Source organism: Papio anubis, chromosome 2 (assembly GCF_008728515.1).
Source record: "Papio anubis isolate 15944 chromosome 2, Panubis1.0, whole genome shotgun sequence".
In the NCBI taxonomy this organism is placed as follows: domain Eukaryota; kingdom Metazoa; phylum Chordata; class Mammalia; order Primates; family Cercopithecidae; genus Papio; species Papio anubis.
The window spans coordinates 42,193,359-42,410,117 of record NC_044977.1 but is presented as its reverse complement, the minus strand read 5'-3'; the positions used below and the strand labels follow the sequence as shown (position 1 = coordinate 42,410,117).

Below are 216,759 nucleotides of genomic sequence, written 5' to 3'. Positions count from 1 at the left end.
GTGGTTTTCCCTTAGTGCTGGAATTATGAATGAGTTTGGTGAGATATTTTTCTTTATACTCTTCTGTCCTCTTTAAATGCACATGTAATTTATTTATGCTAATGTAAATACTTCTTAAATGTCTGTAACTTTTCAAAAGTGATGCTTCAGGATAAATAAACTGCTAGGCATTTTAAGAATTTACATCACTCTAATATACTGGAGGGAAGGGATGGATCTGAAAGGCTACCATCGGTAAGAGGAATAAAACTTGTTCTGTGTCCTCCAGAAGTCTGGATAGTGATCAGCAGGTAATAGACATAGAGGAACTGATTTCAACTTTTGAAAAAAAGAGTTTTCCACTAATTAACACTGTCCCACAGTGGAATAGGTTCCCTCAAGATGTTGAGTGCTGAAAGTGATCAAGCAGAGGCTAGAGGGCTTCTTGCCTGGGAGCAGGGGAGGGTTGGGGGAGAAAGACAAGAGGACAGTGGGGTAGGTGACCTCTAGCATCATTTTGGCTGCTAACATTCTATCTGTGCATTCATTTGCTCATTCACACAGCTTCCAAGCTGGCCCCCAGTGATCCTTGCCAATGTGTATTCATGTTCTTGTGCAATTCCCTCCCAGGTTGAACAAGATGATCCAAATAATCAATAGGATACTGCGGAAAAGATGGTGTATGACTTCAACCATAAAGACTTGGTAGCTTCTGCCTTGCTCTCTCTTGAGTTGCTCACTCTGGAGTAAGCCAGCTCTTGTGTCATGAGGACACTCAAGCAGCCTGTGGAGAGGCCCGTGAGGAGAGGAACTGAGGACTGCCAATACCTGTGAGTGATTCACCTTGGAAATAGACCTCCAGCCCAGACAAGCCTTCAAACGACCACATCCCCTGACATCTTGTCTGTAACTTCAGAGAGACCCTAGCAGAATGACCAGGTAGGCCATACCTGAACTCCGGACCAACAAAGACTGTGTGGGATTAAGTCACTAAAATTGGGGATAATATTTTTACACATTTTTACCTGAAATGTAAACGGGTAAAATCTGTTATGATTTGTTCCATAACAGAGTTAATATTCTGTGATCCAGTCATTTCAGCTGAACTATCGACAGGTTTTTCTTAATAAGGCAAAATCCCCAGCTGTTACAGATGCATAACAGTAGCCTCTCCACTTAAGTAGTACAGTTTAACCCGCCACCATTTGATGTCTTAATATGTTCCAAGTAGAACAGTGTCATCTGGGCTTTAAGGTGATGTATCTTGTTTTTTTTTTCTGATGGAAAAAGAATAATGTGCTTTTTATTCTCCTACAGATTTGGTGTCTGTGAATAGCTGTAGCTCTAACTGTGACATTTACCATACATTTCTTAGCTTCCACCCATCAATTTGCTGAGAAAAAAAGGTATGCTACAAATTGCAGCAATAGAGCATTTTAAAAAGGTAATTTTCAGCATTTTAGCACCTGAAAGGGAAACTTTTGTCTGCTTAAACAGGCCAAAAGCAAAGACGAAGATTGCATGTTGTTCTCACAGATTACTTAAATAATCTCTTTGATGATAAAAATATTTTTAACGCCTGAAAGTTATGAGATATTCTGGGTAAGCCTGATTATCAAAGAATATCACAAATAGCTTTGGAGATTGTGTATTGTCTGTCACCGAGTCAAAGAGATCTGTGGGATTGGGAGGATTCTTGGGTGGAGGGGTAACTAATCCTGCATGTCCCTTTGTGAAGACTCCAGTAAGTACTCGCACAACGTACATGTGCTTTCTCCCATTGCTGTCCGGCTTGGAGTAGGTGTCGTTGGCAGAATAACTGGCATCCACAGCAAAATAGATTCCTTTTCCATAGAATACAGCTGGAAAGAGAAAGACAAAAACCTTCCTAAGAATATAAAATTACACAATATGTAGAACCATGCCCAATCTGACAAAATTGTTTTCTAAATGCAGTTCTAGCCAGGTGTGTTGGCTCATGCCTGTAATCCCAACACTTTAGGAGGCTGAGACAGGAGGATTGCTTAAGGCCAGGAGTTCGAGACCAGCCTGGCTAACATTATGAGATCCCTTCTCTACAAAAATAAAACAAAATTATTAGCCAGGCATAGTGGTGTATGCTTGTAATCCCAGCTACTCAGGGGACTGAGGTAGGGGCATCATTTGAGCTCAAGAGATCAAGGCTGCAGTGAGCCATGATCTTGTCACTGCACTCCAGTTTGGGTGACAGAATGAGACTGTCTAAAAAAAAAAAAAAAAGCCTCCCCCCAAAAAAAACCTGCACATTAAAGTTACTTTTCTTCATTTCTAAAATTTGCTCAATCTTCCCTCAGAAGGTTGCCAGTCTCCTTTATAGTGAAACACAGCGAGCTCTATTCTGACAGTGATAATATGGCTGCCAACCATGGTTCCACACTGCTTGGGTATGAAAAGTCTGAAACTATCGTTTGCCTCGTTCTGATCAGCCAGATTACTCGCTTCCTTACCATTCTTCCCAGCATAACTTCGATTAAAGCCATGCTGATTGACATATGTCACTGAGTCTGCATCTGTCCCATGGAAGAGGAGTCTCTCATTATTCGTATCATCATTCTTGATATCCATTTGCCTTTTCTTTACCTGGTAGCTCTGCCAGAGAAATGCATTCTGTATCCTCTCAATCTGCAGGTGACAAAAGACAAAATATTTCAGAAATGATCTTGGGGCTCCGTGTATTGCACTTGTTGTGGATTTAAAACAAGCAATATGAAAAAGAAGGAAGAGGAAGAGGAGTTGGTGAAGGAAAAGGAGAAGAGAATACAAGTAGACAGCACATTCAGAGAGTAGGCAGCTTTCTGCCTTTAGAGAAAGATGGTCTAAAAGTATCTATTAGTATCTATGCTTTGTAATAGTGCTTGTTAGTATATATTTTAAATAACATAATTTATAGTTTATATCAAAATGATTACCAATATATATTCCCTGGAATTCCTGGAGATTCACTGACATTCAAACACCTACTCAAAAATGTGTAGTTATTCAATAGCCATGTCCTTAACTCCTTCTCATCTTCCAACTCATTCCATGTGGCTTCTCCTCATAACAGTTCTTTCTGTTAATGCTCCAATTATGGTCACAAATCACCTTATAATTGCCTAATCTTATGACTATTTTTTTCTAGACCTCTGAATAGCATTTCAAACCATGAACCATCCCCTCCTTAAAACTCTGTTCTTCTTTCACTTCTTTTCAAAATATCACTCTCTACTGGCTCTCCTTCCTCCTAGGAAACGGAGTTAACATCCATTCAGCCATCACCTACTGAACATCTCTATGAATCAAGCTTGTGTTGGATCTCTGCCTTCATGAAACAGTCAGTCTAATGGCACAGGGGCAGGGGCAAGGCAAGAAAACTAACCACTACCCCACAGAGTGATAAGGGATGGTCAGCAGAACACACCTGGAGCTATGAAGTTATAAGAACGGGCTCCAGATAACCTGTGTCTGGGAAAGGAGGAGGAAATCTGAAAGGATGATGTTCTCTGGAAACAGAGGAAGAAGAGAGGTTCAAGAAGAATGGAGTGGGTACCTGGGCAGCTGTTGAGGAGAATCCAAGCCGTAAAAGGTAGGAAAGATGTTCTGCTGAAAGTAGCAGAGGCCTCCGGGAGAGAAATGAAGGTTTGCAATGGGGAATGTGTGAGGGGGTGACTGGAGGAAGCAATGAAGGATTCCAGGCAGCCTGGAGGGTCCAGCTGAGGCTGGGGATCATGAATTAGTAAGGATTTCATCTAGGAGCAGCAGGAGAGAAGGTAGGTTATGGAATTAATCCAGAGTTGGGGGTTTTCAAAAGAAGTATGAGCCAAGAAAGTTGCAGATACTGGGTAAACACAATTGAAATGAGGTTCTTGCACATCTTGTACAGTCATCCTTCAATCTCCATGAAGGATTGGTTCCAGGACCGCTGCAGATACCAAAATCTGAGGATGCTCAAGTCCCTGATATAAAATGACATAGTACTGTATTTGTATTAATATATAATCTACACAATCCTTCCATATACTTTCAATCATCTCTAGATTTCTTATATTGCTTCATACAATGTATTAACAAATGCTATGTAAATAGTTGTTACATTGTTTAGGGAATAATGACAAGAAGAAAAAGTCTGAAAAAAAAAAAAGAAAAAGTCTGTACACATTCCGTACACTCAACCATCATAGGCCTCACCACACTTTCCTTCCGAGGTTGTTTGAAATCATGGATGCAGAACCCATGGATTCAGAGGTCTAGGACTGTACTTCCAACAGCTTTTAACACGACGAGGCATCTCCTCCTTTAAATTCTGTCCTTTCTGCAGGATGTCTCTATCTCCTGGTTCCCCTTTCTCAGGAATTAAGCTCATTCATTCAATCAAGTTTACTCAATACATATTGTGTCCTACTATGTGCTAGACAGCTTCCTAGGTACTGAGAATGAAGAAATGAACAAGATGCAACTCCTACCTTAAGCAGCTCACTGTCTAGTCAGGGAGCCAGGCATGTGAAAGGTTATCAAAGTACCTTATAAGTGCTGTAATGTAAATGCATAGTTACAAAGTACCACTTTATAAGTGCTCCAAGAGGTAAGTACACAGTTCTATGGAAGCGCCAACAAGATTTTAAATTACTAGGATGCCACACCCTGTTCTGATACACATGGTATGATAATGACCTCCTACAGTTTACTTACTAATGTTTTTACGCAGCATAGAGGGAATTGTGGTAATCTTCTAAACATACATTCTACCTCATCAGCAACTTCTGGTTTGAGTGGGATTGGCCCTACTTATAGTTCTAGGATGGCGTCTAATTGAGTTAAACTAATCAGGATTTCAATATGGATCACACATTGATGGCATTTGATAGCTCAGGCCCAAGCCAACCAGAACAGGGTATTCCCTAGACATGGAGATAGTTGCAGTGGTTGGGATTCTTGTCCAGTAACTGCAGGACAGGACAGAGTTGTCTTCTATGGGTTGTGAATGAGAAAGCAGAGATCCTCTAATGGCTGCCATCAGCCATCCAATAACCACAAAGAGAGTCCAGCCTTAACACAAAGCTGACACTGAGGACAGCAAAGCTGGAGCAACTGGATCCAGGACACCATCAAGCCGCTGGATCAGACTTCTCCAAAGCCCATCCTACTTCGGGACTTTCCACTAATTTCCGACACAATTCTCCTTGTTTAATCAGTTTGAGTGAGTTGGTTTGTGACTTGCAGCTGAAAGCATCCTAACATACACATGTGACTTGGAATCTCCTTCATTACTGCTAATGAGTAAACCATGAGATTTGAAGTCTGTGGAGCTTGAGTAAGTCTAATTCCAGTTAAAATAAACATAGTAAGGTACAAAGGAAGGAAAGGTGTCATTTAAAAAGAGATAGCTTTTATGTTAATTCATCAACATTTTTAAACAGTAAATTTTAACACAGTATTACCTTCTCTATTGTGTAGGAAGAACAAGTTTGGGTGAACTTGTCCTTTATGGTATTATATTCTGGTTGTCCTGGGTCTAGCTGGACCATGCAAAACAGCTGATGATTCATGTCAGTCCAGTGTTTAGGAAGATTATCTGGAAAGTCAGCATTTGGTCAAAATACAACATTCATTTCCAAAGACCTCTGAAAATCAGGGCACTTCCTATGCTCTTGTCTCTCGTCATCCAAACCTGGTCTTTAAACTAGAAGTTACACGTTTCACAGTTGCTTCTTCTATTATCCTCAGTTGAGTAAACCCAGATGAAGTGAACGGTCTGACATCAATATGACACACAATATATTCATTAATGCTCTAGCTAAAATATTTAGATAAACTTAGATCCACTGTAGCTTGAAATTGTAATTTTCCCAGAGAGTTCTATGGAATTAATTTTGTAAGAAACTAATATGTAAATATGAATGTTAATTTCTAGGTGCTTTTGCTTTTATCAGTATTATTTAATGTAGTTCTCTTCTATTGTTTTGAAAATGATTACCCTGCTAAAGATATTTAAAGTACATTGTTCTGTACCCCATCTTATACACCAAGCAGAGAAAGCAGCATGTAAAGAAAATAGCAGATGTGCTAAGAGAATGCTTTCCCATAAGGTGATCATGCCTGGGTTTCCTTTGCTTTTCAATGGCTTCCTGGAACTTCTAAAACACCAAGGCTAGACATCAACTTGCTAAGATAGCAGGACTAGTGTGAACATGGACACCCTGCATTAGAGACACACCACCATAGGTAAAAACCAAAGGATTTCTTCCTTACAAACAAAGCCACAATTTACTCCTTTTTAGTGAAAGATATACCCAGCTTGAGAGAGGGATCCAGGGCACTGTCTTCCTGTTGAGCAAGTCCATCCGGGGTAAGTTCTCGTGACACAGGGAGGCATCTAACCCTAATCAGTAAGCTCTTTTCAAACTCTATTTTTAAAGTCGTTCTGGCAGTTTCCCACCAATAAGGTGTGTGGTTTCTGAAAGCTACATTCCTTCCTTTCCCCCACTGTCCATCTGCTTCAGGATCTTTCTGCCTAATCATTTCTAACCCAAGGCCTTACAGTCCTTTTGGATCTGCTGCTTCCTTTCCCCCGAATACAGCAGGCAAACCTGGGAAGTAAGGAGGTGAAGGTTTTTTGGGGGCTCTCTATTCCTTTCATGCCCTGAGGTCGGAGAGCAGGAAGCTATCAGGACTTGGAATCAGAAGACCAGATTAGCCTCAGCCTGTGACCAGCTGTATGACATTGAACACATATAACACCACTTCTGGGTGAGTTTTTATTTTCTCATCTGTGTAATGGGAATTGTAAGATAGATCCCATGAGCTCTATCTACCACCTCACAGGATTGTTGCAAAGTTAAAATATAGTAAGGAGTCTGAAAGTGCTTTAGGGAATGCCAAGTCCTTTGTAAACATAGGGTTATTATTCTTAAAAACCAATTAAGCTTGATTTTTTTACATCCCAGAGGTATTTGCATATTATTATTAATTATTATTATTATTTTGAGATAGAGTCTCACTCTGTTATCCAGTCTTGAGTGCAGTGGCACAATCATGGATCACTGCAGCCTTGACCTCCTAGGCTCAGGCAATCCTCCTGCCTCAGCCTCTCTAGTAGGTGCGACTACAGGCACATGCCTCGCTATTTTTTTTTTTGTAGAGATGAGGTTCTGCCATGTTGCCCAGGCTGGTCCCACTCCTGGGCTGAAGCAATCCTCCTGCCTTGGCCTTCTGAAGTGTTGGGATTACAGGCATGAGCCACAGTGCCCAGCTGGTATTTGTATATTAACAGGGAATAAAGCATAAAGCCAAAGGTATTTTCTTGGAGGAAAAACATTTAAATCATACCCTTAAGCCACACCAACCTACTCTGTCTTCTATGTACAAAAGATGACTTTGGCTAGACAATTTAGAGGAGAGAAAACAGAGTCCCAGGAACACTCACCCAGCATCACATGGAAGGTCATTACCAAAGTAAGGAGCACTGTTGACTTGCAGCCCAGGGCTTCACAGAAATATCATGATAACTACCCTTTTAAAAGTGTTTCCATGTGCTAGGATTTTCCTGAGCCCTCTTCCCATACAGCTCTTTGAAAAGATTAGTGTTTTTTAAAACAGGGGTCCCCAAATCCCAGGCCACAGATTAGCACTGGTCTGTAACCTGTTAGGAAGCAGGCTGCACGCAGGAGGTGAGCCGCAGGCAAGAGAGCAAAGTTTCATCTGTGTTTATAGCTGCTCCCTGTCATTCACATTACCGCCGTCTTCTGTCAGATCAGCAGCAGCATTAGATTCTCATAGGAGCTCAAACCCTGTTGTGAACTGTGCATGCAAGGGATCTAGATTATGCACTCCTAGTGAGAATCTAATGCCTGATGATCTGTCACTGTCTCCCATCACCCCCAGATGGGACTGTCCAGTTGTAGGAAAACAAGCTCAGGGCTCCCACTGATTCTACATTGTGGTAAGTTTTATAATTATTTCATCATACATTACAATATAATAATAATAAAAATAAAGTGGACAATAAATGTAACGCACTTGGATCATCCTGAAACCATCCCCCTTCATAATCCAGTCCGTGGAAAACTTGTCTTACGTGAAACTGGTTCCTGGGGCCAAAAAGTTTGGGGACCACTGTTTTAAAAGATAAGCTCTACTTTCAAATTTCTGGTGGTTCAGGATAAATGCCCTCAGCTGTGGGGATGGGATTAAAAACCAAGATCCCAACCGAGCACGTTGGCTCATGCCTGTAATGTCAGCACATTGGGAGGCCGACAGGTGAATCACTTGAGATCGGTAGTTCGAGACTAGCCTGGCCAACATGGCGAAACCCCATCTCTACTAAAATGCCTGTAATCCTAGCTACTCAGGAGGCTGAGGCAAGAGAATTGCTTGAACCTGGGAGGCAGAGGTTGCAGTGAGCCAAGATTATACCACTGCACTCCAGCCTGGGCAACATAGTGAGATTCAGTCTCAAAAACAAATGAACAAACAAACCAGATTCCTGGCTCTGCCCCCAGTCTTCCTCTCCTCACTGTTTATTCTCATGGATAAGCCAATCACACTTAAGGGCTTCAATCCCACCTACTCACGTGACTTCCCAAATCTATATTTCTAATATCTGATATACAGTTGGTGCTCAATAAATAACCTCTGGACTCAATAAATAGCTTTAACATACATTTGAAAAGTAATTGTGTATCATCTGCACAAATGAATCTCAAAGCTATCCTCTTTAAGTTCTTTTTGAAAAAGGGCTATATGTTAAATCCTTACTAAAATTCCAGTTTATCTGAGCCAACAAACTTCCTTTTATCTGATATTTCATCTGTATTATTCCTTTTCTCTAACAACAAAGATGACGTAATGCAGTTTTATTGTGGTTTGTTTTTGCCTCAGGTTGAAATCAGTCTTTCACTGCATTGACAACCCTGCTGTCTCAGAGGGTCAGTTGTCTGCTCATTTTAGTCAGTTTTTTGTTTGCTTCTCTCTTCAACTTCACTGTTTTGTTTTTTAAATTTGTAAGTCTGTTTAAAATCTTGATGAAAGCAAAGAGTGATGAACCAGTTAAACTTTATCTTTTACTTTACTGATAATGACTTATTTACTGTTCTTAAATTTAAATAAAAATTTTCATCTACAAGGACAAAAGGGAAGAAGTGTTAGTTTATATATCCCTAGATACTGTAGTAGGTACATACTATTTTTAAATGCCCAGTATCCTTTTCTCATCTTCTGGTAAAAGCTTTCTGAATTTCCTCTGGGGAACAGCTATTCCCCCATTGCTTCGAATGGTGACCCCGTCTAGCTGAAGTGTGGAGTATGTGACTCTGGTTTGGCCAATCAGTGTAATTCTGGTTCCCTGCCTGCAACGATAACCTAAAATGGTCCAATCAGAAAGACTCTCAGCGCTTAAAAGACCTCTGTTCCCTGGCATCATGTTCCTGGATAAGTGTATATCTCCACTGGATATACTCTTTCCTCTTGAAACTGACTGTGGAAGGATGTGGACCTAAAGCTGCTAGCAGCCATCTTTCACCATATGAAGCCTGAGGAAAAAGACAACACAGCTGAGAAGAGAATGAGAGATGAAGAAATTCAGCGTCTAGATGATATTATTATATGAGCACCTGGACCAAACTGTACCTGAAGCCAGGAATGTGTGGGTTTTATAATAACATGAGTTATTGAATTCTGCTTTTTGCTTAAGCCAGTGTAAGTTGGATTTTCTGTTATTTGCTACTGCAAGAACCTTTACAGATCCAACTATTATTTTCATGTTTTTATTGTGTGTGTCCTACATGTATTGTGTGTTGTAGCATGCTGAGGAGAATACTTGTCAGGAAATAAATGTAGAGAGAACTGACATTCCTCCTGACAGCAGCAGATAATAATTCTCAGTTTAGGGAGGCTGCTGATGGCACATGTGCCTTATCACTAGCAAAACCCACAGCGCTTTAAGGGTGAGTGCTCCAAATGGGTGAAAATAGTGATTTCAAGAGGAGGCTGCAATCCTAGTTATTTTAATAGCAGTACAAATGCCACAAAATAGGGGAAAACGAAATCAGAGGAAGAGGTTGGTACAAATACTTAAAGTATAAACACACCTTACAGAGTAGCAACTGGGTATCTGGGAACTGTCTGGCTGCTTGTGATGTAGTACAACCAGCTGACCCTAGCCACTCCCTTCTTACATCTGATTTTATTCCAGGCTAACATGTCTATAGGTGGATGATCAGCAGACCAATATTAATCAGCTAGTTCACAGCTCCAAGAGGCAATGAGGGTCAATACCAACCAATCAATGAATATTGGCTAGACCATTGGCTAGAATTTGCAAAGCCTCCTCCCTCTTTCTGCTTCCTCACTTCCATTCTCTTCCTGTTTATTTGCCATTCCTATTTCCCAGGCATGATTTTGCCTCTCAGGAAAATAATCAGTTGACAGGAGGTTGCGTTCTCTAATTTTTGTACTTTTCCCATGGGTCATAAAAACTTACCTGAAAAGTCCTAAAACAAATAGAAAACTATAAACTCAGTGTACATTCACACCTAAACATTTTCTAAGTGATTATCAGAGCCAGCTAGGTGATTTTTAAAAAGTAAACATCTTACATGTAGTCATGGAGAATGTGGATTGAAAGTTCGGTGATGCGGAGAGGTCTCTTTTCATGCTGTCGTAGAATATATTTAGCAGCTTAGGTTGAAAGATGACAACTTTAACGGTTTTTAATGATGGGGTGGAACGCTGCAATGAGAAGTCTACAATAGCATCGATTATGTTATCAGCAACTGTGGTTGGATTTTTTCCGGCATTTCCTGAAAAAAATTTAATGACAAAGAAGAAATTTCAGCTGATGTTGGTAATATGATGAAATTTGGCACATGCAGTTCTCAGTGCCTTGACAGCCAGGAACTGATCTGACACTCACAGCTAGTTGATGTTCTTTAGCTGAATACAAACAATTTCATAGTATATCATCCATGTAACCACTCTGACCATGATGAATTAACACAAAAACAAGACTACTCCATAATTATGTCTTATCATAGACAAAAACATGAACCCTGTCCAAATCACAGAGATGGCCAAACATCCCCCATCTTGACTAATAAGAGTGACAGCTGCTAGGCCAGCCGTGGTGGCTCACATCTGTAATCCCAGCACTTTGGGAGGCTGAGGTGGGCGGATCACAAGGTCAGGAGATTGAAACCATCCTGGCTAACATGGTGAAACCCCGTCTCTACTAAAAATACAAAAAATTAGCCAGGTGTGGTGGTGGGCGCCTGTAGTCCCAACTACTGGGGAGGCTGAGGCAGGAGAATGGTGTGAACCCGGAAGGCGGAGCTTGCAGTGAGCCAAGATTGTGCCACTGCATTCCAGCCTGGGCGACAGAACAAGACTCCGTCTCAAAAATAAAAATAAAAAAAGAATGACAGCTGCTGCATTACCAATCATACATTTAGCCAGAGTGCATCCTCCTTCCTTCTAGATAAGATGATCATAGAATTATGTCTGTTTCCTCAAAGTCTCTGATCCAGAGAAAAGCCCCACTTACTTGAGACTGCCACAAAATCACCTAAAACAAGCCCAAATCCATTATGTTTTCTAACACTCTCCTACTGAGATGCTGCAGAGCTCCCCATAGTGTGTGTTCCTGGTGATCTTTTGCTGATGGGCATTGGCAGTGCAGAAATAAGAACATGTGATCTGGATGCAGAAGAGCTGAGTTTATGTCCTGGCTCCACTACTTACTAGCTGTCTGATCTTCAGTAAGTCATTTGATCCCTCTTGAAGTTAGCTAGGGCTGCGGTATAAAAAGCCATGGACTGGTGGCTTAAGCAACAGAAACTGATGTTCTCATAATCCTGGAGGCTAGAAGACTGAGGCCAAGGTATCAGCAAGGTTGACCTGTAGATGGCTGTCTTCTCTCTGTGTCTTCACATGTTCTTCCTTCCATACCTGGCAGTATCCTAATGTCCTCTTCTTATAAGGACATTAGTCATATTGGTTTAGGGTCCACCTTAATGGCCTCATTTTAACTTAATTAGCTCTTTAAAGACCCTATCTCCAGACTAGGTGCTCACGCCTGTAATCCCAGCACTTTGGGAGGCCAAGGCCAGTAGATCAATTCAGGTCAGGAATTCGAGACCGGACTTGCCAATATGGTGAAATTCTGTCACTACTAAAAATACAAAAATTAGCTGGGCATGGTGGCGGGCACCTGTAATCCCAGATACTCAGGAGGCTGAGGTAGGAGAATCACTTGAACTGGGGAGGTGGAGGTTGCAGTGAGCCAAGATAGTGCCCCTGAACTCCAGCCTGGGTGACAGAGCGAGACTCTGTCTCAAAAAACAACAACAAACAACAAACAAATAAAAAACAAAAAACAAACAAAAAAAACCCTACCTCTAAATCTGAGGTACCAGGGTTAGGACTTCAACATATGAATTTTGGAGAGACACACTCAACCTATAGCATCTGTATACTTCAGTTTGCTTAGCTAGAAACTGGGGGCAATAATAGAAGGTAATAGGTAACAGAGATAAGAATATGGTAGCTAAGAATACAGTAGGTAAGAATATAATGGTAAAAAAAAAAAAAAAACATGTAATAGTAAAAAGCGAACAAGCAAGCAAACAAAAAACAAAACAAAAAAAATGTAATGGTAAAAATTGTGCAGGATTTGGGACCAGGCGGCATGGCTTTGAACCTAGCTCTGTTGCTAGGTTGAACCTACCTCAAGTTCCTCATCTACAAAATGGGGACACAGAGTTTAGGATGGATCCAGGTTTTGAAATTTATTTATCTCAGAAAAAGAATAAGTATGTAATTATGTATAACAGTGAATATTTAGAATCAGAAAAGAAATCACAACAAAGTATATCTTTTAAAATGCTGAAAATTGTATTCCTAAGGCAACTTTCCTTAGCTATATCGTGTAAATGTTTATAGCCACCCCAACATCACCCAGTGCAAGGGGAAGTATGAGACGTCAAAGTGGAGAGAAATAGTGGTCTTAATTCATGATGGTTAAAATATCCTACTTTTTAAATTTTACTAAGTCATATAACCAGGTGAAGACATTATTAGGGCTTCTCTCAGGGTCTGTTAAAAATCCTGTGCAAGTGAAGTCCAATAACTTAAGCTTCATTATCTTCACAATAAACTTGTCTTTGCTAATAGTTTCCATGTCATAGGTACCAAGACCAACCCTCCCAGTTTCCCCAGAGCAGAGAGGCTGCCTGCAACATGGGACTTTCAGTGTTAAAACCAGGAAAGTCCTGGGAAAACTCAAAAGAATTGATCACCCTATATAAGGTTACTGTAACGAATACATGAGCTTTGACATATAAAACACCTAGAACATGTAGTAAGGACTCAATAAATCTTACCAATTATTAATATTACTACTAAAATTAATGTAGCTATTCCAGCTACTTCATGGGAGTTTAGTGGTACTCAAAATAGATTGCGCCTGGCAAACATTTCTTTTTTCTGTCCGTCTTTTTGTTTTCGAGATGGAGTCTCACTTTGTTACCCATGCTGGAGTGCAGTGGTGCAATTTCAGCTCACTGCAACCTCTGCTTCCTAGTTCAAGCAATTCTCCTGCCTCAGCCTCCTGAGTAGCTGGGACTACAGTTGCCTGCCACCACGCCTGGCTAATTTTTCTATTTTTAGTAGAGACAGGGTTTCACCATGTTGGCCAGGCTGGTCTCGAACTCCTGACCTCAAGCAATCAAGTGATCCACCCTCCTCAGCCTCCCAAAGTGCTAGGATTACAGGCGTGAGCCCCTGCACCAGGCCTGAGAAACATTTCAAAAATGTTCGTTGAAATCAATGGGGAAGAGAAAATCCATGAGCACGTCTGGAGGCATCATCAAAATCACCTGTTATTCATTCCGCCATTCAACAAAATTTAAAGGGCAATGATTCTTCACTCAACACAGGGCAGAGAAGACATAAAGATCTGGTCCTTCCCTTTTGAGGATCTCACAATGTATTCACAGTCGAAGAGGCCTGGCACAAGCATTTCATGGCCTCCCACTTCCTCCTCTGGGGTTTTGCACTTACCCTCCTCCAACACTTAGGATTACTGGTTGGTTCTTTTGCTGATTTTTCTGCCCTTTCCCCACCACAATCTACCTGTGGGCATTTTCCACTGTTCTGGTTTCAGCCCTCTTCTCTTTCTGTATGCAGTCCCTTGACAGGTTCATTCCACCTGCCTAGTTGCAAACCTTCCCATTATGTGGCCGATCACACCATGTGATCTCTGCATTAGGTATCGTTCTCGGTTACTATGTCCTGCATCTGTTCCAAAATCACGAACTCCTGGAGGGGCCAGAGCTTACTCCATTCTGTTTGCCCAGTGCCAAGTAGCAGAGTGCTTGCCCTGGGTGATGGCAACAAAACAATTTGGGTTTGTGAGAGCTGTAATTAGCCAGATGGTGTGGGAGAGGCTCCAGATGGGGAGAAATGAATGAACAAAAGGAACAAAAAGTGGTAACAAAATGCTTGCAGCACGTTCCCCCTGGCTTCCCTATTGCCCTCATTACCACTGATAACAAAAGGTTATAACTAGAGGTTATAGGTGTTAATAAGGGCAGTGGGGAAGCCAGGAAGAATGTACTGCAAACTTTGGAGGGTGCCCTGGGGGTTATACGAGAGGGGCCTGGGATACCTGCAGGAGCATTCTGTTTTAATCTGGGAAGAAGGAAGTCTACAGAGTTGAGCTAAAATGATGGTGGTGGCTCTAAGATCAAAAATTTAATTGCTGAAAAACTCTCTTAGATTAATGGTAATCTGTGGCTACATACTATTAATACTTCCCAAGGAAGAAGCCCTCATTTGCATGAGAGTGACAGGGGACATGGATGTGAATGAATCAGGAAGTGAGTGACCAGTAGCACTGTCAACTAAGAAGAGCAAATGACTGAATGATACGATAGAGATGAGGAAAGCATTCCTAGACACTGTGAGCAGGACAAACCTGAGCTTGTTGCTCATGGGGAGTGACTGCATCTTACTCATGATTTTCTCCCCAGTGCCTTGCACAGAGCCTGGGTAACGGCATTTCAATTCAATGAACACATGAATGAGGAGCCGACTGGGAGGCATTGAAGTAAACCAGATGGGGGAGGTCTGAAGGGTTTGGAAATGAAAAGAAAGGCTGGAACTCAATAACTCTCTGGAAGAAGATTCAGCAGGACTTGCTGACTCTGGGGGTCTGGGGACACAACAAAGCAAGGATGGCAGGCCAGGGTAGCTGGGAGCGTCATGGCACCACTGAAGAAGGAAACGAAAAAGCCTGAGAGCTCAAGAGGAGTGTCTGTTTTCAAGGGAGGATCATGAGTTTGGATTCTGATGTAATAAAGTTTCTAGTAACAGAAAACTTCCCCAGAGGAGATCCTGGAGAGAATGAGAAATGCTGATTTGAGAGTCAGTGCAGAAATGTTACCAGATATGAGAGCAAATGAATCCCCCAAGGGGAAAAAATGAAGAGTGAGAAAACTATGAAGTTAAGGACCAAACTTGGAAAGATACTTAGGGAACATAAACAAGAAAGGGGTGGGCTCAGCGGCCCATGCCTGTAATCTCAGCACTTAGGGAGGCTGAGGCAGGCAGATTGCTTGAGCCTAGGAGTTTGAGACCAGCCTGGGCAACATGGGGAAACCCTGTCTCTATAAAAAAATACAAATATTTGCCAGGCGTGGTGGTGCACACCTGTGGTCCTAGCTACTTGGGAGGCTGAAGTGGGAGGATTGCATGAGCCTGGGAGGAGGAGGTTGCAGTGAGCTGAGATCATGCCACTGCACTCCAGCCTGGGCAACAGAGTGAGACTCTGTCTTGAAAAAATAAAGAAAGAAAGAAGAAAGATGGAGGAAAGAGGCTTGGGCCCAGTAGCTGGTGGCGCCCTCCGGATCTAAAAGATGGCCCCCTCTCTGATTTACACCATTGTTGCCACCTTCAGATGGACTCAGCATTGATCTGCTTAAGAGTGAGACTAAATCTAAAGGAATTTGTATCATTCAAATTTTATTATACAGTGATAAGCTGCAAACCTGTTCCGATGGCTGGAAGGGAAACTGATGTGTACTTCCTCTGTTCACACTCTTCTAGAACACTGGTGACTGTTTTCCTGACATCATTTTCCCCAACAACATGAATTATTATTTTGCACTTTAAGCGTCCACCTTGTGTAATTATAAAATCTCCGTGTGGCTGTGCAGCTGAAAAAAAGGGAAGAAAAACAAACACGCAGCCCATTAGTTACTGGAGGCAACACTTTGATTTTTGAGAAATGAAAATAGCTGACATCAGTGAAGGCTGTGAAACCCAGCCTCCCTCGAGCCTGTTGGTTTCATTCACTGGACTGTGACAGCCACATTTTCTTTACAATCAGAATTCTCGAGCTCAACAAATACACTGTTGAGCATTTGGGGTGCTGTTCAAAAGCACTTTATCTGCATTAATCTGCTCAATCCTCAAAACAAGCCAGTGAAGCAGGTACTGTTTTCCCATTCACACATGAAACAGCCACAGAGAGAGGTAAGGTCAGTAGCCAAAGATTGCCTGGGACTTGAACCCAAGCAGCCAGTCTCCAGAGCTCTAAACCCCCACTCTGCTGTCCCAGAAGAGCAAAAAATAACGTGGCTCATTCAGCCACGTTAATTTTTGAAGGAGGTAAAAGCAACGAACTCTGTGGCACGGAGGTGTAAAAGGATGAAAACTTCTCCTTCGCTCAGGACTCTAGAGCTCTTGAGCACATGGAAATGACCAGGGCCATTTTAAGGCATTGCTTCTTTGGTTCAGACTGCTCTGAGTAAGGCTGGGGCTGGCAAAAGGGAGGAGGAGGAGAGTGGATCCCTGCCCATCCCATCCTGCCTTCCTGAGGAGCACCCATGCCCAGGCACTCCCTAGGGCCCCTCGGGTGTCCTTCTCACCTCCCTCCCAGGCAGCCTCCTCAGGCTTTTCCAGGTTGTGCAGCCCACCTTCATCCTCTGCTCCTGCCTCCCAGGCACAGCGAGCTCTCCCAGTGCTCCAACTCCTGCTAACTCCTCATGTTAGTGATCAAATATTATCTTCCTCTGCTCTCACTCCAGAGCTTTATTCACTCCAGAGAAATTTCTTAATCAGAGGAGAGCTACTAAGATAGGAGTTTCAGGCACTGTAGCAGGTCAGTTGCGGGAATACATTGTCAAACATGGTGCACTATGACTTCTTGAAAGCACATTCACAGCTGACTGTCTACCCTACTCTGCAAGGGGTATTTTAAAGGACAAATAGTTTATAATCACTACCTTAGGTTCCCTGCTCAAAGTCCACACTCATTCATAAAAGGATTAGAAGTTGGTTATATGCAGTTGTGTTGGAAGAAGTGGAACAAGGTTGGGGAAAGTTTGTACAGCACTTTACAGTTTACAGAACTTTTCACATTAATTGTTCCTTCTGATCCTCAAAACCACCTGTGGCACGGCTTTCCCACACTACTTATTAGTAGAACTTTCCTACTGATGAGAGAAGCAAAGCTCTTAGCAGTTAGATGACGTGCCTAGGATCGCTCAGTAAATGGCAGAGCCTGGATTATTAGGACCCAGGCCTGGGTTCTTTTTACTACTCAGGAAGTAAGAGACAGATGAGATGGTGGGATAAAGAACTTCTCCCCCATAGCCTCCAAGTCCCACCACCTGTGCCTGCTCTTCCAGTGAACCAACCTTCTTTCAAAGTTTTGCTCGTTACTTACTCCACCCCCAGTCCTCCTTTACATCCTCTCATTGTAATCTCCGCCCTCTGATTTTCAAGTTTGTAGTCAAAAGTAACATGTGCCCATACCTAGTACAGCACATTCATTTTCCACAGCTTGTCCAGCACCTTCTAAAATAGCTTTTGACACACCTAAGTAAGACATGTTAATGGTAAAAGGCATCAGTTAGAATTCAATAAGTGGTTATAGCTTTTGCACATTAGACTTCTGCTCAACTCACCCTTTTGTGCATAATCCATTGACCACCCCCATGCCCAACCAACTGCTGTTTCTATAGCAACCTCCACCCAGTGGCTGATGAACAGTCTGATCTCAGCACCATAGAAGTGCCCAGGAGCTGAAAGGCTGGCATCTGCAACTTTACCTTCTCTATTTATACAGGACTCTTTTTGCAGTTATTTGAAATTTTTTGCATTCTACCCTTATTATTTTGTAAAAATGAATGAAAATATAAAAATAAAAGTTCTGATACTAATGAGAAGCATGGATCTCAAAACTAATAAAATCAAGCACTTTACTAAGTTATTTGATTCCCTGCCCCATTCAGTTAGACAGCTGGTTTCAGTCCAGTGAATCTTCCAGTCAAGGTTGTAGCTTCACCACTTTGGTCAAGTCTAATGACAGCTGGGTTCAGTGGTTAAAAACATAGACTTTGCATTTTGACAAATTGGGTTGAAGTTGACTCCAGGATTTACTAGCTTGTATGTGGCTAATATGGCACTTCCCTCACAGGGTTATTTGTACATTAAAAGAGGTAATGGATGAAAAATGCTTAGCACAGAATCTGGCGTGCAGAAAACATTGAATGAATGTTAGTTGTTTTATCATTATGAAGATATCTATATATCCTTGATTATGTGTGTGTGTTATAAAATGTGTCTTTTTTAAAAAATCTTTTTTCAACTTGTTTGTTCTGGTCTCTGTCTTTGCTGTGAAGACTTTTTTCAAATGTCAAGTGATTTTCGCCAGTCCATTCCTATTTAAGAGTGAGCTTAGAAGTTCTACTCAAGAAGGCGTGTTGACCAGCAGGCTTCAGTGTAAGGCAAGCAGGCAGCACCTACTGTCTGCTGCTCTGGGATCCATGCAGGGAGAGGGGCTGGGCACTCAATGTTTGGTACACAGATGTTCTCTTAAACAGTTTTCAGTCTAGCTCCTCATCTCACCTATGCCTGGTGCCCTAAGTCCAAAATCCCTCTGGTTCTGTTTCTCTAGAGAATAAACCTCCCATCTCTGGCCAGGGAAGAGCAAGGAAAGTTACTGCTGTATAGGATGGGGGATCCAATCAAGTAGTCTAATTGCTACTGATCTTGAATTTCATTCAACCTTGTTTTTATCTCTGTACTTGCCCCCTGCCTTCCCAGATACCAGCAGCCTCCAATTCCTGTGTCTCTGGGGCTACTCTTCTCTCCTGCAGGTACTAAAGTTTCTCTACTCCATGGCAGTTACCACCCTTGGCTAGCAGCTCCCCATCATCTAAAAATTTGTTATCTTCTGTTCATAGTTGTTTTCCTTCCAATGTTCTTTTTTCTTGTGTGTTTATATGCTTTTCATTCCTTTACAGTTGTATTAATGGAATCCAAAAGGGGACGGGGATAAATGCATAGGTTCAATTTAGTGTGTTTCAAATAACCAAATGTTATTTATGTCTACATTTTAAATGACTGAAAAATGAAATGACCAATGAATTAAATGGATATTCTACAGATTCACTTCTGCATGGTAAGTTCCATAATATTTTTCAACTCGGAAAATATTTAAATTCTATTTCTATTTATGTTTTATCTTACCCTTTTAACTTAAAAGTCAACGTTTTATAATATACAAAAATTTAAGAGGGCCAGGCACGGTGGCTCATGCCTGTAATCCCAGCACTTTGGGAGGCCAAGGCAGGCAGGTCACCTGAGGTCAGGAGTTCGAGACCAGCCTCTAACAAAAAAAAAAAAATTAGGTGGTGGCACATGCCTGTAGTCCCAGCTACTCAGGAGGCTAAGGCATGAGAATCACTTGAACTCAGGAGGCAGAGGTGGCAGTGAGCCAAGATTGCACCACTTCATTCCAGCCTGGGCGACAGAGTGAGATTCCACCTCAAAAAACCCAAAAAGGTTAAGAGTGTATGTGTATAAGTTATAAATTAATAGACATATGAGGGGAGGGCATGCCTGAATGTGTTACTATGATGGGAATGGTCAAACATTTCAGGGAAAATAAAGAAAAAGGTTTGCGTTTCATTTCTGGGTCAGTGTAATGTAGAGAAGAGAACTATGGGAGGTGAGTTGTGAATGCCAACTGGGTTGCATAAAAAGGAAAATAAAAATAGAGGAACTTAGAGGCACTAAACTATACATGTGGAAATTCGACAGTCCAGAGCTGACACTAAGTACCATGCGTCAGTTACACTACACCTTTATATCAGTTGACACCCCATCTCATTCTCTCCTGGGAAATAGGCGTTTGACAGGCAAAGAAACTGACACTCAGAGAGGTTAAGTGACTTGTCCACAGCTATACATTGGTAAGTGACGTAGCTGGGATTCAACCCACATCTTCCTGAGTTCAGGGACCACATATTTTCTACAACACTCTCTGTCTACTCAGGGCAAATATTAGCCACAATTTCCCTTCCAGAAATTAGTCATACTAATAATTACAATGTATTGCTTAAATAAAGTACCTGATTTCAGATTAAATGTCCTTGTTGTTGAGTTTACAATAACATCTACCTGTTCAGCGATTATATTTCCAGTAGCAACCTGAAAAGTAATTGCACCAATTTTCATTTCATATGCTGTGAAATAAGGCTTAGAGACAGTCCCGACCACACCTGAAAAGAAAGGAAATAGGTAAAGAATGGGCTGGCTCAGCTTCTGGAGGAAGAGCACTCATCTTGGGGCCCTATTCTCTTCCCAGCCCGGCCCTCTTTCTTTTCCCCCAACATAAACCCAAATTTTACCGTATCTCCTGGCCTCTTAAACAGCTAGGTTTTGTTTTTAAAGGAAATTAGAAAACAATGCTTTGTGACAGTTAGCATATCTACATTTTCTGAGTTACATAGGATGAGGCAGAAATATCTGATTGTGCCAGTCTGTCTACTGGCAAGAGCTGCTGTGGTGTCAAGAGAGAGGAGTGAGGAAAAAAAGGCAGTGTGAAAAGGGCACTGTCCTTTCTTGCAGACAACACTGCTAGGAGGGTCTTTTATTACCACAGGTGTAGCAATATAAAGGTTGCTCTGAAATCCCAGTACTTTGGGAGGCTGAGGTGGGAGGATCACTTGAGGTCAGGAGTTCGAGACCAGCCTGGCCAATGTGGTGAAACCGTGTGTCTACTAAAAATACAGAAAAATTAGCTGGGTGTGGTGGTGCGCACCTGTCATCCCAGCTACTCGGGAGACTGAAGCAAGAGGATGGCTTGAACTGAGGAGGCAGAGGTTGTAGTGAGCAGAGATCACGCCACTGCACTCCATCCTGGGTGACAGAGCAAGACTCCATCCCAAAAAAAAAAAAAAAAAAAAAAAAAAAGACTGCTCAGAGGAAGTTACGTTTAATCTGTTGACATATTACTCTCCACTCCACACTCTGAGGCTTACAACTTAGATATGCCACTTCAGCTCATCCCTTAAACCCTTTAGATCTACCTTTTGACATTTATACAGTGGCAACAGAACCACCTGCCATGGGGCCATTGTACATGTTAGATAATATACCATATAAGACAGCAATCAGTAAAGTATAGTGTGCCAGGCACAGTTTGGTTATTTTTTATTACCATTTCTTAGAAACTGGTTTCATTACCATTGATTTGGTTCATGTTAATATGCAATTGCTTCTTTGTGTGCCCAGACAATGGGACATGCTCTAACACCTCCTCTATCACAGATTTGTTCTTCATGTGAATTAGCTTTGCCTCCTTCTATTGGACCTCAACTACCACTGAAGAGTTGCTCAGCAAAAGGAAATATTTCCTTAGCAGAATGACTTTACCAGACCTTGGGTATCTCCAGCCGTGGGAATCCTGGCCTTGTCGGGATTTATTCTTGACCATTTAGTGAATTCATCTAAAAATGCCTGGAAATAGAAATAGTTACTGACCACAACAATGTTGTGTAAAAATATTAATCCAATTCTTTGGAGCATTGATCATCCAATATCAAAGAGTTGATAACAATAGTTCTCAAAAGATTTCCTCTTCCTTCAGAGACTTCTTAAAGGATTGCAGCTCAACCTAGGAATTTTCTCAGCAAATAGCAGTGCTGATTTACTTTACCCTGGGAGTAATCTAACACTGTCCAGGCAAGTATGTCAGCAGGGGTGCTGACTCTGGCTCTGCAGGAAGTCACATGCCTTTTTTGTGACCACTATCAGTTATCCCTCCTCTTTTGAAACTCCATAATTCTAATCTCCTACATCCAATGTGCTGAGGGCAGTGTAGAGCATTTGTAGGTGAGCGGGGTCAGGGCAACAACGTTCCTTGGCATCTCTGGCTGTTAGGTACATTCTGGGGGTGATTAACAACAAACACATACAGTATGCTTCATCTCTTATGTCCAGCCAAAGCCTCCTGAATGAAAACATGAAAATTCACAGTAGAAAACCTCAGACATTGAAGTTTTGTTTAGAAATGAAAAAACAAAAAGGCATTTTGGTCGTGTGAGGATAAAACTGAGCAATGGGTGACAGAGTAGAGTTATAAAGTTTCACTTGGGTTGTATTCATCCATTTTCTTTCTTTTCAGGTATCTTTGGGACTCTTTCTACTTTTTTTCTCTTTCTTTCTCTTTTCTTTCTTTCTTTCTTTCTTTCTCTTTTCTTTCTTTCTCTTTCTTTCTTTCTTTCTTTCTTTCTTTTTTCTTTCTGTCTGTCTGTCTGTCTGTCTCTCTCTCTTTCTTTCTTTCTTTCTCTTTTCTTTTTCTTTTTGAACAGGGTCTCATTCTGTTGCCCAAGCTGGACTACAGTGGCGTGAGCTTGGCTCACTGCAGCCTCAACTCCCTGGACTCAACTGATCCTCCCACCTCAGCCTCCCAAGTAGCTAGGACTACAGATGTGCACCACCATGCCTGGCTAATGTTTTGTATTTTTTGCAGAGATGAGGTTTTGCCATGTTGCCCAGGCTGGTTTTGAACTCCTGGGCTCAAGCAATCCCCCTGCCTCAGCCTCCCAAAGTGCTGGGACTACAGGCGTGAGCCTGTACCAGTCCATGTTTCTAATTCTTGGTTAACAATGAAATTTGGGGCAGTTACTTTCCAGATTGCTACTGGAGATGTCACCCCAGTAAAGGGCAGATGTTATTATAAACTCAACAAGGACACATATATCATGAATATTTTGCTAATAATAATTTACCCCAGTTTATCTTTGAGCAAGAAAATATGTCTCTGGATATTTTATATTTACTGGGGGAAAGAAAACTAAGAACCTTTGGGGCTAAATGTTATTTTTTAAACTGTTATTATTATTTCCGATGGATAAATTTACTTACAAACTACATCATGCAATACTTTGGAGTGTTTCTGGGGAATTTTGGGAAACATCTCTGGAAAGACCACACTTCATCCAGAATGGGTAAGAATAACTAAGAACTTAAAAAAACAAAATTATCTTTGATCCTGTTTAAGTGGTGATGTTAGTAAGTTGTAGCAATTTCCTGTCAGTCCTTAAAGTCAGGTAATGACTACAACCAGTTTTGAGGGTTTTCTATGTGCTAGATATCATGCAAAACACTTCAAATACACCCCTTTTAATAGTTAGAACAACTCCGAAAGGTGTTATTATCACACTTATCTTACACTTGATAAAACTGAGATTTAGGCTGGGCGCGGTGGCTCACGCCTGTAATCCCAGCACTTCAGGAGGCCAAGGTGGGTGGATTACCTGAGGTCAGGACCAGCCTGGCCAACATGGAGAAACTCTGTCTCTACTAATAATACAAAAATTAGCCAAGCGTGGTAGCACATCCCTGTAATCCCAGCTACGAGGGAGGCTGAGATGGGAGGATTGCTTGAGTCCAGGAGGCGGAGGCTGCAGTGAGCCGAGATGGTGCCACTGCACTCCAGCCTGGGTAACAGAGCAAGGCTCTGTCTGGAAAAAAAAAAAAAAAAAGCTGAGATTCAGAGAGGTATGTCACCCAACTTTTAAATGGCAAAACTGAGATTAAACCTAGGTATACCATTCTTCTAATGTCAGTGAGAACTACTTAGTGTGCTTTGACTGCTTCTCCACTGCTGAATATGGTGCTGCTATTTCTAGTTCATAGACACTCACAGACTTGTATAGACTGGTCTATTCTATCCAAATAACTAAATCTTTGAGGCTTCTCATATTCTGCCCTTTCCCCATAGATAAAGCCATGACTTAGCTTTCATATAGTCAGTGTTAAAATGTCAAGGCCGTTTTTATGCCAATAACTTTCCACTTCTTTCTAAGAATGTATTTATTATCGATTAGCTTGTCTGTTGATGAACTGTCTAGGAACATGAGTTATCAGTGTTGGCTCATAGTTAAGTCATATGGCAACCTCCCCATTAGCAACTATCACTTATGGGCACAGGAGTAGAAAACACCGTTATTCCTAGATCTATAAAAACATCTGAATGCTCTTGGGTTCACTTGCCAGAATTAAGCAGATGGGATATGTAAACATACCTGACGGCCTTCATCGTCATTTGTATATACCAGAAAGTGGACTTCTTGTAAAGGTTTACTTATCGGCCTTGCGCTGCTACTGTATTCGAACACTTCTGAAAGGATTAGTTTAGCAAAAACAGCTTTGGGAAACTGCAAATTTCGTGTTCCAATCATGGGAAATGTGATTGATGAGAAAGATAGCTCTTCTACAGTTGTCAAACATTTCTTGACTATATTTGCCATGATCTGAAATGTGCAAAGTACATTTACATAAGTTAGGGCTTAAGTTGGTGGAAAACAAAGAGTTGTGGTCCCAGCAACTCTGACAAGGACCTCTCTGCTATTGTTGGCTTAATCAGGGCCTGAGAAGTCAGAAAGAGGAAACAAAAACAGGGCAGAGTACTTTCCAGAGAGAGTCACACTCATTCAGGAGAGGCGGGTCCACAGTGTGGGAATGGCTGCATAAAAATGGTACCTCAATGCAACTAAAAGTGGTGTTTATGAAGAATCTTTAACAACATGCAGTATTTATGTTAAGTTTTTTTTTAAAAAAAAACAAAAAAACAAAAAAAAACTGTATTGGCCGGGTGCGGTGGCAGGCGCAGTGGCTCCCAGTACTTTGGGAGGCTGAGGCAGGCAGATCACGAGGTCAGGAGATAGAGACCATCCTCGCTAACATGGTGAAACCCCGTCTCTACTAAAAATACAAAAACAAAATTAGCCAGGCTTGGTGGCATGTGCCTGTAGTCCCAGTTACTTGGGAGGATGAGGCAGGAGAATGGCGTGAACCTGGCAGGCAGAGCTGGCAGTGAGCCGAGATCACGCCACTGTACTCCAGCTCCAGCCTGGGTGACAGAGCAAGACTCCGTCTCAAAAACAAAAACAAAAAACGGTATTTAAAAATGTTTAAAGAGAATATTGGGCCAAAAGAAGAAGAAGAAAAAAAAGATAATATTGGGCCTAACACGGTGGTTCACACCTATAATCCCAACACTTTGGGGGGCTGTGGTGGGCAGATAGCTTGAGCCCTTGAGTTCAAGACCAGCCTGGGCAACATGGTGAAACTCCATCTTTACAAAAACACAAAAATTAGCCAGGGATGGTGGTGTGTGCCTGTTGTCCCTGCTACTGGGGAGGCTGAGGTAGGAGGATCACCTGAGCCCAGGAGGCAGAGGTTGCAGTGAGGTAAGATTGTGCCACTGCACTCCAGCCTGGGCGACAGAGTGAGACCCTGTTTCAATTAAAAAACAAAAAAAGAGAGAGAGAGAGAATCTCAACTAAGAAATAAATATGCTGTCCAGTTGCAGTGGCTCACGCCTGTAATCCCAACACTTTGGGAGGATGAAGCAGGCAGATCACCTGAGGTCAGGAGTTCAAGACCAGCCTGACCAACATGGAGAAACCCCATCTCTACTACAAATACAAAATTAGCCAGGTGTAGGGGCGCATGCCTATAATCCTAGCTACTTGGGAGGCTGAGGCAGGAGAATTGCAAGAACCCGGGAGGCAGAGGCTGCAGTGAACCAAGATCGTGCCATTGCACTCCAGCCTGGGCAACAAGAGCAAAACTCCATCTCAAAAAATAAATAAATAAATATGCATGAAGTCATAAAGTTGACTTGAAGGAAATACAGTAAAATGTTAACTAAAGTTACCTCTTAAGGCCAGGCACAGTAGTAGCTCATGCCTGTAATCCCGGCACTTTGGGAGGTTGAGGCGGGTGGATCACTTGAGGTCAGGAGTTTGAGACCAGCCTGGCTAACACGGTGAAACCCCGTCTCTACCAAAAATACAAAAATTAGCTAGGCCTGGTGGTGGGTGCCTGTAATCCCAGCTACTCAGGAGGCTGAGGCAGGAGAATCACTTGAACCCAGGAGGCAGAGCGGAAGTTGCAATGAGCTGAGATGGCGCCACTGCACTCCAGCCTGGGTGACAGAGCAAAACTCTGTCTCAAAAAGAAGAAGAAAACAGTTATCTCTTGATGGTTGGATTATTATTTTTATTGTCTTTTTGTACTTTTCTATATTTTCCACAATGTAATTGTATTACTTTTTTATATTCTGAAAAAAAGTTGGGAAATTAAAGTGGGAGTGGAGGTGGGAATGATATTATTGAAAGGGCATTGACTCTTTTTTATTCTTCACCACAGTGCTGGGCACACCTCTTTGCTATACTGAAAGATTATTACATTACATCTTAGACACCCCTCCTGTAGAATCCCAGTGACTGTTACTACTTCCAAGGGTCAATTAGTCGGATATAACTGGTAGTTGTGATGGATTCTCCATGGAATGTAATAAAGATTGCAATAGACAGACAGGGTTCAATCAATACAGGGTTTCACAGCCTAGGGCAGACACTTCTTTTTTGTGGGGACTGGTGTGTGCATCATAGGATATTTGGCAGCATCCCTCGCTTCTACTTACTAGATGCCAGTAGCAGTTGTAACAACCCAACTGTCCTCTGTAGGGCAAAATTGCCTCCCTTCAGCACAGATCTACACCACACCAGAAGAAGATTCCCAAAGCTACCAAGTGAGGTGGAGAACTAAGAGCGTTCCCTACCTGCCAAGAAGTCCCTGCTCCATTATTCCAATCTGGAGCCACGGCATGGAGCACAGCTTTGCAGTCCAGATTGTAGCCACTTGTCATGAATACGTTACCCACTTTTTCCTCTGTTTCCCACCTGCTGTCATCTAACTCTTTCTGGAGCATGGGACCGGCTTTCTGCAAAAATGCCCGAGATAGTGGTCCTCCTCCAAGCTGAAGATTCATGGGAACAGTGTTGACAATGACATCAGCCTTAACGAAAATAGCAACAGTTAGAGATTGAGTCAATAATACATAATGACTGAGCACCTGTAAATTTACTGAGTATTATGGGCTAATGTACAGATATGTTTTGCCTGTCATACTAACATGTCATCCCCACCCTCGAGGAGCTTACAGTCTATTGTTAGCACTGAAATACCATGAAGAGGTCATTTCCAAAACTTAGACATTAAGGAAATATATTTACCACTGCTGTGAAATCAAACATAATGAGTCAGAGGAGAGCTATGAAAATGAGTCAGAGACCAGAGGCAGAGAGTCAAAGACTGAGAGAAAGAAATGGAGAAAGAAGAAAAGTGAAAGTGAAAAACAGGGACAGAGACAGAGAGAAACAAAAACACAGAAAGATTGAGACAGAAAGACGGGAAGGGAGAAAAAATTGCTCTTAGGCTGGCAGGAACTGAGAATATTTATTTTGAATTTAACAATATACCAAAAGAAAGACTAGGTCGATGTGAAGGAGGGTATGGTCGACCCTGAAGGCCTTGGCAAAGGAAAATCACTAAGGTGAGGGTAGGCAGTATCCATTCTAGCCTGTCCAGGGATATCGAGTTCTCCAATGTCAATGCTAAGGCTGTTCATTTGGTGAAATGAGGGTCATCGCCTAATGCCATGAGATGTTACATATTCAGCCCGTAACTCCTATTAGTCAGATTTTGTGTTCACCAGAAACCTTCTGATTCCCTGGTAATTTGGGAGCAGGAGGAGACAAACACTCTCATGATGTGGCTTTTTTTTTATTTTAATTTTTATTTGTTTATTTATTTACTTTTTTGAGACACAGTTTCGATCTGTTCCCCAGGCTGGAGTGCAGTGGCATGATCTTGGCTCACTGCAGCCTGTACCTCCCAGGTTCAAGCAATTCTCGTGCCTCAGCCTCCCAAGTAGTGGGGATTACAGGCATGTGCCAGCATGCCTGGCTGGTATTTGTATTATTAGTAGAGATGGGGTTTCGCCATGTTGGCCAGGCTGGTCTTGAACTCCTGACCTCAAGTGACCTGCCCACCTTGGCCTCCCAAAGCGTTGGGATTCCTGGAGTGAGCCCAGCCTGATCATGTGGATTTTGGTTGTCCTGGTTCTTTGGGGACTCTTCTTCATGGTAAATTAAAAGATGTCTATGTCTCTGTGACATATAATAGGTTATATTTCTCAACTTAATAATTAGCTTTCTTGGGTCCACTTACATAATGTTAGCATATGAGCTATTATATGAAGTTAGCATAAACCAATGTCAAGATCTGAGAAGTCCCCTGCAGAGACAAGAATGAGCAAGCCATCCAAGAAACAAAACAAAACAAAACAAAATTGATCTAGCTCATGCTCTCCTCACTCCCACTTGCAGTTTCACTCTCTGTTTACTGATTCCTACACAGTTTGGGGAAGCAATATATTAACATGTAAAAAAATAGGCCAGGTGTAGTGGTTGACGCCTGTAATCCCAGCATTTTGGGAGGACGAGGCAGAAGGATTGCTTGAACCCAGGAGGTCAAGACCAGCCTGAGCAACACAGTGAGACCTTGTCTCTACAATTAAAAAAAAAGGAAAATTAGCTAGTGGCCTGTATTCCCAGCTACTTGGAAAACTGAGGTGGGAGGATTGCTTGAGCCTAGGACATTGAGACTGCAGTGAACCGTGACTGCGCCACTGCACTCCAGCCTAGGTGACAAGGCCAGACTCTATCTGGAAAAAACGAACAATGGAAAAAGTAACCTTGTCATAACGTTTAAATCAATTCAAAATAATCAAAAGACATGGTTAAATATACAAATATTAGTTGGTATAGAATTTCAAAAAAGATAGGAAAATATTTAGATTGGAATAGTGAGTGAAGACCTTTTAAAGGGGATAAGAATTTGAGATAGGCCTTGAAGAATGGCTGTAATTGGGTCAGGTAGAAAGAAGGCAGCAAGGCATTCAAGGTGTGTGGAATAGGATTGTGACCGGGTGTGGTGGCTCACACCTGTCATCCCAGCACTTTGGGAGGCCAAGGCAGGCAGATCACATGAAGTCAGGAGTTCGAGACCAGTCTGGCCAACATGGCAAAACCTGGTCTCCACTAAAAATACAAAAATTAGCTGGGCGTGGTGGTGGGTGCCTGTAATCCCAGCTGCTTGGGAGGCTGAGGCAGGAGAATCACTTGAACCCAGGAGGCGGAGGTTTTAGTGAGCCGAGATCACACCACTGTACTCCAGCCTGGGCGACAGAGCGAGACTCAGTCTCAAAAAAAAAAAAAAAAAAAAAAAGAAAAGAAAAGAAAAGAAAAAGAAAAAGAAAAAAAGAAAGCATAGGATTGTGAAAGATCAGAAAGTAGTTCAAATTTAGCTGAAGCAGAGGTTCAATAGTGAGAAGAGGGGCTGGGAAGAGATTTAGGGCCAGACGATGGAATACTTGGAAAGTCACACTTTTTTGGACTTTGCCCTATAGGTAGAAGGAAGACACCAAAGATGTATGTGCAGAGAAGTACCTGCTAAAATAATGTTTTTGGAATATATATCAAACAGCAATGTGGAGGACAAATTAAAGAGTGACAAGGAGGTCAGGGTAGTACTGAGGCGTGATTGGGGGTTGGGAATGGTGTGTACTGAAATGTGTATTGTAGACAATAGCAATGAAAAGGAAAGGCATGTACATGAGATATTTTGAAAGAGGGCTTATTAGGGTTTGGAAACTAACTGGATAGGAGAAAGAATTCAGAGAAGAAAGATAAAGTGAATTCCAAAGTTTATACAGCACCACCCAATGGTAAGAATAGGTAAATCCCAATATGAGTTGACACGAAATTTATAATCAACTCGGTGGACTGCATAGTGAAAAGACCTTGGTTTCTTTATCTATAAAATGTGGGCAAGTCACATATATCTTAATTAGGTTGTAGTACTAATTGAGTAAGGTAAAGTATAAAGTGGACCATCATAAGGGGATAATGATAATAGCTATCATTTTTTTTTTTGAGTCCTTTCTACATGCAAGGCAGGGGATAAGTGCTTTATATGAGTTATTTCATTTTAAGCCTCATAACAACCTTCATATCATCATCATCCATATTTATAGATAAGAACTCTGGGACATAAGATGGATATTGACCAAGATCAGTGGCTGTTGAGTGGTGGAGCAGTATTTGAACCCTGCCAGAACGGACTTTAGAGTTCGTCTACTTACTCACCACACTATGCCTACGCCTAGAGTGAAAAATAAATTTACTGTACTTTTATATCATCCAGTTCTTCTGGTCATATTACTCACCAATCACTCTCTTTTTTTTTTTTTTTTTTTTTTTTTTTGAGACGGAGTCTCGCTGTGTCGCCCAGGCTGGAGTGCAGTGGCGCAATCTCGGCTCACTGCAAGCTCCGCCTCCCGGGTTCACGCCATTCTCCCGCCTCAGCCTCCGAGTAGCTGGGACTACAGGCGCCCACCACCACGCCCGGCTAGTTTTTTGTATTTTTAGTAGAGACGGGGTTTCACCATGTTAGCCAGGATGGTCTCGATCTCCTGACCTCGTGATCCACCCGCCTCGGCCTCCCAAAGTGCTGGGATTACAGGCTTGAGCCACCGCGCCCGGCCTACAAAGATACAAAAAATTATCTTTTTAATTGTTGGCCAGGCTGGTCTCGAACTCCTGACCTTGTGATCTGCCCTCCTCAGCCTCCCAAAGTGCTGGGATTACAGGTGTGAGTCACCACACCCAGCCCTAATTTCTGTATTTTTGTATTTTTAGTAGAGACAGAGTTTCACCATGTTGACCAGGCTGGTCTCAAACTCCTGACTCAAGTGATCCACCCGCCTCCGCCTCCCAAAGTGCTGGGATTACAGGCATGAGCCACTGCGCCCAGCCTATTTCCTTTACTTTCTTAGTCAAATAAGTTGCACTTGAATCCTGTCTTAGGGTCCTCTTCAGGAGGCACTCAAACTAAGACATATCCCTGAGTACTCCATAATAATGCATTTGGAGTTTGACTATTAATCGATCATAGAATTTTAGAATTTAAAGGGTCATGACAGACCATCCAGGATAGAAACTTCATTGTCCTGAAAAGGAAACCAGTGTGCAGATGGCTGAAATCATTTGATCAAAATCAAACTACTAGCTAATGGAGGACACAGTACTTGAATCTGGTCTCTTGACACCCAGTTCAGTTCTACTCTTCATGGAATCTGAGCTTATCCACCTCATGGTATTTCTCACACAAATGGCAAAAATATAGTATATGTTACCCCTCTTGCACCTGTGACAGACATTACTAATCCATATCAGCATTCTTTTTCAATCAACCCAGATCTAGTCTCAGAATCTTCCTCAACACAGAGCTCCAGGCAACAATTATCATTTGGTCAGAGGTAATCCATGAAACAAAACCTATTTTCCATGCCTGATCTCACTCAAAAAGGATATCAATTTTCTTTGTTTAAAATTGTTTTTGATTATTTTTCACTCTCTGCTTTGGCAGTGGGTTTCTGGGCAATACCTTCACTTACTCAAGAATTTAATGATTTGCTACTCTTCTGCATGCATGCTGGCATGTTTGATGAAAGTTTTATCAGTGATCTCCCACCCTGAGAATTCTTTGGGTGAGAGTCTTTTAAAGCATCGATGTGAAGACTAGAAAATCCCCCAAAAGAACTAGCTACATTCTCAGTCACATTTTGGTTTTCCTTTTTGTTTTGGTTGGTGCTTTTTCTTATTGTCTTTAATTGTGTTACAACTCTTCACATCCTCCAGACAACCAATTATTATGACCATTTTCTTGAACATATCAAAATCAAAATCCTATCATCCTCTTCACTGTTTTTTGTCTTCCCGTACTGCTGGCTTCACATTGAATCTGATGACTTGATATTTAGACACAATGCAAGAGAATTTTTTAGAAACATGTTCTCTTCAGGTCTTGATGATATTGACTTTTTTCAGTCTTCCTTGAGTGAGCTGGGTGGTTGCAGACCTGCGTGTTACCTCCAACCCCTTGTGGCTGCCTTGGGGTCATGCTACCTCACAGTGACAACTTCTCATCTTGTGATTTGTCATTCTGATCAGGTGATGCATTTTAGGCAATAACTTCCATATGTGAGGATCTAGGGCCACCAGGAGTGCTGCTGGCAACTTTCTCAGAGACTTTTCCCCTTGATACAAGGCTGTGCCCAAAGACATAACACTGGGACACAGAAATGGGCCTTTCATTGAAGACCCAGGCTTTTTGCCCAAGTAGGTGTACAGCACCAAAAATAAAAATAAAGGGTAGGCATCATTCAGACAAAACCAAATGGTAATTTTTAAAGAGTAAAAGGTAACTCTTGCACATAAATCCTGACACTCATGAGACTGAAATAGAATGTCTTCCTAAAATGGCACGACTGTCAACAGCTCAGTGAAAGATGTGACATTTGTAAATGCAATGGAGGTAATCTTCACCTAATGGAACAGATCGATTCCATGCATGTTTACTTAGCCATAAAGTTTTATCATTTTGATCTGATTTTCCCATTGACATTTGTCATAATATTGAAAAGGTAATTCTTTTCCTGAAAAAGTCTTGCCCTTAGAGATTCAATAAATACAAGCAACAATGCATAAGCAATTCAAAATAACCTATTTGAAGTAGGGTCATTAGTACTTTTGAAAAGAATGGTTATAATAGTCAAAAATATTAGAAACAGTTGTGTGCTATAATCGAAAGAAGTCATAAAATTAGGTCAGATTCCCTAGCAACAGAGCCTGAGTTTGGGATTCATGTGCAAGTAATTTAATAAGGTTGTGCCCTCAGGTGAAACCTGTAGGAAGTGAGAGATGAAGATAGAGAAGGGGAAGAAGCTAAGCTAGAATATGTTTTTAGGTGTACCCTGGTATCTGCCTGATCTCCCAGGGAGCTCTGGAATATATAACTTCCATAACAGCATTTGTCCCTCCTAGGGGCAAGGGAGCTCAGTTCCTCTACCTCCATACCAGTCAGTTATTGTCTACAGACCATCTGATCAGGAGATGAATGTCAACTCCCAGGCACCTCCGGGAGAGGCACCCTTCAGTCTCCCAAAGGCAATCCCCTGGGGAAGAATCTAAGTGTGAGTCCTTAACAGTAATACAGTCAATAAGCAGTTGGCTTATGAATGTACCTGATAAGTAAAAGAGACCAAGCCCAGGGCATCTGGAGAGGCACAAAAGAAAAGAAAGACCACTAAGGAAAGTCCAAAGAATAACTGCACAAGTTTGAGAGAAAGAGAACATGGCTCAGCAGCTAAGTCATATAAAAATGTCTAAGGGATCCTGATTGGCAGTAAATTCAGTACAAATTAACAGTAATGTAGCTCTGTTTAAGAAAGGAAAAAAAATAGGCCGCCAAATGCTGGCAAGGATGTGGAGCAGTGGGAAAGCTCATTCATTGCTGGTGGGAATACAAAATGCTACAGCCACTTTGGAAGACAGGCAGTTTTTTACAAAACTAAACATACTCTTCCCATATGATTCAGCAATTGCATTACTTGGTATTTACCCAAATAAACTGAAAACTTTTGTTCATACAAAACCTGCACATGAATGTTTCTGGAAGCAATATAACTTTATTCATAACTGCCAAAACCAAGATGTCCTTCTGTAAGTGAGTGGATAAAGGAACTATGGTCCTTCCATATGATAGAATATTATTTAGCACTAAAAAGAAAAAGAACTGAGTTATCAGGCCACAAAAAGACATGGAAGAAACTTAAATGCAGATTCCTAGGTGAAAGAAGTCAGTCTGAAAAGGCTACATACTGTATTGTTTAACTATATGACATTCTGGAAAAGGCAAAACTCTAGAGTAAACAAATGAGTGGTTGCCAGAGATTTGGGAGAAGGAAGGAGAGGTGAATAGGTGGAGCACATGGAATTTTCAAGGAAGTGAAACTATTCTGTATGGTATTGTAATGGTGGACACATGACATTATGCATTTGTCAAAAGCAATGGAACAGGCCAGGGCAGTGGCTCACGCCTGTAATCCCAACACTTTGGGAGGCTGAGGCAAGTGGATCACCTGAGGTCAGGAGTTCGAGACCAGCCTGGCCAACATGGTGAAACTCTGTCTCTACTAAAAATACAAAAGTTAACTGGAAGTGGTGGCAAGCACCTGTAGTTACGGCTACTCGGGAGGCTTGACCCAGTAGGTGGAGGCTATAGTGAGCTGAGATCACACCACTGCACTCCAGCCTGGGTAACAGAGCGAGGCTCCGTCTCAAAAACAAACAAACAAACAAAAAACACATACACACACACACAAAAGACAAACAAAAACCAATGGAACTATACAACACAAAAAGTGAACTCTAAACTATGGATGTTAGTTAACAACAATGCATTGGTTCATCAATTGCAACAAATGTATCACACTAATGCAAGATGTTAATAATAGGGAAAACTAGGGGAGAGGGAGTATTTGAGAATTTTCTGTTTTCTGTTAAATTTTTCTGTGTACCTAAAACTCTAAAAACAAAGTCCATTCATTAAAAAAAAAGGTAATAATGAATTTGGGAGCAATACTAATAGAAACACACTAATGAGAATGTGCACGAATAATAACTTTATTCTACTTTTCACTGTTAAAAACAGGCAACACCTGTGACATGTGCGTACTTCAAAGTGCCAAATGTTGCAAAGGGATTATGAAAACTAGATATGTTCAGAATAGAAAAACCGATGCCCTGAAAGGATGCAAAACTATGTCACATGAGGATATGCAGAAGGGAATGAGAATCTTTGACTTAAGGAGTAGAGTTAATGAGTGGGGTGGAATGCAAGAGCAGTTGTCTTTAGCCATTTGAAGGACTGCCTTATGAAGGAATGATTTCTACAACTCTACACTGGTATGTAGAGCTATAGTAAAACATATTTGGGCTTAACATAAAGCTACATTTTTAAATAATTAGAACTGCCCTAAGATGGAATGGGTCAACATGGGAAACAATAACTTCCCAGGCAAGCAGAAGATAGACCATCACTTAGTGGTCTGGTTTTACATCTAAGTGAACTCTTTTGCCTTTTTTCTCCCATATTTTTCTTAATTGAACTCCCTAGCCTATTTTAAATACATTTTACTAGTAAAAATAGTTTTATTTAGTACTCATATCAGAGGTGATAGCAATGAAGGACAGTGAAAATGAAAGAGTGAAATATTTAAATAACATTTAATAATGGCATTCTGTGCTTGTATCTGCTAAGAATTACAGCTATTCAAAACACAACTCATACCTGTTATTTCTTACCAAATTAGTAACTTGTGTTTTCCATTTGTTCTTAATTTGATAGTTGTAACAGCTTTATTTATTGGGTACCTGTTATATGTCAGATATTTTGTAAATATTGTCTCAATTTAATCTTCACAATGAACCTGTGAGACAGATTTTACCTGTACTTTCTGAATGAGGAACCAGGCCTGGTGCAGTGGTTCATGTCTGTAATCCCAGCACTTTGGGACGCCAAGGCAAGAGGATCACTTGAGGCCAGGAGTTCAAGACAAGCCTGGCCAACATAGCAAAATCCCATCTCTATGAAAACATTGACAAATTAGCTGGGCTTGGTGGTGCATACCTGTAATCCCAACTACTCTGGAGGCTGAGGTGGAAAGACTGCTAGAGCTCAGGATTTTGAGGCTGCAATTAGCTATGATTATGCCACTGCATGCCTGGGCAACACAGTGAAATCCTGTCTCAAATAAGTAAATAAGTAAATGAAGAGAGAGTGAAAAGGAGGAGGAAAGAGAAGAAAGAAAGGAAGAAAGAAAAAGAAAGAAAGAAAAGAAAAGGAAAGAAAAGAAAAGAAGGGAGGGAAAGGAAAGGAAGAGAAAGGAAGGAAAGAAAAAGGAAGGAAGGAAAGAAGGAAGGAAGGAAGGGAGAAAGGCAAGGAAGAAAGGCAAGAAAAAGAAAGATAGAGAGGCGAGAGAGAGAATCAGAAAGTCACTTTGCCATTGTTATCCAGTTAATAAAATCTAGAAGATTTAAATCTATACATTTGGGACTTTTTTGTGTGTGTGTGACAATGTCTCGCTCTGTTGCCCAGGCTGGCGTGCAGTGGCACAATATCATGGCTCACTGCAGCCTCAGCCTCCTGGGCTCAAGTGATCATTCTCTCACCTCAGCTTCCCAAGTAACGGGGACCACAGCCATGTGCCACTACACCTGGCTAATACATTTGGGATTCTAAAGGACAGGCCGGGCGTTGTAGCTCACGCCTGTAATCCCAGCACTCTGGAGGCGAAGCGGGTGAATCACCTGAGGTCAGGAGCTTGAGGCCAGCCTGCCCAACATGGTGAAACCCCATCTCTACTAAAAATACAAAAAATTAGCTGAGCGTGGTGGCGGATGCCTGAAGTCCCATCTACTCAGGAGGCTGAGGCGGGATAATTGCTTGAACCTGGGAGGCAGAACTTGCAGTTAGCCGAAATCATACCACTGCACTCCAGCCTGCATGACAAAAGCGAAACTCCATCTCAAAAAAATAAATAAAATAAAATAAAATAAAGGACAGTGGTGCTCTGGAATTTCTATACAGATGGCTTGGGTGTGACTATCTGGCTAGAAGTAGAGGGTGGTGAAGGGAGCCTGTCTTGAAGCTGTACCTTCTTGGATTGTGAAAGTAACACCACTCTCGACCCCTCCACTTCCTGGTCACTGACTCTTTGGATAGTCTCCTTCCATACCATATCAGAGTTGGCTGTGTGACCAACAAAATATGGCGGAATTGATGCTATGTCACTTCTAAGGCTGGTGTATGAAAGGCAGCTTTCTGTGCTCTCATGGCCTCTCTTTCTTTCTTTCCCCCTTCCTCCCACAGATAACTCACTCCGGGGGAAGTCCACTGCCATGTTATGAACAGCCCTATGGAGAGGCCCTCACAGGCAAGGGACTGAAGTGTCTGACAGCAGCCATGTGAAAGGCCTCAGAAGCGTACTCTCCAGTCCCAGTCAAGCCTACGATGACTGCAGCCCCAACCAACATCTGAATAACCACCTCATGATCGATACCGAGCCGGAATCACCCATCTAAGCTGTTCTCAAATTCCTGACCATAGAAAGTGTGCAATAATAAATGTTATCTAAAACACCCTAAGTTTTGGGGCAATTTGTTATGCAGCAATAGAAAAAAATATAAATTGTATGCTTTTATAGGATGGCTTGAGGAAGCAAGGTGGTAGAGACAGTAGGGGTAAGGCTGAAACTCCCATCCCCGGATCCTTTTTAGCAAAGTCATTGCTGAGAGCCAAGCTCTAAACACTATACCAGCAATATGAATTTTAAAGGTCTTAACAAAAAACTTGTAAATATATATATCCATAGGTTCAACCAACCATGGATTGAAAATATTTTTTAAAAAGTACAATACGACAGTGAAAAATAAGTAAAAATACAGTTTAACAACTATTTACATAGCATTTACACTGCATTAAGTATTATAAAGTAATCTAGACATGATTTAAAGTATACAGAAGTGTGTCCAAAATTGGTGGGTTCTTGGTCTTACTGACTTCAAGAATGAAGCCGCAGACCCTCACTGTGAGTATTACAGTTCTTAAAGATGGTGTGTTCGGAGTCTGTTCCTTCAGATGTATCCATTGTTTCTTCTGGTGGGTTCGTGGTCTCGCCGACTTCAGGAGTGAAGCTGCAAACCTTCGCAGTGAGCGTTACAGCTCTTACAAGCAGCGCGTCTGGAGTTATTGGTTTTTCCCAGTGGGTTCCTAATGTCACTGACTTCAGGAGTGAAACTGCAGACCTTCCCGATGAATATTACAGCTCATAAAGGCGACATGGACCACAACGGTGAGCAACAGCAAAACTTATTGTAAATAACAAGAAAACAAAGACACCACAAAGTGGCAGGTGACTCAACCAGGTTGCCAGTTTTGGTTGGGGGCAACCTAGTTTTATTCCCTTATCGGACCCCACCCACATCCTGCTGATTGGTCCATTTTACAGAGAGCTGATTGGTCCATTTTACAGAGAGCTGATTGGTCCATTTTGACAAAGAGTGTTGATTGGTGTATCTACAATCCCTGAGCTAGACACAGAGTACTGATTGGTGCGTTTATAATCCTTTAGCTAGACACAGAGTGCTAAACAGAAAAGTTCTCCAAGTCCTCACTAGGTTAGCTAGATATCGGGAGTACTGATTGGTGTATTTACAAACCTTGAGCTAGACACAGAGTACTGCTTGGTGCATCCACAATCCCTTGGCCAGACATAAAGGTTCTCCAAGTCCCCACTAGACCCAGGAGCCCAGCTGGCTTCACCCAGCGGATCCTGCACCAAAGCCGCAGGTGGACTGCCCGCCAGTCCCGCACCACGCCTGCGCTTCTCAGCCCTTGCGCGGTGATGGGACCGGCCCCAGTCCTGCACTGCGCGCATGCACTCCTCAGCCCTTGGCCCGGCAGGCTGGCAGGCTGGCACTGCTGGGGGACCTGGCGCACCCTCTGCAGCTGCTGGCCCGGGTGCTAAGCCCCTCACTGCCCGGGGCCAGCGGCGCCGGCCAGCCACTCCATTGTGGGGCCCGCTGAGCCCACGCCCACCCAGAACTCGCGCTGACTCGCGAGCACCACGTGCAGCCCCGGTTCCGCCCACACCTCTCCCTCCACACCTCCCTGCAAGCAGAGGGAGCCAGCTCCGGCCTTGGCCAGCCCAGAGAGGGGCTCCCACAGTGCAGTGGCGGGCTGAAGGGCTCCTCAAGCGTGACCAGAGTGGACGCCAAGGCCGAGGAAGTGCTGAGAGTGAGCGAGGGCCACCAGCACGTTGTCACCTCTTAGAAGGATGTATGTAGGTTATATGCAAATACTAGGGACTTGAGGATCTATGGATTTTGACATTGCTTGGGGTCCAAGAATCAATCCCCTGTGGATACTGAGGGACAACTGTGTGCATGTTATAATATGCATACACATAAAATCTCTATCCATAGACTAGAAAAGAAAATGCATCCATTTGTTAGCATGGAATGCATATATTGCAACAAAATTTATTTTTCCAAATTGCAACAAATACGGTTCTTCTAATATAAGGTATGGACTGGGATATAAAATATATTTTAGGGGATGTATTGTGGAAAAAGAAAAAAAAAAAAAAAGCCAAGCACGGTGACTCACATCTGTAATCCCAGCACTCTGGGAGACCGAGGCAGGCAGATCACCTGCAGTTAGGAGTTCGACATCAGCCTGACCAACATGGAGAAATCCTGTCTCTACTAAAAATACAAAATTAGCCAGGCATGGTGGCACATGCCTCTAATTCTAGCTACTCAGGAGGCTGAGGTAGGAGAATCGCTCGAACCCAGGAGGTGGAGGTGGCAGTGAGCAAAGATCGCACCATTGCACTCCAGCCTGGGCAACGATAGTGAAACTCCGTCTCAAAAAAAAAAAAGTTGGTCGGGCGAGGTAGCTCACACCTGTAATCCCAGCACTTTGAGAGGCTGAAGAGGTTGGATCACTTGAGCCCAGTAGTTTGAGACCAGCCTGGGCAACATGGTGAAAAACCTTTCTACAAAAAAAAAAAAAAAACCCACAAAAATTAGCCAGGCACTGGTAGGCACCTATAGTCCCAGCTACTTGAGAGGCTGAGGCGGGAGAATTGCTTGAGCAGGAGGTCAAAGCTGCAGGGAGTTGTGATCGCACCACTGCAATTCAGCCTGGGTGACAAGAGTGAGATCCTGTCTCAAAAACAGTAAAAGTTTATGAAATGAAATGCTACTGAACTATAATCCACTCTGCCTCCCCTATTAATTTCTTTACTTCTCTAATGGCTGGAGTGCAGATTGATTCTCCTAGACAACACAACTTGTACATGCCATCTACAGAAACATTGGATATGCTTAAACATTAACCATTTACCAGAGTATAACCATGATGGAAAAAAAAAAAAAAGAAATGTTAAGGGCTCTCCAGATGTCAAAAGTAGCATTATGGACTAGGTGATGAGTATGTAAGAGGGACGAGGCCTTCACAGTCTACCACTTTGGGAAGTTGGTAGTAATCCTAAGATTGCTATAGTAGGCATCAGATATTTTGGCTGGTTGCAGTGGCTTGTGCCTGTAATCCCAGCACTTTGGGAGGCCAAGGCTGGTGGATCACTTGAGCCCAGGAATTCAAGGCCAGCCTGGGCAACATAGGGAGGCCTCACTTGAAAGAAAGAAAGAGAGAAAGAGAGGAAGAGATAAAGAGAGGAAGAGAGAAAGAGAGAAAGAGAGAAAGGAAAGGAAGAAAGGAAGGAAGGAAGGAAGGAAGAAAGAAAGAAAGAAAATTAGCCAGGTGTGGTGGCATGTGCCTGTTGTCCCAGCTATTCAGGAGGTTGAGGCAGGAGGATTGCTTGAATCCAGGAGGTTGAAGCTGCAGTGAGTTGTGGTTGTACCACTGCCCTCCAACCTGGGTGACAGGGCAAGACCCTGTCTCAAAAAAAAAAAAAAGTTCAGATATTTTAATCATAAACACCAGGATGGAGTTAAGTCTATTAGGTCTTTTTCATTTGTTTGTTTGTTTTTGAGATAGGGTCTTGTTCTGTCACCTAGGCTGAAATGCAGTGGTGTAGTCATAACTCACTGTAACCTCAAACTCCTGGGCTCAAGTGATCCTCCCACCTTAGCCTCCCAAGTAGCTGGGACTACAGGTGCGTGCTACCACACCCAGCTAATTTTTAAATTTTTTGTAGAAATGGAGTCTCCCTATGTTACCCAGGTTGGTCTCTAACTCCTGGGCTCGTGATCCTCCTACCTCGACCTCCCAAAGTGCTAGGATTACAGGCATGAGCCACAGTGCCTGACCTTTTTGAGCTTTTTAAACCACTTGCTATGGTCTGAATGTTTGTGTCCCTCCAAAATTGATGTTGAAACCTAATTTCCATTGTGGTATTATTAAGAGGTGGGGCCTTTAAGAGGTGATTAGGTCATAAGCATGGAGCCCTCATGAATGGGATTAGTGCCATTATTTTAAAAAAGCTTTAGGAAGCCTTCTACCTCTCTGCCATGTGAGGACACAGCAAGAATGTGCCATCTTTGAAAGAGAGAATAAGCCCTCACCAGACACCGAATCTGCTAATGTTTTGATCTTGGACTTCCCAATCGCCAGAACTATGAGCAATACATTTATGCTGCTTATATATTAACCAGTCTAAGGCATTTTGTTGTAGTAGCCTGAACAGACTAAGACACCACTATTGAAAGTTAAGCTCCTTTTCTTTATAGATAGCCTCTCAACTTTCGGCTCTCCTACTTGACTGGTTTTCATTGAAGCAATATGAGGAAGATCCTAATATCTGCTTCTCTCCTCTGACTTTTTCCCCTAGTGTACTTTTCCCACCTATAGTTTCAGGGATACTTTTTGGCTTCACCACTTCTTCCTCATGATCACAGTTGGGAAGGGATGTGCAGGTGAGGTACAGCCATTAAAAATGGTATTTATTTGGTCATATTATGCAAAGCATAAGTATAAGCTATTTTGTGCACGGTAAACCCTTCAAGAAAATGTTACTGTCTTTAAAATGGTTCATTCCATCAAATGCTTTATGTTTTATTTGATAAGTGATCAGATTCTGAATATATATTGAAGGTGAACAGGATTTCCCAAAGGAAAATAGAGGATATGAGAGAAACAGAAGAGTCGAGATGAATCCTGGGCTTTGGTCTGAGCAACTAGGAGGATAGAGTTGCTCTCTGCTGACATGGGAAAGGCTATGGGTAATGCAAGTTGATGAGGTGGGGTGGAGAAGGCAAGGCGTTTTGTTTAGGACATGCTATGTTTATGCTTTTTTTTTTTTTTTTTTTTTTTTTGAGATGGAGTCTTGCTCTGTCACCAGGCTGGAGTGCAGTGGCAAGATCTCGGCTCACTGCAAACTCCAACTCCTTGGTTCAAGGGATTATCCTGCCTCAGCCTCCCTGGTAACTGGGATTACAGGCACATGCCACCACGCCCAGCTAATTTTTGTATTTTTAGTAGAGACGGGGTTTCACCATGTTGGCCAGGATGGTCTTGATCTCCTGACCTTGTGATCCACCTGCCTTGGCCTCCTAAAGTGCTGGGGTTACAGGAGTGAGCTACCGCGCCCCACCCTGTTTATGCATATTCTTTTAAACAACCAGGTATGGAAGTCTTCTGGGCAGTGAGCACAGACATTGGAGTTTAGGAGAGAGTCTTGACTGGAGATAAAAACTGAGAGTCATAGGTACACAATATTTAAAGCCATTAGATCCTAGAGAGTGTAGAGAAAGAGGAAAAAAAGAACCAAGGACTAAGTCCCACATTAAGAATTGGAGGAAAGAAGAGGGATGAGAAAAGAATAAAAATGAGCAGCTAAGCCAGCGTGGTGGCTCATGCCTGTAATCCCAGCACTTTGGGAGGCCAAGGCAAGCGGATTACTTGAGCTCAGGAGTTTGGGACCACCCTGGGCACTGGCGAAATCCTGTCTCTAAAAACAAAATACAAAAATTAGCTGGGTGTGGTGGTACGTGCCTGTAGTCCCAACTCCTAGGGAAGCTGAAAAGGGAGGCGGAAGTTGCAATGAGCCAAGATCGTGTTACTGCACTCTAGCCAGGGCAGCAGAGCGAGACTAAAGTCTCAAAAGAAATCAACAAAAAGCAGCCGCTGAGGTAGGACAAAACTGAAAAGTATGGTGTCCTAGCAGCGAGTGAAAAACCTGTATTTAGGAGGAAGAAGCCATCAATTGTATGAAATGTTGCTAAAAGATCGAGTAAAAGGAGGACTGAAAAATGGCTATTGAGTCCGGCAAAGTTGAGATCATTTGTGACCTTGACAAGAATAGCTTTGGTGGAACACTGGAGGTAAAAGCCTGTCTGGAATGGATTTAAGAAAGAAGCGGGGGAGAGGAAATGGAGATGAGGTAGACAAATTTCGATCAAGAAATTTTGCTGCAAAGGGAAGCAAAGAAATGAAATAGTAGCTACATGGAAATTGGGGTCAAGGGAAGTTTTTGTTTTGTTACTGCGAAAAAAAAAAAAAATTCCTTTAGCTAGATCCCCATAGAACCTGTTCAAAGCTTGAGTTAATTCACAGCATATCCCAGGAAGAATGTGGTGGCTTTGATGGGTTTCCTTATCACCTGTGTAGCCTCTAATCTGACTTCATCCATGTATTAAAAGGTTAATAATCACTTTGAACGTCAAGAAGGAAGAGAAATTAATCCTTTGTAGTCAGAAAACTCAATCAGGGCTGAACTCTTCTCTGGGAAATACTGAACATTGGTTAATCTTTCTCTTCCATTTTTGGCATTTTTGAAGAAAATTGTTATGTAATTATTTTCAACATCAAGTGGCATATTTTTAGTCTTAATGGTTGTTGTCTGTTCCAAAGGTTCTGGGGAAATCTGAAGTTGCCGAACTCTACATTGTTCATCACAAACATTAATAAATGTGTTGACATCTAGAAGTAAAATCAGCTTATTGGTATTGTAATTTCACTTCATATTAGCAGAAAATAGATTTTTGAAAGTAATTTGATTTAGAGGCGATAACCACAAATTAAAATTAGTTGCTAATTTCTATGTAAAGTTAGATTTCACAACATCAATTTCAACCTCCCCTACCCTACATCAATTTCAACTTACCCTACATTGCTTGCCCTGAATACACAGCAATCTTTAACAATGACCTCCAGTTTGAGATCATTTGGGAAACAGGATCAACAGTTACCTCTCCAAGTGTAATCAAGGACATGGAGCTACTTTGTAATATGATAATAGTAATAATTATTATACAATATTGTTTTCTAAATCTGACTTATCTTTGTCCCCCATACAAACTTACCCATACCTTGATATCTGTTTGGACATATCATGATTATAAAGTGTTAAATATCTGATTATTTGTTGTTGTTGTTCTGTTGCCTAGACTGGAATGCAGTGGCCCATCAGAACTCACTGTAACCTTAAACTCCTGGGCTCAATTGATCCCTGACAACAGCCATGTTATATAGCTTCACTATTAAAAATCACTGGCAATTGGAGGGGATGTACATAGTGGTTAAGAAAATACACTCAGAAGTCAGGATGTGTAATATGGAATTCTGAAACAAGTACTAGCTGTGTGACTATGAACATGTCATTCAATCCTCTTTAAGCTCCAGTTTCATTCTTAATAATAGTACCTATCTCATATTGCTATATGTTTTAAGACAGGGTAAGTAAAAATCTTAGCACAGTGCCTCACATAGAGCAAGTGCTTAATAAATATTAGCTCTTAGTAGTAGCAGAAGTAATTATACATATTTCCCTCACAGTTTTCTCTTACTGAGAGAAAGAGTACAACTTTTTTTTTCTTATAGGATTCTACCTTTTCAAAACAAATGACAAAATTTCTATAAATGTAAATATATACTTATGACTTTATGGTAAAATTGATTTCCCAGTTTGGGGCAGGTGGGGCTGGGAAAGGCTGAGGGAGTGAACACAGTAGAAAAAGTAAAAGACTAGAGAAAACAAATGTGTTTATAATAAAAATGTATGTATGTATAATGTCCTATATATTAGTACAGTTTTATCTATATATTTGCATATATGTATCAAAAGATGTATAAATGCATGGTTACTGAAATATTAACAGTTATTTACTTGGGATAATAGGATTATTTTTGTATTTTTCCATACATATTTTTGTACTGGTTTCTTTTTTTTACAATGAATCCATGTTATTGTAATAACATAGAAAAAATCTTTAAAAATATAAGTTAAAGGTGGCCAGGCGCAGTGGCACACACCTGTAATCCCAGCACTTTGGGAGGCCAAGGTGGATGTATCACTTGAGCTCAGGAGTTCAAGACCAGCCTGGCCAATGTGGTGAAACCCCGTCTCTATTAAAAATGCAAAAAAATTAGCCAGGCATGGTGGCAGGCTTCTGTAATCCTAGCTACTTGGGAGGCTGAAGCAGGACAATAGCTTGAACGTGGGAGGCAGGGGTTGCAGTGAGCTGAGATTACACCACTGCACTCCAGCCTAGGTGACAGAGGGAGACTCTGTCTCAAAAATATGGATGGATGGATATATAGATAGATAGACAGATAGATAGATAAATTTTATCTTCTAGTCAGTATATATATATACACACACACACACATATATATATGTTCAAGGTGACTAGAAGATAAAATGATTTACAAAAATGGAGTAGCAGAGCTCATTCCTGGTATAGCGGATAAGGGCACACACATTGGAGTCAGAGAGATTTGATTTTGAATTCTGGCTGTAACATTAAAAAGGACATTTACTGTAAGGCTTAAAAACAAGGGTTGCCTGGGATTTGAATCCCAGCTGCACCATTACTGAATGTGTGACTTTGGGCAAGTCATTTATGATTTATGTTCTCTATGCCTTAGTTTCCTCACCCAGAAAGTGAGGATAATGATACTACTTGCCTCGCAAGGAGATTAAGAGCGTTAACATTAGTTTAATGGTTAGAACAGTGCTATGCACATGCTTGACTTTCCCCTCTTTCTTTGCCTTGTCTGGTTTTCATTTTTATTTTTATTTTTATTTTAAGTTCTGTGGTACATGTGCAGGATGTGCAGGTTTGTTACATAGGTAAATGTTTGTCATGGTGGTTTGCTGCACCTAAATACCCATCACGTTGGTATTAAGCCCAGCATGCATTAGCTATTTTCCCTAATGTTCTCCTTTCCCCCACCTCACCCCTCAACAGGCCCCAGTGTGTGCTGTTCCCCTCCCTGTTTTCATGTGTTCTCACTGTTCAGCTCCTGCTTATAAGTGAGAACATGTAGTGTTCGGTTTTCTGTTCCTGTGTTAGTTTGCTGAGGATAATGGCTTCCAGCTCCATCCATGTCCCTGCAAAGGACATGATCTCATCGTTTTTATGACTGCATAGTATTCCACGGTATATATGTACCACATTTTCTTTATTCAGTCTATCATCAATGGACATTGGGGTTGATTCCATGTCTTTGCTATTGTGAACAGTGCCATAATGAACATATGCATGCATGTATCTTTGTAACAGAATGAATTATATTCCTTTGCCTATATACCCAGTAATGGGATTGGTGGGTCAAATGGTATTTCTGGTTCTAGATCTTTGAGGAATCACCACACCATCTTCCACAATGGTTGAACTAATTTACATTCCCACCAACAGTGTAAAAGCATTCTTCTTTCTCTGCAACCTCGCCAGCATCTATTGTTTCTTGACTTTTTAATAATCACCATTCTGATTGGCATGAGATGGTATCTCATTCTTTTAATGAAGGCCCATTGTGGGATGTCTGGAATCTCAAAGTAGTGTGCAACCATAGTTTGCAAATGAAATGTAAAAGCTGTTGTCTGTCTTACCAATTTTTTTTTGTTTTTTCTGAGACAGAGTCTTGCTCTGTCACCAGGCTGGAGTGCAGTGGCGCGATCTTGGCTCGGCTCACTGCAATAACCGCCTCCCTGGTTCAAGCAATTCTCCTGCCTCAGCCTCCTGAGTAGCTGGGATTACAGGCATGCACAACCACGCCCAGCTAATTTTTGTATTTTTAGTAAAGACGCAGTTTCACCATGTTGGCCAGGATGGTCTTGATCTCCTCACCCCGTGATCTGCCTGCCTCGGCCTCCCAAAGTGCTGGGATTACAGGCATGAGCCACTGTGCCTGGCCCCAATATTTTTAAGAAAAGTGACAACTTTAATGTTGGGTGTTACTCCCACCCTGAAGTCACCATTGGCTTCTGGCAGGTCACTAACAGACTCCATGAGCAAGGTTAGCATGTTCTGAGTCATGATGTCTTGGACATTGTGAAGTGCAACCAAAAGAGAGACTTGTAAAGGATCTCTTTTGCAAATTCATCTATTTCATCCATTTCCACTTCTTGTATTTTATCCACTCTTCTGGAAGGTATTACTTTTGTACCTGAATGTTCCAACTTACTGATTTTTAAGGAGACAGAAACACTCAGGATATTTTTATGTCTGATTTGAGATTTGAAAGGATTTGGCCTTTATATTACTTTCTATTTTTAAATACTTTGGAAGAAAATAGATTTGAGTCATTGCCTTATTCTTTTAATAACAAAGCAAATAGTAACTCATTGGCTAAAATATTGCACAAAGTTAAATATTATATTTTGTAAAGTCAGATTTACTTATCAAATCATGGGGGAAAAAAGTAACAAACATAACAGTAAATGATGGCGATCATCCACTGATTTAAATTAATAGAACTACAACATTTTACCGCAAAGAAAGAAGTTTCTGTTACTGCATAACAAAAGGACAGTCTACAGATGTAACCAAGACACAGAAGTGTTGCATATTCTTGCATATAAAGAAGACTGGGTTTGAGTAGACCTTTATCACAAAGGAAGGGGACAATAGAGACTCTGACTTCCATTTTTCATTGTTTTTTATCTTTGAAAGAGAAATAAAGGAGCTTTCCCTTAGCATAATAGAGAGTCAAAGTCAACAGTATTCACAGTGAAGAAGAAAAGTCACTCTCCTTAGAAGTAGCAAAAATCAAAATAAAACAAAAATCAGATATGTGTTCTGTCACTACTTTGCTTCAATATATTATTTGGAACTCTTCTTGGTCATCAAAATAAGGTGAGGAAAAGAAAGAGGGTAAGTATAGAAATGAAAATGATAAAAAGTTATGCTTTACAGGCTGGGTGCGGTGGCCCACGCCTATAATCCCAGCACTTTGGGAGGCCGAGGCAGGCGGATCATGAGGTCAGGAGATCGAGACCATCCTGGCTAACACAGTGAAACCCCGTCTCTACTAAAAATACAAAAAAATTAGCCGGGCATGGTGGAGGTCACCTATAGTCCCAACTACTCAGGAGGCTAAGGCAGGAGAATGGCGTGAACCTGGGAGGCGGAGCTTACAGTGAGCCAAGATCGTGCCACTGCACTCCAGCGACAGAGTGAGACTCCATCTCAAAAAAAAAAAAAGTTATGCTTTACAAATAATACAACGTATTGTGAAAATAAAAAATAATACATGATTGAGAAAGTGAAGACAACTCACAGAATGGGAGAAAATATTTTCAAATCATATAGCCGATAAGACTTGTACCTAGAATATATAAAGATCTCTCACAAGTCAACAATTTTAAAAAATCCAATTTAAAAAACAAAGGATTTGAATAGACATTTCTTAAAGGAAGACATACAAATAGCCAATAAGGACATTAAAAAGATGCACATCATTAGCCATTAAGAAAGTGGAAATCAAAATCACAATGAGATGACACTTCACCCCACTAGGATGATTAAAATGAAAAAGACACCTTGCTGGTGGGAATATAAAATAAAGCAACCATTTAGGAAAACAGTGTATCAGTTCCTTAAAAAGTTAGTTACCACATGACTCAGCAATTTCACTTCAAGGTATATACCCAACAGGCATGAAAACATACGTCCACACAGTAACCTCTACAAAAATGCTATGGACTGAATGTTTGTGTTCCTCTCTAAATTCTTAAGTTGAAGTCCTAATTCCCAATGTGATTGTATTTGGAGCTGGGGCTCTTGGGAGACAATTACGTTTAGATGAGGTCATGAGGGTGGACCCCATGATGGGATTAATACAAGAAGATGAAGGACAAGCCCATGTGAGGAAACAGCAAGTAGGGGCCATTGACAAACCAGGAGGAGGGCCCTTACTAAGAACTCTACCACGCTGGGACCCTGATCGCAAACCTCCCGCCTCCAACTTATGAGAAAAAAAGTTCATTTTTGAAGTCATCCAGTCTGTGATATTTGATACAGCAGCCCAAGCTGACTGAGACAACAAATGTTCACAGCAGCATTATTCACAATCGCCAAAAACTAGAAACAGGCCAGGCGCGGTGGCTTACACTTGCAATCCCAGCACTTCGGGAGGCCGAGATGGGCGGATCACGAGGTCAGGAGATCGAGACCATCCTGGCTAACATAGTGAAAATCTGTCTGTACTAAAAATACAAAAAAATTAGCCAGGCGTGGTGGCAGGCACCTGTAGTCCCAGCTACTTGGGAGGTTGAGGCAGAAGAATGGCCTGAACCTGGGAGGTGGAGCTTGCAATGAGTCAAGATGGTGCCACTGCACTCCAGCCTGGGCAACAGAGTGAGACTCCATCTCAAAAAAAAAAAAAAAAAAAAAGTAGAAACAACCCAAACGTCCATCATTTGAATGGATAAATAAAAGGTAATATATTCATACAATGGAATATTATTTGGTTAAAAGAAGAAAAAGTAATGAAGTTCCTATACATTCGACAATATACCTTGAAAACATGCTAAGTGAAAGAAGCCAGTCACAAAAGGCCACATACTGTATGATTCCATTTATATGAAATGTCCAGAATATATAAATCCATGAAGACAGAAAGTATAGTAGTGGTTACCAGGATTTGGGGGAGAGGGAGGAGGAAATAAGGGGTAACTGTTAATGCATACGGAGTTTCTTTTGTCGTGATGAAAATTTCTTTATTTATTTTTATTTTTTAGAGACAGTCTTGCTCTGTCACCCAGGCTTGAGTGCAATGGCACAATCATGGTTCACTGCAGCCTCAATCTCCCTGGCTCAAGTGATCCTCCCACCTCAGCTTCTGAAGTAGCAGGGATTACAGGTATGAGCCACCACACCTTGCTGAAAATTTCTAAAAGCAGATAGCAGTGGACTCCGTAAACACACTAACAAACACTGAATTGTACACTTTTAAAGAGTGAATTTTATGGCATGTAAATTATATCTTAATAAAGCTGGTATCAAAAAACAAGAATCAATAAGCCAAAAAAAATCAATAAACCAATTCCTAGAAAATATATAGATATATGAGATCATATTAACAGAATAACTTAATTTTAATGGCAAAAATAAGCCTCAACAGATAGTCTCTGCTCATGTGTAAATATAGTACAAATAATAATAGTCTCCAAGCTAAATTATAGATAAAATAAAACTTTTAATTCAATCTCAAGACATTAACACGATAAACTATAAAATTTGATAAAATAAAAGCAAAATGTATATATTTTTAAAAAGATAATACCAAAGGAAATGATTAGGAACTTGGCTTGCTACACTTTAAAATGCATCTTTCCACAGACTGGGAGAAAATTTTTGCGAAAGACATATCTGATGAAGTGTTATCTAAAATATACAAAGAATTTAAAAGTCAACAATTTTTTTAAAAAACACCAAATTTTAAAATGAGCAAAAGATGTGAACAGACACTTCACCAAGGAAGATATACAGACAGCAAATAAGCATATGAAAAGATGCACAACATCATGTTAGTGAGTTGCAAATTCAAACAACATTGAAGCCAGGTGAAGTGGTTAACACCAGCCTGTAATCCTAGTACTTTAGGAGACTGAGAAGGGAGGATTTCTTGAGTCCAGGACTTCAAGACCTGGACAATATAGTGAGACCTCATCTCTACAAAAAAATAAACAAAATAAGCCAGGTGTGGTGGCTTATAGTCCCAGCTACCAGAGAGGCTGAGGTGGAAGGATCACTTGAGCCCAGGAGGTTGTGGCTGCAGTGAGTGATTGCAGCACCACTGCACACCAGCCTGGGGGATAGAGCGAGACTCCAGCTCAAAAATAAGTAAATAAAAATTAAAAACAAAACAACAATGAGCTACCCTATACGCCTGTTAGAATGGTGAAAATCCAGAACACTGACACCACCAAATGCTGGCAAGGATGTGGAACAACAGGAACACTCATTTGTTGTTGATGGGAATGCAAAATGGTACAGCTACTTTGAAGACAGTCTTGCAGTTTCTTACAAATCAAAACTTACTCTTCTCATATAATTCAACAGTCGTGCTCATTGGTATTTATCCAACTGACTCGACAACTTTTGCCCATGCAAAAATCTGCATATACATATTTATAGCAGCTTTAGTCATAATTGCCAAAGGTTGGAAGCAACCAAGATGTCCTGCAGTAGGTGAATGGATACATAATCTACAGTACATTCAGACAAGGGAATATTATTTAGTGCTAAAAAGAAATGAGTTATCAAGACACCACACACACACACACACACACACACACACACACACACACACCCATAGAGAAAACTTAAGGCATATTACTAAGTAAAAAAAGTCCATCTGAAAAGGCAAAATACAGTATGATTCCAACTATATGACATTCTGGAAAAGGAAGAATTATGGAGGCAGTAAAAAGATCAGCTGTTGCCAAGAAGGAAGATGAATAGCAGAGCACAGAGAGTTTTTAGGGCAGTGAAATTATTCTGCATGATACTATAATGGTATATACATATTATTAAACATTGTCAAAATCCACAGAATGTACAGCACCAAGAGTGAACCCAAATATAAACTAAGGGCTTTGGGTGATAATGATGGGTCAATGTAGGTTTATAAATTGTGACAAATGTACCACTCTGGCGTTGGATGTTGATAGTTGGGGGGATTGTGTGGGGGTGGGGTGTGAGGGATATATAGGAACTCTGTACTTTCTGCTAAATTGTGCTGGGAACCTAAAACTACTCTAAAAATTGAAGGCTATTTTTAAAAAATGCATCCTTAAATAACAATTATAAAACTAAATAGTTCTAAGTTAAGAATGGATAATATAAGAACCACAATAGCAATTCTAGAAATAAGCCTTAATCTCTCAAAAAGTTTAACATATGGGCATGTTGGGCATGTTGGCTCATGCCTGTAATCTCAGTACTTTGGGAAGCTGAGGTGGGAGGATTACTTCAGGCCAGGAATCTGAGACCAGTCTAGGCAACACAGCAAGTCCTCATCTATACAAAAACTTTTCAAAAAATTAGCTGGGCATGGTGGTGTGTTCCTGTAGTCCTAGCTACTTAGGAGGCTGAGGTGGGAGGATCACTTGAGCCCAGGAGTTCCAGGTGAGAGTGAGCCATGATTAGGCCACTGCCCTCCAACAGAGGTGATAGGAAAAAAAAAAAAAACGTTTAACGTATGAAATATTAAGGAGAGTGGAGAGATGAATCATAATTTAATAAATATTGTTGGAAAAGTTGGGTTTTATTATGAAGAAAATTAAACATCAATTCATACCTCACAATCAACACCTAATCACAGTAAAACTAACCCTGTTGGGTTACAATTTTTAACTTTTAACACCCCATAAGTAGTAGAATAAAAGTTCTGTATTTATTTAATTAATTGAAAATGTTTCAACTGATGAAGCAAATAGAAGATCTACCAATGGCAATTGAAATGGATTCATATAAAATACTAAAACATTAATTTTAAAGACATTTGCAAAACAACAGTTACTCAAGAAACGTAGGTTGATAAACTAACACAATGGAACACAAGGCTCTGTCCTCAACCAAGGTGGTAAACTGTCTAAAGTTCCAGAAATGGAATAGGGGATGGCAGTTTATGGAGTCCATGTGATAAATCAAAATCGTCTTCTATCAGATGATTCATGAGAGGGTGAATTCAGTATGCAAAAATGTAAATGCACCAGACCAATGTGGTTCAGCTTTTATGTAACGAAGTTGCAAGTTGTTTTTCAGTTGCCATAGACCCCCAGGTTGAAGGTCACGTAACTGAACACCCAAATGTGCAACCACGGGCAGAACCTAAGTGTTCAGCAGCAAGGAACGGGAACTGTATTAAGTGGTGGACACTACATGGCAGGATCCAGGATCCAATCAGATCAAACCCTGATGTCACTCCATAACAGGATCCAGTCATATCATGTCTCCTAGCATTACCTCATTGCAAGATCCAATCAGATCATACCCCATTTTTCTGTGGCTATAAAATCTGACCCAGTCTCTAGCTTGGAGAGACAGATTTAAACAAGGTCTCCCTCTGTCACCCAGGCCAGAGTACAGAAGTACAAACACTACTCTCTGCAGCTTTCACCTCCTGGGCTTAAGTGATCCTCCCACCTCAGCCTCCTGAGTAGCTGGGTAGATGTAAGCACTTCCTCCTGTCTTTGTGTCAGCTTACTCAGAATAAATCTTTCTCACTGCAAAAACCTGGTACTTTAGTATTTGGCTTTCCACTGCCCAAGCAAATAGACCCAGTTTAGTTCAGTGACAAAAGGGCACTTCATTGATATCAATGTGTAAAGCACTAGAATATGAGTTACACAAAAGTCAAGCAAATCAAGAATGGGTCAATTTTCAAAAATCTATTACTATAATTCACCATATTAATAGGTTTAAGGAAAAAAAAATATGATTATTTCCAAAAATACTGAAAAAGCTTAGACCAAATTTAACACCAATTCCTAACAAAATCTCTTGAAAAATAGAAGTGGGCCCAGTATGGTAGCTCATGCCTGTAATCCCAGCACTTTGGGAGGCCAAGGCGGGTGGATCACCTGAGGTCAGGAGTTCAAGACCAGCCTGACCAACATGGTGAAACCCTGTCTCTACTAAAAACGCAAAAATTAGCCAGGCATGGTCACACACACCTGTAATCCCAGATACTCGGGAGTCTGAAGCAGGAGAATCGCCTGAATCCAGGATATGGAGGTTGTAGTGAGTCAAGATTGTGCCATTGTATTCCAGCTTGCGCAACAAGAGTGAAACTCGATCTCGGAAAAAAAAAATAAAAGAAAGAAATGGATGAATATTTCCTTAACATAATAAAAACAGATGGACTTCAATCCTAAAGGAGCATTCTACTTAGGAAAACTCTGTAGGTATTTTTTCATGAACGTCAGGAACAAGGTAAGTATGGTAACTGACTTAACATTGCTCTGTAGGAACTAACTAATGCAATTATATTTGTCAAAATATAAGATCATAGAATAGAAAAAGGTGAAATAAAACTGTTTTCACTTGAAGGTGACATGATTTATACCTGGAAGACCCTAAATTAAATGAAAAAATAAATAATAAAAAAAACAACTCAGCTGGCAGCAAGATATAAAATGAGCATGCAAACATCAAAGGCTTCAGGACTTCTACTTAGGAAAATATGAGTAACAGACTTCCCATCCCACTTTAAACAATTAGAAATTTGGTCAAAAGATATCTCAAATATTTTTTGAGATATCTGATAACAGGCAATATGGGACAGTGATTCCTCGGAGAGAAGAAACAGGGTGAACTCTACAATTGCTCCCTTCTAGGCTTACCACATGGAGAGCGGTGCAAGCCACAAAGCAGGAAAAAGAAACTCAGGAAAAGCCTGGAAGCCTCACTGAGTGAGGAGACAGACAAACTTGGGACTTAAAGGAGGCGAAAGTGACTAGAAATTACAGGTCAGAGTACTGGAGAGGAGAGAGTTGCACAAAGAGCTCCAGAAGTCTACAGAGTATCCCCCTTGAGTCTCAAATGACAAAAGGGCTAGGAATAGTGCCTGTTCTTAATAGCCACAGTAGAAAAATCTCATAATGCTTATGGTATAAGGTAGAGCATTCAGAAGGGTTTTGCCTCCATGGTGTAAAAATTAACTATAGATTAAAGGTCACTCTGCTCCTGCCTAACAAAGCTTAAAAGCAAGCCTCAAAAGGGTGAAACAGTTCTCAAGTAACTTAACTGTAACCCAGATACAATCTCAAGAATATTTGTTAAAGTGCAAAAATATCCAGGACTCAACAAGGTGAAATTCATATAATGTCTGGCATCCAATCAAAAATTACTAGGCATGAAAAAAGTAGCAACATATAATGCATAATGAAGAGAAAAATAAATCAATTGAAATTAATTTAAAAATGATACAGGCTGGGCATGGTGACTCACACCTGTAATCCCAGCACTTTGGGAGGCCAAGGTGGGTGGATCACCTAAGGTCAGGGGTTTGAGACCAGCCTGACCAACACAGTGAAACCTTGTCTCTACTAAAAATTCAAAAAACAACTAGCCAGGCATGGTGGCAGGCACCTGTAATCCCAGCTATTTGGGAGGCTGAGGAAGGAGAATTGCTTGAACCTGGGAAACAGAGGTTGCAGTGAGCTGAGATCACGCCATTGCACTCCAGCTTGGGCAACAAGAGCAATAATCGATCTCAAAAAAAGAAAAAAAAGATACAGATGATAGAATTAGTAGACAAAGATATTAAAACAATTATTATAATGATATTTCATACTTCCAAGAAGGTAGAGGAAAACACGGGCATACTTAGCAGACACTTACTATAAAGGAGAACCAAATCAAACTCCTAGAGAGAAAAAATACAATGTCTGAGGTAAACAAACAAACAAACAAACAAACAAAAAACATTGTATGGGATTAACAGCATAATTATATACAGCAGAAAGAAAAGACAAGTGAAATTTAAGTCACAGCAATGGAAAACAAGCAAAATGAAAGACACAGAAGATAATGAATAAAGTATTAGTAAGGTATGGCAAAAGTTAAGTGGACTAATATGAAAGAGAGACAGGATGGTACAGAAGAAAATACTTGAAGAAATTATGCCCCCCAAAATTTAAAATTTGATGAAAACTATAAACCAAGAAACACAATAAACATGAAGAAGAACTACACCTAGACACATCATACTTGCTTAAAACCAGTGATAAGGAGAAAATCTGAAAAGCAGTCACAGGAAAAAGAATTACACACAGAAGGATAAAAATAAGAATGACAGCAGACTTCTAGTTAGAAACAATGTAACCCAGAAAACAGTAGAGCAATATCTTTAACTGTCAACTTAGAAAATGTCATGAATGCTGGGTGCAGTGGCTCCTACATTTAATCTCAACACTTTGAGAGGCTGAGGTGAGAGAACTGCTTGAGCCTGGGGGTTGAAGACCAGCCTGGGCAATATAGCGAGACTCCATTTCTACAAAAAATGTTTAAAAACCAGCTGAGTGCCAAGGTGGTGCATGCCTGTGGTCCCAGCTACTCAGGAGGTTGAGGTGAGAGGATCGCTTGAGCCCAGGAAGTCAAGGCTGCAGTGAGCAGTGTTTGCACCACTGCCCTCCAGCCTGGATGACAGAGGGAGACATTGATTCAAAAAAAAAAAAAAAAAAAAAAAGGAAATATCAATCACAATAAATGTGAAATAAAAACCTTTCAGACATGCAAAAGCTGAAAGAACTCATCATCAGTGGACCAGTGCTATAAGAAATGTTGAAATGTTAAAAGAAGGTCTTCAGAGAGAACAAAAATAATGCTAGATGAAAAATGGTAAAATGTAAGTAAATATAAAAGACTGGTTCTCTTATTTTTTAAATCACTTTTAATCTCCAAATAACCAAAACTATCTTAAGAATGAACAACTAAGCTGGTGGTCTTTCACTTCCTGATTTCAAAACATATTACAAAGCTATGGTAATCAAAACAGTACAGTACAGGCATAAAGAAGACATATAGAGCAACGGACCAAAAAAGAAAAGTTTCATGGCATTGAATTTGGCAATGATTTTTTGGATATGACACCAAAAATACAGGCAATAAAAGTAAGAATAAACAAATGGACTACGTGAAGCAAAAAACTGCATTGCAAAGGAAACAATCAACAGAATAAAAAGGTGACCTACAGAACAGGAGAAAATATTTGCAAATCATATATTTGTGAAGAGGTTAATATTCAGAACATACAAAGAACTCCTGCAACTTAACTTCAACAAAAACCTGATCTAAAAATGGGCCAAGGACTTGAATAGACATTTCTCCAAAGAAGATATACAAATGGATGACAAGAATATAAAAAGATGCTCAACACTGCTAATCATGAGGGAAACAAAAATCAAAACCACGGTGGAATATCACCTCACACCCATTAGAATGGGTGCTGTAAAAGAAAAGGAAAGCAAAGGAAGACAGGAAGGAAGAAAGAAAATAAATAATAAGTATTGTCAAGGATGTGAAGAAATTGGAATCCTTGTGTACTGTTGGTGGGAATGTAAAAATGATTTGGTTGCTACGGAAAACAGCATGGCAGTCCTAAAAAAATTAAAAATAGGATTACCATATGATCCAGCAATCCCAGTTCTGGATATAAATACAAAAGAATTGAAAACAGGATCTTGAAGAGATACAGTAATTTGTCACTTAACGATGGGGATACAGTCTGATAAATGTGTTATTAGGCAATTCTGTCATTGTGTGAACATCATAGAGTGTACTTACACAAACCTAGATGGCATAGCCTACTATACACCTAGGCTACATGGTATAGTCTATTGCTCCTAGGCTACAAATCTATACATCATGTTACCGTACTGAATACTACAGGCAATTGTAACACAATGATATTTGTGTATGAAACATACCTAAATATAGAAAAGGTACAGTAAAAACACAGTATTATAATCTTCCAGGACCAGCATTGTTTACATGGTTGATCACTGACTGAAACTTCATTATGCAGAGCATGACTATATTTGTACACCCAAGTTCATTATTATTAGTCACAATAGCCAAAAGGTGGAAGCAACCCAAATCCATTAATAGGTGAATGTATAAACAAAATATGTTTATATATACATAATAAAATATTATTCAGCCTTAAATAGGAAGGAAATTCTAACACATGCTATCACATGGATGAACCCTGAAGACATTATGCTAAGTGAAATGTCAGTCCCCCCCCCCAAAAAAATACATACTGTTTCAGTTTTGCAAGATGAAAAAGTTCTGAAGATTGCCTATGCAACAGTGTAAACACACTTAACACTACTGAACTGTATACTTAAAAATGGTTAAGATGGTAAATCTGATGTTATATGTATTTTATCATTATTTTTAAAAATAAAAGAAAAAGAAACTTGGTAGATTTCAGTGCAAATATTATCAAGGGTAAAAATGGCATTTCCTAATGACAATGAATCAATTCATCAGGAGGAAATAATCCTAAACATTTTATTCCTAATAACAGAGCTTCAAAATATATGAAACCAAAACTGATAGAACTCTGAGGAGAAAAGAAACAAATCCACAATTATAGTTGGAGATTTCATCATCCTCCCTTAATAATTGATAGAACAAGTAGACATAAAATCAGTAAGGACATGAGGACTTGAACAACCACCAACTCTACCTAATTCACATTTATAGAACACTCTACCCAGTGAGAGAATGTACTTTGTTTTCAAGTGTGCTTGGGAATTTACCAAGATAGATCATATTCCGTCCATAAGACAAACGTCTCTCTCTCTCCCTCTCTCTCTCTCTCTCTCTCTCTCTGTGTGTGTGTGTGTGTGTAGTTGTTGTTGAGACAGAGTCTTGCTCTGTCACCTAGGCTGGAGTGCAATGGCACGATCTCAGCTCACTGCAACCTCTGCCTCCCAGGTTCGAGCAATTCTCCTGCCTCAGCCTCTCGAGTAGGTGGAACTACAGGCGTGTGCCACCAGGCCTGGATAACTTTTGTATTTTTAGTAGAGACGAGGTTTCACCATGTTCGCCAGGCTGATCTTGAACTCCTGACCTCAAGTGATCCACCCACCTCGGCCTCCCAAAGTGCTGGGATTACAAGTGTGAGCCACCGGCCCTCAACACATAGGTTTTAAAGAATTCAAATAATGAAAAATATGTTTTCTGATCACAATGGAATTTAACTATTAATAGAAAGCAGTAGCAAACTGGTGATACCTAAGGCTCCAAAGACTCTCTGCTGGATGATTTTATTTACATGACTTTTGGAACTTTAGGGACCAAAATATGACCCCTAGTGATTGCCAGGAGCTCATCTTGAGTGAAGAGGTTGAAGACAAAGAAACTGGTAGAAAACTCTTTTTTATCTTCATTGTACTGGTAAACATTTGTCAAAACTCACAGAACTATCACTAAAAAGTATGAATTTTCTAAATATAGAAAAGCTGTCTGTAAATTACACCTTAATTTTTTTAAATGAAAGAAAACATCAAAGTATACATACACGTAAATAGACAATACAGTGAATGAGAAAACCTCATATATAATATTGAGAAAAAATTAAACAGGAAATGTTTTATGTGAAGATAACTATAAACCTTCTTTAAAGACACAAAAGTCAACTTAAACAATGAAAATGCGTCCTTTGTTTTGCTTCCTTTTCTACGTGCTTCAAAACATTCTTTCATAATGGAGATTTCACTGGTTGTGTTCAGGATCAGTACACAGATATTTCAATTTGTACACAATTCTTAACATACACACACAAAAAAAATTTACAAAGTCATGTATTGTAATTCTTTTTAAAAGTTATTTTAGTGACTTTCCAGCTTAAAATTTGGAGGCAAATTTTCCTTAAGAGGATATGAAGTACCAGTATCTACAACTGTTGATAAGCTGTTACCTATGTCCCACCAATTCACAATTTAATATCATATACATTACATACTCAAATTCTCAGTCTTTCACAGCACATTAGGTTAGACTATGTCAACACCACCTAAAGATATCAGCTCTCTATAATTTATTAATTTAATGCAATCCCAATAAAAATTCCCAAGAGTTTTTCTTTTCTTCTTTCTTTTTTAACTGATCATACATCAGAAAAGTTCATAAGAAAAAATAAACAACAAGAATAGCTAGGAAAATAGTGACAAGGAAGCACTCTGTAGGAAAAACATACAGCAAAGCCTGTCTAAAACAGATGAATGAACAGGTCAATGGATGAAAATAGAAGGTCCGGAAATACCCAAACTACATATGAAAGTCTAGTACATGATAAAGCTGGTATCTCAAGTTACTGGGACAGGGATAACCTTTATAATAAATGGTGTTGGGACAGCTTGACACCCATTTGAAAAAGAAGTAATTAGATTCACTCCTCAAATCACACACAATAACACACTCCAAATGTATTATAGATCTAAATGTAAAAAATAAATCAGTTCAAGTACTAGAAGTAAGCATAAGTGAATTCTTCTATAATTTGGGTGTAGGGAAGAGTATGACTAAAAGTCATATATTAAAATATGACTAAAAGTCTAGACATCATAAAATAAAAGACTGGTAAGTCTGGCTACACAAAATTTAAAATATTTGCATGGCAAAGAAAAAAAAGCTACCATAAGCAAACTCAAAAAACAAAAAATAAATTGGGAAGACATACTCATAACACATATCACAAATAAAAGACTCATATCCCTTCAAACTTTATAAAGAACTTTTAAATTTTAAGCAGGGCGCGGGGCGGGGGGTGGAGACCAGAAATCCTAAGGAAAAACAAGCAGCACGCTCCCCCCTCTTCCGGAACAGGGAAGTAAGTCACTGTAGTCGGCGCCCCCTGGAAGAGAGGGTTCTGCGTGGCGTGGGGTCTCTGCGCCCGCCCGGGCTGCTGGGTCTCGCGGGCCCCGGGCTCAGCCCTGCTGTCCCCTTCCCGCACCCGTCCCCCGCGCTCCTCACCATCCTCCCGAAGGAAGAGCGCCGGAAGGCCTGACGCGCCCCGGGGTTCCTGGCCTGCCGCACGCTCCCCGCCTCCGGATCTCGTCCGGCTCTGGAAGTTCACGTGCAACTGGGTTCGCAAGTTCTTCGGAGGTCGGAGCCCCTGGACTCAGAGCAGCTGCAGGAAGGGGCCTGGGGCAACCATCCTCGGCTCGCCCAGACTGCAGGTGCGTCCCACCCAACAGACTTGTGCCTCGAACTTATTTCGCTTTCTTTTCTCTGAAAACCGCTGCTGCCAAACATTGAGGCCTCGAGTCCACAAACAGCTGCCTCAGGATTTTGTCGCCCTTTGAGACATTGCTGCTAGACAAATCCTGGGTCAAAGTCCAGGGCTCTGCAGTTTTATTAGTTGTGTAGCCTTAGTCGATAGCATCTGTACAATGGGCACAGCCATAGCTATTTTATGTTATTATCATGAAGATTAAATGAGATAAAGTCTGTAGAATGCCTGACACATTAAAACACAAAAATCGGTTTTCCTTTCCTTTTCTGCTGGGCATCCCATTCCTTGCCCCCCAAATCTCCCTACACACCCATCTTTAGAAAAATACACTGGGTTCTTTCCTGTGCTCCCTAAGCCAGGGCTGGAGTCAGGTTCCCCTCTGGCCCAACAAGGCATTATTTAACAATCAACGCGTATTGAAGGCCTTTGATATGCCTGGCACTGTGTTAAGATTATAAAGATGAATTAGACAGATCCCTTCTCTTTGGAGTGAGGGGGGAAGTAAGGAGATGGAGAAATAAAACATAGATGAATACAGTTACCTGGTGTATCACAAAAAGTCCTGGCAGTATACTGGTGGTATACTCAAAATTAATCATTGAGGATAATTTAATAAATAAATTATTTACACAGGTGTGGGCAAAGGATTAAGGAAACCAGTGAGAGATGGTGAAGCAGCCTCCTCTCCTTACCATCTAGGCTGAAGGGGCAAGGGAGGGGGCATCTCCTGAACTTGGTAAGAGCTATACCCATAGGAAAGTGCCAGCAGGTAGGACCCATGACTGCTTTCGGGAGACAGCCAGGGGAGTATAAGCATCTCAAGTACTCTCTCCCTCTGCCTTCCAGTCTTGTGCTGGTATCTCCCACTGCAGAACCCAATGAGTAATCAGAGAATGGAGCTGATGTGGTACTCAGAGGTCAGCCCTCAGTACTACCTCCAAGGCAGAAAGCAAGGCAATGGGTTTTGGTATCATATTTGCATTGAGACACATATAAAGTATTAGGATAACAGAAATCAGTGGTTTGTTATAATTTAGAGACAAGATTGGAGAAAAGTTTCTATAGTAGTGGCATTTCAGTAAGACCTTAGATGATGAGTAGGGGATTTTCTAAGAGGAAAATGAGGTGAAGAATGAGAATGAGGCGTGTCTCTCTCTCCCTGTCTCTCTTCAGAGTTCCTTCTTTCGTCGTCTGTCATGCAGAGAGCAGGAGTAGGGGGTGGATTACACAGAACAAAGATCACACGCATGAAAGTATAGACTGTGCTTTGGAAAATCTTGTAGTCTGGTGTGACTGAACCCTAGGGACTTGGTGGTGAGGAAGGAACACAAAGTATGCAAAGTGGCATGAGAAATCTCTAATGGCCATGCTGCTGAGTTTAAACTCTATTTTCTAGGCCAGTGGATCTCTAAACGTTAATTCCCAGACCAGCAGCATCAGGCTCATTGTGAAGCAGGAACCAGGGTGATAACTCCTAGCACTGCATTGCATTACATCTTACTTTGCCTCACTTCTCTTTTTGTTTCTCCTTGGGCTTGGACCTCCAAAATTATTAATATGTTAATCTTTGCATCGAGCTCTGTGTTTTAGATCTGATCAATAAAAATGACCCAATCGATAAAAAAGGAAATAGTACCTAACTTCTGTATGGAAATCAAACCAAAAACAGTACTAAACTTTTTTTTTTTTTTTTTTTTTGAGATGGAGTCTCGCTCTGTTGCCCAGGCTGGAGTGCAGTGGCATAATCCCAGCCTACTGCAACCTCTGCCTCCTGGGTTCAAGCGATTCTCATGCCTCAGCTTCCCAAGTAGCTGGGATTACAGATGTGCACCACCATGCCTCACTAATTTTTGTAAACACTAAACTATTACAGTAAGTGTAAGGAAGTTCAATAAAGATCTTATTTTTCTCCTAATGACTACTTTGATGCTATTTTCAGGGAGGCATCAAATACGTTAGTATTATTCTTTTATTTTATTTTTTCTTTGGAGAGAAGGGTGCCCCTGATCTAATAGTGCTCAGTGAGTTGTCTGGGTAATTCAGCACCAATGTTGGAGAGGTGAAACAGAACCTCGAGAAGCAAGGTATTGCATATGCTTTCTCTAGGAGAGAAGAGATGAAATCTGCAGCCTACTTTTATCTTTATAACCTATGTGTTATAAGGAAAAAATATTGAGAAATGTGATTTTTACAGCCAAAAGTAACAGCAGTGAAATCAAGAGTAGTTAAGTTGTACTGTGATAATTTAGGAAGCAGCTACACACCAAATCAACTAAAGACCTCCATGTACATGTTTTACAACTGTATCCTGTGTGTGTTGTAGGAAACACCCAGAATCTCAACCGAAAGGGAAAAAAAAGAAGGGAGAGAACACAATTTGTTCTAAATCTTTAACTTTATTTAAAGCAGATACAGATAACACCTTCCAAAGAGTAAAAGCAGTAACCCAAATGCTCTCCAGTCACCCATACCATGAAACTTGCACATCACACACAGTGCAATCTCCCATCCAGAACTTAGTAGAAACCAAACTTTTCCTTCTTTGGAACAAATTTAGCTAAAAGATGAATAACTAGAAAATAACTATAATGGTAAAGAATTTAATGAATCACCAAAAACTAAATTTATAATCTGATTTTTTAAAAAATCATGTATCATTTAGCTTAAGCTTCCTCAACTCTCTGGACAAAGAAAAAGATTCTGAGTTTTTAAGTTCTTCAAATAGGATTTCCTCTGGGGAAATTTGCTTTGAGTACTGTGTGGGAATCCATTTCTGAGAGAAGCCCAGAATAAAGGGTTCGCCTCAGCCTGCTCCATGAAGTACCCTCATGGGAGACAGTACAGATCTCAGGGGCAGAACTATGGGGGCAGACTACCTGGTTCATGTCCCAGCATTTCCACTTATTAACTGTGTGACCTTTGGCAAGTTACTTATCCTCTCTGTGCACCAGTTTTCTCAGTTATAAAATGGGAAAATGAATTGTATCAATCACACGTATGTAAATCTGTTGAAAGGGGACAAAATAAGGTAAGTACTCATTAAATATTAGCTATTATTATCTGATAAAAAATTTGTACATGTGTATGTGTATCTTTGGGAAAAGAAGAAGGCATCTTGTTTACCATTTTTTTGGAGAGAGGCTGGGAAATGGATAATCACATAATTTGCTATTATTAATCTGACTTGAAGAACTGTTTAAAAATAAAATTTGGCATGTCATATATTCCTTATAGTAGGCTTATTTCACCTTTCTTCTGTCCAGAGAGAGTATCAGCGAGAAGGAATTTAAAGGTGAAAACATGAATTGGTGGGAGTTAAGGCTTGAAAAACTACTACAATGTGGGCTACGGTTATTATAAAATGATGGAGATGGAAACTAGAGTAAGTTTGTCTGTTAAACCTGGAAGTGAGCTAGGCATGGTCGCTCACGCCTGTAATCCCAACACTTTGGGAGCCCAAGGCAGGAGTATACCTTGAGCCCAGGAGTTCGAGGCCAGCCTGGGCAACACAGGGACACCCCATCTCTACAAAAAAAAAAAAAAAGCCAGGCATGGTGGTGCACGCCTGTGGTCCCAGCCACTTGAGAGGCTGAGGTGGGAGGATCACCTGGCCCCAGAAGGTTGACGCTGCAGTGAGCCGTGATTGTGCCACTGCACTCCAGCCACTGCACTCCAGCCTGGGGGACACAGTGAGAACCTGTCTCAAAACAACAACAACAACAACAAAACAAAACAAAAAAACACTTGGAAGTGGGGTATACTCAAAAGTACAAAATTATCTAGAGAAAAACAATGCTCAGAAATATGTAGCATTACTGTGGCAGGGCAAGTGCACCCAATATGGCAGTTTACAAGGAACAGAAAGCAAAGGCTCAGTGAGGGGCCTGGTCAGAGTTCAGGCTGCAGGTGTTCTAGAATAAGAAACTTAAGTCAGGCACAGTGGCACGTGCCTATAATCCCATCTACTCGAGAGGCCAAGGTTGGGGGATGGCTTGAGCCCAGGAGTTCAAGTCCAGTCTTGATGTTTTCCCTTAAGAGACAGGGCAATATAGTAAGGCCTTGTCTCTTAAGGCAAAAAACAATGAAAGAAAGAAGCTCAGTTTTCTAAATTAGTAGCCAGGACTCTAGAAATGGCTTCCTTACTCCTGCCTCTGCCAAAGATTTTGGAGGCAAATATCCCTCTGCTGGCTTACTAGCAACCTAAGTCAGGCAACACAATTTTATGAAACACTGCTATAGTTTGGTTTGTTTGACCTCCTCCAAATCTCATGTTGAAATTTGATCCTCAGTGTTGGAGGTGAAGCCTAACGGGAGGGGGCTGGGTCATGGGGGCAGATCCCCCATGAATGGCTTGGTGCTGTTCTCATGGGAGTGACTCACTCTCAGTTCCTGAAGAACTGCTTGTTAAAAAGAGCTTGGCACCTCCCCCACACCTCTCTCTCACTTCCTCTCTGTTATATGATTTCTGGCTACACTTGGCTATGAATGGAAGCAGCTTGAGGCTTTCACCCGATGCCCAACCTTCTGGCCAGCAAAATTGTGAGCCAAACAAACCTTTTTTCTTTATAAATGACCCAGTCTCAGGTGTTCTTTTATAGCAACACAAACAGACTGACAGGCACCAACTATATACTAGGCTCTTGGCCATTAAAAATGATAGTCTTGGGTGGATGTGGTGGCTCATGCCTGTAATCCCAGCACTTTGGGAGGCCAAGGCAGGAGGATCATTTGAGCTCAGGAGTTTGAAACCAGCCTGGCCAACATGGCAAAACCCCGTCTCTACTAAAAATACAAAAAATTAGCCGGGTGTGGGTGCACACACCTGTAACCCCAGCTACTGGGGAGGCTGAGGCAGGAGAATCGCTTGAACCCGGGAAGTGGAGGTTGCAGTGAGCCAGTATCACACCACTGCACTCCAGCCTGGGAGACAGAGCGAGATTCCATCTCTAATAATAATAATAATAATTAGTCTTATTCCATTTATTACCAATGCTTGCCCAATCTCTACTCATGGCCACTTTTCTTGCCATGAGTAAGAAAGCAGAATATGGGTCTTTAATTTTCCACAACCAACCCTTTTTCCTCCCATTTACAATAGAATTTCACTTTCACAGGTAGAGATTAAGGGGAAAACACACAAAAAAATGAAGAACCACCCCAGAGATGGCAATGAAAAAGGGATCAGTTGGCAGCTGATAGTTCAACTGAAGGACATAGAAGATGATTTCAGACCCACCTCTAACCCCAGTGATGACACAAGAGGCATGACACCCTTGCAGCAGATTTTACACAGATTTGGGGGGCTTTTGTCTTCCATAAAAAGTATCACTCCAGGGCCAGGCGCAGTGGCTCATGCCTATAATCCCAACGCTTTGGAAGGCTGAGGCGGGCAGATCACGAGGTCAGGAGATTGAGACCATCCTGGCTAACACAGTGAAACCCCGTCTCTACTAAAAATACAAAAACAAAAATAAGCCGAGCATAGTGGTGGGCACCTGTAGTCCCAGCTGCTCAGGAGACTGAGGTGGGGAGAATGGCGTCAACCTGGGAGGCGCAGCTTGCAGTGAGCTGAGATTGCACCACTGTACTCCAGCCTGGGCGACAGAGCGAGACTCCGTCTCAAAAAAAAAATATCACTCCAGAAATGACAGACTAGCAGATTCTTATTCTTATACAAACCATTTCTTAAGAAGACAAATTTCAAAGTCCTTTCTACGTAAGGATTTAGATTGGCATAAAATCAGCCTCCTAAAATATACTTTTTTGAAAGCTTGATTTAAGACATCTTCCAGCAGTTTTCTTACTCAATTCCTTTCGCTTTCAGCTCCTCTTTGACACGTTTCAGGTAAGAAGGATCAGGGTAGCCATACCTGGAGAAAGAAAAACTCCTTTAGTGTCACCACAAATTTTTCCGATATGTGCAATAGATATCCAGCATTTAAGGATTTACTATCCAGTGTTGCAAACATTCACAAGTAATCCTGAAGGTGGATGATGTATCACGACTTTTAAGTTTGCAGATGCAAGTCATTTAGCTAGTGAGTGAGCCTAGCTGTCTGGCCAACATCTGCCTTTCAACCTGGCTTCTACCCTGCCAACTCCAAAGTATTAACATGATGTAGTTATTACATTTTGCATCAAAGGGCAGGGGGTTTGAGAATCCAAGATGAATGGTAAGTACGTTGATTTAATTTGAGGCTTCATGTCTATGTTAATTCTTAAAATTTTTCAGTTTATGGTAAGTAGTGACTCTCATAAAAATATAATATACTGTGTTTTATTGGGGCGTTGTAATCACATGCTAGTAGGATTTTCAAATTTCAGGTTTTGAAAATGTCTCAGGGTATATATTTTTTCTTTAGTACCAAGGGTCTGAGGAATCCTATTGGGGTTTCATAAAGAACAATTGGATTTCCTATAATACAGTTTCTACCAATAGTCTCCTTACAACTTAGACTTTTTCTAGAATATTATTGGTCAAGTGATTTCAGGTTCTCTGTGGACTGGTGGGGGAAGAGGGGAAAAAGAAAGGTGACCTTAAAAGAAAGCAAAGTAAGTAACTTTCCTAGCATCTAGCCTTCAAGTAGACACCAAGCCTCAAATTAAATCAGCTTATATAGTATTCATCCTGGATTCAAAACCCCCCGGCCCTTTGGTGCAAAACTGAAATAACTCCATAGTACTTTATAGCTGGCAGGGTAGAAGTGGATGGGGACCAATCTTGCTGTCTTCGAGATTATCATCCCTGACTAGCATCTCTCAAAATACTTGACTATACCCAATACCACTGCTATAGATTCTTCTTATATCCACATCCAGAAATTGCTATAGTTCATAATTCTTATAATCTGTTGAGTAGCCATTACATCCCAAAAGGCTCTCACTTTTCTGGTCCTCCAAACTTGGATGTTTTGTGGTGAATATCATTCCAAGTGATGACATCTGAGGCTCCTGATACGCGAGAGTACCCCACTGTGAAAATCAGCTTTTGGTCAAAGGCCTTATGAAGGAGTTCCAAAACCTTCTTTCCTTCCTTATTATCAGGCAAGTATGCAGTTCGCTGTGTTCCAGAGTATCTCTTTCCTGGGTTTGGGTGTTCTTCCTGTGTGAGGACAAGAAAATGTCATGTGAAAACGGTGCCCTGTCTAATTTTTATTATAGGTATAGATGTGTTCATTTGTAGATAAAGCAAATCAAAAGCAAGAAAAGTATTGAAGTTATGCTGATATTCCCAATGACCGATATTTCTCCTCTTTCCTTGAATTCATGCTGGAAACACTGTCCACCTTCCTGATACCCCCATCTCAAGATATAATCTCCACCTACCCTTTCTCTGTCTTAAGAAATAAACACAAAAGATATTTGAATTATCAGCAAACATTGTGACCTTTACCACTATTTCAATCCCTTGCACATGACCCTGGAGATAATTCCTTGGGAAATCTACTGTCTAATAGGCAATAGGACAGTCTCTTTTGCCCTGGTAATCGTAGCATAGTGGCAAGAAACCCATGGACTTCAGAAATACTTACTGTTTGTATGCCTCCTTTCATAGAATAATTAATCACAATGGTGCCACAGGACTCATAACCTGGAAGTGAGTCTCTTGAAACAGTGACAATCATGCTGCCCTCTGGCTGATTTCCTTTGTGAACACCATAGGAAGTCTGGCATGTGGGACAGATTGGCTTATATGACATGGCTTTGCTGATACAAGGGCCGCAGAATTCATGCTTGCACTTTGGCAGCACTTTTTTGTTACTAATGGTGTCCATACAGATGACACAGATGCCCTCTTCCTTCTTGTCCAGTTCTGAGGCCTCAGAGCTCACAGAGCCCTTGAGTGGCAGAGAGGCTGCTTTGGAATCATCACTATCAATGTCCATCGGTGTTTCATGATCCTCCTTCAGTTTCTCTCCAGCCAATGAAGACTTTCCTCCTCCTTTTAGAACATACTGCTTCGCCTTTGCAAGGTGATTTGGCAAACCAGTCAAAATCATTAACTCTTGATTTAGCACAAAGTGTACATTTGGATGTCTTTTTCTAAAGTCATCTGCAAACTTGGTCTGATATAAATGCTTTCTCTCCTTGCCCAAAGATTTCAGTAAAAGAACTTCTCTCATCAAGTGACATGAGACATGTTGAAAGGCATCGATGAAACTTGCATAAGCATGCACAGATAGATCTACCTGCTTGTCCTTGGGTTCAAACAGAACGCAGGTTTTCTGACCTTTCTCAGAAACCTTGCTGCAAGTGTCATACCTTTTTTCAATCTCTGATATCTCCTGTAGTAATTCAGTTTCTAAAAGTTTATAGCGGGCACTATCAACCTCAATTCCATTCATCATGTAATTGCCAGTGAGTAGTTTCACGGGTGTCTTGACAAGAGCTTCAGAGATTTTTTGTTTAGCAGCTGAAATGTCATCTTGGGTTCCAAGGAGAGTTAATTCTCCTCCTTTCTCTTTTATAAGGAGTTTTGTAAACTGTTGATTCAATTCCTGTTTGAATTTATTTGCCTGCTTACTGTCTGCTAAAGAGACACATTCTTGCTTCAGAGGTTCCGTGTTCTTCTGAAATTCACTAGCAAAAGACTCACGAGCTGCTTCCAGGTCACCTGATTGACTTGAGGTGAAATCTAAACAGACCATATTTGGAGAACTGTCCTGGATTTCAATGTTTATACCAAATCTTTTCTCTATTGAGTCGATTTTATCAGGACAGATATATTTAAAGTATTCAAAGTAAGGCAAGGAAACTTCAAAACAGTTGCTTTTTTCTTCTGCCTTGGTTTCTGGTTCAGAAGGAGAAATGTAGCTGTCCCTCTCCTGCTGACTGAGTGGCTTCCTCTCTGTCATTGAAGGGGAAAATTCTTGTTTCCGCTCACTTTCCAGGAACTGCTCACTCAAAAATTGATGTATTTTTTCAATGTCTTGGAAGTCACCACACACCTTCTCAATTCCATCGTGACCTTCCATTTTTCTGATACTAGGGCACAGTGTGGTTATGTATGCCCTCTGCTCTTTGGAGAACAGGTTACAGTTCAGGTCAGCTGTTACAGTAAGAAAGATCTGAAATTTTAAAAGGAACAGGAACAAATAAAACCTCTCAGCATGCAGACCTACCATCTTCTCTTCAGGAGAATGTATAGAGACTAGAGAAACAACCACTACATCTTCTACATCTTCCCCAAGCAGGGGGCAACTTCTTTCAAATCCTATTTATTTATTTATTTATTTATTTATTTATTTATTTATTTTATTTAGAGATGGAGTTTCGCTCTTGTTACCCAGGCTGAAGTGCAATGGCATGATCTCGGCTCACCGCAACCTCCGCCTCCTGGGTTCAAGAGATTCTCCTGCCTCAGCCTCCCGAGTAGCTGGGATTACAGGCATGCGCCGCCACGCCTGGCTAATTTTGTATTTTTAGAAGAGACAAGGTTTCTCCATGTTGGTCAGGCTGGCCTGGAACTCCCAACCTCAGGTGATCCGCCTGCCTCGGCCTCCCAAAGTGCTGGGATTACAGGCGAGAGCCACTGTGCCCGGCCTCAAATCCTTTTTAGAGGATACAGCATGCTACATCCCAGAGGTTCTCAACCCTGTCTGCATATAAGACTCACCTGGTAAGTTCAGGGAAAAATAAACCAGCCAAAGCCCAAGCACATCCCCAGAGATTCTGATGTTAACTAGTCTGCAGTGGAGCCTGGGCATGAGCATTTCTAAAAGCTCCATGGCCAAGAGATCTGTGTTCTACAACTGCCACTATCTGTTTGATCTTGGGAACAGCAGTCAAGGGAAGGCACTGTGCTCTCTGGGCGAGTTGTCATGGCCCTCACAAATGTCTGTGAACTTGGAAGGGAGCCATAAAGCTGAGGAAAATGGCTTTCCTATGACTGTTTTTTCTCTTCTTCACTCCTCCTCCTTTTTTCTTTTTAACACCTGACTGCATGCGAAGTTGTTGGTCCCTTCTAAACCCTGGCCTTTAGAAGCTCAAATATAAGACATGCCAGGTTAAGATAAAAAGGACAGAGGCCGCCGGGCGCGGTGGCTCAAGCCTGTAATCCCAGCACTTTGGGAGGCCGAGACGGGTGAATCACGAGGTCAGGAGATCGAGACCATCCTGGCTAACACGGTGAAACCCCGTTTCTACTAAAAAATACAAAAACTAGCCGGGCGAGGTGGCGGGCGCCTGTAGTCCCAGCTACTCGGGAGGCTGAGGCAGGAGAATGGCCCGTAAACCCGGGAGGCGGAGCTTGCAGTGAGCTGAGATCCGGCCACTGCACTCCAGCCTGGACAACAGAGCCAGACTCCGTCTCAAAAAAAAAAAAAAAAAGGACAGAGGCCAATTAAATGTAATATAAAAGCAAAATTTCTAATGTTTTGTTCCTTCTCAAGGACTTTGCATGTAAGATCCTTCCTCCAGATCTTCAAAATATTTCCTGAATCCAGCCATTTTTCACACCTCCATCAAGGCCACCCAAAGTCCATGCCATTCTCATCTTTCACCTGGCGCATTGCAACCCCTCCTAACTGGGTTCTAACTCTCCATTCTAGCCCCTTCCTATGTTCAGTTTTCCAACAGCAGCCAGAGTGACCGTTTAGAAATATAAACCAGATTGTCCTCTCCCCTGGCTCAAAACTATCTGATGAATCCCCTAACATTTTAAGTTAAAAATCCAAAATCCTTATCTTCAGCCCCAAAGGCCTGTCTTCTGTGTACCTTCCCGAGTTCCTAGCACCTCTCTCCCTTGCTCACTGCCCTCCCACCACACTGGTTTCCTTCAAGCTTCTGGGCCTCAGAATGTCAGCTCTTGGGGCCTTTGTACCTATGCTTCCCTCTAGGACATTTTCCCCCCAGAAATCCACTTGGCTAGAGATGTCATCTCACTTGAGGTTTTTCCAGACATCCTATTTTAAATGGTGGTTCTGTCATTGTCTGTCACGTATTCTTCTTATTCTTCTTTCTAGCAGGTATGACTGGCAGACATTTTATTATATATCTATTTGTTTATTAATATTGTCTGTTTCTCTCACTAGAAGGTGCCATCCCCGGAAGCAGAGTCTGCCATGTTCCTGGCTGCCTCCCCAGCTCCTATAACAGTGCCTGGAACACATTAAGCAGTGGATATCTATTGTTGAATGAATCTTGTCATCATTCAAGTTGCAGGCCAAACGTCACCTCCTCAGTCAAGCTGTCTCTGATTTCTGGTTAGAATTAGCACCAGGCTAGGCACAGTAATTCATGACTGTAATCCCAGCACTTTGGGAGGCCAAGGCAGGCAGATCGCTTGAGCCCAGGAGTTTGAGAACAGCCTGGGCAACATAGTGAGACTCCGTTTCTACCAAAAAAAAAAAAAAAAAATTGGCTGGGTGTAGTGGCGCCTGTAGTCCTAGCTACTCAGGAGGCTGAGGTGAGAGGATCGCTTGAGCCCAGGAGGTCAACGCTGCAGTGAGCCATGATTATGCCACTGTACTCCAGCCTAGGTGATAAAGTGAGACTCTGTCTTATTGGGGGAAAAAAGAAGTAACACCACCCCCATCTTCCCTTTGCTCGCCCTAGCCCTGTTTCTCTCCAAATAAATAAAATGGTTTTAATTATTTCACTTGCCTACTGTCTTTCTGTGCATGCCCTGGGCCCCAATATAAGCTGCCTGAGAGCAGGGACCTTGTCTGTTGTGTTCGTCTCTGTGTCCAGTGCCTAAAACAGTGCCTGGCTCCCATGTATGTGCCCAGCACATGGGTGTTGGATCAATAATACATGAGGCTGGTGACTGGAGAGGAGGCGCAGGCACAGCCAGCTCCTTCTTTCAATACTCACCCTTTGGAGACAGGAATCCACAGCATTAGGAATATGTCCTTCATGTTGATGCGTATCACTAGACGGTGTTTCTGCTTGTGACTGTGTCAGTGAAGAAATTTGAGGTCTCGTGTTCTTCTTTATTGAATTTTCAGTGGGTACCAGGAAAATGGGCACAGGTTTGTTGTCAACAAGCATTTGGTGTTCTCCTTTTTTCAACACTCTCTCCTTAGCTTCAGCGGAAACATTAAACACACACATATACATACATAAAAATGGGAGAGATTTCAAGTAATCCTCCCATTCCTGTGTCTGTACCCTGCCCCAGCACCTCCCAGTAAGGCTGCTCACTGCACCCCGGAATGGTGGGTTGGCGATGGAGGAAATCGGGGAGCTATTAAGAGTTCTAAAGTGTGCAGATTAAGTTTTACTATAGAAGTGAAAGCTTAACGACAATGGAACATTGTCCACTCATTAAACATCATGTTTCTGAAACTGTCTCCAGTCTCCCCTTTCTTCCTTCCTTCTTTCCCTCCCTCCCTTCCTTTTTTTGTTTTGTTTTGTTTTTTGAGACGGAGTCTCACTCCAACACCCAGGCTGGAGTGCAATGGTGCGACCTCGTCTCACTGCAACCTCTCTGCCTCCCGAGTTCAAGCGATTCTCCTGCCTCAGTCTCCGGAGTAGCTTGGATTACAGGTGCGCACCACCACGCCCAGGTAATTTTTGTATTCTTAGTAGAGACGGAATTTCGCCATGTTGGCCAGGCTGGTCTCGAACTCCTGGCCTCAGGAGATCCAACAACCTCGGCATCCAAAGTGCTAGTATTATAGGCATGAGCCACCGCACCCGTCCCGGTCTCCCATTTCAATACTCATTATACAGGTAAGTTACAACAGCAGGTATCAAAAGTGCAGACTCTGAATTGTGTAAATACACGTGTGTTTGCTGGCATTCGTAAAAAAGGGCAGGAAGAAAATACACCAAATGGACACATTGTTATCTCCAGGTTGTTTTCTTTTTTACTCTTTTCTCTTATTTCTATAGTGAGCATATATCACTTTTGTAATCCTCAAAAATACAAAATGGAACATCCTTTTGTTAATGGATGGAACAATGGAACCATTATTTAAAACATAAAAGTGGAATCCCTGAATGACAAGGACAGCAGCTGACAGGCATCTGGGGGATGGCAGATGACAGCTGAGAAATTAAGTTAGAATGAGGATATGGAAAACATCCACACTAAGGCGGGGTTAGCCGGATCCGCACCGGGCACATGTGAGGCCCTATCCTCCACCGAGTGTTCACTGTCTCAGTGAGTCTCTTGGCAGCAGGGCCCCGTCCCTGTCCGCCACCGCACAGTGGCATACTTTCTTCCGCCCTCTCCCCTAGGTCAGCTGGAACTGGGTCCGCCTGGAAACCCGGGAGTCGGGGCCCCAGAGACGGCTTTCGGCTTTCGCAGCCCGACCGCCCGAAGCTCACCTGCCCTTTCACTGAACTCCACCCGGAAGGTGCCCGGGGCTTCGTGTTCCTGGGGCCTGACCGTGCACTCCCCGCCGCCCGAGGACTTAGAGCTCTGGAAGTAGCTCTCCAGCTTCCGTTGTACCCGGACGCCGGACCCGGACACCCGCACGAGGAGCGGGGACGGCGGGCGCAGGTCGGAGGCCATGGCTCTGCGCGTCGGGAGGGCGCGGGGGCTCCGGGACGCCGCTGGGCCGGGACTGGGGTAAAGGCGCGGCCCGCCCCGCCGACTAGGCGCAAAGTTTCAGTTTCGCTTCCCCGGAGGTCCCTCCCTGTTCCCAGCAGAGCTGCTTCCCTCTCTTCCCTGTGCTGTCCGCACCGAGGCGAGTGGTCTGCCGGGTGGGTAGGTCCGGTGCCCCTGGGCCCTCGAGGTCCCCTCTCCTGCAGGCTCGGGGTACGGGGGGGCGGAGAGTGGGGGCGGGCGCGGACCGGGATCCCAGGGCCAGGCCTACCTTATGAGTAGACTATGCAAAGAAAGTAAGTTTCTCCTGTGTTTCTTATTCTTTGTAACTCTTACTGCTGTTTTCACTATTATTTGATGCTAAAAAGTAATTCACATCTGAATCCATGTTAAACTTACCCATTTTTGAAAATTTGAATGTGTTCATCTGGTAATTGTGACCTGTTACCCCTTCCCTCCCTCCAACTCTACCCTTTAGACAGGCGCCTGGGGGCTTTTCTCCTCCATTGCTTTATTTAACCAACAGCACTGAATTGTTTCTTGCTGCCCAAAGAGCAGAGCAAGGCCCTGATGTCAAGGGCTGGTGAGGGGAGGCGGACCTGTGAACCAAGGAGCAAAACTTCTTCAAGGCCTCCAAGGAGAAGTTTCAAGCAGGATTTTAATAAACTGAGTGTGGCGACGAGATGGGGAGGACAGGGTTGGGGGGAAAAGCACCTGAGGCTTAGGGACCACTGTGGTCTGAAGCACAGAGTGGGCCTGGGGCCTGGGAGGAGAGGAGATGGGTGAGGGGATGAGGGAGGGAGGGCCTACCTAGATGGGCACTGTCCAACAGAAATACAATGTGAGCCAGTATGTTCATTCTAAAATTTTTGCAGCCATATTTTTTAAAGGATAAAGAAACAGATGAAATGAATTGTAATGATGTTATTTAACTTGACATATCCAAAACTTAATCATTTCAGCACATAATGAGCTTTTTACATTCTTTTTATCATACTACATCTTTGCAACCCAGTGTTTTTCTTATACTTACATCACATCTTGATTCAGACTGGCCACATGTAGCCTCAGTAGCTATGTGAGGCTAATAGTCCACCCTGGACAGCACATATTTAGATGGTGAAAAGCTTTGAAGAGCAGTGAAGATGACTTGAAGGGTTGTAAGCAGGGAAAGCAAGAAAATGACTTGCCAGATATGCATTTTAGAAATATGGTGCTGACAACGGTGTGGAGGACACATTTACAAGCAGGGATGACTGGCGGCAGAGAGGACAGAGATAAGGTTTTTGCACATGGCTGGTAAGACTGGAAATGGGTCAGTCTTCACTGTGAGCAATTTGGCAGTACTGTCAGAATTACAACAGCATATGCTTTTTGATTCTGGAGTTCCATTTCTAGGGATTTGTCCCATTCATATATTAGCCCCTGTGTGAAGTGACCTGTGTACAAGATGTTCTTTACAGCCTTGTTTACAATGGCAAAAGATAGGGAACTCTTTAATGTCCATAAATACGGGGACCAGCAGTTTAATAATAATAATATATCTATACAATGGAATACAATGGGCAGTAGGAAAAATGAAGAAGCTCTCTATGTGCTAATATGACAAGATCTCTAGGATACGTTACGTGAGAAACATAAGATGCAGAAGTGTATATATAAGCTACTACCTTTTGTGTAAAAAAATGCCACTGGAAGAATACAGGAGAAGCACTCTGGACAGGGAATTTAGTAGGGGAGATAGGAGGAAACCTTTTACATTTTCTTATACATCGTAAATGTAATACCTATTCAAACAATAAAATGTCAAATTAGGTACATTTAAATCTTTGAAAAGAGTATATTGCTGGCTGGGCGTGGAGGCTCATGCCTGTAATCCCAGCACTTTGGGAGGCTGAGGCAGGTGGATCACGAGGTCAGGAGATCGAGACCATCCTGACTAACACAGTGAAACCCCAGCTCTACTAAAAAAAATACCAAAAAAAAAAAATTAACTGGACGTGGTGGCGGGCACCTGTAGTCCCAGCTACTCAGGAGACTGAGGCAGGAGAATGGCATGAACCCGGGAGGTGGAGTTTGCAGTGAGCCAAGATCACGCCACAGCCTGGGCCACAAAGTGAGACTCTGTCTAAAAAAAAAAAAAAAAAAAGAAAAGAAAAGAAAAAGAAAGAAACAAAAAGAAAGGAAAGGAAAGAAAAGAAAAGAGTATATTGCCACAGCTCAGGCAAAAGGTGCTGAGACCCTGAGGTGAAGCAGTGTCAGTGGGTGAGGAAGGTAGGGGCATATTTGAAAGTGATTTAGGTTGTCAGGTCCCAGATATGAGACAAAAAAGACTGAGGGAAAGTTGCTAGATTTCTGATTTGAGTGCATAAATGGTATTATCATTTACTGAGCTGCAGAATCCAGGAGATAAAGTATGGATTTGGTGGGGGTGGGATGGAGGATTGGAGACCAGGAGATATGCAGAGGCTTATTTGAGGGGACTGTGAGACCTCCAGGTGGAGTTGAAAAATGGGGCTCAGGAGAGCCATGGCCTAGAACTGCAGATATTAGAGTCATATTTGCAGTTGGTGAGTTGACGCCGCGGGAGTGGATGAGTTCACTCCTGCAGAGCATGTAGAATGAGATGAAAAATGCCTTAGACAGAATCCTGGAGCAAACAATTAAGAGGGGTATGGTGGAAGTGAACGCAGGGAAAAGGCCTGTAAAGGTAAAGTGAAGGGTAATAAAAGAACCAAGGGAAGATGGCATAGGAGAAGCCAAGAAAGCAGGATTTCAGGAATGAAAGAGTGAAATACTATAGAAAGTGGTCCAGTAAAGATGGATAGAAGATAATCCATTGGCATTAACCACATGGGGGATTCTGATGAGCAGTTTCTCTCCTTTTTTTTGAGACAGGGTCTCATTCCTGTTGCCTAGGTTGGAGTGCAGTGGCATGATCACAGCTCACTGCAGCCTCAGCTTCCCACCAAGTGATCCTCCCATCTCAGCCTCCCAAGTAGCTGGGACTATAGGCATGTGCCAACATGTGCAGCTAACTTTTTGTATTTTTAGTAGAGATGAGGTCTTGCCATGTTGCCCAGGTTAGTCTTGAACTCCTGAGCTCAAGCAATCCGCCTGCCTCTGCCTCCCAAAGTGCTGGGATCACAAGTGTGAGCCGCCGTGCCTGGCCACTGGCAGTTTCTAAAGGGTGCTGGGAATGAGACAGGAAGCCAGGTTATAGTAGGCTGAGTGGGCAGGTGGACAGGAGAGTCCATTACTCATTCCGGAAGTTTAACTGCTTATGAAGAGAAGGAAACACAGTAGGAACCAGTGATGGAAAGTTAGGAAGGCTTTTGTGGTTATGCTGTTTTTAAAATGGAAGAGATGGAATGCTTAGAGCACTATGCTCCTTGTTTGGCTATCCATAGGCCTGTAAAACCTGGCCTGAAGACAGAAACAGGTGCAACATTTAAAGCAAAATCTCATGGTCAAAGCAGATGAAGTCATCCTTCTTTTTTGAAAACAGCAGTGCCCTCTGGAGGCAAAAAATGCATCTTGTCTTTGCATTTTAGGATGCAAAGGATTGTACTAGACCTGCTACTTTCCCTTGATGAGTAAGAATAGGGATCTGATGCTGTAGACGGTTGTACAAAATTTTTCTATTGCAAAGACGTTAGAATCATTTAGCGGCCTAAATATAGCAACAAGTGTGGGCAACTGTATCTTTAAGCATTTTCATCATCACTCTTCTAAAAATTCATAGTCTTTAATTCCTACCTGTTAGATGAAAAATCATTACAAAGTATTTTTTTCTGAGATTTTCTGACTTTTAACCAGATATGCCCCTATCATTAGGTCAAGGATATGTATCACAAATTCAGTGATACACACCCCTCACAGGCACAAATGGCATTTCCTCTTTCTTCAGACACTCTCCAGGGGGCTTCATTCACTCATAAGCTCGGTCTTCCTTACTGTTCTTTGAATGTTGTTCTCAGTCTCGCCACTTTGTTATCCGCCTTTTCTTCTAAATATGTAAAATCCTCCTGCATTCTTCATTGCCAGGCTCTAGTCTCACCTCCTCCATGAAGCTTTCCCTGTTCCAGGCCGTAAAGCATTTTCCCTTCTCTGAACTGGCATTATGATTTCCATTGGAACCCTTCTTGGAAAGGGTAGAAGGTAAACAGTAACAACAACAGCAAAACAATGTGTACATTGTTATCAAGGAAATTAAGAACTGTTCAAAATCAGAAATCATGTTTGGTCCTCCTACAGTATACTCTTACTGAGTTTCCTAAGATCCTGGCTAATGTTTATTGCATCTTTTCTAATTCATTCCTAGAAGTGGACCACTGTATCTGGAAACTACAGTCTATGCTTTGAAGCGCAAAAGAGAATAAACATTTAAAGACTCCCTCTGGGACCTGGAGGATGGACTTTTCCACGGTAAAAAGCATAAATGTGTATATGTCATGAACCTTGATCAGCACATGAATATTTCTTTCTATAACAGCAAGAAGTCTGGGGTGTTCACTAATACCCGACATCCTCATCTGCTTTTAATAGCCCAATAAAGTTTTCTCCTGTCTCCCTTCTTGGGAAATGGGGAATCAGTAATATGCTAATCTAATCAATAGTGTCAACTTGTAGCTGGATGATTTTTCAGACTATTTTTAATTCTCTTAGCTCATTTAGTGATTCTGCTTTTTCGGGTTGGGGTAAGGAGAGTAATAGAGGTTGAATGAAAAGAAGGGAATAGAGAATAGAGAAAGATCAGATTAGAAGTCACTTACTAAACTTGAAAGGTTCACATTAAGGCTTGTGCCATGACAAAAGCAATTGAAAGTGGATCCTTGCTGGTGGTTGAGAGGCAGAGCTGATGAGGCTCACGTCCTCAGGTCTTCTGTCTAGAGAAACCCCATGAGCCTTTGGAGATTGGAGTCTATGTGAGAGTTTGGGGTCATTTTGGTCTGTGACTTTTGGGCCTTTTAAAGTGTTAATCTCTAACCCTCATCTCATTCTGAATTAGAATGAGATGCACTGAGATGCATTGGCAGTGGCTAGCACCTGTAATCCCAGTTACTACAGAGGCTGAGGCCAGGAGGATCACTTGAAGCCAGTAGTTCAAGACCAGCCTGGGCAACATAGCAAGACTCTGCTCATCTCTAAAAAACGTAAAAACAATTAGCTGGGCATGGTAATGCATGCCTGTAGTCCCAGCTATTCAGGAGACTGAGATGGGAGGATTGCTTGAGCCCAGGAGTTCAAGGCTGCAGTGGACTGTGATTGCACCACTGCACTCCAGCCTGGGTGACAGAGTGAAACCTTGTCTCAAAAAACAATAAAATTAAATTTAGCCGGGCGCGGTGGCTCACGCCTGTAATCCCAGCACTTTGGGAGGCCGAGGCAGGCGGATCACAAGGTCAGGAGATCGAGACCACAGTGAAACCCTGTCTCTACTAAAAATACAAAAAACTAGCCGGGCGCGGTGGCGGGCGCCTGTAGTCCCAGCTACTCGGGAGGCTGAGGCAGGAGAATGGCGGGAACCCGGCAGGCGGAGCTTGCAGTGAGCCGAGATCGCGCCACTGCACTCCAGCCAGGGGACAGAGTGAGACTCCGCCTCAAAAAAAAAAAAAAAAAAAAAATTAAATTTAAAAAAAGAAATGCATTGGCCCCTAGGGAAATGGCATAGGGCAATGTTTGCTGGCACATTTAGTATTTTAAGTGTTTCGGACATGCAAATTTTTAAAAACACATGCTCCCCTCCCTCCCAAACGCAGTGCTTTGAGCAGGATTTCCGTTGCATTGTGTTTACTAGGGTGTATTTGTTATCAGTAAGCTGTAGTCATTGTACTTCCATTTTTTAAGAAAGCCATTCTCATTTTTCACAGGTTGCCGGAGCAGCAGCTTACAGTGAAAAATCAGGTAGGATTACCTCGCTCTCACACTTGTTTCAGAAAGTCTTTGCTCAGATCTTTCCTCAGTGGAGAAAGGGGAATACTTAAGGACAGTGTTTCCCCTACAGGTGCTCAGGTGCGTGACTGCAGATCCTTGTGGGGACCCCCGCACATGCTTCAGAGTTGGTGTGGCATCAGCAGGCATGATCTCTTAGGGCCCCCACCATTCCTCTCCTTTGCCCATAAATGTGAGACTCTTTTAACGAGAGCCTACAGCTGAAATTGGCCAGATGGGGTGGCCAACTGATTGTCTCCTTGCTCAACAAGTGCTATACAAGCTAAATAGTTCTTGCCTAATTCCAGGGGTGCCCCATTAAAGATTTTCAACCAAAGCTCAGGCCAATAGGGCCTTACTACTCAATTCCGGCTTTGTTTGGGTAATTGAGTCCACAAGAGGTCTTCTAGGAGACTCAGATTAGAAATGGGAGTTGATGCAAAATAAAAGTAATTATCACATTTTATCTATTTTAGCATGCACATTTTTTTTCACATTTTAACATTACTGAAATAAGGTAGTATACATTTTATCAATTGATGATATGCCCCAATTTAGTTGGCATTTTTTTTTCCCTTTCTCAGAGGCATTGTAACAACAATGTCTTAGACACCATGAAATACAGTGTCCCAAGCTGGGTCCTCTGGGAAGCAGAATTTGAGATGGAATTAGGAGTGCAAAAAATTCACTGTGAAAGGTAAAGAGAGGAAGCCGGACTGAGCAGACTAGCCATCAGACTGTAATAAGAACCTGACAGTCTCTGCAAGCCTGAGATTGACTGTTAGAGGTGTCCCACGTTGGGCATAAATGGCCTTGCTCAGCTACTGATGGAGGCTGCCCTGAGAATAGCATGACCTTGGCTGAAAGCTGAGATGAACCCTGAGGGGCTAGCAGCTGGAGGCTGTCAGCTAACTGTATTTCCCACTTCATAGCCAATTGCAGGGAGATCTGAGTAGCATATCTTCTTGTCTGCCACATACAGTAAATAATTTTTAGTCAATTAGTTTTAATTTCACCAAAATTGTGCCAGACTAGACTATCATAAAGAATTATTTACTGAACTGAAGCAGACATTATCAATGCTCCACTCATTGGCTTGTCCAATGTCTTCCCCTACTCCTACTCACCAGGGAACTGCCTCAATCAATGACCAGTAGAAGTCGGGTAGGCCAGGCATGGTTGCCTTTTTGGAGTCACCCAGGTGGGGTGGGCAGATTGCTTGAATCTTTTGGAGCACTTTTGTAGGCCCAGGTGGGCAGATTGCTTGAAATCAGGAGTTTGAGACCAGCCTAGGCAATACGGCAAAACCCCCTCTCTACAAAAAAAAAAAAAATATGGAAATTAGCTGGACACGATGGTGTGGAATGCTGTGAGCCTGTAGTCCCAGCTATTCAGGAGGCTGAGGTGGGAGGATGGCTTGAGCATAGGAGGCAGAGGTTGCAGTGAGCCAAGATTGCATCACTACACTGCAGCCTGAGCAACACAGTGAGACCCTGTCTCAAAAAAAAAAAAAAAAAAAAAAAAAAGAAGTTGAATAAATATCCCAGCTCCTGTGGTTACTACCCTACCAGTGATATAACCCTGAGGCACAAGATCTACACTATTTCCCAGTGGAGTTAAGTTCCATCTGCCTAGTTACACGTGCTTTGTTCATTTGTCTTACTTTCACACCCTGCCCTCCCCACCCCAAGGCCCTAGTATTTCCTAGGATCACCTCCCAAATAAACTACTTACATTCAAATCTTTGTCTCAGGGTCTGCTCTTAAGAAAACACAAACTTAGATGCTGACAAAAGCAAAAAAGTTATAAAACCTCCCCCTATTTTGGCTCATAATTAAGTCCCTTCTAATACCTGTGCCCTAAGCATGGGTCTTTCTAAGCTCTCCACTTTTATATATATTTTTAAAAATTCATGGCCCCCATATACATAGTTTTCCTACCATCATCACTGCATCGTAGTAGCTACCACTTATGGAGTACTTAATATATGTCAGACACAAGAGTATGCACTTTATGGGTGACCCATTGAAAACTCTTAGATGTCCTTGGTCTGATTACATGTCTAGTTGAGAAGAAGAATCACAAAGGACAATAGATGAAGTTCATCTCTCTTTTGCACATAGGAAACACAGTCTCCTGGTATGAAGTGGGATTACAACCTTTCAAACTGTGATTTTTTTTTCTTTCTTTTTTTTTTTTTATCTTCTCTTCTTTTCCAGGAACTGATGCTGTTGGAGACAAGTATAGTTGGCGAATTCCAATTAACCACAATGACTTCAAAATTTTTAAAAATAATGAGCGTCAGCTGTGTGAAGTTCTCCAGAATAAGTTTGGCTGTATCTCTACCTTGGTCTCTCCAGTTCAGGAAGGCAACAGCAAATCTCTGCAAGTGTTCAGAAAAATGCTGACTCCTAGGGTAGAGTTATCAGTCTGGAAAGATGACCTCACCACACATGCTGTTGATGCTGTGGTGAATGCAGCCAATGAAGATCTTCTACATGGAGGAGGCCTGGCCCTGGCCCTGGTGAAAGCTGGTGGATTTGAAATCCAAGAAGAAAGCAAACAGTGGGTTGCCAAATTTGGTAAAGTATTAGCTGGTGAGATAGCTGTCACGGGAGCTGGGAGGCTTCCCTGCAAACAGATCATCCATGCTGTTGGGCCTCGGTGGATGGAATGGGATACACAGGGATGTATTAGAAAGTTGCAGAAGGCCATTGTAAGTATTCTGGATTATGTCTTCTATGTAAATATTCACATTAAGACAGTAGCAATTCCAGCCTTGAGCTCTGGGATTTTTCAGTTCCCTCTGATTTTGTGTACAGAGACTATTGTAGACACTATCCAGGTTCATTTGCAAAGGAAGCCACTGATGAGTAATTTGAAAGAAATTCACCTGGTGAGCAATGAGGACCCTACTGTTGCTGCCTTTAAAGCTGCTTCAGAATTAATCCTAGGGAAGAATGAGCTGGGACAAGAAACCACCCCTTCTTTCAATGCAATGGTCGTAAACAACCTGACTCTCCAGATTGTCCAGGGCCACATTGAACGACAGACAGTAAGTCTTTGTTTCTATTCTCTCAAACTGGCACAGGTGATCCTTGAAAGTTAAATAATTTTTAAGTGTACACTACGCAACACTACGGAGAAACCATCTTGTTTGGATTAAGAATATGAGCCAGATGCAGTGGTACATGCCTGTAACTCAGCCACTTGAGAGCCTGAGGTTGGAGGACCATTGGAGCCCAGGAGTTGGAGGCCAGCCTAGGAAACAGCCAGACCCCATCTCTTTAAAAATTTTTATTTTAAGTTTTTTTACAATAGGCTGGTCATGGTGACTCATGCCTATAATCCCAGCACTTTGGGAGGTCGAGACGGGAGGATCACTTGAGCCCAGGTGTTCAAGACCAGCCTGAGGAATGTAGCAAGACCCTGTCTCCCAAAAAAAAAAAAAATTATCAGGGCATGTTGATGCACATCTATAGTCCCAACTACTTTGGGAGACTAAGGCAGGAGGCTCACCTGAGCCCATGAGTTCAAGGCTATAGTGATTCCTGCCAGGGCAACAGAGCAAGACTTTGACTTTGTCTCTAAAAATAATAATAATAATAATATAGCATTCAGGGCCAGGCCATCTGGATTTGAATACCAGCTTTGCTATTTTTTTAACTGGGTAACCCAAAGCAAGTTACTTTATCTTTAGTTCTTCAGTTTCCTCATTTGTACAATGAGGATAATAATAGCATTTGTATCTTAGAGCTGGGATCAATACACATAAAATGCTTAGAGTAGTGCTTGATATGTAAGAAGTATTTATCATTATTATTGCTATTGCTATTATCTTAGGCACCCTGAGGAATTAGAATAAACTTTGATCCCAAGGAACCTAAAGTCAATTATATTCTTCACTGTAAAAATATTCTTTATTTGAAAAATCTCTCTGGGGAGAAAAACCATCTCAACATTTCTGAAGCAACCTATCAATAGTAAACAAAAATAATACTCAAGAGTATGTAAATTTGTGACAAGAGTGGAGTATAGTGGACCAAGAAAGATTGCTTCAGAAGGTATGAGTTTTGAATCTGATCTCAAGTTTCAGTGGTTATGATTGGCAGGAGGGGAAGCTTTCTGGGTGGTCAGAGTGACTTGATCAGAGAGATGCAGAGGAATTGACAGAAAATAATGGGCTTGACTAGAGTCAGGAGACACGGGAGGAGCTCTAAGTCATAGTCTGTGTGTTTATACACAGAATGTAACTCTGCCAGGGGCTGTGGAGAATACAAGGTGCAACTAAGCGTGTAGCTGGGAGTCACTGGGCACAAAGGCGAGGACGCTAACAGGGAGAGGGAGGGAGTCAAGGTAGTGGTGAACCTAGGTATTTCTGAGTTAGTGCAGCTCCCCTGCTAGACGGAGAGCACCTTAAAGATGGAGATCTTGGCCTGTTCATCCCTATAGCCCCAAGGCCTGGTCTGGGCATGCATCTAAGGGTTCAGCAAATTAATGATAAATAAGTGGAGGGAGTAGGAGGGAGAAGGCACCACAACAGAGGGTGAGAATGAATATAAGGCTATATTCTTTTTTTTCTTCTGGATCAGTGATGTCACACTTAAGACTCCCATGACCACAATCAAACAGACTTAGACATTGGTAAAACAAACGAACGAACGAACAAACAAAAAACACTTATTGCCTATAAGACAATTAGAGAGAAGACTAGGGGAGTTCATGAAATGAAATATTTGAGAAGTCATTAACACACAAATTTAAAATTAAAATGGAAGCATTCTAGTTGACTAACTTATCCCTTTAACTGAATTTTTTAATGTGTATTTATTGCCAGCAACATTAGGAACATTACAGTTTTTAAAGGGTGTTGGTGCCCCCAAATTGCAAATTCTAATTGTGCTTTCAAAGTGATGCATTCATTAACATCAGTGAAGAAGTACCTGAGTTACCCTGAAAGGGAGCCAAAGTCAATAGAATGATTAGGGGAATTTGGGCATGGGGGAAGGAAGGACACTATCATTTTTAGCACAGCTCTGAGGGTTAACTAGGAGATGATATTGTCTAAAGTACAGCTCATGTATGTGTACAGTCTATTTCTGAAGAGAGAGATGAAGAACTTGGTTACACATAAGATGGGTGGGTGAGTAGGAGGTCTGGGGACCTGACCAAGAAGAGAGCCTACTTTTCATTGAATACCTTTTTGTCCCATTTGGAGTTTCTTCAACCATGTTAAGTTCGTTATATTTTAAACCATAAAAACATTAGGGGATGGAAATTTCCCAAGAAATTTTATTTCCTATTTAAAATGAGACAAAACAAAAACCCATGATGAAATAGCAAAAAGTCATGGTGGTCAGGCAGAGATGAAACCATTTATTCACAGAGCTTAAAACAAATCACAGGGAATACTCGGAATCTAGCCATCTGGGAAGTGTAATCCAGCAAGGGGCAAACAGATGTTTGCAATGAAAATTACATCAGCTGGGCTGGGTGCGGTGGCTCACACCTGTAATCCCAGCACTTTGGGAGGCCAAGGCGGGTGGATCACGAGGTCAGGAGATCGAGAACATCCTGGCTAATATAGTGAAACCCCGTCTCTACGAAAAACACAAAAAGTTAGCCAGGCATGGTGGCGGGCGCCTGTAGTCCCAGCTACTCAGGGCTGAGGCAGCAGAATGGCGTGAACCCGGGGGGAGGTGGAGCTTGCAGTGAGCCGAGACCGCGCCACTGCACTCCAGCCTGGGTGACAGAATGAGACTCCATCTCAAAAAAAAAAAAAATTAAAAATTAAAAAAAAGAAAAAAAGAAAATTATATCATCCATACATTTTCGTAATTTCTGAGTTACGTAATTCAGCTTCAATCATGGCAATCAAATGATCGCTCTTTGGAAATATGAGTTTCTATATATTAATAATGAAATTTTTTAGAAATTAGGGTCTTCAGCCTGGGCGACAAAGCGAGACTCCGTCTCAAAAAAAAAAAAAAAAAAAAAAAAAAAAAGAGAGTCTTCAAAGAGTATTTTTCAAAGCTCTTCAGGGAAGTAAAGATTTAAATTATTCATTTAAGAAGAAGGAATTTAACAATGAATCCTACCCTTTCTTCCCTTTTCAGGCAGATGTAATTGTTAATTCTGTAGACCCACGTGATATTACAGTTGGACCTGTGGCAAAGTCAATTCTACAACAAGCAGGAGTTGAAATGCAATCAGAATTTCTTGCCACAAAGGCTAAACAGTTTCAACCGTCCCAGTTAGTACTGGTCACAAGAGGATTTAATTTGTCCTGCCAATATATATACCATGTACTGTGGCATTCAGAATTTCCTAAACCTCAGGTAAGTTTAAAATAAATGTGTCTTTATTTAGCTCCATAGTCTATATAGTCTTTTTTTTTTTAACAAATTTCCATCATTTCATTACATTCATGAAATATTTTGTCAAGTGGTATAGTCTTCATTTTTTAGCACACCTGTGAATACCAGAAATACTGAACAGGTACAGTTGCCGTAAGTTATCTTAAGAAGTTTGATTTAGGTCTGGTGCAGTGCCTTATGCCTGTGAATCCAGTGCTTTGGGAGACCAAAGTGGGAGGATCACTTGAGCCTAGGAGTTTGAGACCAGCCTGAGCAACATAGCAAGACCCCCATCTCTACCAAAAAAAAAAAAAAAAAAAAAATTAGCCAGGTGTGGTGGTGCACACCTGTAGTCCCAGCTACTCAGGAGGCTGAGGTAGGAGGATCACTTGAGCCCAGGAGATTGAGGCTGCAGTGAGCTGTGATCACACTGCTGCACTCTAGCCTGGGTGACAGAGACTGTCTCAAAAAACAAACAAACTAAACAACAAAGAAGTTTAAAATGTTGCCTAACCCATGTCTAAATTTAAATAGGCATACTGCAGATAGACACTGAAACTAGTACTCCCTCAGTCTGAACACTGGTTCACCCCAACATACCCAGTGACCTCGTCCGCCTTTTCCTAAGTAGGCAAGGGATTCAGTCTCTCATGTCCCTCCATGTGTTATATTCCTGGAGCAGCTGGGGTTCCCCCTCCAGCATCATTCCAGTCAAATCTATTACCTGAGGTCTCTTCCACCCGTGGCTGTCTAGCCCACTCTCCACTGAGGCACATAAAATACAAGCATTAATGAACTCAGGAGGCAGAGGTCGCAGTGAGCTGAGATCGCAGCACTGCACTCTAGCCTGGATGACAGAGTGAGACTCTGTCTCAAAAATAAAATAAAATAATAAAATAAAATAAAATAAAATAGTCATTAAAGAATAGGAGGAACCCACTCAGATGGTGAAAAGAGGGAAACTTAATCCTCTTCTCTGCCTTTGTCTATCTTTCTTCTTCACCATTTCTGGCTCCCTCTTGAGAGCTCTCTAATCCCAAATTGGTCCTCTAGTCTCCCTCTATCCCTCAGTTTTCCAAAGTCCTTCCATGGGCAACATTCCTGTATTATTTTGATGTTAACAGTTGGTAGAAGTTTAAATCTGCCAAAAATATTAGCATTTCTCCAAGAGGAATGACATAATAGAACTTAATGACATTGAGTAAGTGCTGCTTTCTTATTTTAATCTCGATATCCTTTACGAAAATTCAGTCCTCTTTATGTTGACCTGGAAGGGGTAGGTGAATGGGGTAAACTGATGGTTGGCTCTCTGACCTGGGGGGATGGGCAAGGCTACATAAACTGGGAGAAATTCTAGTGCCCACATGTCCTGAATAGCACAAGATGGCCACTCTATTGCTTCAGTTTCTCACCACCTAACCTTATAGCCATAGTGGGTTCCCTCTGGAGTGGGACCTTTCCTGTCGTGTGAGGAGGCAGGGACACGAACCCTGAGGGAGAGTGGAGGTGGACATTGTAAAATAGGGGCAGGATCAAGGGGTAAGTGGAGTCTTGTTCTTGACTCAAATGCTCATCTTAAAATTGTGTTTTCCTACAGACATTAAAACATGCAGTGAAGGAGTGTTTGGAAAAATGCATTGAGCAAAATATAACTTCCATTTCCTTTCCTGCCCTTGGGACTGGAAACATGGATATAAAGAAGGAAACAGCAGCAGAGATTTTGTTTGATGAAGTTTTAACATTTGCCAAAGACCATGTAAAACACCAGTTAACTGTAAAGTTTGTGATCTTTCCCACAGATTTGGAGATATATAAGGTAAGTTAATATCTTAGATATGTCCTACAGTTCATTCATTTATTCATTCATTCAACAACATCTGTTTAGTATCTACAATGTAAGACGCAGGGCTAGGTGCTGTATAATGTAGTGGTGTTCTAACTTGGTGAAGTTTAATTTTTACAGATTGTCTACCTCTGAACTAGTAAAACATGTCATTATAGACGGCTGGGCGTGGTGGCTCACACCTGTAATCCCAGCACTCTGGGAGGCTGAGACGGGTGGATTACCTGAGGTCGGGAGTTCGAGACCAGCCTGACCAACATGGAGAAACCCTGTCTGTACTAAAAATACAAAATTAGCTGGGTTTGGTGGTGCATGCCTGTAATCCAAGCTACTAGGGAGACTGAGGCAGGAGAATCACTTGAACCTAGGAGGCGGAGGCTGCGGTTAGCCGAGATCACACCATTACACTCCAACCTGGGCAACAAGAGTGAAACTATCTCAAAAAAAAAAAAAGAAAAAAGAAAAGAAACCATGTTTACCCCACTACCTAGCTTTGGTGTTTCCTTTTATTGGCACTTATTCTTCCCTCTGCTCCTTAAAGGTAAGCAACCCTCTAGTTTCAGTGTGGGGTCCTTGCCGCTCTCTCACCTCTCTCCCTTCAAGAACACAACTGTTCTTACAACTTCTGTGAAGTCCTATCTTCTTAGCCAATCCTCTCTCATTTCCACTTGGATCTCTGACCGTCATCTCAAATGCAGTGTATTTAAGGCAAATTCTTTGTCTTCTCTCTCTCTGTCTCTTTTTTTTTTAAACAGATGAGGTCTTGCTCTGTTGCCCAGGCTGGAGTGCAGTGGCACAATCATAGCTCACTGCAGCCTTGAACTCCTGGGCTCATATGATCCTCCCACTCCAGCCTCTTGATTAGCAGGCACTACAGGCACGTGCTACCATGCCTGGCTAATTTTTAAATTTTTTGTAGAAAAGTGGTCTTACTATGTCACCCAATCTGGTCTTGAGCTCCTGGGCTCAAGTGATCTTCCCATCTCAGCCTCCCAAAGTTCTGGGATTATAGGTGTGAGCCACTATGCCTGGCCTGTCTTCTCCTCCTCAATCAGTTTTCCCTCTAAAATCCCCATCAGTCTCAGCTTTGTCTCTTACTGGCTATATAACCTTGGGCAAGTTAGTTTACCTATCTGTGCCTCAGTTTCCTCTTCCTTAAAAGAGGGATACTAATTACCATCTTATGGAGCTGTTGTGAATATAAAATGCATTAATACAGTCAGGTGAGGTGGCTCATGTCTGTAATCCCAGCACTTTGGGAGGCTGAGGCAGGCAGATCATCTGAGGTCAGGAGTTTGAGATCAGCCTAGCTAACACAATGAAACCCCATTTCTACTAAAAATACAAAAAATTAGCCAGGCGTGGTGGCACACACCTGTAATCCCAGCTACTCGGGAGGCTGAGGCAGGAGAATCGCTTGAACCTGAGAGGCGGAGGTTGCAGTGAGCCGAGATCACACCATTGAACCCCGGCTTGGTCAACAAGAGTGAAACTCTATCTCAAAAAAAAAAAAAAAAGAGTTAATATCTGTGAAACACGTAGAGTAGTACCTAGCACAGAGTAGAAGGTAGCTGTTATTATATCAACTGTGATGAGCTGTAGTTCACTGAGTGCTGAATTGTTACTAAATTCAGTGAATTGTTTATCTTTTCTTTCCAGTTTCTTTAACAGCAGCGGTATGCCTGGCTAGTTTTGCCATGTCTCCAGTACTGCCCTCAAATTCAACCCATTCTTTTTTAGCTCATCTGTAGGTGACGTCAGAAGGAAATCAGCCGTGATCTAATATGTCTGGGGTCCCTATGTTGGAGGGGAGCTTGTCTTATGGGTCTGAGTGCACTTCATCTCAGCTTTTTGTTTGGGTGGACAGATCAAGCTGAGTTCCTAACATGTGAATAAACCGTGTTATATTCAGCGTAATTAATATATATTGCAGTGCTGTTCTGCCTTTAAAGTACTGACCATCTCTGCTTTATTCTCACTTAACTGGCATTTTCGAGAAAGACTTTAATGATGTTAGGGAAGAATAAAAAGGAGAGGAAATAAGATACAGCAACCTAAAATAGGTTTTCGAGATATAGGTTTCTGTTTCTGCCAACAGCAACATCTGAGTTTTAGTGAGATTTCTCAGCACGTGTCTGGATTTTGGATATAGAGGGCCTTGCCTGGCAGAAAGTGGCTGCAAACATTAGTTCTCTGACTGCTCATATTCCCACCTCTTGGCCTGCTCTATGTGCATGGTTGCCATTTTATCTCTGCCTATAAGGAAATGAATTTATACTTGTTCCAGCTTGGTCTTTCTTGGAACAAGTATAAAAGTCCTTATTCCTTCTGCTGCCCAATTAGACACAGAGAGATTTGTAGCATTTGCTGATTTCCGTGGCTGCTTTCAAGCTGTTGATATGACATCACTGAAAGCAGAGCTGGAAGAGATGGTCATAGCAGGCTCTCTTGAGTCACCGTATGCCAGCTCCAGTATCCCACTGCACCTCACCCACAGCTGACTGGTGAGATGGTGGTGCATGACCCGAGGAAGTAGCTCACCTTCTGATAAAATGAATAATCCTGTCCTTCAGATGAAGTTCATTAGTTTTCCCATGCAGAGGATTATCTCTAAGCCCAGATAGGTGCCCTGATCACATCCCTGAACTCCTGAACTATTTCTTTTTTAATTTCCTTTTTTTTTTTTTTTTTTTTTGAGACAGGATGTTGCTCTGTTGTCTGGGCTGGCATGCAGTGGTGTGATCATAAATTCCTGCATCCTCAACCTCCCAGGCCCAAGCAATCCTCCCATCTCAGCCTCATAAGTAGCTGGGACTACAGGCATGCATCACCATGCCTGGCTAATACTTTTATTTTTGTGGAAGTGGGATCTCACTATGTTGCCCAGGCCAATCTCAAACTCCTGGACTCAAGCAATCCTCCCACCTCAGCCTCCCAAAGTTCTGGGATTACAGACATGAGCCACCATGCCCAGCCCCTGAACTGTTTATGAAGCACCATTTTCATACAAGAAGAATTAACCACATCTAGAAAAGAAGGTTCATTCTCTGCAACATACAAACAAAAATGTGCATGACAGTTTAAGAAAAATGGAAAGATCAACCACAGTCTGAGTACTCCCCCAGGGACTAATAATAAAAATAGTGTCATGGGGGCTGGGCTCGGTGGCTCATGCCTGTAATCCCAGCACTTTGGGAGGCTGAGCTGGGTGGATCACCTGAGGTCAGGAGTTGGAGACCAGCCTGGCCAACATGGTGAAACCCAAGCTCCACTGAAAATACAAAACTTAGCAGGGCATGGTGGTACGTGCCTGTAATCCCAGCTGCTCAGGAGGCTGAGGTAGGAAAATCACTTGAATCTGGGAGACGGAGGTTGCAGTGACCCGAGATTGCACCATTGCACTCCAGCCAGGGCCGTCTCAAGAAAAAAAAAAAGTGTGTGTGTGTGTATGTGTATATATATATATATATATATATATATATATATATATATATATATAGCCATGTATTGTGTCTGTCAGGCACTGCGCTAAGAAGGTGTCTCATTTCCTTCTCCCCTTAATCTTTTGATGAAGCTACTGTTGTCGTCTCCATTTCACAAATCCAAAAACATAACCCAGAGGTTAATATGCACACAGCTAGTCACATGGCCAAACCAAGATCAACCTTGGTGTCTGTCTGCGCTCAAAACTTTGTTCTGAACCATTAAACACAAACACAGAGAATTATACATCTTTCAGTTTTGTAACTCAAACAAGAGGATTATCTTACACAGCAATTTACATTAAAAGTGAATGTTGACCATTCCTTCAGGCTCTTTTCAGCATTAACACTACTTTATATCCACATGGAGGTATGATGTGTGTGCAGATATAATGTATACATCTTCTAATAAGCCTTCTAATAAGCACATATTTTCTTCCTAAATAAGTTGCGGTGAGATAAATGCATTTAATACACTTAACCTACCAAACATTATAGCTTAGCTTATCCTACCTTAAACATGTTCAGAACACTTACATTTGTCTATAGTTGGGCAAAATCATCTAACACAAGCCTATTTTGTAATAAAGTGTTGCATATCTCATGTAACTTACTGAATACAGTGTTTACTGTGGCTGACTGGGAGCTTGCCTTGTGCCCAGTATCACGAAAGAGCATCTTACTACATGTCACCAGCCTGGGAAAAGCTCAAGATACAGTTTCCACTGAATGCATATCACTTTTGCACCATCAATAAAGCCAAAAAGTCCTTAATCAAACCATTGTAAGTCAGGACTATCTGTATTGCCAATTGTATCTACTTTGGACAAGGAAGACAGTGAATACCATGGCTCCAAAAGCTAAGTGAGATGTGTTATTTCTAATAGACATTATGTTAATGGATCTGTGTTGCAATATGCACAAATCTTTGTCTATAGACTTTCATATAATAACAATGACAATAGCTACCATGTACTGAATGTTTACTACACGCCAGGAGCAATTTCAAGCACTCTATAGGAATTAACTTACATAAAACAGATTATTTTATTATTCAATTTACAGACCAAGTTTGGTGTGTATACCATTTTTTAAATGATTTTGTGTTTTATTAGTTACCTATAGTTTTCTTCTTCAGTGACATATCCACAGCTTTGGTTTAGTGCAAGCAGGGCATTAAAATCTGTTGAATGAATGCATGGTTATATTTTGTCTTGGAATGCATAGTCTTCTTTATTTATACCAGATTTTGATTTCATCTTCATTTTTCCTATGCTTGTTCCTTCTGTGTTCTAATAGATGGTGGTCCTCTTCTCTGGGACTTTCCTAAAGGCTGCTTTAGATTTGTGGTAGTAGGAATGGGACTGACAGAGTGGATGAAGTCAAGTGCTGTGTGTGCAGAGAGGGAGACTTTGATGACAATGGCTATCAGCCCTGCTTATGACTCTCTGCTCTGTTTTGCTTCTTGTAGGTTTTCAGTGCTGAAATGGCAAAGAGGTCCAAGATGCTGGGTTTGAACAATTACAGTGGTGAGTAAGAAATTCACAGGCCAATAAGTAGTGTCGCCCACCATTGGCTCATTCTATTCTTGATCATCTGAACTAATGGAGGGGAGAAGAAGAATAAATAAGCCACATGTATTGCATTGTGGTCCTGCTTGGATACCTGCCTACTCTATGCCCTGATCATGAGTCCATTCTTGCTTGGTCCAGTTTCATGATATGAACAGAGGAGGTTTGAGTTGCAGTGGATAATCCAAGGTGTGGGTGGTTGATTCATAAATAGATATCTATAATTTTTTCCCAAGAAAAAGTTCTGGTTTCCATAAACTGGCATTCAGTCACTCTTTCTGCTCTGAACGTCTAAAGAGGGTTACTTATTGTAATTACAGAAAACACATCTCAATAATAACAGATAAATGGGTTAACTCAATGCTACTCAAACCCGAGTAATCACTGGGATCACGATGGAAACTTTAAAAAACAAACAAACAAAAAACTCCCAAAATATGTATTTGTCCCAGCTCTACAGATGCTGATTCAGGGACTCTGGGTCTGGGCCAACAATATCTATTCTGAATGCTCCCTAGTCAATTTTGATGCCGAGCATTTTTTTTTTCTTTTCTTTTTGAGACAAGGTCTGGCTCTGTCACTCTGGCTGGAGTGCAGTGGTGTGATGTCAACTCACTGCAAACTCTGCTTCACAGGCTCAAGCCATCCTCCCACATGAGTCTCCCAAGTAGCTTGGACATAGGCACATGCCACCATGCCCAGTTAATTTATTTTATTATTTTTAAATTTTTTTTTTTTTTTTTGGTAGAGACGGGGTTTCACCATGTTGCCCAGGCTGGTCTGAAACTCCTAGGCTCAAGTGATCTGCCTGCCTCTGCCTCCCAAAATGCTGGGATTACAGGTATATAACGTCATTCTTTTAGTGAAGTTTGGGTGGACTGAGATGGAATGTTCAGTGGCCTGGCAGTGCTGGAAGTAGGGAAGGAGAGCATTAACATTTCTGGCCTGGAACTGTGCCTTTTATGATCCTCTTTATTTATCTGTATAGTGATGATAATAGCAGACTGTTGTGAGGATAATACATTATGTATGCAAAAATGTTCTATATATTGAAAGCATTAAACAAATGCCAGACAATAAATAATGACTGAGAAGATGGACAAACTCCCCAGGTAGCTAAGAGGAGAAAGAGATTCATTTTGACTGGTAAAGATGAAGAATGGCTTCATGAATGAGATAGTTCTAAGCTGGGCTGTAAGCATGGCAAGATTTCCAATGTCCAGAGAGGGTAGGATGGGGCATCCAAGGTAGAGAAAACCCACAGGAGCAAAGAAATCCAGTGCATGTTTGGGGAACCACAGGGAATCCATTATGGGTACATAAGAGGAGTTTTAGGTGAGAAAAACATAGAAAAGGAACATTAAAAGGTCTGTATGTCATTAATCTGAATAATGGTGGCAAATGTCACCATTTAATTCAGTAATTCTTGCGGACAACTGTAAAGGAATTATATAGCACAGGACAATAATTGACATAAAAATGATTAATGATGGAACATGGTGGCTCAAGCCTGTAATCCCAGCACTTTGGGAGGCCAAGGCAGGCAATCACTTGAGGACAGGAATTCGAGACCAGCCTGGGCAACATGGTGAAACCCATTTCTACAAAAAATACAAAAATTAGCCAGGCATGGTGGTGCATGCCTGTAGTCTCAGCTACTTGGGAGGATCACCTGAGCCCGGGGAGGTCAAGGCTGCAGTGAGCCATGATTGTGCCACTGCACTCCAGCCTGGGTGACAAATAAACAAAATGATTAATGATGATGATCTCAGATTATCAAGGAAAGGTTAAACTGTTTAGGAAGGGCCAGGCACGGTGGCTCATGCCTGTAATCCCAGCACTTTGGGAGGCTGAGGCGGGCCGATCACCTGAGGTCGGGAGTTCAAGACCAGCCTAACATGGAGAAACCCCATCTCTACTAAAAATACAAAATTAGCCAGGTGTGGTGGTGCATGTCTGTAATCCCAGCTACTCGGAAGGCTGAGGCAGGAGAATCGCTTGAACGCGGGAGGTGGAGGTTGTGGTGAGTCAAGATCACGCCATTGTACTCCAGCCTGAGCAACAAGAGGGAAACTCCGTCTCAAAAAAAACAAAAACAAAAACAAAAAAGCAAACAAACAAAAACTAAGAAGGCAGAGAGGTAGTACGTTATCATTAGAAATATTTAATTCAGCTGGGCACGGTGGCTCATGCCTGTAATCCCAGCATTTTGGGAGGCCGAGGCAAGCTGATCACCTGAGGTCAGGAGTTCGAGACCAGTTTGGCCAACAAGGCAAAACCTCATCTCTACTAAAAACACAAAAAAGAATTAGCCAGGCATGGGGGTGTGTGCCTGTAATCCCAACTACTCGGGAAGCTGAGGCAGGAGAATCACTTGAACCCAGGTGGCGGAGGTTGCAGTGAGCCGAGATCGTGCCACTGCACTCCAGCTTGGGCAACAGAGGGAGACTTGGTCTCAAAAAAAATAAATAAATAGATAACTCATAGTTAAAATTCAGTGCATTTTGGTGCTAAAAGAGTTATCCTTTAGTGATCCGAACAATTTACTTATCTAGAAGAATAGTGCTCACTTTGCCAACACATATACTAAAGTTAGAATAATAATTATTGGCCGGGTGTGGTGGCTCACGCCTGTAATCCCAGCACTTTGGGAGGCTGAGGCGAGCAGATCACGAGGTCAGGAGTTCGAGACCAGCCTGGCCAACATGGTGAAACCCCATCTCTACTAAAAGTACAAGAATTAGCTGGGCGTGGTGGCAGGCGCCTGTAATCCCAGCTACTCGGGAGGCTAAGGTTGCAGTGAGCCGAGATCGCGCCACTATACTCCAGCCTGGGTGACAGGGTGAGACTCTATCTCAAAAATAAATAAATAAATAAATAAATAAATAAATAATAATAATTATTATTGGCCAGGCATGCTGACTCATGCCCATAGTCCCAGTGCTTTGGGAGGCCAAGGTGGGTGTATTGCTTGAGGCCGAGAGGTCAAGACCAGCCTTGGCTGCATAGTGACACCCCATCTCTAAAAAAAAAAACAAAAAGAAAAGAAGAAGAATAAGAAGTAGGAGGAGGAGGAGAAGTGGGGGAGGGGGAGAGAGAGGAGAGAGGAAGAAGAAGAAGAGGAAGAGGAATAAGGAGAAGAAGGAGAAGAATTTTCTCTTGATAATAATGGCTAAATGAAATATCACTATGCATTGTTTTTATTTTCTCCTAAAAAATAATATAATCTCCCAGACAGAACAAGGGTTTAAACAAAAGTATGCCTCCAATATAAAACCTGGGTTACTTCTTACTGTTGTCTAAAACCTTGACTTTTGTATTTTTTATCTTTACTCAGAGGAAGACCATCCTCCCCGTGTTACTTCTGGGTCTGTCCTTATACTTCTTTTGTAGCTCCTGTACCACACAACTGAGATCTCAGGAGAAAGATGCTAATTTCCACTGCTGTTCAGATATTACTCACTGGAAGGCATATACGGGAGCACTGGAGTCAGACGCCCATACCTACTAGCTTCATGGCCACCACTAACTAGTCCTATAGTCATGGGCAAGTTACTTAATGACTCTGTGAATCAATTTCCTTGTTGGTAAGATGGGACAACTACTAGTATCTGTCTCATAAGGTTGTGAGGAATCCTGAGTAGTAGAATTACAGGTATTTCTTCCTTCCATTATATGTTGATAATTTTCCAATTTTTAAATAATAAACATGTATTAATCTTAAAATCAGAGATTCATTTTTTAAAAAATAATTTTGACTCTTCAAGCTCTGTGTCTTTCAGAGATGTTTGATTTTAAAACTAGTAGCAAGAGGTTAAGGAAAATCCTATTCAGCAGGAAATAATACTTAGTTAACGTCCAGGGTGAGATCACAAGGTGAACTCATCTGTGAACTGATAAATGCAACATAGCAGAGGCAAGAGATGATAAAGCTAATCCATTACAAGCTAAACTCTGTGTTCCAAAGGAGGCTGTAAACAATACAGGTAGATTTCCTTCGTACCCAATGCAGCTTTCAGAGATAGGTACTTAATTGAAGCGGCTACTGCTGACAGTGGTGACAATATCACAGGGGTAAAACACTGGCCATGGTGTTTTGTTCTGTACTGTTTTATTTTTTTTTAATTTTTTTTAATTATACTTTAAGTTCTAGGGTACATGTGCACAACGTGCAGGTTTGTTACATATGTATACATGTGCCATGTTGGTGTGCTGCACCCATTAACTTGTCATTTACATTAGGTATATCTCCTAATGCTATCCCTCCCCTCTACCCCCTCCCCACAATAGGACCCAGTGTGTGATGCTCCCCTTCCTGTGTCCAAGTGATCTCATTGTTCAATTCCCACCTCTGAGTGAGAACATGCGGTATTTGGTTTTCTGTTCTTGCGATAGTTTGCTGCGAATGATGGTTTCCAGCTGCATCCGTGTCCCTACAAAGGACACGAACTCATCCTTTTTTATGGCTGCATAGTATTCCATGTGTATATGTGCCACATTTTCTTAATCCAGTCTGTCACTGATAGACATTTGGGTTGATTCCAAGTCTTTTCTATTGTGAATAGTGCCACAATAAACATACGTGTGCATGTATCTTTATAGCAGCATGACTTATAATCCTATCTAGAACTAGAAATACCATTTGACCCAGCCATCCCATTTCTGCACTGTTTTAAAACCCACTAGTCAGCCGGGCACATTGGCTCACGCCTGTAACCTTGGCACTTTGGGAGGCTGAGGCGGGCAGATCACGAGGTCAGGATATCGAGACCATCCTGGCTAACACGGTGACATCCCATCTCCACGAAAAATATAAAAAATTAGCTGGATGTGCTGGCAGACGCCTGTAGTCCCAGCTACTCGGGAGACTGAGGCAGGAGAACAGTGTGAACCTGGGAGGTGGAGCTTGCAGTGAGCCAAGATCACACCACTGCACTCCAGGCTGGGCGACAGAGTGAGACTCCGTCTCAAAAAAAAAAAAAAAAAAAAAAAAAAACAAACCGCTAGTCTTCCATGCTTATTATAGTCATTTCAGTCCCCCAGTCAACCAGAGAGGAGAAAAGAGAAAATGGGCTTGAAGCTAGATCTCCTGCCATCAATCTGATGGGATTCAACATGGAAAAAATGCGGGAGGCCCACGCATGGATCCAAAGAATACTGAGTCTCCAGAACCATCACATCATTGAGAATAATCATATTCTGTACCTTGGGAGAAAGGAACATGACATTTTATCTGAGCTTCAGAAGACTTCAAGTGTCTCCATCACAGAAATGATCAAACCAGGAAGGACAGAGTTAGAGATTAAAGGAGCCCAGGCTGACCTCATTGAGGTGGTTATGAACATTGAAGATATGCTTTGTAAAGTACAGGAGGAAATGGCAAGGAAAAAGGAGCAAGGACTTTGGAGCTTGTTAGGTGAGTAACTTTCTATTAAGTTAGAAAGTAAATTCTCCCCATTGTTCCTTCTTTTGGGTGTGAGCATGTATGTATGGATGTGGGTGAGAGACAGAAGGAGAGAGGAGGGAGCAAACATTCTGATTCTTTGTTAGATCATAAACCTTCGTGAGTTATTTTTTGCTCCCTTTTGACAATCAGGATTATTTGTGAACACACACACAAACACAATTTTATTTACTTGTAATAACCCTGATTGTCTAAGAGGCAATTACATGGAATTTTGGCAGTGGTAAAACTCAAGCCCAAGCCATGGGGAAAAGTATACATTTCTAATTCTTCAGATGCAGCGCTCAAATGTAGACACATTCTATCAGATTATCTTATTTCTTTTATCAAGTTTTATTGTATTTATTTGTTACTGACAGCATTAGGAACCCTAAAATTACTTACCTTGAGCCCTCTCGCCAATGAAATTATACATTGGTACTGTGAGGTACACTCAAGTATCTCCCATTCAGTGGGGCTAAACTCATCAGGATACATGTGGGAATTTGGATCTGGAGAGATCCTTTCAACAGAGCCCTAGAGCTAACTAGGAAATTATACTATTGAAAATGCCATCTCAGGGCCGGGCGTGGTGGCTCACACCTGTAATCCCAGCACTTTAGGCAGATCACCTGAGGTCGGCAGTTCAAGAGCAGCCTGACCAACATGGAGAAACCCTGTCTCTACTACAAATACAAAACAAAAAATTAGCCGGGCATGGTGGCCCATGCTTGTAATCCCAGCTACTCGGGAGGCTGAGGCAGGAGAATTGCTTGAACCCAGGAGGCAAAGGTTGCAGTGAACTGAGATCAAGCCATTGCACTCCAGCCTGGGCAACAAAAGTGAAACTCTGTCTCAAAAAAAAAAAAAAAGAAAGAAAAAAAGAAATGCCATCTCGGGAGATAGAGATAGATATAGATTTCATTCAACTAATACATATTGCACCCATGATGTGCCAAGCATTGTGCTAGGTGCAAGGACTACAGCAATAAACAAGATGGACATTGTTCCTGCTCAAAGTCTAATGGGGAACCTTGATGAGCACACAGGTTAGTGATGATAGAGGACAGCGAAAGCACTGCAGAGAGGCACCTAACCCAGACTTGGAAAGTCATGGGAGGGCTTATCACAGGTGTCATAAATGGAGAACTGGATAATAGGTAGAAGTTAGTTAGGCAAAGAAAGAAAACGTCAAGAAATAAGATTGTCGCAAGGCCTGGATTATGTAAGACCTTATAAATCACGTGAAAGAGTTCAGAGAGTTTCTTGAAACAAATAGGGAACCTTAAAGAATTTTAAGCAAAGTGAAGATCAGACTTGTGTTTTTAGAAAGATCACTGGTTATAATGTGGAGAATGGATTTAGTAAGAGGTGCAAAAATTCAGACGCAAAATTTCAAAGGACACTTTATTTTCACCATGTGTTTGTAAAAATAATGCAGGAATAAATGGTTACAGTGAGTGAGAGTTCCCCATAAATGTTGTATCCACATTCCACAGAAAACACAGTGGCAAAAAAAAAAAAAAAAGGATAAAAAGAATACACAAGCATAAGAACCAAGATTATGATTTTCACTTAGTTTTTGAAACATAGTGAATGTAGGTATTGAAACTGACACCAGTGTCAGCTTAGGGGAACAGGATACAAAGAAACATGAATCTCCTATAAAACTTGTGGCATTATTTTGTTTGTGTGTGTGTGTGTGTGTGGCATTGCTTTAAATTAACTGAAATCATAAGGTGGGCTAATTCTCCCAGCTATTGACAATTTTGAGTCATGTAAGTCCCTTGTTCTGCCGCAAGGTGGCACTTTTGGTAGTTGATGACTAAACATATTATTCCACAGAAGCCTTAGAGGTTCAGGAAAACCTACCCTGTCTTAATCAGATTAAGATCTTAATTAACAAAATGGGTAATTTTGAGATGAGTTATCATTATAAGGAATATCAAATATCCATCAGAACAATAATTTTATTTTTTAAATCAAAGTTAGGCATCACCTCTCTTTTATGCCACTCTTTTAATCTTTCCTGGTAGGCGTTTCCAATGGCAGAAGTTTGTGATCTTTGGGTCCCCAGTGCCCAGTCCAGTGCCTTGGCATATAGAAGGAGCCTGGCAAATGTTTGTTGAACTCAAGGAAACTGAACTCTAATATTACACCTTATAAATATGAGCTATTGCTCTCCAAAGTTAATTTACAGTCTTCTGTTGAAGTTTCTGGTCTTTGCAGCTCCTCTGCTATGGAGTTTTGTCCCTCCCACTTTCTCAGATTTACAACTTGGCTCTAGTGAGTTTCCCTCAATTCGTCACCTGCTTTTTGTGGTTAAATTGAGCCCATTCAATTAGATAATGGACCGGGGATTAGGTCATTTTAGTATACTTGGTCTTAGGTCAAACTAAAAATAAACCAAGAGAAAACAAGTCTTTTTTGGTTTCATTGTCCACCTGTATATTTAGTCCAGTAAGGAGCTCCTTTGGACAAAAACAGGTTGCCTCTTGAAAAAAAGGATGGGAGGAAAAAAAGGAAGGAGGGAGGGAGGGAGGGAGGGAGGGAGGGAGGGAGGAAGGAAGGAAGGAAGGAAGGAAGGAAGGAAGGAAGGAAGGAAAGAAGGAAGGGAGGGAGGGAGGGAGGGAGAGGAGGGAGGGAGGAAAATAGGAGGAGGAGAAAAGAGGAAGGGAGGAAAAACAAGACACTATAGACTCTTAATCTCCAAATTTTGCTCTTCTTCATTGGGTGGTATATGAGTGATGCATGTTCCAAGTATTTTGCCTTGTCACTTACAAAAAGCATTGGTGAAAGCCAGGTTTGTAATCTTAGCTCTTTACTTACTAGGTGTGTGCTATGGGGCAAGTTACTTATTTGAACTTCAATTTCTTTATTTGTAAAATGGTGTTATTTCATGGTGGTGCTATAATGATCAAATAAGGAAGGAAACTGAAAATTTTGAAGTGTTTTACAAATGTCATGTCATTTCCTATCATTCCTTATTTAATATTTTCTAATGCCTGTCTCTTTTTGCTGATAGGCATTGGGGCTAGAAATAAAAACATTTCCTATGAGCAACACAATTATTTTTCATTATTACAGCATTGATTGTGGAGAAGCAAGTATATATTATGCTCCTTTTACTCACATCCCCTTAGCCTCATGGTTCAAATCATCTAAAGACAAATTTATTACCCCTTTATTTTATCCTGACTGCTCATAGTATTATAGCTCTCCTTGCATGTCCTAAATGCATGAGGCACACAATTTAAACTGGCTAATCCCTCTAAATTTCTAGAATTTGTTTCATTAAGTTTCCTTTTTCCTCTCTCAGAGCATTGAAACAAAGTTTTTGTGTTACTCATTTTTAGGACAGTGGACTAATCAGCAACAAAATACTCAAGACAAAATGAAAGAAAATATATTTCTGAAATGTCCTGTGCCTCTAACTCAAGAGCTTGAAGATCAAAAGAAGCAGTTTGAAAAATGTGGTTTGCAGGTTATAAAGGTATACCTAACAAAGGGGAGGATTTGGCTCATTTTGTTATTAATTAACTTGCTTCTGTAGCCCAAGGAAAAGCTCACCTGCTGATGATTCTAAGCTGGCCGCTCATGGACTTGGAATCCTAGGTCAGTAAGACCGAGAAGAGAGCAAGGCAGGGCAGGCACGAGGGATATAGTTGGAATCGGGAGGTAGAAATGACGTCAGGACACACAGAAGCAGATTCCAGATCCAGGAAGCCCGTCTTTGAGCAAAATAAAAGAAGTGGAATAGCATTTATCACACTGTGTTATAATTGTTTACCTATTTTTCTATCTCACTAAACTATGAGCTTAAGAGGGCAGACATTATGTCTAAGTCAGTGACTTTTTGTTAAAGAAATTTATTAGAGAAGGGGCAGGGAATTTTGAAGAGACAGAATCAAAATAGGAGAGGATTAGAGGGAGGAGAGACTCTTTTGCAACTTTATATGAAAAGCGAATTGCATGCAAAGTAATATTATGCACATAAGCTCCTTTATTTTTGAAGCAATGTAATAGGCAATTTAAAGAGCCTTGCAGCTCTTTTTCTAGCCTCTTTTTCAGTCTTTCTTTTCTATGATTCTAGGTGGAGAAGATAGAAAATAAGGTTCTTATGGCTGCCTTTCAAAGAAAGAAGGAAATGATGGAAGGAAAACTGCCCAGGCAATCAGTGAGCCACAGGCTGTTTCAGCAAGTCCCATACCAGTTCTGCGATGTGGTATGCAGAGTTGGCTTTCAAAGAATGTACTCGGTGCCTTGCGGTAGGTGTCAATGCCTCATCATTGGGGCTACTTTGTGGGATTTGGTGAGCTGACATCAGTAGATGCTTCCACTAATAGCATTTGTTGTTGGGGGGAAGGGACCATTTGTGACTGCGATTTAGAGGTCACGAATAATGACCCAGGTCACGAAGTATTCTGGAAAGAGTGGTACTTTTTACTTTTCCTTTGTATCTTTTGTTGCTGATGCATTTTACATTGATGAAAAGTGTGAGCAGTAAGAACTACGGTTCACTGTTTTTCTCCTTTATGTGTTTCTGTGTCCTATCTGCAGAGAGCATGTTGTGGCTTTTTTTTTTTTTTTTTTTTTTTTTGCCTTACTTATCTCAACAAAATTATTACCAACAGCACTGAACCATCCTCATCCCTTAATTAAAAGGGCATTTTCCTAAATTTAAGAAAGTTGGTCTTTTCTCTTTCATCCCTTTATTTCCTATAGCCTGCTGGTGGATGAATTAGGTATCATTTGGCAGGTGAGGTGCATAGCATGTTAAGATCCTCTTTAGTCATAGGAGTTCTATGTGTAACTCCCATGTCTGTTTTCAGATGTACAAAAACATTGCATATATAATTCCTATATTGCCCCCTCTACTCCTCAGTCAGTAATGAAGATTTCTGGCTTTAGGTCTCTCCAAAGGAGGAAAAGAAGTTTAGTAATAATTATGGAGAGGTACTTAGCAGGGTGGCTTGATTTTGCTTGGTCCGTTAAATATACGGCTCTTGATCTTTAGCTTTCAAAATACGTGCACTCCATAGCATGATCCTTGCTGAGGAGTCAATTCCAACAGACTTGGTTTCTAGGATGCAAAGGCTCTAGAAATCATCTTTTCTTTGTTCTGGAGAGAACATAGGCAAAACCTGGGGTAAATATTGAACATAGACAATTACTGGGGATAAAAATAGAGAAATGAATCCCCACCAAGAAGCCTTTTGGGGCAACCAGGAAAGTGATGATCAGTATAGTCCCTTCATTAGCAAAGTCTCAAAAAATCTACAACTTCCATTTGCTCCTAAAGCTGGCTTCTCTGCAATCCCCACCCATTACTTCTGCTTAAATTACTTTCATTAAGATCATCGCTGTGCTCCTATTTTCCAAATCTAGTGAGTATTCTCTTTTCAGTCCTGTGGCAGACCCTGCTACTTGTCTGCTCAACATCTATACACATCTTTCTTACCAAAACAAATAAGACACCTACTATCTTCCCAAGGAATATGGTCCCAAGGTCTTAGCCAGACTCATCATCAGTTCAAGTTCAGGCAGTTCTCTCCTTATTTATTTTTCTGAGATAGGGTCTTGCTCTGTCGTTCAGGCTGGAGTGCAGTAGCATGATCTTAGCTCACTGCAACCTCCGCCTCTGAGATTCAAATGGTTCTCCTGCCTCAGCCTCCCAGGTAGTGGGATTACGGGCATGTGCCACCACACGCAGTTAATTTTTGTATTTTTTTTTTAGTAGAGACGAGGTTTCATCATGTTGGCCAGGCTGATCTCGAGCTCCTGACCTCGTGATCCGCCCACCTCAGCCTCCCAAAGTGTTGGGATTACAGGTGTGAGCCACCGTGCCCAGTAGGCAGTTCTGTCTTAAAGCTTAAAGGCAAGATACTGCCCCCAACTTACCCATTATATAGTGATATGAAAAGGAGCAGGAAAACTGCAATGAAAACTTTCATGTTGAAAGGGGAGAAGCAAAACACACAACAGCCACTGGCTCACACCACTTATCTACATGCTGCTGATGAAGTATAGGGAGGACTCTCTATTCCATGTTGTAAAACCTTTATTTTGCACTCTGGGAAAATCTTCCTTATATATTGCGGCCCTTGGCTATTTCCAGGTTCATTGCCTATCAGGGAGCCATGGATTGTCTCACAGGCTGGAATGTGCTCAGACTGTTGTAACCAGGCTTGTGGTTTCTTCAGCAATATAGTTCCTTTAAAAATTAAGTGGGCATGAGGCCTAATTTCTTCTGGTTAAGTTTATGTCTTTATAACCTAACCACAGATCTTGTCTCCACATAGTCTTTCAACTCAAGATTTTGGTCTCTTACCTGCTGTCTGTGTGATCTTCCCTTCTCCCTAACCTTTAGTTTAACAGCCACTACCTTGAGGCAATTCAGACATGACCCATAATGTGACCTGCACCAATTGACTCATCTCTGTAGGCTGGTGAGAACCCTTAACAGAAGGTGCCAGACAAGCCCAGGAGATACCAGTCTTGCTGCCACTGAAGCTGTTATTATATGGAGTACAAAAGCTCTTAGCTTTTTCAGCCCTGCAATGTTCCAAATTATAGGACTCTCAGTCAATGTAGATGGCCACCCACAGGCAAAGGAGAGGGAACTTCTGTTAACAAAGCTTTATTTTCTTTTTTCTGTTTATGTTTGCACTCCAGCCAGTTCTGAATAAATCTCTTGCTTGTAGGACTTGGTTGAGTACAGCAAGAAGGCATCTACACATGCAGTTTCTTATTGGGTTGATTCATTTGTTCCACAGGTATTTATTAAGCACATTCTATGAATCAGGCCCTGTGCTAGGGGTACTAGAAATAGTGCATAAATAAAAAACCATAGAGTTCTTGCCCTTACAATTTATAATCTCATGAGTTCATCTGTTGCCCCTTCTTTGTCTTCTCTCTTTTTCTTCTACAATGTCCCCTTTGGTGATGGCACCTATTCCCATGGCCTCAACTGCTACCTTAATGATGATGACTTAGGAATTTCCAACTCTTAACTCCCTACCTCTCTCCTGACCGGCAGGTTCATATATCTGATTCTCTTTTTGACATATTTACCCAGATGTCCCATAGGTATCTCAAATTGATCTCTTTTCTTGGCCATGATTTTCCCTAAGAAATATGCCCCTTGTTTGCTGATTCTCCCTAACCTGGTTAATATCATCACCATCTACCTACCAGGTTTCCTAAGCCTGAAACATTATTATCCTCTATTCCTCCTTTTCCTTCACCTTTATATCCAGGCATTCACCCAGTCCTAGTGATTCAATCTCATGAAGATCTGAGCTCAGTTTCACCTCTCTATTCCTACTGCCTTAGTTCATCTTCCTTTAGTCCTAGACTATTACGAGGTCCTCTCCTTGCCACAAAACACACCCCTGCCTAATCTATCCTTTACCACCAGAATTATCACACTAAAAATTACATTCTTGCTTAATATCTGCATTCCCAGTTGCCTATGAGATAAAAGCCCAAACTCCGTAGCAGAGAATATAAGGCCCTAGCTCCCACATCATTTCAGCAGTCATCACCCACTATGTTCCTCAAGACTCCAGCCATAACTTTTTAGAGTTCCCTAAACATGCTATGTACTTTCATGCCTCTCTCCTGTTGTCTGTGGAATGACTTCCCTCCTTGCCCTTTTCAGTACTACAAACCCCTATTCTTTCTTCAAGACATAGTACAAATGGCATCTCCTGGTTGGCATCTTTCCTGCAGGCCTGCAGGCCTAGTAAGTATCTTCCTCCTCTGTGCTCCTGCATACCTCCATTCCTTTGTTATGACATCTATAACTTTAATTAGTACTAAAATCTATTGTCCTATGAAACTCAGGCATAGAACTCATTTCCTTTATGGCTCTATAATAGAACTTTACCCAACTGTCCTGTTCCCCATGTCCACAGATGTGGAAAATTTGAATCTTGACAGTTCAATGTGAACTCAGTCATTTTCAGAGTTTTCATAGTCCCTTCAAGATTGAAACTCAGTTCCTGCAATGTTTGCCCCTTTTCTCCTCTTTTCTGTATGTGAGGAGGGTTGTCTGGCTTATGGCTCCCATTGTCCTCTGCTTGATAAACCACCTGAGCTTTGGTCATTAGCACTCTCCTGTGCCTTTTACACTCAGTGTCTGCACAGGCCACTCTATGTCTTTTCCATGCTGAAGAAATTCCTTTCCAGGCCATGTCTGTGTTCCTCCTGCCACACAGGAAATTTTTGAGCATGTTCATCCTCCAAGCTGAGTGCAGGGTCTTGGGTAGTGGTCCTCACCTGCTCCAGAGACTTCTCCAACCATTGCTATCTCCACTCAGGTGATGAGGCTGGATGAGGGACTGCACCCACTAGAGTCAGGCCAGGGTCTGTCTGCTCTGCGAGTCCCTCCAGTTGTTCTTATTCTGAGACTTCCATTGTTCTGCCCCCTCTTGACTCCCAGGGCTCTCAAGGGAGTGGGGGTAGTAAAGGGAGCCCTTTCCCAAGCTCCCCCAAGAGCTCTAGTCACGTCACTTCTGATACTTCTCTTCCCACCAGCTGGAAGAAAGAACTTTCATTTGTCTTGAAATGAGAAAAATGTTCTTAGAATATGTTATATTACTGTCTGCTCTATCATTTATGGTAAAAAATCCCGTGCTGTGAATCCTTCTGGTTTGTAGCTTTTGGTTCAAAAAGCCCTCTTCCTCTCAGAAAAGCTAACTCTGAAAGCCAGAATTTCAAGACCATACTCTCTTCTGTGAATTAAATATAATTACATATAATATATAAAATATATTACATTATAATATATAATATATATTATAATATAATATATGCAATATATTATATAATATATTATAATATAATATATAATATATGTAATATAATATACATGTTATATATTATATATAATTTACATATATAAAATTATATATTATATAATTATATAGTACATATATTATATAATATATGATATAATATATATTACATTATAATATTATGTTATAATTATATGGGGTTTCACCATGTTGGCCAGGCTGGTCTCGAACTCCTGACTTCGTGATCTGCCTGCCTCGGCCTCCTGAAGTGCTGGAATTACAGATGTGAGCCACTGCACCCAGCAGGCAGTTCTCAAAAAACTATACATATATTTATATATAGACTTTGTTTTCAACTTTATCTTTTTCATCCTTAATAAGAAGTAGCAAGGACTCAATAGGTGGAAGAACAAAGAGCAAGAAGAAACTCCTGGGAAAGAAAATCTTTGATTTTTATCTCAAAATATTACCTTGCCACATAAATTGTACTATATTTAATCTGTTTACATGCAGAGACTTCCCTTTGTGAAATACTGAGAATAGGGATCATGTCTTACTCACTTTTAAATTTCCAGAGCTGCACTGTTCAATACGGTAGCCACTAGCTACATGTGGCTATTGAGCACTTGAAATGTGTCTGATCTAAATTGAAAGATGCTGTAAGTATAAAATACACACCAGATTTCAAAGACCTACTACAAAAGAATGTAAAATATCTAATACTTTTTAAAATATAGATTACATGTTAAAATAACGTCTTGAATGGCTTAAATAAAAATGTGAATTTCACCTTTTTTTTTTACATTTTTAAAATGTGGCTACTAGAGTAGCTGGGACTCCAGGTGAGTGCCAGAATACCTGACTAATTTTTTTTATTTTTGGTAGAGATTAGGTCTCACTGTGTTGCCCAGGCTGGTCTCAAACTCCTGACCTCCACCAGTCCTTCTGCCTTGGCCTCCCAAAGTGCTGGGATAACAGACATGAGCCACTCAGCCTGCAAGGTTTAAATGACATGCGTGACTCGTAGTACGTTTCTATTGTTCAGTGCTGCCCTTGAGCCTAAAAGTGTTTGGTTATGTCCCACTTAAAGAAAGAGAGGGAGGAAATGAAAGGAAAAAAGGAAAGGAAGGAAGGATAATACGGCATCAAAGAAGGTATAATTTATTTTCCCTCTAAGTGAGGTCAGAAAGGGCATTGAACAGGGATTCCTTTGAGGTCCAGAATTTGGCCCTCAGCCTCCCGAGTGTTTTTAATACTCCAAAGAAGGTAATACAGATCACAGGCAATGTGTCAGAATGAAGAGTACTCATTTCTAGTGGTCAGAATAGGGCATTTCTTCCTTAATATCACAGTCCCCAGAGTGCCTGATGGGTGGAAAGTTGCCTGGTGAGCATGGACCTAGATAACATGCACTGGGAGATTCTTCATGAGGTATTGTGCCAACCCATGGAGAATACACAGTACCCTCCTGGTGACTAGAATGCTTCTGTCCTTCCAAATCCAGGAGTGCTTTTCCTAAACAATGAAGTATGCACACTAATATTTTATATACTCCACATTCCCCTTGACATATTTTTCTTCTTCTTTTTTTTTTTTTTTTTTGACAGGGTCTTGCTTTGTCACCCAGGTTGGAGTGCAGTGGCACAGTCACAGCTCACTGCAGCCTCAACCTCCTGAGTTCAATCAGTCCTCCCACCTCAGCCTCCTGAGTAGCTACAATTTTAGGTGTGCACCACCATGCCTGGTTACTTTTTGTATTTTTTGTAGAGATGGGGTTTTGCCATGTTGCCCATGCTGGGCTCATGCGATCCACCCACTTTGACCTCCCAAAGTGTTGGGATTACAGGTGTGTGCCACCAGTCCCAGGTGACATATTTTTCTTGTAATGCTGTTCATGAGGTTAGGAGGCACTCTGTCTTCTCTTATTAGATGCTATTTTCAAACCATCTTCTTGAGAGTTCTGGAAATATCCCTATTGTAGCATGTAGAAGTCAGACAATGTTCTAAGGGAAACAGAACCTTCCTTTTGTTATGCTCTGTCAGCTACTTAGTTGATAATACTGACTTGAATCTAAGTTCTTTGAATCTCAGATCTTTGTCTTTTACATGGAGTTACTACCCAAATCACAGATAATTTAATCTAATCAATGTGCAGTACTTTGAAAACCATTAACTTCTCTATGAACACTAATGTTTGTTTGTTTGTTTTGTTTTTGTTTTTGAGACAGAGTTTCACTCTTATTGCCCAGGCTGGAGTGCAGTGGTGTGATCTTGGCTCACTGCAACCTCTGACTCCTGGGTTCAAGTGATTCTCCTGCCTCAGCCTCCTGAACAGCTGGGATTACAGGTGCCTGCCACCACGCCCAGCTCAATTTTTGTGTTTTTATTAGGGACAGGGTATCATCATGTTGGCCAGGCTTCTGACCTCAGGTGATCCACCCGCCTCAGCCTCCCAAAGTACAGGGATTACAGGAGTGAGCCACCGCACCCGGCCCTAATGGCGTATTTGGATGCAAGTTATTATTATGTTGATGGTGTCAGTGATAATTTGTTTCAAGGAACAATTTTTAGTGCCTTTGCTATAGACACAGGAACTCAGAACCAGGAGGAAGTGATTATTTGGAAGACTAGAGAGAGAATAGATATTAGTACCCAAATCGGCAATATCATTTACCAGATTATAATATCGTTTTATTATTATTTTTTTCTTTATCAGAGCCAAAATACGGAACTGGCATATACTTCACCAAGAACCTCAAAAACCTGGCAGAGAAGGCCAAGAAAATCTCTGCTGCAGATAAGCTGATCTATGTGTTCGAGGCTGAAGTACTCACAGGCTCCTTTTGCCAGGGACATCCGTTAAATATTGTTCCCCCACCACTGGGTCCTGGAGCTGTATATGGTCATGACAGTGTGGTTGACAATGTCTCCAGCCCTGAAACCTTTGTTATTTTTAGTGGTATGCAGGCTATACCTCAGTATTTGTGGATATGCACCCAGGATTATGTACAGTCACAAGATGACTCATTAGGACCAATGAGACCCTTTGCACAGCATCCCTGGAGGGGATTAACAAGTGGCAGCCCCGTTGATTAATCTCTACATCATTTTAACAGCTGGTATGCCCTTACCTTGGGTGAACTAACCAAATAATGACCATCGATGGCTCAGAGAGTGGCTTGAATATATCCCATGGATTATCTGTATGGACTGACTGGGTTATTGAAAGGCCTAGCCACATACTAGCATCTTAGTGCCTTTATCTGTCTTTATGTCTTGGGGTTGGGGTAGGTAGATACCAAATGAAAAACTTTCAGGACCTTCCTTCCTCTTGCAGTTGTTCTTTAATCTCCTTTACTAGAGGAGATAAATATTTTGCATACAATGAAGAAACTTTTCTAGTATATAACCCAGGCCTTTTATTTTCTAAAATGATGACAGTATAAAAATATTAGGAAAACAGCATGACTTTAGATTTTCCAGAGAATATTATAAAGTGTTTTAGATACGAAAATAAATCATCTTTGTCTGATTAACTGGCTCTGAAAAATTATGTGTAAAATGAAACAATTTGAAGTGGAAGGACATAAAAAAGCTGATATTCTGTTTGGATTCAGCTATATCAAGTAATGCCACTCAAACACCATGAGGACATATGATCAATGCACCAAATATATATTGACCACCAGATGCATTTCAGCCACTTTGTGGGTCCTGGGATATGATGTCGGACAAGACAAATGTCTTCACAAACCTTTTAGCCTGAATAATCAAAAAGGCAACCATGGACAACTTAACAAGTATGATTAGATATAACAAAAAGAGAAGTATAGACTCTGTGGAAAAATTTAAAAGGGAGAGGGATAGATTAATCAGGGACTTGGGGCAAGGCCTAAAGCAAGTGAAATTCAAGCTGAGAACATAAGGGATGTAGCAAATCAGGAGCAGTCAGAAGAGTTGTTTAAGTAGAGAGAATAGCCCTTATAAAGGCTGAATCTGCTGTAACTATGCCCAAAGTTGACTACAGAGTTCTACTTGCAATGTAGAGGCCAGCTAATTTCACCATGCATCTCTTGCCTACTTTTAAATCCACATTTCTGTGTACTTCCAAACTTTCCTGACCTCACATCCTCAACCCCTGGCACAGAACACTTCCTCCTCTTCCTTGCCTTACCTTACTAGCATTCTCCCTGTTGAAAGAAGTGTGCTTGTTGTCTCATATGGCACTGCCCTTGGATCTGAGTAAGAGGGGATCTGCCTTTCCCCCTGGATTGAGAGGCCCCCTGCCTTAGGCTCCTTACTTAAGAGGGTCTCATTCTAGCCCTCCTCCAGTTGTGCCCATGCTCACAAAGTGAGGACTCCACAGGGCCAAGAGATTGGATTCATCTGGACCCTGCACTTTTCATTCCTAAATCACCCACTAGGAAAGCAGAGCCCCCAAATTTCCTGCCCTAACAGCTCTGAGTCTACTTCCAGGGCTTGATCGGGTCTCTTTCTTGCATCCCTCCTCCTGAGTGTGGGCTGTACCAGAGTCTGCATCAAGAATAGCCAATGGATGATCATTTGTATGTATGAGGCTTGGACATGGGTGCTGAAGTGTCCACACACGCTTGAGGCCTGTGGTGCACAGCTGAGCTGAGAGTGAGAGGACAGATATGAAAGACCTAGCTGGCCAGGTGCTGTGGCTCACTCCTATAATCCCAACACTTTGGGAGGCCAAAGTGAGAGGATCACTTGAGGCCAGGAGTTTGAGACCAGCCTGGGCAACATAGTGAGACCCCCATCTACACACACTCACACACACACAGAGACAGACACACACATAGACACACACACACACAAAAATTACCTGAAGGATTGCTTGAGTCCAAGCATTTGAGGCTGCAGTGAGTCATGATGGAGCAACTGCACTACAGCCTGGGTGACAGAGCAAGACCCTGTTAAGAAAAGAAAGAGAGAAAGAGTGAAGAAAGATCTAGTTTGGGCTTAATAGGAATTTTAAAAGAGAATGGAAGAGAGTCAGTATTCACAAGGGTAAATAAGAAGAAATACATACAGAGAAACAGCCAGATCTTAAAAGCAGCTGAAGAGAACAGCCAAATCATCTACAAAGGAAAGACAGTTAGACTGACAGCCCATTTCTTTGTTTGGCAGAATAATGTCCTTCCCACACAGGTGGGCCCAATCTAATCACGAAAGTCTTTAAAAGTAGAGAATGCTTACTAGGTGGGTCAAAGAGATGGCAGCATGGGAAGAATTTGATCCTGAGATGTAGGAGGCTATGTGCAAGGATCAGAGAGGAGCTTCTAAGAGTAAAGGGTAGCTCCCAGTTGACAACCAGTGAGGAAACATACCTCAGTCCTTTACCTGCATGTAACTGAATTCTTCCAACACCTGCATGAGCAAGGAAACAAACTCAAGAACCTTCAGAAAGGAATAAAGCCAGCTGACCAACACCTTGATTTTAGCCCAGTGAGATCCATTCCTGATTTTAGCCCAGTGAGATCCATTCCTGACCTGCAGAACTTTGAAACAATGAATTTGTGCTCTTTCAATCCAGTAAAGTCATGGTAATTTGTGACAGCCATAAAAAAATGAATACACTTTTCAATAGCAACAATGAAAGTCTGAAGACGTTAGTATATTTCCAAAGGGCTGAGAGAAGTTAACTGTTAGCCTAGAATTCTACAATTAGCTGAACTTTCATTTTGCCATAATTTTTGAATAAAGACACTAACAGATTGTGTTAGTCCATTCTCACACTGCTATAAATAATTACTACCTGAGACTAGGTAATTTATAAAGAAAAGAGGTTTAATTGACTCACAGTTCCACGGGCTATACAGGAGGCATGGCCAGGGAGGCCTCAGGCAACTTACAATCATGGTGGAAGGGTGAAGGGGAAGCAAGCACATCTTCACGTAGCAGCAGGAGAGAGAGAGGGAGAGAGTGAAGCGGCTGGTACTACACACCTTCCCTCCCCCAGCATTGGGGATTACAATTCAACATGAGATTTGGGTGCAGATACAGAGCCATACTGTATCACAGATCATCAAAAACCGAGTTTACCAACAATGGGCTCTCACTTATAGAACTTAAAATTTAAAGGATATATTAATACTTCAGGATGAGGGGAGAAATCAAAGAAAACTTTAAGCTGCAAGAAGGCATTTTGAGCAAAGAAACGGTAAATATGGACACATCATGATGACCATTGTCTTTATAAAGCAACATATAGAAATGTCTAATTTTGGCAATAAGACTGAAATAAAATACTGGAAAATGAACTATGTAATATGGTAGAGTGGTGACTACAGTTAAAATGTTTAATAGTCCTCACACTGGGCCAGGTGCTATGGTAGGCACTTGTAGTCCCAGCTACTCTGGAGGCTGTGGCAAGAGGATCCCCTGAGATCAGGAGTTCAAGACTGTAGTGTGCTGTAATTGCACCTGTGAATAGCCACTGCACTTCAGCCTGGACAACATGGTAAGACTTCATCTCTAAAGAAATAAATAAGTCCTTGCAAGAGGAGATTGGAGATATTAAGTTTATTAAGCACATTGACAATTAACAGAGCCACTAAAAGAAGAGAAATAAAGCATGTAACTTCCAAATAGTAGGCAAAAAAAATTGAATTTAAAAAGTCAGGGCTGGGCGTGGTAGTGTGTGGCTGTAGTCCCAGCTACCCAGCAGATGAAGGCGGGAGGATTGCATGAACCCATGAGTTTGAGGCTGCAGTGAGCCATGATTGTACTACTTCACTCCAGCCTGGGTGACAGAGACCCCAACTCAGGAAACCAAAAAAAAAAAAAAAAAAGAAGAAGAAAGAAAATATCAGGGAAAGTAGGGAAGGAGGAAAAATAAAGCAAAAAGAAAGAAAGATTAAACAACATGAAATGGTAGAAATAATTCCAAATGTATATGTGATCACAATATGTGTAATTTGGATTAAACTTGCTAGGTTAATCACAGATTAAGAGATTGTATTTTTAAAAACTACATATTGTTTGTAGGAGACATAACAAAAATCATTAAACTACAGCAAGATCAAAAATTAAAAAATGGAAAAAATGTAATTAGCAAACACTAACCAAAAGAAAGCTGGTACAGCTATATTAAAATTGGACAAAATAGGCTGGGGTGCAGTGGCTCACGCCTGTAATCCTAGCACTTTGGGAGGCCAAGGAGGGCGGATCACTTGAGCCCAGGAGTTCAAGACCAGCCTGGGCAATATAGTGAGTCCTGCTCTCTACAAAAAATACAAAAATTAGCCAGGCGTGGTGACACGTGCCTGTAGTCCCAGCCACTTGGGAGGCTGAGGCAGGAGGAATACTTGAGCCCAAGAGGTGGAGGCTGCAGTGAGCCGAAATCACACCACTTCAGCCTGGGCAACAAATTGAGGTCCTGTTTCCAAAAAATAAAATAAAATAAAATAAAATCAGGCAAAATAGATGTTAAGTTGAAAAGGATTATTAAGGATAAAAATAGCTACCTGATAATAACAGAAGGTTTACTTCATCAGAAATAGACATAAAACTAAGCCCATATGCATTTAATAGCATAGACTCAAACTATTTAAAGCAAAACCTGACAGAATTATAGGCAAAGTGGACAAATCCACTATCATAATGATTTAACAGCTCTCTCAGTAGCTTGTAGATGACCCAGTAAAAAAAAAATTAGTGAGAATATAGAATTGAGTTACACAGTTTTTATTTAATTTATATGTATAGAAATCCTCACACAATGAGAGAATACATTAAATACGCTGAATACTCTTAAATACACTGAGCAGTTATGTATATTGATCATATTCCAAATTTAACAATTTTCTTTTTATTTATTTACTTTTTGCCAAAGACCCTAGACAAGAAATAACTAAATTCAACAGTTTTAAAGACATTCTCAGTGGGTCTATATTGTCTGGCCATCATCCATTATGCAATTAACATATAATTCAATTGTAAAAATAGCTTAAAATAAATCTGTTTGGAAATTAGATATAATCTTCAAAATAATATCCCATGGGTCATGAAAACATAACAAAATAGAAAATATTTAGAACTGAATGATAATGAAAATAATACTACCACAGCTTGTGACATAAAGCTAAAATAGTGCTTAAATTCTTTCTAAGCTTAAAGGTTATATTAAGAAAAATAAAGGAATAAATCAATGAGCTAGGCAGACATCTAACATAAGGTAAGAAAAGAAAATCAGAACAAACTTGAAGAAAGAAAATATAAACAGAAAATAGTGAAATAGAAACAATATCCAGTGCAGACAACAATAAAATGAATAGCTGTTTTTTGGTAAAGATTAAAGACACAGACAAACCTTTGGTAAGACTGATCAAGAAAATATAAGAAAAGGTACAAATAAAGATTGTTAATAATGGAAGAATGTAACCAAGACACACTAGAGATCTAAAAGTAGTAACTAGAAACAGTTTTGTGCTAATAAATTCAAAATTTGGACAAAATATAGACTTTCTTAGAAAAATATAATTTACCGAAATTGATTGAAGAACTAGAAATCCTGAATTTTCTAATATCTATTAAATAGATTGAATTGGTATTTAAAAATTTACCTACCAAGCAAACAGGTAAATACAGCAGGCTAAGATGATTTTGACTTTATTAGTGAATTCTACAATATATTCAAAGAACAGATTATTCTAATCTTAAGTAAAATCTTCTAGAGAATAGAAATAGAGGGAACACTCCCCGACAATTTTTTTAGGGCAAGTATAACCTTGACACCAAAAAATAGAAAACAGTATAAGATAAAAAAATTATAGATGAATTAAATTATGTAAGTAGATGTACAAATTCTAAATAAAATATTAGCAATTATAATTTGGCTCTGTGTAAATAAGTAAATCATAGTCAACTTGGGTTTACCTCAGAAATGCAAGGATAATTTAACTTTCAAAAATCAATTAGTGTAACTCACCATATAAATATGTTAAAGGTTGTGCTCATTTCAATATATAGAAAAAATCACCTGATAGACAATTCATTAAAGGATAGCTACCAAAACAAGTATTTCATGATTAAACATTAGAATGATTCCCCATGAAATAATGAGACGATAAATGCTTCCTGTTACTACTCATCAGCAATCAGAGTTCCTGTCCAACATAATAAGAAAGAAAAGAGGGCCGGGTGCGGTGGCTCATGCCTGTAATCCCAGCACTTTGGGAGGCCAAGGCGAACGAGTGGATCACTTGAGGCCAGGAGTTTGAGACCAGCCTGGCCAACATAGCAAAACCCTGTTCCTACTAAAAATACGAAAAAAATCAGCCAGTTGTGGTGGTGCACACCTGTAGTCCCAGCTACTCGGGAGGCTGAGTCAGGAGAATCACTTGAATCTGGGAGGTGGAGGCTGCAGTAAGCTGAGATCATGCCACTGCACTCCAGCCTCAGTGACAGAGCAAGACTCCGTCTCAAAAAAAAGAAAAAAGAAAAAAAAAATGTGTTCCCTCTAGCTCTTAGGTGACTTGACTTGAAAACTGGAGTTTCAAATTGTCATCTTGATGTCTATTAAGATTTTCACAAAATCACAGAAACATAAAACGAAGAGTATCATATCTTGGCCAAATACAAACTAGACTTGGCTCATTTATCTGCTTTTGATGTAAATGATAATTTTGACGAATTCTCTTCAGTCAAAATAACTTGGTAACTTCTTACCAAATAAAATGAAAGGATCTCATCTGCTAAACAATGCTAAAAGAGAGCTGTGATTTGCTTACCTGAGATATGGAGGCTTTGACAATGAAAGTTTTTGGTCATTTCGATTTCCTCAAAATGTACAGAAGCACTTAATAAAATTTTTGACTTTATAGAAATGGAAGGAGATAGATTGCTTAAACACGTGCCTATAAGGTGGCTATCACTGAAGCTGGCCACAGAAAAGATGTTAAAATGTTGGCTTGCCATAAAATATCTTTAAGTGTGGAACAAAACAGCATGGGCTGCTTCAATTTGGAAATACATTGAAGATGAGAATGGAGAGAAGGTTTATGATAAAACAGAAATAAACCTGCTGGTTCTCTGAAACTGTCTGATAATCGTCGAAGAGGCCATAGGTAATAACTATTTCATTAGCTCTATTGTATACATTCTTTTAAAAATTCTTACACTTATTTTTCTCAAGAATATAATATAGCCTACAAAATTCAAATATGCAATAGAGCTAAATTGGTATACTAGAGGAAAGAAAGAAATCTTATGAATTTGTTGTATTTTTCTCACAGATATTATTTGCTCAGTTAGTCCCTCTATTTATTACTACTAGTTGCTTTTTTTTTTTTAAAGAGATAACGTCTTGTTCTGTCACCACACTGAAGTGCAGTGGTGTGCTCAAACTCCTGGTGTCAAGTGATCCTCCCACCTCAGCCTCCTGAATAGCTGGGACTACAGGTGCGACTTACCATGGCTGACTAATTTTTTTGTGTGTTGAGACGGGGTCTTGTTATGTTGCCCAGGCTGGTCTGGAACTCCTGGGTTCAAGTGATCCTCCTGCCTCAGCCTCCAAAAGTGCTGGGATTACAGGCATGAGCCACTGTTCCCAGCCTGCTATTTTATTTAATTGCATTTATGCAACAGAAAAAAAATACAACAGAATACACAATTCTAAGTAAATATCTATTTTTCATGTTTTTATGTTCAAGTAATTTATATGTTAGATTGGCAAAAATGTAAAAAGCCAGACATTTCTAACTGTTAGCAAGTGAAGAGTATCTTATATACCGTTTATAGAGTACAAATGGGTACAATTACTTTATGAAATAATCCAGCAATGTCTAGTGTATTAGTTTTCTATTGTATAATAAATTACCATAAATATAGTATGTTAAGACACATTTATTATCTCACAGTTTCTGTGGACCAGGAGTCCAGGCACAGTTTAGCTGTTTCCTTTGCTCGGGATCTCACAAAACTGCTATCAAGGTGTAAGTCAGGCTGTCTTCTCATCTGGAGGCTGACCTCTCTCAGGGTGTTGGCAGAATTCATTTCCTTGTAGTTGTATGACTGAGGGCCCTGGCTTCTTACTGGTTGTCAGCTGGAGGCTGCACTCAAGTTCTAGAAGCCATCTGCAGTTCCCTGGCATGTGGTCTTCTCCATAGGCAGTTCACAACGTGACAGCTTGCTTCTTCAAGGCCAGCAGCAAATCTCTAGCTCCAGTCTGAAAAGACAATCTTATATAATGAAAAGGAATCATGGAAGTGACATCCTATCATCTTTGCCATATTCTGTTGGCTAGAAGTAAGTCAAAGGTCCCACCTACATTCAAGGGGTAGAGATTATATAGGCAACACCAGGGACCAGAGATTATAGGGGCCATCTTAGATTTCTGTCTAATATATACAGTAAGGTTAAAGATGCAATGTCCTAGGATCTAGCAGTTTCCCTATACACAGTAGAGATGTACAAGAATGTTCATAGCAGCATTGTTTGTGATAACAAAAAATACTGTTCTATAATTTCAAATTTCTCAAAATATAAAATGATATTGTCAGAGAGACATTAGCTTATAAAACATCATGTACAGTAAGATAACACTTTTGTAAAAGTAACATACATAGGACTTCAACTTCCAGCAATGGCCTACTGTTGTTTTCAATCAACCTTTCCACTACAGAGAACAACTGGACAAAATATAAAAACGTTAATGTACTGAAGAGCTACCAAGGAAGTGAGAATTTGTGAGTGCAAGATCTGGAAGAAAAAGGAAGCCACCAGAGGTGAGCCTGATATTTGTCATCATTTTTCCAAAGCTAAGGTGATTGCTGACTCTGAAAGCAGTGGTGAAAAAGTGAGCAGAGCTTATGGTTGTCTCATGGGCCTTAGAAGGCCCATCAAAGAGAAGAGGCCCGAGTAAATAGCCCAGACTTTTGGATGGGACCATCAAGGACTAGCTAGGATTAAGGGTGAACTGGAAATAAATTAGTTTTCCTGAAGTCTGAAGACCAGCTCTGAATAATCAATCTTACCTCCTTATTGGAATAAGGTGATCTGTCTTCAGTCTAGCTGGGGTCAGGCAAACTTGCCCTTAAGTCTCTCCTGGTGAACACACCTTCCCTTTCCCCAGCCACATTGCTCAAACTCAACTCTGATCTTAGTAAACACATTGCAGGAGAATGCTGATGCAGCAGAGTGAAGTCCAGGACAAATGAACATTGCATAACCTAGGATTCAGGTAGAGTGGTCCTCTGTCTTCTCCTCTTCCCTGGGACGTTTATAAAGGTACTAATCTACCTCATCTCTTTTACGTTGCTTCTTGGCATATGTTTTAAATCTATCTACTATTCTGTGACCCCTGCTAGGCTGGCTTCAGTTTTTCTTTTGAAGCCACTACTCCATTTGCTCCCCCAAAGAATTCCATCAAATTTAACATTAACAATCATTTGCTCCAAGTTTTCGTTTGAGAGCACTTGAGAGTAAAACGAGTATTTGTGTTTCATGTAGTTTCTTAATTATTATTATTATTATTATTATTTTTTTTTTTTTGAGGCAGGGTCTCACTCCGGTTGCCCAGGCTGGAGTGTAGTGGTGCGATCTCAGCTCACTGCAGCCTCATCGTCAACCCCGGGCTCAGGTGATTCTCCCACCTCAGCCTCCCCAGTAGCTGGGACTTCAGGCGCCCGTCACCACCCCCGGCTAATTTTTGTATTTTTAGTAGAGACGGGGTTTCGCCATGTTGCCCAGGCTAGTCTCAAACTCCTGGCCTCAAGTATTCCACCCGCCTAGGCCTCCCAAGGTGCTGGGATTACAGGTGTGAGCCACTGCACCCGGCACTTAATTATTTTTGATACTACTCATACATTATCAAACAAAGGGGATGGGAGATAACTAAAAAAGGAATGTCCAGAAGCTTCTTGCATTCATGCTGCATGTGAGCCCTTTAGACACGAGGCGCTGACCTACTAATTTTGTAATACTCCTTCAGTCTTCAATCATTCCATCATTCGTTCCATCAACGCGTATTAGTTACCTACTTTGTTAGAAGCTATACAGAGGTGAACATCGATCCGCCCTGGAAGAGCTTAGCAAAAACAGGTTTGTACATATAACTTTCTCCAACCTTTGTTATGGTCTGCAAACCTCCTTGTTAGCGAGACCCTCTCCTCTCCCCGATCCCCGACTCTTCGCAGGCTGGGCGAGAATCGCGAAGAACTTGCGGCGAGAGAGCGTTACAAGACTACGTCTCCCGGCAGCCTCTGCGGCAAGCGCCGGAGGGGCGCGCGTAGGCGCTCGGGCCGGCCCCCGCACGCAGGCGCACTGCGAACGCCGGCAGAGCTGAGTCTTGCTGCTCGGTGCGCGGCGGCGGAGAGCGAGGCCTGCTGAGCACCGCCGAGGCGCGGGCCAGCTCTTCGAGGTTGTGCGCGGGAGCGGCACGGCGGGCGGGCGAGCGAGGGCTCACTTCAGCGGTGGCACCGGGATCGGTTGCCTTGAGCCTGGTGAGTGCGGGGGCTTTGCGGCCCCGGCCCCTCCCCCTCCCGCCGGCAGATCCGGGCAGTCCGGGAGGGACTCGGGAGAGGCCCTGGGGCGAGGGCGGGCGCCGGCCGGGCCTCGAGCCGCGGTGCCTGGGCCCGGACGCTCGCTCCGCGTCCGTGCGTCACGGGCCCTGCTGTCCTAACGGCCGCGCGGCCGGCGGAGGAGAGGGTGGGGGTGGGGAGCCCTGGTGTGATCGCCATCGGGAACGCCGGTCGAGGCGGGGCGGGGCGGCGTGGCGCGGCGGCAGGGCTGTAAGCGGCGCCGGGGACTGCGGAGTGCCGAGGCAGCGGGCGGAGAGGAGGCGAGCGCGGAGCCTGCGCCGCGGCTGGGCGGCGGGCGGGAGGCGGGGGTGGGCCGTGCAGAGCGCTCTGACAGAGGCAGGAAGGAGCAGGGGTGGCGTGTAAAATTTCTAACCCTGGCAAGAAGGGACCGTCTTGGGAATTCACAAGTTACAGCCCGGGTCGGAGCCGGCGGCCCGGAGGGAGGTAGGGGAAGCGGGGCGGGGGCGCGGGGAGGTGGAGACGACCGGCTGCAGTTTACAGATGTCATAACAACAGGGGCCTGGAGCGGCTGATTGGGGGTGTGGTAATTACAGGAATGACAGAACTTGGTCTGCACACCGCGTGTTAAAGTGGCGATGCGAGGGAAACAGCTAGGTATCAGATTAAGCTCACAACTGGAGGATAAAACTGAAGGATGACTGGAGTCAAGGGAGTCGTCATGAAGTAATGTTTTTGGGATTGGGTCGTGTTCCACTTTTAAGTGAAAGCGTTCAAAATATTTCGTTTTTAAGGTTTCAACTCGGAACAAACGATTGCCGAATTTTTGTGTTTGAGAGAGATGGGGTCTCGCTATGTTGCCCAGGCTGTACTCCCAACTCCTGAGCTCAAACTGGCCTCCTGCCTTGGCCTCCCAAGTAGCTGGGACTAGTCTCGGGCAACCACACCCAGCAATGCAGAATATTTTTTTTTCTGAAACGAGTACTGTCAAGTAATATTAACTTGAATTTCACCGTTTTTTTCTTAAATAAATGGTTGCTTAAAAATCTCTATTAGTAGATAAGGTGATTTCCCCCTCCTGTTTTTTTTTTTCTTAAGAGATGGAGTCTTGCTTTGTTTCCCTGGCTGATCTGGAACTCCTGGCCTCAAGGCATCCCCCCCATTACCTGGAACTACAGGCGGATGCCACCAACAAGGCTCATTCTCGACATTGTTTTTTTCTTAACTAGCTTTTGCATTTGTAATATTTTGAAAGCAGTCCGCAAGTTATTTTTCCCTCCTTTTTAAAGATTAAAGAGATGAAAATTTAATTTTTCAAAGGAAAGTAAGAATGAGTAGTTGTATTTTTACTGAAATAATATATTCCTGGAAGGCACTGTTTTATGGATAGATGAGACGTAAGAGAAAGTAAAGGAATTAACATTTATTGAGTTCTTTTTCAGGTATTGTGTTAAATGCTTTATATATATTAAAAACATTTAAATCTGAAATATCTGTTAATTTTTCTATTTTACAGATGAAAGCATTGACAATCAAATCTTAAGTAACTTACCTGAGGTCTTCTAGCTCTTGTTGAGAACAACCTTAGAACCCAAAGTTACTGCCATTTAAATTATTTCTCTCCTTTCATACTTTTTCGTTGTGTTTTCTTTATTTAATCCGTTCAATCAGCGAATACTTATAGAGTGATCTTCTAGGTTTGGAGGGATATAGTCGCCATCAAAACTCACTGTCACTGTTCTCATGGAATTTATAGTGTAGTGGGGAAAGCTAATATTACAAATATTGACTGCATAACATTTTATCAGTTATAGTTGAGTAGCAACTGTAAAGCACTCTACTAAATAGTAAAGGCAGTTGAAATGGAAGCAGACAACATAAGCCTTGAGGAATTTACAGTCCTGTAGGGCAACAAAACATACATTTATGAAAACCTAGAATAAACTAAATGGGAAAGGTATCACCTGAAATCACTGTTCTTGCATTATGTTATTTTTTTATTTTATTTTTTTTTTGGGGGGGGGGTTGTGGGGGACTTGCTCTGTTGCCCAGGCTGGAGTGCAGTGATGCGATCTGGGCTCCCTGCAGGCTCCCTGCAATCTCCGCCTCCTTGGTTCAAGCAGTTCTCCTGCCTGAGACTGCTGGGACTACAGGCGCATACGGCCACACCCGGCTCATTTTTTGTATTTTAGTATAGATGGGGTTTCACCGTCTTGCCCAGGCTGGTCTCGAACGCCTGAGCTCACGCGGTCCGCCCTCCTCGGCCTTCTGAAGTGCTAGGATTGCAGGCATGAGCCACCGCGCCCAGCTGCATTATGTTACTTTCTAAAGTGGTTCTCATAGAAGTTTCTTCACAGAACTATGATTTAATATACATCTTATCTAGAACTGATACATACCAAAAGGGGCCATGAAAAACATATTTTCTTCATTTATATCTAATGAAGAAATTTCTAATTTATTTATTGGTTCCTATAAAATACAGACCTTGGAGACAAATTCTTCCTAAGACCCCAGTATTAAGTTTTTTTTTTTTTTTTTTTTTTTTAAACAGATGACTGGTTTTATTAGATTGTTTTGTAAGCCATCCTGTTTCTCCATACTTTTGACTGTCAGGAGGCTCAGAGCTGTGTTCAATTTTTATAATTTTCTTTAGTCTCAACTATGTTAAAAATTATTTTATACATAATCTGGAATTGCTGTCAGTTGTTTCCTGGATTTTCTTTATTCTCTGTTGCTCTCGATGGTCCTTTTCCCTTTACATTTGAGAATAGGATTATATCCTATTGTTTTCATCTTCAGTGTTTTAGCAGTGTTTGTTGAATTAATGATAAAATAGAGTTTTAATGATTTATGAAGTCTGTGCTTTTAAGTCTGCCAGATTGTTTTTAGATGTATGAATACTGTGTATAAAATCAATTAAGACCTTTGATTGGTCTTGCAAGTAAAGATGACTGACCTAGTGATAAAAGATAACTCCTTGTTTTGTTTTAAGGTATCTTTGTACTTTGCATGGTGTTATGAATTTAGCCATAATACGGAAGAAAACATTGGAAGTGGTGAATAGTTAATTAGCTGATTTGGGCTGATTTCTCTCTTTTGCTGTGGTAAGCAGGAGATGGCCTCAGGCCAACTGGAGACCAGATAGGGCCAGCATTAGAAAATTTTGAGGTTGTACATTGGAAGAGTAGGGATGAAGACTATGGGAATGTACGTTTCTTTCTTTTTTTTTAAGATGTTACAAATCTACAAAACAGAACATGAAAAAATGGTTCTGTCCAAGTGCTGTAGACTAATTGGGACAGTTCTTGAAAGCAGGCAGTAATCCAGAATGTGGATAATGGGGATAATCTCCTTCATATAACAACAGTAATGCTGCCCTTCATATACAAAGATAAGTCTGCTTACTCATCATGATTGATTTTCTAGCGTGAGGAGGGATATGTGCTGAGTTGTCCATGAGTCCCTATATAGTCTGTGAGCAACGAGGCAGCTTGGGGTCAGAATAGGCGTTTGCAGCTAAGGAACAGAAAGACCTGCCGAAAATACTATCTGTTGATGGGTCAGGTTCTGCATCAGTTGCTTTCACTTAATTGTTCTTGCAAAACCATTTTGAGGTGGTGATTACGTGTGCAAGGTGATTGGGTAACTTGCCTTACTTCACAAAGTAGTGGAGTTGGGATTCAAATAGGGCTGTTTGTACTGTGTTCACATTGATCGTCAAAGATTGGTTTTAGCCGTTCAGTCTCTTTGGCAAAACAAACTAGATGTAGTTTGTTTAACACCATGAAATAATACTGAAAATCTAATACAACCATCGTGAGATTGTTCAAGTTCCTTGTTTTGTCAACATTAAAAAAATAAAAATTTAAAATTAGAATACCTGAAAAAGCAGCTGTTCCTTGTCTCAGCCTCTGCACTTGAGAAGCTACCATTTTCTTTCTCCTAGCTGTTTCTTATGTTTGCTTTCATATTTACAAATACAGTGACTTGCTTTTACTGCTATTTCATGATACAGCAATTATAGATATTATTGGCTTTCTTCTAAGTAAGATGATCCTTAGTGTTTCACATATATATTCACCTCACCTGCCACATGCACACACTGACTCTACCATCCTCCAAATATAGTTACAGGTGTTTATTAAACCAATATTTAGTGTTTACAATATTATAACTATATAAATGTTCACAGCTGACCCATGTAGAGTACTATGATATCATTTCTTGATAAATTTTTGTTTTTCTAGAAGTTAGTATTTTTTGTTGTTGTTTGCTTCATTTCGTGAGACAGCTAACCTAGAACCTCTTAATGCAATTAGGACTAGTTACTTTTTAGTCCTATTTCATAGTTGTTTTCCTGGGACTTCTCTTTTCATCATCCTTAAAATTATTTGCCCTCTCTAGTACTGGTTCCCGTTTACTGTTTCCTGTATTTTCTTTTTTGGTTTACTTACTTCCTTGGAGTACGTTTTTTAGTAGCTTTCTGAGAAAGGATACATGGAAAACAAAAACTTTTCTGACATCTTACATGACTGAAAAAAATTTTTATTCTGACTTCGCATTTGATCAATAATTTGGGTATAAAATTCTGAGCTGAAGGTAACTTTTACTTCAAGTTTGCAAGTCGTAGTTCTGTTGTTTTCTTTCTTCAGGGTTACTGTTGAAATCCAAAGCCAATCTGATTCTTCATTTGTATGTGATCTTCCCTTACTGACCCCCAATCTCTAGAAGTTTTTAGGATATTTTTAACCCTTGAAATTCCGTGATGATATGTCTAGGTATGGGTCTTTTTTTGTTTAAGGGCATTCCATGGACCTTTATAAGCTGGGAGTTCTTGTCCTTTAGTTCTGGGAAGTTTTCATTATTATTTTGGACGTTAGGTAAAAACAATTTTAGAATGAATTATGCTTCTCAGTTCTTGTCACACATCAGGTCATACAGGTCCTTTAAATTTTTCTCTTAAACTTCTGAGCCTTACTTCTGTTACCTCTTCCTATGACATTGTGGTTGGTAGATTCCTTGATTGTATATGAAACTGATAGGTGACAAAGTGCTAACAACCCTCACTCTCAGCGCCTCCTCGGCCTCAGCGTCCACTCTGGCGGTGCTTGAGGGGCCCTTCAGCCTGCCGCGGCACCGTGGGAGCCCCTCTCTGGGCTGGCTGAGGCCGGAGCCGCCTCCCTCTGCTTGGGGATAGGTGTGGAGGGAGAGGCGCCGGCGGGAACCGGGGCTGCACGGGCGGGCCAGTGTGAGTTCCGGTGGGCGCGGGCTCGGCGGGCCCCGCACACGGAGCGGCTCGCCGGCATCGCCGGCCCAGGGCAGTGAGGGGCTTAGCACCCGGGCCAGCAGCTGCGGTGGTTGTGCCGGGTCCCCCAGCAGTGCCGGCCTGCCGGCGCTGCACTCAAATTCTCGCCAGGTTTGGCTGTTTCCCGGCGGCGCAGGGCTCGGGAACTGCAGCCCCCCCCCCCCCCCCGCCCCCGTCTGAGCTCCTCCCACTGCGGTGGGTCCCGCGCGGGTTGAGCCTCCCGGACGTGTGCCGCCCCCTGCTCCGTGGCGCCGGGTCCCATCGACAGCCCAAGGGCTGAAGAGTGCAGGCGTGGCTGGGGACTGGCGGGCAGCTCCGCCTGCATCCCTGGTGCAGGATCCACTGGGTGAAGCCAGCTGGGCTCCTGAACTGGACGGGGACTTGGAGAACTTTTATATCTAGCCGGAGGATCGTATGTGCACCAGTCGGCACTCTGTGTCTAGCTCAGGGTTCGTGAATACACCAATTGGTACTCTGTATCTAGCTAACCTAGTGGAGACTTAGAGGACTAGTGCTCTGTGACGCTGTGTCTAGCTCAAGGATTATAAATGCACCAATCAGCACTCTGTGTCTAGGTCAAGGTTTGTAAACGCACCAATTGGTACTCTGTATCTAGCTAACTAGCACTTTGTGACTCTGTGTCTAGCTCAAGGATTGTAAACGTACCAATCAGCACTCTGTCAAAACGGACCAATCAGCTCTCTGTAAAGTGGACCAATCAAGAGGAAGTGGATGGGGCAAGATAAGGGAATAAAAGCAGGCTGCCCGAGCCAGGCAGTGGCAACTCCCTTGGGTCACCTTCTATATTGTGGAAGCTTTGTTCTTTCGTTTTTTGTGGTAAGTTTTACTGCTGCTTACTATTTGGGTCCACGCTGCCGTTATGAGCTGTAACACTCGCTGCGAAGGTCTGCGGCTTCTCTCCTGATAAAGCTAGCGAGACCACGAACCCACCGGGAAGAACCAACAACTCCCGACGCGCGCTGGCTTTGAGAGCTGTAACAGTCACCACGAAGGTCTGCAGCTTCACTCCTGACAGGGAGACCAAGAACCCACCAGAAGGAAGAAGCTCCAGACACATCTGAACGTCTGAAGGAACAAACTCCGGACATACCATCTTTAAGAACTTTAACACTCACTGCGAGGGTCTGCGGCTTCATTTTTGAAGTCAGTGAGACCAAGAACCCACCAGTTCCGGACACAAAACATATGTAGTCGAGGTTTTTATGTTTAGGTATTGTGATATAGACTTGCAAAGGTCTTTTTCTTAGTGCTTGAGAGTTCTTTTTTGCCCACATCTTTGCCGTTACTTGGTTTTATCTTTCTTTCTTTTTTTTTTTTGGATACAGAGTCTTGCTCAGTCGCCCAGGTGGGATGGTATGGTGTGATCTTGGTTCACCACAACCTTCTCCTGGGCTTAAGCCATTCTCCTGACTCAGCCTCACGAGTAGCTGGGATTACAGGGGCCCGCTACCTTGCCTGGCTAATTTTTGTATTTTTAGTAGAGATGGGGTTTCACCAGTTTGCCAGGCTGGTCTTGAACTCCTGACCTCAGGCGATTTGCCCGCCTTGGCTTCCCAAAGTGCTGGGATTCTAAGCATGAGCTACTGTGTCCCGCTGTTTTCTATTTTTTGTCAGTCTGATGGGTATAAAAGTGGAATCTCAGCTGGGCACCATGGTGTGTGCCTGTAATCTCAGTTACTAAGACTGACATAGGAGGATCCCTTAAGTTGGAGGGGCAGAGGAAATAGTATCTTTTTGTTTCAGTTTACATTTTCTGATTACTAGTGAATTTGAGCATCTCTTGGATCCATTTTGATTGTTATTTTTGATAATTAATTGTTTCGTTGTTTGTTTTTACTTTGCGTTTCCTTTTTGATTTGCAGAAGTTCCTTGTGGAGGTTAGATTTGAATAGTCTGTTCATATCACACTTGGAAAATATCTTCTCTAAGTCTGTCCTCCTTCCTGTTAGTTTTGTCCGTAGTGACTCTCATTGAACAGAGTCAAAATTTTGATGCTTTGTTTCTTTGATAGTCTTATCCTTATCAACTTTGTGTTCTTTTTTTGGAATTGGTGTTTTTTGAATATTGGAACTCTTAGGTTCTAATTTTCTCTCCCCTGCCCCCTATTTTCCATCCCTTAGTCTTTTTTGTTCTGTTTTTTTGAGAGATTTCCTCAGTATTATCTTCTAAGCCTTCTGTTGAATTTTAACTTCCATCCATATTTTAAATTTCATAGATCTCATTATAATCTTTTTTTTTTTTTTGAGATGGAGTCTCATTTTGTCCCCCAGGCTGGAGTGCAGTGACGTGATCTCGGCTCACTGCAACCTCTGCCTCCCCAGTTCAAGTGATCTCCTGCCTCAGCCTCCTGAGTAGCTGGGGTTACAGGTACCCACCAACACATCTGGCTAGTTTTTGTATTTTTAGTAGAGAGGGGGTTTCAGCATGTTGACCTGGCTGGTCTTGAGCTCCTGACCTCAAGTGATCCACCCTCCTCGGCCTCCCAAAGTGCGTCCAGCCTCTCATTCTTATTTTATAGTGTATTTGTGGTGTTTCATAGATGCTGTACTCTTTGGGAATATTAATGATAGTTTTAAAAATTTTGTTACCATTTTTGTCTTTTGCTACCAATTTTGAGACTTTCCCCAGATATCTGGTAGTCTTGTGGCTGTCCATTCATATTTAAGAATGAAGGGCCAAAAACTAAATTGGAAGCTCTAAAAGTGTGGCTTCTTGAAGAATGGAGAGAGTAGGCCTTTTTGTGTGTGGGCGGGGGGGGGGGGGGGGGGGGGGGGTGTGGAGGGCTTATATATTCATAGGTTTGTTTCTCTTGGGCTAGTCAGTTTCCCTGAGAGTCTCCAGTCTCTTGCCAGGAGAATGTATATCTGGCTGCCATGTTTTGAGAACTCATTTTAGAAAAGGAGCTTGGGTTTTTACTCTTGTGCTCATGTAATTCTGTTTTCATTAAGGCACCTCACCCCCACCCTCACCTCTCACCTGCATTGGAGCATCCATTTTAAGGGATTACTGAAGGATGGTTGTCTGGTTGTGAAGAGTGGAGGAGGAAATCTGGGCATGTGATGGCTGTTTTGTAGACTTTCAATGAACCTTCTGATTTTGAGCCCAACTCTTCACTACCTTAAGGAGGAATAGTACCTGGGTGATCTATTTGAAGCCTCCTGTTTGTGGGTAGATAGTGTGAATCAGCTTGTTTCTTATTGACTTCTTTGTCTGCAGGTTAGGCTTCAGAGTTTTCCACTTTGCTAGTGACATATAATTTGTCTATTTTATGGCTTCTTTTAGGTTTTGACATCATCTCTGATTCTGTCCTTACCTATTCTCTGTATGCTGTGGTTCTGGTTTATTTATTTGAAAAATATGTTTCTTTATAATTTTAGTATTCTACCATGTCCACCGTTTTATTTCTTTACATAAACTCTTTGCTTTCTGACCTGTTCATTCTTTCCATAGCATTTGAATGACCACCGTGTGCCCATTATTGATGATTCAAATTGAATTTCTGGCTTTCAGTTGTTAATATGATTTGGGAAGAAAAGCGCATTCTATATGTGCTAATTCCTAATTTGAAATTTGAAAGCCCTCATAAGTGTCCGCAAAATAGATATATTACAGTGGTTATTAAATTCAGTAATGGATATGAATTGAATGAAGGCAAGTTTTTGCAATTAAATTTTTTACTACTGAGAGAATGAGCCCTTTATTTTTTTTTTTATTTTTTATTTTTATTTTTGAGACGGAGTCTCGCTCTGTAGCCCAGGCTGGAGTGCAGTGGCCGGATCTCAGCTCACTGCAAGCTCCGCCTCCCGGGTTCACGCCATTCTCCGGCCTCAGCCTCCCGAGTAGCTGGGACTACAGGCGCCCGCCATCTCGCCCGGCTATTTTTTGTATTTCTTAGTAGAGACGGGGTTTCACTGTGTTCGCCAGGATGGTCTCGATCTCCTGACCTCGTGATCCGCCCATCTCGGCCTCCCAAAGTGCTGGGATTACAGGCTTGAGCCACCGCGCCCGGCCCTTTATTTCATCTTCTGGAAAGATTTGTCTTTTTTTTTTTACCGCGCCCCCCCCCCCAAAAAAATCATTCAACTTTTAGATAAGAGATAATTTTTCTCCTTCATAAAGACCTTAAAAATCAGAACTTCTGATGAAATAACAGCATACTGAGTTGAGAAAATACTAGCGAAAAGTACAGAAATTGTGTTTTAGGTAGGTTGATGACCTTTATCATAGTAAAAATATGCTTTCAGCTCTACTTTTTGAAAGTTTATTGTATAATTAGTATATTGCTTAGCATAGAAAATTTAGAAGATAAAATATTTCCATATACAAATTTTATATGCTGATATCTTTTTTTCTTTCTTTTTTTTTTTTTTTGAGATGGAGTCTTGCTCTGTCGCCCAGGCTGGAGTACAATGGGGCATGGGCCATCTCAGCTCATTGCAAACTCCACCTTCTGGGTTCAAGTTATTCTCCTGCCTCAACCTCATGAGTAGCTGGAATTGCAAACGCCTGCCACCATGCCTGGCTAATTTTTGTATTTTTAGTAGAGATGGAGTTCTGCCATGTTGGCCAGGCTGGTCTTGAACTCCTGGACCTCATGTGATCTGCCTGTCTTGGCCTCCCAAAGTGCTAGGATTACAGGCATGAGCCACTGTGCCCAGCTATATTTTGATTTCTTAAGTCATGAAATACTTTTCGAAAGTATAGAGAATAATGTAGGTTGGGTTTTTGTTCCCAGCATTCAGATTTTTCATGTTAGTGTTCTGTTTTCTCAATGTATTTCAAACGTTTCCTTTAACCAGGCCCTCATACTGGAACTTTTAGGTTGTTTACAATCTTTCACTAGAATAATCACACTGCAGTGAACAGTCTTGCTCGTTTTATTTCCTTTATGTACATACCAGAAGTGGAATTACTGAATTCAGGGTTTGAGTTCTCCAAGTCCTTGACAAATATTTTCCTTTAAGTGTTTTGATATTGAGAATGTCTTTGGAGAACTTCCCAGCTTGGGAATCTATAGATACTGGGAGTTGGGGGGTCAGAATTTGGGTCAAAGGTTATGATAAACCTCTCAAAGGAAAACATTTGAAACTGGGCTGTGAAAAAAAATACATATTGCCGTTGGATTATTGGTTAGAGCTGCTATAAGATGAGGCCAGAAATGAACACCTATGAATCATATGTCTGCCACATTGACTTCTCACAGGAAAGGCTTTATTGCAGGGTTTTTCAAACTTTCCTTTCATTGAACATTGAAATGCTGTTAATAAAAATAAAGCTACTCCTTAATTATCTTGTAGGAAAAGAATGGGTAGGATATTTCAAATTTTAATTTTCTTCTCTAATTTCTATTGAAATCTTAAACAGAACTACTACCGTTTGACTAGAAGCTGTTAACGTGAATAATTTATATTTTCAAATGAACTGAACACTTTATACTTACACTCACACTTATTTAAATTCATAACTTTTTTGTAGTCATACTTTCTTGTAGTTTTGGTTTTTAATAGTAAATGCATATCATATACTTTCTAGTAAAATTATGCCTGATTTATATGGTAGAATTAAGTGTATTAGCATTTCAAGTTGTTCCACAAGAGTATTAAGGATTTTAAATATTCAGAACATTTAGAATGTGTTTGAGATTTACTGATTAGGTGAGCTGACTCAGTGCACTGAATATATAACATCTTGAATATAATGAAAATATAAACTCACTGTTTTGGATTTAGATTGGTGGAGAATGGCATTGAATGAATCCAGACAAAAGGATCTTGCAGGACCAAGAAGTTTAGACTTGATCTAAGAAGTGGTTAAAAACACTGTAGTTCGTTATCCATTGAAGTAATACAGTGAAAAGGGTATTGAGATTAATCTGAGGGCTGTGTGAAGGATGAATTGAGAAGCAAAGAGTCTGAGGTTAAGAATGCTGGTTTAGAGCTGTTGTAGTTACCTAGTTGTCAGTTGACACAGACTTGAGCCAGGCTGGTGGCAGTGGGAATAGATAGGATCAGATAAAATCAAAGACTTTGGATAGAATAAGCAAAGTTTGATAATTGAGTAAGTGAACATGAAGGAGAAAGTGGGAAATCTCTTTTTGAAAGAATAGAGTGTGTTTCTATTTCACCACCAGTATTGCATCTTGTTTTTAAGTTTATTGCTTCTTTGGCTTTATTTCTCTGGAAAACAAGAGGAAGTTTAGGTGTAATGGCTTTGATTTTGAAGGCTTCTGATTCCTGAGAGGGTACTTTGAAAAGTAATTGATGGTAACTTACAGTTTTTAATTAGTAGCTTAGGTGATAACACCTAAAAATACTTGCTTAGGATAAACTAATTTTCTCAGACGATTACTTTGTTATTCCTCTTATCACAGACTTAGAAATTTATTTCCTTTCTTTCCTGCCAAAGCTGTCTTCAGTCCAACTTCAGCCTTCATTTTCAACTGTGTTTTACATAGTTTTAAAAATAAAACTTGTGCTCTACTATAGTGATTTTCAACTGCAGATGCATATCAGAATTCGCTGGGTTTTTTTTTTGCTGTTCTTTTTTTTTTTTTGAGACATGCGGTGGTACAATCCTGACTCACTGCAACTTCTGCCTCCCGGGTTCAAGGCATACTCGTGCCTCATCCTCCCAAGTAGTTCGAATCACAGGTGCATACCACCACACTGGCTAATTTTTGTATTTTTCGTAGAGTCAGGGTTTCACCATGCTGGCCATGCTGGTCTCGAATCCTGACCTCAAGCCTGCCCCTTGGCCTCCCAAAGTGATGTTATTACTGGTGTGAGCCACTGTGCCCGACCCACTTGGGGATCCTAAAAGGAAGAAAAACCCAGAGGTGTCTGCTTCAGACACATTGATTAGACTCTTTAAGAGGGACATTTGAGGTGTGTGTTTAAAAAATTCTCGGCCGGGCGCGGTGGCTTACGCCTGTAATCCCAGAACTTTGGGAGGCCGAGGCGGGCGAATCACGAGGTCAGGAGATCGAGACCATCCTGGCTAACACGGTGAAACCCTGTCTCTACTAAAAATACAAAAAATTAGCCGGGCGCGGTGGCGGGTGCCTGTAGTCCCAGCTACTCAGGAGGCTGAGGCAGGAGAATGGCGTGAAGCCGGGAGGGAGAGCTTGCAGTGAGCTGAGATTGTGCCACTGCACTCCAGCCTGGGTGACAGAGTGAGACTCCATCTCAAAAAAAAAAAAAAAAAAAAAATTCTCTCCCAACAGAACAAATGTAATCCCCTCTCCGTCCTAAGAGGGGACAACCAGTCTCATTTATGGATACTGGTGAGGAGATATTTATGTTTTAAAAATCTCTCTCTCTCTCACCCAAAGTCTAAATACATCCATTGAGTAATACAGTGAAAGGAGTGAAACTTAAAAATCTCCTCACCAGTATTGATAAATGAGATTGGTTGTCCCCCTTAGGGTGGGGAATCTAAATACACACATACATGCGCACGCGCGTGTGCAAACACACACACAATTTCTTAGAGCGGTTTTGGGTTCATAGCAAAATTGAATGGAAAGTACAGGGTTTCTGTCAACCCCTTGCCCCACGTGAATGTAGACTCCCCCACCATCAGCATTGCACAAGCTCCAGAATGGCTCATTTGTTACAAGTAATGCTGTAGACTGAATGTTTATGTCCCCTCACAATTCATATGTTGAACCCAGTCTCCAGTATGGTAGTGTTTGAAGATGAGGCCTTTGGGTGATGATAATGGAGCCCTCATGAATGTAATTAGCGCCCTTTCACGAGATCCCAGAGAGTTCCTTAGCCCCTTCTGCTATGTGAATACACAGTGAAAAAATGGTCATCTATGAACCAAGAGGTGGGCCCTCACCAGATACTGAATCAGCCAGGATCTTGATTTGGAGTTTCCAGCCTCCAGAACTATGAGGAATAAATTTCTATTGTTTATAAGACACCCAGTTGTTGGTGTTTTGTTACAGCAACCTGAACAGGCTAAAACAATTGATGAACCAACATTGGCACATCATCCTCACCCTAAGTTCATGGTTTACATTATGGTGCATTGTTAATGTTGTACATTCTTTGGGTTTTGACAAATGTGTAATAGCCTGCATTAGCTACTATTGTATCCTATGGAATAGTTTTCCTGCCCTAAAATTCTTCTGTGTTCCACCTATTCATCCTGCCTTCCCCCAAACACTGGGCAGCCACTGGATTTTTTGTTTGTTTGTTTCTGGTTTTACCTCTTCCAGAATGTCATATAATTGGAATCATAGCCGTGTTTTTTTTCAAACAGCTCTCAATGTGGCAAATACAAAAAACAGAATTGGAAAAGAGTAATATACACCATCACCAAGTGTGTTTATCCAAAGAAACAGGATCATTTGGTATTAGGAGGTCTATTAATATAATTCACCATATTTAATAGTTCAAAAGAGAAAAATAATGACCATTTTAATAACTCCCAAGTATAAACTATACAAGGGCTACACAGTGGGAAGTATGCTTTTACATGTTCTTCTTCACCTTATGAGGTATCATTATCTCCATTGTAGTGATGAGGAAACAGGCTCACAGAAGTCTACTATCTTCTGTATGTCATTGTTCTGTGAAGCAAATTTGAACACGGGACTTGTGGAAGGCTAGGCTTCGCTCAACTTGCTGCCTATGACATTTTAATAAAAAAGCAGATGAATATTTAATTTTTGTGTTAACATTTGTTTCCTTTTAGATTTTTAGAAAAGGTTGAAATCATTTCAAAGTACAAAAACGTTTTAGAAGTGCACGAGACTTTCTTATGCCTTCATTGACATTTCTCAGTTGTTTGTTTCATCTTTTGCCTTATTTATCATTTATTCTTTTCTCTCTCTCTCTTTCTCTCTCTCTCTATATATATGCATGCTTCCAACGCTGGCTTTAATTGCTTACCCTTACAGCTCCACATTGAATACAGACTTCTAAGTTACTTCCTTAAGACTAATTTTAGGTTTTTGGTCTTGTTAGACTTTACTGTTGGCTTTTTCCTTTATTTGACCTGAAACTGAAACTTATGAATCTTTTTTTTTTGTTTTGAGATGGGATTTTGCTCAGTGGTGTGATCTTGGCTCACTGCAGCCTTGGCCTCCCAGGCTCAAGTGATACTCCCACCTCAGCCTCCCAAGTAGCTGGGACCACAGGTGCCTGCCACCATGCCTAATTTTTTTGTATTTTTTGTGGAGACAGGGTCACTACAAAACTACTCCGCTCAAGTGATCCTCCCACCTTGGCCTTCCAAAGTGCTGGGAATACAGGTGGGAGCTACCATGTCCCACCCGGATTTTGAATTTGAGTCATCATTGCAACACTGCTATTATTGTGCCATATTGTGATATTTCATAGCTAAAATGCTGTGTGCTTCAGGAAACCAGCATTCTTTATATCATTTTTCAGCAGCTTTAAATATGATTCCCTTGGAATTATTCACAAGTTCTCATCTGTATTACACCCACCTTTTAGTCTGATAAAGTTTCTGCCAAATTTCCATTGGGTAGATATATTAATCTGTTCAGGCTACCATAACAAAATACTGCAGACTGGGTGGCTTAAGCAGAAATTTATTTTCTCACAGTTCTGAAGGCTAGAATTCAAGATCAAGGTGCCAACAGAGTTGATTTCTGGGGACTCTCTTGCTTATAGACAGCTGCATTCTTGTCTGCTTGTACAGTCTTTCTCTGTATCTCCCAGAGAAGTCTCTAGTGTCTCATTCTCTTATAACGATACCAGTCTTATCAGGGTAGGACTCTCATGACCTCCTTTAACTCTGCCTCCTAAAAAGTGCTATAACTAAATACAAGTCACACTGGTGGTTAGGGTGTCAACATAAGAGTTTTGGGGGGACGACACAATTCAGTCCATGTCAGTAGATCACTGGGTGTGTAATGAGACCTGCGTTCATATCCTAGCTCTATCTTTATTAAGTGTGTAACCCCGGCCAAGTCACTCTGCGCCTTCTGATTGCTTACCTGTAAAAGGTGAGAATGATAATTTTTGCCATAAAGGTTTGTTAAGAGATCCAAGTAAAATAGAAGATGTGATAGCATGTTATGAATTAGTGATTCTCAACCCAGGTTTGCATCAAAATCATCATCATGTAAGTAAGTATGCAGCTTTTAGCATAATAAAGAGCACTGCTGACCCACTACCCGGTAAACTTTGGGTAAAGTGTTTCAAAAACAACCATGGAAAGCCTCTGGAAATGGTCCTAGGACATACGCAGTAAATGAATGAGAGAAGCAAAAACTGACAGAAACAGAGAGAATTCAATAATAAGAGTTGGAGACTTTAGTACCCCACTTTCAATAGAGGACAGAACAACTTGGTGGAAGGTCAAGAAGGAATCAGTACAATAAACCCACTAGACCTAACAGACATGTATGGACCACACTACCAGCCAGCAAGTCAAAAATACGTATTTTCAAATGGAAATATGTATATCTTGGAAATATGTATTTTCCAGGATAGGAAGTGTTATGTGCGCATTTTGCGTTTTACTGGTCTACAAAACAAGCTAGATAAATGTAAAAGGATTAAATTGATACAAATCATGTTCTTTGATCACAATGGAAAGAAATTAGAAATCAGTAACAGTAAGAAATTTGAGAAACTCACAAATATGTGGAAGTTAAAGAACATACTCCTAAATAACTGGTGGGTCCATGGAGAAATCAAAAAGGAAATCAGAAAACACTTTGGGATAAATGAAAATGAAGACATCATGTAGGAATACTTAGGGATACAGCTAAAGCAGTGCTTAAAAGGAAACTTAGTCGTGAATGCCCTTATTAAAAAGAAAGGAGGCTGGGTGTGGTGGCTCACACCTGTAATCCCAGCACTTCGAGAGGCGGAGGTGAGTGGATTACTTGAGGTCAGGAGTTTGAGACCAGCCTGGCCAACATCGTGAAACCTCATCTCTACTAAAAATACAAAAATTAGCTGGGTGTGGTGGCAGGTGCCTGTAATCCCAGCTACTTGGAAGACTGAGGCAGGAGAATCACTTGAACCTGGGAGGCAGAGGTTGCAGTGAGCCGAGATCGTGCCACTGCCCTCCAGCCTGGGCAATAGAGTGAGACTCTGTCTCAAAAAAAAAAAAAAAAAGATCTCAAATCAGTAACTTAACTTTCCACTTTAAGTGACTGAGGTAAGAAGAACAGAGCAAGCAGAAAGAAGCAAATAAAGAGTAGAGTGAAAATTAATGACACAGAGAATAGGAAAACAATAGAGAGCATTAAAGATGAATAAAATTGACAAATTTTAGCTAGATTGAGAAAAAACTCAACATTTTTCAGATTACCTAGGCACAGTGGCACATGCTTGTAATCCCAGCACTTTGGGAGACCGAGACAGGAGGATCACTTGAGCTCAGGAGTTTGAGACCAGTTTCCCACGTGCTGAGACCCCATCTCTATCCCCCCAATGCCCCCCCCCCCCCCAGTAAATAATAATAATTTGGGCAAGTGCCTGTAGTCCCAGATACTTGGGAGGCTGAGGTGGGAGGATTGCTTGAATCAGGAAGTTGACGCTACGGTGAGCCATGATTGTGCCACTGCACTCTCCAGCCTGGGCAACAGAGTGAGAGAGTGTCTGGGGGGGAAAAAACTAGAAATGAAAGAGGGGACATCACTAGTGACCTTATAAAAATTAATAAGATTATAAAGAAATACTATTAACAGTTGTGGCTGGGCATGGTAGCTCATGCTTATAATCCCAGGACTTTGGGAGGCTGAGGCGGCGGGTGGGTCTTCTGAGGTCAGGAGTTTGAGTCCAGCCTGGCCAACATGGTAAAACCCTGTCTCTATTAAAAATTCAAAAATTAGCCAGGCGTGGTGGTACATGCCTGTAATCCTAGCTACTCTGAGGCTGAGGCAGGAGAATGGCTTGAACCTGAGGTACAGAGGTTGCAGTGAGCCGAGATGGCGCCACTGTACTCCAGCCTGGGTGACAGAGCGAGACTCCGTCTCAAAAAAAAAAAAAAAGAGACAGGGTTTCACTGTCACCCAGGATGGAGTACAGTGGTGTGATCATGGCTCACTGCAGCCTGGAACTCCTGGGCTCAAGCCATCCTGCTGCCTCAGCCTCCTGAGTACCTGGGACTACTGTCTGATTTTTATTTTTTAATTTTTTTGTAGAGATGGAGTCTCACCATGTTCCCCAATCTGGTCTTGAACTCCTGGTTTCAAGTGATACTTCTGCCTTGACCTCCCAAAATGCTAGAATTATAGACATGAGCCACTGTACCTGGCCCTTGTGTGTTAAAAAAAAAACCCAAAAAACAAAAAAACAACACATTGTAATTTCAGTAGGCACAGAAAAAGCATTTGACAAAATCTGACACTCTTTATTGATAAAACAGTCAACTGAGAATAAGAGGGAACTTCTCAGCCCGATAAAAGTGCATTCACAGAAAATCCAAAGGTAACATCATACTTAATGTAAAAGACTGCTTTCATTCTAAGGTCTAGCATAAGACAGGGATGTCTGCTCTATTTCTATTCAACATTGTATTGGAGACTCTAGCCAGGGTAGTTAGAAAAGACATCAAAATTGGAAAGGGAGATGTAAAGCTATATGTTTGTAGATGACATGATGTGTATCAGATAAAGCATTAGCAACAATTAAATAAGCAGGATTGTAGAATACAAGATCAATATACAAAAATCAATCATATTTTTCTAGATTTGTGATGAACAATCTGAGAATTAAAACAATTTCATTTCCATTGGCATAAAATTAAATACTTAGGAATGAATTTAACAAAAGTATAAAACATACTCTGAAAGCTACATTATAGACAGAAATTAAGATCTAAATAGAACTCCTATCTTAAATAAGTGGAAGATTTAACATTAAGGTGCTGGTATTTCCCAAATTGATCTACAGATTCAGTGCAGTCTCCTATCAGAATCATAGCTGACTTCTTCATAGAAATTGACAAACTGATTCTAAAGTTCATATGGAATTGCAAGGGATCAATAATAGCCAAAACAATGTTGAAAAAAGAACCAAAAAAGTAAGAAGACTCACATTTTTCGAGTTCAAAACTTGCTTTGAAGCAATGGTAACCAAGACAGTGTGGGGCTGGCACAGGGATACACATAGAGATCAGTGGAATAGAATTGAATGTCAAGAAATTAAACCACATATATGTATATAGTCAGCTGGTTGTCAACAAGGTGCTGTCATGGTCCGTTTGGGTTGCTGTAATGAAATACCGGAGACTAGGTGGTTAACAGACAATAGAAATTTATTTCTCACAGTTCTGGAGGCTGGGAAGTCCAAGATCAAGGCACTGGCAGATTCAGTGTCTGATGAGAGCCTGCTTCCTGGTTTACAGATGTCTTTCTTTTCTCTGTGTCCTCACATGGCTGAAGGAGCACGTGAACTCTTTGGGGGTCTCTTTTTAAGGGCTTTAATCCTATTTATATGGACTCTATCACTAAGGGCTAATCATCTCCCAAAGGCTTTACCTTCAACCTCTATCACATTGGGAGTTAGGATTTAACATAAGAATTTTGGGTGAGACACACATTCAGTCTGTAGCAGGTGCCAAGACCATTCTGTGGAGAAAGAGGAGTCTTTTCAACAAATAGTGTTGGGATAACTGGATAGACACAAGCAGAAAATGCAGTTGGACTCTCATATCATGCTACAAACAAAAATTAACTCAAAATGGATCACAGATTTAAATGTAACAGGTAAAACTCCTGGAAAGAAGTACAAGGTTAAGGATTCTTGGATATGACACCAAGAGCATGCACAACAACAACAAAAAACAGATTAATTTGGACTTTATCAAAATTAAAACTTTTGTGTTTCAAAGGACACCAAGAAAGTGAAAAGACTATGGAATATATTTGAAAAGCATATCTGATAAGTGACACTTATCTAGAATGTAAAAAGAACTTTTACAACTCAATAATAAAAGGACAGCCTAATTTAAAAATGGGCGAAGGCTCTGAATATACTTTATTTTAATGGGAGATACACAGTTAACACATATATATGTGAAAAGATGTTCTATCTCATTTGTCATCAGGGGATTGCAACCCAAACCTACAATGAGATGCCACTCACACCCGCTAGGATGATTTCAATGAAAGTTTTAATAGTAAAGTGCTGGCAAGGATGTGGAGATACTGCAAGCCTTATATGCTGCTGATGGGAATATAAAATGGTACAGCCACTTAGGAAAAACAGTTGAGCAGTTTCTTAAGCAATTAAACATAGTTACCATATGACCTAGCGATTCTAGGTATGTAACCCAGAGAAATTAAAACGTGTAAAACTTGACCACAAATGTTTGTAGAAGTGTTATTCATAATAGCTGAAAGGTGGAAACATTCCAAATGTCCATTTGGAATTCAGCCTAAAAAGAAATGAAGTACTGATATATGCTACAACATGGATGAACCTTGAAGACATGCTAAGTGAAAGAAGCCAGTCACAGAATATTGCATATTACATGATTCTGTTCTGTTCATGTGAAATGTCCATAATAGGGACGATAGCTCAAACAATACAGGATTTCTTTTTGAGGTGATTAAAATGTCCCAAAATTCACTGTGATGAAGGTTGTACAAGCTGTAAATACACTAAAAGCTGTTGAATAGCACATTTTAATAAAACTGTTACAGTAACCTGGCCAGGTGTAGTGGCTTATGCCTGAAATCCCAGCACTTTGGGAGGCCAAGGTGGGAGGATCACTTGAAGCTAGGAGTTCAAGACCAGCCTGGGCAACATGATCAGACCCTGTCTCTACAAATAATAAAAAAATTTGCTGGGCATGGTGGCATGCACCTATGGTCCCAGATACTCAGGAACCTGAAGCAGGAGGATTGCTTTAACCCAGGAGTTTGAGGCTGCAGTGAGCTATGATTGCACCACTGTACTCTAGTCTGGGTGGACAGAGCAAGACCTTGTCTCAGAAAAGGCAGGAGTTGGGGAGGGGAAGTAGCCATTTCTGATGTCCCTTTGGGATATCTACATGTAAAAGACTGAGCTCCTAGAATAACAGAGCTCTTCACAGTAAACTCATTTGTTCTCTCCCCACTTTTATTGTAGAAATCATGACCACCCCAGGAAAAGAGAACTTTCGCCTAAAAAGTTATAAGAACAAATCTCTGAATCCAGATGAGATGCGCAGGAGGAGGGAGGAAGAAGGACTACAGTTACGAAAGCAGAAAAGAGAAGAACAGGTAAATCCTTTACCTTTATTCATTTCTTTTAAAGAATTTAATGTTCCATTTTAAGCCTGAAACTACCTTCTTTTATTTTAACAATGTTGTGTGTGTGTGTGTGTGTGTGTGTGTATGTGCGCGCGCACGCGTGTGTTCCCGTTCTCCCCTGGAAAATTACTTTTTTGGAGTGGGGATGAGGAGGTCCTGAAAAGTGGTATACAAGAATGGGGAAATCTGTCACATTTTCATTTTCTCAGCGTAACTACACTGTTCAATATTTTCGCCTGTTTGTTTTTAGTGTATTTTAGTTTTCTAAAGGTGCAACTTTCTTCTTTAAGATTTTTTTGGTGTATGTTTGTTAATGAATTCACAAGTGACCAATAAAGTGTTGCTGTTCATTATAAACTTAAAATTGGAAATGTAAAAATATATACAAAAAGAAAGGAGAAACCTCATAAACCAGTCCTTTGAATTCAGTAATTGTCAACAATTTGCTACACTTGTTTTCATGTTTGTCTTTACATTTATTTGTTACCTAACATTTTAAAGTAAAATTTCATTCACAGAATATGTCTTTTTATTCCAGATTAATTATTAATCATAAAGACATTTAGAACATTTTTTTTTTTTTTTTTAGCTTTTTTTTAAAAATTTTTTTGAAAAATGTTTTTTTTTTTTTTGCAAAAAAAAAAAAAAAAATACGGCTTAAGTGCTTTTTTTTTTTTTTTTTTTTTTTTTTTTTGCTAAGGAGGGACTTTGGAGCCTGAAGGAGCATTTGATCCTCACTATAGAAATTCCATAAAGTCAGATGAATTAGAACCCTCATGCTTGAGAAATAAGATATTCTATTATAAATATTTTGCAGTCATAGTGAAATATTCTCAAAACAGATTTTATGAAAAACTGCATTAGATAATCCAGTTAGGTGAAGTCCAACAGTACATTACAACCTCAGTATTTTATTTGTTAGGGTTGTAGATATATGAATCAAGCACTTTATTATTGGCAAAGATACTTTGTAATATTGTAATAGACTTTATATTGAGTGTAGCAAATTATGAATTCTTGACCTTCTGCTTTATCATCTTTGAATGTATTCCCTTAATTTTCTCTTATTTATATATTTATTTATTTTTGAACTGGAAATGGATCCTTTTCTTTCAGTGAGCTTTTATATTAGCTTGTATTTTTTGGGTGAATTTCCTTTTCTTTCTTTTTTTGTTGTGTGTGTGTGTGTGTGTGTGGTGTTTTTGAGACAGAGTCTTGCTCTGTCACCAGGCTGGAGTATGGTGGCGTGATCTTGGCTTGCTGCAACCTCCACCTCCAAGGTTCAAGCGATTCTCCTGCCTCAACCTTCTGAGTAGCTGGGACTACAGGGGCATGCCACCACACCCAGCTAATTTTTGTATTTTTAGTAGAGACAGGGTTTCACCATCCTGGCCAGGATGGTCTCGATCTCTTGTCCTCGTGATCCGCCTGCCTCAACCTCCCAAAATGCTGAGATTACAGTAATTTCCTTTCCTTTTATTCTCAGAAATCATAACAGCATGGTTATATATTTATATTTATGTATTTAAATGGAATACATGTATGATACATGTGAACCCAGGTATAGGTCTGAATATAACCACCAGTGTATGGATCGTATTTGGCATAACACCATTTGAAGGTGTAGCAGTGGCATGCTTTGATTAACGCAGTGTTCATTTTATTCTGTTTCTTCTTGGTGACTACTGATTTCATGTAATTAAACTTCATTATAAAATTTGTGTACTACTGAAAGCAATCTACAGATTCAGTGCAATTTCTCTCCAATTACCAATGTCATTCTTCACAGAAGAAGGGAAAACAATCCTGGGATTCATACGGAACCAAAAAAGAACCCCCATCGCCAAAGCCATCTTAAGCAAAATATAAAGCTGGAGGTATCACATTAGCTGATGTCAAATTATACTACAAGGCTGTAGTAATTGAAAACAACGCAGTACTGGTATAAAAGTAGACATATAAGTCAATGGAATGGAATAGAGAATCCAGAAATAAAGCCCCATACTGTCAACCAACTGATCTTGGACAAAGTTGGCAAAAGTATATACGGGGGAAAGGATACACTATTCAATGAATAGTGCTGGGAAAATTGGAGAGCGGTATGCAAAAGAATGAAAGTGTACCCCTGCCATATACAAAAATTAACTCAGGATGGATTCAGTAATTAAATATATAACCTGAAACTATAAAAATCCTAGAAGAAAACCTGGGAAAAACTCTTCTGGACATTGATCTAAGCAAAGAATTTATGATTAAGTCCTCAAAAGGAAACATACAAAAACCAAAAATAGGTAAATGGGGCTTAAACTAAAAGGCTTCTGCACAGCAAATGCAATAATGTATTTAACAGACAACCTACAGTATGGGAGAAAATATTTGTTAACACTATCTGACAAAGTTCTAATGTTCAGAATCTACAAGGAACTCAAACAACAAGAAAAAACTCCATTAAAATGTGGGCAAAGGACATGAAAAGATACTTCTCAAAAGAAGACATACAAGTGACCATGAAAAAATGGTCAACATCACTAATTATCAAATAAATGAAAGTTAAAACTATAATGAGGCCGAGTGGGGTGGCTCATGCCTGTAATCCCAGCACTTTGGGAGGCCAGGGTGGGCAGATCACCTGAGATCAGGAGTTCGAGACCATCCTGGCCAACGTGGTGAAATCCTGTCTCTACTAAAAATACAAAATTTAGCTGGTGTGGTGATGGGGTAAAGGAGGGTACTTTCAGTATAAGACTATGTTCTTGGGAATTTTCCTGTGTTAATTCATTGAGAAGCTCCTTCCTTCCTCATATCCTGTAAGTCAAATGTTGGACTTACTAGGCTGGTTTTCTTAATTTTCTCTTTTTCAAACCGTGCCCTTGTTTCAGTCCGCTACCTCACTACAGCTTTCCGTTATACCTCAATTAAGAAAAATTTCTGAGGCTTTCCAAGGCTCTGTGTGGTTTGTGGGCTTGCTTCTCAACAGTATATTCCTCCATAGGCTCTTAGGTTTGATCTTCCTCCACTCTAACTTGTATGTCGTTTCTCAGTCTGTTTTTCCATTGTCGTAGATATGACTGGGAGCTACACATACTGTTTTTGTTTCTTGTCCCTTTTGTCATTGTGGGGTAGTATTTCTGAGACTAAAAGGATGGGAAGGCCTGATTCTACTATTTTTGATCTGTATGTCTCATTGTATAAGGTAGATTATTATGCTGATTAGTTTATAACTGGCATGAAAATTTTATTGACCTTGGGACATATTTAATTAAACATATTTAATTAAAACATATTAAATATGTTTTAATCCCATGGTGAATAGAGCTGGACAGTTCTAGGATAGTGTAGTGGATTAATGATGAAGTATTGATGATAACAGTTAACTGTTGAGTGTTTGCTATTCTAAGCACTTAAATGAATTAACTTCTCTAATCATCTCAACCAAACTCTGAGGTAGGTTATTATTTTCTGATATATTACAGTTACACAATAATTGTGAATGTCTTTAAGTGTCTGATTATGGACATGATAAAGCATATGTATGTAAAAACACTGAAATGGATAGAAAATAAATTCATAGCATTACTGGTCTTTTATCTGAAACTCAGCTAAGTGGTTACAGCAGTTCAGTGTAAGTGACCATTGCCATAAAGAATAATAGTCTTTTTCACTGGAAAGAACCTTTGCAATAATCTAGACCAGCAGTGTTAAAATTTTTATGTTCCGTGGAGCTTTGAGGCTCAGTTGAGTCTCATGCTGCTTCTGTTTCCCCATGAAAAATTTGAAAATGGTTGAGATATGCTGTCCAATATGACAGCATACAGTTAACTATTGAGCATTTAATATGTGGCTAATTCAAACTGATATATGTAAGTGTAAAATTTACATTGGATTTTGAAGATTCCGTATGAAAAAATAAGTATCTCAATTTTTATACTGAAATAATATTCTAGACATGGGTTAAATAAAATATTAAAATTAATTTTATTTCCTTTTTTAACTGTGGCTACTAGAAATTTTTAAAATTTCATTTGTGGCTTTCATTGTATTTCTGTAGAGCAGTGCAGGTACAAACCATGTTTCTATTTTATACCAGAATTTTGAGTTTGAATGATTTGGCCAAGATTACGTAGCAGATAAGTAGAACCAAGATCTTTTCATATCTGAATTAGTGTTCTTTCCACAGGCTCATGCAGCATTAGGTCCACCTGATAAAAGTTGTACTGGCATGCTGTGACACAAATCTTGTGATTGTTTTGCAGGGCAGGATTGGAAGGAAAGCATAATTAAAATGTGATGGTCACAACATTGCTTTGCATGCTTAGCCCACCTCTTATAACTACAAATGATTAAATGATATTGATTATAGCTATTTGGATACCGTGGTACATCTCTTATTCTGTATGACCTCTGTTACCCTTTTGGGATTATTTCATTTAATGCCATTTTAAAGATTTTCACAGTTGTCCATCATGCTGAGACATTTTTGCTTGAGTAATTGCATAACTTGCATGTTTTCCAACCTTTTACTGCATTATAAATTGTCTTTGACAAATTTAGTATGTTAATCAATCTCGTTCTTCCACTTTTATCAAACCAGTTTTTGTTAGTGCTTCTTTTGGCTAGTAGTATTAGTTGCATGTTGGCCAGTTTGCCCTTTGATTTCACCTGCTGTTTAACCAACAGCCGCTACAGTTTTTATCACTGCATTAATAACACTTAACGTGTCTTGAAAGTGGTTGTACATTTTTAAAATATTTTCTGTTGCTAATTTTTTTTCTAGCAGTTTTGAATACTGTTGACATAGCTTTGCTGTTCAGAGTCAAATATCGCATGAGCAATTGTTTTTTTCATGATCTATAGTACTTAAAAGATTATTAACAGTATCCCACGGTACCAAACTGCCTGTGCATGTAAACTGCATGTCCAATAGATGTAATGTTCGTGACTAGGTATGATTTTGGAATCATGTAAATGTTTTAAATAACTGTAAAACAAAATTAAATCAAAATGAGAGAAGAAATCTTCAAATTAAAAAGCAGGAAACAAGTGACCTGGTTTGTCATGCTTATGGCTAAGCCACACAGAGAAGAATTAATTTAATATACCATTAAACTATGGTAATTTGACTAATTTCCTCTGCTAGTTTATATCTTAACGACAAAAGAGAAGTATAAATGAATCTTCACTTGCTTTTGGTAATCATATAAAACTGGTAGTTATTACGAAACTATATATATTTGTATATTAATAAAGGAAATTCATATTTATATTAATATTAGAAATCTGATACTTTAAGAAAATAAGTAAATAAGAAAATTAAAGAAGTTAAGTAAGTTTGAATTGGTAATATCACAGGGAATTTATGATATATTTTCTTTAAAAAAACAAAACACCAGCCCTGTCCTGAGAGGGCCTAGAAATAGTAAATTACCTTGTTGCAGTGAGCACTGGCATTCTGAGGTATTTAGAATTTTTCTTTCAAAGGAACCAGGTTCCTTGCAAAAATAACTGGTTCTTGGTTAAAAATAGGGAATATTTTATAAAGCAAAGAAGTTATCTGAGACCACTGGAGTTTTGTTGAAAAGACTCGGAGCTAACTTGAACTAGCTCCCATTGGGTAAAAATGGGGTATTTTGAGTATCAGGAAACTTGTAAAGACGTCTGCTTCTGGCCAAAATGGAGTATTAGTACCAGGATTTACCCTCCTACCTGAAGGAACCAGGAATAAACAGATACAATACATGAAAACAGCGGTTCAAGACACTAGGCATTAGGCAGTGGAAGATAGTGATATCTAAAGATGGGAAACAAATGAGATAAATCCTGTGATTATCTCAGCTTACTGTTTTGAGTTTCTAGTTGTAAACATAGAGAAAGGCGCTAAGGCAGAGCCCACAGCCTTGCTGCGTTGAGGCAGAGCTGAGAGTCTGTGAATACCAGGCAAACAGAGTTCATAGGATGGAATATCAAAGAAGAGAGACCTGTATATTGAGTGAAGCCTGAAAATCTTCAAAGGCTTTCCACAGATACTCAGCAGAATGCTGATTAGCACGTGTTTGAGGAAACTACCCAAGGTTAGAGAAAATATCATTTTAAAAGATTAGAGGGAACAGTGCCTGGTACCTATACAGGGCTGGAAATAGTACCTATCCCACTAGCTAGTTTGGAGAAACTCATAATTCATGAGGGATTAGGTAGAGTATTTAGGAGAGCCTTGCCTCAGTAGTTAAGATTAATGAGCTGTATACTTAGTAGTGCTCCAGACTTAACCTGACAAATGAAAGCAAGGTCCAGAAGGATCAAAAAGTTTCCATATAACTTAGCTGTATACCAAAATGGAGCTCAGGAATGTTTATAGGAATACAAAAATACCTAGTACATGAGGTAAAATTGACATTGTCTAGCATCCAAAGATTGTGACATATGCAAAAAAGCAGGAAAACACAACACAGTGGGGAGAATGATCAGTTGAAACTGACTCACCTGATAAAGATAAGTTAGAGTTAGCAGGTAATAAAATTTAAATGGTTATTATAACCATACCATATTCCATATGTTCAAAAAGTTAGAGATATGGAAGATAAAGACTCTGCCAGGCATGGTGGTTCATGCCTATAATCCCAGTGCTTTGGGAGGCTGAGATGGGAGGATCGCTTGAGCCCAGGAGCAACATAACGAGACCCGGTCTCTACCAGAAAGTAAATAAATAAGTTAAAACTTGTGCCGCACACTATGGTCCTAAATCCCAAGGTTGAGGTGAGAGGGTGACTTGAGCCCAGGAATTTGAGGTTTATTCCTATGACTGTGCCACTGTGCTCCAGCCTGAGTGACAGAGTGAGACTCTCTTTAAAAAAAAAAAAAAAAAACAACTAATAAAGTAAAAAGGTATGAAAAGACTCAATTTGAACTCCTGGAGATAAAAACTGTGATGTCCAATATGAGAAATTCACAAATGGGATTAATTGCAATTAGAAATTGCAAAAGAAAAGATTAGTGAACTTCTGGGCATAGGAATAGAAACTATCAAGAATGAAAAAGAGGTGATACCCCCCCTTTCCCCACGCCCCGACACACACACACACACACACACACACACACACACACACACACACACACACGAGGGCAAAAAAAATCACAAGTGAGTTATGGGACAACTTCAAGAAACCTGAATACAGACAATTGGAGTCCCCAAAGAAAAAGAGAGCGTGGAAGAGAAAAAATACTTAAAGAAATAATGTCTGAAAACCTTTTATAATGAAGAACTGTAAATCCACTGATTGAAGGAACTAAGTGAATCCCCAACACAAGAAAGATGAAGAAAACTATATCATGGCACATCATAGCCAAACTGCTCAAACCTAATCTTAAAAAGAAACTCTTTAAAAACACCCAGAGTAAAGACATGTTACATGCAGAGGAACAGAGATAAGGATGACATCAGAGTTCTCATTGTAAACAATACAAGCCAGAAGACAGTGGAGAAGCATCTTTAAAGAAGGAAGCTGTCAACCAAAGAATTCTTCACCACCAGACGTTGCACTGAGACAGAAGTAAAATAATGTCCTAGATTACTTGAGCAATTCCCAGCTATCAAATTATTTTATCTGTAAATACTTCAATATGTATCTCTACAGAGTAAAGATTCTTTTTTTCTTTTTTGGAGACAGAGTCTCATTCTGTTGCCCATGCTGGCTGGAGTGTAGTGGTGTGATTACAACTCACTATAGACTCAATCTCCCAGGCTCAAAGTGATCCACTTCAGCCTCCCTAGTAGCTGGGACTGCAGGCACGCACCACTATGCCTGGCTGATTCAAAACTTTTCTTGTAGAGATGGGGTCTCACTATGTTGCCCAGGCTGGTCTCAAACTCTTGGCCTCAAGCAGTCCTCCTGCTTTGGATTCCCAAAGTGCTGACATTACAGGAGTGAGCCACGGTGCCCAGCCCTGGATAAAGATTTTTAAACTTAAAAATCATCAAAGAGCCCTGTCAGCTTTTCACCTCAAGTGTTAGCAGTCTTTGATGGTCCCTTCCTAGTTCCATTACTTTTATAGGAGTTACGGTGATCATTTCTTCTGCTTTTATTAGCTGGAAGGTCATTCAGAATAGTGTTATCATACTTTAAAGAGTTAGTTTCTTAATATTAAGCATCTAGTCAACATTCAGATTTTCTGCATTGTCACAAAATCTTATGTTTGTTTCTTAGAGTCAGAAACTAAATAAGTCATACATTGATACTGTCTCTTAACCGTTTAAAAAAATTTTTATTAATAATTGGTGAAAACAAAATTCTTCCTCTTACCCATTTTTAGGTGTGCAGTTCAGTAGTGTTAACAATATTCACATTGTTATATAACATATATCTAGAACCATCTTGCAGAATTGAAATTCTATACCACATTAAACAAGTGTTCCTCATTTCTCCTTTCCCAGCTTCTGACAACTGACATTCTACTTTCTGTTTCCATGATTTTGATTTCTCTAGATAACTCGTATAAGTAGACTCATACAATATTTGTCCTCTTGTAACTGACTTATTTCACTCAGCATAATGACTTCAAGGTTCATCTATGCTGTAGCTTATGACAGGATCCCTTTTTCTTTAAGGCTGAATAATAGTCCATTGTATGTATTACCACATTTTCTTTATTCATCTGTTGGTGGACATTTGGGCTGCTTCCACCTCCTGGCCCATGTGAATAATGCTGCAATGAGCATGAGTGTGCAAATATCTCTTTTGATATTCTGTTTTGAATTCTTTTGGACATATACACATATGTGGGGTGTCTAGATCATATGATGGTTTCATTTTAAATATTTTCAATAGCCTCCCTACTGTTTTTCATAGTGGCTACACATTTTATGGTAGTTTTAATTTCCATTTGTCTAACGATAAGTGATGTTGAGCATCTTTTCATATGCTTGTTGGCATTTGTATGTCTTTGGAGAAATGTCTATTTGGTTGTTTTGCCTATTTTTTAATTCATTACTTGGCTAATCCTTACATTCTGGTTTTGTCAGCCTGATCTGTCATTATAAAGAGCCCCGACAGCTTTTTACCTCAAGTTTTGGCAGTGTTTGATGGTCCCTGCCTAGATCCATTACTTTTGTAGAGGTTACAGTGATCATTCCTTCTGCTTTTATTAGCTGGAAGGTCACTCAAAAGAAGACCTTTCCCTTAGCTACAGTTGACATAGGACAGAGAAATGCTTGATTCTCTTCCTATATATTTTTTCATAATGATGAGTTGGTTTCTTAGCATCCTCCAAAGGGATGAAATAATGTGTGCTTTAATATCATTAAGAATGCACAGAATTTAACATGGAATCTTTTAAAAATAGGTTTATGACAGTCTGGTTGACAGTCTGTGAAAACCATCACCATAATTAAGTTGTGAACATATTCATCTCACCCAGAGGTTTCCTAGTATACTTTTTTAGTACGTTTTTCTCTACCCCTTTCCTCTGATCTATTTTCTGTTACCACTGATTAGTTAACCATAAATGGAATTATGCAACGTGTATTCTTTTTCTTTCTCGTTTCACAGAATTTAATCATTTTGGTATTCACTTATTGTTTTATGTATGAATTGTTCATTCCATTTTATGATTGAGTAGTATTCTGTTGTATAGGTAAACAACAATTGGTTTATCCATTTACTTGTTGATGGAATTTGGATTATTTCCAGTTTTTGTTGATTACAAATAAAATTGTTAGGAACACTCATGGACAGCTTTTTGTGTGGATATAACTTTTCTTTTCCCTCAGATAAGTATCTAGATAAGTATCTAGAAGTGATATGGCTGGGTTGTATTGCTGGTGTATACTTAAGGTGCTGTCAACTGTTTGCCAAAATGGGTTGTACTATTTTACCTTCCCATGAGCAGTGTATGAGAATTTGAGTTGCTACACATCGTTGTTCACACTTGGTATGGTCAGTCTTTTCTATTTCAGCTATTCTGAGGGATATGTAGAAGTACTTCATGATGGTTTCAGTTTTCATTCACCTAATAAATAAAGTTGTGAGCATCTTTTCTTTTTTAAAAAAGTTTATTTTTAATTGACAAATAATAATTGTGTATATTTATCATCTTATATACTTCTTTGTGGTGTGAATATTTAATATTCACTCTTTTAGCAATTTTGACTTATGTAATACATTATTATTAACTGTAGTCACCATGCTATACAACAGATCAACAGTGAGCATCTTTTCATGGGCTTATTTGCTGTGTATCTGCTTTAGTGAAGTCTGTTAAAAAAAATTCCTTTCCAGCCGGGCGCGGTGGCTCAAGCCTGTAATCCCAGCACTTTGGGAGGCCGAGGCGGTTGGATCACGAGGTCAGGAGATCGAGACCATCCTGGCTAACATGGTGAAACCCCATCTCTACTAAAAATACAAAAAACTAGCTGGGCGTGGTGGCGGGCGCCTGTAGTCCCAGCTACTGGGAGGCTGAGGCAGGAGAATGGCGTGAACCTGGGAGGCGGAGCTTGCAGTGAGCCGAGATCGCGCCACTGCACTCCAGCCTGGATGACACAGCGCGAGACCCCGTCTCAAAAAAAAAAAAAAAAAAAAAAAAATTCCTTTCCAGTTAAATTTTTTAATTGAGTCGATTGTCTGCTAGGCACATGTTTTACACATATTTTCTCCCAGTCAGTGGCTTGCCTTTTCATTTACAAAAGTATATTTTAAAGAACAAGCATTTATTTCTGATGTGAGGTACATGTTAAGAGTTCTTTTTTTTTTTTATATGGCTATCCAGTTGTTCAGGTGTCATTTATTGTAAAGATTATTTCTCCCTATTGAATTTCCTTGGAAACACTTACCGTTGACCGTATCTGTATAGGTCTGTTTCTGGACCTCTACTTTGTTCTATTGGTCTATTTATATAGGTTAAATACCATGCTGGCTGATAACTGTAGCCTTAAGATTAGTTTCAAATCAGGTAGTGTTAGAGCACTTTTTCTTTTTCAAAATTGTTTTGGTCTGGGCGCAGTGACTCATGCCTGTAAACCCAGCACTTTGGGAGGCTGAGGCGGGAAGATCGCTTAAGTTTGAGACCAGCCTGGGTAAGATGGCAAGACACCATCTCTACAAAAAGAACAAAACAACAGCAACAACAACAAAAACCAATTAGCATGCACCTGTAGTCCCAGATACTCAAGAGACTGAGGTGGGAGAATTGCTTGAGCCCAGAATTTTGAGGCAGCAATGAGGTATGATTGTGCCCCTGCACTCCAGCCTGGGTGTCAAAGCGGGATCTCATCCCTTAAAAAGTAAAACATTGTTTTGGTTATTATAGGTCCTTCACATTTATATGAACTTTAGAATCAGCTATTCAGTTTGTACATGAAAGCCTACTGGGAATTTGATTGGGATTATGTTGAATCTATAAATCAGTTTGGAGAATTGATACTCTTAAGTTAAATCTTGAGTCCTCTGACCCATGAGCACAGTATCTTCATTTATTTATGTCATCTTTCTTTCTTTCTTCTTATTTTATTATTATTTTTTTTGAGATGGAGTCTCACTCTATCGCCCAGGCTGGAGTGCAGTGGCGCAGTCTCAGCTCACTGCAAACTCTGCCTCCCTGGTTCAAACAGCTCTCCTGCCTCAGCCTCCCAAGCAGCTAGGATTACAGGCGCCCACCACCATGCCAGCTAATTTTTGTATTTTTAGTAGAGATGAGGTTTCACCATATTGGCCATGCTGGTCTTAGGTGATCTGCCTGCCTTGGCCTCCCAAAGTGCTAGGATCACAGTCGTGTGAACCACTGTGCCCGGCCACATTTATTTTTTATAATTGAGATTTTATTGGTTGTGTTGAGGATCAGTATACAGACGTTTCAATTTGTACACAGTTCTTAACATATGTACTGAAAATCTAAAAAGCTGTGTATTGTAATTCTTTTTTAAACAGTTATTCCAGTGAATTTCCAGCTTAAAATCTGAAGGCAAATTTTTAAGAGGCTGTCAGGTACCAGTATCTTAAAATGTTAAGTTACTACGTACATCCCACCAATTCACAGTTTAATAGCATATATACTACATATTCAAATTTTCAATCTTTTGCAGTACATTAACAAAGTTATTAGGAAAACAGCACTACCATGACTGAAGATTTTACAGAGTATGCACATTTCTGATAGGGAGAGCCATGATCAAGGAGTGGTTTTCTTTAGGAAACAATTCTGCTAAAAAACAACATAGGAATAGAAGTAATTTAAAATATTCAAGACATTAAATACAGAACTGTGATTCCATACTGCCATTTTGTATGCTTTTTATTGTAGGATATAAAAACTAACCCCTCATATGTGGAATGTCAAAGCCTGCCATAATTCAGTATCCCACACTATTTTGTTTGTACCAAAAAATAACCAGCAAATGATTTCACCTCTTAAAAAAAGCATTTACACCTAAAAAATGGGATGAGTTGGGATTCCCTCCTTCTAAAAACGTTTCTAGAGCTACTAGAAAACTTACATTTACAAAATAGTTTATAAAAATATTCCTCTGGACTGGGCATGGTGGCTCACACCTGTAATCCCAGCACTTTGGGAGGCTGAGGCAAGCGGATCAGCTGAGGTCAGTTCAAGACCAGACTGGCCAATATGTTGAAGCCCCATTTCTGCTAAAAATACAAAAATTAGCCAGTTGTGGTGGGGGGCGCCTGTAATCCCAGCTACTTGGGAGGCTGAGGCAGGAGGATCACTTGAACCCGGGAGGTGGAGGTTGTAGTGAGCCAAGACCATGCCATTGCACTCCAGCCTTGGCAACAAGAGTGAAACTCCAATTAAAAAAAAAAAAAAAAAAAAACTCAGAAAATTCCTGTGGATAGTACAAGGGAGACAGGAATGACTCATGAGAGACAAGGTATATGATATTAACCACACTTGGCTTTTTTTTCCTCTGGCTTTCTCAGTTTAGTTTCTCTGTTTTCTGTAGGTAAATGTTTAGTTTCTTGGTTAGCCACTTCGGTGTATTTTCTCTTTGCCTTCCTTTTCACTTTTGTTTTGTCTGAAGATGTATCCTTTCCTGCTGCCTTTTTTGGCTTCCTTTCCACTTTTGTAGGAGCAGGGTTAGCTGAGAACTGTGCTGGATCTCCACCTGGGCTCTTCCTTCCCTATCCCTTCAGCTGAGCTGACCTTCCTTCCTCTTGGATATTTTGGTGGTGGGGAGACGTGAGAGCCTTTGTGAAGCTAGGCTGCCTGGCTGTTGCTGTCCGGTCTTGTCCCATCCTGTCCTCTCCACTCTCTGCCAGCTACTGAGACCTGCTGCGGGGGTTAGGTCATCTTTAAATTCTCTCGGCAATTTGTAGTTTTTGGTGTGTAGGTCTTACAGATTTTTATCTTTTGTCACATTTTCCCCAAGTATTTCATTTTTATTGATGCTATTGTAATTGTTATTTTTTAGATTTCAGTTGTTCATTGTTAATATGTAGAAATGCAGTTTAATTTTGTATACTGATCTCCTAAAGCTTACTGAACTCACTTGTTAGTTCTAGTCTTTGTTATAGATTCTATTGGGTTTTTTACATAGGTAATCATGTCATCTACAGATAAAAGTTTCCTTATTTTCCATTCTTATTTGGATGCCTTTTATTTCTTTAACTTGTTTGGTTGTATTGACTAGAACTTAATGGTGCAGTGTTGAATGAAAATAGTAAAAACAGACCTATCTGTTTTATTCCTGACCTTAGGTGAAAAGTAGTGGGTCTTTCATTACTTACGATGTTAATTACAGGTTTTTCATATACAGTCATGTACTACATAACTATGTTTCCATTAGCTATGGGCCATATATATGATGTGGTCCCATAAGATTATAATTACCATATTTTTACTGTACCTTTTCTATATTTTGATATGCAGATTTTTACCTTTGGGTTAAAAGTGCCTCCAGTGTTCAGTACAGTAACATGCTGTACAAGTTTGTAGCCTAGGAGCAATAGGCTGTTTCATATCTCCTAGGTGTGTAGTAGGCACTTCCATCTAGGTTTGTGTAACTACAATCTGTGATGTTCACACAATGATGAAGTCGTCTGATGTATTTCTCAGACTCTTGTTAAGTGATACATGTGTATATTTTATGAGATTAAGGAAGTTCTCTCTCTTTTTAAAAAGTTTTTATATCTATGTATGTACTTATACAGTATACTAAAGAAAAACTTTTTTAAAGAGTTTCTTTAAAAACTTAAAATTTCATTGAGCCCAAAATGTCATATGACGTTAAGAAAGTTCTCTTCTGTTCCTAGTTGAATAGATATATAAACGTTTAGGGTTCTTACATCTTCTTGATTGACTGACTCCTTGATCATTATGAAATTACCTACTTTCTGATATATTGTTTATCTTAAACCAACTTGTCTGACATTATAATACAGTCACTCCAGCTTTCTGTTAGCTAGCATTGGCTTTGAAACAGTTTCATTGATATTTAATTCACATACTGAACAATTCACCCACTTGAAGTGTGTAATTCAGTGGTTTTTAGTATATTCATAGAGTTCCAGAACTTCACCACAACCAATTTTAGAACATTTTGGTCACCCGCTGAAAAAACCCTTATGCCCATTAGCAGTCACTCTCCATTCCCTCTGCTTCCCAGTTAGCACCCCTCAACCCTCATCTACTTTCTGTCTCTATAGATTTGCCTGTTCTGGACATTTCATGTAAGTGGAATCATACAGTATATGTGGTCTTTTGTGATTGGTTTCTTTAACTTAGTAGAGTGTGTTACAGATTGATCCATGTTGTAACATGTATTGGTACCTCATTCCCTTTTCTCACTAAATATTCCATTGTGCAGATATACCACTTTTTGTTTATTGATTCGGTTGTTGGACATTTGGATTAACTTTTTTTACTATTGTAAATAATGCTACTGTGAACACATACAAGTTTTTTTGTGGATGTATGTTTTTATTTCTATGTATGTACTTATACAGTATGCTAAGTACAACTCTTAGTACAGTGTACTGAGAGTGGAATTTCTGGGTTATGTGGTAAATCTACATTTAATATTTTGTGGAACTGCCAACCTGTTTTCTACAAAAGCTGTACCATTTTGCATTTTTATTAGCAATGTATGAAGGTTTCAGTTTCTCCACATTCTTGGAACACTTGTTATTATCTGTCTTTGTTGAGACAGGGTCTTCCTCTGTTGCCCAGGCTGGAGTACAGTGGTGCCATCATGGTTCACTGCAGCTTTGAGCTCCCAGGGTCAAGTGGTCCTTCCACCTCAGCCTCCCAAGTAGCTAGGACTACAGGCACGCGCCACCGTGCCTGGCTAATTTTTTATTATTTTTTGTAGACACAGAGTCTTACTATATTGTCCAGGCTGGTCTCAAACTCCTGACCTCAAGTGATCCTCCTGCTTCAGCCTCCCAAGGCACTAGGATTGCAGGTGTGAGGCACTGTGCCTGCCCTCAATGGTTTCTTTTAAATACTTTTTTTTTCCTAATGAGAAAAGTTTTAAAAAATATCGTACCACATTATTACTATTTCTGATGGTCTTTATTCCTTTTTGTGGATCTGTATTTCATCTGGTGTTAGTTTCCTTCTATCTAAGGAACATCCTTTGACATTTTCTTACAGGACTGGCCTGTTGGTGATGAATTCATTCAGTTTGTGTGTGTCTGAAAAAAGTTTATTTCACTATTTTTATAAAGACCTTATTTAATTTTTTTAAAGCAGTTTTTGGTTCCCCTCAAAATTGAACAGATAGTACAGAGATTTCTTATATACTCTCTGCCCCTACACATGCATAGCCTCCGGCATTGTCAGCATCCCCCATGGAGTGGTACCTTTGTCATAATTAGTGAACCTACATTGACACATCGTTGTCATTCAAAGTGTATGGTTTATATTAGAGTTTATTCCTAGTATTGTACATTCTGTGGGTTTGATATCACACAGAGTAGATTCCCTGCTCTAAAAGTCTGTGCTCTACCTGTTTGTTCCCCTTTCCCCCAACCTCCAACAACTACTGATCTTTTTACTGTCTCTATAGTTTTGCCTTTTCCAGAATGTCATATAGCTGGAATCATGCAATGTGTATGCCTTTTGAGATTGGCCCCTTTCACTTAATAATATGTATTTAATGTTCCTTCATGTCTTTCCATGGCTTCATAGCCCATTTCATTTTAGTGTTGAATAATATTCCATTGTCTGGATGCACCGTAGTTTATCCGTTTACTTGCTGAAAGACATCTTGGTTGCTTCTGAGTTTTGACAGTTAATGGATAAAACTCCGGTACACATTTGTGGGCAGGATTTTGTGTAGACAGACACTTTCAGTTTTGTTGTTGTTGTTGTTGTTGTTTTTATGAATACCAAGGAATATTGTTGCTGATCTTATGGAAGAGTATGTTTAATTTTTGTTGCTGTTGTTGAGACGGAGTCTTGCTCTGTTGCCTAGGCTGGAGTGCAGTGGCACGATTTTGGTTCACTGCAGCCTCTGCCTCCCAGGTTCAAGTGATTCTCCTGCCTCAGCCTCCTGAGTAGCTGGGATTACAGGCGCCTACCACCACACCTGGCTAATTTTTGTATTTTTAGTAGAGACAGGGTTTCACCATGTTGCTCAGGCTGGTCTTGAATTCCTGACCTCAGGTAATCCACCTGCCTCGGCCTCCCAAAGTGCTGGGATTACAGGCATGACCCACCGCACCTGGCCGAGTATGTTTAATTTTGTAACAAACTGCTAAACTGTCTTCCAAAGTGGCTGTACCATTTTGCCTTTTCTACTGGCAATGAATATGAGTTCCTATTCCACAGCCTTGCCAGCATTTGGTGTTAGCAGTGGTTTTGGATTTTGGCCATTCTGATAGGTAGGTAGTGGTATCTCGTTTAGTTTGCGTTTCCCTAATGACATATAATATGGATTACCTCTTCATATGCTTGTTTGCCATCTACATAATCTTCTTTAGTGAAGTGTCTTTAAAGGTCTTTGGCCCATTTTTAGGTGGGTTGTTTGTTTTCTTGTTAAGTTTTAAGTTTTTTATATATTTTGAATACTAGTCTTTCATTAGATATTTTGCAGATATTTCTTCCCAGTCTGTGGCTTGTCTTTTCATTCTCTTGGTAGTGTCTTTCAGAGAGCAGAATTTTTAATTTTAACAAAGTTGAGCTTACCAGTTATTTCATGGATCATGCCTTTGGTGTTGTATCTAAAATATCATTACCAATTCTAGAAACTCCAGCGTTTCCCCTGTATTACCTTGTAGGAGTTTTTCAGTTTTTTTTTTTTTTTTTGGGGGGGGGGGGGGATAGGGTTTTGCTTTTGTTGCCCAGGCTGGAGAGCAATGGCACAATCTTGGCTCACTGCAACCTCCACCTCCTGGATTCAAGCGATTCTCCTGCCTCAGCCTCCTGAGTAGCTGGGATTACAGATGCCTTCCATCATGCCTGGCTAATTTTTTGTTGTTGTTGTTTGGTTGGTTGGTTGGTTGGTTGATTGAGATGGAGTCTCGTTCTGTACCCGAGGCTGGAGTGCAGTGGCGCAATCTTGGCTCACTGCAACCTCTGCCTCCTGGGTCCCGGTTCAGGCAGTTCTCCTGCCTCAGCCTCCTGAGTAGCTGGGATTACAGACATGTGCCAACATGCCCAGCTGATTTTTGTATTTTTAGTAGAGACGGGGTTTCCCCATGTTGGCCAGGCTGGTCTTGAACTCCTGACCTTGTGATCCACCTGCCTCAGCCTCCCCAAGTGCTGGGATTACAGGTGTGAGCCACTGCCCCGGCCTAATTTTTGTATTAATAGAAATGGAGTTTCACCATGTTGATCAGGTTGGTCTTGAACTCCTGACCTCAGGTGATCCACCCACCTCAGCCTTCCAGAGTGCTGGGATTACAGGCGCGAGCGAGTGTGCCTGACCTAGTTTTTTATTTCATTGCATTTAGGACTGTGATTTGTTTTGGATTAATTTTTGTGAATGAAGGGTGTAAGACCTGTGGTTTAGATTTATTATTTTTTTTGTCTGTGTGTGTCCAGTTGTTCCAGCACCATTTTCCCCCTTTGGACCTTTCTTCTTCTTCTTCCTCTTTTTTTGAGACAGTGTCTCGCTCTTGTCGCCAGGCTGGAGTGCAGTGGTGCCATGTTGGCTCACTGCAACCTCCGACTCCCTGGTTCAAGTAATTCTTCTGCCTCAGCTTCCCGAGTAGCTGGGATTACAGGCGTGTGCCACCACGCCTAGCTAATTTTTGTATTTTTAGTAGAGACGGATTTTACCATGTTGGCCAGGATGGTCTCAGTCTCCTGACATCGTGATTCCCCCACTTTGGCCACTCAAAGTGCTGGGATTTCAGGCATGAGCCATCACACCCGGCTTGGCCTTTTTTTTTTTTTTTTTTAATACGGATATTTCAATTGGCAAATAAAATTGTATATATTTATGGTGTACAATATGATGTTTTGAAATATGTGTATATTGTGGAATGGCTGAATCAAGCAAATTAACATACAGATCATCTCATATACTCATCATTTTGTGTTAAGCACACTTAAAATCTACAGTCTCAGCAGGATTTCTTTTTTTAAGGCAAGGTCTTACTCTGTCACCCAGGCTGGAGTGCAGTGGTGTGATCGTGGCTCACCGTAGCCTGGAGCTCCCACCTTAGCCTTTCGAGTAGCTGGGACTACAGGCCAGTGCCATGCTGCCCAGCTGATTTTTCGCTTTTTTGTAGAGGCAGGGTCTTGCTATGTTGCCCAGATGAGTCTTGAACTCCTGGTCTCAAATGATCCTCTGTCCTCAGCCTTCCAAAGTGCTGGGATTACAGGTGTGAGCCACCATGCCTGGCTAATCTATTGTCTTAACAGTTTTCAAATGTACAATATACTGTTATGAACTATAGTCACCTTGTCGTACAATAGATCTCTTGAACTTACTCTTCCTAACTGAAATTTTGAATCCCTTCACCAACATCTATCCAGCCTTTCCTGTCCCCAATCCTCCACACTTATTAACAACCATTATACTCCCTACATCTATGAGTTTGACTTTTTTAGATTCCACATAAAAGTGAGATGTTTATGTGATCTTTCTGTGTCTGCCTTATTTCCTTAACATAATGTCCTCCAGGTTCATCCATGTTGTTGCAAATGATAGGATTTCTTTCATTTTTAAGAACATTGATCTGTTTTTAAGAACATTGGTCTGTACCACACTTTTTTGATCCATTCATCTGAGATGGACACTTGGGTTGATTCCATATCTTGGCTATTGTGAATAATGTTACAGTGAACCTGGGAATGCAAATATCTCTTTGACATACTGACTTCCTTTCCTTTGGTTATGTGCCCAGTAGTGGGATTGCTGGATCATACGGTAATTCTTTTAGTTTTTTTGTGGAGCCTCCATACTATTTTTCATACTGACTATAATAAATTACATTCCCATCAGCAATGTGCAAGGGTTTCCTTTTCTCAGCATCCTCACCAGCATGCCATCTTTCATCTTTTTGATGATTGTCATTCCAACAGGTATGAGGTAATACCTTATTATGGCTTCAATTTGTATTTCCCTGGTGATGAGTGATGGTGAGCATTTTTCATATACCTATTGGCCATTTTATGTCGTCTTTTGAGAAATGTCTCTTTAAGTTCTTTCCCTATTTTAAAATCAGATTGTTTTCTTACTATTGAGTTATTTTTGAGTTCCTTATATATTTTGGATAGTATCCCCTTATCTGATGTACGGTTTGCAAATATTTTCTTCCATTGCATAAATTCTCTTCACTCTTTCGATTCCTCTGCTGTGCTTTTTAAAAAGTTTGATGTAACCCCATTTGTCTACCTGCTTGTGTTACCTGTGCTTTTGGGGTCCCATCCAAAAAATCATTGCCTAGACCAGTGTCAGGAAGCTTTTTCCCTATGTTTTACAGTTTCAGGTCTTACGTTTCAGTCTCTAATGCATATTGAATTAATTTTTGTTTATGGTGTGGGATACGAGTTCAGTTTCTTTCTTGTGGACGTGGATATCTAATTTTTTGAGCCCCATTTATTGAACAGACTGTTCTTCCCCTGTTGTGTGTTCTTGGCACCTTTGTAGAAAAATCAATTAGTCATAAATGTGTGGATTTACTTCTGGGCTGTTTATTCTGTTTCATTGCTCTATGTGTTTGTTTTCATGCCAAAGACCTTGCTGTTTTGATTACTATAGTGTGTAGCATACAGTTGACCCTTGAACAAGGTCTTGAACTGCTTGGGTCCACTTAAATGCAGATTTTCCCCTGCCTTTACCACTTCTGAGACAGCAAGACCAACCCTTCCTCTTCCCTCCTCCTCAGCTTACTCAACTTGAAGACGAGAAGATGAAGGCCCTTATGATGGTCCACTTCCACTTTATGAATTGTAACTATATTTTCTCTTCCTTACGATTTTCTAAATAACATTTTTTTGTAGCTTACTTTATTGTAAGAATACTGCATATAATATATATATCATGCAAAATGTATTAATTTAGTGTTTGTGTCATTGCTAAGACTTCCAGTCAATAGTAGCCTATTTGTAGTTAGGCTGTAGGGAAGTTAAAAGTTATATGCAGCTTTTTGACTGCATAGGGGATTGGCTCCCCTGATGCCTGTGTCATTTAAGGGTCAGTTGTATTTTGAAATCAGTCAGTGTGAAGCCTCCTCTGTTCATTTTTTGCTCAAGATTGCTTTGGCTATTTGGGGTCTTTAGTGGGTCTGTATGAATTTTAGGATTTTAAAAAATTTCTGTGAGAAATATCATTGGAATTTTGATAGAGGTTGCATTGAATCTGTAGATTGCTTTGGTTAGTATGAACATTTTAATACTGTTCTTCTAATTCGTGAACATAAGAATATATTTCCATTCATTTATTTCAGTTTGTTTCATCTGTGTTTTATATAGTTTTTAATGTACAGGTCTTTCACCTCTTTGGCTAAATTAACTCCTAAGTATTTTATTTTATTTTTGTAACCATCGTAAATGGGATTGTTTTCTTAATTTCTTTTTCAGATAGTTTGTTGTTAGTATATGGAAATGCTACACATTTTTGTTTATTGATTTTATATCCTGCAACTTTGCTGAATCCATATATTATTTCTAACAGTTTATTGGCAGAGTCTTTAGAGTTCTTTCTATGTAAAATCATGTGTTCTGCAGTCAGGGACAATTTCATTTCTTCCTTTTTAATTTAGATGCCTTTTATTTCTTTCTCTTGCCTAATTACTCTGGCTAGGACTTCCAACACCACGTCGAGTGAAGATGGCAAGAGTGGGCATCCTTGTCTTGTTTCTGATCTTAGAAGAAAAGCTTTCAACTTTTCACTGTTTAGTATGATGCTAGCTATTGGCTTCTCATATATGGCCTTTATTGTGTTGAGGTAAATTCTTTCTATACCTGATTTATTGAGTTTTTATGAAAGGATGTTGAAATTTGTCTCGTGCTTTTTCTGCATCTATTGAGACAATCATACGTTTTTGTCCTTCGTTCTGTTAACGTGATTCACATTCATAGATTTGTGTATGTTGAACCATCCTTGTATCCCTGAGGTAAATCCTATATGTTCATATTGAATGATCCTTTTAATGTGCTGTTGAATTTTGTTAATACTTTGTTGAACTCCAGCACTGTTTATTGAAAACAGTACCTTTGCACCGTTGTATTTTATCCATTTCTTTGTCAAAGATCATTGTACTAGATTTATGAGGTCTATTTCTGGGCTCTCTATTCTGTTTCATTGATCTGTATGTCTGTTCTTTTGCCAGTACCACGCTGTCTTGCTTACAATAAAGCTTGAGGTTGGGTAGAGTCAGTCCTCTAACTTTGTTCTTTTCCTTCAGTATTTTGTTGGCTATTTTGGATCTTTTGCCTCTCCATATAAATTTTAGAATCATCTTGGTGATAGAAAATAACTTTCTGGGGTTGTAATTGCATTAAATATATAGGTCTAGTTGGGAAGCACTGACATCTTGCCAATGTTGAGTCTTCCTGTATAGATAGGAATAATACCTCTCCAGTTATTTAGGTCTTTGATTTGTTTCATCAGAGCTTTGTAGTTTTCCTCATAGAAATCTCATATATATTTTGTTAAATTCATACCTAAGTATTCTGTTTTTTGGGAGTATAATGTAAATGACACTGTTTTTAATTTAAAATTCCACTTGTTTATTGCTGGTGTATAGGAAAGCAGTTGAATTTTGTATATTAACCTTGTATCATGCAACCTTGCTATAATTGCTTATTAGTTCCAGAGGTTTTTTTTCATTGATTCTTTTGATTTCTTCATGTGGACAACTATGTCATCTGAGAAAAACAGATGGTTTTATTTCTTCTATTCTCATCAGCATGCCTTTTCCCCTTTTCTTGTCTTAATAAATCCATCAGGACTTGCAATACAATGCTGAAAAGGGGTGGTGAGAGGAAATCTCCTTGTCTCGCTCCTGATCTTAGCAGAAAAGCTTCTAGTTTCATACCATTTAAGTATGATGTTAGCTGTAGGTTTTTTCTGGATATTCCTTGTCAAGTTGAGGAATGAGAATTTTAAAAATCATGAATGGGTGTGGGATTTTTTTTCTTATGCTTTGTCTGCATCTGTTGATATGGTTATGTGATTTTTCTTCCTTAGTTTGTTGATGTGATGGATTTTATTAATGATTTTCAAACGTTGGACCAGTAATTTACATCTGGGATAAATCCCACTTGATCATAGTATGTGATTCTTTTTATACATTGTTGGGTTTGTTTTGCTAATGTTTTGTTGAGGGTTTTGCACCTGTGTTCATAAAACATGTTGGTCTGTAGTTTTCTTATAATGTCTCTGTCGAGTTTTGGAATACTCTGATGTTGGCCTCTACCGAATGACTTAAGAAGGATTCCTTCTGCTTCTATCTTGTGTAGGAGATGATAGAGAATGGGTATAATTTCTTTCCTAAGTGTTTTATAAAATTCACCAGCGAACCCATCTGGTCCTGGTGTTTTCTGTTTTGAAAGGTTATTATTGGTTCAGTTTCTTTTAATACAGGCCTATTTAGATTGTTTCTTGTGTGAGTTATTGGTAGTTTGTGGCTTTCGGGAAAGTGGTTCATTTTTCTAGGTAATAAAATTTGTAGCAATAGAATTGTTCATAGCATTCTTTTTTTATTTTTATTTTTTTGAGACAGAGCCTCGCTGTTACCCAGGCTAGAGTGTAGTGGTGCCATCTTGGCTCACTGCAACCTCTGCCTCCCGGATCCAGGTGATTCTGGTGCCTCAGCCGCCTGAGTTGCTGGGATTACAGGCGCCTGTCACCACACCTGGCTAATTTTTATATTTTTAGTGGAGACGGGGTTTCGCCATGTTGGCCAGGCTGGTCTTGAACTCCTGTCCTCAAGTGACCTGCCTGCCTTGGCCTCCCAAAGTGGTGGGATTACAGATGTGAGCCAGTATACTGTGCCTGGCCAGTATTATTTTATTGTCCTTTTAATCTTCATGAGATTTGTAGTGATTTCTTTCTTTGATTTCTGATATTAGGAGTTTGTGTCCTCTTCTCTTTTTGCTAGTCTGCTTGGCTAGAGGTTTATGGTTTAATTGATCTTTTCAAAGAACAAGCTTTTGGTTTTTATCATTGATTTTTCTCTCCTGATTTCCTGTTTTCAGTTACATTGATATCTGCTCTTATTTTTATTCTTCTGCTAACTTTAGATTTAATTCGCTGCTTCTTTTTCTGTTTTTTTAAGGTGATTGATTAGGTGATTTTAGATCTTTTGTCTTTTTTGGTAAATACATTCAATGCTACGAATTTCCCTCTAAGCACTGCTTTCACTTCATCCCACAGATTTTGATAAGTTGTGCCTTTATTTTCATTTAGCTCAAAATATTTTAAAATTTATCTTGAGATCTCTTTTTTGACCTATGTGTTATTAGAAGTGTGTTATTTAATCTACCAAGTATTTGGGTTTTTTTTTTTTCGATTATATTTCTGTTATTGATTTGTAATTTAATTTTATTGTGGCCGGAGAGGAGACATTTTATGACTTGTTCTTTTGAATGTGTTAAGTTTTGTTTTATGGTCCAGAATGTGGTCTATCTTGATGAATATCTGATGTGAGTGTAAAAATGTGTGTTCTGTTATTTCTTCTGTGACATAATCTGTGGATATTCATTATATTCAGTTGATTGATGTTGAGTTCAATTATGTCCTTACTGGTTTTCTCCCTGCTTGATCTGTCCATTTCTGATAGGCGTTGAAGTGTCCAACTGTAATAGTGAATTCATTTATTTCTCCTTGCAATTCTGTCAGTTTTTGCCTACATAGACACTTTGTTGTTAGGCTTATGCACGCTAAGCATTATTATGTCTTTTCATCCTTATTTTTATGACCTTTTTATCCTTATTTTTATCCTTGATAAAAGTTATCCTTGATAACTTGCCTTATCTGCTGTGTCTGAAATTATTACAGATAACTCCACTTTCTTTTTTTGAGACAGAGTCTTGCTCTGTGGCCCAGGCTGGAGCGCAGGGGTGCGGTCTCAGCTCACCGTAACCTCTGTCTGCCAGGGCATGCACCACCATGCCTGGCTAATTTTTGTGTTTTTAGTAGAGATGGGGTTTCGCTATGTTGGCCAGGCTGGTCTTGAACTCTTGTCCTCATGTGATCTGCCTGCCTTGGCCTCCCAAAGTGCTGGGATTACAGGCATGAGCCACCATGCCTGGCCAACTCTTCTTTCTTTTAATTGGTGTTAATATGATATATATTTCTCCATCTATTTACTTTTAATCTGTGTTTTTATTTAAAGTGGGTTTCTTGTAAACCACATCCAGTTGGTTCTTGTTTTTGTGATCCACTTTGACAATCTCTTTTAGTCTTTATTTTTTGCCAAAATGCTGATTTATTTAGAATATTGAACTGAGTATTTCAGCCAATTAAATTAAAATCAGTGAAGGAATACATTGTATAAGCAAAATGATTTGCATTGTGGGACATACTGCGTACTTTCAAGGAATTGTGGGACTAAATGTAAAGGTGTAGAGTGATTATGTTGACAAATATAAAGGTATTTTATAGCTGACCTCTTCTGTTTCCTGCCCTTTCTGTCACCCCTGCATTGTATGCAGGCCCAACTTCTACATGTCAGAATCTGTGTTTCTTTACCTGAGGACTTTCTGTGACCACTGAATTCCAATTTTGCATCTGTGTAGCAGGTTGCAGGTACTAGAAAATTAACATTCCCCAACAACCTTGAACCGATGATGGAAGATGATGTATAAATAATACCCCAGTTGCCTCACCCTTGAATAGGATGACTCCAAGATGTATCTGACAATCTCTTTTAATTGATGCACTTAGACTATTGACAGTCAAAGAAATTGCAAAGATAGTTGGATTGATATTCACTGTATTCATTACTGATTTCTATTTGTTACCCTTGTTTTTTGTTTCTAGTTATGTCTTTCACTCTTTTTCTGCTTTTGTGGTTTTATTTGAGCATTTTATATGATTTCCATTTTCTCTTTCTTAGCATATCAGTTGTACTTTTTTACTTTGCTTAGTGGTTGTCCTAGAATGTCCTAGATTGTAAATGTATATTTACAACTACCTCAAATCTGCTTTAAAATAACACTATATACCTCTTCACAGGTAGTGTATCTTACTATGAGATAATCCTGTTTCTCCCTTCCATTCCTTGTATCATTGCTGTTACTCATTTAACTTATACAGAAATATATGTAATCTCATATATATTTACATTAGCATACATAATCAAATGCATTGTTGCTATTTTAAACAAAATTTTACCTGCTAAATCAATTTTTAAAATGTTTTAATTTTACATTCACTTATTCATTCTTTAGTGTTCTTCCTTTATGTAGATCCAAGTTTCTGACCTATGTAATTTTCCTTTTTGCTAAAGAATTTCATTTAACATTTCTTGGAAAGCAGGTCTCCTGACAATAAATTTCGTTAGTATTCTTAAAAAAATCTTTATTTCATCTCTTCACTTTTGAAGGATGATTTTGCAAGGTTCAGAGTTTCTAGTTTGGTGGTTTTCTCTCTCAACACTTCAAATATTTCACTTCACTTTCTTCTGGCATGTGTGGTTATCATTCTTATCTTTATTCATGTGTAAGTACAGTGTTTTTCCCCCTGTCTTTTAGGATTGTTTTTCCTTTATTTCTGATTTTCTGTTGTTTGAAAACGATATCCCTAGGTTTAGTGGGATTTTTTTGGCCTTTGTCCAGCTTGGTGTTCTCTGGGCTTCCTGTGGTTTTGTTCCCAGACCAAACTGAGGGTTGGGCTGCTATTTCTCGTGGCCCAATAACGAGATGGCAGATGAACTGGGGAGGAAGAGAATTTTTATTTTTGTAACCGGTTACAGGGAGAAGGCCTAGAAATTATTGCCAGACCAACTCAAAATTACAAAGTTTTCCAGATATTATATACCTTTTAAGCTATATGTCTACATGTAAGTGTGTATTTATCTGAAGACATAAGCGATTAACTTCTTTCAATCTCTAACTAAGGTCCGAGTCTTGAAGATCTTCCTCTGGAGTCTCAGTAAATTTACTTAATCCAGGTGCTGGGGTGATTACCCTTATCTTTTCTCCTGCTCAGGGAGGTTTGGGGCGTTCTTTCAGACCTCCAATAAACTTGTTTGTGGAGGCCTGGGGAGTTTCTTTGTTATGTTTTAAGGCCCAGGAAAGGCCCAGGCAAAACTCTTGGTGGGCTTTTGTTACATTCCAGCCTTTGTATAAGGGCACTGACTTTTTTCAGCTTTTAATATTTAACTTAACCACTCAGTTAGTGCTGCAACAGTTGTTATGGAGCCCTGCATTAGTGAGCCGTGGCCTGCCAGTTTGGTGTCTGATACTAATTTGGGGGAAATTCTCGGTCATTATTGTGTCAAATATTTCTTTTGTTCTTTCCTCTCCTCCTGATATTTCCATTCCATGTTTATTATACCATTTGTAGTTGTTTCAGTTCATAGATACTCTATTCTACTTTTGTCAGTCCTTTTTCTGTTTTTTTTTTTTTTCAGTTTTAAAGATTTTGAATGAGATTTCCTTAAGCTCAGAGATTATTTCCTTAGCTGTGTCTTGTTTACTAAAAAGTCGATCAAAGGCATTCTTCATTTCTGTTGTTTTTGATCTCTTGCTTTTTTTAGTTCTTTTTTAGAATTTCCATCTCTTTCCTTGCATTGCCTATCTGTTCTTGTATGCTGTCCACTTTATTCATTTAAAGCCCTCGGCATATTAATCGTAGTTTTAAATTCTTGGTCCGATAATCCCAATATCATTGCCGTAGCTGAATCTGGTTGTGATACTTGCTCTGTTGCTTTAAAATGTGTTTTTTATCTTTTAGTATGCCTTGTATTTTTTTCTTGATAGCTGGACATGTACTGGGTAAAAGAAACTACTGTTAAATAGGTCTTCGGTAGGTGGTTTTAGTATTAGAGTAATGCTGATCTCCTAGAATGAGTTGAGAAGTACTATCTCTGCTTCTGTCTTCTGGAAGAATATGATTATGTACTGATTAGTATTAAGTTAAATCTCAGAGGGAACTTCCTGTAGATCTTGGGTGTTCTTTCTATGTTGTACTCTGCCTTGCGAACTTTAGGTCTCTTGGCCTTCTCAGCTCTGAACTGTTATTTCCTCAAATTCAAGGAGCATCTAAACTCTGTTTGAGTTTACCTTCCCTGCAGTGCAGCCTGGAACTGTCTGCGTAGTAATCTCAGGCAGTAATGGGGCTTATCTTGGGTGTTGCTTTCTGAGAGATCACTGCTCTGTGCTTCTTGTTGTCCAATGGCTGAAACATTATTTTATGTATTTTGTCTGTTTTCAGTTGTTTAGGGTGAGAGAGGGTAAGTTACTGTTACTCCATCATGGCTTGATGAATAAATGTGCTGCCCAGGACTCATAAGAATATAATGGTAATCACCCTAGTTGGCTGACTTTGGAGAGAACTAGTCTCCTTTGCCTATACAAATTAACGGGGCTGCTTTAAAGGGTAGTGCTTAAGCAGTCATCATTTGTTGCCACTGGTTGCTGGATAGGTTGGGAAGGTCAGAAGCCTCAGTCCACCGTCTTTGGAGATTAGGAGGGAAGTATTAAGTCATTTGAACATAGTTTTTATTTTCATTTTCCCTGGTACGTTGTTAGGACTGTCCTGATGTATACTTTACATAAAGGGATGAGGAAAATGTCCAAGCATGACCCAGCTCCTTTTTCCAACTTTTTTTTTTCATGTCATGTAGTATCAGGCCTCTCTTAGTAAGTTTTACCTTATCAAGTGTTGTTTATAACACATTGTGATAGTTAATTGTATTTGATTGTAAGACTATGGAGAAATCTGAAATGGTTACTCATCAGTAAAAGCCGATGACTTTAGAATTTTAAAAATGATTTTCAAAGACTCCACTTTGAATGGGGTGCCTAGTATTTGAATGTTGAACTCCCTTGTGTTAGAATTTACGTTTACATTACTACCAATCTTTTATATTTCAGTTATTCAAGCGGAGAAATGTTGCTACAGCAGAAGAAGAAACAGAAGAAGAAGTTATGTCAGATGGAGGCTTTCATGAGGCCCAGATCAATAACATGGAGATGGCACCAGTAAGATAATGAACTCTTTTTGGTGTTTTTGTGATGAAGATATGAGATGTAGATTTCCTTTTGAGTTTTAAAAAAAGGTTAGATGGCTACAAAAAGTACTTGGCATTTCATTTTTAAAAAGAATATGCTTAATTTCATGGTTCATATTTTGGATGAAGTGCAGTTAAACTGTAAGGATTAATTCTGCTATAAAAACTTATAAAGCTAATTATAAGATAAAATTGTTCTTTAAAAGTTGAATAATAATAGATACCTTATTTATTTATTTATTTTTGAAGAGACAGAGTCTTGCTGTGTTACCCAGGTTGGAGTGCAGTGGTGCAATCATAGGTCACTGCAGTCTTGAACTCCTGGGCTTAAGTGATCCTCCTGCCTTAGCCTCCCAAATAGCTGAGGCTGCAGGATGTGCCACCATGACTGGCAAATTTTAAAATTTTTTGTGGAGACGGGATCTCACTGTGTTGCCCAGGTGAACTCTTGGCCTCAAGTGATCCTTTTGCCTTGGCCCCCCAAAGTGCTAGAATTACAGACTTGAGCCATCACACCCAGCCATAAGAGATACTTTAAAGAAAATAATGATTTTTTAATTCATTTACAAAATTGACCTGTTTGTATGATTTAAAAACTTGATTCCACATCAGAACTGTTGGATTTTTCTGTTGTAAACCATTTTGTTACTTTTTTGAAGTTTTAACATGAAGAGATAAAAGTCATGCTTTATTTGTATGGATTAGACCTATCTAGATTTAATTTTTATTTATTCTTTCTGAGAACTTTTGTATATTAAAATGTTCTCTTCTCCCCCACCTTTTTTTTGGTAAATGGTGGCATACTATTCATGGTATTTTGTTGTTTTTGTTTTTATTTCATTTCATAGATCGCCAGTTTACATGAACCAACTTTCTTTGAGAGTTGGGGGGGTAGTAGTAGTATTTCCTTTGTAATTCATACAGACATAGCCAGTGCCATAATTTTGTAATGAAAGTTTCTAGGCCCTTCAGAAAGCTAGTCTTTCCAGTTTTTTAAAAGAGGAACTGTTAAGTGAATATAAAGTGTTTTATGGATTGTATTAGTCAGGGTTCTCCAGAGAAACAGAACTAATGAGAGAAAAAAATTTAGTTTAAGAAAGTAGCTCATGTCTTTGGGAGCTGGCAAGTGTGAAATCTGTAGGGCACACTGGCCTAGTATAAATTCAGGTTAAGAGTTGATGTTGTTGAATCCCTTTTTCTTCAGAAAACCTAGTCTTTGCTCTTAAGGGTTTCAACTGATTGGATGAGGCCAACTTGCATTATGGGGCTGTCTACGTCAAGCATACTGGTTTAAATTTTAATCACATCTAAAAATTAACTCTCACTGCAACATCAGGACTGGTGTTTGATTAGATAACTGGATACCAGGATATCATAATCCAGTCAAGTTGACACATAAAATTAACCATCATAGTCTACCCCTTGCCAGTTTGTATCCATACACATCTCCTTACACCATATACTTTATCTCAAATAAAGGTAAGAGCAAAGCTGTACCTTATCTAAGATTACAACATTTTTTTTTTTTTGAAACGGGAATCTTGCTCTGTCACCCAGGCTGGAGTGCGGTGGTATGATCTCGGCTCACCGCAACCTCTGCCTCCCGGATTCAAGTGATTCTCCTGCCTCAGCCTCCTGAGTAGCTGGGACTACAGGTGTGCGCCACCACCCCCAGCTAATTTTTTGTGTTTTTAGTAGAGATGGGGTTTCACCGTATTGGCCAGGTTGGTCTCGAACTCCTGACCTCATGATCCACCCGCTTTGACCTCCCAAAGTGCTGGGAATACAGGCGTGAACCAGCACATCCAGCCAGATTACAACTTTCTTTTGTGCAACTGAAAATATATAGATGGTTCTTGACTTATGAGGGTTCAAGTCAGGATTTTTCAACTTTACAGTGGTGTGAAAGCCATATGCAATCAGTAGAAACCGTATTTGGAATACCCATACAGTCACTCTGTTTCTCATTTTCAGTACAGCGTTAAGTAAATTACATGAGATAGTCAGCACTTTATTATAAAATAGACTTTGTGTTAGATCATTTGTTCAGCTTAGGCTAATGTACATGTTCTGAGCATGTTTAAGGTGGGCTAGGCAATGAAGTTTGGTAGGTTGGGTGTATTAAGTGTATTTTTTACTTACGATGTTTTCAACTTAATGATGTATTTAGTGGGGCATAACCCCATTCATTGTAAGTTGAGGCACATCTGTAGTTACTCTGCAGAAGAGGATGCAAAATCTTTGGGTGATGTTCACTCCTGTCCTTGATAGCCTGTGACTTAAATATTATAATGTAAAGTTAACAGTACTTAAATAGTGTGATGTAAAGTCAGTACAGCTTGCTATAAGAGGATAAGAGAGGGAAGAAAAAGATATTTGCTTAATGTGTATATATATATATGAATGTGTTTATGCAAACATATTCATAACAAATCATATAGAAACCTTTAGGAATGAGTCTTGCAATTTTGAAAATACTTTTCTGATTCTTGAGTAGAATGCTTCATATATTCCCCTATGAGGATTTTTAGATATTGCTTACCAGTCATCCAGCATTTGCAGCTTAGTGCAGCTTTCTTTACAATTCATCTTGTTGACTGTTACCCTTCATGAAATAAGAACTTTGTTTCTTTGTGACAAATAACCCTGAGAAGAAAATTAACTGCTAATACTGGGGATGAGTTATGGTGGGAAATGGAAACATTCTAATAAAGCAAGGAGGTAGTGGGAAACTGGAAAGTTTTAATATAACAAGAAATAAATTTTAAATAAGTTTAAGAGTCAGCTGTTGAATTTGGCAGTGGCTAGATTTATACAGGACCACTCTATATACTCATTCAATAAATATTGCAGAGCATTTGCAGTACACCAGCCCTCAGTGTGATAGAGTGGTAAGACAGACAGAGTCTTGGGCTTACAAGGAGGTTACAGTATACTGGAGGAACACAGAAAAATATCTGGGAGTGTAATAAGGGCTGGGCATACAATTGAAATAGGGTGATGTGATAGAGATAGAGTGGCTACTTTAGGCTTGGAGGTCTTGAAAAGCCATCTTTTAAAACTTAACATTTAATTTTGATAAAGAAGAGCCAACTATGTGATGAACAAGAAGGGGAAGAGCAATAAGCTCCTTGTCTTATTTACTAGTAAGATTACTTTCTACTGTGAGCTTTTTAATGATAGAGAATTTGGCTTCATTATATTATTAATCATCTTACACGTTTCTACATGTAAAGATTGTCCTACCTTTGTGTAACTTCTGGGGAAGTATGGTTAACTTAATAACTTGACCATGATATCTGTTACCTTTGTTTCCTTTGAATTAAGGTTGATAATGTATTATATGTTCTTTTTGTTTGTGATCCCAGGGTGGTGTCATCACTTCTGACATGATTGAAATGATATTTTCCAAAAGCCCAGAGCAACAGCTTTCAGCAACACAGAAATTCAGGAAACTGCTTTCAAAAGGTGAGCTATGAATATGTTGAGTATATTTTTTCATCTCTCTACAAAATTACTTTCCCATAATCTGTTTTTCATACCACAGATAATTTGTTTTGGAGTATATTTATCAATAAAAGGATAAAAGCGTAGACATACATGTAATTGTGAACCATGCCTAAATTTTAAGTTTCCTGTGTATTTGTGGGATCTTACCAGGATCAGAAAGCAAAATTATTTTCATTTTTGGGTTATTTTATAAAAGACCTTATAGAGAATAGTAGTCAGTATCTCATGTTAATTCAAATTGAGAGATTAACTTTTTTTTATAGAGTAACTTTAAATATCCTTGAAAGAGCTATGATTGTTGATTTTAATGTCAGCAATTTACCACTGAAAGTTAAGAATGGATTTACTGGTGGGCAGGGTGATTACTTTTTTTTTTTTTTTAAAAAGACGGCTCTGTCACCAGACTGGAGCACAGGCTGGGCACAATCTCAGCTCACTGCAATCTCCAACTCCCTGGTTCAAGCAATTCTTTTGCCTCAACCTCCTGAGTAGCTGGGATTACAGTTACATGCCACCACGCCCAGCTAATTTTTGTATTTTTTTTTTTTTGTATTTTTAGTAGAGATAGGTTTTCACCATGTTGGCCAGGATGATCTCGATCTCCTGACATCGTGATCCGTCTGCTTCTGCCTCCCAAAATGCTGGGATTACAGGCATGAGCCACTGCGCCCAGCCAGTAGTTACTTTTTTTGGTATAATTAGTGTAGAATGGAATCTGAAATTTGTTATCAACCTGGGCAAGTAAAAAGAATTCTGAACCAGATTATAATGTTGGTAGTAAATACTTAAACCCTCCAGTATAAAGTTATGGTTGTTTAGAGTCATTGGTGATTAAAAAAAATTTAATATATCCCTTGAGGTTAAGTGGAATAAAAAGCTACCACTATAGACGAAAAAAAAATTGTCTTTTGCAGACTGCTTATTAAAAATATTTGAAGGAAATGTATACTTCCTCACCCCTTTAAAAAAAGTCTTATCTCTTTCAACATGCTAAGCCTAATGGTTTTCTTCTGTAATGTGCTTTTTTGTTTTAAGGGCTTTCACCATTCTGCTACCTTCCTGCATGTATCCTAGTTTGCCACCATCCCTCTTAAAAATGTGGTAACTAGAATCCAGTATTTCAGATATGTTGTTATTTATTTAGGGTATGGTGAGAGGTTACCTTCTTTGCCCTGAGAGTGTCTATTTTGATAATGTAGTCCAAGGTAGCTAGTTATTTTGATAGTCGTGGCATAGTAATATTTTGTTGAATTTTCAGCAAACTAAACTCCCTAGTGCTTTTCTTTTTGAACTGTTGTAGGTTTTGTTTGTAAAGTCATGTAGATTTTTAAAAATTGTGTTTTAAGCAATTTAGATGCTGAACTTTGCTTTATTTCTGTTTTTTTTGTTGTTGTTGTTGCCTATTCTGACTTATTGTTGTTCTTTTTCTGTGTTATTTCTGTAACTCAGCGTATTAACTAGTTTATTGTAATCATCAAATTTGTTTTTTGTGTTTACCTGAGTGGTTAATAGAAATGTTGAACCAGGTAAATGGCATGTCATTAGAGTCCTCTCCAAATTAACATTGAACCGTTAGTCATCTCTTTCAGTAAGGCCATTGACTTGGGTAAGAGTCTCCCTAGTAGTATTGTGATCTAATAGCCGGTTTTCTGGCATTGCCACATGCATATTATCAGTAACTTTGTCAGTCTCTGACTGAAGTTATTAATCTGATTGTCTATGACATTTCCTTCCTATTTACCTTACAAGTTTTGATTGAGTGACATCATTTATAGGATACTGCATTATCATGAATGAAAGTGAGATTAAGTTGGCAAGTCAGTCTTCGTAAATTCTTGCTAGCTCCTACAGGTACACAATTAAATTCTACAGGCCTACTGAGAATCTTGTAATGCAATTCCTTAAGACGATTTACAACAGACAAGAGCAGTTAGACTTAAAACCCATGTATAGGAAACAGGCTAGAAGGAAGTATACCAGAACAGTAACAATGGTCTTTTGAGGGTTTTTTTGCCCCCTGGTTTCTAGGTTTTCTAAAAAGTGGATGCAGTAATTCTAATTTTTAAGAATTCTTCCCATCCTTTATTCCTATATTGAGACTTGTCTTCATTGTGAAACCTTTCAGACTACCCTATCCTCAAAGTGATAAACCCAATTTGACATTTCATTTGTTTTGGATAGATTTCGAACATGAGAGATGGTAAATGGAGGGAGGGATGTTAAGGAGTTTTGAGTGTCAAGTTCTTGCATTGAAATCAAAGGACTTTTTTTTTTTCTTTTATTTTATGGGGAAACAGAACCTAACCCTCCTATTGATGAAGTTATCAGCACACCAGGAGTAGTGGCAAGGTTTGTGGAGTTCCTCAAACGAAAAGAGAATTGTACACTGCAGGTGCGAATAATTTTTATTTATTGCCTCATAACTTAATTCCCTTTGAAAATTTTTATTTTGTACACAAATTTGTTACTAATTTTTATCTGTATGAAGAATTAAGTTTGTTATAATGATATTCCTGACAACTGCATTGCAAGCTGCTTTTATAGCTTTGTTAACATGTAGGCCTTCATTACATTCTTTATAATTCTTGTCATTTTTAATCATTTAAAATGTTTTTTGATTGTTGATAATACTTCTCTAATCGGGAAATGTTTACAGCAGAGGAGCCATTACAGCTAGGAACTTAAGTGTGGGCTATATAAACTTTGTTTTGAGGGAGTTTTAGATGATACTTGGTGACTTTCTCAGGATGGTGTAACATGGGCTAGATCAGAGTCTCATTAATTCCCAAATCTGTTCCCAATTAATTCTTCCTCCACCCCACAAAAAGCCAATAAGGAGATAACCTTGTCAGGAATCTGTGTCCTTATTGCTGTGTCAGTTTAGGCTTTCAGTACTCTACTATATAAGAGATTCCAAGAGGAAATTTTGTAATCTCGATTCAGAATTTTGTTTTTTTTTTCTTCTTCTTTTTCTTGAGACAGAGTCTTGCTCTGTCGCCGGTGCTGGAGTGCAGTGGCAAGATCTCAGCTCACTGCAAATTCCATCTCCCAGATTCAAGTGATTCTCCTGCCTCAGCCTCCCATGAAGCTGGGATTATAGGCGGCCGCCACCACATCCGACTGATTTTTGTATTATTAGTAGAGCCGGGATTTTGCCATGTTGGCCAGGATGATCTCGAACTCCTGACCTCAAGTGATCCACCTGCTTGGCCTCCCAAAGTGCTGGGGTTATAGGCGTGAGCCACTGTGCCCAGCCAGGAATTCAGTAATTTTCATAAGAAAAGAAACCAACAGTCAGCTGACTGTCATCCTGGAAGTTATCTAGAAATTCTAAAATACTATTTCCCCCCCGCCCGGATAAAGTTGGGTTTTTAGTAAACTGATGATTTTTTAGTAAACTTCTCTGGAGTAACCAACTGAGTCAGTGCCTTTATTAGTAACAAATATATGTGATCCCTAAATTCTCACCTGTAGGATCTAATCTCAAAGGCTTAGACCTTGAGACTATGTAACTACAAAAATTGGTTAGATGCCAAGTTGATCACAAAATGGGATTATCTTTCTAAGAAAATATTGGCCAAAAACTAGTTAATCATAGAGATATCCCCCATCCCTTGTGTGCTGTTCTTTACTCTGAGACTGGAACCATGTAGACACTGGGGCATTTTTGTAAATGATAGCTCTTGTCCCCAGGTTCCTTACTGTCCACACCATTATAGATTATTCCTACAACTTGATGATTTGCCTTGATGTTTTCTCTCCTTTCCTCCTATCCTTTCTTTCTTTTTGTTTTACACTCTTTGTTGCGGTGATGAGTTCCTTCCAGAGGAAAAACAAGAAATCCAGAAAAGGTAGAGTACTTCAATGTCCCATCAGTTTTTCTTCTCCAGTTTGACATTTACCAGTTCCCATGCTCATTTGAATTAAGGTTCTGTTTTGCTAGCTGCCTCCTGGATTGTAATTCTGGTCCCCATCTAAGGCCAGGATCATCAGACACCTGAAAAATAATCACGTTCACCCTGAGAGCAAGGGAAGAGAGAGACTTTTCTCAGGAAAAAAGGAAATCCAGACAAACAACACTGCAGAGAACAGAGCCTGATCCCCTAAGCAACCTGCCAAGAACCAGAGGGACCAAATGAGGAACCTTACTGCAGTTTATCATTTGAAATGCTTTGTAGGAAGAGGGAGGTAGGGAAAGTTATTTTGTTCGTGCTGAAAAAAGTGTTTCTATCCTGTCTTTGGGAATGAGAGTAGATGAGAGATACTGAATTTACTCCTTGATCTGGCAGTTTTTATTAGGTGGTTGTGGAAGTCTAGTTCTTTTATGCATTAAAGATAGATGGTATATAACCTTTCAGATCTAAAATGAAAAAAGTCGGAGAAATGGATCTTTCCACATCTCTGCATTCCCTTGTACTCCTTAAAAAGTACAAGTATATTCTCAGACAGTGCCCTCTTCTGGCTAAGACATTCTACATCTTTTTTTAATTCATTACTCTGTAATTGTGGAACTTGTGTTTTAACACATCTGAAGATGAAAGCCTTCAGAAATCTGTAATTTGCTTCTACGTAAACTCCCAGATTCCACCCTTGTGCAAACTAATAATTAGGCTGAAATATTGCAGAATGATTCCTCTGTAAGTGATAACCTCATGATTCTATGAGGATAGTCTTAGCTGTCCTAAGACTGAGAAATAACCAACCTGTTTGTTATCTAAGGGCCATCTCTAGCTTTTTTATGTGCACATTTAAGGACACCATGGTGTTCTTTCTCCACTGTGACTAGTGGGGACCTTTGACCACGTAGAAGCAAGAAGGGCAAGTATATTGAGAGAGACCTTAAAGCCAGGAGACTTGTTGCTCTACCATGTTTTCAAGTAATTAGACATGCTCTGGGAAGCTTGGAGGTTACTCCTTCCTCTGTCTTCTTGGAGAGCACACAGATGTAAGCTATCCCTGATACTTTTACCTGCTTACTAAAAGTTGAATAGTGCAGCTTTGGAATAGGGCTTTTGTCATTTCTCTTCCAGAAGGAGAGTCATACTGTGTGGTGCCAAGAGGAAATTTGATGGCTCAGCTCACTAATAAATCTTGTGAACAAACTTAATTTCTTCATTCCATAGATAAAGAACTGTGAATCCTAGTGAAGGGTCTTTTTATGTTCTTTCTGGCTTCCCAAGTCAGTAAGGTACCTCAAACCAGGGAGATAAAAGTGCCTGCTTTGAGCATTGCTGTCCAGGTACTGAAGGTGAACATGAGTGGAATCTAGGATTTTGGAAGCAAACAATGCCTTTTAGCTAAGAGCATTCTCAAGCTCAGTGACATCTAGGTCTCAGATAGACTTGAGCCCTTGTCATGAGACTGGTCTGGTTTATGGCATGGTCTGTGAGCCTATTCTGTTGGTTCTTTGAGTCCAGGCCCAGTATCTTTGTACTGTCCTTTGCAATGCTGAGATGTGGCATTCCCAAACTTTCTTATAGAAGCTTATAAAAATAGCTAGAAATAAATATATTGCCTTCTGTTTCCAAATATTAGACAGATAATCCTTGAAAAATTGTAAATTTGAATTACATTGGCTTAGTTTCCCCTTTTCTGCCTTTCTTGTCCCCTCTAAAAGCTTAATGTGATAAACTGCAGTAAGCCTTCATCCTCCTGTGTCTTTTCCCATCTTCATTGATCTCTCTGCCTTTCCTGGAAAGTTGCTCAGATGACTCAGGCAGTGTTCTCTGCAGAGTTTGCAATCTGGGTTTATTTTTCTGATGTGAGCCTTTCTTTTCACTTGCTCTCCAGGTGAGCCTGGCATTTGCTAGGAACCAGAGTGGAACCGGCAAAGTGGCCAGCAACAGAGTCCTGATCCAAATGGAGAAAGGGAACCAGGCGTACCTCAACCTGGAGTGGGAAACTTGATAGGAGGTCAGAAGTACTTCAGCTTTGGATTCTCATTTTCCTTATTTAAGGAACTGAGCGCCAGAAGGTAGAGACTAAGAAAGGGAAGAGAGAAAACATCAAACCTTCAGTGTGCAGATTTCAGTTGTAGCCTTATTTAGTGAGTTCAGGACAGTGAAAAATAATGAGTGGAATTACAGTTTGTAAGTAGTTACAGCTGCATGATAGCTTGTTTCCTTGTATGGTGCCATTCTTGGATATTAAGAATATAATAGTTTAAAACAATAAAAGAAGTGAAAATTTTATTTGGCCACCATTTGTTACTTCAGCAATACCATTTCTTAGATTTTTTTTTTTTTTTTTTTCCAGGTTAATGATTTCCTCGTAGTAGGGTTGCTTACTTTAATTAATTTCTTTGGCTGTTTCTATCATCACTTTATGCATATGTGTTTGCCATCAATTCTAGGCTTTCCCATTTCACAACTATTTCTTGTTAAATTCTAATCTAGTACCCAAGGCTGAAACATTTAGAAAAAAAAAAAAAAACAAAAATAGATGGCAAATCTCAGTGGAGTACAGCTTTAAAGTATAGACTATGATGAAAGGGAAGTTATGTAGTTTAAAGTACATCTAATTTTTAAAAACGTATACTTAAATACGTTTAACAGTTACTTCTTCTAACATTAATAGAGACAGACCTATACTCAGGGAAATTCTGTTTTTTACTCCCCCCCTCTCATACATATATGGATACATGCATAAACATACATATATATCACACATGTGTAGATGGGTGTAGAAAATTTCACAAATACAGCTTGATTAGCTTTCACAAAGTGAAAACAGCAAAGTAATCAGCACCCTGTGTGTTTTTATAGCCTTTTTAATGCATGAATATGGTTGTATTTTCAGTGGTCCTCTTGTTAGAGTTACCCATTTACTTCTATCCCCAGTAATAGCAAAGATGTTCTTGATTTTCATTCCTGAATTGCATTCAGAGGTTATCATCATTGTGTACTACTTAGTGATGAGCATAACTGGCATGTTATTCTTTTGCTAAGATGTAATAATTTCTCTCTCTTTTTACCATCTGTATTCAGGCTGTTATTCACTTATTTTTCATTTTCTTAGTCATTGTCACTTGAATTGTTTTGCTTTTGTATTTTATTAACTTGTGTAGCTTCTGGAATTCTCCCTCATTTCCCCTGAGATCTTTGGTGCTAAACTCAAAATAGCAGTTTGAATGCTGGCACCAATTAGTATTCTAAGTAATTTTTTCTCACCAATAACTCTGTACTATATCCCTATGTACCCAGGTTATAATTATAATTTCTTTGCATCCAAATCTCACTGTAATCTTTTTCTTTTATACAGACGGTATGTATTCTGGTCTTATTTTTTTTCCAGATTACTTTTCCTTACAGTTTCCTTTTATTTGACTTGATGTTTGCAGTATCTGATGACTGTTTATTGAACTTTGAGCCTGCCTTGTGGTGGGACAGTTTGCTTTTATACTTACATCATATGACTCTGGTTTACAAATTAATTTTCCTAGTAAGCAAAAGAAACTACATTTTAGGTGAACTTGTTTTTTATTTTTTAGTATAAATAATCTGGCATACTGTTATTTAAAATTTCTTGCACTAGATATCCAAACTACAAGCAATTGAAATATTTCTGGGTCAGCATTATGTTTCAGGAAACTATGACTGGGCTTCATAATGTATTAGATTAGGAGGCTGTAACAGTCCTTGTCTTGGACTGTGTAACATTACTCGAATCATTAGTCAAATTGTTGGATTTTTTTGGATAGTTTCCTCATTTGTACACAAGAAAAGCCAGATACCTTACATCTCTGGGTTATTGTAGGGATCCTCTGCGAGTATGTGAATAGTACTTTGAAAATATAAAGTGGCCGGGATCACACCTGTAATCCCAGCACTTTGGGAGGCCTAGATGGGAGGATGACTTGAGGTCAGGAGTTCAAGACCAGCCTGACCTACATGATGAAACCTCGTCTCTACTAAAAATACAAAAATTAGCCGGGCGTGATGTTACATGCCTGTAATCCCAGCTACTTGGGAGGCGGAGGTTGCAGTGAGCTGAGAATGTGCCATTGCACTCGAGCCTGGGCAACAAGAGTGAGACTCCGTCTCAGAAAAAGAAAGTATAAAGTACGGTACAAATGTCAAGTTTTAATTCAGACGTACTGAAAGGGTCGGAGTGTTGTTTTCATTAGTAATTTAATCACAGGGATAAATATGGGAAGAATTTTTATTTCATGGTACCTGGGGTTTAATGTGCAAGTCTCCAGAATTTTTGTTATAACAAAAAGGGACCAGATACGGGCTCCTTAACTGAAGTGCTCCTACTCTGGGCCTCCCTGCTGCTGCTAAACCCCCTTACCTCATGTGTGTCACTTTTATAGTTTTCTTTGGAACATCCATTGGTTATGTGTCTTCTGCTATGAATTTTGTATCATTAGCATAGCTTTGAATGTGATTTGATCAGATTGCCCATTTCCTCTGTCTTCCTCTATTCCCAAAGATTAATGAATTTAGTTTTCTACCTGACAGCTACCTTTTAGTTAATCTGGAAGCTTAGAAGAATCACAGGTCATTTGATGATGACTTGTTATTGTCTCTGATTTAAAGGACATACCATGGAATTTTTCTTTTTTTCTGTGTATGTGCTTTATTAAATAGAAGAGAGAATGGAGGAAGAAACAATCTGAAATGTAATTAAGAATTCTTAACTAAATAGAGTACATTATTGGATTTCTCAATATTAGGCTAAAGAGTCAAGTTAGTGTTAGAGATATATTTTAGTGTAGTATGCTCTATTTTTTGTTGGCCATAATTTCCTTTACATCTTCTGTTTATCAGTGCTATAATGCTATATATCAACCTTTAGTCAGTTTACCTTCATTTTTCCCTCCCTATTAAGAATGCCCAAAAAGTCCTGTCTCTGTGTTTTGGTTTGGAGCCCTCTTATTTATTGGAAGCTCTTATGCTTTGAAGTTGTCATTTCTTTTCATTATGTGCTGTTAACTCCTTTCACCTACCTAACATTTGATACCTCTTGCCTTTTTCACTGTGCCTATATTTTATGTTTCACACTAACATTCTCTCCCCATTTTACTTTGCCCATTCTACAGAAGTTTGTAAATCTTTTTTTTTTTTTTAATTAGATAACATACATGGTACAGGTTAAAAGGCACATAAAGCTTTCCAGTGAAAAATGTCTTTTTCATCCTTGTTCCCTAGTTACCATGACCTTTCCATGCAGGCAACAAGTATTTAGTTTCCTATAACTCCTTCTAGAGATAATCTGTGCAATAAGTAAATTAATGCATGTATTCCTTTTTAACGCTTTTAGAAAATATGGTATAATGCCATATTAATGTACACTGTTTGCATTTTGTTTTCATGTATATCTTGGGAGATCATCCCATATCAGCATATGTAACACTCCCTCATTCTTTTTATGGTGTCATGTTTACTCTTTCTTGAACTGAAATTTTAGACACCCTGAATATTCTTCTAGGTTGAGGTGTCTCTTCTGGATGTTCTTTTAAAATTAATAAAGAACTGATAGGTTACGTGCAAATAATGATCTCAGAATCTTTTTTTCATGTACAGAAAATGTTACTGTTATAAGTAAATAAGCTTTTACATTCTAAAATGATAATGAAAATTATTTTTATCTTTATAGTTTGAATCAGCTTGGGTACTGACAAATATTGCTTCAGGAAATTCTCTTCAGACCCGGATTGTGATTCAGGCAGGAGCTGTGCCTATCTTCATAGAGTTGCTCAGCTCAGAGTTTGAAGATGTCCAGGAACAGGTAAAAATGAAACAAAAAGAAGCAGGTGAAAGAAATTTTTCGGCTGGGCATGTCGCTCATGCCTGTAATCCCAACATTTTGGGAGGCCGAGGTGGGTGGATCACAAGGAGTTCGAGACCAGCCTAGTCAACATGGTGAAATCCTGTCTCTACTAAAAATACAAAAATTAGCTGGGCATGGTGGTGTGTGTCTGTAATCCCAGCTACTTGGGAGGCTGAGGCAGGAGAATTACTTGAACCCGAGAGGCGGAGGTTGCAGTGAGCCGAGATCGCGTCATTGCACTGCAGTTTAGGCAACGAGAGCAAGACTCCGTCTCAAAAAAAAAAAAAAAGAAACAGTATTTCCCTTCAGTCATAATAAGGGGCTGAGTTTTGCCAGTTGGCTTTGGTAATCTATGGATTGTCACAAAGGAGTGTTCTAGAAATTTAGTCTTAATCAAATAGAAAATGTCTTAGTGACTGTAGGCGGAATTTCTCTTAGACACAAAATAATCTTCCCCTTCCAAACCTGACATTCTTTAAGCCATGTATATGTACTTTTTTAGACCATGTAAGCAGTTACTGATAGAGGTTTTTTCTTGTAGAAATTTCAAGTGTTGAAAGTAGACCAGTTGCTGTGGCTCATGCCTGTAATTCCAGCACTTGGGAGGCTGAGGTGGGCAGATTGCTTGAGCCCAGGAGCTCGAGACCAGCCAGGGCACCATGGTGAAACCCCATCTCTACAGAAAATAAAGTAGGTGGCCATGGTGGCACACGCCTGTTGTCCCAGCTGTTTGATAGGCTGAGGTGGGAGGGTTCACTTGAGCTCCAGGAGGTGGAGGCTGCAGTGAGCCGAGATCACACCACCATACTCCAGCCCCGGTAACAGAGCGAGACCTATCTCAAAAAAAAGAAAGTGGCTAGTCTTTGCTACTTTTGTGCAGAAGGGTACAGAAAACAAACTTCTTTTTGTTCACTGTTTTCTTATGTAAGCAAGAAAATTCTCTTTCTCTTTCTCTTTTTCTTGCTTTCTTGCTTTACTTTGCTTTTCTTTCTTTCTCTCTCTTTCTCTCTCTCTCTCTCTCTTTCTTTCTTTCTGTCTGTCTTTCTGTCTGTCTTTCTTTCTGTCTTACAATCTCTGTCACCCAGGCTGGAGTGCATTGGCTCAATCTCGGCTCACTGCAACTCTGTCTCTCAGGTTCAAGCAATTCTCATGCCTCAGCCTCTCGAGTAGCTGGGATTACAGGCGCCTACCACCACACCTGACTAATTTTGTATTTTTAGTAGAGATGGGGTTTCACTGTGTTGCACTCCAGACGGGGTGACAGAGTGAGACTCTGCCTCAAAAAACAAAAACAGACAAAAAAGAATTAGTTCTTTCCTTTAATAAACTGAAAACCTCTGTTTATTGTATACTCTTGGATATTACTTATCTTCCTCCCCCAATCCTACAACTATTTCATTTGACTCGCCGATGAACGTGTTATTGTGGTATACTGGCATCTGAAAGAATTATGAGGGAATTAAACTATGTAGCCTTTATTAATGAATGATTCTTTCACAGGCAGTCTGGGCTCTTGGCAACATTGCTGGAGATAGTACCATGTGCAGGGACTATGTCTTAGACTGCAATATCCTTCCCCCTCTTTTGCAGTAAGTTTCTTCTTCCTTCTTCCTTTTTGAGAATAAAAATGTAAGAGATTCCTCAGAAAGCATTACATCTTTGGAAATCATTTTGGATTTTCTAGTGTTATTTTTTATTCCAGATATTTTCTTGTATAGATCATTTCCTCCAGCACCCTATCTTTTTCCGTGCCAAAATTCTGAATTACTTGCATCAGAATTAATGAAGTTTTAATGTTTTGGAGAAAAGCTGTCTGAAGACATCTCTTTATCAAAAGTATTATTTAGTATTTATGTCATCAGATAATCACTGTCTGTCATATAGTTTACCATTGTACCATCGTGCTTGTAGGTTATTTTCAAAGCAAAACCGCCTGACCATGACCCGGAATGCAGTATGGGCTTTGTCTAATCTCTGTAGAGGGAAAAGTCCACCTCCAGAATTTGCAAAGGTAAGGACTATGCTTTTGGGACATTGGCAGAAAAAATACAATTAAAAGAATATAGCAACCAATAGTAAGGTGAACAGAAAGATAATTTTTGTTAAAATTTAAAATGTTAGAATTGTATCTGTTTTCAGACAAACAGTGTTGTTTTTGTTGGTTCTCTTTATTATTTAAAAAGCAAATTTAAAGCATAACTTGAAGGTGCACATTTACGAAGGGACTGCAAATAAAGCATAGCATGAAGGAAGAATTTGTAAAGCTTATTGAAATTAGGCTGCATACAATTAGTATACTGTATTAAGAGACTATCCTTTCAGTTCTCTTAAAACAGTGGTTCTCAAAGTGTGATCTGTGAGTTCTCTGGGAGTCCATGAGATTCTTTTTTTTTTTTCAACAGGTTTTTGGGGAACAGGTGGTGTTTAGGTACATGAGTTACTTGTTGAGTGGTGATTTCTGATATTTTGGTGCACCCATCACCCAAGCAGTATATACTGTATCCAGTGTGTAGTCTTTCATTTCTCACCCACCTCCAATCCTTTCTCCCTGAGTCCCCAAAGTCCATTGAATCATTCTTACGCTTTTGTGTCCTCATAGCTTAGCTCCCACTTAATGAATGAGAACATCTGATGTTTGGTTTTCCAGTCCTGAGTTACTTTACTTAGAATAATGGTCTCCAGTTCGATCCAGGTTGCTGCAAATGCCATTGTTTCGTTCCTTTTTATGGCTGAATAGTAGTCTATGGTATATATATCACATTTTCTTTACTTGTTGATTGATGGGCATTTGGGCTGGTTCTGTGCATTTGCAATTGTGAATTGTGCTGCTCTAAACCTGTGTGTACAAGTATCTTTTTCGTATAATGACTTCTTTTCCTCTGGGTACATACCCAGGAATAGGATTGGGCATCAAATGGTAGATGTACTTTTAGTTCTTTAAGGAATCTCCACACTGTTTTCCATAGTGGTTTTACTGGTTTACACTTCCAGCAACAGTGTAAAAGTGTTCCCTTTTCACCACATTCATGCCAACGTCTATTTTTCTTGTTTGTTTGTTTTTTGGTTTTTTGAGACAGTTTTGCTCTTATTGCCCAGGCTTATAGTGCACTGGTACGGTCTCGGCACACTGCAACCTCCACCTCCTGGGTTCAAGTGATTCTCCTGCCTCAGCTTCCCGAATAGCTGGGATTACAGGCGCACCACCACATCCAGCTAATTTTTGTATTTTTAGTAGAGACGGGGTTTCACCATCTTGGCCAGGTTGGTCTTGAACTCCTGACCTCAGGTGATCCACCCACCTCAGCCTCCCAGAGTGCTGGGATTACAGGCATGAGCCACCGTGCCTGGCTGCATTTTTAAATATGTTTATTGGCTGTTTGTATATCTTCTTTTGAGAATTGGCTGTTTGTGTCCTTAGCCCACTTTTTGATGGGATTGTTTTTGTTAGATTTGAATTTCTTGATGGGATTTTTTTTGTTAGATTTGAATTTCTTGCAGATTCTGGATATTAAACGGGTTTTTTTATAGTTGTTTTTAATTTGGAATCATATTTCACTGAATTCATCTTAAAACCTTAGCATTTTTGGTCTATAACAAAGTATCTGAAATACAGAATTTTATAGCTTTCACATTTGTGAAAGTTCCTTTACCTATTTAGTCCACAAAGAATGTGTTTTGACAGGGAATCTCACTCCAAGAATTGATGTATATAAAACTTTGCTCTCTGAAATTATTTTCCTTGGGCTTTGACTACAGATTAGTGCAAGATCACTGACAACATTGCCAAAGATGGAAATGCCACTTAGGTACTTGCTGCTTCATCTTTAGAAGAGCAAATCACCCTAGAAGTCACCAAGTATATGCCTGGTTGCTTTCTTGAGTATCTCACCTCACTTCTGGCTTTAGGCTATTAAATTTCATAATCATCATTTTCCTTTTACAGGTTTCTCCATGTCTGAATGTGCTTTCCTGGTTGCTGTTTGTCAGTGACACTGATGTACTGGCTGATGCCTGCTGGGCCCTCTCATATCTATCAGATGGACCCAATGATAAAATTCAAGCAGTCATCGATGCGGGAGTATGTAGGAGACTTGTGGAACTGCTGATGTAAGATATCTTTTAGAAAGTGTGTCCACTTTTTTTCCCTTGGTACTAGTTTTCTAGCTGCTAATACTTAAATATTAATTGATTATACATGATAATTGATTTATTGTGCTTTGGGCTACTGTTTTTGTTACTTGTTTATGTTGATGTCAGATCCGTTTGTCTTGTTTTATTGAGGTTTATAGAGAACCTCTTACTCCTCTGCTGTTAGCAGACCTTTGGCAGAAACATTGGGAAAACTCCGATATGTGTAGTTGCAGGCTCGTACTGGATGACCTGAGATCAACCACTGGACATCAGAAGGCATACTGCCACTAAAATAGTCATTCCTTATCTGTCTGTCTCATTTAGAGCTTATTTTAGACAAATATCAGAAATTGAATCTTATTTTGCTTTATCATGTCTGTGATGCTTTTGATAACGAAGTGGAAAATTTACTCGTGACAAATAATATGATACCGTAATAATCAAATTTTTAGATACTGCAGAAGAAAAAAATGAAAATGATAACATAATGGAGAAATGGTACAGTTACAAGCCATGGGAAATTCAAAGTAGAAAGTAGATGCAAGGAGACATTGTCTCGAACATGACATTTGGAATAGATTAGATAGTTATAATGTATTAATACAAAATACAAAACTCTGGGATTATAGCAGGCTACAGACCGGATGCAGATCAGTAATGTCGTGCTAATGTGAATTAATGGCAGTATGATGCTGCAGGAGTCTGAAGTACATCATTCAAAATCTGGGAAGTAATCCTTTGTATTCTTCAGTCACTAGACTACTATATATTTTAGCCATTTTTTTTTTTTGACTTTTTAAAAAATACTTTAAGTTCTAGGGTAAATGTGCACAACATGCAGGTTTGTTACATAGGTATACATACGTACCATGTTGATTTGCTGCACCCATTAACTTGTCATTTACGTTAGGTATTTCTCTTAATGCTATGCCTCTGCCTGCTCCCCACTCCACCACAGGCCCTGGTGTGTGATGTTCCCCACCCTGTGTCCAGGTGTTCTCATCATTCAGTTCCCGCCTATGAGTGAGAACATTCAGTGTTTGGTTTTCTGTCCTTGTGATAGTTTAGTCAGAATGATGGTTTCCAGCTTCATCCATGTCCCTGCAAAGGATATGAACTCATCCTTTTTTATGGCTGCATAGTATTGCATGGTGTATATGTGCCACATTTTCTCAATCCAGTCTATCATTGATGGACATTTGGGTTGGTTCCAAGTCTTTACTATTGTGAATAGTGCTGCAATAAACATGCATGTGTCTTTGTTGTAGCATGATTTATAATCCTTTGGGTATATACCCAGTAATGGGATCACTGGGTCAAATAGTATTTCTTGTTCTAGATCATTGAGGACTCGCCACACTGTCTTCCACAATGGTTGAACTAATTTACACTCACCAACAGTGTAAAAGTGTTCCTATTTCTTCACATCCTCTCCAGCATCTCTTGTTTCCTGACTTTTTAATGATTGCCATTCTAACTGACGTGAGATAGTATCTCATTGTGGTTTTGATTTGCATTTTTCTGATGACCAGTGATCATGAGCATTTTTTCATGTGTCTGTTGGCTGCATAAAAGTCTTTTATGAGAAGTGTCTCTTTATATCCTTTGCCCACTTTTTGAGGGGTTGTTTTTTCTTGTAAATTAATTTAATTTCTTTGTAGATTCTGGATATTAGCCCTTTGTCATAGGAATACTTGTGATTTTTGCCCATTGATTTTGTATCCTGAGACTTTGCTGAAGTTGCTTATCAGCTTAAGGAGATTTTGGGCTGAGACGATGGGGTTTTCTAAATATACAATCATGTCATCTGCAACTAGGGACAATTTGACTTCCCCTTTTCCTAATTGAATACTCTTTATTTCTTTCTCTTGCCTGATTGCCCTGGCCAGAACTTTCAACACTATATTGAATAGGAGTGGTGAGAGAGGGCATCGTTGTCTTGTTCCAGTTTTCAAAGGGAATGCTTCCAGTTTTTGCCCATTCAGGATGATATTGGCTATGGGTTTGTCATAAATAGCTCTTATTATTTTGAGATATGTTCCATCAATACCTAGTTTATTGAGAGTTTTTAGCACGAAGGGCTGTTGAATTTTGTCAAAGGCCTTTTCTGCATCTATTGAGATAATCATGCGGTTTTTGTCTTTGGTTCTGTTTATATGCTGGATTACGTTTATTGATTTGCGTATGTTGAACCAGCCTTGCATACCAGGGATGAAGCCCACTTGATCATGGTGGATAAGCTTTTTGATGTGCTGCTGGATTCGGTTTGCCAGTATTGTATTGAGGATTTTCGCATCAGTGTTCATCAGGGATATTGGTCTAAAATTCTCTTTTTTTGTTGTGTCTCTGCCAGGCTTTGGTATCAGGATGATGCCTCATAAAATGAGTTAGGGAGGATTCCCTCTTTTTCTGTTGATTGGAATAGTTTCAGAAGGAGCGGTACCAGCTCCTCTGTGTACCTGGTAGAACTTGGCTGTGAATCCATCTGATCCTGGGCTTTTTTTGGTTGGTAGGCTATTAATTACTGCCTCAATTTCAGAGCCTGTTATTGGTCTATTCAGGGATTCAACTTCTTGGTTTAGTCTTGGGAAGTGTATATGTCTAGGAATTTATCCATTTCTTTTAGATTTTCTAGTTTATTGGCGTGGAGGTGTTTATAGTATTCTCTGATGGTAGTTTGTGTTTCTGTGGGATCGGTGGTGGTATCACCTTTATCCTTTTTTTATTGTGTCTATTTGATTCTTTTCTCTTCTTTATTAGTCTTGTTAGCAGTCTGTCAATTTTATTGATCTTTTCAAAAAACCAGCTCCTGGATTCATTGATTTTTTTTGAAGGGTTTTTTGTATCTCTTACCTCTTTCAGTTCTTTTCTGATCTTAGTTACTTCTTGCCTTCTGCTAGCTTTTGAATTTGTTTGCTCCTGCTTCTCTAGTTCTTTTAATGGTGATGTTGGGTGTTGCTTTTAGATCTTTCCTGCTTTCTCTTGTGGGCATTTAGTGCTATAAATTTCCCTTTACACACTACTTTAAATGTGTCCCAGAGATTCTGGTACATTGTGTCTTTGTTCTCACCGGTTTCAAAGAACATCTTTATTTCTGCCTTCATTTCGTTATTTACCCAGTAGTCATTCAGGAGCAGGTTGTTACGTTTCCATATAGTTGTGCAGTTTTGAGTGAGTTTCTTAATCCTGAGTTCTAATTTGATTGCACTCTGGTCTGAGAGAGAGTTTGTTGTGATTTCTGTTCTTTTACATTTGCTGAGCGGTGTTTTACTTCCAATTATGTGGTCAGTTTTAGAATAAGTGCAGTGTGGTGCTGAGAAGAGTGTATATTTTGTTGATTTGGGGTGGAGAGTTCTGTAGATGTCTATTAGGTCCACTTGGTGCAAAGCGGAGTTCAAGTCCTGGATATCCTTGTTAACCTTCTGTCTCGTTGATGTGTCTAATATTGACATTGGGGTGTTAAAGTCTCCCATTATTATTGTGTGGGAGTCTAAGTCTCTTTATAGGTCTTTACAGACTTTATGAATCTGGGTGCTCCTGTATTGGGTGCATATATATTTAGGATAGTTAGCTTTTCTTGTTGAATTAATCCCTTTACCATTATGTAATGGCTTTGTCTCTTTTGATCTTTGTTGGTTTAAAGTCTGTTTTATCAGAGACTAGGATTGCAACCCCTGCCTTTTTTTGTTTTCCGTTTGCTTGGTAGATCTTCCTCCATCCCTTTATTTTGAGCCTATGTGTGTCTCTGCACGTGAGATGGGTCTCCTGAATACAGCACACTGATGGGTCTTGACTTTTTATCCAATTTGCCAGTCTGTGTCTTTTCATTGGGGGATTTAACCTATTTACAGTTAAGGTTAATATCGTTATGTGTGAATTTCATCCTATCATTATGATGTTAGCTGGTTATTTTGCCCGTTAATTGATGCAATTTCTTCCTAGCATTGATGGTCTTTACAATTTGGCATGTTTTTGCAGTGGCTGATAGCGGTTGTTTCTTTCCATGTTTAATGTGTCCTTCAGGAACTCTTGTAAGGCAGGTCTGGTGGTGACAGACTCTCAGCATTTGCTTGTCTGTAAAGGATTTTATTTCTCCTTCACTTATGAAGCTTAGTTTGGCTGGATATGAAATTCTGGGTTGAAAATTCTTTTCTTTAAGAATGTTTAATATTGGCCCCCACTCTCTTCTGGCCAAGAGATCTGCTGTTAGTCTGATGGGCTTGCCTTTGTGGGTAACCTGACCTTTCTCTCTAGCTGCCCTTAACATTTTTTGCTTCATTTCAACCTTGGTGAATCTGACAATTATGTGTCTTGGGGTTGCTCTTCTTGAAGAGTATCTTAGTGGTGTTCTCTGTATTTCCTGAATTTGAATGTTGGCCTGCCTTGCTAGGTTGGGGAAGTTCTTCTGGATAATATCCTGCAGAGTGTTTTCCAACTTGTTTCCATTCTTCCCATCACTTTCAGGTTCACCAGTCAAACATAGATTTGGTCTTTTCACATAGTTCCATTTTTTTGGAGGCTTTGTTCATTTCTTTTTACTCTTTTTTCTCTAATCTTGTCTTCACACTTTATTTCATTAATTTGATCTTCAGTCACTGATATCCTTTCTTCCACTTGATCGAATTGGGTACTGAAGCTTGTGCATTCATCACGAAGTTCTTGTGTCATGGTTTTCAGCTCCATCAGGTCATTTAAGGTCTTCTATACACTGTGTATTCTAGTTAGCCATTCATCTAACCTTTGTTCAGGGGTTTTAGCTTCCTTGCGATGGGTTAGAACATGCTTCTTTAGCTCGGAGAAGTTTGTTATTACCGACTGTCTGAAGCCTACTTCTGTCAACTCATCAAAGTTATTCTCCGTCCAGCTTTGTTCCGTTGCTGGCAAGAAGCTGCGATCCTTTGTAGAAGAGGCGCTCTACTTTTTAGAATTTTCAGCTTTTCTGCTCTAGTTTCTCCCCATCTTTGTGGTTATATCTACCTTTGGTCTTTGATGTTGGTGACCTACAGGTGAGGTCTTGGTGCGGATGTCCTTTTTGTTGATGTTGATGCTATTCCTTTCTGTTTATTAGTTTTCCTTCTAACAGTCAGGTCCCTCAGCTGCAGGTCTGTTGCAGTTTGCTGGAGGTCCACTCCAGACCCTGTTTTCGTGGGTATCACCAGGAGAAGCCACAGAACAGCAAATATTGCAGAACAGCAAATATTGCTGCCTGTTATTTCCTCTGAAAGCTTCATCCCAGAGGGGCACTCGCCTGTATGAAGTGTCTCTCAGTTCCTACTGAGTGGTGTCTCCCAGTTAGGCTACTGTTGCAGGAAATCAGGGACCTGAACGGAGGGACCAGCTGAAGCCACGGCCAAAGGACATAAATTGTGAAGATTTCATGGACATTTATTAGTTCCCCAAATTAATACTTTTATAATTTCTTATGCTTGTCTTTACTGTAGTCTCTGAACATAAATTGTGAAGATTTCATGGACATTTATCACTTCCCCATTTAATACTCTTATAATTTCCTATGCCTGTTTTTAATCTCTTAATCCCGTCATCTTCGTAAGCTGAGTATGTATGTCGCCTCAGAACCCTGTGATGATTGCATTATCTATACAAATTGTTTGTGAAATGTGTGTTTGAACAGTATGAAATCTGGGCATCCTAAAAGAACAGGATAACAGCGATTTTCAGGCAACAAGGGAGATAAGCATAAGGTCTGACTGCCTATGGGGCCGGGCAGAACAGAGCCATATTTCTCTTCTTGCGAAAGTGAATAGGAGAAATATCGCTGAATTCTTTTTCTCAGCAATGAACAGCCCTGGGAAAAAAATGCAGTCCCAGGGGGAGGCCTCTAAAATGGTCGCTCTGGGATTGTCTGTATTATGCAGTTGAAGATAAGGGATAAAATACACCCTGGTCTCCTGCAGCGCCCTCAGGCTTGCTAGGGTTAGGAAATTCCAGCCTGACAAATTCTAGTCAGACCAGTTGTCTGTCTCGAACCCTGTTTCCTGTTAAGATGTTTCTCAATGACAATGTGTGCACAGTGGGACGTGAAACTTCATCCGCAATTCTGATTTCGCCTTGGCCTTGCGATCTTGCTCTGCCCCCATTTTCCCTGTGATATTTTATTGCCTTTTGAAGCATGTGATCTCTGTGACCCACACCCTATTTGTACACTCCCTCCCCTTTGAAAATCGCTAATAAAAACTTGCTTGTTTTGCCGCTTGGGGGCATCACGGAACCTGCCAACATGTGATGTCAGCCCCAGACACCCATCTGTAAAATTTCTGTCTTTTGTACTTTCTATTTCTCAGACCGGCCGACTCTTAGGGAAAATAGAACCTACATTGAAATACTGGGGGCTGGTTCCCCCGATAGGCCACATGGGGCAGTCTGTCCATTCTCAGAGCTCAAATACCATGCTGGGAGTACCACTGCTCTCTTCAGAACTGTCAGACAGGGACGTTTAAGTCTGCAGAAGTTGTCTGCTGCCTTTTGTTCAGCCTATGCCCTGCGCCCAGAGGTGGAGTCTAGAGAGATAGTAGGCCTTGCTGTGGTGCAGTGGGCTCCACCCATTTGGAGCTTTGTGGCTGCTTTGTTTACCTACTCAAGCCTCAGCAGTGGCAGACGCCTGTACCCCCACCAGGCTGCAGCCTCGCAGGTCGATCTCCGACTGCTGCGCTAGCAGTGAGCAAGGCTGCGTGGGCATGGAACCTGCTGAACCAGACATGGGAGAGCAGTCTCCTTGTCTGCCAGTTGCTAAGATTGGGAAAAGCACAGTATTTGGGCGGATGTGTACTGATTTTCCATGTACAGTCTGTCACAGCTTCCTTTGGCTAGGAAAGGAAAATCCCATGACCCATTGTGCTTCCCGGATGAGGTGATGCCCTGCCGTGCTTCGGCTTGCCCTCTGTGGGCTGCACCCACTGTCCAACCAGTCCCAGTGAGATGAATCAGGTACCTCAGTTGGAGATGCAGAAATCACCCATCTTCTGCGTCAGTCACGCTGGGAGCTACAGACTGGAGCTGTTCCTATTTGCCCATCTTGGAATGGAACCCAGCCATTTCTTTTTAATCATCACATCTTAAATTTGAAGGAACTGGCACAGTTTTTAGAGAGTGATCAGTCTCATTTAAGTGGAGGGAAAAATAGGACCCTTAGGGAAAATCAAAAGATAGTGACTGACTTAGCTAGAAATAAGGACTTAATATCTGTCTTTAAATATATACATATGGCTTTGTGGAGTGGTTTTTGGACCAGTAAGGCAGTTTAGTAGGTTTAGTTGAAAGACCTTTGTATTTGGAGTGTGACTCCTGACTTGCATTTTCAAGTTAGTTCAGCTGTTGATGTGTCACTTTTACCTCTGTGAAAATTAAGACAATTTATAAAACTTAAAAATGTTGCGTACATGTTAACTGTTGCTCTCAATTAATCTCAGCAACCGTACAAGAGCAAGTAAAGAGGAAATGAAACCTATATTAAAGAAAGAGAGGGAAACTTGAAATCCAGGTGATGGAATAGCTAGGAAAGATTCTTCAGAAAGATTGGTAGTTTTTTCCAAATGTACTAAAATAAGAGGAAAGACAGTTATTCTAGGGAACACCAGACATCCCATCATCATGATAAATGCTCCCTTAATTAACCCCATGGGTACATTTCTGCTCTAAAATTCTATCACTATTTTTTGTTTTTAAATTTTGATCTTAAAGAAATGAAACTAAGGGTAGAACTGTTGGCTATAACATTACTTTTTGTTTTTGCAGGCATAATGATTATAAAGTGGTTTCTCCTGCTTTGCGAGCTGTGGGAAACATTGTCACAGGGGATGATATTCAGACACAGGTATGAAGAAGTGGTAACTGTTTCTTTTTTCCTTTAAAAACAGTACATTGAACTTCATGATCATGTTTCTATTATCATATTTTACTCCATATTGTTAGGGAAACTTGATACTGTGTTTCACTAATGTTTAAAAATGTTGGGCCAGGCACAGTCGCTCACCCCCATAATCCCAGCACTTTGGGAGGCCGAAGTGAGCGGATCACCTGAGCTCAGGAGTTCGACACCAGCCTGGGCAACACGGTGAAACCTTATCTCTACTAAAAATACAAAAAATTAGCCGGTCATGGTTGCGCGTGCCTGTAGTTCCAGCTACTCGGGAGGCTGAGGTAGGAGAATCGCTTGAACCCGGGAGGTAGAGGTTGCAGTGAGCTGAGATCGTGCCACTGCATTCCAGCCTGGGCAACAGAGCGAGACTGACTCAAAAAAAAAAAAAAAGTTGGTTTAGGCATCTACTCTCAGTACCTTCAGTATCTCCGACTTGACCTGTTGCCTGTAGTAATTTGGGGTTCTCCTATGATAGTGACTATTTTTTGGTCAGACATTTGTTTTTCTTCACTCCTATTTGAAATAGTTCTGATGAGCATCGGAATCCTCTCGTAGCATCTTTTCTCTGTCTTTGTCATCTCAATATCACCTTCTCTGATAGCTTTCTCCTTTTGTACATGGTAAGTCCCCTGTGTGAGGAAGATTCTTCCCTCCTACTTTCTAATGTCCCCATCTTCTCCATTCAACTTCTGTATCAAGACACACCATTCACAGTGCATTGTTCTAGCTGTATTTCTTCCTGAAATCTCAGCTGTGTTGTGACGTTGAAGTCTTCTGGTTCTTCTGCCTCAGTGACCACTTACTTCTCCCTAGCAAGCTCCTTTTCCTCTTGTCTCCTTTTGTGAACATCATTCACGGGGCAATCCTTCAGCCTCATTCATAGATCTTTTTTATAATGTCAGTGATCACCCTTGTGTGCATGGATTGAGAATTGGGAATTGAGTTTTAGCCTTAGCATTTTCTTCACCAGTTCTGACTTTCAGCAATACATTTAATGCCTTTTCTAATCTCTAAAATTAAGGAGATTAGATTTGCTCTCTCAGTTGTCTTCTAACTGTAATGTATTTACTTTAAATTTATTCTCTACACAAGGGAACTCATTTTCCCTTGTACTATCTGAACTTCTGCTTATGTTCCCCTGTATCAGTGAATGGCACCAACAGTTCCCCTCAAACCTGGACCAATCAGCTTGATTCTTTCCTCCACCTCCCTCATCAGTTACTAAGTCCTGTTTTTCTGTCTCTATTCATCCTTTGCAGGGCTTAGTTCAGACACTTCAGAAGAGAACAGTAGAAGAAACTAATACATGTTTGACTATATTTGCATAAAATTTCTCTGGAAGGATATACAGGAAACTGAAAATATTGGTTGTCTTTGAGGGGAACTTGTTGGCTGGGATACAAGAAGGGGAAAGAGAGTTTTAACAACTATAGTGTCTTTTATACCCTCTGAATTTTTGAACCCTATCAGTATCTTTCTGTCCCTCACCCACCTCCATATGCTGTATGCTTTTGCCATATTTGTTCCTTAAATTGGCTGTGGCCACTCTCAGCTCTGAGCTTTAACATATGGTTTATTCCCTCTGCCTGGAACATATGCCTTCACTGCTACCCCTTGCTCTGACTGCCACCTCACACATATCCATATTCTCTACTCCTAATGTTTTCTTGTTCTTGAATTCTTGGTATTATCATTATTTTCTCTGAGAATGCCTGTTTGACCCTAAACTTTTAAGTTAGATACTTATTCTTTTTTCTTCATCCATCAGAATACTAATCACATTGTATTGTAACTAATTACTAGATTTTAAGATTCTAGAGGTAGATTATGTCAGTGTTTATTTCTGTGCCTCTGTAAATCTAATAATTTCTGGCACAATATATAGGGACCTAAAGAATATTTATTGAATGGAACGAAGTTCTGAATCTATACGTCTAGTTCCGATCTATCTCACGTTTCAGTCCTATATCTGCAGTAGTCTCTTACATATTTCTGCTTGCTTTGCATATCTCACATACGTCTCGCAGTATGTCTTCTTTCCTCCACAAAGCAAGTTCCAACTTTTTATTTTTCCTATTTCAAGTAATGATATAACTATTCTATTTACCTACACATGAAACTTGGCAGTCACATGTGGTGTCTTCTTCCCTTCTACTTTGTATAGCAAGTTGCCAGGTCTTCTTGATTCTTATTGTTACTAGATCCCCATCAAATTACGTTCTTTTGGTCCTTGTCACACACACAGGTTGTTGCTGTACCCACCCATCCTCCTACTCTCCTAAGCAATTACTCATCTCAGTTTATTCCCCCTAATAACAACTGAATCTCTCCTGAAATAATGTTATTTACATTATCTTCTTTTAGAAACAATAAGCTGCTTTAGTGCCTGTAAGATAAAGAACCTTGAAAAGATTCAAAGGAATTTCTCCGTAAGATTTTAGTCTCATTCTTCTTTCTAGCCTATTATTTTTGGGGCATAGAACTCTTTCTTAATTAGCCTCTTCATGGCCAGGTATGCTGGCTCATGCTTGTATTCCTAGCATTTTGAGAGGCTGAGGTGAGAGAATTGCCTGAGCCCAGGAGTTCCAAACCAGCCTGTGCAATATAGCAAGACCCCATCTCTAAAAACATTTTTTTTTTAATTAGCTGAGCATGATGGCATGTAACTGTAGTCCTACCTACTCTACTCAGGAGACTGAGGTAGGAGGATTGCTTGCGCCCAGGAGTTTGAGGTTGCAATGAGCTATGATGATGCCACCACACTCCAGCCTTAGTGATAGAACCATACTGTTTCTTAAAATGAAAATAGCTGCAGTAGTCTGTTCTTATGATACTTTGTAATAGCTTGTCTCTGCATTTTTTCATTTCTTATGTGCAGTGTCAGTCCTCCTTTTTGCTAATGAAATCCTGTTGCCTATTTAATAGGCATAAAAGACTTGATTTTAATTTGCATTTCTTTCATTACTTACGAGATAATTTTCTATTAAAATTTTAGTTTCTCTTTTCAGTTTACACAAGGAAGATAGCAACCCTCTCATTTGTTGCAAATATTTTTCACATTGGATGGTGTACATTTTTAAAATCTTTTATGATTTTTGACAAGAAAACATTTGTTTCATGAAATTTTTGTTTTCTCCTATAATTTATTTTTATGCTCAGTCTTTTACCATCCCCAAATCAGCTATTTTCTAATATTCTGCTTTATGATTCCTTTTAAAAATATTTACTCTTAAGTAGCTGCAAGTTTATTTTGGCAACTTAGGATTTTTATTAGTCTGTTATTTCACTGCTATAAATACCTGGCCGAGTGCGGTGGCTCCCGCCTGTAATCCCAGCACTTTGGGAGGCCGAGGTAGGTGGATCACATGAGGTCGAGAGTTCAAGACCAGCCTTACCAACATGGAGAAACCCCGTCTCTACTGAAAATACAAAATTAGCTGGGCATGGTGGTGCGTGCCTGTAATTCCAGCTACTTAGGAGGCTGAGGCAGGACAATTACTTGAACCTAGGAGGCGGAGGTTGTGGTGAGCAGAGATTATGCCATTGCACTCCAGCCTGGCCAGCAAGAGTGAAACTGTCTCAAAAAAAAGAAAAAGAAATACCTAAGACTGAGTAGTTTATAAAGAAAAGAGGTTTAATTGGCTCATGTTTCTGCAGGCCATACATAACATGTATAGTAGCTTCTGCTTCTGGGGAGGTCTCAGGAAACCTAAAGTCATGGCGGAAGGTGAAAAGAAAGCAGGCATGTCTTACGTGACCTGAGCAGGAGCAAGGAGTAGGGAAAGGTGCTCCATACTAGAACAGAACCATGGCTAACCATTCTTGGAGGATCCACCCCATGGTCCAGTCACCTCCCACTAGGCCCCACTCCAACCTTGGGGATTACAATTTGACATGTGATTTGGGTGGGGACACAGATCCAAACCATATCAGTGTTAAGAACTGATTTTGAAAAAATTGTTTTTAATCTATTTAGCTTTTCATTCCAGTTCTGTCAAAGCCACCAGTCATTGGGAGAAAGGGTTAATTTTTATTATAAACTTTATACATAGCTGCATTTGTTTTTAGAATAGATCTCTACTCTCTTTGTTTAGTGATTAATTCTTAAACCTGCCATATACTATCTTAATCACACTTTTTAAATTTTTGTTTCTAGTAGAGTAAGTCTCCTCCTCCATGTGTATTTGTGTTAACCTCCTTCACCTTTATAAACTGATAGCTGAGGTCATATCTTTTTTATCTTTGTATCCTATGAAGCACCTGATATACCTCATTAAGTACGTATTCGTTCATTGACTACCAAGTAGTGTGTTATCAGAGGACCTACAAATCTGAGACTCCTGACTTTTCTGGCCACTTGATATATTTATTTATCCATTCAGAAGACTTACGCTGTTGGGATGGGAAGATGAATGAGTAATGCTATTGCAGTTACTAAGTACAATTTAGCCGTTGTGAATGTGTACAATGAAACTGGATTGATAATCTTAGAAACTAATTCTTATTAACAGTGAATACTTTTTTTTTACCTGTATAAAGTTACTTATTTATAAAATTTCAAGGGGAGATGTTATGTCTTTCATGAAATCTGTTCTTTAAGTTAAACATTTATATTTAGAACAATACAATAAGTAAAATTTTCAAACTTTTTCTTTTAGGTAATTCTGAATTGCTCAGCTCTGCAGAGTTTATTGCATTTGCTGAGTAGCCCAAAGGAATCTATCAAAAAGGAAGCATGTTGGACGATATCTAATATTACAGCTGGAAATAGGGCACAGATCCAGGTAACCTCATAGGACCTAACTTTTCTTTCAGTATTTTTATTGAAAAGTAAGGTTTTTTTCTCAGTCACCCTTTAAAACATATATTGTTTTCGGCTGGGTGTAGTGGCTCCTGCCTGTAATCCCAGCACTCTGGGAGGCTGAGGCCCGTGGATCACTTGAGGTCAGGAGTTCAAGACCATCCTGGTCAACATGATGAAACCTTGTCTCTACTAAAGATACAAAAAATTAGCCAGTCGTGGTGGCAGGTGCCTGTAGTCCCAGCTACGTGGGAGGCTGGGGGAGGAGAATCACTTGAACCCGGGAGGTAGAGCTGGTAGTGAACCGAGATTGTGCCACTGCACTCCATCCTGGGTGACAGAGCAAGACTCCATCTCAATACAGAATAAAACAAAACGTATATTGTTTTCATAATTGCTTTGAAGACCACGAACTTTCAGTGTTGTTGTCTTACTTCATAGTCAGCTTTTTACTTTATCCTAGCTTAAAGTCTTTTGAAATTAAGCCTTCATTTTTCCTGTTGTCTTTCATATTTGATGTATCACCAAGATCCAAGAAATAGTGTCTTGTATTTTCAAAATGTTTTGATGGGCTTTATGCTGAACACAATTGGCTTTACTCTTTCCAAGTAAGATACTTATTTTTCCAGTGGATCCATGTAGTAGATTGCCTCAAATTTTCATGAATTTTTGGATACCCATTTTTCTTTAAATAGTTACTTGGTTTTTACTTTTTGTCTTTGTATTGGTGGGAGAGTAACTCAAGTGTACAACAAGCAGTGGGCCAAAGTGTTCAGCCTGGGCAGTGATCAAGGATGGGAACAATGGGTAGGAAAAGAGACAACACAGACATAGAAGGCCTTGGAGATGAATGGAAACAGAGAGGTCATCTAATCCAAATTTTTCATTTATCACAATAGTGTGTGTGTTTGTGTGTGTGCATTGAAGCATCCATTACATTGTATCCCAAAAATATATACAATTACTATTTGTCAATAAAAATAAAATTTGAATAAAAAGATGAAACAGCTCATGGAATTAAAATGGTTTGCTCAAGAGCAACTCTAGTAAAATGACAGGACCAGGATTAGGTGTCTTTCCATTCATCAACTTTGTCAAACTTTTTTGAAGTCCTTCACAGGTATAATAAGAGTTTTTGACCAGGAAAGCAATTTGTCCCCAAAATGCTGAATTAGGAACTGAGATTAATAGCTATAACAATCTGTAACATTCACATGAAGTGATTTCATCTGTATTTGATTGCCTGTCACCACCAGGCTTTTTTATGCAGAACTTCTCAGTTTCTTAACGTAGGAAATGATACAAACCTATGTTAGGTAATTGAGCCAGGGAGAAACCGGGAGAAAGTAATTTTGGGAAGGCTACTTTAGTGTTAGTACATGAATGGGATTGAGTAAAAGTACTCCATCCAACTGTAAGGCTTATTTTTGGTAATCTGGGAGGTGGTGGCTTGGAATAGCATGGCAATGCCAAAGGAAAGGAAAAAGATGGGACTCAGGATTTTAAAAATTGAGAACGTAAATTAATAGCCTTTGTGAACTAGAGAGGCTTAAAAGGAAACTTGATATAGCGGGCAGATGATGTGTTTGAGGTGACTGGCAGACCTAATGTAAACTGCTGGCTACCCTGGGCTGATGCTCCAGTGAGAAGTGAGGACTAGAGAGTTTTCGCACGCACATGCAAGTTTACATGCTATGTGAGAATGGAATAGCAGAGGAGCAGAAAATTGAACTCTTAAAATTTGTTACTATGGGCGGAACAAAAGAGTACAATAAAAGAGAAAAGAACTCAGAGAAAATAGGAGATTATAAGATCACAAACTCCAGGGAAGATGTTGTCAGTGATACCAAGTATAGCATAAAGGTTAGGGATAGGCCGGGCATGGTGGCTCACACCTGTAATCCCTGCACTTTGGGAGGCCGAGGTGGGCGGATCACCTGAGGTCAGGAGTTCAAGGCCAGCCTGGCCAACATGGTGAAGACCCTTCTCTACTAAAAATACAATAATTTGCCGGGCTTGGTGTTATGTGCCTGTAGTCCCAGCTACCCGGGAGGCTGAGGCAGGACAATCACTTGAACCGAGGAGGTGGAAGCTGCAGTGAGCTGAGAACCACTGCACTCCAGCCTGGGCAACAGAGTGAGACTCTATCTCACAAAAAAAAGGGGGGCAGATAATGATGTAACTCTTTCCCATTTATTTCTGACAGGAGAAGGTGTGTTAATAGTCAAACTAGCTTAGAAGTTATAATTAGTATCATGAATATTTTTATAAATCTTACAGGTTTTTCCATTTAAGTTTTTTTTTTTATTTTAGACTGTGATAGATGCCAACATTTTCCCAGCCCTCATTAGTATTTTACAAACTGCTGAATTTCGGACAAGAAAAGAAGCAGCTTGGGCCATCACAAATGCAACTTCTGGAGGATCAGCTGAACAGATCAAGTAAGTACTAATCAGGCAGCATATTGTAAGTTAAAGAAAAATTATTGTGTCTATCACTTTCTAACCTCCCACATATTACCTAGAGTCAAAGATTATCTGCATTTGAGGGGAAAGGTAAGTGAGAGATGATCTTACTAAGTAAGAATGTCTAGTTCCAGTCCTTAGGAAATTGTCCTTGGTGTCATAATTAGATGTATATTTAATTCTTTATATCTCTCCCATTTCTTTTTGCTGAAAGGTAATCCTGGGATATAAGAAGTAAGGCATAGTTGAGGCTTGAGGCAATGGAAATCCTCGCTTCAACCTGCTCTGGAGCTACTTGTTAGAAATATCTTGGGTAGTATAGGTTACTTGTAGAACCTAGAGCCCAAGTTTAATAACTTACTCTTGCCCTTATTAGTTTAGATGTCTTAATAGTAGAATTGGATCAGAATTGAAAGAGTGGTATGTCTAAGAATAAAGTGCCAAATTTTGTAGAGGCAGGTATCTTCTAAAGTACTATGGTATTCATTTGTTAAAGGGAGAGAACTATAGCAGCTCAAGACTTAAATGGGTCCCTTGGTAGCAGCTTAGTGGTTGGTTGATTGATTGAGATGTAATCTCTCTCTGTCGCCCAGGCTGGAGTGCAGTGGCACAATCTCGGCTCACTGCAACCTCCACCTCCCGGGTTCAAGCGATTCTCCTGCCTCAGCCTCCCTAGTAGCTGGGATTACAGGTGTGCACCACCACACCCAGCTAATTTTTGTACTTTTAGTAGAGACAAGAGTTTTGCCCTGTTGGCCAGACTTATCTTGAATTCCTGAGTTCAGGCAATCTACCCGTCTCGGCCTCCTAAAGTGCTGGGATTACAGGTGTGAGCCATCATGCCCAGTGAGCAGCTTATAAGCTTAATGAGTGGAAGAAAACGTAAATATGGATGAGAATCAGTTCTTCAAAGGAGCATCATATAATTAAATGGAAAATTCAGGACATCTAGTATTTCAGACAGGGAAAAAAGTAATGATGAAGAGAAAAATGGAGCCTAGACCCAGCCTTTCTTAACTTTCTTTATGGGTAATCCAAAATTAGGGAAAGATGGTTTCAAATGAGTGCTAAAGCATTAACTCCTTACTCATATGTAATGTCAGACAAACATAGCTGCTACTTATATTGTTGCTTTGTGGACTGAATGTAGGCATTCATCAGATGCTAGTTTTGAGTATTCTGTTTGGAATTAAAAAATAAAATTAGTCGTAACAAAGTACAGAAATTGATCAGGTAGAGAAAATAAGAAATATGTACCTGAAATAATAAAATTACAAACAAATTAACACATACAGTAGCTATTTTGGTAAAGTTCATCATGGGCAGGTTATTTCAGGGAGACATAGCGCATTTGTCTTGTAGGTTTTTTCCAACCTCCAAAATTCTGGTTCTAGGGTACCATGATTTTAATTATGCTGTCACCAGATGGCAAAAATAATGAAGTACTATAGTTATTTGAATAAGCTTTATGTTCAAATTCACATTTATAATTATTATCTCTATATTTTATAGTAAATATATTTTCTTAATCAAAATAAATCAGGCTGGGTGCAGTGGCTCATGCCTGTAATCCCACCACTTTGGGAGGCCAAGGCAGGTGGATCACAAGGTCAGGAGTTTGAGACCAGCCTGGCCAACATGGTGAAACCCTGTCTCTACTAAAAGTACAAAAATCAGCCAGGTGTGGTGGCATGCGCCCGTAATCCCAGCTACTTGGGGGGCTGAGACTGGAGAATCTCTTGAATCTGGAAGGCAGAGGTTGCAGTGAGCTGAGATCATGCCACTGCACTCCAGCCTGGGCGACAGAGTGACATTCCACTTCAAAAAAAAAAAGAAGAAGAAATAAACCATAAACATATATATTTTATTAGGCCATCTTTCATGAGAAAGTATTCGAGAGTATTTTGCTCTGTTAGAGAGGCATAGAATTGCTACTGTCCTTTGTAAAATTCAGCATAGCTGTTTATAATAAAATTATCACTCTCCTAGCAGTTTCTTCTTCCCCACAAGAAGAGTTATCTTGAAAGAATGTCACAAAAATATTACAGTCCAAATTACAAAAGCAAACTGACCTTATCACTTATAAAAGACATCTATCTGGCTTCTCCTTACTCTTGTTGCAGATACCAGATTTGGATGCAAGAAACAATTAGAATATTTTAGGAAATATCTTGGCCGGGCGTGGTGGCTCACGTCTGTAATTCCAGCACTTTGGGAGGACAAGGCACTTGAGGTCAGGAGTTAGAGACCTAGGCTAGGTCAGCCTAGCCAACATAGAGAAACCCTGTCTCTACAAAAATTAGCTGGGCGTGTTGGTGTTCTCCTGTAGTTCCAGGTACTTGGGAGGCTGAAATGAGAGGAGGCAGACGTTGGTTGCAGTGAGACAAGATTGTGCCACTGCATTCCACCCTGGGAGACAGAATGACTCTGTCTCAAAAGAATGTTTTAGGAAATACCTAGAATTTTAGGGTGAATATAATCAAATGTTAATACATATATAATACGTGTTCTTAATGAGAGAGAAGGATTATTAACTGAAATTAGAGAAAGATTCGTCAAAGAAGTGAAACTTACCATTTGTATAGAGATTTGGCAATTTTGGAGGGGAGAATAGCATGAGGAAAAGTGAGAGAATGCAGTGTTTTTGGAGGTGGCAGGTCAGTCTTGCTATAGGTCATTCTTTCACAAGGATGATTAAGTAATTGATTGGTGAATACTGGGATGAAAGCCTCAGTCTTGGGTATTGGGAAGACTTGGCCTGTCTGACCTCATGAGTAACACACAGTAAGGCCTGTGTCTAGGTTCATTATTTTTCTGTATGGATGTTCAGTTGTTTTAGCACTGTTGAAAAGGTGGAATCCCTTGTCCACTAAATTGCCTTTGCTCTTCTGTTAAAGATCAGTTGACTGTTTTTGTGTGGGTGTGTTTCTGGGCCCTCTATTCTTTTTTTGTGTGTATGTGCATGAATTTGCAGTTTATCTGAGAAACCAAACACACACACACACACTCTGCTAGTACAGTATAGGAAGTCCTCACTTAATATCATTGATAGGTTCCAGGAAACTTTAAGAGAAACATTGTATATCAAAACCAATTTTACCATAGGCTAATTAATATAAATCAGTTGAGTTACTACATGATATTTCTGGTCAAGGAAACATCACCAACCTTCAAAATATAGACCCCCAAACCTTCTAATATTAAACATTGAAACAGATGTGAGCTATACATAAATGTAAGAAAGATTAATAAAAACAAGTATAATTATTACCCAACTTTTGGTGAATCCGTGAATGATGGCAGTAGTAGTGGTGGTGGGTTAAATCAAAGAATACATATTTACAAAACAAAAGTTGTTATGAGCATCTCCTACCATCCTACCACCACACAATTTAAAAAGCAATAATAACATACAAAAGAATTCCCAGCACTAAAGAATTTAATGAGTGAAGTAAAAATACAGTTGAGACCTTCAGCAGTGTATTAGATCACGCAGAAGAAAGAATTATTAAACTTAAAGATAGGTCTTTTGAAATAACCCAGTCAGATATACAAGAAAGAAAGAAAGAGAGAGAAAGAGAAAGAGAGGGAGGGAGGGAGGAAGGAAGGAAAAGAAACAAAAGAAAAGAGAGGAAGGAAGGAGGGAGGGAGATAGGGAAGAGAAAAGAGAAGAAAAGAAAGCCTAAATGGCATCTAGGATACCATCAGGGGAACAAACATTCAAGTATTGTGAATGTCTGGGCCCTCTATTTTGTTCCATTGGTTTTTTTGTTTGTCCTTTCACCAATACCACACTGTCTTGATTAGATTATAGTAAGTTGATAATGTCGTTCCTCCAACTTTGTTCTTCAGTATTGTATTGACTATTCTGGGCCTTTTGCCTTCCCATATAAACTTTAGAATCAGTTTGTGAGTATCTATTGTTGGGATTTTTGTCTGGGAGTATCACATTGAATCCGTAGATCAAGTTGGGAAGAATTGCCATCTTAACAATATTGAGTTGTCTTGTCCATGAGCATGGAATATTTCTCCATTTTTTTTTTTTTTAGATCATCAATTTTGTAGTTTTCCTCATATATACCCTGTTGTACATATTTTATTAGATTTACACTTTTTTGATGCTGATGTAAATGAGATATTGTCTTTTTTTTTTTTTTGAGACAGAGTTTCGCTCTTTCTCCCAGGCTGGAGTTCAGTGGCACGATCTTGACCCACTGCAACCTCTGCCTTCCAGTTTGAAGCGATTCTCCTGCCTTAGCCTACTGAGTAGCTGGGATTACAGACGCCCACCACCATGCCCAGCTAATTTTTTTTTTTTTTTTTTTGTATTTTTAGTAGAGACAGGGATTCCCCATGTTGGCCAGGCTGGTTTTGAACTCCTGACCTTGAGATCCGCCTGCCTTGGCCTCCCAAAGTACTGGGATTGAGATACTGTCTTTTTAATTTCAAATTCCAATTGTTAATTACTGGAATATAGGATGGTAATTGAATTGTTACTAACCTTGTATCGTACAACCTTCTAAATAAATTCTTTGGGGCCTTCTACATAATGATGTCATCTGAAAAGAAAGACAGTCTTAATTTCTTCCTTCCTAATCTGTATACTTTTTATTCCCTTTTCTTATTGCATTATGTGGGACTTCCAGTGCACTGTTGAATAGGAGTGGTGAGAGAGTACATCCTTGCTTTATTACCAGTCTTTCTCATCATTAAGTATAATGTTAACTGTATGTTCTTTGTTGAGATTCTATCAAAGAATCTCTTAAGGAAGTTCTGTCTCTTTGTTTGCTGGGTTGTTTGCTTGTTTGTTTATTTATTGAGACTGAATTTTGCTTTTGTCGCCCAGGCTGGAGTGCAGTGGTACGATCTCAGCTCATTGCATCCTCTGCCTCCTGGGTTCAAGCGATTCTGCCTCAGCCTCCCAAGTAGTTGGGAATACAGGTGCCCACCACCATGTCTGGCTGATTTTTGTGTTTTTAGTAGAGATGGGGTTTCATCATGTGGACTAGACTAGTCTTGAACTCCTGACCTCAGGTGATCCACATGCGTCTGCCTCCTGAAGAGTTGGGATTACAGGCGTGAGCCACCACGCCTGGCCTGTTTGCTGAGTTTTTATCATGAATGGGCATTGGATTTTGTTAAATGCTTTTTTGCATCTGTTGAAGTGATCATAAGTTGATTACATTGATTCATTTTTTTAAAATGACAGATCAGCCTGGCATATTTGGAATAAATCCACTTGGTATATAATTCTTCATACACATTCTTGGATTTGATTTGATAATGTTTTGTTGAGGATTTTTGCATTCATGTTCATGAGACATATTAGTCTGTAATTTTCCTTTCTTATAATGTCTTTATTTAATTTTGGTATTGGGGAAGTGCTGGCCTCATAGATTGAGTTAGGAAGTATCCCCACTGTTTGTTTTCTGGAAGAGATGGTAGAATACTAATATCGTTTTGTCTTTAAATGTTTGCCAGAATTCACCAGTGAAACCCTCATCCTGGTGTTTTCTATTCTGGGAAGTTATTAATTAATGATTCAATTTATTTAATACATGTAAGCCTGTTCACATCATTCATTTCTCCATGATTGAGTTTTGGTGGTTTGTGTCTTTCAAGAAATTGTTCATTTTATTATCTGAATGATCAAATGTGTCAGCATAGAGTTGTTTGTAGTATTCCTTTATTATCCTTTTACTATTCATGAGATCAAGTGATGATTCTCTTTCATGATATTAGTAATTTTGTCTTTTCTCCTTTTTTTCTTGTTTGGCTAGAGATTTATTTTTATATATTTTTGAATTCTTCCTCCCCCACACAAAAAAGCAGCATGCGAGAGAGAAATAGATTAGCACTAGCAGTAAGTTTCATAATGACCTTACCCATCCACAGAATGCAACTGGATTCATTATCCCTGCTTCTCTGTACTCAACTTGAGAAACCAGAATGATAAAAAATGACATGACTATTTACTGTGAATGTAATCATGTCTCTGCAGTTCAAGTATGATTAATCTTGATTACATATGATTATACATTCTGCTTGAATTAAAGGAAAAATACCAGCTCTAGAGTCCTCTGACGTTTGTTTATTCTTCCCACAACTTACTTTACTAAAATTCGAGTCATGTTTGAAAGATTTGGCCTATCAGGGTTGTGCTGGCTTTTAGCACCAAGAGTGTCATGTTTTGAGAGGTGTGGCTTTCTATGGAAACAAAGATGAAATTACTCAAAATTATACTATTTTGATGAGTTACTCATTTCAAAGTTTTAATAGGTGAGTGTTCCTGTTTTTGGAATGCATAAATTGTGAAGGGAAAAGAATGGAGAAAGGTGCCAGAGAACTGGTTTGGGATAATTTATTTAGAGGGTGTTTTGTTTTTGTGAAAAGGTATAGCTTGTATGGTTGAAAGAGTGCCTTTTTTTTTTTTTTAAGTCTTTGCAGTAAGGTTGAGGATGACTTGTTCACTAATTTCATAAGTGTAACAAAATTTAAAGTTTTGTTTGACTACATTATTCTTTGTGTTTAGGTACCTAGTAGAACTAGGTTGTATCAAGCCGCTCTGTGATCTCCTCACGGTCATGGACTCTAAGATTGTACAGGTTGCCCTAAATGGCTTGGAAAATATCCTGAGGCTTGGAGAACAGGAAGCCAAAAGGAATGGCACTGGCATTAACCCTTACTGTGCTTTGATTGAAGAAGCTTATGGTAAGATGCTTTGGTTGAAGAAGTTTATGGCAAAGAATTAATTGGGTCATAGATAGAGTTCAATAAAAACAATACTGCTGCTAGGCACTGGATGAAAAGAGGACTGTTAGGGAAATTGCTGCTTCTGCAGACTGGATGTTGCTTGCATATGTATTTAAGATGTCAGTTTATAATATTAGCTTTCAGATGTAATCCCAGCAGTCATTTCTGTGCTATTATAAAATACCTATGAGATACAAATAATCTTTCTTTACATCAAGAACAGAGATATATGACAAAATATAGTTTGGGAATATATAGTTATGGAATTTCCAATATTTATTGAAGTTTTCAATAAAGATTTTCCTTTATTCTCCATTTCAGGTCTGGATAAAATTGAGTTCTTACAGAGTCATGAAAACCAGGAGATCTACCAAAAGGCCTTTGATCTTATTGAGCATTACTTCGGGACCGAAGATGAAGACAGCAGCATTGCACCCCAGGTTGACCTTAACCAGCAGCAGTACATCTTCCAACAGTGTGAGGCTCCTATGGAAGGTTTCCAGCTTTGAAGCAATACTCTGCTTTCACGTTCCTGTGTCAGACCAGGCTACCCAGTCGAGTCCTCTTGTGGAGCCCACAGTCCTCATGGAGCTAACTTCTCAAATGTTTTCCATAATACTGTTTGCGCTCATTTGCTTGCCTTGCGCACTTGCTCTCTTACACACATCTGGAAAACCTCCGGCTCTCTGTGGTGGAATACCCTTCTAATAAAAGGGTAACCAGAACGGCCCACTCTCTTATGGAAAAATCCCTAGGCTTTGGAGATCCGCACTTACATTAGAGTTATGGGAATATACACGTATTAATGTGGCTCCCTTTTTCTTGTGGGGGAATAAAAGAGGAGGACTCCTCATTCCCTTTAACATGGGGGAAAAAACTGACATTAAAAGATGAGACTAAATCTTTATCTTGAATTTTACACAACTACTTACGACAAGGGAGAAGTTTAGACCTGTTGTGTATACTTCAGAGTACTTTTCATGAGTTCTTCCACAGTGAACCCTTGGATTACCTGGTGGCTTTTTCTAGCCAGATTTGCATTAATCCTTACTGAGATTGGATGGTTTTCTTTCCTCTATTGGCGCCATTCTTCAGATATTAAAGTTAAACCATCCACTCCCTCACCTTCAGCCTTCAGTGAATGTGCTTTCTAGTTGTCAGGAATGCTGAAGAATTAACACTTTGACTCTTAAATATGATACTGGTTTGCAGATTCCCTTAGAGCAGAAAGGAGAGGGGCACATATTAATTTGTATTGCTTTTGCTTCTCTTTGGTCTTTTGTGTCTTAGGATTTGGAAGTGGTTCATTTCTATTGCTGGTATGAGGATTTCGAATACTTAGTAATCAAAACCATATCCTATAATTTAATTTAAAAAACTAAGGAAGAAAAAACCCTCCAATTTTCCCAAATGCAATCAGTGTAACTAGAGGCTGTGTTTCTGCATTAAAACAAATGTTTCAGGCTTTGTGGTCCTGATCAAGGTCCTCATTAAAAAATTGCAGTTCACCCTAGGTGCTTTTCCCCTCTGTGACTGGCAGATAACACATACTTTTGAAAGTAACTTTGGGATTTTTTTCTTAGGTGCAGCTCGATTCTAATGTTTTCGTGCTGCACATGATTCCTTTAATGTAGTGTCCTTATCTGAAAAAAATAACCATCTTCTCGACATGACCTGCTTAACCCAAATAAGAACAGTGATCTTACAACCTCATTGTTCCCTAATCATTTTATTTCATCTCCTGCTAGTACTGTGCCGCTTCCCCTTCCCCCCCAGAAAAATAAAAACAGTATCTGCCTTCTGGCTCATTTAATGATGACTGCAATCTGTACCTGCAAATGGCGCTTCCAGTACTGTGTTCAGTGATCCACATTTGTGCTTGGACTGGAATGAAAAAAATACGCTTAATTGCCAAGAGAACTGCAAATGAGTTCAATACGACTTCTCGGTGCTAGTTGGCCATCTTGACTCAATGTTGGGATACACTACCAGAGAAGATTTTTTTGTTGATGCGCTGTTCAAGTGAATTCTGAAGGAAAAGGTTGCTCACCTCTGTTTCAGAGCATACCCTTTTAAACCTTTTTAGACTTGTCCTCTTCTAGAATTCATTATAACCCCAAAGTGTAAAAACTATTTGGAAGTTGCCCCTGACAAGCTATTATACATCTCTGGTAAATCCTGCTGAATGTAAGGGATATTCAGAGCTTTCATACCTCATCATGTTATTTAAGCAGCCAACTTATGTGACCTGATTTAAACTTTTAAAAAATCCACTTCAAACTAGAAAGAGTCAAAGACAAAGGACATTTATCAGCCAAGAGTGTGACGCATTCTTCGCATCTAGTCTGTAGTAGTGTCTGTGCTCTGGGATGGATACCGTCTGATGTCTGTTTGTTATTGATGGAGCAGCCACTGCAAAACTAGACAACTCCCATCTATAACTGTTACTTTTTCTAGTGCTGCTTTGTGCTGAGAGAACATTTTAGTTTACTGCACTTGACCTGTAAAAGACTTTGGTTCTTTGTAATTTTAGGGATAAATTAGGTGGTTAATTTAAAGAAGAAATTTCAATGTTGCCTTTACATCACATTAAAATATAACTTCTTTCAGAAGGATAATAGAAGCACTGATTCATAGTAAAAATCTTGTTTTTAGCTTTGACTTTTTTGTGGCTGTTTTTTTAAATTGTAAATTACTAGTAACATGTCATTTCTATAGGATGTTTTAAATTATGTACTTTCCATTGGATAGTTAAAATAATTTCATTTTATATGCCAATTTGAGTGGGAAAAATACAAAGCACACAGTTGTCTCCCCACATTAGGAAGAGTAGTGTGCATTCGGAATTTTTGCTAGCAGTTGCGAGATGTTTCAGTGAATGAATTAAAACAAAGTCTATTTAACTGACGTGATCTATTTTGTGTCTAAAACAGAGGAATTTATCTTGTCCTAGAAGTTCATGAACTATAAGATCTAAGTTTTTTTTTAAACAATAAAATGATTTTTTCTTAAAGTATCAAAGTTGGAATTGGCTAAAAGTTAAGTAGCATAACTCAGATGTGTTGGAACTTGTTGGTACTGAAGCAGCCTTTTTGGTAATAGAAATGACATTGCAAGGGGTAACTGTAAATCCTGTTTTTAGTTCTTTGCCTCTCAGATTCTGTTAACTTAAATTCACTGAATACGCTACCACTAAGGCGTTGCTCATTACAAAAGCATGTTAATTTCAATACAGGAAAACTCTTTGTAGTTTTATATATGGAATGGGGAAAGTGGCTTTGTTTTACCTTTCCTTTTGATTCCCGCCAATCCTCCAAACTTCCAATCTATATTACTTGTAATGAGAACTTCAGTGGGGGAAAAAAGCATTAAGAGAATTTTGATGTAAAGACATCTGGTATCTGATGGACCAGCAGGTAGATGTGGTTGGATTGAGAAATTCTGGGTAAGGTAGATGATAGAAGAAAGAGATTTTAGGGGACAGAGTTCTCTGTGGAACACTTTGTTTCATGTTCCTGTAATTGTTCAAGACCCTTTTAAACGCTTATCTTTGTTAGTTCTGCTTTTGAAAACTCTATTGCCCTAGGATTGTTTCTTCCATATGCCAGATGAAGGTTATTGGCTCTGAGTCATTTTCGGCATTATCGTCACAGATAAAAAGATTGGCAATTATCTCATAAAAAATCTGAATTATTCCAGATTGCTGCCGAATTTTGCCTAAGAAACAATATGTAAGTATATTTTATAAACCAGACTTTGTCAACCAAATCTTCTATTGTACGTCTACCCACAGGCAACTTTGAATTTACTTCTCTAGTTCTAAATAAACATTTCAGCGATTTAATCCCCTAGCTTGGGGATGCGTTATGAAAAGGTTTTCCTGGAGTCAAGGGGTTTTTCTTTCTTGCTAGTTTTGTGAAAACTTTTGTATCAATAGGCAAATCATAATAACTTTTTAGGGGTTGATGGTTTTTAAGGATATTGGAAATTGTGGTGTCTAAGGATGATGTTCAGTGAAGAAAAGGGATTCACTTTAAGAAACCGGCATTGTTTGCTTTCAGCTTCCATACTGTATGCTAAGTCCTACATTCCAAAATGGTGGCATTTGCAGACAGGTATGCCTATATACATGGAAGTCTCAAATCTGAATTTTTATCCATCTCAATATGACCATTTCTCTGTGTTGTGAGGTGAACAGATTAAATATATATCTGCCAGGATGGGAAATATTTTGGTCTACCTTTTCCTGTCATCAGAAGTTAAAGTAATTTAAAAAAATTATCAAAGGTCAAATGTGACTCCTACAGTAAGTTGGCTGTCATCAAGAATATTCCATAAAATGTTTTATCTATCGTACAAAATTACTGGGTTTATGGCCAGACCTGGTGGCTCATGCCTGTAATCCCAGCACTTTGGGATTACAGGTTATATACAGGTTATAACAACGGATACCAGGACATCAGAACATGTGATAAAGCAAATATTTATATGCTAATTTAAAATATCAAATTGCTACTGGACATAAAATACATCTGGAACTTGGGGTAAGAAGAAAGAAAAGTAGTGTTCCATTCTGTTTTCAACTAAGGGTAAACAAAGTCCTAGAGTGTTTTCCCTATAGGTCAAATTAAGGTAACTTGTCTTTATTTGATCATCTGTTGTACACCAGATACCTGGCTAAGGGCCTTCCTTTTTTCTCATGTAATCTTCCAAATGTTCTTTGATAATTATCACTATATTACAGATGACAAAGTGAAGACTTAAGAGAAATTACTTTGCCCCAAGGTTACAACACTTAGATGGCTGTCCAAGGGAGGGGAAGAGCCCTGCAAATTCTGTGTCTTGAAGAAAGCAGTGGCCACGCAATAGTTCCGTGCCCAGCAACTCCCAGAACTAGACCTGGCAGCCACAGCTGGGCCAGCCTTTTTTGTTGGACCATTCTTCCTGACTCTTCCTCACCATCAGCACCCTTAAAATGACGAAATCAGACTTAAGTTGGTTTTAGGTTACACAGACTGGAGTTTAGGCCCTCTCAAGCCAAACATCTTTCCTCTTGTGTGGTGCTAAAATTCTGTATGACCAGACAAGTATAGTAACAGGTTTTTTTGGTTTTTGTTTTTGTGCAAATGATTCCGAGTTTAGTAACATAATGGCTAAACAGACGGATCCATTCAAACACACAAATGTGGAAGGTACTGACACAGAAGGAAAGGCTTTGAAGAATTACTGCCTCAGGAAGCAGTGCCATGGATGTGAATTTAATACAGTCTACTTCTTCCTAAAGGAATATCCCAAGGAATGTCAAAAATTAAAATCACCTTTTAATGTACTGGTTGAGTATTTCAGCTTTACCTCAAGTCATTCTGACCACTCTACATCCTGCTTCAAAGTGTTCTGACACTTAGATTTGGAATGGCTCTAATGATTCTTTGTACTTGAATGTGGTCTGTCAGGCCATGGGTGAGTGCCTTGCACATAGTAGACATTCAATAAATACTAAATGAAGGAATTGCATGCATCTTTGTGATGTTAGTAAAGGGTGCTTGACTACAAAAGGAAATTCAAAGGAATTCCTTTATGCTGTTACTTGAAACCAGGATTAACATCTTAAGCAAGTGTCTTAACATGTGTTTTATATACAGTTACTTTTCAGAAGACATGATTTGACCTGAAGTTTACAAAATCAAACATTGTCATAGCAGAGGTCTGGTGTATAAAAACAAAGTGTTTTAGAAAAGCTGATGGGTATATTTGACAGTAAAGAAAAAAATTTATTAGTATCCAACCAGTGTGGAAGCTGCTGGTTGCCTTAGGCTATTAAACGGATTTTTCCTTTTTACATCTTGTGTGTATCACATAAGTGACAGATGAGTAGAAACAAAGATGATTTATTTCTTCACTCCATGACTGCTGCTTTCTATTTGGTTGAAGAGATTCCACTGACCAAGTATTTTTTTCTGAAAACAACATTTGAGGCAAAACATAGCCTTAGTTCTTGCAGACTACATTGTTGTATCTATTGTACAAAGTTACTGAGTTTATGGCCGGATGTGGTGGCTCATGCCTGTAAGCCCAGCACTTTGGGAAGCCAAGGCAGGCAAATCACTTGAGGTCAGGAGTTCGAGGCCAGCCTGGCCAACATGGCGACACCCCGTCTATACTAGAAATAAAAATTAGCCATCGTGCCACACGCAATCCCAGCTACTCAAGAGGTTGAGGCAGGAGAATCGCTTGAATCTGGGAGGTGGAGGTTGCAGTGAGCCGAGATTGCGCCAGTGCACTCCAGCCTCCAAAAAAAAAAAAAAAACAGTGGGTTTACAAGTTTATTAAAGATAGCTTGAATGATTGTTGCCCCATTTCACTTGCATTTTGAAGGAGTTGTTTTCTCTCATTTTAAATTAATATAGTCATTTCTATTATTGCTTTTTGCAGAAAGTAAAATTACTCATTTAATCCTTCATTCATATCTACTTAGCCTGCAGAAGGCCAATGGAGTTCACTGGGAGTCCTCAATAAGGATCACTGCTTTACCCACCGCTTGGGCCTGGCATTATTAAGATACAGTGATGGGTAAGGAGAAAACAGAAACCCAAAAGACCATAGTGGGTGGTGAGAGAACGGGACCAGGTTTGAGAGAGACCTGCTCAGGCTGAGGTGTAAACTACCAGAGTGTACAATGTTGTAAGATTAAGTTATGATTATGAAGAGTGTCCTCTTGGGAAGTCAAAAGTAGTAGTTTGCTGGGCACAGCCCCAGAGTTTACATTTGGAGATCAACTAACACCTGTGAATTATTTTACTGCCCCCTTTCACTTTTAAAAATGTCCTAGTTTAGATGATGTTATGTGGCCACTCCATATTTAGCCCAACTAGATTTTCATACATTGGCTAATGGTCTTAAGCAACTAGGTGTATAGATAGTTCTATTAATGCTTGATATTGAGACTGGATTTGGTAGTCAAGAATTGCTATGAAGGAAGTTGAGGCATTCCTTAATGTGGCAATCACTCCCACACCACGGTTTGATCCAACACACACAAAAAAATTGTTTTTAAATTAAAAAATTGCCCCATTTGTGGCAACACATCTGTTTAGATATTTACAATACTGAGGGGCAAAGGAAACACACCTTTAAACTATATTAAGAGACTTTCATTTCTAAGATGTCTATGGGAAATTTAAAGAAACCTAGTTGATTTCTATAGTGAGGAAACTTCCACATCACCTAAATGGTAAAGATTAAGGGCAGCAGAAATAGAAACTA

The 216,759-nt window shown here is 40.1% G+C and overlaps 4 protein-coding genes and 1 long non-coding RNA gene across 25 annotated transcripts; 2 read left to right on the top strand and 3 right to left on the bottom strand.

Moving 5' to 3' along the window:
• Nucleotides 1-1,246: 1,246 nt before the first annotated feature.
• Nucleotides 1,247-62,291, bottom strand: PARP15 (poly(ADP-ribose) polymerase family member 15). Of its 6 annotated transcripts, none has more exons than XM_017955206.3 (11): nt 60,357-62,291; nt 26,921-27,157; nt 24,375-24,602; nt 21,723-21,801; nt 20,412-20,561; nt 17,809-17,871; nt 16,038-16,205; nt 10,590-10,793; nt 5,436-5,569; nt 2,466-2,640; nt 1,247-1,841 (listed from the first exon to the last, which is right to left on the bottom strand). In XM_017955206.3, exons 1-11 carry the CDS (start codon nt 60,357-60,359, stop codon nt 1,552-1,554), a joined length of 1,731 nt encoding a protein of 576 aa, XP_017810695.1. In that variant the 5' UTR covers nt 60,360-62,291; the 3' UTR covers nt 1,247-1,551. The 6 variants fall into 6 exon arrangements, with proteins under 6 accessions (XP_017810695.1, XP_009198368.1, XP_009198367.1 ...); XM_009200104.4 differs by lacking the exon at nt 60,357-62,291 and adding an exon at nt 43,938-44,889; XM_009200103.4 differs by lacking the exon at nt 60,357-62,291 and adding an exon at nt 43,944-44,889.
• Nucleotides 62,292-62,994: 703 nt separating this feature from the next.
• On the bottom strand, nt 62,995-102,523 carry DTX3L (deltex E3 ubiquitin ligase 3L). Of its 2 annotated transcripts, none has more exons than XM_021934114.2 (5): nt 102,313-102,523; nt 72,433-72,644; nt 68,151-69,686; nt 67,503-67,720; nt 62,995-66,488 (listed from the first exon to the last, which is right to left on the bottom strand). In XM_021934114.2, exons 2-5 carry the CDS (start codon nt 72,607-72,609, stop codon nt 66,419-66,421), a joined length of 2,001 nt encoding a protein of 666 aa, XP_021789806.1. In that variant the 5' UTR covers nt 72,610-72,644; nt 102,313-102,523; the 3' UTR covers nt 62,995-66,418. The 2 variants fall into 2 exon arrangements, with proteins under 2 accessions (XP_021789806.1, XP_003894060.2); XM_003894011.5 differs by lacking the exon at nt 102,313-102,523 and adding an exon at nt 73,894-74,223.
• PARP9 (poly(ADP-ribose) polymerase family member 9) lies at nt 73,248-119,749 on the top strand. Of its 10 annotated transcripts, XM_031663043.1 has the most exons (12): nt 74,158-74,271; nt 78,438-78,541; nt 79,987-80,020; nt 82,267-83,102; nt 86,164-86,385; nt 88,001-88,219; nt 93,200-93,257; nt 98,326-98,715; nt 102,099-102,235; nt 102,836-103,010; nt 119,194-119,296; nt 119,689-119,749. In XM_031663043.1, exons 2-11 carry the CDS (start codon nt 78,527-78,529, stop codon nt 119,259-119,261), a joined length of 2,154 nt encoding a protein of 717 aa, XP_031518903.1. In that variant the 5' UTR covers nt 74,158-74,271; nt 78,438-78,526; the 3' UTR covers nt 119,262-119,296; nt 119,689-119,749. The 10 variants fall into 10 exon arrangements, with proteins under 10 accessions (XP_003894059.2, XP_009198375.2, XP_021789805.2 ...); XM_003894010.5 differs by lacking the exons at nt 74,158-74,271; nt 119,194-119,296; nt 119,689-119,749 and adding exons at nt 73,248-74,068; nt 110,260-111,079 and having other exon boundaries at nt 98,335-98,715; XM_009200111.4 differs by lacking the exons at nt 74,158-74,271; nt 119,194-119,296; nt 119,689-119,749 and adding exons at nt 73,956-74,068; nt 110,260-111,076.
• LOC108584495 lies at nt 112,466-120,780 on the bottom strand. Of its 3 annotated transcripts, none has more exons than XR_004182070.1 (3): nt 120,637-120,779; nt 118,428-118,737; nt 112,466-112,480 (listed from the first exon to the last, which is right to left on the bottom strand). It is a non-coding gene; the product is annotated as an uncharacterized LOC108584495 (long non-coding RNA). The 3 variants fall into 3 exon arrangements; XR_001899623.3 differs by lacking the exon at nt 112,466-112,480 and adding an exon at nt 112,494-112,937 and having other exon boundaries at nt 120,637-120,780; XR_001899622.3 differs by lacking the exon at nt 112,466-112,480 and having other exon boundaries at nt 118,398-118,737; nt 120,637-120,741.
• A 50-nt stretch (nt 120,781-120,830) lies between these two features.
• Nucleotides 120,831-213,372, top strand: KPNA1 (karyopherin subunit alpha 1). 4 transcript variants are annotated; one of them, XM_003894006.4, is made up of 14 exons: nt 120,831-121,012; nt 141,446-141,579; nt 170,050-170,157; nt 173,555-173,654; nt 175,994-176,088; nt 183,297-183,428; nt 184,971-185,059; nt 185,382-185,481; nt 187,414-187,577; nt 195,354-195,432; nt 200,136-200,261; nt 202,592-202,719; nt 209,276-209,454; nt 209,818-213,371. In XM_003894006.4, exons 2-14 carry the CDS (start codon nt 141,451-141,453, stop codon nt 210,003-210,005), a joined length of 1,617 nt encoding a protein of 538 aa, XP_003894055.1. In that variant the 5' UTR covers nt 120,831-121,012; nt 141,446-141,450; the 3' UTR covers nt 210,006-213,371. The 4 variants fall into 4 exon arrangements, with proteins under 4 accessions (XP_003894055.1, XP_009198366.1, XP_017810697.1 ...); XM_009200102.4 differs by lacking the exon at nt 120,831-121,012 and adding an exon at nt 121,231-121,300 and having other exon boundaries at nt 209,818-210,960; XM_017955208.3 differs by lacking the exon at nt 120,831-121,012 and adding an exon at nt 127,031-127,193 and having other exon boundaries at nt 209,818-210,960.
• The last annotated feature ends 3,387 nt before the right edge of the window (nt 213,373-216,759 follow it).

What these genes read in the sequence shown, in the direction of transcription:
- PARP15 (XM_017955206.3), bottom strand. An exon ending in CACGGCTGGAGATACCCAAG is followed by an intron (nt 20,562 to 21,722) that starts GTCTGGTAAAGT and finishes CTTTCTTTTCAG; the next exon opens with GTGTGGTCGGGACTGTCTCT. An exon ending in CTTCCTACACAATAGAGAAG is followed by an intron (nt 2,641 to 5,435) that starts GTAATACTGTGT and finishes TGTCACCTGCAG; the next exon opens with ATTGAGAGGATACAGAATGC.
- DTX3L (XM_003894011.5), bottom strand. Translation starts at nt 74,080, where the DNA reads ATGGCCTCCGACCTGCGCCCGCCGTCCCCGCTCCTCGTGCGGGTGTCC. An exon ending in TGAAAGGAGGCATACAAACA is followed by an intron (nt 67,721 to 68,150) that starts GTAAGTATTTCT and finishes GTCCTCACACAG; the next exon opens with GAAGAACACCCAAACCCAGG. An exon ending in AAGTTTGGAGGACCAGAAAA is followed by an intron (nt 66,489 to 67,502) that starts GTGAGAGCCTTT and finishes TTCTTTCTCCAG; the next exon opens with GTATGGCTACCCTGATCCTT.
- PARP9 (XM_009200110.4), top strand. An exon ending in CAGATTTGGAGATATATAAG is followed by an intron (nt 88,220 to 93,199) that starts GTAAGTTAATAT and finishes TGCTTCTTGTAG; the next exon opens with GTTTTCAGTGCTGAAATGGC. An exon ending in GTGGTTTGCAGGTTATAAAG is followed by an intron (nt 102,236 to 102,835) that starts GTATACCTAACA and finishes CTATGATTCTAG; the next exon opens with GTGGAGAAGATAGAAAATAA.
- KPNA1 (XM_003894006.4), top strand. Translation starts at nt 141,451, where the DNA reads ATGACCACCCCAGGAAAAGAGAACTTTCGCCTAAAAAGTTATAAGAAC. An exon ending in ATCCTTCCCCCTCTTTTGCA is followed by an intron (nt 185,060 to 185,381) that starts GTAAGTTTCTTC and finishes TCGTGCTTGTAG; the next exon opens with GTTATTTTCAAAGCAAAACC. An exon ending in CACCTCCAGAATTTGCAAAG is followed by an intron (nt 185,482 to 187,413) that starts GTAAGGACTATG and finishes TTCCTTTTACAG; the next exon opens with GTTTCTCCATGTCTGAATGT.